We start from the raw sequence: 288,358 nt of genomic DNA on the forward strand, positions 1-288,358 counted from the left end.
TAGTTCTTTAGACTTAACCCTGACTTAACGAAGAAGCTGAAGTAAATATATAAGTCTAGAAAGACTTTAGCGTTTGATCAACTCGTATAACTCGGACTAATCTTTAAAATATTTATCATTACTCGATATCATGTTGTAAGATGAAATGTATATCTATTGACATGAACCGGAAGCTTTGAGAGCTGGTTTTGATATTTCCCGCCATTTTTAAGGGGGTTCATATTGGGGTCCATAATGGGGTCCATTTTGGGGTCCATATTGGGGGTCCAAGTTATGTAGTATTCCCAGTATGCACAACATATTTGATTTATGAAAAAAGTTATTACCGAAAGCCAAATTCCCTTAAATCATTTTGTTTGATTGATTGGTTTTTTATAACAAGAATACTAATTACTGAAAGCCTAATCCCCTCAAATCAAAAGTTATTGATTGGTTTCTTATAAAGAAGATGCTTATAAGAAAAATAAATATGCTGACGTTACACACAATTCCTTCCTTCCTTTAAAAGAACTAATTACATCAAAAATTAAAAGGGCGTGTCGGTAATAAGGCGCGTAAGGCGCGTCAAAAATTTAGGGCGCACCAATAATAAGGCGCGTCAAAACTTAAAGGCGCGTGGACGCGTAAGGCGCGTGGGCGCATCATTAAATGGTGGGCGCGTAAGGCGCGTCATTTAACAGACTCAATTATACAATATTAAATTAAGTTTGGTAGTTAAGGGCTCTGACCGTAGTGAATTTTTCATAATTGCTGTGTTTAAAATGTGTTTTCTGACTGATGTAACCAACAAAACTATTGCATGTTATACATAGACAAACTATTCCTGAATCTGAAAATTCAAAAATTGCATTGAAAAAATTTGATGAAGAAGAAAATGAAGACTTTTGCGAGGAAGAGTATTTCAACTTTATAAAGCTTAGTTTCGGCGAAGAAAAAACATTTTGAAAAAATTTTTGCAGTAGATGGTGTATCTTTTACCGAACAATAAAAATTTTTGTGGAAAATTTTTGTAAATGCTTCTTTGTTTCAAGATCTTCAAAATAGTGGTTTTTCATCAATTTTTCATCTGGATTTTGCTTAAAAAACAGTCATAACTTTTGACACATCTTTTTAGAAAAGTTTTCCGCAAAATTTAAAATAGTTCAATTCTTTGCGGACAGTTTGAAAAAAGTTCGAAACAAAAAGATTAATTACCCATTAAAACTTAGCACTTTTTATAAAGGAAGGTGATGCAACATATTATTAGCGTCTTTTCAAAGTTCATAACGCCATTTTTGCAATTAAGTTCTTAATCACTCTTAAGGGATTTGATTAAAAAGCAATTTATAAAGGCAATTCTTTGTTAAAAGTGTTAAAGAATCTAAAATATAACTTTTATGTTCAGATACTAAAATCAATTTTCTGACTATGATCAGAGCCCTTATTAAGAGAGCCTAAAGTGCAACTTTGTAGGTTTCAAGGGGTATGTGGTTTTAAGGGGTATCCACTGGTAACGTTGAAAATTTAGTGACTAGATTTTTTCCGAACTACCACATTTAGCCATTTCTTAATTATTTGAATGAATTTGGATTAGTTTCCAGTCATATCAATTTTCTTTACAGAGGTCATTATCGGCTTATGATAGCTGCAAAATTTTCAAATTTCCAACCTTGATGGGTCTGGATGGGTCAGAGCCTTTTCTATTTAAATCGACTTTCTATTTTCCGACCCGCATTTTCAAAAACCTTACGTTGGAAATCACGGTTTTCTTACTGGAAATTGACAATTTCGCAACTTGAAAGATATAAGATATCCAAACTTTCAAATATTTTTGATAATGTCTAGGATATCAACTTTTTCCGACCCGCATTTTCGAAATGCTTACATTGGAAATCACGGTTGAATCACAGAAAAGACAATTGCTTTTTATAATATCATAAACATATAAATGATTGGATGTCTATCTTCTACGGTCTCTTCGAAGGGAGCTTGCTGCCTATATTTCTTTGTATTACTTAGCTAAAAGGATTGATAGAGCTTGAACATTACTTAAAGATAACAAAAGAATTATTCTCTATTTTTTTCATAAGTTTTCAATGCACAATTTCAACTGTGTGTATACTTTCGAATCACTTTTGACACTCTAATAATTTGAAATGTTGTACAATAGGAATATCAAAGTTTGAATAAAAAACTATTATAGAATATAAATAACGTATAGAATTATTCAAAGCTTTTATTTATGTTAAAATTTAGAAATATTAGCCTGAATTTTGCCTCTGTTATCTTTGTTATGATATATGAGACTTTTGTCAAAGTTTTGACGCTGTAACAAGGTATTCCAAAGAGGTATATCAGATAATGTATCATTTGTAATATAATAGTAACATTTCCTTTTTTTTACCCTAATTCTAAAAGCTGCAAGTTGATGGTATTACATAATTAAAATGCTATTTCATAGTTATACCGGGTGCGCCACAAAAAAGTTTCTCTCTTTGAAACTAATTTTCTCGAAATCTAAAATTTTTAAAAGAACCATTCCTATCCCATTGGAAAGAAGAAAAATAAACTTAAATTTTGATGCCTCATTTATTAAATTTGGTTCATTAGATCGAAAGTTATGCTCAATCGAATAAAAAAGTTACCTTCTGAAAGTGCTCAAAAACGTTAAAAATTGACCTATCAAATTAAACAGAAGCATAATTACATGATGCATCAGTATTTTCGTTTTAGTCATCAAAAATGATAATTGGTTGTCTAAATGACCTTTTGTTATACAAAGTAAGGTTGAATTACATTAAAAGGAAGAAAATTTGTCGAAAAAAGCCAAAAAATCTTGTAAAATTCAGAAAAATACATAAAATATGGGTTTCGAGATACATCCAGCCTTACATAGACTTTATCCAGTCTACAACCAAAAATCTGAAGGAAATCTCGGTAAAAGTAAATTAAAATGATTATGATGAAGATTTTCAACCCTTTTGACCCATCAGTTTAAAATTTATGTGTTTAATTACTGAAAAATGTTCTTAATCATGTAAAGCCTATTGCGATTGTTAGTTTTAAAATAAAATTTTGATAGGTCGATTTTTAACGGTTTAGGGCACTTTCTGAAAGTAACTTTTTTATTCAATTGAGCATAACTTTTGATCTAATGAACCGAATTTATTAAATGACCCATCAAAATTTAAGTTTATCTTTCTTCTTTCCAATGGAATAGGAATGATTCGTTTAAAATTTTTCGATTTCGAGAAATTCAGTTTCAAAGAGAGAAACTTTTTTGTGGCGCACCCGGTAGCTTTATAATAGTTGTCTGACCACATTGATTATATTGTATTGAAATTCATTACTTACATTCATTACAATTCATTAATCATTATTTCTGTATCACAAGAGTTTTAGAGAGAGACATGTTTGATTCCTCTCTGTTCATTCTCTTGTTTAAGAAAGAATCTTTTTTTAAAAGGGAAGCATTATATCTTGCAAATCATGACTTTCTGATGTATTGTTGACACTTCTGTCGTGTCTATTTTGTAATTAAAAATTTTGCAATGTCATAATTAGTAGGCATTTGGCTGGATTGCACAGTTTGCTGATTGAAATGAAAAAGGAAAGAAATTTAGTTTCTGAGGGCGTTTGTAATGTGCTTGCATGTTTCGAAGATTATTTTTACTTCTTTGTCAAACTTGATGATCTTATACAAGGATAAAGTTTGGCCAAAAATTATTAGTTGTTAGGAAAGTTAATAAAGAAAGTCTTTTTATTTTGTCTTGGTCAGTTTACCATCTAGTTTACTTTGTGAGTACCATCCTCCTCTTTCTGAACATACCGTAAGATGGTCTAATGTCGACATCCGTCTTCTAATTTCGACACCCTTCTTTAGAGATAGGAACAATAGAAACTGAGGAAGGTCAGAATCGCTGATTGACTTTCATTAGCGCAATGAGAGGAAAAAATCTTTAGTCTATCAGTGATTTCGACCTTCCTATTATTCATATCTATAAAGAAGGGTGTCGAAATTAGAAGACGGTAGTCACTATCGTGGTTTCATGTGTCTATTTTTTCAAGCTTCAGCTTTGAGCAAATCAAATCTTTCGATTTCTTTGGTACACTGGTATTGTGGAAAGTGCAATGAGATAGTATAGGGTACAACAAAACCCAAAATAGCAGTCACTGCAGGTCACTGGGTACATTTAATTCTACGTATTATATTTATTATTCATTTTGACGGTTTAAAAATTGTTGTCTCATTCAAGGAAACTTCACTTGTACCTCCCACGTTTTCAAATATTTGAAAAAGCATGTTTGATCTAACCATGCTTGTGAAAGTTGGCATAATGGCAATTCATTTATATTCTACTTTCTAGACATTTGTAAATAACAACAGTCTCCAAAAGCCAAGTAGGTTTTATCAAGTTCACTTCGAAGCAATGCATGTTTAAACTGAGATGATTTTGATGTGGCTGGAATGTATTGTATGTATTCGTGAATTTCCTCATGTGAAAAGCTTGATTCTTAAAGTTGCAAGAGGAAGACAAAATTGATATCACAGACACACACACACACGCCATACACGTTTGATTTTTTATAAGAACATCCAGAATTTCTGAAACCTTAGATATTCTTAACTTTTTGAGTTTTAAAGCCTAAAAATGTTCTTAACATGTTCATATTTTGACCATTTTGCGAGTATTTTTGTCCATTTTCCTAAGAAATCGGGTGTTTTTGATTCCACAAAGCCTTAAAATGTTCTTAACTTGTTCTTAAGATTTTGGCCATCGAAGCCTTTTGTTCTTATATAGTTTGTCCTTATAAAAGACGTGTATTGGACTTGTGTGGTCCGACGAGTCAAGAACACTCGTGAGAATTGTGAGAGTTGCACAATTTGTTATTGAATTAGTAATCTACCAAGTTATGAATTGTAATCTATTAAATCCATCTTTTCTTTTTAATGAATGATCCTATTATTCAATTATCATTCTTTCTTTAAGTTATATAAATATTGTTTCGGACAGTGTAGTAAAGCCACTTTGAAGACAGAGGTTCTATGGTTTGGTTGTGGACTGTTCAGTCTATTGATATTTTTCTGGCGACTCTGAAATTCACATTTCTGGAAACTGGATTGTTCAGTATTAGGCCTTGTAACAAAAAAGAATGTTGGAAGTATCATCGTGAAAAACCTTATTGTAATTTTAAATGAAGTTTGTACGGAGAGTCATTCATTAATCAACTTTTCTAATATCTTTTAGAACTAAAAAAACAACATCGATCACAATAACAACAAATGAAGACAAAAGAACGTTGATCGTTCGACACGTTCAAAACACATTCAAAACATGTCCACGTTGAGCACGAAATGTATCTTCTTGAAAAAACCTTTAGAAACGATGATGATGGCGCAGACACACCGTTCATTGTTTGTGGACGCTACTCTCAAATGTCCTGTCATGTCCAGCATGCTGGCGAAGAAAAATGATCACTCAAATTTGAAAGGTATTTTGCTTATTTTCTAAACATGATTAGAACCACCGACTTTCTGTCTTCTCTCCGCTCCATCTTATTGGCTCTTTCTGGCTCTTTTAACACCGGTCCTAAGTTAACGCCAGCCTCTCATACTGCCACTGTCCAATTTGCAGCTTAGGCCGCTAAAAGGGGCCTTCAAAGTAAATGTTGATATGAATTGGCATGAATAGGGTCGAAACTGAGCTACTTATGTAGGGCTTAAATCTACCCTTACAATATTGGAACCGGATTTGTCTTTTAATGTGTATGTCAGATGGAAATGGTTATTTGGTGTGTGGCATTGGGTCGATGGATGTGTACTAAGTGGCAGTTTTTACACTAGGCTTGGATAGTGGTAGTATTCGAGCATTTGCTTTGAACTATTTCCATCGATGATCTTTACTATTGATTTTGTCATATATGTTTTTTCTTTGGATTGATTTGCTAGTTTTGGGTTCAGTTATTAAACTTTTTCTTTTGTAAAGGTAGTTTTTGGCCTTCATTAACAACTCTGTACTGCTTTCTTCACATTAAAAATGTCGTTCTTCGGTTCGTAAACTGTTGAACGGTTTAAATTGAAAATCGATGTTTTCGTTTAATTTTCTCCTGCGCCTCTCCTCTTGATTGGAGTAAAATAGCAAGGTGTGTTTGATTATGTTTCTTTCCTTAAATGTCGATAGAAAGCCGATGAATTTCATGCCATTGCTGAGGTTGTTAAATAGATTTAATTGATTAAAAGTTAATCTTTTTAATACCGATGTGATAATGAAATTCTGTACACGCTTGTTACTCAGCACTTTTTTAATTCTGCGCTGAGGTAATTACTGGAATTTAACTACGGATTATTGTTTAATGCATTCAACTATAAATTTGAATATAAATAAAACCATATATAAAACACCTGAAAACACTCCTATAACAATCATATAACTCTAACTCCGGAGGCTTTCCCTACTTTTGACAACGCATTTCGTGCCAAACTTTGACATGATGCAATGACAAACTATATTTCATTTAGTATATCTTTTTATCAACATCATCCCATTATCTCTCATATATTCTCTCACTCGCAACTCTCCGTCTTTCACGTTTTGATAAGAATGTGTGGAATGTCTTTCGATCTTCAACGCTGAACACCACATGGTGATAGAAATGTATTGAAAATATCACGTGGTTCTTTATTCAGACATTTCTCATCAGATTTAGATATCTGGCCCAAAGTATTACAAATGCAAGGGTTTCAAATTAAACTACGCACGAGAAAAAAATATCAAGCATGTTTTTATTTATCCAAAAAATGTTTTTCTATTTTTAAATTCAATAAAAGTAATAAGATTATACACTTGCCTCATACATGTTTTTGGCTGATATAGTGACCCTTACAGTATGCCAAAAATGGAAAAAAATGAGCTAAAATTGCTTGTCGCACGGCCACTTACTGTTTTGTTTACTTGATTTTTTTTCGTGCAAATTTCATGAGATCAAAGTAAAAGCTACACAAATATCTAATTCGAAACCCGTGTATTATTGGAAAGTACTAATTATTTCGTTTCTCGTTACAAAACGTCCCTAAATTCAATCCTTTATTTGCAGGTCAATGTCCATTCAGCCAAGATTCAGTCCTTCAAACGTTAACAAAGGGCGTCAATCGATTCTTCCACACTTCACAACACGATAATGCATCTAAAAACAACCCTCCGCCCATAAACACTAAAGATACACCGCCCTCAGAAGAAGGGCGTATTTTCAATGAAGAAATTGGAAAGCCTGCAACAGGACAAGGGAATCATCTCAATATTTTAGAAGGTTTTTATCTTATTTTCTTTATATTAGTAGGGGGCTAAGACTGGGGTGCCGTGACATCTTTTTTTTACCTAACCGTTTTACCGTTTTCAATCTGTAAGGGAAAATAAGGGGTAGAAAAATAGCTTATTTTCAAAAGTCAAAACATACGAAAATGATTGGTACCATCTGATAGTGACAGAGCATGAAATTAAAAAAAAATTGTATTACAACAACTCCCTGACTTAAACAGACAAAGAAATACAGCCGCTTTAAGACCAACTAACTGTTTACTGTGATTTGTCACGGGACCCCAGGCTTGGTCCCTACTATATGACTTGCGCATTCAAAATGCCAAGACTAGTAAGTATAGTATAGACAGCCCCCTTTTTGACTGCCTATTCTAATTTTGGGCAGAAAGTTGGCTGCCTAAAGTCAATACATTGCCTTCATCGATGTCAATGCAATGATTTCTTTCAATATCTTTCGAGCAAAGATTTTAACTCTCAACTTTCTGCACACTTTTTGCTCAGAAAGTCGACCGTCTAAACTAGAGCTATTCCCTTATGCTCCAAAGGTTTGAAGTAATAAAAAGTTAATATAGCTTAAACCACATCTCGATAAACGAACATCTTAATAGTAATATAAATTTTTTGATGATTCCCCACCTAAGATATTTATAAGGATCCAATTTTTTTTTGGCATTGCAGTTCATTCTTTCTCAGATATTCACCATGTGCCGCACAAAACCGCACAAACGCCCAAACGCCTCCACATCAAATAACAACGGAACTGAATAAGCAACATTTTAAATACGAGCAACATTTCAATCGAATGATCGAAGCGAAGAAAACCGATCATTCTTACCGCATTTTCCGTAAAGTCAACCGGAATACGGAATCCTTCCCGATGGCGGACGACTACACCTTCTCCGACCGCCCACACAAAGTGACTGTGTGGTGTAGTAACGATTATTTGGGTATGAGTGGTCACCCGGCGGTTGTAAGCGCCGCCAAGTAAGTAGAGTTCTTTGTTTGATTACTTGTCATATTTTTCGTAACACGGGGTCCACTAAAAGCTTTTTCATAGGCTGGATTACGCGATTAAGTGGTCCAGTAGTACATGGCAGTTCTCAATTTTGAGCTTCACTTAGGCGTACTGTAAAACAGTCTTTCAAAATGGTGATCTTCTCAAGTGCTCCCAGTCTACTTCACTGGACTCGTTGGAATCAATAGAACATTATGAGCAAGTTTTTAGTACTGATCTTTATTATACCTTGGGCACAGTTTTCTCGATCTCTGTCAAACAAAATCTAAAATAGCGGATATAGTTTGGTCCAGGGTCCAAGGTCGTGAATAATCTGGGTTAAGGTAGAAAATCCTTTAAAAATTGCACTATTTGGAACCCCGATAAAACTTTTTCGACTTTTGCTGACACGCCATCGATGTGTGTTTATTTAAAAAGAAAACGTAATTTTTAACCCTTCCAGTCCCAGAGACCCACAGAGCGGGTTCCTCCTGGACACAACTTTCACCTGGCCATATCTCTGGAACTAATAGATTTCCGTAAAGTACAAAGTTCTGGGACTGAAAGGTTTGATTAAAAACTAATTTTTGTTCTACACATTTTTTTTCAGATCAGTGATCGATGAGAATGGTGTTGGTGCAGGCGGTACACGAAACATCTCTGGAACAAGCGTCTATCATCCAATCCTCGAACAATCATTAGCGCAATGGCATCAGAAAGAGGCTGGCCTCGTTTTCACGTCATGCTATGTTGCCAACGATACGGCCCTGTTCACACTTGGACAACGGTTACCTGGGTGTATTATTTTCTCAGACGCGTCCAATCACGCCTCTATGATTCACGGTAAGAAAACGCAGCACTTTTTATATAAGAACATGAATCTACCTCAGGCAAACTTACTGGCTCTTGTAAAAGCGAGTAAAATTTGAAAGTACGATTTATATGTTAAAGGGAACGACGTATGGTATATTTATTAAATGCTGTTCTAGCATTGGCACAAACATCCATACGGAGGAGTATTTAGGAGTGCTGGATCATAACAAAAACCAAAAGTGACTTTATTCCAAAAAATATATTCAAAAAAGTGAATATAATTTACCGGCAGGTACAAAATGCATAAAACATAATGCATATTGCATAATGCATAATAGTATTGTGTAATTTACAGAACGATTTTTTATTTTCTAAAACTCTCCTAGAGGCAAAAACTGCGAAAACCTCTTTATAAGAGTTTCTTAAAAGTAAACATTCCAATTAGAGGGATTTCCCCAAAGACGTTGTTTACTTTTCGAATCAGAACGAAAGAGAAAACATTCGAATCATAACAACAAAGGGTTTTCCGTCAGCATAAATAAGAAGAAGATGCAGCTTCTTATTTCTATAAAAAGGTAAACATAAACATTCGAATGTGAAATGATTCGAAGTCTTTTTTCTTTTCTTTGGTGTTTTCTTTGAGCATCCACATTGGTTAATGATTTTTAAGAGGGAAAACCCGTTGAACTTTATTAGCAATTGTTCGAAAAGATCTCTGAGAAAACCCAGAAAGATATTGCTATAAAATTTACGTTTTCGAGTAAGAAAAGTAATATACGGAGGAGATATTTTCGTGTTTTTTCTACACTATACTACGTTCTGTAAAATACAACAATGAAAATCAAAATGGCGACAAGCATTTTCACTGGATCATGGACTTTCTTCATCATCCAAAATTCAAGTTTACAGCTTTCTACCCTTTATTTTCTGGTAGAAAATGGTATATTTGTTTTGTTGAAAGTATTATCTCTCAGATTCTCCTTATTATAGCCTCTAAAATTGACATTTTTCAAATATTATGCATTATGCAATATGCATTATGTTTATGCATTTTGGACCTGCCGTATAATTTACTGTAATGTTCAACAATAACACTTTTTGTTTACATTTTGTCTTCATTCACTTTCGTTTACTGTTGAAAACATAACAAAGTTTTAGCTATACTCTTAAACCGCGTATAACTGTCGGTTAAGCCAATCAGCTTTCGGGCTGACATCAGGCATGTATTTCAGAGTATACCATGGAAGTACCACCAAATCCGACCCCTACTATAAGTATAGCGCTATTGCCTTTAAATAGCCTTCGTTTGATAGTTTAATTATCTTTTTAAATATTTCACTAATAAAATTGATCGTTTGATCAATAACATACTGTATACAATATGTGCTTTGTACCAAAAATTACGAGTGTTGTTGAAATTTTAGTAAAGTTAACCTTGAGATTCTCACTTTTAATAGGTATTCGGACCAGTGGCGCCGAGAAGAGGATATTCCGGCATAACGACGTCGCTCATTTAGAAGAGTTATTGAAAAAGGCCGACCCATCAGTGCCGAAGATCGTTGCATTTGAAACGGTGTATTCGATGTCTGGAGTGGTGTCCCCCTTAGAAGAACTTTGTGATGTGGCTCACAAATATGGTGCACTCACTTTCGTGGATGAGGTATGCAAATGAATTTATACCAACATTTCCTTTCTCTGTGAAACTGATAGCTTAAATCTAAGTGTTTTACACTTATCATGGCATTCAAAAAGGTCACTGACTTCATCAGTCACTTGAACAATTTCAGGAAATGTAAACTTTTTTCCCATTTGATTTCGCACTTGCTGTACTTTACTTGTATTAATTGTTTGTCTTTCAATTTTCTTTGCGAAATATTGACAAACGGTAATTCTCGCTAATTCGAACTTAAATTACTCGCATGTTACTAATAACTCGAACTAATTCTCCGCTTCTGTCAATGAGAAACTCACTCAAAATCCCTCTCTGTCATCAAGACAAAATTTGTGTCCATTTAAAGTTAGATCTAGTGAAAATGATTTTTATTTCTCCATCATTTTTCTCAGGTGCATGCAGTAGGACTGTACGGCAAACACGGCTCAGGAATCGGTGAACTTCACGGAGTGTTGGACAAGATGGACATCATTTCGGGGACCCTCGGTAAAGCTGTTGGATGTATCGGCGGTTATCTGGCTGGTTCAGCGTCGCTCATTGATACTCTTCGCAGGTATACGATCTGTTTTGACTTGTAAAAGAATTCATCAAAATATGGATGTGAATTTTTTGGCTAGACATTTTAATTCTGAGGCCGTAAGGCAACGGAACAACACGAATAACGATGTTTGATCACTCCCGTAGAACTCGCCTACCTCGAACTCACCGTTTCTCAAACGATAACTTGTTCCCTTAGTTTTTAAGTTTGGAAGACTCTATGTTCTATCAAAAGATCAAAGGCGTAAATAACAAACAATTTCAATACTTTTCTTTCGTCAGTTACGGTGCAGGATTCATCTTCACCACCGCCCTACCGCCAGACAAAATTTGCGCCGCTCTCACTTCAGTTGAAATCTTGAAAAGTGAAGAAGGAGAAATATTGAGGCAACGTCATCAAGAGAACGTCAAGTTGCTTCGAACGAAGTTGTTGAAAGTTGGACTCCCTGTGGAACATTGCACCAGTCACATTGTCCCTATACAGGTAACTGTCGAAAAATTTTTAAAAGAGAAACGCGACTGTGTAAATTTACAGTGAAAAGTTGCAATCTTTTGAAAATATTCGAGCTTTCTTGTTGGACGTCAGTACTAAAATGTAAGACATACATGAGTACTAAAAGGATTTTCGCTAATTTTTGACATACCCCCACCTATTTTTCGAAAATGTTATTTTAGTACCCATGTACTAAAATTATTTTGAGCAATTTAACATAGATACCACCCATTTCTTGCCCTTTAACGGCTTTAAATTTACCAAAATGGGGTCATTGTTACAAACCTAGTCGAATTTAGTGCATCGATCTGCAAAATAATATAATTTTATTACTAAACTGTGCTGAACTGTACATTAAAATATTTTTGAAAAATATTTAAAAAGTTGGAAAAATTCTGAAAGATTTCTGAAGATTTTTTCGAAAATTCCTGAAAAAAAAAATCTAATTTTTTCCAAAATTATTAAAAAAATGCTCCATTTTGGCTGATTTTAGAACAAAATACTCAGATTTTTCAAAAATTTCTTTAAGAGACCACCCTTTTTGGTATTTTAGTACACCATAGTGGGCAAGGGGGTTCCAGGTCCCACCTGAAAATTCAGGTCCCACCTTATCCTAAAATTCCCACCTTCAGCCCAGACTCCCAGATCCCAGCTAAAAACAAAAAAAAAATACTAATTCGAGGAACAAAACAAAATTTCTTTACCGTAATATGAAGATGCAATATATTACATATGATATATTAATATGTCTATTATATACATTTAAAAAGCAGATATATTAAGGCTCTCAGCTTATGCAAAATAAAAGCAGCTCTATCTATCTAAAATTAATTAAATAAAATTTTACTTTAACTTTTTCCAAAACACCCAAAGTCCCACCTAAAGAAATTAACTCCCACCTTAACTTGTTTCTCCCACCTAAAACCTGGAAAACCCCAAATCCCACCTGAAAAATTTCGACCCAAATCAGCAAAAGCCCCCCCCCCACTATTCTGGGGGGGGGGTGCACACTATGTACACATGGTACTAAAATTAATTTTGAGCTTTTTTGCAGTACCACCACGTTACTAAATGTCATGATGTCTGAGATTTTAGTACCGACCCCCCCCTGATATATGTCCGTTTTTGAAGAAGGAGTGCTTTGACAATTCAAATTCATTTTGGAAAAAACGGCGCTTTGTTACTTTTTAAGTCGCCCTACGAATTTCTTGTTTGATTTTTCCTTCCTTAAGGATGGATGGATAAGTTGAGAGAAGATGTTTACCAGCCTTTGCAACGGGTCAATATCCTAGCCTATTCTAGTGTTTAACCTCCTTGTTCGACAACCTATATGGCTATGCATCCACGTAACAAACCCATCCACTTTGAATTACGATTTTAGGGACGACTAGAAAGGCTTTTTTCTTGCTAAAGGTTCTAGATCAATCTTTCAAAGGATGACTATTCAATTTTAAAGGCTTCGTTATAATTATTTCCATCAATTTTCTTTCAAGTGTTTTGATGCGGAGAAATGTTTGGAAATTTCGCGACGTCTTCAACAAGAATACGGTATCTACATTCAATCCATCAACTACCCTACTGTTCCGCGCGGCCGCGAGAAGTTACGCATCGCACCAACGCCCTTCCATACCGAAGAAATGATGGATGAACTGGTTTCCGCCCTCAATCACGTATGGCGGGATGTGGCGTTACCATATGTACACCCTGTCTGTGAAATGGACTGTAAATGTCAATTATCATGTCACAATTTTGATGTCCAACACGTCAAGAATTTCCTATAACCGCCCACCGCCCACCACCCACCACTGCCACCTGCCGCTGTTTTTAATATTTTAATTAATGCAAGTTACTCTGCACGCAAACTTTTACTCGTATATACTCCATAGAAGATAGAATTCTCTGCCATTCAAATGTTTTTTAAATTTGTATAAACCCTCCTTTGCAAACCCACTTTATACTCGATGCTAATCTCTAATCGAATGCATGAACCTTCTCCAGAAGTGGTGGGTACAATGCAGAATGCGGAACATGTTACCGAAATCTATGAGGTTTCATGTTTTGTTAAATTACGTAGCTTTCGCCTCTCTTAAGGTGTCGCCTCTACAAATTCAAACGTTTCCTTCCATAACATCAGAGTAATAGAGTCGATCCCGGTTATTCCCGGTTATCAATTTTTGCCGAAGTTAGAGGTAGCTCCAGTTATCCCTTCCCCAAGTGGTAATTTGAATGTATAATTGAATTATTTTTTTATTTTATAATATTTGGTGGTGTTTGTATGTATGTCTTTGAATATTTGTGAATTATTTTTTTGTGAATGGATTATTCGTTTACTCTCTGACTATTTGATGAAAAATGAAGAAAATAAGACGAATCACAATGCACATAGAAATAACGTCTTGTCGTCTTTTGATTTGGTGGAAAGACCGAATCATAATACACCTTTTCGACCGTAGCCGGCAATTGCCGTATCCCACTAAAACCGTCCCAGTCCTTGTTTTGCACCTATAGACAATAGGAAAAAAAAAGTGTCAAAAACGGATTGGATCGAGTTTAGTGGGATAATTAAATGGCGCGACTACGGTCAAAAAAGTGTGTAGGTGTTTCAGTTTCGATTTCAAATACAATCTTTAGCAACGGGGTGCTCGCTCATAATTACAGGAGTTTGTGCAAGAAATGAAACCTTTCCATTTTTCACTTTTTCGCACAAAATCTTCAATCAAAAATTTTATGATCCTAAATTATTATTCTATTTGTGGATTTTCTGCGGTACTTTGTTGGCAATCTAAATGCCCGCTTTCTTCAGAGAATCGAAGATGAGAAAAACTCTACACCTTAGCGGGATCACGGATTGAAACAAATAAAAGAGGCGTTATGAAGGGTGATATTTTACAGCCGCCCGTCGTGCATAGCACTGAAAGGCTAGGGGGGTGCGTTGAAAAAACATGATAATGCACGGGTTTCGTCTAATTATTGCGCGTATTATCTTTTCATTATCACATGAAAACTGGGGCTAGGAGCAACATTTTCGCAAAAAAGAATTTCATAAGTCTTGTCAAATTGAACGAGGTTGGCGGATAATAACCTCAATGACCAGGGGGGGACGTGTATGTGTTCAAATTCAGATTCCAATTCAAAAAGAAGCTGGGTTAATTTATTTTCCCCTAATTACCTAATGCTTCCATAACGGCATCCATAATTCAAGTTATGGATTAGGGTATTTATAAGGCATTATTAACTGGAGGGACCATAAAACTTGTTCGATTTAAGGAGACATTCGAATGATAGTCTACAAAATAGACAGCTCCAGGCTATTAGGCCTTACTCGAAGAGTTGGAGTAGGAGCTTTACGTAGTGAGGTCTGTTAGCACAAAAACTAACTCACTAACGCCCGAAACGAATGAAAGATATGATTGACGTAGCCTATACTATTCGAATGATAGATGTTCGAGTTAAAGAGACTCCCCTGTAATTGATTGCTGCTATGTATTATATTGGAAAATTTCGAATTCACTGTGCATTATTTCGATGTGTAAGGATTCCCCTTTTTAGATTTTTTAATTTGTCAGTTTGTTGATTTTTATTTTTGTTGCTGTGTTGAAATGTCGGTTTGCCCTCAGGCCCTTTAAGTGGTTCTGAAACGAAACTTTCCTTTTCCCTCTTTTTTAAGATCTCTCTGGTACAGTCTAAAAAAACACCGACAGAGTTATATGTTCAATGAAAAGGCCTCACGCATCAATCAACACTTTTAAAAGATTATTTAATAAACGAAATCTTATTCTTGTAAACATTCTTTTAAGAAATAAATAAGAGAGAGAGTTAATTGGTTTATGCTCAAAAGAACGAATAGCGTCTTCCTTTTAAATTTGATTACTGGCTTATTGCGTAAGAATCTACTTGTCAATCAACCATTTTTAACAAACAGGTTTACCCATTGGCCTGTACCATCCATTTCTTGAGCATTTTCTTGGAGAAAATATATTTTTCCTACATTCCGCGCGATACAAAATTGAAAATTCGTGATTTTCTTTTTCTAAGGCAGTAGGGAGGAGAGCCGGCATATTGAAAGTACCTCTGTAGTGGAGGGTTTCATTGTGCAATATAGTTAAAATACGGCTTGAACATATTAAAATTCTATCTTTTTCCGTCATGAAGTCGAAAAAATTTCTAAAAAATGAATTTTTTTGAAAGAGTAATGAAGTTTCAAAAATGGTTAGTAGAATAAACTTTTTTTCCGAAAAGAAATCCACTTAAAGGGCCTACTTTTGTCCTTGTCATGTTGAGCTGGTGATGAGATTTCTTTTTGGTTTGAATGTTAGAATATCAACATCATGGAATTTAGCTTCTGAAGTTAGGAATGCCATTTTTAGAGCATTTTCAATTACCCCCAAGTAAGACTCACTCCTTTCACAAAAATACCATTTTATGCTTGAGACGTATGTATTAAATGTTATAAATCTAGTCTGAATTAGGATCCTAACCTTAGAATGATGTAACCTGTAAGAATATTTTAGGATGCTTTTCCCAAAAAGGTTAAGAATATCCATACGGATTTATACCATTCTTACAAAATAAGCGTGTATTCTGATAACAGAATCCATAGCAACATCTACAATTTATTTGAATAAATCCGATAAATGGTCAAGGCAATGTTTTTAAATACCTTGAGGCTTACAGTATATGGCCCCCAAAACGGAGATGGCCCCCAAAACGTAGGTCGTTATCAAAATGAGGATTCCTACCTTTAAATTTATCAGAATTAGACGGTTTTTGTTTATTTTGAAAGAAATGATGGTTATACTTGAAATTTAGTGTGAAAAAATGTTTTTGATGGTTTATGTAAGACAAATTCAAAATAACAAATTTGCGTCTGAAGGAAATATTACGACACCAAAATTAGATAAAAATTTCATATAACGTTTCATGATATAACTCACTCTAGTTCTTTGGATATTGAAAATAAGTTATGAAAATGGTAGAACTTTCTTCATCTAATGCCTTTCAGAAAATACAGATACATCTGTGACTTTAGAAGATGAGTAAAAGATACCGTATTACTTCGAATAAACGCCCGGGGTGTTTATTATTTAATTTTTTCGATTTTAGGAGGGGCGTTTATTCGAGGGGGTGTTTAAAAGAAGGGGGCGTTTGTTGAATATTGAGCAAATATAGATATCCTTTGTTTCAGTTCTTTATCAGGATTTTAGTGCAAAATTTCTTTGGTTCAACGATTAAAATTACATCAAAAACTGCTCTGGTTACAAGAAATTACTAAAATCTTCCTTTTCAAACCCAATCAACACTCGTATTGAAGTATTAAAGTCACAAGTTTCTAATAAACGCCAGTCCCCTAGAGGGGGCGTATATTCGAAGGGGCGTTTATTCGAGTGGGCGTTTAAAAGAAGGGGGTGTTTATTCGAGCATGTTAAAGGTCAACCAGTATTTGGGGGCCCTAGAATCAGCATAGATAAAATCGAAAATTCTAGAATGACAGCAAAAATTCTTGGATTTCCGTTCTTACCAGCTTGTCTTAATGATTTATAACCAAAATTAACATTTTATATAAAAATTTTCGCTGAATCAGCAAAATCGGAAAATTCTGTCAATTTTTTTGAAAAATATAGGAGAAAAATTACTTTAAAGCTTGATATTCAGTTTCAGTTAAGCTGTTTTTCTAAAATTTTCACAGCATATTCTGTACATGAATAGAACCATTTTCAAAAGAAATTGAGTTTCAGATACTTAGTTAAAAAGTCGTTAAATCAAAGTTGCCATTTTGAAAATTTCTAAATTTTCAGTTTGGACTTTGCATCATCGAAAATTTTGAAACATTTTATTATAATAATCATAAATTTACATCCATCGGGTCAAACCCTGGTTTTAACAGCCAAAAATTTTATCAAACTAATTTATGCCCAAAATCCTCTAAATCACATTTCTAAACTATGGGCAAAAATTTTATATTCATATCTTAAAGAGATCTCGAGAAATTACTAAAATTGCAAACATACGTTTTGGGGGCCATTAGAAAAAAGTTATCTATCTTTGAGCAATTGAAAAGTATTGTTGAAATTAAGAATTTTGAAAAAGAACTTTCGGGAAATAAAGAAGAGATACTAAAGTTTTGCATGCAGCAAAAACTTTTGTAAAACCTCTTTTCCTCTAGATGTGAGAGAAATCTTAGATTAGATCGACGTTTTGGGGGCCACATACTGTAGTCTAAACAACTATACTCGGATTACATTATAAAAGCAATGGACTTTGCAAAGTCACTCAAAAGAGGACGAAAAAAATACAGTTTGAAAGAGGACAGTATAGCTTTTGAAAGAGAAAGTAGTTTTAGTTTTGTTGAAGTGACTCACTGTATTCGTTGGTTTGAAGTTTCTGTAAACAGGCCTAATAACAGAAATTCCAAAATTCTACTCTACGTAAAGAATCTGAGAAATTTGACATGGCTTCGAATAAACAAAACATCATCCAAGAAGAAGAAATGGCAAGTCAGGCATGCGCAGTACAAACTGATCATTCGAAATGTTCCATTTGTCTAATGCCATTGGTCAACCAAGGTTCTTCAAACAAATGTCACCAATGTATGGCAAAGATTGATTCTGTACCGAATGGTTTCCCTTTCGAGACCGTAGGACCAGAGAGAAAGGAATTTGAGTGTCCAATTTGTCTATGCATCATAAAAAATGCTACCGAACTCCCTTGCGAACATTTAATGTGCAAAGAATGTTTGGAACACTATGAAAAGGAACAAAATGAAAGAGCTAAAAGGTATAAACCCAATAGACATACAACTTTGTTTCAACGTTTATCTAACGTCCATATAGCGTTTGATGAACGTTGAAACAAAGTTGTGTGCCAGCTGGGAAGGAAACGCCGGATTTTGATGGGCATTTGAAAGCTCCCTTTATCTCCTCATATTTGTTGAACAAAATAAAACTTAGTATCATATTATGGCGCGCCAAAGCGGAAATAAATACTATCTCTCATTTCGCGACACTACCTTTCATTTCACGACACTATCTTTCACTTCGCGGCACTATCTTTCATTTCGCGACACTATCTTTCATTTCGCGATACTATCTTTTATTTCGCGACACTATCTTTCATTTCGCGACACTATCTTTTATTTCGCGACACTATCTTTATTAAAACGACACTATCTTTTTTAAAACGATACTATCTTTCCAAAAAAACATTATCTTAATTGAAACAATACTATCTTATTTACGGGATACTATCTTTTTTATGGAAGCCGAGAAGTGCCATCGACAAAAAAATATTTAATCTCAGAAAAAAATAATAAATTTTAGAATAAAAGAATATTTAATTTTAGAAAAATAAATTTGAATTCAGAGAAAAATAATTGATTTTAGAAAAACGATTTAAATTTAGAAACAAAATATTTAATTTTAGCAAAATAAATTTAAATTGGGAAAAAAATATTTAACTTTATTTTAGTAAAAAAAAAAAAACTTAGAAAAATTATCAATTTAGAGAAAAAAATTTAATTTTACTTTAGAAAAAAAATTAAAACCTTAAAACATACCTTATTAATTGGAACTACTTCTCGCGGGTTTTAATTTTAGCGCTTTTCGTGGTTTGTTATGTACATTAATTTTTGTTACCGAAATCTAACGCAACCGTTACCTACCTTTTTATGATACTCTACTTTTATGCAAAAAATGAGAAAAATTTTTACCTACGTTGTTATTATGGGGAAAAAATGTCAGCGGAAAGCAAGTGACGAAAATTTTGAAGGGGTGACGAAATTTTTCCCCAACAAAATTTATTCCCAACATTTCATCACCTGACCAAAACTTTTTTTACCCGATTTTTTTATTCCCGACCAAAAACTTTTACTCAATTTTTCCCCAAACCAAACTTCAAATCCAAATTTTTTACACCTTTATTAACCGAAATTAGTGTTTTATAAACGTCGAATTACAAGATCTATTTTCGAGCTAACTAAGTGAAGAAAACCATTTCATTTGGACAGTTTAGTCATGTGAAAGTGACTAGCTAAATTGTAAATTTGGTCGGGGAAAAGTGACGAATTTGAAATTTTGGTCGGGAGAAAGTGAAGAAAATACCTCTAGGTGACGATTTTTTTCCCTGACGAAATAAAACTTCGACATTTTTTCCCCAATAAATAAAAGGTATTAAATATTGAGCATAATATCGGTTCTGTCAACTTGAATTGATTGTGGATTGACATCTATGTGATGTGCAAAAAAATAATCTGGTCTGAACAAAAGTGAAATCCAAAAACAAATCCAGTAAGTATGAAAACGAAAGTTGTAAGTAAGTGTGTGGCCCGGGAGGAATCAGGCCAAAAAGTTTTTCTTTTTTCAAATTTTTTTCAGACGGTGGACTTTTGGTGTAAGCATGCACGGAATCAGGCTCTCCCAAAAAAACAGTTTTTTCTGAAGTGAACTTAATTTTTTCTCTAAATTGATATTTTTTCTAAATTTAATTTTTCTTACTAAAAGTAAATATTTTTTTTCTAAAATTAAATATTTTTTTCTCGATGGCACTTCTCGGCTTCCATAATAAAAATGGTATCTTGTGAAAAAGATAGTATTGTTTCAATTAAAAGAATGTTTTTTTGGGAAAATAGTGTCGCGAACTGAAAGATAGTGTCGCGAACTGAAAGATAGTTTCGCGAAATGAAAGATAGTGCCGCGAAATGAAAGATAGTGCCGCGAAATGAAAGATAGTCCCGCGAAATGAAAGATAGTGCCGCGAAATGAAAGATAGTGTCGCGAAATGAAAGATAGTATTTATTTCCGCTTTGGCGCACCATATCATATATCATTTTACCTGACAGTTGCTTTGTTATTACAGAAAAATGTTTTGTACACTGCTTTTTCTTTTAGGGTTGGATTGGATGAAGCAGAATTCCTTTGCAGTATTTGCCAAACAGAATATAAAATTGCAGATGTAAGCATATCATTTCTCCGTCTTGTCTATTAGTGTTGCGTACATATTTTCCTGAAATTTTTTTAATTATATTTTCTTATTAAGTCAAGGGCTTTCTTTTGCCACAGTTATCTTTAAAAATAGTTCTGACTCAAGATAGTTTTACAAAATAGCTTTACACAAGCTCGAATTTCGAATAAAAGGGGACTCGAATAGCTGGATGTCTACTGTCCTTACAGTTGATACACTCTAATATATCTAACTATTCTCGGGTATCTAATAGCCACCCTCCCCCGCCAATTAAGTTTTTGAAAATTTCCCACCGAGGACATTCTTATTCCAACTCCCCCCCCCCGCTTATTGATTTTTTAGGAAAATGTTTTTAAAAGTTCCCTTTTTCAGATTGGATGTTGGCGCTTTCAATGCTCAAATTTTTTCTGTGTATTTAGACCTTTTCATAAATTACGTCACGAACATCACTTGCCTCGTATTCAAACAATTACCATGGTGATTGTGTCCCTTGAGACATTAAATGATTCTTTTATGAATAGGAAGTAGTTTTAATAAAACCTGCTGGGAGTTAATCACCATGGTAATAATTTCAAAACGAGGCAAGTGATGTTCGTGACGTAATTTATGAAAAGGTCTATTCGCCGGTCCTGAGCTTGGCTCATATCATGAAATTGTCTTTTTCTTTTAAATGTTAGAAAAACGCAGTCCGATCGACAGATCGCATGATTCAAACGACTCTTCAAGTGAAATGCTTGCAGAAAAAGTGTCAATGGGTCGGATGTATCATGGATTATGAGGTATGAGGTATTTCACTTTAAAAAAATCAAAATTGAATTCACTGTATATTTCAAACAAATCCGATTTCTATGCCTTTCGCCTATGCTCAAGATCAATTCTTTTGAGTGCCAAAACTCTATGATTTTTTAAGTGCTCATCAATTTAACGGTTAGTAGAAGGAATTTTTTCAGATTCTTGATCGTCCCCCGGGGGGGGGCTACTCGATTTCGAAACGACGGTATGTGCCGCGAAAAATCTGCTTTTTAAAATCGTGCATTTACAGTGCAGTTCAATATGGCTGAAAAGGTACCCTTTTCAAGAAAAACTGAGCAAATTATTCTTATCAACTGTTATTATCAGACAATAGAAACTTTTAAAAAAAACGAGAAGTAAAAACCTTTCTTTTTATCAATAATTTTGAATTTGTTTTAAAATTCGACCCTTGCAGTGCAATCTCACAGAAACACACCCTTTCAGTGCATATTTTTGGGATGCTGAAAAACCCCAACCTTAAGCGCGGCACATGACGTAGGCCAGATCATATGAGTGCCCCCCCCCCCCCGGTGATCGTCACTTGAATTTTTTAGTCAAAGCACTTGTTTTTGGAATGTATAATGACTCATAGCTGTCAACTTCGCCTCACAAAAATGCGGGAGAGCTCCAAGTCGGAAAAACTTTCCCCGATAATCCGATTTTTCAAAATCGGAAAATCGGAAAATCTGGGAAATTTTCTCGTAAAATCCGATTTTATTGGAAATTTTTTTCGCGAAATTGGGGAATTTTTCGTTCCGATCTTTCAAAATCCAGAAATTTCGCCGTTTGGTTTTTACAAAATCAGAAAATTTTTGGAAATGCGGGAGATGCGGGAGAAAATCCCAAAAATGCGGGAGATTTGGCAGAATTTTCTTCACGCGGGAGAAATCGTTGACATGCGGGAGTCTCCCGCTCAATGCGGGAGAGTTGACAGCTATGTAATGTATAAGAAATCAAATTTACATTTACATCCAATTTTTTTTCGGAGAATAGTGTAATTCACAGACCAGAAAAGAAAACGTCCGAAAATCACCGAAATCACAATGTATGTAATGTAATGTGGCTCAATGTATCTTTAAAAATTCAACTTACTGTAGGGGTTAACATTCCTTTAATTGTGAATTCACAGGTCCACAAGATAAATCGATGTAATTTTGAACTAATCCGATGCTCGTATTACGATTTGGGATGTTTGACCAATGTAAGTAAAGCGTCCACGTTCGATTTTGTAAAGTATCGTTCACGAAGCACCCAAAACACCCCTGTATCGCCCTCGTAAAAAAAGTTGAGAAAACCATTCTGTGGTGATTCGAATTAGTTGTACGGAGACCATCCTAGGCGATTCCAGGGCGAACATCACCAACGTTTTTATTTGGATATTATTTGATGAGTTTTACGCCTGGTACGCGATCTCGAAAGTTTTTCTTATACACTTCACAAACGCGCTTGCTTCAAAATAACAGAATTGAGCTGCTAGACAAGCTGTGCTCAAATTTGTCGAAATTTTTTAAGGGTCTAATTTTGAGACCCTCATTATGTCCACACATACGGTAGCTTTTCAGATTAAAGATGAATACACCCTGGGGGAGAGGGTATTTGCAATCTTCTCTGTGCAATCTGTCGATTTATTCGCCAGAATTGAGATTTAAGGAATAGAGCTCATACAAAACAAATTTTGTTTTTCGTTTCGACAGATCCTAAAAGGGGATGTCCAAAAGCACAACCAAACAAACCGCTTCATTCATCACTCTCTGCTTTTGACAGCAGTTAGTGCTTTTTCTGAAGAAAGAAAAGGATATCGTCAAAAGATCGAAAGTCAAGACCTTAAAATCCAAAGTCTTCAAGACGAAAATAATGAGAGATTTCAAGCTTTGGAAAGGAGAATGGATGCACAAAGCAACCTTGTTGATGGTGTTGTCAAGAAAATGCAAGCACTGGAAAAAGAAAATGTTGATTTAGTAGAAAAAGTGAAGCAACAGGACAAGACAATCGAAGAGATGTACAAGGAAGTTATCAGAAAAAAAGTTGAAGCAGAAAAGAATATTCTTGAGGTACAACAACAACAAAATCATAGAAACAACCAAGCTCTTTTCAGATTATCAGAAAATGATAAAAATGATAAACTACGTAAAAAGATATATTGTTCAGTAGCTGGTTGTGATCAGAATGTACGCTCAATAAACGATAATCAATGTGAACACCATTACAATTTCAACCAACAGAAACAAGTAGAGAAGAAAATCGAGAAGGAAATGTGTTGGAATTGCAACAACAATTTTGCAGATGATAACGCTCTTGGCACGTGTACAGTATGCGTGGCGACGCAAGATAATCTCATCAAAGAAGCGCAACAAGTTGATCTTTTCAGTTTACCGGACCTTCCCCGGGTCCAACAACCTCCACCACAAGCAGAACGTCGTAAACGAGCAGATCGATGGCAATCGCATTATTCAAAGTAAAAACAAAGGAAGCGAAATTAAAATAAACTTTTCGAAAGTGTAAATTTTGATTCGAATTTAGGTAGCTCACACTGTTGAACCATGAAACTAAAATAATAAGTGTTAGTATTTCCAAAAAAATTGCCTATTGATTGTAAGTAGCTTTTATAAGTTAGATCAAGGATTTATTATACACTGGATAACAGATTTTTGCCGATTTCTCGTGTATACTAGCTATGTCCGCAGTAATGATATTATTGTTCACTCTCCTTCCCTCATTAACAAGGGGGTAGTCATATGAGAAATTTGAAATGTCATTTTTTAAACTTTTTGTTATATCTTGTGAAGTAGTAAATATTTTTCAATGAAACTTTCCACAATTGTAGCACAACTATAAAGGATATGAAAAATTAAAAAAAAATTCTAAAAATAGCAAAGACGGGGGTAATATCGTCCAGGGGGTAAAAGCTATAAAAATATTGTGTCACCTTTTTAGGAAAAGCTAAGAAAGCTATTCAAAATTTTTTTTCTGGTGAAGGTTAATATTATGAAAGTCTCCAGAATGAGTGGAAAAATTTTTCAAAATTTCAAGCCAGGGGGTCTGGAAACTAAAATTTGTACTTTTTCAGTTTAAAAGTCAAAAAATGATTTTTTTGAAAAACTGCTTCATTCATCCTGAGGCTTACCATAATGGAAAACTACCCTGAAAATTTCAAGTCAATAGCTTTTCTCAATCCTGAGAAAAGGCTGACAAGGTGCGCGAAAACCCCCTAAAACGTGTTTTGAGAAAACGGCGCAGAAAGTTGAAAATAGAGGTTTTTCTCAATTTTTCTGCGATACATAGACCGTTTTACAAATTTTTACTGTGGTTGACCAAAAAGGATTGACACATAACTTTTAATGTTAAAAAGGTACTGGAAATACTAAAATAGTCCAAGTTTTTTGAAAAAAATGGCCTCTACGTGCTCCGGGAATCTCCAAGTATTTTGCGTCAACTCTGCGTGTCTCTGCGTACAACGCGTAAACATGGCTTTAAGTCAATAAAAGTGCAATTTCTCATCAAAAAACATATTGCCAACAAAATATATCATCCTTGTGCTCTCTCAAATCTGTTTATATCATTTACAGTTGAATTTCAGTGTTGATCATAGGGAAACGTGTCTTCAGGTTGAACGTCAATCATGCATAGTTTTACTCAATTTTCCAGGATCGCCTCTGGCGCCATGAGTGTCATGATTCATCAAAGACTAGATTTCCACTGGATTTAACACTCATTGAATGTGTTTAGTTCCTTGCTTCAAACTTTATTCAAAGTCTATAGTCCATCACTTTGAAAAGTTTTTTTCGATGTACAAGTTTTACTGTTGGAAAACATCAGTTCGCAGAATCAAATTGTTGCTTTCACTCAAAATATAGGCTTCCAAAGCTTTCCCAGATGTGAGAAATGAAATGAAACATTCAATAATATCATAATTCAATCCAAAACAATACATAAGCTCAGTTTCCATGTCAAAAACACAGCTGACTGCCTCCAAAATGTGAATGTTTTTGAAAATACCACTTCTTCGGTTACCATCTTTAATTACGTCATATTAAGAAATCCCGGGGAAAAAAGGCGGTATTGACTTAGACGCCCAAAAAGGGCGTAAAAAGAGCTTTCATTTGGTATGTCATGATGCTATGTTTAGAGCAGCCATACGGAAATGAGGCCCTAGCAACGGATGCGATTTCCCGTTGCTAAGGAGAAAATTGTATATCAGGGCTCATAAGAAACCCAATATATCGGCAGATATTTATGCTACGGCCTTGAAATTTTCAGGGTATGTTCAGGAAGGATAAAGGATCCTAAAAAGCCCTAAATCCCGAAATTGATAAATTTTTCACCAATTTTCAAAATCTCATATGACTACCCCCTTAACTGTTTTTTCGAAGCATTTTTATTGTATTTCTTATCGAAAACCACTCATCCAATTCCCAAAAGAGACTTAAAACTTTCCTGTGAGAGTCAGATTCTTCCACTTAATTGATAATTATAAGTCGTTATGATGTTTCAAGCTGTGAGAAAGATGTAAAAGACGTGTTGTGTATAAGAAATTGAATGTTGACACCGGAAATTTTCAAACTTCAACCTCAAAAAAACCACCTTGCCACCACGTGCCTTCAAAGGATTTTCATACCACAGTGGAGCCAAGACACTCAAGTCTTATGTATGCTAGTTATAGCTCTTCTGGGGACAGTCTTAGAAAGATATTTCCAATTGAAAATTTCGTGTCACTATAAGCATTTTGTCTGAATTTCTTGTCTAATGGTGATTTTCTCACACCAGATTTAACAAATGTATCCAGCTTGGTATGCTAGCCTTACTTTCAATTTTTTTTTCTGCAAATGTGCAAAAAGAAAACCCTAGAGAACTTTTTTAAAATAAGACTGATAAACATTTTAAAAAAATCAGACATCTTCGAACCGCCATGACAGTTGTCCTTTGCAGACAAAGCTTGAACATCAATTGTTTTCTGAAACAATGAAAATGCAATGATCGCTCTCCATCGTTTTATGAGTCGTTTATCCAGTGTATAATAAATCTTTGCTAAAAGTTTGCGCATAATCATGCTTGAAACAAAAGAATTTCGTCACAACACGCTAATTATGCAGATTTTTTATAGCGACAACAAAAGAAACCTATTTACTCGACATAAACTCCCTTAAGGGCAAGAGACCTGGTATATGACGAGCCGTTTTTCCATTGTTTTCAAGAAGCTCTTTTTCCATCACTTTACATTCCTCTGATTCAAGTTTTGCAAATGACCTAAGAAAGAATTAAGAACAATCCCTACTTCAGATTTCATAAATGGCAGACTTTAAACCGTTTTTATGTCAATAAAATGCCTAAAAATCACAATAGAAATTAAGAATGCCAAATTTCAGCCAAATTTTACTGGTTTCTATTTGAAAAAAAGGTATAACACTCTACACTATTTCTTTATAAGTACAATTTTATAAGAACAATGAGCCTCAAAAATACCAACAAATAAGAAGAATTTGAGAACAATGCTGAGCCTGGAATTATCAAATTTCAGCAAATGAGGGGTCAAAGTGGTAAAAAGTGGGTATAAATCCTAAGATACTTCTATTTCACCCTATAACTAAGAACAGGATAAGACAGTTCTAGGCTCAAAGAGCAAAAAAATAAGAACAGCCGAGCCTTATCAAAGATCTACTGGTTCTTATAAAAAATATTCATTATTTTAGCTTCATACATCCAAATATTAACTTCTCATGCCGTGTATGATAGCAAATCCAACCTTAGTAGCCAAGTACATAAGGAACTCGATAATGAACTCGATAAGGAACTTCGAGGAGAAACTTTTTGACGGAAACGCGAGCGATTTATTTCCCACCCAAAACGTTGACGCGCGTGATTTTCAAACAAACTTCGATTGAACAGTAAAATTCATCGCTAGATTTCGACACCTTGAAAACAAAACCCGAGCACCAAGCGTAACTCTCATTTGCGAAATGTGTAGAAGACGCAATTTTCTTTCTATTTTCTTTTTATAATATATTATTTTTGTAAGAGCAATTAGGCTTATTAAAGTGAGCTTATTAACATCGAGTTTCACGCCCGAAGGGTTAGAGGCGAAACTTTAACCCTTCTCAGGCAAGAGAAATTGATGCCACTTCTTTCCAATCCAAAACGCGCATAGAGCGCGCCGTAACCATGACGACGGGTTGTATCTAGCGGTTCCTTTGTTTTGGAGGACTACTTTTTTGAAATCTAGCGATAGATTTTAGTTTTAATCCGGCGTTTGTGTAAAAACTACGCGCGGGCGTTCTAGATGGGAAATAAGTGCTTTCATTTCCCATCCAGAAGTCTTGACTCTAGCCGTTCGGGCTTGAAACTCAATGTTTTTTAAACTCTTAGCCTGGAATGGGTGATTTTAAAGGTGGTCAAATTAGTAAACTAGCAAAATACCTTATTTTTTCCCAAGAACTAAGAACAGAGTAAAACAGATTTAGGCTCAAATTGCCGAGCACAGCCGGACTTCATAAAAGAATTTATTAGTCATTTTCGAAAAGGGTGTGACTTGATTATTATTCGGGATGAGCTGGAGTTTTTACAAGATACTTCACTAATTGGTCATTTGAAGTGATAGAGATGACGCGTTCTTTAGAAAAAGTAACAAAATTGTTTTATTACTGGTTAACGACCAACCAAATACGAGCTTGTAAAAACTCCAGCTTGTCCCTATTATTCAAGTTCGAGTAAAAAAGGTATCTATCACCGAATGTCGAGATATAGTTTATAAATGAACCTCGTTATTTCAAAAATGAAAATACTTTTTTTTACTTTTTTATATAATAAAAGTGACGGTAATTATATTGTATACAATTCAAATTGATTTGTTATTTGTTGTTTTAAAACGAATATAAAAGTCTATGATACAAGGCACCGCTATTGAGATATATACACCTTTATTCAATAAAACTAAAGAAAATTATCCGAGCTAGCAAATTAAAAACTAGGGTAAGTTATACATTTGCTTCAGAGAATTCATTTTTGGGGAACTCAGTTATACTAAGTGTGTTTTGGGATTTCCTGAAGAATAAGAAAATTTTTCAGAGCATCATTCAAGAATTCTTAAAGATATAAAGGAATTTCAAAATAATCTTTTGAATACCTTTAATGGAACTGATTTTAGCGGGAACTTATCTTTGCAAATTTGGTAAAATTCACCAAATTTCGTCAAAATTAGCAAAAAATATCGCCTCGCCGAAATTAAGTATGATTTTCTAGGTAGGAGAACTCATAATTTTTTTCTAAAGCTCTCAAAAAAATAGTTTTCGCCAAAATTAGTTTTCGCTAAAAATTAGGTAATTTACTGGTAACTTACTAATTTACTACAAGATTACTGGTTGTGGGAGAAGCGGCAGCTGTGGAATATGATATAAAAATAATAAAGGTTTGTATTAAAATAGAGGATTGAAATTTAAAACAAAATAAAACATTACATCATCAGTAAAAGAATATATAAGGGCTACATTATAAGATTTTATCAAAGTTTTGAAAAATAAAAAAAATTGTTTCCAAGTTTGCTTGCAAAGGTATGCCATAAAATTCATCATAAAATAACGAAAAAAAAATATTCTAAAAAATAAATTATCTCTCTAAAACATCGACATGATTGTTAACAATTAAAATAATGGGTTACGTTTTGGGCGTGGACTTGGTCTAAGCATCAGTTTAAAATTCGTGACACTATTTCATTTCAAAGAGATTCAGTATAGACTCTTCCGCCCAAGAGTAATCTTTAAAGGTTGCTAATTCTTAAAATGGGGCCGAGTGCCAGTAGTACGGTCAACACCTACCGGCCACCTTTGGCCCTATCGGTTACATTATTATACAATGTTTGTATGTAAATGGGGCTTAATTTATAATCATATATATAGTCCGCTATCATATTTTTTTTTCAATGGTGGTTTTGCTACTTCTTAAAAGTTGTTAACTATTATCCGAATGATAATGAACAGACTACAACTAATAACTTATCTGACTTTTTTATGCCAGACCTTATTAACGTTATTTTTTCATCGTTGTCGTAACAAGGGCCGGTGTACAGGATTAGAATTAAATAAAGGCCGGCCTAATCATAGAAAAATTGAGCTTTGGCATAATAACGACCAGCGTGAAATAGGGCCGTTAAGGTAATTACAATCAACCAACACAAAAGTTCTTAAAAATAAAACAATAAAAAATAATGAACAACCAACCAATCAGCGAACGGGAAAAGAAGCCTCGTTACCAGACTTCTATCACCGTCAAATCATAAATTTCAACCATTATAAAAAATTTTCCTTTTTGTCGCCATGTACCATATTATTATCACAACTGATATTATTATCACAAAGAACTGTAACTTTTTGTCCGCGCGATGTCTGCTTTATTTGAAAATAAGAAGAAGAGATCATTGCTTTAAGAAACTAAACACATGAAGCTCCAATAGAGTGAGTCACGTCAGTAAACTCAATGGATTAAACATATGAGAAAATCATTCGAAGATACGAGTTGTCTGTTAATGATACCCTTTCAAAAGGTCAAAATCTATATCAGAATAATCAAAATACTCCAACTAACGCCCTCTCCAAATCCATCTTTAGAAGGAGAGCTCGACATTCTTTCGAATTGAAGATTCAAGCATCTTTGATCAATAACCACGAACAAATATTCCTTACTTAACTACATGTTTCATTAGAATATGTATTCATAGTCACTTTAACCGGTTCTCGTTTAACATACATATCATCCTTAGCGTACTCTTTAGCTTGTCCGGACTTCCCTGTACAAAGTTTAAACACCTTCATAATACCCTTTTTCTTCTTTTTCGGTATCGGCTTTTCTTGTATCGGTTCCGGTGGTATTTCCACGTCAACTACTGTCCTTGTATTATTTGGTCGAACTACACCGACAATATCCGGGGGTCCTTCCGGGAGGTTAATAGTCCGATTATCGTTATCGTTATGATAATGGTAGTTCTTTGTTAAATATTTATTGCCTTCCGTGTAACTCGTATTCGAGCCTTGGTCGTTGTCGAGGAGATGCGAGCGGTCGCCTTGTGGAACCGATGAAGCGACTTGAGGTTCGCGCTGCATGGGCGCTACGTGTGAAATATTCATGTGGTTTATATGGCGTATTGTGGCGGACGTGTCGTGATCGCCCGATTCACTCCCGCTCGCTGCACCTCCATCGCCGTCATTGCCATGGTGGTGGGCGGAATGGAAATATGCTGACGTTGCAGTTCTAACGGGCGTTGATTGATGTGTTGGTTTGTTACTTAATGAGATATTATGCATACTTTTGGAAACTTGTGAAAGGTTGAGAGAGAGGTTGTGTATTTGTTCATCCTGCTCTTTCATAGTGACCTCCATTTTCTTTTGATCGTTCAACAACTGTCGTTCGCGCTGTCTCGATTCTTCTAAGTCTCTAGTTTGTTGATCGGAGAGTCGTTGTTGTTCTTCAAGACTGTTTAAGAGTGCAGCCAATTGCTGTTCGTATTCTCCCACCTTCCCTTCAGCATTCTACCAATGAAAAGAGAGCTAAATTAATATTCATATGGAATGCTCATTGAGTTTCAAGCCAAAGACTAGAGGAGAATCTCAACCTTTTTGATATGGTTCGAAATAAGTTCTAAATAAGTTCTAAATAAGTTCTAAATTAGATTTCTTGGAATGAAAACAAATACAAGATAAGCCATACATTAAAAATATGAGGGACTTATTTAGGTTCAAGAAATCAGGGAATTTGTCACAAATTTTAAAAAGTTCTAGGCTAGACTTATTAAAATAAAAACAAAATTAATTGTCAAAACTAGGGGGTGCATAAAAGATATAACGGACTATTTAGGTTCAGGAAGTCAGGGAATCACAAATCCTAATTCAATAGATCACTTTAAAAGTATCATTTCTTTCTAATCACATTTCGGATGTTAACTTATAATTATTGACAATGTTTTGAATACCATCTTATTAGTGTATTATTATCAAGTTAATTGAGGGTTTTATAACATGCTTGTTTTGGTGAAGAAAGCTTTCCTCTCGCTAAGGAAGGATGAGCCGAATCGCGCATGCGTATTAGTTGATTATTTATGAAATTGATATTTATTCGGTTTTAAATTAGAACAACAACTCAAAAATCTCTAAATATGAGAGCAACTTAAAAACACTGTTGAGCCTGGAAGGGCTGAGTTTTAGGTAAAGAAAGGGTTAGACGCTTTTTTTTATAAAATACACTTTATAAGAATGTCCATGATGAAAACGGCCAAAAAAATTAAGAATAATTCTAAGAATATCAACATTATGGAATTTTGCTACTCATGTTAAGAATGCCGTTTTTAGATCATTTTCAATTATAAATTGTCAATTACCCCCAAAGTAAGGCTCACTCCTTTCACAAAAATGCCATTTTATGCTTGATACGTATGTATGTTTAATCTAGTCTGAATTAGGATCCTAACCTAAGAATGCTGTAATGTTTTCCCAAAAACGTTAAAAATATCCATGATGAAATGAATTTACACCATTCTTATAAAAAAAAAGCGTGTATCTAAAAATAAAATATTTTTTCGTCATAAGTAAGAATTTAAGGTTTCGTTTCTTGTCCAGGAAAGATATCAAAGTTTTTAATTTTCAATGTACAACATTTCAAGGGATCTTGTGAGTTGAAAAATTCTGCTTTCTCTTTCCTAAAATTATTTTAAACTGGTTTCGATGTTTTTAGGAATGAAAAAATGATTCAAAATCTGTCAAAAAATGCTGATGTATTTTCTGAAAAGTGTTGAGTGATCAGACGAGCGGGCTTTACATACAGATGGTTAATCTATCAAGAAATGTAATTGGTCAATCTTCCTACAATCAAGTCATAAATAATTTTGTACATTTAAATTTTAACCGATTTTGTTGTTTTCGATTTAATTGGGCAGGTTTTCCTGTGGTCTACATATAAATATTATCCAAAAGGTTTGCTGATGATCGCTCGATTTTTCAATCATGCATCGGCATGTCTGGACCTAGGAACTCCGGGTTCTAAACCGTCCTGTTTTTAATTTTGCCTCAAAAGCCTCAAACTTCTGATTAGGAGATAACAGTAGAAATTACTTTTGGGTACCTAATAGCCGCCCCCCGCTAATTAATCTTTCAAAAATTTTCCACCCAGGACATTTTTATTCCAACCCCCCGCTTATTAAGTTTTGAGATTTTTTCCAACTCCCCGCTTATTCAAACTCCCCGCTTATTCCAACCCCCAGCCAGCTTTTAGGTATCCGAGAGCAAGAGATTCCCTCAAATCCAAATTTCCACATTCATTTTATAAATACTTTTTTTAGGCTCGGATATGCTTATGCAATGTTAAACATTTTTTCTCTCTCAAGAATACTTGCACGCGCCATGGAATATGAAAAAGAAACTCACCTCGCTGTTCTTCTGCGTCATATACAGACGAAGTTTGAGGTCGAAATTCTCTTTCTTCAGTTCTTGAAGCATCTAAAATGAAATTAAAAATAAAATAAAAAACTTCCATCTAGACTTGTTTAATTGTTGTTAAATTGATGTTTTCTCAGGCCTTTCAGAGTTTTGCTTTGCATCAAAAGCGAACACAAAGTTGTTCAAGATTTCTTGTTACTTGAACCTTCGCATTTAGATTGGATGTACCCCTTTTTTCCCAACAAGAACCTTACTGTTTCCTCGTCTTCACTCCGAAAATTCGCCATTTTGAAAAAGAATCCAAAAAATATCAAAATATAAGAGGACATTAAAGCTTCGTCATAAGACAGGCAACGTCAAAAAATATCAACTTTTTTACAAACAGAAAGTCTGTTTAAATGAAGAAATGCTTTGAAAAATCAGTTATTATATTATGAAAAGAAATGTTTTGAAAAGTGAGAAGATGAAAAAACCACACTTGAAATTTGTTCTCCTTTATTTCGTCGTTAATTAACACTTGGATTTTAATTCGTAGCCTGGAGGATGAAGTTGATGAATATAGCCTCGTTCTCGTGATTGTCATAACAACCAATCAAAAGGTGTGAATTAACAACGATTCACAAGTATGTAATGGACTTCATTACTCACTCTTTGTGAAATTTCGAGTCAGTTTTCAACACAAATGAAGCAACATATTGCAAGGCAAAGACTTTCATGAAATGCTGCGAAAATTGAGTAGGCAAGCAAGCAAGCTCTCGCCCTAGCAAGACGTGTGACCTACAGTTCAATGTACAGCCTGCTAAAGATGAGCCTACTTTAAACTACATTAAATCGGCAAAATTTCCGAGTGAAAATTAAAAATTCTCAAGATTTCGAGAAGCAGGTTCATCAAACCGTCAGATAGTTTTACCTACAATACTACAGATAAAAAAATCTTATGCAAACAGGTTTATTTATGAAGTCAATGAACCTGAGAATTGGTTTACTCTTTTGACCACCATTTTTAATCGCTTTATGTTCTTACAAGTCAACCCTAAATCTTGTTTTCTTCCCATCAAGTAAATCTTTTTGAGGAGATCTGTTTTTTTCGAATTCGAAACAACGTATGCTTTTGGTAAAGTCATCATCGAATCAAAAGGTATTTCGTCACAAGGTCTAAATGTTTTTTTATAAGAACAAACTATATAAGAACATAAGGCTTCGATAGCCACAATGTAATGAACATTTTAAAGACTTTGAGGACTCTAAAACACTCTTTTTCTTAGGAAAATGGTCAAAAATGGTGAAAATAAGAACATGTTAAGAATATTTTTAGGCTTAATACAGAAAAAGTTAAAAACATCCAAGGGCTTAAAAATTTTTGAATATTTTATAAAAAAAAAAAAAACGTGTACTACGGTTTGTATGTTATTCAATTTATGGTTGTAAAGAAAATTTCAAGTAGAATTTCAATTTTCAAGAACGAAATAGGTACTGTGTAAAAGGCCATATATCAAAGAAAACAAGCTTTATAGAATATGAAATTATTATAATTTTTTGACCGAATAAATCTTAAACTGACGACATAACAAACACAAACAAATATACTCGATGCTTTCAGAGCACAAATATACCTATGTTAGAAGGAAAGTATAAAACAAAACGATAAAACAAATTTGAAATACCCGTTGTTTTTCTCCTTCGCCACCTGCAGAATCGATACTTTCCCCTCGTGAAAGTGTTCCTGATCTCTGTAAAGTTCCCATGGTAAATTCACGAGAAAGGCTGCCGCTGCGGGGCGCCGTACGGTTTCGGGGCAATGTTTGCGACATCTTCAATATACTGTGTGATTGTATTTATTAGTTCATATTAATATTTTCAATAATGCTGAATCATTTGATAAGTTAAAATAATTAGTAAGGAAATTCCAAAAAAAGGGCTCAGAAAATATTGGTTCACCGTTCTGATGTACCCTCTACTAGGGGAGTCTAGTTCATAAATAACAGACACAAAATTACAAACACACCATAAACTTAAGAGAAACTATTTACTACTGCTAAAACCCAATCAGCTGACATTTTTAAAGGGATCCGGAGAAAGAAAATGTTATGAAAACAAAAACCCTCAAAATTTAATCATAGTTTTGACATTTAAACTTTCCATTCAAAAAGGAATACTAATGAGTATTTGTCTCGTTGGTCTAAGATGTTATAGTTTAAAAGAGATTTTCTGTTCATCTAGTTTGATGTATCAGGCATTATTATTCAAAATACTCAAAACTCTTTCCCATCTTTGACATGCTTTGCTAGAAAGAACCTTCCTGTAGTCTCTTCCTGGGGACGAAGTCAAAACCTTTAAATCAGGGTTATGTGAAATCTACTTGGAAATAAGCAAGGCTTCCCTGAAAATCTGCTAAAATGAAATATTTACTGGAAATTATAATACTGAATCTATCAAAAAGACCTAGATCACTAACGGCCCACTAATAAAATATAAAAATTGAAAACAAACTTTCTTCAAACAAACAAAATGAAAGATCCCTTTAAATTTCTCTCTTACACACAACACAATTATCATCATACTGAATTTGCCCTACAACAAAAAACAAAAAACATCAAAATTAAAACACACAAGAGAATATAGTGATAAGAAATATATGGGTTCCTCAACACACAAAAAAACAAAAAAATAATTCCATGATTGAAGTTAATTATACACTCGTTTCCTTCGTACAAAATCATCTCCCATTATCTCTCTTTGAAAGAGACTTCTTTCTACTTTCCTGAATCCTTATACTGTCCCTTTGTATGTTAAAAAGTGTAGCATCATAGAATTCTCTTTTGAGAAAAATGAGCGAGCGAGCAACTGTGGTTTGTCTTTTTATAAGAACAAAAAACTCCATGAAAACCTCGAAAATGAACACAAAACACAAAGGAAATTGAGGCTATTTTGGAATCTTTGAAACGACAGCATAGGTACAAGAATCCTCACCAAGAAAACTCTAGGGTGCCTTGAATCCTGGACAATGGATGACGTAATATCCCAACAACAACAATATAATAGATACCATAACATATCTACATCGTCACAACGTCATAAACCAAGACCGCATGAGCGATAAGAGAAAACATGCTTAGAAGCTTTGGGTGACAACCTTTGATATGCCGCTTTGTCCATAACGAAAATTTTCTTATACCCAAAACTCCATCAATACTAAATTGAAGTCAATGTTATAAAGGGTTCATACACACTTATTACATGGTAGAAAAAGTAATTGAAATAACATGAGACTGTCATATTTTGACTTATTGTGGTTGGTACTACCTCTTATGGTTTATCAAGACACGCTATGTTCTTTGTAAGCACAACGTGATGGATCAGATTTAACCCGGATGCGAGATAAAGAGAGATGAAATTTGAAATGACTTGAAAGAAAATTTTGAGAATATACTTTAAGATCGTTTAAAAATCAGAGCCTGTTAGGTTATGGAGCAGATGCAAAGGAAGACTGAGAGCTTTGTTGAGAATTTTTTAACTGATGAAATTCGTGTGTTCTTATAATGAACAGAATACCAACCAGAATACTAACTGGTATTACAAGAAAGGACCAGCTTTTTATTCCGCCTCAGGACTTCGTAATGAAGTCATCCCTTCTGTAACAAGCAATATAGCATCCTACCATTATTCTTTTGAACAATTTGAAACCAATAGGACATAGCAGCTACACTGCATGAACTGGTAAAAACTATTGCAAAAAGTATACGTAGTGAATCAACACAAAAAACAGTTGCAATAAACAGTGCCCTTTGCAAACTCCGCTTACTCCGTGACAAAAGTTGCTCTTCGTGGCAGTGAGCCTACCTTCATGGCTCGACCACACAATGCTTTAACACTAAAAGATAAAATTCTACACGATCCAAGAACCATGGGAACTAATTAAATCTCTGTAGGGACGATGTTATGGTTCTTTAACCGTTCTTTAACCCCTGCCAAGCATACCACGCTAAGTTAGTAAATTCACCTTGCAGGAACCCTTTTAACTTTTCTCTTTAAGATATTTCAAACGCATTTCTTTCTTCAAAGTACACGACACGAATGTATGCTCTGGTATAGACAGCAAACTTTTCGCCTACTCTAACATTCAGAATAGACAAAACAGAAAATCGGCCGTCTAAGCTAGAGCTAAGAATCGTTGTTCACCTTTCCATGGTTCTGGTGTTGCTCAAGACACTCCCAAAGTTTACACTACGTCAATCGGTAAAATCACAAAGTAGTCCGAAGTCGCTACTTGGCGATCAACATGATTCTCTTTAACTTCATGTACGATTTTGTTGAAGTACGTTACCATTAAGTTCTGTTAAAGAATATGGACCACAGACCAACAAACACATCGTCCGTTCAAAATAGGAATCAAATGTTGGCTGCAACAAAAAGAATTCTGCAAAAGAAGACCAAATTAAGCAATTTATCCTCAGGAAAGGAAAGAAAGGCCACTTGTCCAAAAGAACCATGGAATTTCACAGAATGCTCTCAGTTTTACCATTTTTCATGGGTATGTCATTTACAGTGAAAGTCATTGTGGTGGATCAATCCTCCTATTCACTTATACAATTTTCTCACTGTAAATTGATTTTAAGGCCCAATGAATTTTCTTCGAATTAGAGAAAAATTCGAATAACAGATACTCTAGTTAGACTGTAGATGACAAATTATTGCTCATCCATAAGTCCTCATTCACATTAAGCAAGTTACCAAACATCGGAGCATTAACTCTAACATCATACAATAATTCTGTCCAGAAGTTTTTAATGACCTTTAAAGGTATTTTGGCGTGTCTATTTAGTTGGTATAACGACCTCATGATTTCTCATTAAAAATAATTCTGCTTTTTTTGAAATCACCCTTAACAACTCTTAATATCCTTTATCCATATTGCCAGCCAATCCAAGTGACGTCACGTTTGGTTGAAGTGATTGAGAAATAGGGGTCGAAATGTTCTCCTTCAGGTCAAAACATCAGCTTTAAAATCGGACGATTTTTAAAAGATCCTTCGGATCCCGTGTACCCAACTCTTTAACGGTCCAATGGGAAATTTTGGGTGTCAGTCATATGTTATGAGAGATGTGGAGGGATGACAGACTGGTAAAGGCGCCAACGTCTCAAACTAAAGGTTTAGGGTTTAAATCCACACTCTATCCGTTCATTTCACGAGCCGGCTGACTATGGACCACAATGAGTCCTACTTTACTTGCCCATCCACGTAAAAAATATCGACTCGACAACCTCAAGAAAAGTTCAGCTCAAGCCTGGATCAAAAATAGAAAGCATCACAACAACTACAATTAACTCTCGTTAATTCGAGCTTCTATTATTCAAAGTAGTTCTCAGTTCCCGTCAAGGAGGAACCGTAGTAAAATATAGTAAAATTCTTCGAAAATAATTTGAATCCATCTGTTATTCGAACAAATTATACTACCCGTTCGAGTGTAAACTTTACAGTCTAAATTTGATTATGTATGTTCATGAGCAAAGGGAGCGTGGTGACAAGGTACCGTGCATTAAACTCATTTTAAGAAATTGGATTATTCTATCAACATGTAGATGTCGTATATGCGATAAAAAAGATTTCATCCAGAGATAACAAACTCCGAAGTATAAGAAGTCGTCTATAAAACACTACATCGTAATAATGTTACACTGAAAACTCATAGTTATAGCGCCTTTGAATTTTTCTTGACTGCCCAACCACTGACTTGGCTGAACTCCATTCATATTCATTGGGTAAAAAAATTATCCCCGGATTTCGCTAATAGTTGTATATCTAAAACAATTTTTCTCTACCTTAAATTTTTCACTACTGCTAAAACTAAGGGTGCTTCCGTGGAAAACATGACGTCCTAAATATCATGAATACTCAACTCTGCACACAAAAAAATCATACTTAAAAACGAACCAAAATTAATACTACTACACTTTATCATCAGCGAGCATTCCGAGAAAATCAATTATCAAAAAGTTTCAAAGAAAACCAACGTTGAACGTGAGACTAACTTTTACCAAACTCATTATTCAGGCAAGAAAAAGTTAATATTGAGTTTGAAAGAGAAACATCACATATCGAGTATCCTGGGTAATTAACATTTCTTAATAACTCGATGTCAAAATACATGATATCTAAATAATGACCTATTTCCGTTCCTTCTGTGGACAAATTTAATCAAGAAATCGTTCCTTAAAATACACTGATTTTATTTATAAGAACAATGAAATGAAACCTGTTTCTGAGTAGCTTGATGGTTAAAAGTGTTTAAGATACGAATTTGAATTCAAAATTTCGTAGTGATCTACACTAGATTCAAACCCTGCAGAAACTGAATTTTCTTTTTACAATGGTCATTAGTCTTCTTTGATTATACCAAATGGGCTTTTCCAGAAAAAAACCGTATACCCCCTGTTGAGGAGCTCCATCATTTTGTGGCTGGAAATGCTGTAACCCCCTGGAATTCCAGGCAATTTCAGGCTTAAAACCCTCTGGAATTCTGAATTTTAGTAGGATTTAAAAAGCCCAATACACGTGAAGAGACTTCAGAATCAAGGAAATTGAGCCTATAGTAATAATTCTTGTAATAAAAATAAAGAATCAAAGGTTTTCAAAATGAGGATTTTAATGAAGATTACTAATCTGCCTTTGTGATGGAATCAAATCGTTAAAGTTACGTGAAAATTAGCGTTTTACCTCGAACCTTATTTTGGCATCCTTTCACAGCAAGATCGACCATAAATGGCTTTAAAATACAATCTATGATAATTAAAATTCATCATATAGACGTACAGTTTGCCAATATAGTTCTTGTGACGTCATAATGACGCGTCGTGGCCTCATTAATATGAGGTTGACGGTAAGTTCTAATCAAAGTCCTGATAATTACGTATTTTAGAATACCAAGAACTTTGAACTATCCCTTGTAAGGACTTTATACATAATACAGGTTGTACGTTTCTAATATAAAATGATGTTTTTAAGTAAAAGGTAATGATTCCAGGACATTTCTCCCTAGTGAAATACCCAGGTTAATTCCCCCTGTGAATTCCAACCTATATATTTTCACATGATGTTTTTTAAGTTTTGAGTAACATTGAAGTCCGGTGAGAGTAATGTTCTTATTAATATACAATTCATTCTAGTGGGATATTGTTCTAACCGAATCAATGTGTTATGCTTTGCTATTGCATGTTACATAAGCTAAAATTACAGACTTTTGTTTGAAAATTTGGAAAGTTGAAGCCAGGGCTGGCATCAAATTAACCAATCATGTTTTTAAAACGAATTTATTACAGAGAAGAACTTTCTAAGGGGGGTAAGGAAAACTTTTTGGAAGTCCGGATTTCTTTGATTGTCCAGTGGCAGTTGACGTCAAGACTTTTTGTATTCCTTTTGAAATAAATACCGGTACCTCCTTCCCTGTTGAGTTGTTTGTTCGGAATAGATACGAAAAATTGTTTTAAAATGATCAAACTGGAAGACATGAAATTCAAATACAATCTTAACAATAACATTTTAGTTGAGCGATTAAAAAGGAAGCTCCGATTATTGTTTGATTTTTACTTGGATCCAGTCCTTTAACGAGAGGCTCATTCTAAACTTCATCTCTATCTTCTATTTCAAACAAAAGGACGCATTATGACAGAGAAATCTTCAAATACTTCAAATGACCATAAAAGGGAAAATTTCTTTTTCAAGAATGTAATTCCATCGATACCAGGATACGACAGCAAAACAAAAAATGAAAATAAAGAAATAGAATGCTGCTTGACTCATCATCGTCAATAATAAAAACCTTTATTGTGTTTTCCGCATAGTTGTAAACGTCCAAGAAAAATATACAGCAGATTCTCTCTAATTCGACCTTCAAGGGACAAAGCATCGTTTTCTTCGAATTAGAGAAGGTTCACATTATCGAATTTATCAAGTTCTTTTAAAATACTTTCAGTCACAGGAGTTACAGTTCGAGGAATAAAAAAATCGTATGTAGTTTGGCTTCGTAATCTGAAGAGGCAATGAATCTAGCCACAGGTGACAAGTTCGGTGCTGGATCGGAAATTTGCATCCCCTTGTTCATGCTATATGCTCACTGCTATTGGAACTGGACAGAGTGAAAATAGATCAACAGCCTTTAAGAATCAACACCACTTCATTCAAAACAACCAAACAGCAAAACTACAAGCTGCAGCAAAAACTTATTCAAGATACATACATGATAAGAAGCTCTTAGTACTACTGCAGGACTTTTGTTTTGAAATTCGAGAGAATGATTTTAAGCCTCTTACTGATATAATTAATTAAATCTTAAAATTTTAAAACACACCACTGGTTTGTGCAAGGCTGTATAAAAATATAGTAACAATGGAGTGATGGTATATCGAAGGAAATAAAGCAGATTGCTTAATCGTGCATCTTTATATTGACGTGAGATTCAGAGATTTATATTCAGTTTTTCTTCAGTCTAACTCAAAAGTGAATGCTTAAAAAGGAAAAGATCAACTAATGCAATTAGCTCTACACCTTGCTGGGCAAATACCTATACCACCTGCTAACAAAAAACAAGACTTTTTTTTCATTTGAACAATGAGATGAGGTTGCAGACAAACAAATAATCACATGTAGTTCTAAAATGAGGTTGAGCAAAACCAAGGCTCCTCTGTGCAGCCACATATGCTAGCATGACCAAAATAGCTCATAGAACGAATGAAGCAAAATCTATGATGAAACCAACTATGAAACCAACTAACCAGCGATATTCAAAAACAAGAGGATAATCTTGCAACAAGTTTTCAAAACAAAAAATTCCAAATCGTATGAAAGGAACCAAAACAAACTTTATCAAAAAATAATGTACCTTCTGAGAGTATTTTCAAAAACAGAGAAGACCACAAACTCCAAATAAAAAAGTTTAAAACTTGAATCACAAAAATGTAAACAAAGTCGCAACAGTAAGAAAGTCAAATAAGCCCTAACAGGCATATGACATAATCACGCCCTAAAAACAACCAAGAACTACCAAGATTTACCAAAGTGTCCCAACAGGGAATTCATGATATGCATCACTGCAATGTCTTCGACATCATACTACAGACCCAACAGTTGATTGGTTGTAAGTGACGTAAAATCAGTCGATACGTCACTTGCAACCTATAAGCTGTTGGGTCAGTGATGTAATGTTAGACATTATAATGGTGCATATGAATAGCCAAACGAACTCAACCTAGTAGTGAACTACTAAACTTGACTAGACTGAAGTGAAGTTCGCTACTAAATTGGAGTTGGTGCACTCGTATTCAGGGGGGAGGTCATGCAGTTACTTCGTGACACTATGATGAGTAACTGCCATTTTGGAAGATTTCTCGTCACATCACCACCACCATTACTTACTCCATTGTGGAGTAACTGTTTTTAGTGCTCAAAAAGGGGTACACCACCCCATAAAATGGGTAATTTGCGGCTTTTTTAGATATGAGGCATACCCACTGGTCAAAATCTTTTTTTGATTTTTGTATTTAAAAGAATTGTTGGAATAAGTTTATATACTTGGTTTAAGTCACTATCAAAGCATTCCACGATTTCTATTTTCATAAATATGACAAAAAATTTATTTTCATGGAAAAATTTCAGATATTTTTCCAAAAACAACTCAATTTTTCTTCGAAAAATTTCAAATTTTTGACAAAAATTCAGGGAAATTTTTCAAAAAAGTGAAAAAATGTGCCCTTACTCCACTTTGGAGTAACTGTTTTAATTTTTTTAGTTGTTACACCACCACGTACTAAGTGTCAAAGTGTTCACATAGTAACTGCATGACCCCTCTGTCGTATTGTCTATCTATTTTGAATTATTCAGATTTACGAGGATCTTTTTTTGTCTCGAAGCTTTACGAAAAAAAAATGACCGTCACTTTATAAATCATGTCTGTTTCAATGTGGTCCAAGATATTTCCAAATGAATTACGATGACTTACTTTATCCATAATGTCATACATCTGACATCACTGGCTGGCTAAATGATCAGACAAATCACTATTTTGAACGTAGTAGTTTATAGATTTAGAATTTCCTTTGTATCTGAGTAGAGGCTACTACGATTCTTCTGGAATAGTATAGTAGAGAAGATGAAGAGATATTATGTAGTATAACGCAGTGTGAGCCTGAGATTAGCGTCTATAAGTTTTTAATTTTGTGTTGACAAAAATCGTTCTACACTACGAGGTCACAATAAAGAAATTTTGATATGTTATATAACATTTATAAAGTTTTTTTTATCAAAAAGAAATATTTTGGTTAGCATACATACTATCGCATTAAAAATTGTGTCGAAAGCAAAAAAGAAATTAAGATGATGTCAGCACACTATACTGAATGTCAGATTTACAGCAAGCTCAGACTTAAAGCGAACACATCGTTTTTTAATATGAGAATTTGATACTAAATTATCTTTGGTTGAGTTACACTCGATGTGTTGTCTTCAAACGAGTTGATTGCCCACTATGTAGACTAACAAATGCCATTTTGTTTTCACTCTTTCTTTCTATTATTGATTATATTGCGCGCAGATCATGGCGGTCTAAATCTAGATAATTTAGAACACCATAGCTCAGATTTTAGGCTTGAATGATTTTAACATCGCTTTTCAACTCCAAATACTGAATCGCAGACCTCTATAGATATACTTCCTATAAGAAACTTTTGTCGCTAAAGGATGAGCAGAAGCCTACAAATACTGATGCTAGTTAGTTTCCTATCCTTCTTAACTCTTGACATTGACATGATTAATACCATCAACATTAAGCTTGAAATACAAGGCTAGAACGCCCAGTTACATAAAAAGAGAAAGACTTTTAATCTTGATAAGACTTTCATAGCATCATAGCAACACTTATATAGGCTATGGACTCATAATACACAATATGTAAAGAATAGGCCTAATTTAGGTATTTAGTAATCTAAAGATTAATCAAGAGTTCAATCTACTCCAAATTAATTGGCTCAATTATGAGCTATTATTATTTCAAAGTTTTATTAATTAACCAATCCCTGCAACGGTAGCCAAGTCATACGGTCGATTTCAGGTCATTCTACTAAACAAACACAACATACTTGAAACAAACACAACATACTTGAAACTTTGCATTCAAACTAAGCTAAAATTTCTTTGTAAGTTTTTGAAAAGTGCTTTTTAATAAAGTCAGATTATCTTGACATCCGAATCTATGTCACACAATGCTCAGAGTTTAAAGAAGACCTAATGTACGGAATAGTTCAATCTAGTTTGAGGGGACTAACAAAACCATCAAACATTAAACAAACCGAAAGAAATACATCAAAACGCATATTTAGATTGACAAAAAAATTACCCAGTACAACCCCTACACTTGACAAGTTATTAAGACTTGTTTGGAATTTTAACGACCTTGTAAAAGCTTCATATTGGCGCCTCGAAAACAAGAAATAACAGAAAAACATGGTATACAGTAATGAATAATGTGCTGAACAAGTAACACAATATTTCGCATGGACATTTGAAAAGTAAACATTTCATCAAAAACTAAATTAATTTAATGACCCTCGTCAAAAAATAAATATCTTTTGAGCTTGTTATCCCATTGAAATTCACGGATTGGGATTTCAATATCACGGATAGAGTACAACAACAATCTTGCATATGATTATCAATCAAAGCCACAAGTAAAACAACTGCCTGTGAAAAGCAGGTTCTTTTCAAATTCTATTCTCCTAGTGTAAGCCATACCCAAGGTTATAACTCTGATACGAATGAAAAAAATCTAGAAAATAGGTCAACGTGCAACGAGTAGATATTTTGAATTAGAGCAGCTAAACATTTCATTAACATAATTTCCATTTTTTTCTATTTGGAAATAGAAGGTATTTTAAAGTATATCGAAGGGAAAAAGTAATATATCAAGTTATCCAGAGTTTATCGATAAAAATAACCCAGAAGTGATTCATTTCTTTATGAGGTCATTATCACACATTTGGTTCAAAAGTATATATGCATAGCAAAAACTCTGAAAGACCTGCAGCTAAAGTTTAATGACCAAATACAATATAGAGATATTGCTGTTGAAGCATTTTCAAGTGCTGAGCCAGCAATAAAAAAACGAAAATGCATGATACCTCATCTTTGTCTTTCATTGTGATATTCTTCTGTCCATCTGAAAAAATAAGAAGAAATTTCGTAATCAAATGAAAATCAGATGGTTTAAGATTTTAGGCTTACAAAAAAATAACGATTTGAAATCTCTAAAAATGAGTTCTTGCACGGTTCTTACGTTAAAACTCTATTGCTTTCTTTATCAAAAAACTGTTACTTTTTAACCCTTTGTGCACGCTGTTTTTTTTGAAATTTTTTTTTCTTCGAAACTCAAAACTTTAAAGTGCCATAAAAGCTTGTAGCTTTTGATTTAGAAGATGGTTTTGGTACCATCGGAAAGCTATTTTTATACTCTAAAACATTTGGTTTATGCCCATTTAAATCAAGTGGTCAGGAGCTATGGCCTCAAGTCTGAGACTCGTATTTTGACATGTTTTGGACGCATATACACGTCCCTCATGGTCTAAGGGTTAAAGAGACCTTTGAAAATTATTTCTAAGGATCAAAACAATTTCGAATCACCCTCAGACATGATTTTCAGTCATTTTGAGCAATTTGGAGTCCTCAAACAAATTTAGAAAATTTTACTTTAATATTTCGACTTTGAAAAAAGGTTAGCAAAAGATTTGTAAGTTTTGCATCAAAACCATGGAAGGATTCGCAGAAACCATCTGAATCTGATCATCCCTTTTTTTGAAGTAGGATAAAAATGGATGCACTTAACTGATTTCTAATTGTTTTAGTTTTTACTAAATATTATATATCAACTTAATTTAATTTATAAAATTATCAAATTTATAGGACTTTGCAGTACTTGAAATTTACTGGACATTTTGGATACCACTGTTAAACTAGTGCCAAGAAAAACCGTTCTATTTTTGTTCACTTGGAAAGAAAAACATGACCTGTTCAAACAAGACATAACAAAAAGCAAAAAGAAAACAAAGTTTATAGTTACTATTACTAAACTATCAGTTGTTGAAGCATTCTAAGAGTTTGTTTACATTCAAAATCATATGACCTAAAACTGTTGATTTGTTGCTTAGAGAGATGTATCTGAGTGACGATTCTAGAAGATTGAAGTAAAAAAGGAGGGGAGAAAAGCTCTTCAAAGTATAAAACTTAATAACGAAAATAAAATTTTAACATGAAAGTAATCTTCATAAAAACCAACAGATATCTTTAAATTTTCCAATGTTTATTTACTACTGACATTACATTAAACTGAATCCCAAGTCACGTTATATTGTTCATTTAAGAATTTAACTAACTTCTGAAAGTTAAATAATCTTGAAAATTGCAAAAAATCAAAAAACTTACAAGGCATTTCAATATAATTCTCACACTCTTATTTATGCATTTTAGGTCTTAGAGAAAAACACACACAGTCAAAAACACAATTTTTTTGTTTGCCCCTTTATTTCTTTAGAAAAATTCTCAAAAAATTGAGGATTTGTGATTATGATATCTTGCAGTTACTTAATAATTCATTAGTTCTTTTTACGTTTCTAATTAAAATAAAACCTTTTTCAAAGGGAACTATCAGCATTTCAGATTAGGGGAAAAATAGTGTTCATAACTTTGAAAAAAATAATATGCAAGCTTATAAGTAAACTGGTGTTTGGTTATTAGATTTTAAGAAAAAGGTTTAAATGTTTTATACCTTAAAGGTAAATATATAAGCTTTTAAAACTACAGTAGGTAATCTGTAATAGCAAGAGTCCATTACCTTTTTTATAATTATTTCCTTTTCTATAGGGCTTCTTCTAAAAACACTAAGACAGCAGTTAAAAGTGTATGAAAAATTTCCTTTGCCAAATACTTTTGCAAAAATAACACTTCATGTAAAATGATCTGAGACATTTCGTTGAAATTTCGTTGAAATGAATATAATGGGGCAAAACCATTTACCTTCTTCTTCTTCCTCCAATTCTTCATCTTCACTGTCGATCAAATCTTCAATGAAAGAACGCCGTGAAGGATATTTACTACCAAAAATTGCAGATTTTGGACGTGGTCTACGTGACATTCTTTACTTAAGTTAGCTTTCACCTTGTGATATTTTCTTTTCTGTAAATTCAATATAAATGTAAAACCAAATCTAGCTCTGATTCCGATTATCATCAACCAGATTCAACAAGCTTCATAAATGTAAAAAAAGACGTCTGACTTCGAACCATTCACCCAAACAAATAAACTCAAGGTTACCAACACCAAATTGAAAGGAATTCTTGATGAAGTGCTATTCTTGAAAAACAGAAAAACACGTCACTCTTTCTTGATGACATAATCAGGGCTCACAAAACCTGTATAATCTCTCCAAGAAAAACAAACTTTTATTTTCTTAACTAACGTTAACAGAAATAAAAATCTGTTGCAGCCCTTATGTGATTTCCAGTTTGAGGGTTAGATTGAGTGAAAAATCTAAATATAAAAACCTTCGCTGAGACAAACTTATATAAAGGTGAAAAGATGGTTAATAAAAAGAAAACAAAACAAGAACATTCATGTTAAAAGGTGTTTTGATTCTTTACTTTCACATTGGATAGAAATTGATATGTATATTCATAGAGAAGAATTTGTAGAAAAAGTAATACTGAGAGAATATTAGTTAAATTTATTGTTCAAGCCAAGATGTAGAAAATTAAAAGTATAATATCTTTACTCTGTTTGAATAAAAAGTGAAAATTATTCTCTAACCAACCAGAGCTCAACAATATCTTTTATTAAACACAGCCATATTATTGAAGATGAACTTGGCTTGAATGTGAGGTAATAATAATTGTAATGTACGCATAATTTTTCTTAGAAAAGAAGGTAGGGAGCACACAACTTGTAACTTTAGCACATGTTTATCTACTGATACAGTAACTAAACAAATCAATAGCCTTATAGTGCTTTTTAGTTCTGGCACGAAGTACTTCTTAATCAAAACAAAACAAGCTCATGTCTTGTTCGTGCAGTAACTCTTAGAGTAAAAGCAAAGATAAATGCACTATATTGCAGGCATTAGCATTTGTATGCGTTCTGTATTAAATCCAATAAGCTAAGCTCTTTTTTGAAAATACATATTGATCCTCTTATAACAACAATACTACTTCACCTAAAACAGGTCTCTGTAATATAACTCAAAAGACCTTTCAACACATCAAGTGAAATTTTAAAAACTTTATCAAGAATCTCACATGTCAGTGTTAAAGTTTTTAGATCCAAACTTGATCAAGAAGGAAGGCTTTTCAAACAAGATTATACTGTATGTTTATATTTAGATTTTAAGAAATGAAAGAATTTTTAATATATTTTTAATTTATAAATTAAATCAGTTAAAATGTTTTCAAAGAGAATATTTGAAAATATACTCAAAGAATGATTTTAAATGGTAGGTATAGTTATGACAAGAGATTGTGGGTTCAATCGAAACTCATTTTTACCTTTGAGATGATTGGAATGTAAATTACAGTACTGAATATGTCAATTACAATATGACTTTAGGGCTCATGTAGCGTAGGTACATATTGTCTGCAGTTTTCTGGAACTATATGAATAATAATGGGGGGGTTCATGGTTGGCGGAGGAGCGGAATCGGCCCTTTTTTCGGACGGAATTACGGAAATTGGGTTCTCTGACGGAGACGGAAAATTAGACAACTTTAGTGCGGAAAAACGGAATTTAGCAAAAAAATTTGCGGAATTTCGGAATTGGTAAAAGATATTCAAGTAAAAAACTTGACGTTTGAATTTATTAAATAACGAAATATAGCTACCTGTCTGTGACTGATTTGATGGATCATCAAACTGAAACTCCTCCAGATCAAGACTTTCACGGTTGGAGTCCATTTTTTTCGGTATATGTTCCTCGTCGATAGAATCGACAGAATCCCTGTGATGTCGACTCAATCTCCTTTGAAAAACTTCAGTAATACTAAATCGTTGTCTAAAAAGGCAATCAAAGGAAAACCATTAAGAAGGTAATTACTTGTCAATGAGTCAAGGCAACGGAACTATTAAAAGCTTTGCTTTCATCAGCAAAATTAATTTACTGCTGAGTATTTCTCTCTCTTTCTATTTAACAAAAATATAAAAGAATAAACGATAGATCTCACTACTACGTATAACATGTATCTTTTTTTATCAAACTTCTTAATCACATAGATACAGTAATGTATACAAATTAAAACAAAACGTAGGAACACATTCAAAGAAAAATTGCTGTCTTTTTTTGTTGAAAAATCACGTTTTACGAAATCACAACTTTTTTGTTTTGTTTTGATGTTTTGATCCGACAGCACAAAATACAGACCAGAAAAGTTCCATACTCATAAGAAGGAGTTGCGTAGATTCGCTGGTCTTTATTTTTATTTTTGCTATGCCGCCAAAGGCGGCAGGGGTGGTTAGATGGCGGTACCCCTTTTCGTAAAAAACCACACCCATCCGCGCGAGCGTGGTACCCCCATTTTATTCTATTTTTGCGAGGAAAGACAATGCAGTGTGTCAATTTTGCTAAAGAAAAAAATTATCTAAAATCAAATATTTCTTGCCATGCCATATAATTTTAGATTTTGAAAAGGGAATTTTCTTTTTAATTTCTCGACAAGTTATGCAAACATTTATCAAAACGGCTGTTCAAACAAACTAAAATTTCAGTGAAACGGGCGGAAAATTCTTGAGAAAAAAAGGAAGATAAAAAATCAAGCAAAATGATAAATTAGGTAGGTTAACATTTTTTTCGAATCCGAATAGCCGAATGCAATCTTTCACTTTTTCCAGCAGTCGAAAAATACAATTCAAATAAACTTAAAATTTTCCTGGTCTGCTAAAATGAGTCAGTTATAGTCATTATAAAAATTTTATTGCTTTTGATTGAACACTAGTGTTTGGTATAAAAAGCGAGCGCAATTTTTTACATTCAACAAGAGCCCCATGTGCGAACAAGGATGCCAATTATCGCTGCACTCATCTAGTTGATAAAAAAAAAACATTCTAAAAAATAGACCATAACAATAATCAAACCTCAGAGCAGAAATAGAAGGAAGAATCGTATCGAAAAATTACAAACATGAACAAAAGGGTTTCATAAAAAGAACAATGAAATTTCAATTACTACCAAGGTAACAAAACAAAAGCCATTCCATCTTATTTACATATTTTGATGACGTCATGTTTTCTACCTTGGTTTATGTTTCGTCATCATATCCCGAAAGAATTCAAGTTCCCGTTTGATAAAAACTCTTGATGAAGACAACTGCCCACCTCCTGGCCTTCATTCGTTCGTTTGTTTTGTTTTGTCTCGATTTGTCAAACTGACAAACTCAGGAAAAGAATGCAGGAGAGATAATTTTGAGCCACGAGTGATCAATTATAGATTAATACTGATTAAAATTTGACAGGGAACTGTGTTTCTTTTTCTATTTGAATCAGTTGCAGAAAATTAACCAACTAACCAACTAACCAACGAGTAGCCAATTTTCCCGCGTGGTTGACCCGGGCGAACGAAGGTTCGTTCACTCACCAAAGTGATTTGAAAATCGAACATGACCACTTTACCGCAGTGCTTTTTTGTATTCCCCGTTTCAAATCAGTCACCTCTTCAACCCTCAGACGTTAAAATACGCTATGAAATAAGAAGCAGAATCAACGGAAACAATATATACGCTAAACTCCACAATCTAACGATATATTCTTTTCACAATAAGCGACACCATATATGCAAAGTACTCGCCAAAACTGACGGAAGAAGCCTCGTGCATAAACATTGCGTGACAAACTTTGCGCTTTTAAATACTTCACAAAACAATGCGAATACTCTGATGACCTTCCTCATGTCCATGTCAAATCTATGGATATCATTAAAGAGAAGTTGACGCCTACTCCGCCCTCTTTTTGCCACTTCTCTTTCCTCGTTAATAAGGAAATTCAAACACCATTCTTCTACAGATTGAGATCAACATCTCTACCATATTGATTTTCCTCACAAAGTATGAAAATCTTGTTTTTGCATTTAAAGTAACAACAAGTCAATTCTCTACGTCGATAAATCATGCCAATATCTGTCGCCCATGCTAAAGCCCTAAAGGAGCGGGGCCAAGTTAATTTGTCCAACCTTCAGAACATAATTGTGTCGCAGTAAATTTCCAGATCTGGTACCAGATAATTGTCAATCAAGCTCACAGAATTAGCGCGCTAAAGGAAGTATCACATTAAGTACAAACCACACTGCACTCGAATCGAGGCAAAGAATATAAGATTTAAAAAAAATCACATGATTGATATAAACTGTTGCAAGCTGAATGGAAAGCTTAGCATTTTAAAACAGTAACTCTAAACGACCATCTAGAATAACATTATTGGTACCCAACTGAATCACCTTTTCAACTCATGCTGTGTACTTTGAGGGCCACTGTGAAAAGACCGCTTTATGATACGAAACTAACAGAAATCGTTGTTGGAGTGTCAAGTGGCAAAGCAAGCATAATTTCACTTCTAAACTATAATAGTACCTCTACGGCAATGAATTTTGAAATTCTGTAGTTCTAGTTCTATTGAATTATCACATAATACATTATGTATATTTTCGTGATTTTAAACATAAAGGATAGAATAAAATAAATAAGTTAAGTAGTCGTGGGTCGGACCACATTCATCCCTTTGGATTCGTGTACCTATATTTATGTATCAGAACTTTCCATTACTGGGAATAAGACAACTTTTAAACAACCAGCAATGAAGTGTTTTACCTTTCGTTATTATCCTTATGAGGACTGCTGATCAAATATTCATCCATATCTCCCATGATGCTTTGCGCAAATGGGATAAGGTGCAGAAATAAGTGTAAATGTTTTGATGGAACAGCTATTTATCAGCAGGAGTAGTTTTGTATTTGTCCTTTTACAAACTCTTGAGTGTATCCGTGAGGAAAATATACCAAGAAAAATGGATACCAATAAAAACAAAATCTGGATGCTTCAACAACCGAAAATCGATTCAACCTTCGATAAAAACAAGCCAATTTGCCCCTGTAGTGAATAAGTACATTTCAATACAAAGTCTTTTTCTCTGGTGTTTTGCTATCGTCAAAAATGTTCAACCAACCACATCAAAAAGCACATCAAAACTTCTCACATACTCTACAATAACAACTAAAGCACATATCGAAATCTTTTCACGAACACATATTGAACGAGAGCCTTCCTACTAAAAAATGTTCATACTTTAAAATGACAGTCAAACCAACCCAGTGATAAGACACATGCACGACATGACAAGGTCTAATCACACTTGATCTTTAACATTTGCTTTTGTTTTAATAATTGATAAATGACTTATTTCGCAGCTGAGCTGCTAGACGTTGAAGTTTGTTAGTTTTATGTTGTTGTTAGGTAGAGCTATAAATTTGTTGTGGTCGGTTATTAATAACTCTGTCTCTGAACGAACAGACATCAAGATTTATAGACCATTTTATTGCACCCACAAAAGTTCAAAAAGCACTCCGCACAAAGCCAGACATTAGGAATATACAAGAAATTCTACAAGAAAGCGCTTCATAGGAAAGAGATTGAACATGATCGATCAGTGATGACCGATTACCGACGGTCACCAAGAAAATGATCTGCTCCAAGACGCAGGTACAGGTGGGTAGGAAGAATGGCAATGACAAAGCACCAGGTTGTTTTCTTCCACCCATTTTACACTGCAGGGGGGTTCTATAATATAGATTCCTGTTGCGTTTTGAGATGAGACTCTATCATAAAATCTTTACTACGTTTCTGAATTGCGATTTTATTGGTTCGGTTTTCATCCATGAGCTTAGACTATGCTATCGTCCGTTTAGAGGGTCAGTAAACGCGGGAAAGTATATGCGCAGAGTCAGGGCGTCAGGGCGGTTTACGGGAAAAATAGTGGCGGTAGAGTTTTGGAACAAACACTGTAAACAACTGTTTACTCCGCCCCGAACTGGACTCCGTTTTCAAATTCATCCCGCCTCCTGAATTATTCCCTTTTTTAGTGATAATGTGTAGACGATAGGATCGTCTACCACGAGCTCAGATATTTGCAATGGTTAGCTTGGCTCTCACTGAAAATGCACTGAATAAAAAAACAATGTGTCTTCAAATGTTGGTAGCTCTTGATAGGATCTTAAGAAATTATAGATGAAATTTTGGTGCATTTTCCGGTTAAACAGAGATATAGAGGTGTAAAATGTTACTCAATCAATAATAAAAATAAGTTCATTTACTCATAGATGGTATTTAGATTGTCAAATTATCATAAAGTACACGTTTTTTTTATAAGAACAAACTATATAAGAACATAAGGCTTCGATGGCCGAAATATTGAGAATAAGTTAAGAACATTTCTAGGCTTAAAACTAAAAAAGTTAAGAGCATCCAAAGGCTTCAAATATTTTGGATGTTCTTTTAAAAAAACGTGGATGCAGAGAGAATCTTCAGAAATCATGGAATGTAATAACAGATACAGAGATGAGATTGTTACTGCAATCAATAATAAGGTTCACTTACCCATATCTCAACCATGACGATCTACGTTTGTGCGCATGCGACACATCTTCTTGTGACGTCATCACGATGTCACGTGGTTAGAGACCTCCCAACAATTCTCAACAATACCTCTATCCAAGGGCAAGTCTTTGAGTTTTCAAAATCCTTTAAAATCCTTTTTCCTTGGCAGTTATTTTCAATCCGTCAGTGCTATTGAATAACTTTGTTGCTTTGCTAAAAAATATAAAAAATGTGTGTTAGAATGTACAATAAATTTTTGTTTGCTTTATAAGAACTTCTTTATACAGTAAAGTGCAAGTTAAACTTAAAGAAATTTATTGAAAGCTCGAGAAAAGACAAATATTATTAGCCAGTACTGAAGGGTAATCGTTTCCATTGGTCAAAAGCGAAAAGGGTCATCTTTGTTTATGACAAAGATTTTAGAGATACAAGATTAATACTTGGGGTTCCTATAAGTAATGTTTTTAGGCCGAATCATCATTTAACGTTTTTTAACATATCGATGTTACTCTATTCATCAAAGGGATACCATGGGACATCTAAGAAGGAGTGCTCTACAAACCAAATGAAGTAAGGAAACTGCAGTTTTGGATCTCACTCTTGGAGAATTTAGATAATCCGGAAATTAATTCAAAAGTTTTTATGATAAGTGGTAAAAACTTTTGGACCACACTCCAAATAATAAAACGCTGCGATGCGAAATCATCATCATCAAGGGATTTGCTGATCAAATAATGTGGCTTATGTAAGAGTTCCAGTAAAAATTGTGTTTAAAACAATTTATTTAAATTTTATTCTATTCTCTACTGTCAATGAATCATGAATACCGGTCTATGTTTAAGAACTCCTCACCAGAATAAGAGCAGCCAGAGGAAAAGCTACGATTACCTACAACATATAATCAAATTTAACAAAGGTGAAATTCAAAAATCACACCAATACATTTAGTGCAGTAACTTCTCTTCACTTTATCAAACGTAAATCTCTGACCCAGGGGCCGATTTATTCATGATATTCTTGCAAAGATTTTAACAATTGATATTAGCAGTTTGAAAGAAGTTGTGAAGTTCTTTAGGTCTATATTGGTTTTCACATCAGAAATTGCTCGCCGAGAAAGGGCTCCTTGAAAAAACAGGAGGAAGAGATCATACACGTTTTTTATAAGAACAAACTATATAAAAACATAAGAACATGTTAAGAACATTTTAAGGCTTAAAATTAAAAAACATGAGAACATCCGAAGGCTTCAAAAATTTTGGGTGTTCTTATAAAAAAACGTGTACTGCCATATATATATCCTCTTCTTGTCTCAGACCAACTCAAAGTTTATTCAGCCCTTTCCGTATCTTGGTTCAATGAAATAAGGGTGTGAATAGAATTTTAAATCATTTGTTTCTTGTGCAATGAATGAATGAATGAATGAATGAATGAATGAATGAATGAATGAATGATCAGAAACAAGGTAAATACCGAAACTTCGTCCCCTCCAAGTCCATTCTAACTGGTATAGCATTTAATTGGTTGGTATTGAGAAAATTAAAAAAAATAGATCGTACCTAGTCAACTCTCTCGCTAATACGAACTTCTTTTCGAATCTTTCCTTTCTAATTGGAACCTCGAAACTAAAATACTGGTCCCCTCAGCTAATGAAATACTCTCTGTAATTCGAATCTTTCTCTAATTTGAAAACAATTTTTGGTCCCTTGAAACTCGAATCAACTGTATTGACTAAAGCACGTTCCAAACATCAAAGTTTCTTGAAATATAATTTGTGCCATCAATAGAAAATCAAAATAATATCAGCTCAAACTTCGAAGTATCACCTTCAACTTACAAATCTAACAATCTTTTAAAGATCAACTTTGAACCTTTGCCATCCTCAACTCTCATCTGATTGAAGAAGGGGGAGTTTAATCAATTGCTAATCATATCAAAAGAAGATCTTATCTGACAACCTTCAATCATCAGGACTTGCTGCAAACAATTATGACGTCATCAAAGAAAGATGGTGACAAAGCTTTGTGCCATCCATCTGAATGAATAATAATAGACGATTCCAGTCTTTTGAAGTTGGAAGTGCATACCACTGTCCAGACATTACTTTAGTTTTGTGCACGCCATAGAGATACTAGAAATCATATTGTCAATTTGAGGCGGACAAATACAACGACCAAAAACGGCGAAGATTTACTTTAGAGTCTTTTAAAGGTTGCAGGATATGCCTGGCTAAAAACCATATCAAATAAGCAGATCCCATTCGTGAATCTGCCAAAACCGCTTAATGCGCCATATTTTATTTCCATCAAAACTTCGTCCTTTAAAGTAGTTTTAAGTGATCACTAATAGATATTATTGGACTGACAAAGTCTGCTGGCATGGTCTCGTTTGCAATAAATCAAAACCGTCAATTTGACGACATCGAATTTTCTGGTTTTAATAAAGCAAAAGGTTTTCCAAATCAATATATCGTTATAAAGTAATACAGTCAAGACAAAACTTATGCACTTGATTGATACGTTATTTGATTGACATAATGAGCGAACGGCCTTCCCAAAAACCTGCTGATCACAATGATGTAATTTGATGATCATGTTTTTGATTGCTTTTCCAAACGTCAGAATTGGCGATTCTACGTGCCATCTGGCCTCCTGACGCTTCAGGCTAGACATAACTGAAAAAATGTCATTACTGTCTGTCCCGTATGTAGTTTTTCATGGAAATTCTTCAATTTATGAAGTAGTGAGGTTATAAACTTAAACTTTCTATATTCTGTGGAATAAATTTGCGAAACTTCACCGAGAAGACTCCTAGTAGTACAGGATTTTTGAATTCCATAAGATTTGAGTCATCCATTTATTGCATGGAAACTAAAAGGGTTAAAAACCATATTGTCACTTTTAACTTACCGTTTAAATTCGATTCTATTGTTGACAAATTCAGCACGGTCGCTTAAAATCAAATATTCAGCATCAAACTAAAAAATCTAAGTAAAGAAAAGATAAAAATACTGTAATGAAAATATTCTTGAAATTTTTCTAAGAAACTCTAAATCCTCTAAACAACTAAAAAGTACAACATGTATGACTTTCATGTGACTTTAGATTTAGAAAAGATAACATAAAAAGCAAATTGTACAAAGATATACCTTCAGGGTTCCATAAAGTTGTGTTTGTTTACAATTCAAGTCATGTTTGTCAACAACTGTACTTTTTATGGACTTTTTCTGTAAGAAAAGAAATACAAGCGGAAAAGGATATGTTACATCATGTACACGTTTTTTTTTTTATTAGAACCCAGTTTATAAGAACATTTAGGCTGAAATTCGTCGAAAAATTAAGAACATCGTAAGAACATGCCCAGCCTCAGTTTGGAAAAAAATGACAAGAAACTACAATTTTTCTTCTTTTCAAGCAGTTTTAACCCAACTTAGGCATGGATTTTCTAAAATCGATAGTCAAATATTGTCCAAATTGTACCAATTTTATATGCTCTTTATTTTGCATGATATTGTCGATTTAGAGTAGTCTGAAAAATTAAGAACGCATTTAAGAACATTTAAGGTTGAAAATTGCTAAAAAAATAAGCACATCCAGGCTCAGCCAAATTTTAAGTGTTCTAATAAAAAAAAAAAACGTGTAGCACAGATTGAGATTGAAAAATATCTTTACTTTGCTAAGATAAATTTTAAGATTGAGGAAAGTTGAGATAAAAACTAGAGAGTCCAATGGACCAATGAGAGAGAGAGAGAGCCAAAAACAATGAGGAAAATCATTTATCTTAAAGGCTTATCTTCATAACTTATAATACAGAAGAAACTTCAACTGCACAGAACAAGCCCAATCAAGAAAGTAATACAAAATGAAAACATACCTTTCAAACACTATTACCTTCCCACAGTCCCGAAAAAAACATATAGCATAAGAGACATGGACAAATTAAAAACCATATCTAAGGTACTTAAAGACTTCTTAATGGAGGCGCGCTGATTAACAGTCATTAGTGTCATTAAAACCTAATTTGAAATTTTTTTTTTGCGGAAGGGGGCTGATATTAGGTACTGTAATTAAAATTCGAGTTCAATTATACTGATTTTTGTAGAGGGTATTAGGGAATATGAATGAGGTGATAAATTTAAGATGTACGAAATCTTTACTCTATAGCTTTTTATACACCTTTTCGACCGTAGTACACCTTTTTCTATAGACAATAGAGAAAGGTGTAAAAAAGGATTGGAACGAGTTTAGGGTGATAAAACGGACAAAAAAATGCGGCTACGGTCGAAAAGGGGTATTAAAGAACAATTACTCATAAGAATAAGAGGCTTCATTTTGCAGAAAACAATTTTAAGAAGAATCTCAGTCCCAGATTTCAGAAATGGCCAAAAAAAGATGATTTTTTAAGTAACCATGTTATGAACATTTTAAGAACATTTACGTTTGGAAATCACGAAAAAAACAAAAGAAAATCAGCTGAGCCTAAAAAATTACTGTCTTTTTTAAAGTTCCATAATATTCGGTAGCTGACGACGCGATATCTTAGAGTTTCAGAATGAACAAAACGATGACTTTCTTCCAATTCGTTTCTGGTTATATTTGTAAAGACCAGTCATGAAAATTTCGTTTTTAGATGAAAAATGACAAACCATGAAAAAAAATATAAGTTCTATCTACGGTTATATAAAAATCTGATATAATTTTAAGTACTGAATATTCATCATGTTTATAGAAATTTGTATTTTGAAATTTGATATATGAAATGACTAGAAATTTTTTGCTAAAAACCTACATCGATTCATAATGCTTGTTTACCCACAAAAGTTCATGAAAAGTCCCAGTTCAGCAAACTTTCAATTTCAAACTCATCGAATTTTCAAACGGGGCAAGCTTACGAATAATAACGATGAAAAAGGACAAAAAACTGGATCGCAAAGTCCAAATAGTCACGAAGACAATATATATCGTCATTGTGCAATCCTCTATCATATATATAACATAAAATCATTCTCAGTCTTGTTGGGTTAAGAAAATTAGATCAGCCCCAAAATAAAAGAAATATTTGTAAGAAATTGGCCAATAGGAAATCGCGAAACAATAACTTTAAACCTCTCGTAATAAGTGAGTCATCCACGTCTTACACAAATCAGAATTTGTCCTCCTTAAATTCTAACACCATTTTAACACCAATGAACCGATCAGACGACACCGTTTGTGATATTATTCATTGTGAGGATCAGCCAATCAGCAGAGAGCATTCGTTTAGGCCAGCCAATCAAATGAGATCTTGCTGTGGATCAATCAATGACAGGAGACCGTTCCCGTTGATCAGCCAACCAAATGAAGGAATCATTGTTTTGGATCAGCCAACGACAAGAGACCATTCCTGTTGATCAGCCAACCAAATGGAGGAATCATTGTTTTGGATCAGCCAACGACAAGAGACCATTCCTGTTGATAAGCCAATCAAATGGGATCATTGTTTTGGATCAACCAATGACAAGACACCATTCCTGTTGATAAGTGGAATCATTGTTTTGGATCAGCCAATGACAAGAGACCATTCCTGTTGATCAGCCAATCAATACACATCATCATCATCATCGTCGTCAGACATATCCACCCAATCATTGTCACCATCCGATCCAGAAAAATCGTCTTCATCACCATCAATAGTCGCTTCGTCATCATCTTCATCCCCTTGTAGGTCGTCTCCTTCTGGTGATTAGAAAGAAGAAACAAAAAAATATTACATAATCATTTTTTTGGCATTTTATTCTTGAAGAAAAACTTCTCATATTTTCTTTTTAATGAAAGATGCTCTATATTATTTGCCAGGGAAATTTCGTGTACTTATTAAGGAATATCATATTTTCTTTATTTCATGAAAGAAAACCACGAAATAATGCTCTTTATTATTTGCCACGGGAATTTCATGTATTTTTGAAGGAAAATCATATCAAATTTTCTTTATTTTATGAAAGAAAACAAAATACACTCTCTTAAAAATATTTCCACGGAAATTTCGTGTATTTTTAAGGGAAAACCATATCAAATTTTCTTAATTTCGTGAAAGAACACCGCGAAAAGATTATTTTGCCATGGAAATCCAATGTATTTATGAGATATTTCGAAGCCTATTTTCAAATGTTAAAGCAAAGATATACCTCCGAGAAGATTAGAGAATATTTCCATCATGGTTTCGGCATCTTCATCGTCACCTTCATCATTATCTGCGGAAGACTCGTGTCCATTCTCCTCATTTTCATCCGATTCACTTTCTTCTTCTTCTTCACCAAAACGTTTAGTGCGCCCGATGTTGTAAATGCGACATGTCGTGTCGAACTCGAACCTCATGACAGGATCATCCTGCAAAAAATCAAGCAATCTTCGTATTAATATTTTCTCCTCAAAAGCTGACCGCTTCGCTAAAGGCTGGTCTCCACTTACGCGCGCTGCGATCACACCTTTGGCTTTAATCCTTTTTGATCGGAAAAATTACGTCATAAAAATGTAGCGCGTGCTCGAAAATAAGTTGATTAGATTTCTACTTTTTTCAACCGTTACGTCAGATTTCCCCAATGGGATTGCTTCATTTTTCTTTTGACCAATAGCGTGGAAGCTTTGATAGATAAAGTGCGATCGCAGCGCGCGCAAGTGGAGATCGGCCTTAAGGTTGTATTTACAAAGAATTTTTTTCAACCACTGTATCGCAAAAAAACTAGCGCAAGGAGTGCTCTTGTGAAAAATCTTTAATAAGTAGGTCAACTCGGCAAAGATAATGCATTATTTTACTTCAACTGCCGTGACTTAGGAAATATCGAGTAGCTCTATCTTGATATCTGTGATTCGAATGCTAAAAATTGTTTGCACTCCACCTAAGAGACTCATGGAAATGTCTCTCATATGAAATAGAGTTTCGAAGGAAAATTTGCTTGGTTTGTTTTAGAAGCATCTTAAAAATGCCACAAGACGTGTAAAAATTTTCCTTGTAACTTAATTACCAGTATCCTCAAAAGCCGGTCGTACATCTCCAACACAATACACCTTTTCGACCGTGGCCGCCAATTGCCGCACGGACATTATTTTGTCCGTTTTACTACCTTAAACTCGATCCAATCCTTTCTTCACACCTTTTTCTATTGTCTATAGGTGCGAAAAAAAGACTGGGACAGTTTTAATGTGGTAAAACGGACAAAAAAATACTCACGCGGTAATTGGCGGCTACGGTCAAAAAGGTGTATTTGAAATGTACTTTTAGGTCAATGCAGTTTACCTCAAGGACGGCCAGACATTGGTCTGAGGGATCAGGAAGCACATCGATGATTATTCTCTTTGTGTCAACAGTACCTTCAAGGAAGAGCAAGATTGGGTACGATTTATTCCTATTCATGATATGCAACACTGGAGAGTCTTCAAACAATTTTCAAAAATTTCCACCCAATACGTCACTTTTTCTATTGTTTAAGTGACGTATTGGAAGGAAAGTTCTCAGAAAACCCTCAAGTTGTGCATAACTTGAATATCATAAAGCGGACAAGCGAAGTAATGATTTCGGGCAGTGAAGTGTAGAATCAAAGACGAAAATGCCCGAAAAGTTTTGACTTTGTCTTCAATAAATAGCACGCGGAAAAATAAACATTGAACCGGCTGAAAACTATTTTTATTAACTTGGTATTTTCGCCAACATTATATACAGAATCAAAACAGAGCTTTATTCAGAGCCTGTTAGAAAGAGAAGGATCAGTTTCCGATGACTGAATAATCAAAAGCATAAAAAACTCGGGGTCGGGGCTCATAGGGGCCGAGTATTCCATTTTCGAAATAACGCTCCAAATATTTTGATCTTTTCAGTTTAATAAAATAGTTACCTAGGGCTGAGTAATCATAAGCATCGAAAACTCTGAAGGAAGATTCATAAGGTCCAAGTATCCCATTTTTCAAATAACTGTCAAAATATTTTGCCCTCAATTTGCCTGAGAAAAAGAAAGAGATATCATTTATGTTAAACATGTGTTAAACATTGTCAGATCTATATATAGGGTTACATTGAACAGATTTTGTCTTAAATTGCATTTCATTTTTGTCGTTTTTTAGCCCCATCATTCATATGGAGTTGTTCTTACAAAAAGACGTCACTCGCACAATTAGCGGGACTAAAAAGAGGAAAAATATCCCTACTATCCACTTTTACATCTAGGTATCCAGGGTGTATTTATTTTTAAGCCAGATATCCAGGAGGCTGTAGAACTGGAAAAATGGATATCCTCCAGGGGGGGGGGGGGGGGGTACGGAAAAAGAAGCAAAAGTTAATTTCTCGCACGCTTACCGGTATAAAAAACGTCTCCGAGTCCACTGAATCTGATATGACAGTCCTCCAGTTCTGGATACGTATCCAGCAATCGAAACGTTCTCAAATCCCACTGTGATTATTGCAAAAATGTATGTGTTAAGGAAAAGTTTATTCCCAAAGAAAGTCATATATCACTTGATGGTGATCCATTGCCATTCAATAAAATATCCCATTAGAACCTACCACATAGCTCTAAACTTCAGTCGAGTATAAAATAAGACGTTAATTCTAATATTCGTCCAGTCTTAAACTTGCAAGCCCCTTGACGTTCGTAAGATTGTCCGAGTCGTGCCTTCCTTTTTTTAAGGTTTTGACATTTTCTTGATTTTCTTGACTTCAAGATTAGAACCTAGTCAAAGCGAAAATCTGATAATGGCTGTCTTTCTGTCTGTCCTATATGGAAAATCCTTCTCTCCAAATATGGTCCAAGTGGGAAAATTATAATACAATAATCAAACTACTTCACTAAATTAGACATAAATTGAAGTTCACTTTCTCAACAGGATAGATTGATGGTGCGTCGTACCTGTTTTGGGCATCGATGCGTTATATTCTTATGAAAAACTTGTATCCATTTTGGCATCAATAAATAAAGGGAGAAATTAAATCATGGATCTCCGGATTGATTGAAACCTACAATACTAGACGTAAATTTAAGTTCACTTTCTCAACAGAATAGATTGTTGAATGCTGTTCTTAAAAAAAAACATTGGTGAAAAGATACGACTTCCGAATCAATGATGATCTCCCGACCGGCCGGGTGGAAAATACCGCTGACTCGATTATTGAATTTATCGAATTTATGGATGAGTTGTTTGCCCCTGATATCCCATAATACACCATCATTCAAGAGAAGATTATCACAGGGTGAAAAACATGCGTTATTTTTGGTGTAGTTGTTCGTGTTGTTCTCATCATGATAGGTACCAATACGTTGACCTGTCCCTAAATCGTATACCTAGTGGAACAAAAAAAGAAAAAATTGAAAAATAGAAACCCAAGGGATTCACCAAGGAATCCATTTAAGGCCGGTCTCCACTTTCGCGTGAAATGAGCGAAAACTTTTTAACATTTTTGTAAGGTCATTGGTCGGTTGAAAAATGAAGTTGAGAAAAAAACTGTCGCCAATTTCGCGCGAAAGTGTATACCGGCCTTTATGGACCATTTTTTAGGTCTCCAGACTGCCTTCAGGGTTTCCATTTAGAGGACAGACTCTCATTTTTTGCAGTTAGACAGTAGTTTAAACCCAATCAGGGAAAATAGCCAATCTGCTCCAATGGGGGAATATATCGTTTGTAATGGCTACTCCTTGTTGATGTGTTTTTGACGTTTTCAAAGTAAATTTTGAATATAAAAGGCTTCGAGGAAAAGAGTTTAGGAAAATCTATATAATTTGGACACAGTTAGAGTTAGCCATCAAACCCGTATTATTTCTATGAGGTCAACCAGTAGCATAATAGTCGAACGTGCGCAATGCACTGGGCTCAACTTCAGTGGCTTCAAATTATTCATAGGCCCAATTGTAGACCCCAGATATTCACCCAATGAACAAGTGTGCCAAATTTCAGCCAAATCGGACCATTTTTGAGGCCTGTAGGCTGCTCTAAAGTTTTAGCCTCGTTTTAATGAAAAACTCATCCCTAGGCCCCAAAAATCAGAATTTTGGAAAAATGAAATAAAACACCCCCAGATATTCACCCAAGAAACAAGTGTGCCAAATTTCAGCCAAATCCTACAATTTTTGAAGTCTCCAGGCTGCCTCAAAGTTTTGGGACATACGCACAGACATTCTCAGATTCTAGCTCAACTGAATAGAAGTTGATAATATGATCTGATAATCCATCAAAGTGATTTGATTAAGAGCCACATACACATACACACACAAAGTAAAACTCTATTTACATTTGCAGTCAATGTATTAGTACCAATGACACGGTCTTGACTGTTGTTAAACTTCAAATAAGCGTCTTCGGGAAGCTCAAAGCTAAAATCAGAATTAATTTAATATAAACATTTTATTGATCAGAATTTTGAATATGGTAGATAGCATAGGGTAGATCGAGCGAAGTACTTATTAAAAAAGGGGTTGGGTTCAACCAGGGGGGGGTTATGCAGTTATTATATAAACACTATGACAATTACTACCGTGGTGGTATATAAACCAAAATTTGGGAAAACAGTTACTCCACCAGTGGACTAACTGCAACATGGGTGGTGCCTAAGCCCAAAATTGTCGATTTTGGTAGGATATGGTGTACTAAGTGAGCACATTTTTCAATTTTTCACTTAAATTTTAATTTTTTTAAAAATTCCGGAAGCAAAAAAATTCAAAACATTTTTTTCAAAAGTCAAAAAAAAATCACAAAATTTTTTCTTCAATCAAGGCATGAAAGATATTTTAACAAACTTGGAAAATGATTGAGATATTTAACTCTTGAACGGTCGTTAATAAGACGTACCCAGTAAAATGGTATCAAAAATGAGGAATTCAGTGAAAAAATTGCCAAATTTGGCATTTTTGGGGGTGGTATACACCAATTTTGAGGGTAAAATCAGTTAGTACACTATGGAATAACTGCAAGGGTGGTGGTGTCTGTAGAAAATGTTCAAAATTGCAGTTACTCCACATAGTGTCAAGGAGTAACTGCAAGACCCCCCCCCTGGTTCAACGGTTACCAGGAAGAAGTAGCCGTTACATCGATCTTTTTCAGGTGGTCAAAGTGAAGTCTTTGATCTCAGACCGAAATAGACAAACTAAACAGGATTCTCAAAGTCACAGAATTTTGTTGAATTCGAAAACGGAAACAAACGTCTCTTTTTGTACTTCGTTTGGACGGAAGAGCTTTGTACACAGACATATTGACGCTATTCTTCCCTGTTAAACTCTAACCCGGCCTCTACACGATGTCAATACTGATGGGTGTATTGGATCGTAGCCTATCTCTATCCCAACACTAGGAAAAAGCCGTGGCCGTCTGGTAGAGGCAAATTGGATCGCTGGGTGATACCAAATGAATTCTTACGCGTTTTCGAGGGAGAATAGACCGTTTTCGACGGGGCTTTCAACGACACGCCACACACATCCAGTAGGTGGACCATGCTCGGCTGAGGTCGCTATCAGCTTACAATCTTTCGATGATTCGATGGAAATGATAGCGCTCTCATGTGCAGTGTGCGCTAGTTCATCCTGAAATTTATGAGAATCCCATTGTTACTTTAACGGGATAAACTTTCGCGGGGATTAAATTTCGCGGATTTCGCGGATTTGGGTGTCATCCGCGAAAATCCGCGAAATTAAGTCCCAATAGAAATTTGAGAGTGCCTCATCCGCGATATATTTTTAAACAAAACTCAAAAAATGCCAAATAAATACTTTTTGAATGGTTACCGGCATCAAAGAGGTGCAAATAATGTGTATTTCAACAAACAACATGCATGATTTGACAGTAAAAGTCACAAAATCGTGAAAATATTGCCACCTAATAGTACCACCCGCGAAATTAAGTCCCCGCGAATTTTTTGAATTTCACGGATAGGCCCAACCGTGAAATTTAATCCCATTAAAGTAGTATAAGTTACTATAAAGAATATATATTACAAATTTTGACTACAGCTGCCTGCTTGAAAATTTCTAGAGTAAGTTTATGAAAGTAAGTTAAAAACCAGTTAAAAGCGTCAACAAGGATGATAAAAGGAAGAAAGTTTTTTCTTCTTATTTTTATTGATTTGTTTTTTTGCAGATTCGATTCCGACTCGGCTAGAAAAACCAGTCAAGCGAATGTCCCTAATCCAAAAATTTGAGGCTTAAAAATGTAAGAAGTACCTGTCCGAGATAGTTGACAACTTTGACATAACCGGCCACAGTCCCGAAAGCCATGGAACCACTATCGGACATCCAAGTACCAGCGGTATACATTTCTTCTTCATCACCGGGACCTGGGAACGAAATCAAAAGTGATACATGTTATTTTTTAATAAGATTACAAGAATCTAAAAACTAGCTCGAAGATAGTTGGATTTAGAGACTGACAAGGCTTAAAAATGCTTGAAGGATGCTTATAATATTCTAAGCAAAATTTTAGGGAAGTTCCGAAAATCCGTAAAATTCCAGTCAAACACAGCCAAAATCGGTAAATTTAGGCTCAAGGTAATGCCTAGCATATGCTTAAATTCTTCCTTAGATTCCTTAGATAGGAATGGTCTAATAGGTTGGGGGCAGATGTTGACATTTGAGTTGTTTTAGAAATTTTAGTCAGTAATATATACCTTAAAACTTAAAAGAGAGAAGTGACTCGTTCTACAAAGGTTGACACAAATCAGAATAAACGAGTACACACTTTTTTTATGCAAGAACAATTTTATGAGAACACGAGGCTGAAAATTGGCAAAAACCTAAGAACAATTAAGAACAATCTTAAACCTCAGATTTCAGAAATGACTTAAAAAGTAATAATTTTGACAAACCCATTTTAAGTTTTTAATAAAGAAACTAAGCGTATTAAAAACATCGTAAGAACATTTAAGTCTGAAAATTACAAAAAAATAAGAACAGTCCAGCCACAACAAAATACTGGTTCTTATAAAAAACGAATACCTCTATAAGTAACTCCTGATCGAAATTTGCTGTAAAGAAACCTTCGTGTGTATTTGCAGCCCATTTGTCCACCCTGAGGCGGGTTCCCTTGGCGGTCGAATAATCGTTTGGTGATGTTGTTTGATGCTCGTTGGCGGTATTTGGGTTTAGGACAGTTATGAGGTCTGAGAAAGAATGAGTACAATCAAAAGTATTGGTCAAAATTATCATTTAAATCGATAAAAGTATAACTATAAATTTCTAAGGTAGCAATGATATGAATTTTAAAAGTATTTCGCGAATAATTATTTCACTTGTGAAAGAATCGTGAGTAGACTACATCCTTAAAAGACAGAAAGGGGCACCAACCAACTAAGGCGAGTGGTTCAAGCTAGTTTAACTTAACCTATTTTATCTATCAGGTATTCGGCCGGTGACTTGCTAAATCAGGTCTTCGATTCAGGTCTTCGGCCGCAAAATCAGGTCTGCGTCCGCTGAGGGACAAAAGATTTGCCGCACCGTAGCTGAATGCTCTACCACTGCATTACAACTGTCGGCTATAACTTATTAACTAAAAAGGATAATTATCTACAAACCTGAACAATGAGAAGGGAGGACAGGTGGCGACAGGATTGGCGCATCTGGCGTGTTGTTCTCGCAAGTAACTTGTGATGATGTTATCCAAAGTCGGTGGAGGTGGTGAGACTGGTCGTTGGTATTGTTGCTGCTTCGGCTGGAATGAGAAATTGATCATATGAGAAACAAATGCGCCACAAATTGATTTTTGATGATCTCACTTGGCTAAGATTTCCTAATAGTGGCGTCGTAGGAAATTTGGCCAAAACTTTCGTCACCGGTGGGAAAAATAACCTACAATTTTATCCTCACTGGGAAATTGACTTTGATTTTATCCCCATTTGAAATTCTATTTTATTTCTAAACCACTGAATTTTCAGCTGGGAACAATAGAATATTTACCCAACTTGAATTTCCATAGAAGCCTTCATCCCCGCTGTAGAAAAAGGTTCCACCGGGGAACTGAGAAAGGGGTATCTATAAATGATAGTGATACCATTGTGTCTCAATATGGTATTGCAATCCATTTGGTGAACTTTTTTATATCTTGTTGTTTAAATCTACGAAATAATGGACTAACAATGTTGTATTTGACGACGTGGAATTTTCCACAATATTTGAAACGTTTGAGATAAAACTTACGACAACAGGCGATTGAGAGGATTGAGGAGTAAAAACGCTCGGTGATGCTATCGATTTCCGACGGTTTGGTGTGAATAAAACCTAGAGAGAAATATTACGGTAAATCATTGTGTCAAAATATCGCCTAAAGTGTTCAATGTCACTAATTGCTCTGCAATTTGAACAAATTTACTCTGCCCACATTATTTTTGCCCACCCTGTATATATCAGACCCATAATTCTCGAGTTTCGATATGTCAAAAATATCTTAAAGGGTCTTGTTTACGAGTAATTAAGGTAATTCATTGTAACTTTATTGGAATTTCTAATCGATAACCAAATCGACAAACATTAATTAGGATTCACTGTTCCCTAGCGAGTACCCAACGTGGTTTGATATAGCTCCAGTCGATAGAGCAGTGAACTAAAGAATCGAAATTCGCGAGTTGGAATCTTACCTTTGTTTTGTAGACCACTATTAAACAAGGTTCGTTTATATCAGTTTAGTAAGTTCAACCTTCGAATTTTGGTAAATCGTTTACTACTGTGGTGGGTGTGGAAAAATCGAAAAAAAAACTTTTACTACCCAGGGTAGTTACTAAATGGGTGGTAATCGAAGTTGAAAAAATTTTACTACCTGGGTAGTTAAACTGGTAATTAAGTTTTTAATTTTCTTAATTTTTTGGATGACTTTTCTGAAAAAATCTGGAAATTTTTGATAATTTGAAAAAATATTCTGTTGGAAAGTTGTTTGCTGCAAACAAAAAATTCTCAAAACTTTTTGTCAATATAAAAAAGACTTTAATTCTGAGGGCAAAACATTAATTTTTGCACTAAGTGTCAAATGTGTCACAGAAATAATCATTTTTTAGCTTTTTTTGTAAAATCAGTCCGAAAAGCAACCAAAAAATAGGTGGTCTCCATGACAAATTGTCCCAAACACTTTTACTACCAGGGTAGTAAAATACCTCTTCCAAGAGTCTGGGTGGTGGAATGTAAAAATTCGTGAAAATCCTTTTACTACTCATATATGTCTGAGATTTTACTACCGACCCCCCCCCCCTCGTATTCCGGATACCAGATTGAATCTAGCACTTTCTTTGTTTCCGCATTTTACATTTTTCAAATTCCGGTGGTAAATGTTACTTCCAATCCATCGCTATGAATGACGCTACACCTTATAGGTAAATACATACCCTTCGTTCAGTCTGCGGTGAACTTATCGGAGTGTTGGAGGTACTCAACGTCCTTGAAAACGTTTTATTATTGAAAGGAGTTTTCTCATTGGTGATAGATGGACTGCAAAGGTCTTTTGGGATGGTTATTGAAGGTGTTCCAAAAGTTGTTCGTTTATCCTCGGTAGTTGATGGTAAGTCTGCTTCGTCTTTGAGAACTTCGGCTGCTTTTGAAAGGCCTGAAAAACCAAAAAGAAGGGGAATAGATAGGTGATAGGCTGTAATTTCCTCTGAAGTCATTGAAGTGGTGCATACCATAATACAGCCCTCTTGATAAGTTTCATTTTACAAAAAAAAAGAAGGAAAGCCTGTTAGTTCAGTATGGAATGCCCACTATCAAACAAAAAGATAAGATGAATTATCTTGGAATGATCCATGTTCATGAATGATCTAAAGACTAAAAGTATTATGCTTTACTTTTGAATGATTAGAAGCGACGAAAAGGGAACGTACCGCTTTTCTTTAGATGATTGTAAACGACTTGCAGTAATTCTTTTTGGGAATATGTGATCCTTGTTTGTGAGATGATGCTCGCCTAACGAAAAAAGTGTACTAGAGAATATGAATGCATGCTCGTCAATCAGTATTTGGTTTGAAAACTAATTTCCCGTAGGAAAAAACACAAGGGATCCATCCCCATGGGTCCCAGCCTGAAAACCAAGCAGTTGTCCACATGGAAAGCAGTTCCAATGTATCAAGGCTTAGGGTATTAGTCGAGACATGATCATCAACTATCAAAACCAACATATAGAGAATGAGGCAGTAATTTCGACATTCAAAAATTGGTAGGATTGCAGAAATTGGCACGAAGAATCGAGCTTTAGGATCGATAAGTCCCTTAGCCTCGCTGAGATTCAATGTAACCGATGAAGAAGGCTTAGCTAAAGGCTTAAATGTTTTTTGATGGTTCTTAACATAAGAAACTGAGTATTTACAACAAACCCAGTTGTGACTTTCAGGTCAACATTCATAAAATATCACAGATAATATAGTCTAGCCAGTTAGACATAGTAGAAAAAAAGCAAAAAGTAATGGAGTGAACAATTTTAGTTTATACAAACTAAATCCCGTAACGATAATCGTATTATCATAATAACACCTATACTACTGTATTACACGCAATATAAACGGTAATAAATTAAAAGATCTTCCTTACCTGCGCACTATTATACGTTGTTTTTGATGGAATGCCGGTCACTCTTTCCAACAAAAGAGATGCATATTGAGTAAACATATTATGTTCTGTGATTCGATCAGACAAGATGGGTTCTTTCATTAACTGATGTATCTCTTCGTTATGAAACATGGGAAGTCTACCAAGAATCTGGCTGATTAGCTTGTTTTCAGCAATGCCGTACAGTGCTTTACATACTAACGCTCTGATTGAGTCAGCCTCAGTTAAGGGACTCGCAATTTCTAAGGTTCGTAATAAAATCATGATTCCATTGTTTGAACGGAAGGAGGACCAAATCTTTTCTATGAGTTTCACTTTATTGTTGTTGCTATGGTTACTATAATGGTTTGTCGTGTCAGTTCCGTTCGATTCTGTGAGGTTCTTTCGCTGTGGATTGGTAATAGCTGATGTGTTGTCTTGTATCTAGAAAGAGGTGCGTCTCAAAAAGTTTATCTTGGCAAATTATAATGAAAAATGCTCTCTCTAATGGACATTTTCATAATTTATTTTGAGTGCAACGACTACCTCGTTTGGAAACCATTACCAAGGTGATTAAATCCCTTAAGTCTTCAAGTGTTATTTTTATAAATAGTAAACGTCTTGTGAACACATCTGAAAATCAATTACCATGGCAATATTTCGAAAACGAGGTAAGCGTTGCCTGTGACGTAATTTATGAAAAGGTCTATTCTCTAAATCAAATTAATTTGGTAAATGTTAAAAAAAATTGCTTACAAAGTCAAAAACATCAAAGGACTAAGTTAGTTGTTTATGTTGTGATTTTATCGAAACTTAAAAAATATGAAGTTCATTTTTATATACCAGTGATTTACTTGATGTGACACAATTACATAAAACTTTCAAGGCAGCTTTTCGAACTTCAATGTCTTTCTCGATTGAACCCTCGATCGCCGTTAATAATATTCTAAAGCAAGATAGAAAAAAAGTCTTGACGTGTAGCTCGTATAATTAATGAACCTATTTTTATACTTGTTTTTCCAGTAACCTATCGAAAGAAGTGGCCATCAGAGCAAATAGTTTTTGAGACAGACAGAGCAAAGTTTACATGGTCACTGATAATAGCCCATATTCTCTTTTGAAGAATTTTGAAATGGAGATGTTTTTTTAACATTCGCTGAGATGAGAATTCATTTGAGAGAGAAGAGTTTCTTCTTACGTAGCTTCAGTCTCAGTGTCAGTATTGCGAGGGCTATTAGCGAGTTTATGTATTCGAGATAAATCGAGGGAGACAGTATAAAGCAAAGCTGACATGGGGCCGAAATCGCCGTCCACTTTGCTCGAAATTTGATTGACATTGATGTGCGCGCGAAAACGATCATTTCGAACGTTTTCAATGGAATGTTTACATTTGAAATTCGAATCCCAGACCAGAAAAACAAAACAGAAAAAAGATAAAAAAAACAATCTGATGCGCGCATTATGTACAGTCTGTAGATTTATTTTTGACTTTTGCTTTTATAAGATATCTGGTCTGTAAATTTATCAAAACTTTTCCATCAGCTCTTTGGTCGAAGCTCAAAAAATACAAAATATGAACACAAAAGTGAAAGAAAACAACCAGAAACACTTCAATCTCTTCAAAGAATTGAAGATAAGTACCTGAAAAGATACAAAGGCCACACAGTATTAAAAAGTGAAATGCCAAAGGTGAAGAAAAGTTCTTTGTTTGTTTTAACATTTAAAGGCCCTTGTTGAAGGAACAACAACACTCCCTTTTGTAGAATCATAAAGAAGTAATGTCAGAAATATTCAATATGACCCCCAAAATGTACTGTATATACATTACTAGAATACCTTGAAATAATCTGCAACATATCTGTAGAACTGACAAAACAATTATCTGGAGCCAAAGTGATCAACGAATCCAGTGTGGTAAAAATTATACACTCATACAAGTCCAAATTCAAGCATCAAAATGTAGTTTTATGAAGCAAAATTTTGTTGGTGCACACAGAAGATACATCAGGGCACTTAAATTCAATAAATATAGTTTCTCATCTTTTACAAAATCTCCACATTAAACAAGAAAGGAGGACGAAAAACAAGCAAACTTCCTTCCGCCTACTTTTTTTTCGAAATTCAAATATATTTTCCTATCTATGATTTGGTGCCTCACAGAAAACTTAAACATTACGTAATGTTATATTTGTAGACACTCGCCAGCTAAAAATGTCTTTAGCCCGTATATCGGCTAAAGGCGGCAAATCTCTGGACAAAGGAAATATAGCTTATTAAGCATCCTCTATAAGGAGCACGAATCCGTTAGTGGATGCCAGCAGCCTGGTTTTATATCGATTTCACTTACCGTCGCCCTCTATATCCTCCGATACATAAACTCGGTATTGAATTCATGATGGTGGACTTATTAACATTATGATGATTTTTTCCTTACCCATAGATATCATATTCCCTAACACACTAGACAAGTTTACCGCTTACAGGATTCACATAGAAATGTGCCAAGTTTGGAAAACGACCAGTCTGTTTTCTGATTTATTTTAGTTTGCGATCGTTCGAATTTCAAAACATTCAAATTGCGCACTCCAGCTAAAACAAGCGGACTAGTCAGCTTTGAAACTAGAGACGCTTCCTTGATATGGGAAGCCCGATCCAGTCAAATAGTTAGAGATCAGCGTCCTTACCCCATTCCAGAAGAGGATTCAGCTGCATTGATGGATATTTTTTGACAAAAAGAAAAGGCGATCTCTTTGAATACTGACAGAGCGAGTAAAATATCCAGTGCTGTCACCAATAACTCATTTCTAAAGATTAGAAAATAAAGTCATTCATAATAGGTGATAATAGAGTTACATAGATGCGATAATATCAGTTTGTATACAATATATCCCTTCATCTTCCTTACTTTAACCTACTCTCTCTTAAGTTAGGGAGTCAGTGATATTAATTAAAATGAATCATTTTTATCAAACTGAATCGTTGACTTGAGGAAAGATTGACGTCAAAATGTTGCATTGACATTCTCATAGACAAATAATTCTGACGACATCGTCTCCTTGAATATTCAGACCATGTTCAGACGTTACGGTTCCGTTCCGTTCCGAAATTAAACGGTTCCGAAACAAGTGTGAACGTCAAAATTCAAAACGGTTTCACTCCACTTTTTTTATCGGAACGGAACTGCTCCGTTTTCTTTCTCCGAAACGTTACGAAACCAATATAAACACACTCAGTCCGTAACGAAAATCATACTGGAGCAAAACGGAACAGTAACGTGTGAACATGGTCTCAATACCAGTCTCCTAAAACGCTCACTGCACAGTCAAGGGTTGATAGGTGCATGTGCACAGAAAGTTGTTGAAATGAACTAATTGGTTACTATAATATATTGGTGAATTTAATAATTGTGGGTTACTTGTGCTCATAGTTTTTGCGTTCGGCGGTTGTGGTGATGAGTTGTAAGAGTAATTGTGGGATCTCCAGTGAAATGATTTTCTAGAAAAAAGAAAATTGTAAAAAGAAAATGAAAACCTCCTCATCATTCTAATACTGCTACCTTTCCAAAGTACCGGAGATTACTAGAATTCATTTCTTTAGTTAAACAACTCAGTATTTTGCTTGAAATATTGCGCAAATCTCGCTAAAGTCGGAGGTACGCTGACAAGGCTTACGCTCTTCGATCGTTTCAAATTTCGAGTATGGTTATTTAAATCGAATGAAAGCTCCGTGAAGCATCAAAAGATAGCAAATGAGAAACACTTGAAGTTTCCAGGAAAAACGAGACATACCTTCAAGAAATATCCTTCTTTAGTGGTGGCCACACCATCTGATGTGTTCTTGATGATTTTGTTGAAACTCTTCTCTAGAGACTCTGGTGTGATTTGAAGTGGCTACAATGATAAAGAAAGAAAAAAGGTTGGCCATATTGAAGTTTCGAATCTTCAAATCATCAATCAACCATGTAAGTGACCACATGATCACAAATTTGCATGTAGAAGAAGCCTCACACTACCACTGACCTTTATATACTCTGGACAAGGTTTCTCAATCCCGGCCAATCAAAATCTTTGATCGGAGTTTTTTGGAAAATGGTACCCTAACGGCAGCACTACTCAATAGTGGTGAAAAATACATCGAGAGCGCTATGTAGATCTACTTTTTCTTGAATACTTTTAATGATGTGGCGCCGTTTCAGGTTTATTTTTAACACTGCAATGGCTTCTTCGCGAGTACTACTGGTACCACTTTAAAAAATACTCCGATCAAAGATGGCAGATATAGCTTCGCCCAAGGATCAGTGGACACTACAAACATACCTTATACTTGGGGAGCTGATTGACGACATTCTTCGATGTTTTATAGGTCTCGCCAATCATGGTGATATGTGTTTCGAAATACTTCTTCAATGTTTGACAAGCATTTTTGGCCATCTCGTGGTCAAGGTAAACATCATCGTCTGAAGAAAGATCTGATTCACCGATTCTCATGATCTTCAATGTACTGATCTATGGATCAAAATGATTGGATGAGAAATAAATTACAATGCGGGGGATATTAGGGTTGGAGGATGCCACGGGTATAGCGGTGTTTTATTTAATTCCCGCCATTATTGGAAGAAAACGTTCGAAACTGTAGAGGCGATCCCATACGCAAATCGGACGCTTGCTTCCATAATGGGGGAAATTTCGTAGCTTTAACAAGACATAAAAAACCTCTATATGAAGACTGGAGACCTCCGAGCCCTGGCCTTTAGAGGATTTTTAGCCAAAAAGTGACCATCAGAGGCCTACCCTTAGAGAAACTTTTATGTGGTTTTCATAGCCTTAGAGGAATTCTAAAAAGTCAAAATTCCAACCCTTCAGAGAGACTATTATTGACTTTTGTTTTTAAAAGCTACTTATACAGTTAATGAAAGTTGCATATTGAAAAAATTTGGTTGATACCTAATAGTTTATTGTTAACCGGTTACTTGCAATTGGTTCTTTTCGCATGACGACAGGCCTACACTGACTGTCCAGAGTTGCCCGTCGTTAGGAAAATTCATTGTGACGTCACTTTTTCAAAGGAAAATGAACAATGCGTTGACATCATTTCTCTCATTTTTTATTTCTGACGTCAGAAATTATAACAATTTCGCAATACATATATCTTTTCGCTTGTTTTTTCGCTTTATTTCGCTATTTTTCCTGGATAAAGCGCTAAAAATCAATCGAAGCTGAAGGAAACGGTTAATAAATACAATAATGACCGGTTTCTTTCGGGCTGTACTAAAAATATTGCCCTCGGTCAACGCAACAGCCTCGCAAGCTCGGTCGTTACTTGACCTCGGGCAATATTTCTCAGTACAGCCCTCACTAACCTGCCATTATTGTATTAATGTATTTGGTGAATAAAATAGCTGGAGGAATCTGTTACGAAGATTGTACTTTAAAATCTGACGAATTTTCGTAAGCTAAAGAATTCGCTGTTAAGATTTCGCGAGTCAGCAAATTCATACGAATTTCACAAAAGGCGGCAAGAGTTCTAGGAAAAGCGAAAACAAATCTCGCGAATATTAATCCCAATAAAGCATTCAAAACTTACAAGGTTAACAATTTTCCTTAGTCCATCCATAGAATCAAACAATTGAAGAATGGCTTTGAATGAGAACGTGAGAGAGAAGAACAACGAAGAATGGCATCTGCCGGACACGTGTGAACTTTCGGACAGTTTCAAGAGGAATGCCACCAAGCGTTGTAATGTCGAGTGTGGTAGTAAACAAATCTAAAAAAAAATCATAAAAAGACACTATTTCCTGAGGAATGTAGAATATGAGCTTTTTCAAGCGCTTTGAGCAGAGTCGAGCTCTGTGAAATATTTGGCACAAAAGGGGAATTTCCTCAAAACTTTGAAACCGCAACTTCAAAAATTTCCCGATAAACCAAAAACATTATTAATAAAATAATAACAATTCAAGGAATTTTTTACCCCAGGGGTCACTGTATAAATAAATAATAAATTATTAAAGATAAGAGAGAGATACAAGAGATAAAAGAGATAAAAGTATAACAGTAATACCCTCTCGATACAATCTTCATTTCCATTGTTATACACCAAATAATACAAACACAACGAAGACATGGTGGCAACACTGGACGGTTGAGGGATCTCCAATATCTTCTGTATTCCATGACGATTTATAAACTCAACAATGAATTTCTTGTGACACAGCAAAGATGAAAGATACTAAACAACAAAATCACAACATAGTTTTAGTATCGTTTTCATTTAGTCAAGCATTCTAGAGGACTAATTTAGGCAAAGTAGAAAATGACCAAAAAATAATGGAAGTGAAATCATTATCATTAACATCCAAATCAGCCCACATAACTGTATTACATCCATTATTTGCCGACTAAATCAGGCAGTGCATAAAAGCAACTTTAGATTTCGTAAATTTGAAAGATTCTGGTTCCAGTTTAGTCCGATTAAAGTAAGATTCTTTAGCGTCAGTATTTTTAAACTAGAGTCTAATTCTGGCTGAACTTTGCTTTTTGGTAATTTTTGATGATGGCGAGTACAGTGAGGTTAATCACCCCCAATTATCTCAATTTGGTAGCAAACCACCAAGCCACTCAACAAGAGTGGTGACATTACGTCCAGAAATTCTAGATAAAAATGATGAATCCAATTCTGAACTGGCAATTTCTGATATAAATACTTATAAATAGATTTGTTCATTTTTTATGGGTAATCAGAAGGTCTTAGTACAAATAGTGGAGAAAACATCCTCCACATTGCCCGATGATGAGAGAAGAATCTCTCGAAGCGTAGCCAAACGTAAATCTCGTGATCCAACCAAGCCACGATAAACTTCCAATATGATAGATTTTTTTAGATTGTATTTATGCATTATAAATCAGCCCCGGTGACATATAAAATCGGTTTAACGACTTAGGAAACAAGTTACAGAGATTTCACCAACTAACCATGAGAGCAGCACATGCAAGATGACCATTAGGTTGCTTTGTGTGATCAATGTAATGGAAAATCAGATTCAATACATTCGTCTCCAGCACAATGGGTAGTAGCTAAAAAAAGCAACGGTTAAGAAAATGCATATTATTTTTTGGTTGTTAACCGTGTATTCCCCACATTCTAACATGCACGTAATAAAAGCAAAGCTCCAAATTTGACAGGAATTTTAAACAAAACAATTTCTTTTAATATTTTGTAACCTTATTTGTAACCCACTCCATAAATATATTCGCAATTTGGGCTTCATAGTTCAACAAAAAAAGGTGAACATTTATTTGTTTTTTACAACATTTTGACCAGACTTAAACTTTTAAGAAAAGGAGACAAAAACCAACAAATTTGATATGTTTTACTAGATTCTTTCTGTCGCTTGGTGAATTGATTTGAAATTTTACCCTTACCGTCAAAATCCACACAGGTAGATATTTGGAATCTCAGACATCAAAGTTCATTGGCTTAAAGAAAGAACTATTTTTTCTAGCACGTGAAAACCATGTCAGCGTAATAAGATTGATTGCCTTAAGAATGGTTTCCACATGATAACAAAATATCTTTAAAGCAGTATTTTTATACTTTTCCCGGCTCTCCCTTTTTTCTTTACGCAACAAAATGTAGCGACTTCAAAAATAGATAGGCCCCTCTAATTCTGACGTCAATTCACGTTTCCTAGGCCTTAGATTTAGAAACCCATGACTTTGAAGGCCGGCCTAAGCTTTCGCGTGAAATATGAAAACTTATTTTTAATGTTTTTGTAAGGTCATTGGTCGGTTGAAAAATGAAGCAATTCCATTGGGCGAATCTGACGTAACGGTTTAAATTTCTTTCAACTTTTTATTTTTTCGCTTAAAACTTTTTTAATGACGTAATCTTTTCTGCAGGCAAAGACGATTGACAAAAAGCTTCAGCTCATTTTCGCGCGAAAATGGAGACCGGTCTTAAGGAAACAGTCTTTAGAAAAGAGTTGCTTACCTCCTGATATTCGCTGATAGGGTAGAGGAATCGTAAAATGAGCTCTTGTTGTTTTCCAATGGTCAATGGTTTTAATGACATGCTCAATCTTTCGTATTGGAAAGGCTTTGTTGGTTTTGGGGGCACCAATTTACGTTTCCGTGAGCTGGTCGGTGCTGGAAAATCCAAAATTGTAAAATCTATTTCAAAGCATGTAATAGAGAGAGTTAAGACAATATAATAAAGGTGACGCTCTCTAATTCAATTTTCAAGGGGAATTAGATTTTCATCGAATAAGGGAACGTCGCGTATGAGTTTCTTATTGGCGGTGATTTATATTATCATTAGAATCAACTTTACCTTGATGTCACCAGAAGCTTCATGTCATTCAAATTCCACATGTTTAATTTACAACAATATGTTTCTGATCCATAGACGGATATGTACTAGTTATCGCATGATTTCGAGTGCAATACGAGAAATATTTTACGAGTTCCGAGATTTTTCCGTAATATTTTTCCGAGCCTTTAGGCGAGGAAAAATATCGGTAAAATCTCGGAACGAGTAAAATATCGAGTATTGCACGAGAAGTCATGTGATAACTAATTTATTGTCGACTCAAAAAAATTGTCCTCTTTTTGTTTCAAAACTTACTTCCGCCTTCTTCTGCTTCTGTGTAGTTTCGAATGTTTTTATTCGAAAATCTAATTCGAACGTTAGATTCGAACAAAAACATTCGATAACTTCCCGCTGAAAATATTCACACAAAAACAAAAACTTTTCGATCATTTTCGATCCAGAAGTTTTGTTTTGAAAAGTTGCAGATTTTTCAGAGATGTATTTGAAAGTTTCTAGATTGATAATTCAAAATGCAGATGATGTACAGTATTGTTTCGATGAAGAAGAAACCCTCCATCATTGGATTAATCAGATTGATAACATTCAGTCTTTTTCTATTTTTTTGTTTCGATGACATATGGCCATGGAAAAGAATAGCAGAGGAAAGGAGTCCCACGATGGAAATGTAATGCTTGTAAAATGGTTAAAGAACAACATTTTTTCAACAGCAAAACAATTTGGATACTTTCTTGATTATCGTCAAGCTCTAAATGTTTCGAATTTCAGAAGGAAGATGTAATGATTGTTGAGTTGAAAAGTCAAGGACGTACGTTGTTGTCGAGAAAGAGAATTAGGAGAGAACTTTTATAAAAATCACTCGTCATTTGGTTTAATACAAGACATTACACTTCCCTTGTTATGTTATGAGAATTTTTATTGGCAAACATTCAAGAATCTCAAGTTATTTTGTATGCATTGATAAAAAACTGTTTGGTTACCACACGGACAAATTTGCCAAAAGTTGAAAATATTTGGGTGGTGTCAAGTAGTTTTATAATTTCTTAGTTCATCAGATTTGATTTTAGTGTCTTTTATGGAAGAACGCCAAAGTAAAAGTTAATCTGAACATATTTTTGTTGCGTTTTTCCCTTTGATTCCCAAGTCAGTTTCTCCGAAGGTCAGTTCTTTTCGGCTGTTTTGTTTTGATGTTTCTCCCGCCGCTTACCCAGTCCCCCAAAAGTCAACCCGGTCATATTTCCAGACTAAAGAAATATGAAATATCGCAAATATCTCGATGCTCTCGACCAATCAAAACGCTGATATTTTTTTGGGTCGGCAATAAAAATAGTTCGGCATGATGCACCAGACAAAAGGTCCAAACAAAAACAGTCATGACTAGTCAAAACCTATGCACATTTTATAGTAGGACCTCCATTTTGTGCCAAAAATCATTAAAAACCAATGAGCTTATCTCAAGAAAAGCTGGTAACAGACGGACGTTAATATAGGAAGGACCTCCTCGGTAGGTCAAAAAAACAAACTAATAGTTGTGCTACGATAATCTTTTTTATACAACAAAACCACTTTTTAACTGCAGATTATTTGAGACAGACCTTAACCCTACCTACTGAGTAACTAGTGAGGCTATGAAGCTGAAATTTTATGACTTTTCATCAAATTTTATGGGGAATGTTTTGGTTAAAAATTTTTTTCCATTGGTCAATAATTTTAGTCCCAATGACAGGTTTGTCGGTGACCACTACCATCCCACAACTGCAGCGCAGGCTATTTTGCTCTTTTTTATGTGCTTACTCCAAGATACTATAACATGTTACCAGGTATACTTTAATGGTCCATTTCATTTGTACTGCTTCTATTACATCTTAAAGTAGAATTAGCAGCAAAAAATAAATATAAATATGACAAAAAAAAGTATCACCGACTTGAAAAAGTTAAAATGTTCTGATTTTACGCGGTTTTGAAAGTTTAAATCATTTTCTTCGGTTTTGGCGCGCTATAGTAGAACGTCACGACAAAATTGTTGATTTATATTTTAATTTCCATTTCTTACATTGTAAAAGCTTTCAAATAAAAGCAAAACGAAGGAGAATGTGTTTCTCCATCTGCTTCAATAGCAATTTTAAGAAACATCATTTTTTTTGAGTTTTTTGGGTGATTTTTGCCAATTGTTGATACAATCATCAAAAATTGCATTCAATTTTCAAAAAAAATTTTTGATAAATTTGTTTGTTATAGATTTAAGCATTGCTGTACCAAATTTCATGACCAAATAATGTTCCTATCCTAAGTTATCCACGAAGGGCACTATGTGCCCCCCTTTCAGTTCTAAGGGACCCAAATAGCTCTCAGTAGGTAGGGTTAAATCATAAAATTTAAAAATCTCCAAATTGTGTTATTGTTAGAAAAATGGGGCACTGACCTTTATATACACTGGACCAAGTTATATATCCCGGCGAAGCAAAATTTTTGACCGCAGTTTTTCGAAAAGTGGTATCCTAATGACGGTACTACTCAATAGCGGTGTAAATGCATCGAGAGCGCTAGATCTGCTTTCCCTCGAAGATTTTTGACGATATAGCGCCGTTAGACGTTAATTTTTAACACTGCAATGGCTTCTTTACGGGTACCAATTCAAAAAAAACTTCGATCAAAGATGGTGGATATAGCTTGTTCCAGGTGTATAATTTCGATCTTAAAGGGACAATCAGATGGTCTGAGATTTTAAGGGTACCTGTTCTTATACATGAAAAAACGTGATTCTCCAAGTAGTTTTGTCAACTGACAAGTCAATGTCAGGATATTCCACTTTAAAATTTCGAAATCTGAGCTCTTTCCAACGTGAAAGGTCCGCGAGAGGTCCCACTGTTTTTTTTTGAAGTTCCTGAGAAGTCCTTCTGACTTGTCGAAGGTGAAATATATTTCAGGGGGTCTTGTAGAATTTGCTCAAAAAGAATCGACAAGGAATCTTCATGGTTTTATGTTAACATGATAAAAGGGAAGTAAAATAAAGTATAAAAGTGTTACCCAATAAAAGAAATAATTTACAAAATGCTTTGCAGGACTTTACACTCTAAACCCCCTGACAGAAAGGTTTTCTTCGGAACCGTTTTAACGGCGATAATACTAAAAATTTGCTCCTCAACGGTCCGCATAAACAAATAAACGAAAGTGAAAGCAAATGTCTCTCGGAATTGTGTGAGTTTGTAAGCCAACTCGGTTTACAATAACAAACTGGAAAACGCGATGCTAAGAACCATAAAAAAACATGGCGACTGCTTTTTGAGATCTTTTAAAAACCAAGAATTTGAGTTGGAGATTAAGAAACACTATTAAAGTTTTGGGTAAGGAAAAATACAGTCTGTTTTTCCCTGTAGGTTCAGTAGTGAAATATCTCAATCTTGGCAACCATCTGATTATCCCTTTAAAGTAAGTTCTAAAAAAGGACAATTCTACTGACTATCGCCGAAATACAACCTACAAATTTAAAATGAGAGATATTTTTGTGTGTCAACAGAAAAGTCACTGTGCAGGGAAGATAGAGAAAAGGCTCTATCCAATTTTCTTACTTTTCGTTTGGTCGCATTTCGATCTCCCAGCGTCAGACTTCCGACTCTTTTTATTGACTTGAGGTGTTGAGATAATGTCAGGAAGTTTTCCAAAGTCTTCGACACATGGTTGTTTTGAGTCGGGTTCTTTTGATAAGTATTGCAACCGCTGGATCAAAATCTTTGTCTAAAAAAAAGTTTCATTTTTTTCAAAGAACGGAATATTTTTAAGCTGAAGAAACACCTCAATGATGAGCAGTAGGCGTATTATGTTTACAAGATCTGAGGTTACCGTAACCTAGAAATCTAAGCCAGATTGATTCAGTCACTTGGTAAAATCTGATGGTAAGTTGTGACTGAATATCTGCCATATCATAGCCTTATAAAAACTGGCTCGGTTAACCAGGCTAAGGTTACCGCTGGTAAAATCACAAACGTTAGATGTTTCCAATTTTCAATGTCATCACACAAATTACATGACACGACACAAGAAGTAATTGACATCTCAACTAAAAAAAATAATGAAAGCTTCTGTGTTCGAACAACTTTCTTATTTATTGTACAGCTTCTTTCTTCAAAATCCACAGTAGCTTGAAGAAGGAATTGTAATTGTAATTCAAAGCTTTCTATCAAAATAGAATTGCGTTTTGGCTATTCCTTCAAGATTTTCTGAACGAGTTTATGTATGTGCTTTTTTTCTGCGACTGAGACGGTTAGTTTTCAATTTGTTTAGATCCTGGCTGACTGAGGACGAAGTTTAATAAACAGTTTTACGGCCCTCGATTTTGCGTGTTGTTCCATATCACTTCACTCCTCAAAAGTGTTTATACATAAACTCACTACTGGTGTTAAAAGCTTGGATAAGAAGACAATCCATTTGGCAACTGGTATAACAACCTATATAACCTTGTGCCAAGGGCTGTGTAAAATAAAACTGAGAGTGAGGGCTGAATGACGTTATATGTATGAAGCGGTCCTAAAAACAACTCTAAAACTTTTCCTAAAAACAATTCAAAAACTGTTCTAATCACAAGCATCTGCGAACATATATCATGGCAAAATATGCGTTGCTATACGCAACAGAGAGCTGTTATACAATCAGTATGACAGTGCTGCTTCGCATAGCATATAATAGAAATATTTAACATAACTCTACCTGGGTTCTTGAAGCTCTTTTCCAGAAATGAAAAGATTGACCCCTGTGATTAATCCGTGGCCTGAGTTTTGCTTCAATTGTCTTTACATCAAGAAGACACTGTTTTGGGGACACAAAAGAGACTTACAAGTTCACAAATTTTGTCCATAAAGTGTGATGGTCCACTTGGTGTGCGCATACCTTTGACCATTAAGGCTGAAAAATTAAAAGGTTGAAAAATTACTGCAGCAGCATTCATTTGTAGCATCAAACTTTAAAGAGATGTTATTTTGCGAGGGAATGAGATTTGAATTAGTCTTAGTCCTTCATACGATAACAAAGATGATGCTTAGGACAATAGATTTTGGCTTTTTTTATATTCATGTTTATTGGCCACTAACCGTAATTAACCTGGTAGATATTACTATAGCACAATAGCAATACAAAACTGCTTGTTGTGGGAGGTGGAAAGAATGTAATTATATCACTTTTGAGAAATCAAGCAATCCTCATCTATTGCAACTGTTTCAATTTAAAGAAATTGCAAACTTTTGACATACAATTTCATTATTCTCAAACTCCCTTAAGTCTTTGACAATAATCTTATGTTTCAAAAAGAAAGACTGATTTTGTTGGACAGATTTGATTATTTAAGTGAAAATGTTCTCATCTCTTATTTTGAAACAGGCTTCTTTAATTGATGTGGTGATTAGATGATCTTTTAGCACTTTTTGTGGGTAACCACTTTTACTGCATATTGTTTTTAGATGTAAGTGAAAATGACCAAATCCTTGTTTACCACATGCGTAAGATCTTAATGGTTCTTTTCCATCTTTTGCCCATTCAAGACATTTTGGAACGAATTGGTCCTGTTAAGAAAAGAAAGATGCAATAACTGAATGAACTAGAGTGTGATTGAAATTCCTCTCTTACAAGTTTCTTCAAGAAAAATAAGTGATTATGGAAAATATCATGGCATGGTACTATTAACCCTTCAAGAATATTTTTTTAAATCTAAAGATTGACAAGTGCCAAGACCATGAATCACCATGAATTTTGAACAATAGCTCTACTATTCATTGGATAGTTGGCGATTATTTTCAAAAATTGACTGATTGATCCACTTCATGTTGATTGGATAAATATTTCAAAAGTTAATCACCAAAGGATTAAAGAACAGTCCTTAGCAACTTGCTCACTGTAAATTGGTTTGGTACAACAAACTTTCAATGAGATAAACATTATGAAATGTACAAGAAACAATCAAAATCAATTTTCAGATGGCTTCTAGTTTGAAGAAACATGGATCCTTACCAAATCAGAAAAAAAGTTACTCCATGGTAAAGCAGGTTCCAAATTTATTAGCAAGCGTGCCATTGCACAATTCAGCTCAAAGTCATTTTCTCGTTTGGTAATGTAATTGATAGTCAAGTACTAAAAAAAACAAAAAAACGATTAATATACATGTAAAAAAAGAAAACGTGAAACATTTGCCTTGGTTCATATTTTGTTCAGAATGTTTAAAGGTTTTGTTTGTTTTTAAAATAAGAGTGATATCGTTTGCTTACTCATCAATTTTATTTCACAAGCTTTTTCACATTGGATTGATATGGATGTGGAGCAAGATTGGTCAGAAAGAAGAAAAGAAAATATTTTTTTTGCTTATATCAGCATAATATAACAATAGGCAGACACTGTCCTGATATGAAATATGTGTCTGATATGAAACGGGAACACTTATGTAAAAATAAAACCTTTAATGATTTTAACCAATTCGTTTAATGGTTTAAAAGAAGCTGGAGACCAGTATGAAGACAACAAAAACAGCTTGCTGTGGGCGTTGTGAAAACAATAAGACAGTTGAAAATACATTTCAGAATATTGACTCTACAAGGCTTGACATGTTCTTAATTAAATAAAATCTAATAATAAAGTTTCTTATATAAACGTTCTTTTATAAGAACAAATTTTGGAGAATAGAACATAAAGCTTCGCTGGCTACAATCTTATGAACAAGTTAAGAACATTTTAAGGCTTTGGGGACTCTAAAACACCCAATTTCTTAGGAAAATGGACCGAAATACTCACACAATGATGGTGAAATTAAGAACATGCTAAGAACATTTGAAGGCTTAAAATTCAAAAAGTTAAGAACATCAGAAGGCTTACAAAATTTGGGGAAACGTGTAATCATGAACATATAAACGACTGGACATCCATCTTTTATTTTCTCTTTGAAGCAAGCTTCGTTGCCGCCTGTATTTCAAAATTGATATGAAAAATCCGACAATATTCCGTCATAATTTTATTTTTTTGAATTATTTAATTAAAAGGATTAATAGAGCTTGAACATTTGTCCCAATTCACAAAAAAAATATTCTCAAATTTTTTCACAAGTTTGCAATATATTTTATCAACACTTTCACCTCTGAAATGCACAATTTCAACTCCGTGTATACTTTTGAATCACTTTTGTCACTCCAATAATTTTTTTGATGACTTGAAAAAAATAGCTTGCAAAATTTGAGAGCCTGTGTCATAAGAATATTAAAATTTGAATGTGACACTCTCTAAAATTATTCGACACTTTTAAGTAAAAATTTAGACATATTAGTTGGAGTTTTGACAAGCTGACGATGATTTTGCTTCTGTTATCTTTGTTATGATATAGATAAAAGACTTGAAAAGAGTAGAATAACAGAGACTTTTGTCGAAGTTTTGACGTTGTTAGCAAAGTATTCCCAAGAGGTATATCATCAAAATTTATTGTTTCATTTTATGCTTTTAACGAGGCGGCAACGAAAGCTAGCAGCGCTTTCTACAAAAAACAAGTGATACTTTTATGGACCTACCTGGTTATGCATTCAACACATATATAATTGATATCTACGTGAGCATGAACGTTAAACAATCATTCAGAACACAAATAGTGACGATTTATTAAAATTAGTCGTTTGTTTCTTATAAAAAAAAACGTTTAGAAGCCAAAATTTCATGCTCTTGATTCTTTCATATTCAAGACTTCGTTAGCAAAAAACATCTATCTCATTAAAAAATTCAGTAATTTTAAGAACATTGATGTATGCTTACAGTGATTCTTATAGATAAATATGCGTTTTTTGAGCTGAAAATCTTTTTTTACAAAAATCTGCTTGACCCATTTTTTACCTACTTTCGTGCAAAAAATCAGAAAAAAACAACGATCCAATATTTCACAAAGTCCAAAAAAACCTTTTTTAGCCGTTTTTTGGCCCAAATTTGCCCAAAAACATTTTTTTTTCAAAAATTGGGCTCCGTCACATTCGAGGGTTTATAGTTATGCATCTTTGTGCAAAAAGTCTTAAAAAATGAAAGAGCCAATCTCGAGAAAAGCTAATACCTAAGTAATTGATAATGTGCTTATAAAAAAATATTAAACTTGGCCAGTTTTTCTATAAAAACACGCCAAGCAACCAAAATTTCATGTCTAAACACACATATTCTTTAAAAGTAAGCCCTCATGAGCAAAAAAAACTTCTATCTCATAAAGAAATTGAGTAATTTGACTAAGAACATTGATGTATGCTTATTAATAGTGATTCTTATAGATAAACATGCGTTTTTTAAGCCAAATAAATTTTTTTCCAAAAATCTGCTTGAGCCATCTTTTACCTATGGTGGTACCCTACTTTCATGCAAAAAATCAAAAAAATTTAATGATCCAATTTTTCACAAAGTCCAAAAAACCCGTTTTTTAGCCGTTTTTTGGCCCAAATTTGCCCAAAAAATTTTTTTTTTCGAAAATCGGGCTCCGTCACATTTTGGCCACCACCGTTTTGCACCTTTGCACCAAAAATCAAATGATTCCTATGATTCAATCTCGAGAAAAGCTGGTAACGAACGGACAGACGGACGAACGGACAGAGGTGAATTTATAGGACCTCCACCCCACCGGGGTAGGTCCAAAAAAACAAAGGAGATGGATGTCCATCGTTTATATGTTCGTGGTATGTAATCAAGAGTGCATTAAATATTAAAGTTACCTTATATCTTAATTCATCTGCATCAGCAACAATTTCTAAAAGGTGTTTCCATGAAGAGTCAGCTTCTTCCCTTATATTGCGATCTATGGAGAGAAAATATTAAAGAATATTAAAGGATACTTTAATAGGCCGTGGCCAGTGGATTATTATTGTTTCAAAAATAAAGAAAAAATTCAAAATGTCTGGGACCAACTTTTTGATATGTTTCTTACTCAATTTGAGGGTGCTGATTCCAAATTTGAATGTTACCAAGCTTGAAAACCCGCAGTTTTTGCGTAATTTGCGATTTTTTGCGTTTTTAGGCAAAATTGTAAGCCCTGAAAATGTGTGATTTTTTGGGGGGGGGTCTTCAAAATCAAAAAAGGACTTATATCAGGTGATAGAGCTCTTCAAACTGAGCAAAAAAATGTATTATATCAAAGTCTCAACTTTTCTAGATCAAAAGTTATAGACGATTTTATGGTCAAAAATTGGGAAATTTGTGGAAAAAACCGGGAATTTCCCCACAATCTGCATAATTTATGCAAAATTATAGCAATTTTTTACCACAAAAACGCCCATAACTTTTGATCTAGAAAAGTTGAGACTTTGATATAATACATTTTTTTGCTCAGTTGGAGGAGCTCTATCACGTGGTATAGGTATTTTTTTATTTTGAAGACCCCCCCAAAATCATGAATTTTCAGGGCTTACAATTTTGCCTAAAAACGCAAAAAATCACAAATTACGCAAAAACTGCGGGTTTTCAAGCTTGGTAACATTCAAATTCCGAATCAGCACCCTCAAATTGACCAAAATCAATTCTAAAAGCTTGGTCACGGACATTTTGAAAAAAAGTGAAACGTTTTGGTGGCACTGGCCATGGCCTATAATGGGATAAACTTTCGCGGGGATTAAATTTCGCGGATTTCACGGATTTGAGTGTCATCCGCGAAAATCCACGAAATTAAGTCCCAATGGAAATTTGGCAGTCTCATCCGCGAAATATTTCTAAACAAAACTCAAAACATGTCAAATAAATACTATTTGAATGGTTACTTGCATCATAGAGGCGCAAATTATGTGTATTTCAACAACCAACATGCATGATTTGACAGTGAAAGTCACAAAATCGTGAAAATTTTGTCACCCAATACACCACCCGCGAAATTAAGTCCCGCGAAATTTTTGAATTCCGCGGATAATCCCAACCGTGAAATTTAATCCCCACAAAAGTTTATCCCATTAAAGTATACCCTAAAGTTGTTGAATACACCAATCAAGCCTTAATGACCATAAGTTGGCTTGTGAGGGGGCTGGTTAAAGATTTACAAAGAAATGACGTCAAACTGTCTGTCAGGAAATTCTTTGTCTATGGGAAGTCACAGAAATGACTTCAGGCATTTTGACGTCATCTATTCATGGTAAACTCAAAACCAGTCCCTTCACACTTTGAAGGTAGAAAGGTGTAAGGAGTGTAATTGCAAGCTATATTCCATTACTAAAGTTGCGTAAAATCATCATCATAGTATTTTACATTGAGAGATTTTAATTTTTCTGTTTTGAAAACTTTTATAAGCAGTACTCCATCTAGAAACATTTCTTTCTGGGCCAGAGGATTGGATAATGGCTCAATTTCTGAAGACCCTAAACAAAACTAAATTGAACAATTACGTGACTGTTGTTCATGGAAAGGATCTGGATCTGAAGCATCATAAACATTCGCTTCCTCTTCAAGCATCGTGGAAATTCTAAATAAATGAAAAAAAAAGTTTTGGCTTGTTGCCTCACATGATCTCTTGATTTAAATTAAAATAACTCTGGGGAAGTTTACATTACAGTAAAAAAGTTTCATAATTATTTTAACATTTAAATAACTCTGGATAAAAGAAGCCACAATGAGCCTACTTATGAGCATGACAAAGACACGATAAAGTTCTTTACTCACTGGTCAAAGACTTCAACCGGAGAATGTTGCAGTCTGTTGATTTCTTTTAATTTGTCAAGAAGTTCTTTCAATTTGGATGACTTTTCTAACAGTGCCATATTTTATTTTATTGTAATTTTTATCTAAGATAAAATGTATATTAAAAGAATTTTCGAAAAATGGTCGAACAAATAAACAAAACCTGGTTGATCTCAACCAACACCCTAAAAAATGTGGAATTGCCGTGTCAGAACTGACCTGAAATATATTCAGGGGTACAAATAGAAGCTACGACAGATAAAGCAGCTCAAGAAAAATAAAAAAATGTTGTTTTGAGCTGTGACTCGCAAAAAATAGTAAATTGATTTTAAAAAAGAAAACATATTTAGTTAGAGGATGGAAACATTCGAAAAAGTTCTTTGTGTATCAAAATGGGTTTCTTTACAAAATCATTTTACGTGTTTCAAAACCGTAAGTGTTGTACTTGCTTTTTGACTCAGTAAGATGAGGATACTCAAGAAATAATAAAACTTTGAAACCCACCAAGCAAAAATGTCATTTCTTTTAATTACATTGAAAAATGAAATTACAAATAACAGCAAACAAGTATTTATATTCTTAAAGAATTTAGAACAACAAAAGCTAGTAATATATATTCAGGTGCAATTCACATAGAACGTGCATAGTGATGAAGAGGGGTGTCCTCAAAAAAACACATGCTCTTTGATTTGATATGACTTTTGTACAATGGAGAAAGGAACTATATGCACCAAGTGTTATATGCATTATATATTTTGTGTTTGGCTTTTTATTTCAATATAAGCATTTGTCAGGCTAATCGATTCAAAGAGACTTGCCTGAATCGCTTCGCAATTCTTATACATATACATTCATAAGGAGAAATCAAAACCAGGACCAGGAAAGTATTTTTTGAAATAAACAAGGGTGTACAAACAAGTTGATTTCAGGCCTACGGCCATTCTTATACATATACACTAGGCCTACTTTTTGTATCTTTAAAAACAGGCTAAGAAATATTCAGTTTTATAAAAATTCAGGGAAAGTCCTGTTTTTCATAGAACATTCCAGAAACACTCATTCTAAATGAGGGTAAAATGAAATTGGAAAGGGAAATCTTAAACTAATGTCAATGAAAAGTACAGAAATAAAGGGGAAAACCTATGTGAAACTGTTTCTATAGTTATGTTTGAAATATTATAGATGAATAACATTTATCAATAGTATGTAACATTAATATTTCTTATCTATTATCATTTTGTTAAAAGGGAAATTCCTAAAAAGTTGTATAAATGTATGGACAAATTATAATTTCAAGCTATTGGAGTTAAAGCTATGACAGCATAGGTAACAGAAGAATATAAAGAACTAGAAAAAGTGGACAAACTCAATTTTTCATAAGGAAAGAGGTAAGATTAAAATCAATTAAGTGATTTTAAAATCGAGAAGGAAAAAGAGAAACAATGTTTTGTTTGGAAAATTTAATTTTAAATTTATATGCAGAGCTCAAAGAATCCTATAATTTATATATTCAGATAACAGTTTGTTAATCAGTTTGTTAAAGTATAATCACATAAACAAAAGTATTGCACATCAAGGGGCATTCTAAAATTAAAACACCTAGATATAAAAAGTGTAGTTGAGAAAATAGACCAGACATTTCTTTTATAATATGCAACCTTTGAAGTAGTAAAATAACAAACAAAATAATATTGGTGTCACTTTGAAACAATCAATTTCTTAGAACTATGTATGTAACAAAGAAAAATACTGTAAGTGCTATCATTTTTTGATGAGCTGTGAATTTTGTTTTTTTATAGAAGGATAAATAAAATGGAATGAGTTGGCTGATGTGCAGAAATTTTGTTCAGCTTGTCACTTATCAAAATTAACAGGTTACCAGAAAGTCAAAAAAATACTGAGAATGTGAAAGGCTAACATCTGCAACAAAGTAAGGCCATATGTAATGTAGTTTTTTTAATATAGTTAAATGATGAATGGATTCATTGGTAAATAATTTGACGCGCAGCAATAAATGATTTTACTTTTGAAACCACTTTTTTTAAAGGAAACATTCAAAAAAAAAGTGTTTTCAAAGCTAATCTAAAGTTTAACACGCAAAATTTAAATTTAACACTTTCCACTCTATATTCTAACAGTTTCTCAAAGTTTAAATTCTAGCATTTTCGAAACACTAGTACAACTCAGCTTAATCTGGTTAGATTGTTAAAAAATTGTAAAATTAGAGTAGATTATATATTATTACATGTAGTGTGGTTATCAAGGATAATTGCAGGAAAACTTTTTATTTTTCCTTGTAGAAAAAACCACTTTGTTGAACATCCCTTTTTGGGGCAGTTTCTCTCTTCCCAAGGCAAAACAATAAAGGCCAAAACTTTTAAAAACGTTAATCTATTTTCAAGCAATATCATTGATACTATTCGATACTATACTATACTATACTCTCCAGTTTAAATGGAAGACTTAAAAAAAGGTATGGCGGATTTCCTTAGTTGACTCTAAATAACTTTGGACCAAAATTCAGCCGAAAGGCAAACTTGTGCCTGAGAGTAAGGTAAGAAAACTGACTATACCTGTCTTGACTTCTATATAATTATATATAGTTTGTGGAGAGCCTCATAAAAACATTGACCTTTAGGGTTTGCCTTAGGAGAAACAAGCAACATGCTGAATGGACCTACCTAATGATTAACATCAGATGAAAATAAGAAAAAAGTGACAATAATTGTACAAAAATTCAGAATGGAAAAATAAAGCTTGTGTATTGAATAATGTAAAATGGTAAAAAGGAATTTCCCCAAATACGAAAATCACTTAAACCATTCAGGCCCAAAAAACCTTTTAAGCTGTTTTTGGCCCAAATTTGCCCAAAAAAATTTTCCTCAAAAATCCGGCTCCGTCACATTTTGGGCGTTGCCATTTTGCATCATTGTGCAAAACATCAGAAAAAAATTATGAGTCAACGTTGAGAAAAGCTATATTTTCTTATTTGGTTAAAGGGAATTTCCCCAAAATACGAAAATCCGTCTTTTACAGCGAATAAAAATTTTCCAGGAAAAACCACTTCAGCCATTCTTTAGAGAATCTTGTCCTCCATCTTTGTACAAAAAATCAGAAAAAAGTAATGACAGGATTTTACACAAGTCCAAAAAACCCTATTTTTAGGCAGTTTTTGGCCCAAATTTGCCCAAATATATTTTTTTTCGAAAATCGAGCTCCGTCACATTTTAGGCATTGCCATTTTGAATCATTGTGCAAAAAATCAGAAAAAAATAATGAGTCAACTTTAAGAAAAGCTATATTTTCTTATTTGGTTAAAGGGAATTTCCCCAAAATACGAAAATCCGTTTTTTAAGGCGAATAAGAATTTTCCGGGAAAAACCACTTCAGCCATTCTTTAGAGAATCTTGTCCTCCATCTTTGTACAAAAAATCTGAAAAAAGTAATGACAGGATTTTGCACAAAGTCCAAAAAACCCTATTTTTAGGTAGTTTTTGGCCCAAATTTGCCCAAATATATTTTTTCTCAAAAATCGGGCTCCGTCACGTTCTGGGCATTGCCATTTTGCATCATTGTGCAAAAAATCAGAAAAAACTAATGAGCCAATCCTGAGAAAAGCTGGTAACAGACGGACGGACGGATGAACGAACGAACGGACATGGGTTAATTTATAGAACCTCCAGCCCGGCCCGGAGGTAGGTCTGGGTAGGTCCAAAAAATGCTGTGACAACAAAAGTGAAGCAGTGTGCTATTTCAAAAAACCTGAGCAAAAGGTGTGCTCAAAATAAAGGTTACGCTACATAATGATTCCTTGGGACTCCCCAAAATACATCAGATAAAAATGGCCACTATAGTCACAACATTTTTTTACTGATATAAAGGTGCCCTGATGTCACCAGAATAATATAAAAAGAAATGAAATTTTGAAAACTTGAATGATCTTATTAAAATGATGAATTTCTTGCATTGCTCTAGACTTTGTGAGTTAGGTAAAAAGTTCTATTCTTTTTTTCAGGATTGCAATGGAAGAAAAACTTGAGAGATACATTCAATCCTATGTTGACGAATGCAAACCTTCGCAAAATGAGATCAGTCAAGGCAAAAAAGTGATGAACAATATTTTCAGACTTCTTCAAGCTTCAAGAAAATATTCCATTGACCGAGAAAGATTGGCAGGGAGTACAGCTAAAAAGACAGCCATTTCTGGTCACATAGATTTTGATTGTGTTGTGTTTGTGAATCCTCAAGACAAACAAGGCTTCAATGTTAAAATTCCTGAAGTTCTGGATAATTTTGAAGAGATTCTGATATCTAATGAAAAATTTGATCTGGAAGAAAAAGATTTCAGGAAAACACCAAGACGGAATCCAAGCACATTACAGGTCACAATTGATGATATTGGTTTTGATATCTGCGTTGGTTTGAACCAAACATACCACAGTAACCATAGAGATAAAAAAGGGCAGAGCGTTGCATTTGTTGAAAGAAGTATTGAGTTTACCAAACAAAAGAGTGCATTTGCCCATGAAGTTGCTCGCTTGGCAAAATTTTGGAACAAGACAATTGTCTTAGAGTTGCTGACACCTAATTCCTATGTTTCTGGAAGATCCACAATCATGGAGTTGATTGCTTTTGCAGCAGCAGCTGAAGCGGCTGAAGAAGAAAAACATGCAAGACATAGGTTGTCCCATCTGAATGCCTTCAGAAAATTCCTTGTAATGTTGAGAGATATTGAGGAGCTCAAGATATCACACAGAAATTTCTGGAGTAGCAACGGAATTCCTAATGTTGGTAACCATATGGCCCCCTATCTTATTGACCCATCTGACCCAGAAAATGATTTGCTGGAGACAATTAAGCCTGAAATAAGAACAATTTTCTCTCAATGTGCAAGCACAACACTAGAGCGTTTGGGATTGTATGAAATGGGAGGGATCAATGACATTTTTGAAATGTATCCATCATGGCATGGAAACAAATTTGCTCGATGGGAACCAAAAAATTGGCTGGTAGGGACAGTAACAACAAACAGTGCATTTGTGGATTTGAAATACAACAAAGGAATGGTTAACAACAACCAACATAATGGTCGTGTAAAGTGGCTTGAAAAATATTTGATCCCTCTTGTGAAGCGAGCGGTGATTGAGAGCGTACACAAAGAAAAGGAAAAGATTAACTCTACCGTTTCCAGCACAAGTACAAGCCTAAATAAAAAAGTTGTCAAAGAAAAAGTTGAAAGTTCAATCGATGAAGAGATTTTGAAAACAGATACCAAATGGAGTCCGTCAAGTGAAGGAGATGAAAGTCGAATGGTGACCATCACCATTCCATACAATGATGCAGGAAAAAATGCAATAAGAATCAGCTTTGACTGAACCCTTTATAGAATGCTTTGGGCAATAAAACATACTGGAACAGAAACATTTGATTAGATTGGGAACAAACTCGTATTTAAGGAAATGATAAACATAAATAAATAAAAACAAATGAAAAAGCACTGAGATTTGCACAAACAATTTTGAAAAAATGAAAAGAAAAATATTCTGGTTTGTAAACTAAAAATTTAGAAATTCAAAAAACTTCATTTATTTTTATGTTAATTGTATTATGTCATAATTATCATAATTACATATAGGAATTAGCTTGCTTTGCATGACATTATGATTAGAATGATTATGATAAATTGTATGGTTGTAGTATAGTATTGCACAAATATTTTAAAATTTAGTAGATAACCCAATTTGTTGTTTGATTCCATGCTTTGACCACTCTCTAAATGAATAGCCAATGTTGTGTATTGAGCACAGCAATGTAATAGCAAATTCATTTTACTCTAATTATTTTGCACAGATATGTTATTGATCTCCTCTGCAGATATGTAAAATCTACTCTAATCAGTGGTTGATCAAGATACATTTCTTGAAATTTACATTTTTCAAAAAGAACATGCAACAAGTGGTACTTTTATGGACCTACATGGTTATCAAAACTAATCAATGAACATTGAAACAATCTGAAACAATGAAACACATAAGACATAACGGGACAAAATACAAAAAAATATAATGAAAGCATATCTATTGGGAGAAACTATTAACACTATTGAAAAAGACTTTTGAAAAAGAAATAAACAAGTGATACTTTTATGGACCTACCTGGTTATGCATTTAACACATACCAGGTGCACCAAAAAAAGATTACAGGTTTGTTGAGATATTGTGAGCTTCAGGATTCAAATTTTTTGTTCATTCTTTTTTAATCGTATATAGGATGCTCTAACTTGAATTTTGAGCTATCATACATTAGGTTTGAAAAGGTAATTCGATAATTATTTAAAAAAAACTGATTTTTTTAATGTCGAAATTTCAAAAAATCATCACAAACAGCGAGCAAACTTTTCTCTGGACACAAAAAATACCAAAAAATGCAACTGTGTTCATCAAAACTTGTTACGGAATAAAACAAGCTATTTCCATTGTGGAATAATATTTTTGGAAATTTCCAAGAGAGGTTTTGATGTTATGTGTGTGCTATGTGAGAAATCTTTTGAAAAATTAGATCACCATTGCTCGACTAGTTTCTCAAAGAACTTGGGTCTGCATTGAGTTTGCTCGTGTTGGAAATGTTCATGACGTGCAAATAAGATAGAGAAACTGTTGGCAAAATATAGATAAGAAAAGAAAGAATCAGAAATTGAAATTGCGTTTTTGTTATTTTGTCTTATTTATAGCATGATTGCTGTTTTAATAATTTTTTGATAATTTTTTGAAAAGAAATTGTAAAAAGGTTAGTTTCATCTGCATTAAAAGTTTCTGCAACAAACACCCTATAATCAAAATAAAATTTGCGCTTTTCCACCTTTTTATACCAGATTGACTGACACCTCTAGGTCAGGCCAAAATGCACAATTGATTGGGTATTATTGATGTAAAAAGACACTGCCCTACATCTCTACTTTAAAGAGTCAAAATATCTATCTGTGCATCTTTTGAAATTACATATCAGCACAACTAAAACATAATCTTCGTGCACGTGTAATTTCTGTGCTGATAAGTTTCTTGCTTTTGTCAGTTTGTGCACAACATATCTGTCCACAATAACTTCAGATATTTGACAGGGAACAAAGGAAACAAAAGGAATAAAGCCTGGTTATGTGTTTTGAAAAATTGTTGCTGTTAGAATAGCCAGTCAAAAATTATGTTGACCTTAGAAAAGATTGATCCTTACTTTCAATTAGCAGGGTTGGGTTAAAGTGTTTGGATCAAATAGTTTGTGAAAATATCCCAAAAGCAAAAACTAAGTAAATCATTCATAAATGTTTTTAAACTACCTCTACCATCTGCTACCATTACTAAGATTTCCTATCTTATCCTAACACCAAGAAATTTGACATGAATATCCATCACCTTTTAGTGATCTTTGAACTAGTTATTTCTGAACAAGCCCTAATTAAAATGAAAGTGTAAAATCAAAATAATTTTATAAATATTATAAATCCTAAAACAATATGCATATGGTGAAGTGCTTACTACATGAATGAATACAATTAATTAATTTGTCCACTCATTAGATTTATTCCAAATCATTTCTAAAAGAAACAGCTATCAGAGTCTCAAGGTCCTATATTTGAGTTTTCAAAAAATACTCAATACATACAGTTTGTTCTACTCTAGAAGTGATCTTATTCACAATTTTGATGCATAAAAAAAAGGTTATTTGCAAATTGAAGGGTCTAACACCTAATTTGGCTCACCCAAGGAGGATAGTTTTGAATCAGTTTCAATAATGACTGAAGAAAGAAGGTGTCTGATACTGATAGGTTAGTTGTAAAACATTAAGCCCATCCATGGAGTACCTGATAGAATACCCCAAAAAGATACAGTCAGAGCGATAAATATCAAAAATGTGATAATCACCCTGTTGCCAATTTATAGGAATCAAAATAATTTTTAAAGTGTTTTTTGGTGAAAAAATGAATATATTTATTTCTGCTATTGCAGGCAGTAAAAACTAATATAGTGCATGCTCTGCTTAAAAATCATTGTCAATTTTAAATTTATACAGACCAAATTTAGCTTGCAAAATAGTTTTGATATATCAAACACTTTTAACTATTATTATATATAATATCAGTATAATCTCGGGTACCTAATAGCCGGGGGGATAGGAATAAGCGGGGGGTTTGGAATAAAAATGTCCTGGTTGGAAAATTTTTGAATAAGGAGGCTAATACAGCTGAATTAGGACAAAAGAGGGAGCTTTAAAAAATACTGTATATTGACAAAATAAACTTCAATTGACAAAATGATGGGAGGATCACAATATAATGGAGCCTGCCAACTCATTCAGTTGATATAAGATTTTCATGCTCAATGGGATGCAGATGGCATGAAAGGATATAAAAAGAGACCATTCAGAAAGCAATTCAGACAAAATCATATCGGCACAAAATTTTGCCGACCTAGAGGTCATTTTAGGTCGGCAAGGCCGTCCTAAGTAGGTTGTTTATGTCGGCAAAGACAAAATAGGAAGAAAATTAACGAACTAACAAATTCAGCTGCTCTATAAATGTGTTATTAAGTTTTATGTTTTATAAAGAGAATGGAATGAGGCTCCATTATCATGTGTTATCAAATGATAACACAATTAGATTAACCTAACAAATAATATTTTTCCTCTTTAGGTCGGCTTTGCCAACCCAAAACATTTCTTTTGTTGGCACGCCAACCTAGAGTGTAAATTACGTCAGCAAATAAAGGCCGACTTCAGCTCAAGTTACGTCAGCTTTCAAGTCGGCATTGCCGAATGCCGACCTGGATTCACAGGGCTGCCATTAGGTACTCCATGGATGGGCTCCATGTTTTACAACTGCCTGTGTCCGAGAGCAATTCTTTACTCAGTACTGTTATTGTATATTACTTCGAATGAATGTCAGGGGTTAAGATTTTAGGGATTCTAGCAGAAGCATTTATTCGAGAGGGGGGGGGTGTTTAAAAGAAGGGAGTGTTTATTAAATAATCATTCAACAAGGTCACATCAACAAAGTGAATGGAAACCTTATTTTGCCCTTTTGTTTTCTTTAAGTTCGAATACATAATTTTAGAGATGTAAAATTGGTTCAAAATTAATTTGAATACTGAAAGAATACATTATCAACACAAACTTTAAAGTTTTCCTCCATATGATTTGCCCTTACAGCTACTTGTCTCAAATAAATGCCTTGATGCATTTATTCAAAGGGGTGTTTATTTGAGGCCTTTATTGAAAATTTTACTTTTAAGGAGAGGTGTTAAAGAGAAGGGACTTTCATTCAAAGTAATACTGTACTTTCATAATCTTGGGATAACAATCATCAGTTCCAAATCTCAGACCATCTAAAAATTTACTATTAACACAGCCCTGACAATTCGGCTTTTTTGCCTCAGAATCTCTTTATTGAATATGTTGACTAAAAACAGTATTTTGCCACAGCATTTAATAATGAAAAACTTACTATAAAGCCTCACTCACCTACGACCTTCATCCGCTTGAGTCACAAATACCAACACTTGAAGATATCAATCTGACTATCGAGGAATTTGTCAAAGAAATCGGTACACTGTCACCAACTTCAGCACCTGGACCTGATGGTTTTCCAGCTATTCTTCTTCTGAAAACTAAAGATAACATTGCTCTACCACTTTCAATCATCTGGAGAAACATACTTAACAAAGGAATCACTCCAAAACTTTTAAAAACTGGACATATATCCCCAGTTTACAAGAAAGGGAATCAGGGACTTGCTGAAAACTATAGACCCGTTGCCCTCACATCCCACGTTTCAAAGGTCTTTGAAAAGATTGTACGAGCCAAGATACAGAATCATCTAGAAGAAAACAATCTGTATAACAATAATCAACATGGCTTTAGGAAAGGCCGCTCATGTCTTAGTCAATTGCTTCAACACACCGAAAGACTGATCCATTACCTAGAGAATGGAAACAACATTGACGTTATCTATTTAGACTTCAGTAAAGCTTTTGATAGAGTAGACCATACCATTTTGTTACACAAGCTTCAGAAAAATGGCATAAACGGTAAACTCCTTGAATGGATCAGATCCTTTTTGACTCATCGAACACAGAGAGTTTCAGTAAACTCAACCTTGTCCTCAGAAACAGATGTTATTTCAGGTGTGCCGCAAGGATCTGTGCTGGGACCGCTATTGTTCCTGATCATGATTCAAGATATCGATAACAACATCCTTCATTCTATTTTGGCATCGTTTGCTGACGACACTCGTTTGATGAAAGAAATATCCAAACTGGAGGATGTTTATCATCTACAAAATGATCTAGACACTGTCTACAAGTGGACAGAAGACAACAACATGCAGCTGAATGGTCTTAAATTTGAGCACCTTGCCTACGGGAAAAACGACGCTCTGAAGCAAAGTTCTCGCTATTTTACTGACACAGCAACGTTGATCGAAAATAAAGACGAAGTTAAAGACCTTGGAGTCACCCTAGACACTCAGTTGACTTATGAGAAACATATCCAAGAACAAATCAAAAAAGTGAAAAATATAAGTGCATGGATATACCGCACATTTAAATCAAGGGAAATTGAAACCATGTTAACTTTATGGAAAGCACTAGCCATCCCTCATTTGGACTACTGCTCTCAACTCTGGTCTCCCTGGAAGCGTGGTCTTGTCCAGCAACTGGAAGAAGTTCAAAAATCATTTTTACATGGAATTCCATCCCTCAGACATCTCAATTATTGGGAAAAACTCAAATCATTAAAACTGTATAGCCTTGAAAGACGGAGAGAGCGGTATCAAATAATTTATACCTGGAACGTCATTGAAGGCAACGTCCCGAATTTTGATTATGACGAAAGTAAAGGAGGCATTTCCTGCCATATAAATCAGAGATTGGGGAGAATTTGCAATCTAAAAGCTGTCAATATCAAACACAAAAATATCTGGAGGGGAAGTCTTTCCCAAGAAGGCCCTCGATTATTCAACACCCTTCCCAGACCAATAAGAGATTTGACAAACTGCCCCAAAGAAGTATTCAAAAAACACTTAGACACCTTCCTCACAACTGTTCCGGACGAACCTCTGCTTGCCCACTATTTTAACCTTAGGCAAGCTGACTCCAACAGTCTCAAGGAAATGTCGAAGCATCGGACTCAACGAGTTGGATGAGCTGTTCAAGCAAAAGCCAAAAAGAGGTACAAAGAGGTAGGTAAGTACAAGACAGTGGTTGTTCCACCTCTTGTTTTTATCAACTTTTTAAAATGTATGTATTTCACTAAAATATGATCATTATAACGTTGAATTCATTGATTTATGCATTTTATATTTTTTATCGTAATTTTGTGACTTTTTGAGATATCACTACATTTTCTCGTCATCTGGAGACCATACTTTTGGATGTGTTTGGATACTTTTGGATGTGTTTGAGCGTACCGCTCTGGCAAGAATCTTTTGATCCACACCACAATCTTCATTCAATCCATAATTCCTGAAGGAAGAAATGGATCAGCAGAGAGATTTCATGATTATGACCATGATTATTACCATGATTATTACCCAAAACTTATGAAAGTAACTCCATGGTTTTAGTTGAGTATTTTGGCCAGTAAATTGAGATCAGCTAATAGGTTTTTGTTTTACTCATTCTAGATTTTTGAATATAAAATTTATGAAATTAACAGATAGAAACGTGACAAAATACTTTAATTACACTAGGTAAATACTACAGTTCATCTAAGCTAATATTTTCAAAAATAGTGGTTTCTGAATTAATTCGGTATAGTTCCTCAAGACCATGTTTAGATTGAATGAAAATTTCTTTGACTTCATTCATTGCCATTTTTCTTGCTTCCCTGTTTGCTGCACGCTTCAAAACAAGGTCAAGTTCAACTTCATTCAGCTTGCAAACTTTTATTGTATAGCCTTTCCTTTTTAAACGTATCATATAATCTATCAGTTCCTCATATTGTACACACGTTCCCTCTGCCACAAAACTAAGTTGGTTCTCAAGAAGCCAGTCTGTTAGGATGATTGCAATCTGACGTGCTCTTGGATAAAATTTATTTACTTCCATTTTACTAAATCCTGGTAGCTGCTCCATGATTTCATCAGTGTCAACATATGCATATTTTCCATAGGTTTTGTGGGGAAGAATTTTGTTTTGAATAAAGGTAGTCTTGCCTGATCCCATGGGACCTAACACAAATAAAGCATCTTTATAGTATTGAATGGAACCTGACCTTCTGTAAAATGTCTTATATTTTTCAATGAGTTGGTTATTGTCTTTTTGCAATGGACACATTTCTTTTGATGAATAGAATCGTTTATGAATGTAGTGGTTTCTACTTAAACATTTGTTATTGGTGGGTCTATATGCAGCTTCACATCTCAAGTTTCTTTTTTGAACCATACAAACAACAGCAAAGTTGAACACATGAACACATAAAATAGTTTTGGTTGATTAGTTGAAGCAACATGATTAGCACATAACAACAAAGCTGGAAGTTGAATTCTTTGAAAACCTCTATTAAAACTGGATGAGAGAATTGGAGCAAGGAGAACCATAGGTGTGATTCCTTTGTTATTCAGTTTACTGTTAAATTTCAGAAGAATTTGAATCAAAATTTCTATGAATGAAAAATTAGAACATAAAATATTCATAACATGTATAATAAAAGGAAAGAAATTTGTATGTATTCATCAGTAGCAGCTCAAATTAAAAGGCAAATCAAAGCTTATACATAAGTAATAGGTGAAATCAAAGAAAACTATCTAATAAACATTTCTAATAATGGTAATAAAAATGAATAATTCACTTTCTCATCATTTCGTTCGTTGGTGTTGGTGCTAAAAAAAGAGCTTATGCTTTGAAGCCTCAGTCTCAGAACCTCTGGAGACATAGATAAAATTGACAACTTCAAAGTAATTAATAGGGAAAAATAAATACAAACCCCTTGAAAGCTACACTAGACGAATCTTTTCTGACCTGATGCTGGTTTCCAGTAGATACTGCAAGTGCCAAATCATGAAATTTTATTACCAGCATGTTTCTCAAATCCGATTTTTAATCCGACAATTACAAACAATTCGTAATCGGGAAAACGGAATACGAAAATAACAACAAATATGGCGGCATGATGAGGTGAAAGTTTCGAAAATTCAAATCGAGAATGAGCCTTTTATGGACAGTTTTGGTATATTGCTTGAAGGTTTTACCGACAGCCTTATGTGCTTATGCTAGTGATTTATCATTGATTCATGGGCCTCCAAAATTTATGCAAAAGTTTCAGTTTTCAAAGGCAATTTTAGATAATGTTTTGGGTCATGGTTTGGTAGCGTTTTCCTTGTGGCTTGCTGTTCTTGATTACAATTTATCAAACCGATGGCATTGTTTTGAATGTTTCCTTAGCTTTTTCATTGGTTCTGTAATAGACATCGATCATTTTATTATGGCTAGATCTTTGAATTTGCATGTAAGTATATATTATAATGATATAAAAAGTTCGTCCGTAAAAAATTTCGTCACTTTCACCAACTACTACCCTTCCCTTTGCCACCGACGGGGGTGCTCCGCTGAGGTTCGAAAAATGGACCCTACGTGGGACTCGTTTTTTCTAAAATTTTGCCGAATTTTGCGAAAAAAGTGACCCGGAATGGGACTGTAAGTCCAAAATTTTCTCAAATTTTCTACTTTTTCCCAAAATTCTCCAAAAAAGGCACTCTACATGAGGGACTGATTTTTCTATTTTGGTGTTTTTGCGACCCTACCTCCTGGGACTCGTGGTGGGGTTAAAAAAGGTACACTGACCAGCGGCGCATCCCCGTAACCCATTTTGCCCTAGTACCACCACCAAGGTGGGCTATGTTTCTAGAATTTAGCCAGGGGCTATTTTCCTTAGCCCCCCCCCCCTAAAAAATGTTGGAGGCTGGACTCCTCTGCACACTATGTAAATCGATTGTTTTCTGAAAACAATGGAAAGACAATACTTCGCTCTCCACCGTTTATCGATGTTAATCCAGAGTCTCTATAATAAATCCATAGAAGTAGTAAATTCCATCACCAGTTATTTGGCACCTGGGAGTACTGTGGTTTACTATGTAGTGTACTTTAATCGTAGAAATTTTAGCGAGACTAATTTTAGCGTATATTAGCGAGTCAGGAAAATCTTGATTTTTTTTGGATTTATTTTAGCGAATCACGATTTCAAAAAATTACGCGTGGATAAATTTTAGCGGATAGATTTTAGCGATCTGTTAGACTGGAGTCGTTTATAATGCATGTAATACTAATAATACCAATACTACTAATAATAATACGGGATTTAGTTTGTATAAACGACTGGAAGAATCCGGTGTTCCAGCCTTATAGATACAGGGGCTAGCTACGCAGAAACTTGCGTAGCGAGAAAACAATTTATCAAGCAACAACAAACTCTCAAAACGAAATCAACTCAAATGAAAAACTTTCAATACACAAATCCACACAAATTTTTTTTCTCGAGAATTATTTTGAGCAGGAAAAAATTATAATCGCAAATATTGACACTTTTCTTTTGTTTGGAGTTAGTGCGCAAAGGTTTCTAGACGACTAAAATTGTTCCATTCATTACTTTTTGCTTTATTTCTACTATGTATAGATTAGTCGTCTAGCTTGCTAGACTAGCGATCTGTCGATTCGGCGTGTTTTAGCGGATTTATTTTAGCGAAAATAGAGAAAACTCCCTAAAACGCTAAAATTAGTCTCGCTAAAATTTCTACGATTAAAGTATGTGACGTTTCTCATTCCTCTGCGGCAATGAATTTTGAAATAAGCCGGGTCTGTGTACAGATCAACTGTAGTTGTTGCCACTGCTTTTTTCTGTATTGGAGGAATCCAGGAAACGTCTTTGATAATAATAAGTAGTAAGTAAGTATGTTCATCTGGTGGCTGTCGGCGGAGCCGGGAGTGAGGGAGTCTATCCCCTTTTCTATTTGCGCTAGACCTGGGAGATCGAATGCTGAGGTGGAGCGCCACACCTACTCTCAGCTCCCAGTAACTTACCGCCTAGATCAGATTACCCAATCTAAGCTACTCATTCGCTGAGTTGGCGGTGACCGGGGATCGAACCCACAACCCTTAGATTGTAAGGCGAATGCTCTACCGACTGAGCTACCCGGCCACAAAAATAGATAATAATAAGAGTTGAGTTAAAGCCAGTGATATTCCCTTTTCGGAAAGACCATACTGTAATAGCTGTTTTCCAATTTTTTTCAGAACGCATTGAATTTATCAAGTCGCCCGATGTTTCACAACACGAGTCTTCTCGTTTTATTTCTACCCATCCACATTTTTATATGGAGCCTAAAGAACAAAGATGAATGGTATCACAATTTGCTGTTGATATGCGAGACGGCGATCTTGTCACATCATATAAGGGACGCTAACCGTCGGGGAATGTGGCTTTGGCCTTTTGGTAACACACCACCGATCCGTCCAAGCTGGATTTACATTTCATTGATCGCTATTCTCCCGATCGCTGTGTGGTATGTCAAAAAACTTTTGAAGAAAAGGCTTTTCGAAAGCCCAAGAGTTATAGACCTTGTATAAATTGTTTCAAATTTAGTTCAAAATATTTATTTGCCATAAGTTGATAGGTTTTTTCTGATATAAAGTTCAATTTATATTTTTTATATTGTAGAGTAGATAGATAATATGTTCTTTCAATGGGCTTTTCCAGAAAAAAATTGAACATGGGGTGGAGGATATAATAATTTTCAGCGATTTACCCCCGGACAAAGTGACTTTTGGCCCCCGGACAACGGGTTTTACCCCCCAAACAAGCATCAGTTGACCCCCCGGAAAACCCAAATTACCCCCGGACAGAGCAATTTTACCCCCCGGACAAGGCAAATTTTGATGATTTTTCGCTACCCCACGGACAATATATCCTCCACCCCCCATGTACGGACATTTTCTGGAAGAGCACAATGGCGTTACAAATGAAGTCATGTTTTTGGGTCACTTCATCATTTTTTTTCCATTCAAAAAGAACTAGACATTTAAAAGTTAAACCTATTAAAAATTTCCTGAGGTGCAATCACATTTTACCGATTTGTAAGTCTCTTTTTTTTAAGAAATATTGTCTAATAATAATGCATCTCCAAATGTTTTCTTTGTAATTAACTGGAAAGATGTAGCATTCCATCTCAATAAAACTTTCTTTCAACTTTCGAACATTTTTAATCAACGGTAATTTAATGTGATTGGTTCAACATCAGTATTCATAACAACGCAGTAGTCATTGGAGCCTTTTTTTCTCCATCGTGACGTAAGACATCGTATTTTCTCGATCAACCGGCTCCTTAAACGAACCTTCTTTTTCTCCAACTCCCAAAATAAATTCAACTTCTCAACTTTCTTTAACGGACGAACATTTTCTTTAACGGACGAACATTATCTTTCAGCGTCGACTAAAAAGAAGAATGTAAAACAATATTGTATAAATGGATATTTTTATAACGTTTTTCATTTAGTTGATGATTGTCGTCCAAACGGGCGGCATGAAACTTAAAGTTCTAAATAATAAATCAAAGTCTCTTTCTTTTAAAATGTGAACAAGCTCTGGTATCATCGAGCACTCTCGGCAGAAGAAAATAGACTTGTGTAAAACAATATTATAATTTCCATATGTAAAGGAATTGGCCAATGAATAAGCTTTACATCATTAGATGCATCATTAGTTATATCGGGTATATAAAAAAAATGGGAAAAAATCTCAAAATTGAATGAGCGGGGGTTGGAGAATAACAATGTTCTGGGTGGCAAATTCTTTAAAGTGTTGACACAAAAGAAAAAATTAGGGCAAAACTTAATATTTTCACCAAATTCTATTAGAAGGGAGGAAATGCATTTCGAAAGTCTCAGGTGGAAAATAGCTTTACATTTGATGTGATAAACACTCTCTAATTCACCGTCGTTTTTTGTTTCCCATCGCAAAGGAATAAAAGTTTGATTGAACTCACCTCCCAGTGGTGTTGAAGAGGGCTTGCTCTACATCTTTGGCTTTCAAACGATTTGTATGTTGGACCGGTTGTTGTTGTTGATGGTGACCCCCTCTACGATGTTGTCTGTTGTAAGAGTATCCACCTTTACGTTGAACGCGTGTCTGTTGCATCATTTCTGGAAAAGGAAAGGGTTAGGAAGATGATCTAACTGTAGGAAAACATCTCCACTATCAGCCCTCAAATTAGGGGATGGGAGGTTTAAACTCGTATCCCAGCCAGTCATTTTTGAAAGTGAGTATATTTCCCTAGCATCAAAGCAAGGCTGTTGCACTCTCCAACTTGCATGATACGAATACAATAATCAATAGCTTAAATTAGCCTAACAAACCATTAAACCGTATTACTTTAAGATTTAGAGGGGCGTTTATTCGAGGTGGCGTTTTTAAAAAAATCTTCAACTAAGGTCACTTATTAACAAAGTGAATGAGAACCTTGTTTAGCCTTTTCGATATCTTTCAGCTCAAATCATTAATTTAACTGATGTAAAAATGGGTCAAAATTACCTTAAGTGGGTTTTAATTTTAGCGTGGGCCAATTTTGAGACACTAAAATGGCTAATAATTACTATAAAATATAATCAAAAGTTGTGATTTTTTACATAATATTCTTTTTGTCCAATTTGGCAGGGATTTAATTTGGCGAATAATCGTTTCTTTGAAATTTTGACGGAGATTTAATTTTTCCTTTAAGGAGGGACGTTCGTTCGAGGGGATTGGGGGGGGGGGGGGGGCGTTTAAAAGGAGGGAATGTTTATTCAAAGTAAGACGCTAACTAAAAAAACAAACAAAAAGTATATTAACATACCGTTATAGGATTCTTCTTCTTGTCGTTGATTATAATCGAGTACCAGTCTCTTCATCTCTTCATGTTCAGCTTGTTTTGCTAGTTGTTTGTGGTGAATGTTAGCTGCAAGGTCTGAAGTCATTGGTATGTTCAAATCTTTAACAATCTGTTTGTTGTTTCGCTTCATCATGAGCACGAAATTGACGCAATTTGATTGCTTCTCTTCTTCGACAGAGGTGGATGTTGAAGTTGAATACTTCTTCTGTTTACCTGAAATTTGAAAAAAAAAGCTTGGTAGATCTCAAAGTTTGATAACTCTCAAGGTACAGTTAAAGATAATAACAAGGCCTTAACCATTAAACTAAATCCCATTTGCTTTAGGTATGTATTTTTCTGTAATAAAACTTCCGCATTTATTGAGAATAGGAACCTTTTTGTATTATATGAAACCCCTAATGCGTACTTAAGTGAAAATTAATTTAAATTAAATTCATGTTGTAAGATCCAAAAGGGGTTGGGAGATTAATTATTTCTGATTTTCCCTTTGCAGTATATTATGGTTTCAAATTATTTTCCAATAGTAGGGTATAGAAAATAGACAAGCTTTATAATCAAACCAACCTTTGAGGTTCATAGGTATAGCGATATCAAGGTGAGGTATTGTGGAAGATTCGGTGAGACGTTCGGTCAATGATTCACCCATCAAACGATCGAATTCTTTGCAAAACAAATCATCTTCTTCGCATTGTAAATGTTTTGGTGCTTCTCGCAATGTCACCTGAACAAGAAACATAACTGAGTTGTAGAAGGGAAAACTGACAACTATTTCTTTCTCTTGATCAAACGGCCTTTAGGGGGCAAAACAAGCTTAGCTGAAAAACATAATTCTTTTAGGCCACATTTAAACAAAATTGTACTATTTTTGTAATCTAATTTGAGATGTAGCTCGAATAAATAGTAGGTGCACTTCAGTAAACATTCGTTAGGATGGCCGAAAAAGAATTTTTAGAGGGAATTTAAAAGCCCACCAAAACTTCTTCCCTGAAGATATGATTGAAACACGATTCTTTGAGATTCATTTGATGAAGGTTGGAAACTGAGGTAAATAAGACACATCAGCAAGTAAAAAAATAGGTAATGAAATCTTTCTCACCTCTTCATCCATCATAAACATTTGGTCTCCGTCTTCATCAAACTCATCCCCATACCCCTCTTCGCCACCATCTCCCATGACGTAATCTTCCACCGCAATCTCCTCGTCGTCATCTTGAGAAGACTGGGAACGACCGAAGGGTGAGAAAGCAAGAGGTGAAGAATTGAAAGGGCTGGGTGAGAGGTTGCTGTCATCTGTGGAGTCCACGCTTCCGGAGATGTTGTTAGGGTCTGGAGCACTGGAAATAAGTTCTATTAAAGAAATAATTTGAGAAATTATCTAAATATGCTGAAATATGCAAATAATAAAAATGTGATTTACAATGCAAACTCAAACATCGATTCCAAAAAACCCAACTCATTAGACTCACATATCCCCGATTTGGGATAGTTATCCGATTCGGGCTTACCGGGGAAAACTTACTGATTTTCTCTTCATATTCTTTAGTCAGTTCATTAGCAGCCTCTTGAGCTTCTTCGACAGAGGAATACAATTTGAGTTTGGGTCGCATGCTTTCGATAGTGTCTGCAATCATGAAATCTACGTCACGTGGGAAGGGACAATTTTCATTCCAACACTCGCTCTCCTTCTTTTGACGAATGTAAAGCTGAAGAAGAAGAAAAGACGATGGTGGTTGCTCTTAAAGAACTAATAAGGATTCTTCCTAACCTTATAAGAACCCAATCTGTACGATATTTCATTATTTTTGAAAAAGATTTCAGCAGTCAAAAACAAGACCGTTATTCTACCCTAAATAACCTGGCTTTAGTCTATATTACTTTATTTTTGGAGTACTTAGAGGTACAATTTCCAGCCCCCCCCCGTTTATTAGGACCCCGAGAGTTAATCACATATGTTAATACTAATAGCCAGGGTGTTTACAGGAACCTTTTTTTCTCCATTTTCAAGATTTACAAATCTATCCCCAACTAGAGAGATGGAAAACTAACCGACGAAAACTAACCCTAAAGCTTAGCTTTACAAACTCGCTATAATAATGATAGATATACAGTATACAAGGTAAAAGTGGCCCAATGTCAAAACTAAAGAATCTAGATTTGATGTGTAAAAGTTCAGTACTTTAATCAGATTAATTTCGCGAGTTTCTTGCTAATTAAAACTCTCGAAAAAGCGTGAGATTCCTGACTCGCGAAATCAAATCCACCGTAAAATCGTTAAAACCGAATTTTTGGCGGAGAAACCAGTCCAAAGTCTCCATTTGTGGCAAAAAATGGTTATTTTCAGCTGTTTTCAGGCTTATTCGTAAAATTAAATCAACACGAAATTTTTCAAAACTCTGACTCGCAAAATTAAATCCAGAAATTTTAATTAATCCGATTAAAGTATAAACTAACGATGTATGAATTCATGATTATACAACGACAGCTTTCATTTTTACCTGGAAGAAAATGAGGAAGCAGTCCATCTTTTTCTTCGTGGAACCGCGATCGAAATATTGTCCACACGTGTCGAGTAAAGTACAAATCAAGCGAATACGAAACAAGTGCTCTGGTGGATCCAACTCTGACAGCGACACTACAAAGAGAGAAAGAAAGGCTTTTATACGAATCGCTTGAAGGTGTACAAAGAATAGCTAAGCATAGTTTCCTATTATAACTTTTTCAGTAGTGCTATGTCCCTCAAAGCTGTGAAAGGGAAAGTGCCATTAATATGTCATTTTCTGGCTGGAATTGATAATTTTTGATGACGCTTAAGCCATTGAAGCGTTAGGTGGCTCAAGGCTAGGTATATTGAAAAGTTGCTTTTGGAAGACAGTTAACTATAAGCAAGGACTTTTCGATGACAACTGTACAAAAAGAAGGACTTACTGTCGACACAAGCACCAAAAGTGAGCATGAGATACAATGTGCTGAAGATGAGTTGACTATCGATCAAACGGTAATTATACATTTCACCCAAGAACTTGATACTACTCAATCGCCGTTGGTTATCTCGGAATACGTTCGTCTGAAAGAGAAACGGTGCTCCAGTGAGTGAGTGTGCGAGCTACCTTAGAGATTTTAACGAAGTTAAGCATTCGGTAGAGATTTCACGATAAAGAAGAACTAAAAATTTGACGATATTTTTTTATGGGACACATCCGCCTTACTTACCGCTTAGAATATAGAAAACTGCAGTCGCGGGAACGAAAGTCACAAGAAACACATTCGTCGTCGCGGAATATCTGCCGATACTTAACTTCGTTATTACTTTTGATGGTATACAAAGAAAGCGCACAACTCATACAGACAAAGCAGAATCGAACGGAGCGACGTGGGGGCAGGAGAAAATCGTTCTGTGAAAGATGATAATCGGCTTAGATACCCTATATTGCTAAATTCTCCTTCGGTCAAACCATGACTGCCCTTCGGTTTTAAACTCTCGTGTCGCCCCACAGCATAAAATTAGTATGGTCTAAATCGTAATTTCTTAACCCGGTAAGTAATGAAGAATTTCACGCGAACGTTGAAAAGAAGCATCCGTTGAGTCGGTAGTGTCTTCGGTGCAGCGAGTTAAGCATTGACTTCAGAGTGAGAAATAGTAAAAATCAAAAGAAAGGGTCAACTTGAAGAAACTTTTTGAAAGTCGTTTGCCGTAAGAAAATTCTGTTACCTCCATTCCAAGTCGAATATTTTCCAGAACGCCATCAACGACAGAGATGGCAACATCATCCTATTGTGTGAAGAGAAGAGAAATCGTTTATTTAAGTATCACCATTATCATTTCACATAAAAGTTTCAGAATAACTTTCAAGACAATTCATTTTTGGAATGTGACGCGCATTCCGCTTTAAGCTTACGTTTGTTATCTTATACCAAGTGGAAACCAATCTCAAGGGAACTAGTTAAATTACGCTGACATGGTTTCCACGTTGTGAATAGTCTAGAAATATAAGCTAGTTTTTAGATTCAGTCACTAGGATAAATCTGATGGTTAAGTTGTGACTGAACAACAGTATTCCAAAGCAAACTTAAAATCCGTAAATGTAAAAAATCTTTAAAGCGCCGAAAACGCTATATTGCCATTAGCCGTGTGTCACAGCATTGTGAATACAGGATTAGTTAACTAGGCTGCGTTGCAAACTCAGCTGGTACACACAACGTTCTTTCGACGTTCTTTGAATTTTCTGGATGTTAGATGGACAGTGAAAAACGTTATGTGCTAACTGGGAAACTTGCTTACGTGATAGTCAGAGATTCCAGCCAACATGTTCGCAAGACATCTTATGTTATTGAACTTGATGTTCCAAACGTTTATCATGCATTTAACAGCGTACGGTTTGATCTAAACGAGACAAAATAGAGAAAGGATGACTTGATGTTTCAAACGTTTATCATGCATTTAACAGCGTACGGTTTGATCTAAACGAGACAAGATAGAGAAAGGGTGACTTGATGTTTCAAACGTTTATCGTGTATTTAACAGCGTACGGTTTGATGTAAACGAGACAAAGGAGAGATGGTATCTTGGTAAGAAAAGCAGTTATAGAAGATTCTCCTTGAATCTATTAGTGGTTTTGCTTTTAAGGGCGGAAGATATTCAAATTTTGATCAGGTTCAAAGCCAATTAAATTTCATTCACACGTGTTATTGGATATTAATCAAAGATATTGGCGTTTAGAGCACTGACCTTTATATACCCTGGACCAAGCTTCTCAATCCCAGCCAAGCAAAATCTTTGATCGGAGTTTTTTGAAAAGTGGTACCCTAATGGCGGCACTACTCGATAGTGGTGTAAATGCATCGAGAGCGCTAGGTCTACTTTTCCTCAAATTCTTTTGGTGATGTAGCGACGTTAGACGTTCATTTTTAACATTGCAATGGCTTCTTCTCGGGTACCAATTCCGAAAAAACTCCAATCAAAGATGGCGGATATAGCTTGGTCCAGGGATATATAAAGGTCAGTGGTTTAGAGTAGACTGACTCTTCTTTTGAATGTAATGTTCATGGGAATATCCACATTTGTTCACGTGTGAGTTAACAACAATTGGCAGATAATGAGATGTTAAAATAATGGGGTGTGGTCAACTTAACTGACTGTCAATATACAATAACTCTCAAGAATATATAAACAGTAGATCATTCATTTAAAACTTATTGGAAAGAAGAGGACTATTCAAAGATAGATCGAGAAAATGGAGAAATTTCTAACCATTTTAATTCTTTGCTTCTTCAATGGGCGTTTAAATGGAACTGAAGATTTGGAAGAGGAACCGATGGACGGAAATTTTATGCTTTCTTTAAAAACAGAAACTGCTAGGACAAGTGTTGGTTCCTTTTCTAGCACACACAGTGCAGCTGTTGACAGCATGTTTTTAATGGATTTAAAAAAAGAATCAACAATTGAAGAAGATGAAGAAAACAATCTATTGACATGTGACAACTTGAATGGAATCATCACCAAAGCAAACAGGAAAGGAGAACTGGATACGAACATGCCGGGATGATTAAAGAAAGTTCGATTGCACTTGAAGTTCAATTTTGCATGAACAATATGGTCGAAAAGAAACTGATCGCTATTGAAGATTGTCATAAGAAGGAGGAAAGTCACCCTGGGTTTCCCATATACTGCAACGTTAAAGAAATTAATAATGGTGGACAAACCGACAGAGGATATCTTCTTTGGTTGAAACAATGTTTATCCGGCAATTGTACAGAAGAATTTTCCTTACAAGTTAACAAAAACAGATATGAACCATTCTTTCTAGGAACCTTCCCTGGAACCTAGCGAATTGTGACAACCAAACTTATCATAAGTTACCTTAAAGGAAGAAATTTTGGCAGGGAAGAAAATTTGGCAAATTAAGTTCCCACCAAATTATTTTTTTTCGGCTATCTGCCTAATCAAATTCCTGCCAAATTTAATTTTTTCTTTTATGTCTGATTTTTCACAATTTACCCCCGATATCAATGTTTTCACCCTGATTTCGGATTTAAAAATCTGTCATCCGCCAAATTAAATTCTCGTCAAAATTAGCTTTCTTCCTGACCCGCCAATAATTAAATTCCCGCCAAAATTTCTTCCTTTAAGTTAGTTTTGTATAGACATTGTGAAGTGTTTAATGGATTTGGCGTACTATGTAAGAAATAAAGAACCTAAGTAAGTAAGTTTGCGTCCCCAGTCGAAGGCGATCCGAAGACTCCCTTTTCTCAAGCTGTGGAGGTAGATCTTTCCCTTAATTACTGAGTATCAAAAAGAAAGGCATCAAGTAACATTTTATACTGAGTACCAAGGTTTTGATTATACCCGGCCTGGGATCGAACCCACGACCTTGGGCACCGTAGATGGATGCTCTGCCATTTCAAAGACGGCCGCATATAATATATCGATCATACTTCCCTACCTAGAGTTTTTAATTTCAGTAATATTCTAATATATTATAAATGCAGGTAAATATATTATTGAACTTGAATAAAGCCAAGAATAATCATTTTTATCACCGATCCAAAAAATATCTGCTACAGTATCTGATTGGTTAAAAAGAGACAATATATATTGTATTTTACATGTACAAAATATGAATTGACGAAAAGATGTTGTTGCATTGTAGCGGGTAGCAGCAATCTAACGTCACTTTTTTACAAAAGTGCCCTGCGCTTTTTTCCCAGCACAAAAAGTGTATTTTTTGGGTCAACGATAAACCAGTTATCAGACATTTGCTCGTACAATATGGAAATATTTCACTCGTTCCGGATTTTCCGTATATTTCCCTAACCTAAAGGCTTGGAAAATATTGAACGGAAAAATCTCGGAGCTTGTAAAATATTTCTCATATTGTACACGCAACTTTCCGATAACTCTTACGTAGCTTAAATTTGGTTGAGCATAGTTGTGCTTATATTTTTGACAATTTCGAGCCAAAATGTTCTCGGTGGCATTCTGGAAATAAATTCACTTAAATAAACAAAGTTACCTTGAGTTATAAAAAGTGGCCCTCAATTTTAAGAAATCTATTCTAAATCATCAAAGTTGGGAAGTAAAAGAATCAGAACTGTAATTGCGAAAGTTTCAGATCAAAAAACTTCTATGAAAAAAACTGTATTTGGGACTGTGAATTAGAATTATTTTGATGTGATAGGAAACTAAATGCGTGTCATATAATCTCTCTGTATCTCAACTGTCAACAGAGGTTAAGAAGGAAGTAAAAAGGGAAATTTCTCAGAAAGGTTGTAACATGATACAATGTGTCAATAATGATGACGTCATGACCTACTTGTCATCATATCTTTCTTGTTTGATGAATCCATATTTTTGAACAAGTGTTTGTGTAAGGATTAAGTAAGAAAGTAGGCGTGAAAAACTTAAGATAACAACTATAACGAGTGGGACTAAGTAAGTTTGCGACCGCAGTCGGAAGTGACCCGAAGGCTCCTCTTTCGATAGCTATCTGCTCGAAGATAGGGGAGGGCACCACTCTTTCTCACTGGATTGCTCCACTTACCCTTGATCCTTCTCTTTATTGCTGAGCATCAAGCAGAGAGGCATCAAGTGCCATTTTAGAAATCTTTGGTTCTGCTTCTGATGTATCTTTATTACTATGAGAGACCAACTTACTTTTTGTAAGAACAAACTAGGGAAGGGCGGGAAGAACGAAACACGTGTCTGCGGATAGACGTAAGAACAAACTATAAAAGACATGAGACTTCGATGGTAAAAAATATTAAAAACATAATTAGAACGTTGAGAGGCTTAGAACTCAATAAGTTAAAAATATCCGAAGGCTTCGAAAATCTTTGTAAGTTCTTATAAAGAAACCGTGCAGTGATCAAACTATTTTATGAGGTCCACTAGTGGCACCCCTACCTCATTACGCATATGGCTGAGACCTTAATCACGCCATTTATACCGAAAAATTCGAAATCAGTCATGGTTCGAAAATCTCCTATCTAGATCAACTCTCTTTCAAGATTTGACATACACCCTCTGTCTCAAGATTATTTTTCAGAACTTAAATAGAAATAGAATGGCATAGCCTGAACCGAGACGACTTCTACAAGAGTGCAGAGACAAATACTACTTGAAATACACTTACGAATATCAAGCACACGTAATTACAACATACCACATAGCGTGTTTTGGTATATATTTTGGCACACAAGCCCCCGAAAAACAAACAAAATGGAGACAACACCGGCTTACAGAAATCAAATCTGTCAAAATGTTTTTGAAAGTACTTCCCGCTTAATCTCTCTCAGTAGTACAAACATTACGTCACAACAGTTCTAAGAAAGCCAATAGAAAACTAGGAATTTCGTGAATTTTACCACACAGAAATCGTATGTGCATTTTTTGCACAAAACTTCGAGGAAAAGACTCACCAAGATATTTGGTGATTTCTAAGGACACGTTAAGTCACGAAATTTTGATCATTTCAGTTTCCTAACCCCTACATATGTACTTGGACAAGAAAAAGTTTCCCCACCTTTTTAAACATCTGACAGAGATTAAGATTTTTGTCAGCGTTTTTGCCAAGGTAAAGCATATGATCAGCACGTGACCAACAAAATCTCAAATATAATTTTTTCTTCCCTAACATGATAAACTTCAGTTAATTTATTTTCTCATATAACTTCAGTTAAATTCACTTTATGAAGAACCGAGTTAGTTTTTCCTCCCAGGTTGGACTGAAATTTTGGTTCAGTCAAATCAACAGAAAAAAGATTAGATTTTTTTTTTAATTTAAAAATTTCTTAAATAGTGAACTAACTGATGACGCTAGAAAAACTGATATTCAAGTCCTGACACAAGTAAAAAACTCACACAAATGAATAAACCAATCCTTATTTAGATGAAATTGTTACCTTTTCTTCTTTCCAGGGCAATTTTCTCATCTGGCGAAGAACTTTTTCTGTTGTTGTTTTCGATAAGTCTTTGTAGAGAAGTTTGCGGATGTATTCGTGCATCGGTGGCCTGATCTTCCGTTGAATCTAAACAAGAACATACATTCTCGTTTCCGATCGTGAGGATTGTCTGAGGATACTCTTGGGTTATAATCACTGACCTTTGTATATCCCTGGACCAAGTCACTCAATCACGGCCAACCAAAAAGTCTTTGATCGGAGTTTTTTTGAAATTGGTACCCTAATGGTGGCACTACTCAATAGCGGTGAAAATGCATAGACTGCGCTAGATCTACTTTTCCTCGAATACTTTTGATGATGTAGCGCCGTTAAACGTTAATTTTTAACATTGCAATGGCTTCTTCTAGGGTACCAATTCCAAAAAAACCTCCGATCAAAGATGGCGGATATAGCTTGGTCCATGGATAAAGATCAGTGGTTATAAATAATGTTGACAGATTGAATTCAAAGGTTAGCATCAGTTATAGAGGAGCCCCTACATCAATCAAGCTTGCTAACTTCTAAATTTAAATTAAATCTTTCTAGAACACAATGAGAAAACTAAGAAAAACTCAAGACAGGAAACGAACAAGTGTTATCAATAAGCTTTTACCTTGAAAAATGCACGAACTAAGACTATGGAAGCTTGAAAAAATTGTGACAAAATCCAAAAGTTAGGAAATTATTTCACAAAATTGCTCTTTGACTCAAACCGAGTTTGCTGACATTAAAGTGTACAAACCTTTTGACGTTCGGGTGGATTGCAATAATAGAACGCATTTTCAATCATCGTCACGTGACGTGCGTCAAACGCATGCGCCGACTTCTTGCGCAACATTTGTTCCTGTATGGGAAGAACGTGTAAGAGAGAAGCATTTAGTATGGATGTTGGGGGAGGGGGGTGAGACAGCAAGTCTTCGAGTAAATAGGAATGAATTTTAACATATATTATCAGTTTTGAAGGAGAAAGTTTGTGGTGTATTTTTGAAGGAATACATTTCAGTCTATTTTTGAAAGAAGATTTGACGTGTATTTTTGAAGGAAAATACTAATGTATTTTTGAAGGAAAATACTAGTGTATTTTTGAAGAAAATGATTCGTGTATTTTTGAAGTAAAACAACTCGTGTATTTTTTAATCTAAATGATAATGTATTTTTGAAAGAAAACGTCTGTGAATTTTAGAAGGAAAATACTTGTGTAGTTTTGAGGACAATTGTAACTTAAAAGGAAAACTAATTGTAATTTTGAGTTTTTAAATAGAACGATAAAAGGTAGAATTTCGATTCAAAATCATGCAAGTTGCGAAGAGGAAGATGCAACATATAAAGGGCATTCTTCAGAGTTTTTGGAAACATTTGAAAAATCGGAACAAATTCTATTCACAGAAAAATTACAAGTTACGCAAAACGGAATAAACCTCTTTGTCGATTTAAAAAACTCCTCTGGCTAAAAAAAAGACGTCTCAAAATTGTCCAAATTTCCATAAGTATTTGGGGAAATTTGACATGGACATTACATGATTCGATTCGTCACAAAAAGGGGTGTGAAAGACAAATTCTATTATCTATGGACAGACTGTAGGTTTGAGATTCCCCCATGCTCAAAAATTTATATGTCCGAAAATTACGTCACCGCGAAAGTTTAAATATCTACCTTGAATCTAAGACCATGTTCGCACGTGACGGTTCCGCTTCGCTCCGAAACGAAATGAAGCCATTCTATTGGTTACATTCAAATGTTACGTCACTTCTAACCAATAGAATGGCTGCATTCCGTTTTGGAGCGAAACAGAACCGTCACGTGCGAACATAGTCTAAAAATAACCTTCTTTTCCCTATGTAGGCGTTAATATAATCCTTACAGAATATATTTGCAAGATGAACTATTTTAGAGTAGCCAATCTCGAAAGAGAACCTAAGGAAAACTTCAATGAAAATTGCAGTTACAAAATAGCTAGCAATTTCTCAATCCTCATAGGTGGTCCCTATTGTTCGTACAAATTGTCCGAATTTAACGAATCATCAAAAATACTTTCTTTTCTATAAAAAGCAACATCAACTGAGATCAATCACTCCGCCAACTGATTTCGAAACTGAATAATTCGGGACACACCCCCGCGTGTTATCGCAGCTGAACTTTGAACCAGTGGGCAGTGATCAGGGAGGGAGGTATCATATGAAAATCAAACGAATTTATCTCCGAATATGAGGCCTTTTTGAGCAATCACTGCCAACTTCTTTCTAACGATATCATGGACGTAAATAGCTGAAAGAAGGTTATCCTTACCCCCCCCCCTCCACAAGAAAATATAATAAAATTGATTCAAATATAGAAAAGGATTTATGCAGTTTGTTTCTTTCCTTATTGACGGGCACATGGCGTTGTTTCAACGTCTATTTAACGTTATATGGACATTAGATGAACGTTAAAGCGATATTGTGTGTCAGCTGGGTCAGCAGACCTGATTTGACAGTGTCTCCGTACTCAGAGAAGCCATGTGCTTGTTTATCACTGTCGAACGTGCTAACCGCACTGGGCTCAACTTCAGTGTTTTTCAATCATTCGTAGGCCCAATTGTAAACTTAATAGGCTAAGTCTGATAAAAAATAGAGGGTTCTAGAATTGTTTTGAGTGCAAAAACTAGTCATTAATAGTTCCCGTTAAATTTCAAATTATCATCATAAAATTTGAAAAACTAATGTTAAGACTAGACGTTAAGAAAAGAAAAAAAATTGCTAAGGAAAGTCACCGAAACTGGTTTAAAGTAAATTGTGGAGCAGGAAATGGTAATATCAAGTTTCTACATATTTCATCTTTTAAACCTACAAATTTTTACATAAATCCCTTTCTTTGAATTCAGACATCATATCACAACAATCCTGATTTAACCACGCCCTTAAAAAGGAAAATTTTCAAAAACTGAAAAAATCACCCCCAGATATTCACCCAAGGAACAAGTGTGCCAAATTTCAACCAAATCCGATCATTTTTAAAGTCTCCAGCCTGCCCCAAAGTTTTAGCCTCGTTTTGGCGAAAACTCGTGACCACGCCCTTAAAAATGAAAATTTTCAAAAAATGAAAAAAACACCCCCATATATTCACCCAAGGAACAAGTGTGCCAAATTTCAACCAAATCCGATGATTTTTAAAGTCTCCAGCCTGCCCCAAAGTTTTAGCCTCGTTTTGGCGAAAACTCGCGACCACGCCCTTAAAAATGAAAATTTTCAAAAAATGAAAAAAACACCCCCAGATATTCACCCAAGGAACGAGTGTGCCAAATTTCAACCAAATCCGATCATTTTTGAAGTCTCCAGCCTGCCCCAAAGTTTTCGGACAGACATACATACACACACACATACATACATACATACATACATACATTGTCAGATTCTAGCTCAACTGAAGTTGAGAAAAAAAAAAAAAAAAAAAAAAAAAAAAAAAAACAGAGGGCGGCAACTTACCAAGAGGGCGGACATTCTTGGGTGTGATTCAGGTGAACGATATAGAAAGCGTCCACAAGTTTCTAGAAGGTTACATGCCATGTCGATGTTGTGATGTGTGAAATTGTCCAACAAAAGCTGTGGAATGGAAAGGTGGAAGGAAGCGTGTTATTTACAGACTCTCGTATACTACTTCAAATCATACTGATAGCCTTAAGTGCTTTTCTTACCAATTGGGCAAATTTCATTCTTTTTGACTTTCTTCGGCTGCCGTAATTTTAACTGAAGACCTTATTCAGAAATTTGGCACACTATAAAATATCTCTTTTTGACTCTTTGTGCGTGCTGCTTTTTTTTTAGTTTAAATTTTTCTAAATTCTTTTTTAAAACTCAAAACTTTAAAGTGCCATAAAAGCGCCATAAAAGCTTGTAGCTTTTGATTTAGAAGAATGGTCCAATTGGAAAGCTATTTTTATACTCTTTCTAAGAGCATTTGGTTTATGCCCCTTTAAATCAAGTGGTCAGAAGCTATGGCCTCAAGTTTGAGACTCGGTATTTTGGTTTGTTTTGGACGCATATACACGTCCCTCGTGGTCTAAGGGTTAAAAAGAGGTATCCAAAGAACCTAAAAATGACCAGTTTTGCATTTCCTTATAAGATGACGTCACAAATAATATATTTAATAAATGTGGTAAAACGTCGGTGGTACTTGTTAACTCGTTGGAAAGATAAACTCGACTCAAATGAATGAATGATGATCTCAAAAGACTGTTTTGTTTAGAAACGTCCGTTTAAGCAACATTATCTAAACACCAATAGAAAATTTAAAGGTGCTGTGTTCCCGAGTGTCGGTAACGTGGAAAAGTACCTTATCATCAGGGGAAAGTAGTCGAGATTTATATTACAGGACAGGGAGAAATTCAATCTCTCAGCCAATCACTCCGCTATTCTTGATATGAACAAGTCAAGATTACGTCATTTCTCATATCGGAAACACCCGGAAAAAAACGGAATTTGACCCATGTGTTGCTATTTTTAGTAACACTCAGGGGTCAAAATCCAGTGTTTTGTGTGTTTCCAATACAGAAAATGAATAGATGAATAGGGAAAGATCTTGGAGTCGATGAAGAGCCTAAGAATTTACTTCTGACTTTGTTTTCCCCGATGAGGTACACAAGTCTCATAGAATAGTATATTTCCTAAGGTAGGTGCAGTAACACACAAAAGAGAAAAATACGGCAATCAATAAATTAGAATTTTGTTCGTTTTTTTCATGATTAACAATCGTATTTTACAATCTCGTTTTTGTCATGGAATATATTTTTAGAATTTTGAAAATAAAATTGCTACAGTTGTAATAAAATAATGTTATTAAATATGACTAGTATATGTTTTTTTAAGATAACCTTGAAATTTAGATTATTAGAAATTAAATTAGAAAATATATAAAATTAACATATAAAGAATAAAAAAATTGAAATAATTACAATTCAATTATATACAATCTAACGGTCAAAGTAAGATTAAAATGTTGTCTCCTGTGTCAAGAAATTTTGAGAGTTTTAAGTGCTTTCAAGAGCGTTCGTTCAGCTAAGTTTCTTTAGAATCGCTTAAAACAAATTTAAATATCAAACAAAAAAATTACTAAAATGTAATAAAATATTATTGAAAACCTTGAAAACTATGAATATCAAAGTGTAAGGGTGTGCTCTAAACTCTTGTCGTAGATTCTCAAGAATTGCGTAAAAATGGAAAAAATACACCGAACTGAATATTAGATCAATATATAAAACGCTAGACTATTGTTTGGACTTTTCTTATAGCTACTATCTTTAAGTTAAATATATCATTAAACTCATTAAACATTTACCGCTAAAAAGAAATACCGTACCTAGTTAATGTTGGCCCCTGCTATCAAACTCAATTCGTCCATCACATCAAAAAGTTCTGAAATAATGGTCAGCATAATAAACTTTGTTCTCGTTTTGTCCGTGATTTGGTCCTTCGGGATTTTGGAGGTGTCTCTAAGAGTTGGCCAGCGTTTTGGGTCCAAGTTGTCCGCAGTGTATTCTAACTTGGGCAAATCTTGATCTGTGACGTTCCAAACGACGGCATCAGGTTTTATTGACATGACAAGCTTAAGTTTGGTCATTGAATGGTGAGGATTGGTTAAATTTCCAAGTCGCACTAAGATTTCATTAGCTACATTCTCACCGGCGCCACCATTGTAGAGGACGAGTAAAATCTTTTCAACCTGCTCGAAAATACGACGGATAATTTCCAGCCGACGTTCGTCAGTCCGTTGCATGTCGTCATCTGGCGGCAATTCGAATAACTGGAATTCCAGTGGTGTTTTGTAGGCTGGTCTCTTGGTGATGAGTCGATGGAAGAAAGAGGTTTTCTGACGTTTAAAGTTGTCCTCGCTGTACTGTTTTATCTGTTTGGAAAGCCATATCGCGGCCGCGCGGGCTTCACGTTGGATGTTGGTGAGGATCTTGTTGCGTTGTGTACCACCATCGACACTGTCGTATGATTGTTGTGCAGAGAACTCGATTGTGTTTTTCTTGCTAAAGATACCTGTCAATGATAAAATAAATTAGCTGATCATCCATTTTGAAAAGTTGAACTACATAATTCGGAAAACTGACATCCTAATTCGATAGGACCTTAGCCCGGGGTCCATTTAAGGATATTTGATAGACTGGATGGCGCGATTAAGTGTTCCTTATTGAACTCAGCGTCATTAAAAATTATCAAAAAGCACAGTTTAGTCAGAAGTCAACTCTAGTCTTATTCGACCCTAAAAAAGTCAAATTCATTTGATGTATTTGCATTTCCTGTAAGTGTTTTAATTTGAGATAAGGCAAAGCGAACACATGACAACTGATAAACATCTGATTTTTCTAATCCTTAGGACAACTCGCATATTGGATGCTGGCGAAGAAAGGTTTAGGGAATAGAGCAGCAAGATTCTTACCCATTTTCGTGTATCAATTCTTTATTTCTTGTTCAAGTCTCTGTACTTGTCTTCTCTCTTGAGTTGTGATATTGAATGAGTTTCTGCTACAGAACTGCGTCCTTTTATACCTCATCCAAGAGGTCTCAAAAGTGTCAATTTATGGTTTCAGGGAAATCACAAAACAACACTTGTATAACAAAAACAAACGGTAACGCAGTGCGCATTGCATAGCAAACCCCCGGAAAGTAACCTGTCAAATTGCATTCCAACTCTTTGTTGTACGTATAAAAACAACACTAAAATGTTGATAAAATGTCACCCAAAACTGACACAAATTTCTGCTTACTCGACAAGAATGTATCAACAACACAACAGGGGTGCTAAGGATCTTAAAAGATCAATTTTCTTTCCCAGAACTAAAATTTATGTAAATAAAAGAAAACAGATTTAGGGATAAGGTCAAAAAATATAATTACTAGCGATAAGGTGTTAATAACATTAATATGGTTAATTCCTTTTAAATCAGTCACATGTTTAAGTTCTGATGTAAGATTCGGGTCGTGGTAAGATCATTCTATAGTCACAAGACTCTAATCAAGATTATTCGAAAGTTCCCTTCGATCAGAGGTTGTAAGATTATCTTAGCAAGGACTGTTAGTAATGACTGCCAAACCTATGTTTCTTGGCGATAATGAAATCCCTTAGATGGCCGGTTTTTTATATACAGTTGACGCTTTCTAATTCGATTCTAAATGGAATGGTATTGGGTTGTTCCATAAAAAAACCATACAGGGGGGTGGACGAACCTTTTCAAGTCAAAAAGAAATTATTGAACATGTGTGGATAACCCCTGAAAAATGGCAAATTTGCAAAAATGGACGAACTAAAATCGGTCTTTTAATCCCTGGAAATTTTACTCCCTTGGAAAAATGAAAAAAAAACACCTGGAAATTTTTCTCAGATTACCCTCTGGAAATGTTCGTCCCCCCCCCCTGTATCGATATAAAATGGAATGGCCCATTTTCATCGAATAAAAGAGCGTAGAAGAGTATCGTTCATGAGATTTTTCTCATTCACTGTCACTTTCAATATTATCGAATAATGGAGCGTATTGAGTAATAGAACTTCTTAAAAACTTTTTTAGATTATAGAGCAAAATAGTAGGACAAGAAATATTAGGAATATTTTTACTGGGTTTTAAGCTGTATTAAGAAAATTTGTGCGACAAGCTGCCCAACTTTCTTGTAAAAGGCAATACACAATTAAATTAAATTAGAAAAATGAACAATGCGAGAAAAAAATAAGTCACAGATCAAGGGTGCTTTCCCTGAAATTATTAGAAGAGACGTGATAAATATCAAAATCTTCTATAAATCAAGTGACTGAAAAATTCTCAAAGATTGCCAAAGATTTTAAATAAGGGGAAATTTTTTAGCTTTACTCCCTTCTAAGGTAATGAAATACAACTGCAAATGTGCAAATATCAGGATGTGACAGAAAATTTCCAGCATAAGCAATCTTTTGTATTGTACTTTGTATTGAATTTGTGAAATGACATGAAATATTATCACATGCTTGGGAAAATTCAACATATAAATTTTTAAAAAATAAGGGCAGTATTATGGCCATGTCGGATGGATTTTAAGTGAAAAACATGTGATAGGATCAAGTGAGCTATCCCTTATGACCGGTCAGAAAAATAAATTTAGTATTGCGAAATTAAGGAAAATGACTTTTGGACTATTTCCTCACGCTAAATAAATAAGAGAACTATTCGAGCTGTCAAATTCTAATTTCATGTTCAAGATACGAATCCTTAACTAGTTCTCAGAAAATATAACAATTGTTTTGTCGTGTTGTCCAAACCGATTCTGATTGGTCGAAAACTGAGAAATTAAGAAAGATGATTGGACAATAACAAAGCATGCAGCTACTTGATTGGTTGATTGCAACAGCAAACACAATTCGATGATATCACTACACAATGCCAAATTTTCTAGAACAGCTGGTTATGACTCTGCAATAATCGTAAGTTGAGGGGAGTTTGTTGTGTGTCAACTAGTTTTGTAATCTCACTGTCGCACCCCCACGTTCAACGTCAAAAGTATGAAAAAAATCATGGTTTAAAGGTTTCCCCGAGGAAAGAAAGAATGGGCTTTTCCAGAAAAACTTTTACCCCCACTGTTGAGGATATTGATTTTTCTAAGTATCGAACCCTCTGGGTATCCTACTTTATGACCCCCTAGATATCCACTCTTGAGAATATGCTCAATTCCTGGATATCCTCTCTTATAAAGATGCTTACCCCTGGATATTGTGTTTTTACTTGAAAAGACACTTTACCCCTGGATATCCGCTCCCTTGTAGATATTTAACCCCTGGAAATCCGATATCCTCAACAGGAGAGGCACGGACTATTTCTGGAAAAGCCGAATGTATGAAAATACAGTTGACACTCTCTAATTCGAACCTCTATTATTCTAATTACTCTGTAATTCGAATTAAAGCATTGGTCCACTCAGGTAGAAAGTCATCTATATAACAATCTCCATGATTTGAATTTTTCTGTAATTCGAAGAAGATTCTTGTAAAATCACCTCACGCTTACTGTTAACGAGCATCTACCCTTTTGATGACTAATGAATGATTGGAACGATCTAGAACAAACTATAGTTTAGACCCACAAAACGAAGACAGTAGTGAGAATGTAGGAGTGAGAATGTACAGTGAAGTCGCCATAATTCAAACATCTACAACTCGTCAGTCAGTCAGTCAGTCAGTCAGTCAGTCAGTCAGTCAGTCAGTCAGTCAGTCAGTCAGTCAGTCAGTCAGTCAGTCAGTCAGTCAGTCAGTCAGTCAGTCAGTCAGTCAGTCAGTCAGTCAGTCAGTCAGTCAGTCAGTCAGTCAGTCAGTCAGTCAGTCAGTCAGTCAGTCAGTCAGTCAGTCAGTCAGTCAGTCAGTCAGTCAGTCAGTCAGTCAGTCAGTCAGTCAGTCAGTCAGTCAGTCAGTCAGTCAGTCAGTCAGTCAGTCAGTCAGTCAGTCAGTCAGTCAGTCAGTCAGTCAGTCAGTCAGTCAGTCAGTCAGTCAGTCAGTCAGTCAGAAGGGAGAAAAACTGATCGTTGTCGTCGCAGAAAAAGCACCATACGTAAACTGGCTATCAAGAGCCGAGAAGGGTGCCCATTACATAACTATACTAATGAGTCACAAGCTATATCCGTGAGTCATCTGATTAATGCAGGGGAATTCCTACGAATGGCTCAATGAGATGTTTTGCAAGCAAACTAAAATAGTATTAAGTTCCATAAACAAAAATAAACAAGAAGTTTGATTTCCTTGAAGACTTTTGAATGGCTGAAACAAAACTGAGAGAAAGGAGAGTCAATGAGTGACTCATAACATTTTGTAAACTAAGACTTAAACTACTTTTAATTATTTTTTTTTCTCGTTTCAAATGCACTACTTCTGTGAAATAAGTTTTAGCTTTCTTAGAATGGTTCGTTCAAATTCAAAGAATACTTCTTCGGTCATTCTCACAACCAAGATTAGCTTTTTGTCGCGGTTGTTTTTTACACCTGTCGTTTTCTCTCTAATAAGGTTACCGACGTAAAAAAGGCCGCTCAGGTAAATGGGCCTCGTCCCCACAATGAACATCGAGCATTGAGTTTCAAGCTCGAAGAGCTAGAGGCGAAACTTTAACCCTTCTCAGGCAAGAGAAATTGAAGCCACTTATTTCCCACCCAAAATGTGCATAGAACGCGCCGTAATCACGATGACGGATTGTATCTAGCGGTTCCTTTGTTTTGGAGGACTACATTTTTGAAATCTAAACATAGGTTTTAGTTTCAATCCGGCGTTTGTGTAAATACTACCACGGGCGTTCTGGAAGGGAAATAAGTGGTTTCATTTCCCATCCAGGAGTCTCGCCTCAATGCCATCGAGTATTCGCGTAAATGGTGTAAGTCCTGACACAAATATATAATAGTTTTACGTCAAGTCTCGAGTGTATTTGAAGTAGTTTTGAGTGTGTGGGTATCTCGCCTCCAGTTTGAAGTGGTCTTCTATATTTACGTTTTCGAGTACACCACTACTTTGAAATAAAATTCATGGAAAACTTCTTTAGTGCGAAAGCCTGTCACGAAACAAAATATACGGTTCACTCTCTTTAATTCGACCTTTAATGTACCAAAAGTCGAATTAGAGAATAACAGAGAGTAACTTAAACCACTAACCAGCTGAGGGAGGGGACCAAATACCTTAGCTCAAATTTATATAGAGAGAGAGCTGACTGTTTGCAGACTCAAAAGATCTAACTTCACTCGTTCCTGTTAAATCGAGTAAGTAGTTAGTCTGCGACCACAGTCAGAGGCGACCTGAAGGCTCCTCTTTCGATAGTTTTCTACCTGAAGGTAGGGTGGGCGCCACTCTTTCTCCCTATGGATTTCTCCACTTACCCTTGATTCTTCTCTTAATTACTGAGCATCGAGCAGAGAGCTATCAAATACCATTTTGGAAATCTTTGGTATGACCCGGATGGGGGTTGAACCCACAGCCTTGCACACCGTAGCCAGATGCTCTACCACTGCACTACGGTCGCTAGTAATTTGATTCTCGAACTGGTGTAGCGAATCATGTCGAAGTTTTTTTACGCGGAAAGCCTAGTAACTCAGGACATATTTTAACAGGGTGCACAACCAACTATCTCAGCTATCTATGAACCTTGGACCACTTGGACATCGTTCCTACCAAGTAAGACGGTGTGGAGAGTCACGTAGATGCAGAAAAAAATGCGTGGTTAATTTTGTCCCAACGAAGAACACGGACGTATATGTAAAAACAATTCTAAGAAGCTCTTCAAGGCCTCGTTTGAATTTGATAAAAAGACAGTCGAGTGTCTATTGGTTCTTAATGGTGAAATAATACACACAAACTTTCATTTTGCGTTCATCCTTTCCTTATAAGGTGATTTTCGATTTAACCGCGAGCATAATTTAATAGGATTATAAACGCAAATAGAATACCAAAATAGAATTAATTGGAAGTTACAAAAATTTTTGTTTCTTGGAGTCATTTACTGACTTGTTGCCATTCCAAGAAAAAACCACAAAGTAATTTAAAACCACTTTTAATTTTGAATTTCATACATAAGATCGTTTTGGGTACGGTGTAAGAAAAAATAAGGTCAATAATGATAGAATGCAACAAATATTTTCTCTCGGTCAGGATTAGATAGAATTAATCGAAATTCAAAGCTGATTGCCAAAAGTTATTTACATTAAGAGGCATACCGTTTATTTAGTTTATAGTTATAGTTTATTTATACGAGAGCCACAATCAGCACCGAAATATATTGGCAATTTTGGGTATTTTAACGTTTTTTAGAATTTAAAGCTCGGGCGAGAATTGCAATTTCAGTACTTCCATTTTGTTTCATTGGATTTTTTGATTTGGGAGGCGTGAGGGGTTAAGTGGCTTCCAGTGGCTATCAGCCATATTTGAACGGTTTTGACCCTTTAGATCCTGAGATCGTAAGTCTTAAGTCTGAGTCCGAGTTAAAACTCGGAGTTAAAATTCTACTTTCCAACTGTACTTTAGAGCACTTGAAAATCACTTGCGGTTTCTATTTTCGCTAAGAAATGAACTAACTTATCGATAAATTAAACCCCGACCCCTTTTGCACCGGTCCCTTTACGCTAGCCGTTATCTCACCATTGGCGAATTTTTTAGCTTATGAACATTAAAATCTGCAAAATATCACTAAACGGGCTTCAAAATACTAAATACTCCTTAACAATTTCATAATTTATAGGTAAACTATTGAAAATATTGAAAATGATCTATAAATTCTAAATTTTGGTCGTTTTTACACCTTTCCGTTGTACGCCGGCCCTAATTCTGTCAGAGGTTTAAAATGAACGCAAAAAAAAGATGACTTGATCACGTGATAACGAAGCTGTCCGTTTTTCTTCTACAGTCAGTCTAACGAGCACCTCACCAAAAGCCGGAATTTTTCATTCTGTTTCTTAGTGGAATAGACGTTACTGCGTAGAAAAAAAGCCGTGACGTCTAGTATTAGGTTACCGTCAGTCATACAGATTCATTGTACGCGAGTCTCCAATAGTATTCCGCAATATTCATATTAAACTCCGTTTAGGGAGTTTCTTAAAATCAGTGTTTTTCATTTGTAATTGTGCGTAAATCCGATTAATCGCGATAGTTGGGTTCGATTTCCCGATCTTTCCGGTTTGATTTCTCGATTTGGTTTGCGTTTGCAGTCGCACTTACTAGGATATACTCTTTTAAATTTTATGTTAGATATATTAAGAAAGGCTGACCACGAAAAAGATGTTTGCATAATGGTTCGCTATTCAAAAGTGACAATTACCGGAGTTTGCAGTCGTCATTACGGCTGTTATATTTCCTTTTAAGGTTGCGCTTCGATTTGATTGCGAGCATTGTTTATATATAGGATCTAAAACGCAAATACGATACCGAAATAGAATTAATCGGAAGTAACAAAAATTTCTTGGAGTTATTTACTGACTGAAAGTCATTCCAAGAAACGTTTCATCATAAAAAGCACGGTGTAATTTAAAACGCCTTTCAATCTTTTTCCTTGTGTATACATACGAATCGCTTAAGGCTAATAGTGACATAATTCCTAAATGTTTTCTCGCGGTCAGTATTAGAATAACTTGAAATAGAAAACCGATTGTTGCATCGAACTCTGTATTTACCATTCGAAGTACAGTAAAGTCAAACCTATGTTACCCGTCTAATTACACGCTTTTTTATAAGAATACACTTTATAAGAATGTCCATGATGAAATGGATTTACACCATTCTTATAATAAAAACTAACGAACTTGTTCGATAAAATGCAATGGTACTTCATTCGACGTCAAAAAATGTATATCGTTTTCCGAGAGCCTTTGACGCTTCACATTTTGCATTTTCAGGGATTAGAGCCTTGTCTTGGGAAAAAGAAAAAAGGCACCTTTTCACAAGCTGAACAATTCTTCTTCTTAAAACAGAGAACAGCGATTGTTACGATGACATGACAGGGCACTGTATCGTAAGAAAGAACTAACTTCGGTTTCATCATGGAGCTTGCACCAAGAGGAAAGCTCAAGCACGTGTTACGTACTAAAGGTAGCTGTCCTTTTTTACTACAGAAGAGTCATGTGGGCCCGTATTTGTGTTTACATTACATTACAGAAAGAAGGATTTCATCATAAAACATAAATGACAAAAATGATCACAAATAAATAACAATTTTCTGTAAGAACACTTGGCTTTTCGGGCAGTAGTCAGGTTCAACAAACTCGTGGACTGTCTTGTGAAATCTTATAAAGAACAAATATTAGAGGTGGCACAATCGCGTGCTTTCTTCTTTGCTTGAAGAATATTAACACTAAATTCAGTTTGGTTTTTTCAAGGTTTAAAATCAAAGATGTTCATTTTTAAAGAGCCCCTCCAAAACTCAATTCTTTTTCATTTCTAATGTTGAAATCAGAATTTCTTATAAAAAATATGTTTTGAATTTCATCAAAATAATTCAACACTGTTTGTTTATCTCTGTGAAAGTACACTAAAATACATAGATGATTGAAAGTCCAAAGAAATGTCAATTGTCGATCACATGTTGACAGAATTGCACGGAGCAAGACATTTAAAAGGGGAGGTTACGCATTCGAATTATAAACTCTATAATATCATTCTAAAAAGAAGAGACAAGATTCGCATTATATAATTATCTAATGCGTCGAAAAGTCTTCATAACTACGTAAAAAGCTTTTGCGTTGCAACAAACAGAGGGGAGTTTGATTATCATAATTAAAGTTCCTGTTAGACTCAAGGGACAGCCTCATAAGGATTTGTACTGGATAATTTTTGTGGTTTTGCTGTAAAGAAGAGATTATCTGGTAATTGTTCGCTTTCGATTGCATCAGTGTTCGTGTAATTGAATCATATAAGAGAGCAGAATCTTGCAAACACTTTCATCGGGTAAAGGAACAATCTAATCAGTCGAATCTGATCGACATTGAGTGGACGGTGTGGAGCAGAGCATCCATAAACGGACGTATCAGGATTTAGAAGATATCTTTTTAACCATGGGTCTTTTCGTGAGTGTGAACAGAATTCAATTTATCAACGAAGAAAACAACTATGATTGTGTTGACGGGAAAGGACGGAACAAAGTATTACAACAAATCGAAGAACTCACGCAAACGTCCATAGAAACTCTCTCAAAACAAGTTAACGAATACAGTCGAAAGAGCTTTAAAAGAAAGTCTAAAAAGAATAAATTATGTGGACTATTGTGTAAAGGAAAGGTGTATCAAAGCCCGCTACATTTTGAATTCTTCAACTTGCCGAAAAATACAGAAATCAAGCGGGTCGATCCGCAGAGGTTGGAAATGGTAAAACGAGTACTCGAAACAGCGGAACTGATTCTGACAGAAGTACACGCTGTTGATGACGTAGTCGTTGGACTTTTAACCGGTATCCGAAAATTAATCGGACCAAGCCAACCAATGACAAGACTATATGAAGTTTTCAACAACCCGCATACTGTGACCTGGAAACCTGTTCATCAAAACCTGAAAAATCTCGAGTACGTTACAGGAAACCTTGAACGTTCATTATGGCCCGTATTAAGGGAAGGAGAAAACGAAAAAGAACTTCAATCGAAATGGATTGTACTTACTCTTATTAAACAACTTTTAAGTTTGATGATCGAGTTGAACTTCTTATCTAAACAACTACGGGCACCATCATTTGGCGAATTCGACGAAAAGTAGTTTCATAATTACCTTGTAGGCAACATTTTTGAATAATACCAATATCCAAACATTGTAAATAATCTTTTGGAAAATATAACATGACGACCTGTATAATTATAGCTAGATAGGTTTTGCACTCTTTTGTAAGTATATCTTGTAAGTAAGTAGATAGATCGAAAATAAAACACTAAAATGAAGAACCTGTGACCCTTATTATTTCGCGACCTATGTAAGAGCCAATAAGGTATAGTAAAAGGCAAGAATCGAATCTTCTGTGTAGGATTTGAAGCCATTAATTTACTACATAAGTCGCAAGACCCTCGTATTTTCATACAAATTGTATCACTTTTACTTGCCCAGGAAAGTTTATAAAGATTCGCCTCTCACCTTCAGCCTGAAACTCGATTCAATTCCTTATTACTTTACAAGCTATGTAAGAGTATTTCTTTGGTCGCGGTATCATTTTCACTAGTCTACATATTATACATCTCCATGCGTTTACGCTTTACGCTCGGAGCGTAGCCTAGGCTTTCACCTTCAATTAGGAAAACTTTATAATAGCGCTACTGATTTATCGAATTAAGTGCTTCCAATTTTTGACAATATCGTCAAAATCACCTTCAAGCTTTTTTGGCTCCGATTTAGGACAGATATTTAAGCTTCTGAGCGGCAGTGATCAGCTAAAGTTCCTTTCGCTTTCGTTACATTGTGAAATATAACACGGTTTTCAACGTTGAGTAATGGCATCAAATTCCCCGCATCGGTTTAGAGGCGAGCGTGATCTATTATGAGAGTATTGGTGTACTTGAACATAATTAATTACAACGAGGCGACAAGAAGAGCAAAGAAAGTACTTCAGTTAAGTAGAATTCAATTTCGAGGAAAAATAAACAAGCGTTTTTAAAATGATTTTTATGACAAAAAGTGGAGGGATCTCTCTCGCACGCGAATCAATAAACCGACCATAGCTTTCAATCTTTCTGTTTTCAAAATATATAAACTCTTACTATAACCTTTGGTTAGTCAAATGGATTTTCTTTAATTTTCTTTCAACCATTGGCATAGAAGCTTTAAGCTTTAGCTTTAGCTTGCGCATTTATGGAGACTGTTTACGTATTTTGAAAACTTTTTTTTTGAAATTTTTGCCACCCTTAGAGAGATCTTTTCCCAAAATTTTCAGCAAAAACTTTCAAATTTTAATCCAAATTTCAAGAATTTATGATCCTTTGAAGTAGTTGATTTTTGGTTTTTGTAATTTCTGGAACCCTTACAGAGACTCGATTGCTTTTTAAATGGTTTTTGTACCCATTGAGGGACTTTCGAGGGTGTGAAAAACTCTTATGATTCACACAACATATCCGGCACCCATTTTGCCTAAGTACCAACTCCCTCCCCCCGGAATTCGATCTTCAAGGTACCAAAAGTTTTCTTAGAATTAGAGAAAGGTTCGAATAACAGAGAGTAATTTAAACCACTTTCCCGTTGAGAGGGACAATATAATAGCTCGAATTACAGAAAGATTCGAGTAGTAGAGAGGAATCAAACAGAGCGAAACTGGCTTATCTTTGTTGCATTCGTAGAAAAACAGGACAAGTTAGGGTTTGATTTTCCCATGAAATATGGTAGCTTGCAAAAAAAGTAAACTAGGCTGAATTTCTTAAGCGAATACAACGGGTATGTAATTTTGTCTAATAAAAGCAGATTACATAATCAAACTTTTCGTTCACCAAGCAAACATAACAACAACATGGAAAAGAGTGTTTAACTAGGAGTTTATTAGCGAGCACCTCACTAAAAACCAGGATTTTTCATCTCGTTTCTTAGTGAGTTCCACTTTGACGATTTTCGAAAAATAGAAGCCTTTCAAGTGTTTTGACGCAAATTCGATTATTTTGCTACTGCAAGAGCTTCGAAAGTTAAAAGTGACGTCAAAAAATCGAATGTTTAGAGCCCGAAAACCTGGGCTCAAAACATTCGAAAAAGTCGCAAAGTGGAATAGACGTTAATTGCGTAAAAAAAACGCGGGTGAGGTCTAGTATAGGCTAGGAGTTTATTTATTTTAACGTTCTTACTGTACATCGATATTACATTCTATCACATGCTATATTTTTTTGTGAACATTTTAAAGGGTTTTATACTTTTAGACTATATACAGAGAAAAGATGAAATTAATGTTTTTTTAGAAAACTTGCAGTGTCTTTTTCAAAAGCTGGACTATTCGGTCAGTGTGCTATAGAAAAGCGTTGTCTCTAATGTTTGTTATATAAGACTCTTGCCGAGTGTTCCAAACCTGTCATCAAATGTTCCAAATGTTTTATCAAAGTCAAATTAATCAACTTCTGTCGCTTCTCATCTCTTGTTAACCCAGCTTCTTTACAAATGGGCCAATCTTTAGCGGGTACTGAATCAGCCTCTCGCTCCAAATCCGCCATCTTTTGCTCCCTAGGTTGCCATTGTAAACTAGTCTCGTTGACTAGCCGCGGAACGACACCTTCCAACGGCTGTAAGACATTACTAAGCGCAGTCATGATTTCCCTAATCATCGTATCGCCTGTGCTTTCCGCCATATTGTAAAAATGCCGCCCAACGTCATAAATTATTCGCTTGGCCGCTAACAAATAAATGGGATCCGTCAGTGCGTCGAACGAACTCAGATTTGCAGGTAAACGGAATAAGAACTTGAACTGCCATTGGCTTTCGTACGTCTCCGATGGTGGCGCCATAGAGCCAGTATGATCCACACTGTCAAAAGAGACAAAGTGTTCCTCACTGTATTCTTTGCACTTGTGTTGGAGTTGTTGAGCGAACATAGCACAAACACGCATGACTTCTCCTAACTGTTGTTTGGTCGATTTTCCATCGCATTCGTCTAAACATTCTTCATCGTATTGATGTTTGGTTTGTACTGTGTTGGAGTTGACATCGATTCGTTCCATACTTTGCTCGGATTCTGTATTCTGTTACTAATCGATTCTTCGAGTTTGATCGGATTCTTTGTATTGTTCTTGATTTGTTAGCCGTGTTGTTGATCGATAGTTTGTTCAAATTTCTTTGATGGTTACTTTCAGTTTCAATTTCCTTTCGACCCTCCTTACTTCTTCGACAATCACAATAATTGTTTTTGGTGCCTTTTTGATTTCTCTGTTTGTTTTCCTTTTGAAGGAGAATCAGTGTTTATTTATCTGAATAATATTTTAAAACTCAACCTTTCAGATTATGTCTTTACTTCTCAAAGAGCATTCGTCAATGAACGAACCTCTCTTATAATACCTCTTATCATAGATATATCTATGCTCTTATGAGAAACTTTAAACCTTTTTTCCCTGTTAGCCACAATTATTCCCCTTTCCATTCATTCATTCCCTCCTTTGTTCGTTCGTCAAAGGGAAATTCTGAGAATACACTACTGAGTACTGATTCATAAATGAAACTACTTAAAACTATTAGAGTAATTATAAAACGTTTTGGCTGCAATGCCAAATGACAAGAAAATGTAAAAAGACATTTTTTTCATCAAAAGAATAAGATAAGCTGCTAGGCTGCTAGTAAACACCCAATGTTTCGAGCTGTTTCCCATAAAAAAATACCGTAGAAACGAGGGAGATCACCTTTAAAATAGTTAATAAATACGGTACAGTAAACGTTTTTTTATAAGAACATCCAAAGTTTTTGAAGCCTTCGGATGTTCTTAACTTTTTGAGCTTTAAGCCTAAAAATGTTCTTAACATGTTCTTATTTTCACCATTTTGTGAGCATTTTTTTCTGTTTTCCTAAGAAATTCGGTATTTTAGAATCCAAAAAGTCTTAAAATGTTCTTAACTTGTTCTTGACATTTTGGCCATCGAAGCCTTATGTTCTTATATAGTATTTTAAAAAACGTGTATGCGAATTTCAGATCAAAAGGAGAAATCCTATTATTTAAAATATTATTTCTATGTAGAACGGCGAGTCATACTGTTGATCATGCAGATAACCAAATGAAGGGTATATTCATTTGTCGTTGAGTTTTTACATTCGATTTTTCAAGATTTGAAATCATAAATCAACAAGTAACATGCTGAATGGACCTACCTGAGATAGATAGATAGTCGGAAACATGCTGAATGTAACCTGAGATCAGATTGTGCATGTTTTCTGCACACCACGCTGAAGCTCTAAAGGGATGTGTGAAAACAAACAATCTGACGAATATGCAATCTCGAAATCGTAAGGACCGCGTTCGTCTAAAAGGACTGGGAATGACAACAAAGTTGCGCGATTGTGGTTATGAATAGGGCGCCGTATCGGTTTTTATTTTTCCAGCGCACAACAAGATTCTTGTTGTAGAATTTTCCGCGGGAGGACTATTTTCCTCAGATGTATAATTTTCAAGCGCCTTTTGAGGTTTACCGTGCACGTAAGAAAATTATGAACATCTGTTATCAGGTTAGCTGAATGAAGATGAAAATGTTTTTCTTTTAAAAAATCTTGACGTCCTTACATTTTAAGGATTATAATTTGGCATCAGTGTGCAAAAAAATCAATCAAATAATGGGTCAATCCCGAGAAAAGCTCGTAACAGACGAACGAAAGGTTAAATTAAAAAACCTCCGAGAAGTAGGTCCAAAAACTTAGAGACCAAAGCACGTATAACTTACATCTACAAAGAGGATAAGGAGTTAAAATTTGAATCGGGTTCTGACAGCAGCTATCAGATACGACAAGACTACAGAAGACGTAGTCTCGATGATGGCTTCGGCCGTAAGCGAATCTGCCCAGGTTTGCGCATCGCATTGATCTTTGTACGCGGCGATTGGCTAAATCAAGCACCAATTGTAAATAAATCATAGATTTTAGGTAAAGGAATGAGAGGGAAAGATTGCACGAAAAGCTTACTTCCTTGTCGAATAATATCTACTGACTAATGACGCAATTAAAGTAATTGAAGTTTCAGGTATCCAGACGAGAGATCATTCAAAATGATCTGATGAATGAGAAAGTGACGTCACACAGATTATGGAATCATTTACATAGATTACTACAAAACTTGAAGTAAATAATTGATATGGTTTCTAAGAAGGACAAATTTTTATGTGTCATGCTCTTTCAATGTGTTTGTAAGACATGTGATTACGAAGTCATGTGAAATTTTAGGGGAATACAGGGAATTCTTATCTATTTTTATTTTGTGGTCTGTAAAGTTGTTGAAAGCGGGGGTCATGAGTTTCTCAAAACCGTTATTCCCCCTCACAGTTAGTGTAAAATGTGCTTTATATATAAACGTGTTTTCTGACACGCGTGTAGTTTCTGTCACTCTGAGTGATAAACAATGTAGAGGAGAATCCGCCATCTACCTTATCGGCCCTTTTTACGCCGGCCCCTTTTTACACCGGTCCCTTTTTACACCGGCCCTTTGCGTTATTGGCGTAAGGGATTGGTATCAAATCAAGGACGGGCTAAAAATGAAAAAAGGTCGAGCTTTGGCGTAAAAGCGGCCAGTGCTAAGTAAGATTCGGCGAAAAAAGGGTTGATAAGTTACATTTACACTATACAGTCTCTGTTGGCCAGCGGTGGAAAAAAAATTGGACAGACCGAAGGATACAAGTCAAACCAAACACAATATTTCTCTTTCTCCATTAAACAAATTCGATTCAAAATCCTACGCCTGAAGAAAGTGGTTTTCCCTTGTAAATCGAATGATGAAGTCTCCGTTGAAAACTACTACACTAAAGTAGACGCGTACATAAACCCGTAAGGTAGATGGTGTACATTATAGAAAATCAGAAGGGTATAAAACGAGTATAGATGCATTAAAGTAAAGAAAAATACCGTCCTCCCGGCTAAGATAATTCATCTTAGCCCTTTCAACTTTGAGCTTGTATTTGATATGTCCAGTAAGCTCGTTGACCTAAAAACGTCCAAAATCGGCCTTCACCTCATGGAATGAAGCCTTAATAGCGCTTTAGGGGTTTCATTAATTGCAAAAACCTTGGGAAATGTAAGCTCTATCCAGGCATCGACCAACGTGTGTGTTCAGTGGGTTTATGAATAATTATAATGTGATAGATAAATGTAAAGACTATAAAGAGAATGTTCAGGGAATGTCCCCACAGTCAATTAATCTATAAAACAAGGACACAACAAAAAAACAATGTTTGACAACGTGTCAAAGTAGATGTAATATGAGAGGATGGTGGTAAAAGTTGGTCAAAAATTACGGTAACGATGCTATCTTTCTAATAAAGAGAGAGAGTTGAGTCATGGATCTTTCATGTGTTTTCTTAGAATTCCCTCTTCGTAGTGTACCGTTCAAAGATTGAACGTTCCGAAACAAAGTGTCGCATGATATTTCCGTATAAAAGGGGAGGACACACAGACGATTGACAATCAGAATCAAACCAACAGTCAAGGAATAAAGACAAAAACATTGTAAAAGTAAAAGTAAAAGTAAAAGTAGTCTATCTATAAAAGCTACTTTCAAAAAGAAAACATAACAGAAGCACTTGGATATCAAAAAATAAACAAACAACTCAAGATGTCGAGCTTTTTTACCAAAAAGAACGTCATGGTTTTTGAAAACCAAATCTCAAACGAAGAACACTCAAAGAGGAGTCGTCAAGAATCCGAGCAAAGTACGGAACGAATTGATGAGAACTCCAACAAGGTACGGACCAATCAACAAGAAGACGGGGGTTTCGATGAAGTGGATGGAAAGTCGACCAAAGAACAGTTAGGAAATGTGGCACACAACTGCAACACATTCGCCGCACAACTACAAATCGAACGAAAAGGGTACAGCAAGAAAAACTTCATGTCTATTTCTTCGAAAATTCTCTTACGAAAGACTTATAAAAGTCCGCTCAAATTTGAAGTTTTTGACGAACCCACAAATGTTGACCCGGAAACTGACCCGCATTATTTGCTCGCTATGAAACGAATCATATACGACGTTCTGCAAAATATTTTCTTCCAAATTTCCGATCCAACGATTGAAGATATCAGAGCAAGACTCATCAACACTTTGGAGCCGTTAGAAGGTGTTATTCCAAGGCTAGTTGACGAGTCGAGTTACCATTGGAAACCAAAGACGCAAACGATGGCGGATCTAGAGCGAGAAGTTAATTTACTGCCGAATAAAGATTGGCCCATTTTTAAGCAAGCTGGATTGACGAAAGCAGAAAAAAGACAAAAATTGATTAATTTGACTTTGATAAAACATTTGGAACATTTGATGACCAGTTTGGGAAATGCAGCTAGAGTTTTACATAACAAATATTAGTGTCATTGTCTTAATTTTCGAATTAGACTTTTAAAATATTATTATTGTATTGTAAATATCTAGGTGTATAATATAGACAATATTTCTAGCTTTATTTTGTAAATTAGTTTTTCAAAAAAGATAATAACTTAATATCGGGTAATGAAAGCAAATTAAATTGTTTCTCTTTTGATTTGTAACGAGTAGAATTTGGCCAAGTTAAAGGAGTTTTTAATCTTCATTAAAGATCAATTAAAAACAAACCCAGCCAGCAATCAGCTGCAATTCAATTTTTGTTGATGATGCAATGAAGTAACTGGGAGTTTTAAATGACATCGCTTTTAATCTTAAGACAAGCTGGATCCACATTTTCGGAAATCAATGTCAGAAAACCTGCTGCCAACTAATAAAGCTCACAAATATGGACCTTTAATTTTCACTTCACTTCTTTGAGCTCATAAGACACTTTCCGTATTGACCTTTCCACAACAGAACAGACAAAGCCCGTAGAGTTCGTTAACGAATGATCAAGTTAGAAAGTACTGGTACAAGCAAACACGAGTGGATGAGGAAAATCAAATTAGTGCTAAAGAGAAGAGGAAATTTTGGATTCGATACGATCATTGGATTGATAATTGAGTTTGATGACATTTGATGACAATTGATAATTGAGTTTGATGACATTTGATGACAAACGATTCTTTTTACATAACATAAATATAGTTGCGAAAAATTAGAAGAAAATCAGAAAAGCATACGTAAACTTCTAGTCATCTAACAATCTCGCTAAAAAAAAGCATGCGTAATCAAAAAAAAATTATCAAATCAGAACTGGTTTCTAATACTCGGAAATTTGTTCAAGGAAGATATTTCCATCAAACTCACGCATCTCACGAAACATGAAATGCCAACATGTCTGTCACAATATAATCAGAGCTAGATATTGGCACCCGATATTGATAGATACCAAGATATCGCATTTTTTCTGAACACTTCTAGGTCATATTAAAGTTGTAAAAAATGTCCGAATTTGAAGAGATAACTAAAAATTATTTTCAGTAGTACCAAATTTCACCAGATTCCCGACCAAAGTTTCAAATACCTTCCATCATCCAAACCAAGCATCGGACTCAATACACGCTTTTTTAAAGATGATGATATGATGATATGAGCCCTCCCCATTGGGGAATGGGTCCTACTCCATGCGAAGTAGGAATTCCTCCTTTTTCAAGTCGGAACGCTTAGCGCTGTCCAGACACCGCTGGTTCTGTGCACGCGAGACACAAATACCATGATGTATAGTGATGACACTCGAACTACACGGGAGAGCACATAGCTCGTCGCAGGCGTAGAACGGGATGAGTGACACCACACACCACAATGTCTGGCATATCACCCACACTCTGTATCAGAGTAGTGGTACTCAATTCCCCTCACATGGTATGGGTTACCCGGGCGAAGGTGTGTTCACTTGCCAAGTGAACCGTAGTACTACAGTGGGAATCGAACTAGGACCTCCCAGACGGGAGTCAAGAGCGATGACCACCACACCACTAAGCCTACGCTTTTTTAAAGAAAGATATAAGAATGGTGTAAATCAATTTCATCATGGATATTCTTAACTTTTTTTGGGAAAATCATCCTAAAAGATTCTTACAGTATTCTTAGGTTAGGATCCTAATTCAGACTAGATTTAACTTAACATTTAGCAAATACGTATAAAGCATTTTTGTGAAAGGAGTGAACCTTACTTGGGGGTAATTGACAATTTATAATTGAAAAATCTCTTGAGTAGCAAACTTCCATGATGGTGATATTCTTAGCATATTCTTAAATTGTTGGCCATTTTCATCATGGACATTCTTATAAAGTGTATTCTTATAAAAAAAAGCGTATAGATAAGTTACTGGTAAAACAAATAGTGCGTATCCAGGGAATGTCTGTATTTATATTGCCATAACACCAATATTTGTCGAAATCTAATTGTTAGTGAAGTTCTCCGTTCGAAGATCTACATTTTAAACTGGATTTCGATGCTTTGTCCCAACAAGTTCAAACGCAAATGTACCAAATGTACGAGTGGAGGGAAATTCAGAATAATCATTTCAAAGCAAGGGGAATAACCTTGAGGACGACAGATCGTGAAGATTGGGGAAAAAGACGATGAACGAAAATATCAGAACAGTAAAAATACACCGTAAAAGAATTTTTCTAATACTTAAATTCTCTCTCGGAATCTGGCGATTTCACATTTAAAGAAAAAATGAAAGTAGAAATTAGATTTTTAAGTTCACTTTTCAAAGGTTACTACGACACACGATGACCAAGAACCCTTGACAGAAGCCTTAGGGCTCGTTTACACGAATTTTATGTACAGTTTGATCGAACTTTCAATAATTCCGGTGTTTAAATTAATCTCGAATATGAAACGCCTCTTGTAGTTGAGAAACTCAAGCATTAAGCATTTCAATAAATTCAAAACGTGTTCAAAATAAGCTAAGACTTTATAAAAATGAATGTTTCGAAGAATGGCTGAAGCTTGACCGAGCTGAAAAAAAAACATACCGCAACAATATTACGTTCCAAAAAACGAACTAAAAATAACACTTGCTCATAATGAGCACTTAAAGAGGCCATCAGATTCTTGTTTTTCACCATGAAACATACTCAGGCTAGCGGGAACAGCGTTTGGCACAATAGGACAATGTCTTAAACTTTCCTTTTCTCCCTAAATAACGTTTGTCATTCTTCAGAATTCTGGTTCATCTTTCCAAGAACGAGTGATCGAAATTCTTCTTGGTAGATTCCTTTGTATTTGAAATTTTTTTGCAATTCTCTTTAAATGACTGAACTTTGTTTTTGCAGAGATCATTTTTGAAGGGAAGCAAACCTCCTGGATGATATACGAAATTTCAGAAGCCCCGTGTCTTTTTGGTAAAAAAATCGAGCTACCTTTTGCATTTCGCCGAAACTCCAGAGACATCCCAGGGATTTTTAAGAGACCCTACGGATTTTCACTATATTTCACTTATCCACTGAATTTTGAAAATTACGTGCTTTAGGCGTACAAACTTTCGCGAGCAGAAACTTTCGTGAGGACAAAAAAATCTCGAAATTCACGAAAAGGGTCAGAATTCGCGAAATTCGCGAAAGTTTGTACGCCTAAAGTAGCTATAATCACGTGTTTTCAAACACCCGAGGGCGGTGATTTACAATGTAGATAATACAAGTTAAATCTCATATTTTTCTTGAATTTGAAGGAGGAATAATCCTTTTTCAATCAGTGATTCAAGCTTTCATATTATTTTTTTCTCTAAAGAAGGGTATCGGAATTAGACGAGGGATGTCAATATTAGACCAACTTACGGTAGTTTGTAACACATTTTGTCTCGATAACAGTGCGTATAAATATTTCGTAGGCTACATATCATCCTCTACATCAAGGCTCAACTATCTTTTCTCGGGTCTGTGATTTAAACTACGCTTTGATTATGTGTGGAGTATTAAAAAACATGGTGAACTTAAAGACCAAAAATAGCGATAAAAGTGCATGAAAGTCTATTGTATGATAATTCAGCTTTCTAACGTAATTTATTAAAATATTAATTGTAGAGAACAGAAAATACATCAACAAATAACACAAGTGCTACATTTAGTCAGTAGGAATGTTTTAATTCATTACAATTTATTCAATAATGCATATTCGGACTTTAATTTTATCTGGTGGGGATTTCCCTCAAACCGCAAGTAATTATTTAGCGTGAAGATGTGGTTACAAGATTCGAATTAGAACAGGCAGTAAATTATAAACTTATTAAAACTTTTTAAAGTGGGTTACTAATATTCGCTCATGTGTTACTCGGTGTTTCTCAAACCTGAGATGAAATTGATTTTCGGTGGGCGGTTGCAAACCGTGTGTTTGAAACACGCTGACCTCGTCATTAAAGGGAGGGGCTGGGTTTCAAAGGAATGCACATCTTAATCAGCAAATAACAAATATACACAAGAAAAAACACGACATTAGGTATTCTTGCCAACACACAAACTATACATTCTATAAACACACAAACTTGGCCACCAAAGAATGTAAAATATGCTGATCATTCTAAAAACTAGTAATAACGTGTCCAAACAAACGTTGAGTTGATCAACCATTGGATACAAGGGAACTTTAGAATGTCTCTTGTAAATCAAGGGAAAATCCTTGTCTAACTGGTACTTTTATTCGAAATAGAGAGGGATTTTCTTGAATGACATTGCAATGTTCAGCAGGCAAAACAAGCAAAAAGGATATTGAAAAAGAGAACAATATTCTATGCAGAAGCTACTTTTTTCTCGGTCTTTCAGTTAGGCTAAGAATCTGGTGACCTATAGATATAGTCTTTATTTCACATGGATAGCCCGGCAATCTAAGACTCTTGACAGTCTTTCGATTGTTTTAATAGAGTCCACGGCCAGCCGGCTCGACTATCTATGAACTGAACGGAACATTGGAAGGAACCGCGAACCCCTGTTTAGTACCGCTGACGCCTTGACCACTTGGTCCTAAGATGATTCATAGATTTATAAAACCCGAAGGGCTAGATGTCGTGCTTTGGCTAAATAGTGTACCGAGGTTAGGTAGGAAATTCTACCTAGGTCACGTGACACTACAATAGAATTTCAGCACTTGACCAATAAGAAGCTTCGCGGGTTTTCGAAAACATAGCATCAATATTTTTTGCGATATTCACTATTTTTGCTTGGAAGAGCTTAAAGCACGACATCTAGCCCTAGAATACTTTTTTAGATTTTATATCTAAAGTTTTTGTCAATTGAGACTACTCTAAATTAAAAATACTTCAAGAGTATCAATCAATAGATCCGTTGAATGAGCTAACTTTAACTTCAGTGTTCTTGCAACTATCTGTATTATAGATCAATAATGAAGAGAAGAGAAGAGAGAGAAGCTGAACCTCCGATATCATCGGACCGGGCTCCATCACAGGATAGCTTCCTACCCCTAGATAGGGAAATCACAGCGCTTACCAGACATTGCACTCTGTGCTCGCGACACATCAGAGCCGTGCTGTATCGAAAACTAAGCGAATCTCATTTGCCATGAAAAGAAATTTATAAGCAGGTTTTAGGGTATTTTACAGGGTGTCTACGGATTTTTTTCCGGGGTTTTCAAGGTTTTCAAGGTTTTTTTGGTCATTTTTAAGTGGTTTTTCAAGGTTTTTTGGCAAAAACTTTGGCACTTTTCAAGGTTTTTTGATACTCAGTTGATATGGCTCTTTACAGGAATTTTTGTTTTCTTTTCAGAGTGGTAGGTGAAAGAAAAATAGAGGACAGCAAATAAAATTTATTCGCTTTTGGTGCCCGGGGAATTACTTCCACAGTTAAATTCCTATCTCCCTCTCAAGAAGAATACCAGAAAAAAAAATCCAGCTCCCTAGTCTTCCAACTGTTGAAATAAAGAATTAGAAGCAAAACCAATTGTTTACAGTGACCGAGGAGGCGCAACCATGGTTTGCGCCGATGAGAGAAAATTTTGATTTTGACTCTTTCAAATGGCTAAAAAACGCCTTGTTTTTGATTTTGTTTTTTACAAAAATCAATTGCCAAAAGAGTTGTTTTAAGGAATCCTCGAAATTTTACTGATGAACGACCATTATTCCAAGACGCCCTGAAGCCATTTGAAAATTGGGGAAGAGTCGATTTCTTAGGGCTCATGCAAACGGAAAATTAGTGACAAAAACTCAGCTAATGATAAAAGAATATGTTGCATTCATTGCGACAGAATCGCAACAGAAACAGGAAAATATGGAATTCTCTAAATGTTATAAAGGTTTAGCGCCGCAGGCGGTTTTTTACTTATTCTTACTTTTCGAATGACTGGATGGTGCTTTTCAAGGTTTTTAACAATTTTTCAAGGTTTTCAAGGTTTTTCCCAGAAAATTGATAGTTTTCAAGGTTTTCAAGGTTGGGTGGTTCATTTTCAAGGTTTTCAAGGTTTTCAAGGTTTTCAAGGTCCCGTAGACACCCTGTTTTATGCCAAATAGCCCAAACTTCGGCCTAGAAAAGAAAAGAAAAATAGACGTTTGTTGGAAAATCAAACTTCAAATTAATTGACAAATATTCCTCCTCGTGACTGCTTGAAGATTTAATCGGAAGCTGCGAGTTAATTTTAATCATCGAGTAATCAAAATAAATAAACTAACATTAAAGAATATAAAATTTATCCGAATTTCGTTTGGAGGGAAAAATCAAGACTAATCTCAGATCTCATGACTATGAATGAATAAGTCTGATGATACTTATTGCCAATCTAAAACGTCTTAATAACGTTAGATGGACGTGAAACAGATATGTTGTGCTAGCTAGTTTTATTGACACTACGACAGCCAAAAAGACTATAACCCGTTACTGAAAGTTTGATGCTGAAAGATTCTTGCGTCATCTTATAACCGTACGATCGTATTGTAAATTAAGACTTAAAATTATCGATTTATGTTCTTGTTGGGCGAGTTGATCTCTAATGATTAACTCGTATTAAAAACGTTTTAAACGCTAATCCAAAATTCTTTATTTCAAACTACATATATGACGATAATTTAGGTTAATTCCAATCGAGCACATGATCATGCTCTGACCCAGGTAAACACACCTCCATATTTTAAAGACGGTCGAACCAGGCGAACATATGAGAATTACTTTTCAAACACAAATGTTAGTCAGATGATTGAATTTTACGTAAATCTCTTTTTAACAAAGGAAGTTATTTTGCCCGATTGAAATAATAACAAATTTTTGAAATCTGATAATGTGGCACCCCACAAAGCACTGTGTGTTAACTAAACAATCAAATAGTTCTTAGAAGAATTCCCCTTAAAACCCTCTCTGGACAGGGTCTTGTATAAAAGGGCGGGCGTGAAAAGACACTTCATGACACTTGTTAAAAGATAATAAACATCTGTAGAGAAGTAACACAATATCCAACAAACAGCATCACATGGGTAAAGAAGAATCACATATTGCTGCAGCTGACATTTTGGGAAAACGAGACCAGAAACCAAATATGGATGAGCGAGATATGGTTGCTGCTAACGACACAGATACGGCCACTCAGTGGAACATCGCTAATGGTATCCACAATGCTTCAGTCAAACTGGTACAAGATTTAGTCAATGCACTTGACTTGTATTTGACTGAAAACTTTGTTGAGGGGAAGGGATTCTCTTTACCGCCAGATCTAGAATTCCAAATGTTCTCTTTACCGAAATCCGGACAATACCATATCCGGATACACCCGAGTTGTACGCAAACTATTGCTTTGGTTGGGCTTGAGAGAATCATGGAAAACGTGTTGCGCTTATTGTACGGACGGCCGGAATACGGGGATTCGAGACGATTCAACAATGAAAAAGTGGGTTTGACTCACATTCAAAGTGATCTTGATGACCACCTCCGAAAGTTGGTTATCGGAAAATACGACTGGGACCCCAAGGGCCAGACATCGGCCGAATTAGGCCAGATCGTGACAGCTAATAAATCAGTATGGCCGACTTTCAAAGATGGCTCCATTGACGACCATGTCAAGCATACGAAGATGATGGTTTATTCCATTTTGGCCAATTTCTTAGGTTTCATGAGAGTGGTAGAGAAAGTGTTGAGAAACTTGAAAGATATCGTGTACATCAAACCCACCGACCAGAAGAATGATTAAGTTTGAACTGGATTTACGAAAATCAAAAGTGACAAATTTTGAATTACTGGATAAAAAGACATTCAATACAGCAAAATCAATGTATGTTAATAATTAAAAACTTGATAATTAATAAGTATCAAAGTATGACTTATTTATGTATTGACGGGGTTTGATTTTTTTTCAGCGAAAGTTCTTTCAAGGCAAAGTTTTAACATTATCTGTGGAGAACCCGTTTTTCCAACATTCGAGAAATATCTTTGAAAACTAAATTCACGTGTATCTATTGTCTTGATTATATTTTCGGATATTATAGAATAAAGGTTATGACTGTCAAACTTTCCAAATCTTAAAGAAGATATATATTTTTAAAGGTCTATCAGGAAACAGTAAAACCTTGACAAACAATTTTGGATCTTCTTGATTTTAGTTGCTAAACTTGATTTTGCATATTTATTATTTCAATTTATTTTCAGATTTATTTTAACGAGGGTGATCATTTTCATAGTTTAATGTAAAAAATGAAATAAAAATGAGAACCACTTAAATGCTTCTTTCCAACGAGTTTCAGTAGTCACCTTTTTTCTGTTAAACTCAAAGGAGATACAGCCTTGAAAGAGGCTCTTCTTTTTTATTGGATTCGCGCGCAATTGTTTTCACACAAGCTCCTTTTCCCCAAGTTCATCTGGATCATCGTTTAACAATTTTTAGTGGAAACCTTTTCTTTTTCCATCAAAACAATGGGAATGTGCTCGTAAAAACCAGTTTCCAGATGAAATTGGACGGATTATGACACGGGGTTGTTGAAACACACCAACCTACCAACTCTATATGTTTATTGGGTTCGCGTGCTTTTGCCTCACACGTATATGCGAAACGGGGGGTTGTTGAAACCATTTTACAGTAAACTGTATGATTTTGAAATAGTAGTGTCAGGGTGTAATAAAAAAAAAAAGTAAAGATAATCAAAATAGACCAGGGCTGAAAAAAACAGTCGGCGACCCGACACAAACATCATATATTTAAAGCAAAAGCAATCCTCTAATCTAAATCAGAGCTTGTGAAAATGGTCGGACCGTACGACCCGACACAAAAATCATAAATTTCAAGTAAAAGCAATCCTAATCTGACATTTTTCCGACCCAATTGAAATCATTATTCCGAGCAAAGTAAACATACCTTTAAACAATGCAAAGTTTCGGCTTTCGGGCAAACTTTAAACTTGGTCAATTCACCTGGATGTAAACAAAAAACATATAGCTATTAACAAAATGTCAATGTTTCCACACAATAGAAGTATCAGAGGCTGAAGAGAGCACCATCATCAGTGAAAAATGAAGCAATTCCATTGGTCGAAATTGACGTAACGGTCTAAAAAAGTAGAACTTCCTTCAACTTTTTTTTGATCGCGCAAAACTTTTTCATGACGTAATCTTTTCTTCAGGTAAAAAAGGTTAAGAAAAAAACTGTCGCCCATTTCGCGCGAAAGTGGAGACCAGCCTATCAATTTTCCAATGTATATAATTATTTATAGCTGAGTAAAGGCCGGTCTCCACTTTCGCGTGAAACGGGCGACAGTTTTTTCTCAACCTTTTTTGCCTAAAGAAAAGGTTACGTCATAAAAAAGTTTCGCGCGAACAAGGAAGTTCAACTTTTTTCATCCGTTACGTCAATTTTGACCAATGGGATTGCTTCATTTTTCAAACGACCAAAGACCTTACAAAAACGTTAAAAAGTTTTCGCTCATTTCGCGCGAAAGTGGAGACCGGCCTTAAGTTCACAAAAAAATTGGAAAATTAAATAATTGATTGACTGGAATGAGTGCAGCTTGTTACAGAAGAGCAGTCAACAAAAATTAGAAACAAATAAATTCAATGATTGAAATTTCTTACCGATAAACCGAACTGTTTTGATCTTTGCTTCTGTATGAATTTGGTCTTTCTTGCGTAGCTGAATGGATGAAAAAATGAGTTGAGTACCAAACTCACCAGTTTTCACCGGCCCGAAAAATTTGAAGGACTTAATGATGTGAATGCTATATTTGCCAAAGATATACAGATCTTTCAGTTCGGTTTAAAATAGTTTACGTAAGTCCCGCCATTATGGAAGCAATTTTTTTGCACGGGTCAAATTTTCTTTCGTGGGTCAATTTGTTTTGCGTGGGTCCCTTTCTGGGTACTGTCGTTGCATCATTATGCAAAAAAAACAGAAAAGACTAATGGGCCAATCCCAAGAAAAGCTGGTAACAGACGAACGGACGAATGAGAAGACGAAGGTTAATTGAAAGTTCAAAAAGAAGGGTGTCCAGTTTAAGAGTTGAATAATCCGCCATTTTGTTTTCAATTTTCGTCGTCAACAGTGACATTTGAATGTTTTGAAATTTGGATATTTAAAAATCTAGTATAAAATAGAAAACAACAAAGGGTCCCTAGTCAAAAGGAAATCTGTGAGCAGTCAGCTTGATCAAGTGATCATAAGGAATATAATATATGTGGATTTATCTTACATGCGAGAGAAAGCTTCCCTTGAGTAGATAAACAAGATCTGGAGCGATTTCAGGCAAGCATGGAGTCAGAGTGGCTACCAAGCGCGAATAGAATGGCAACAAGTCCAATCTGTAAAAAGAAGGTGGAGTTATTTATTGAACCACAATGGGTTGTAGATGAAGTGGGAAAAGATAAGAAAAAGAGCTTTCGGTTGGTCATAAGCAATGCGTATTTATTAATGCAAAATCGAAAACGTGTTTTAGTGTTGGGCTATGTTCGCACGTGACGGTAACGGTTCCGTTTCGCTCCGAAACGAAATGAAGCTATTCCATTGATTAGAATTGATGTCAAACTTGAATGTAACCAATAGAATGGCTTCATTTCGTTTCGGAGCGAAACGGAACCGTCACGTACGAACAAGATTCAGCGTCAGTGGAAGGTATGACATGTTCCATCTTTTGAAAACAAAATATATTGCTTGCTTGATATAATTTGATTTGTTGTATATGCTATTAATTTTCTCACCGTGTCCGGTTGACAGTGAATAAATTTCGGACCAGTTTTTTGCGGTTCCCTTTGGTGTTCAATTTGAGAAGAAATTCTTCAGATGCCTAATAACGAAAAAAAGGAATGTTATCTCTCTCATACTAAAATTGAGTTGATTGGTTCATTTATCATTAGTTTGAGTATTTGTAAAAGTTGTTATAGAATAATACATGGTCCAACCTGATCGATAAAATCTCTATTGACACAAGTTGGAAGTTTTTGGAAATATGTTTCAGCAAGTGCGGCCATTCCTCCGACTGTAGGGTCTTCTTCCTCGTTGTCTAGGAAGAGAGGGGACATATATCAATCAGAGAGGGAACAGATGTCAATTTAAGACTGACCTTCTATCGCGTACAGAGAAGGGAAATCTTTAAATGAAAATGGCTTAAATCTTTTATTTGGAGGCATTGGGAAAGAATGGAAGGAGAGTGAGACCATAATTACTTGCAAATTAATATAGAGATCTATCGTACCTAGAAGAACACAATGATTCCTTGAAAATAGTCAAAGAAAAGTATTTCGTTTCAGTCAGAACTTGAAACTAACACAAAGAATTGCCATTAATTGGCCCAAATTCTTAAAATTATGTTGAATTTTGATACAGAAAATACTATCACTCTAGCAAATTCGCTGTATGAAAATCCTTCTGACACTATAGAACAATTTTTGGCATGAGAATTCATTTTGAAGCTTCCTTACCATCGCCGAGTACTTCTTGCTCAAAATTATCATCAACATCATCGTAAAAATCCATCACATCATCGTCCGCCATATTGACTGAAAATGAACGAATTGTTTAGAAATCTAAATATTGCCAAAAATGCAAATTATCTTCACAACCTATGAGGTACTTTGTGCAAAACAACATTTAAAAAAATAAAAAACAACAACATTTAAAATTAGCAAAAGCTTTTCGGTCTTTCCATCATCAGTGCTATAGAATAGCAAAATTGAAAATCAAAAAAGTTACAAATTTATTCGTCTAAAAACATTAAAAAGTAATAAAAGAAAGCTATTAAAAATGAAACGAGGCATTCTCACGGGATATGTGAATGTCTCTTTTCTATTAAAATCTATGTTACACCATTTCTAAAAAGAATTAAACGAGCAGAGTCGAGTTGGTCATTAAGGACGTGGTCTCTTAAGGGCAATTAATGCGGCTTCCAGATTATTTCTTAAAGAAAGACCGAAAAGCTTTTGCCGATTTTAAATGTTGTTGTTTTTTATTTTTTATCAATATGGCAAACATTGTTCATAAACATTTTAAAATTTCAAAAATCAGTTTTAGTCGTTAAATGCTCTACCCCATTCTTAAAAAAGTGAAGGCAACGAATTCAGTGCAATCATAGTGTCCTTCAGGGTCTCCCCCTTGCCTATAATGAAAATTTTCCATTCCCATCCTGGCTCCAAAAACTTCTCCGTCCCCCTCCCCCTCAAGCATAAAAAGCTGTAATTTGATGAATTTAAGGTTTATTGTTTTCCCTAAGGTAGTTCTAATTCAAGAAACCAGGTTCAAGTTCGAATGTTAATATAAAACACAAATTGCTAGATCCTGCTGTGGAGCACAATTTCTACAGAATTTATGTAATAAAGAGTTGACACAATATCTGTTTCAAACTCTGATTTTCATGGTGCTCAGACACCAATCATACAGAAATTGTGTAGAGTTAAAAATGCCAAGAAGCACAAAACAACGATCCCATAACATGGTTTGACTTTTAAGCTAGATTCCTCGTTCCCTACTTACTATCATGGCGGAGCTTTCGGTCGACATGTTTCTTCTTTTCACTTCGTTTCTTTTGAAGGGCGCTCGATGTGGAAGTTGTTGACTCCTTGAACAATATCTGCAAAGAAGCAAGATTAATGGGAACCAATTAGTGTGATAGACAGAGGCGATATTCTACGCAGATCGCCCAGTAATCTAGGACTTTTAGACAGTCTTTGGTGTGTTTTCACGGGGTTTAAAGCCGGGTAATCCATGGCTGGAACCCCCCCCCCTGGCCTGAGGGGGGCCTAAAGGTCGAGCAGCAATTGGTACCTGATTTTAGCCTGTGACTAGGGGGGACTAACCATGTTAGGGGTCACCTAAATTTTTGTTAGATGGACCTAGGGGCTAGATTCTATGGTTGGTGATTTTTTTCTGAACTTGTTTTTCTTTCATCATAAACTTCACTATGGAATATCTTCTTCTGTCTAAAACTGAAAATTTGGTATCTAATATATCATCTGTAAATTTTTTTTAATCCTGTTGCATTTACTTAGATAAAAAATCTGTCTGGCAAGGGATTTGGTCAAAATCCGCCAAATTAAATTCCCGCCAAATTTAAATTGCTCTATTTATTCCCCCAAATGTGTGCTATTTCAGGCTTTACAACAAGTATTTTCTTTTTTAATGACGTTTTTTGGACAAAAAGGTCCCTCATCCACCAAATTAAATTCCCGCCAAAATTTCTTCCTTTAAGGTAGCTTATCTCCTATTTCTTAGGGCATTCATTCTATTTAGCAATAAGCTAAATTAACTGTTGTATTTGTTTGATTGTCTGAATGAAAAGGATTTTCGAAATAATTTGACGTGTCATTGGCTTAAGGGTCACCTAAAATATTTGGTAACCAGGGGTTACCTAAATCTTAGGGGTCATCTGAATTCTTAGGGGGCACCTAAAACCTGCTGCCAAGCCATGTTTACTCTATCCATGACTTAAACGGAACATTAGAAGAAGCAGAGATTCGAACCAAAATTTGAACCATACAAAAGTTTGACAAGAAAGATTGTAAAGTAAGTCTCCCAGAGTCTGCACCTCAGAACTTCATTGATTTAGTTTTGACTTCTACTCATTGTTGTCAAGGAAGGTGGCCAATCTCACAATTTTGAATAGTTGCAAAAAACAACTTTGTCGTACCGTATAGTATGATATACCCTTGATTTGAAATGAAAATAAAGACAAGCATTCTCATCAAGAAATGTTACCTGAGGGACTTTTTCTTTCAGATCTTCAAGTTTTTCGTAGAATGTTCTGGTGTCCTCATCTTCCCATAGACCAGTCTCTGAATCATACTATCAAAATAAACAAACAGTCTTTGAATCATACTATCAAAACAAAAACGTTAGATAAAAATTTGCTATGACTATGACCAACAATAAAGCTGAATGTCAATATTGCGAATTTATTCCTCCCAAAAATCGTCTTTTTTTTGCGAAAATGATTAACGAGTAAAAAATGAAAACGTTTTAACTCTGACATCGCCATTATTTTTGCTTCTGTCGCATAAAGAAGAATATATCCAGACAGTCCAGACATTTTTTGTGAACAGGTATTTGCAACAAACTTTTTATAGTGGAAACCCAGCTTTAGTTATTGTAGTCTTAATAAAATGCGCACTCCTTTCTTATCAGATTGATGTAAATAGCGACCAAAGATCAAAATGAATAAGAACAATTTTCAGCCATGAAACATTGTATTTCAAACAAAGCAAGGAGGATAAAAGGTACTAGGAATTAATCTCCTTCGAAGTTAGAACCACATTAAAATAATTTGAATCTCAAAGTTAAGATCTATTACCTCTACACCTTTCAAAGGTGTGAAAACGTTGACTGTTCCCATGTCTTCACTTTCGTTTTGTTCTAAAATGTAATACATAGAACTTCTTTATTTCTTTAGAACAAAATTTCCAAAAAAAAATAATTAGGGTAACTCCAGGTAACTCTAGGTTCATAATGTTTCACTTTTTAAATATGATTACATTTTATCAGTTAATATTTTTTCAAACAATTGTCCGCTAAATTTGAAACAAAGATAATGAGAGGTGACCAGAAAGCATTCAAAAATAGAAAATTATACCATCTTCAGGCAGGTCTGGCATTTCCTCATCCAATAATTCCTGAAATAAAGAATTTTTTTTTCGAAACAGTATAAGAACAAAAGTGTAAAAGAAACACTGGATCAAGAAATTCAGTCATTTTGTAATGAAAAATTGATAATTTGCTCAGCCACTGTAGCATGAAGGTAGAAGATACGGCTATGGTGGGTAAGGTTGTGGTTTTGAATGCCAGCTTGGTCAAAAAAGGACCTTAAAAGAACCTTATTGGAACTAATTTTCGCGGACGAAAAAAAATATCTGAAAAATTGCATTTCGCAGGTTTTAATTTTTGCGGTTTTTTCATTCTGGAATTTTTGTCGGTTTTAATTTTCGCACTTTTGCCCTTTTTTGGACAACTTTCTTTCATTCTCCTAGGGATTTTTTTAATTTTTCGATAAAATTTGAAAAAATTGTATTTCGTGGGAATTAATTTTTGCGGTTATTAACTCTCGAAAAACCGCAAAAAACGCTAAAATTAATTCCAGCGAAAATTAGTTCCAATAAGGTAGCACATGGCGCATCTCTGCTTGATGCTCATTAATTAAAGAGAAGAATCAAGATGCCCTCCTGTCCTTTCATCAGATAGCCAGGTAAGGGAAAGGCAGCCTCGGATCTACATTGACTAGTTGCAAACTGACTAATTATTAATAATTTGAGAGTACTTATGGTACTTATTTAAAAATGATATGCTTGATAACTTACAGAAAGTGAATTCAGTGATGTCAGAAGTTTTTCATGAGTCTTTTGTGCTTTCTCAAATGCTTCTTTTCGATCAGCTGGCAACTCACCTTTTAACTAAACAAAAATAGTGTGAAAATATCATTAATGATGCAAAAAAGTTTGGTCCCAAGTGTGGTGTAACCTCTAAAACAGAAACCATTATTCATTAACACATCCACCTTAAGGTCTCCTCAAGCTATTTGGACTCTCTTTATACAATAACCAAATGCCAAAGGAAAATTCTATACAAATATTTTTCAGAAAAAAGGTCAAAATTTTTGCTCACCATCTTGCCTTATCCTAAACAGGTGGAGGGTTTTCAGATGTACAAAATACCGTAATTCTAGTAATTTTTCATAAAATACTGGCCAAAAACTTCTCAATATCAGTCATTTATCTGTCAAATACCGGAATACCGCACAATACCAGCTTCTTGGAAGCCCCCATAAACAGAATATGATGGCCACTTCTAGATTATTTTGAATACATTTTAAGCTTAAAATTGAATACTATAATCGTCTTACCCCTATAGTCTGTTTGTTTTGTCTTTCTCTATTTTGAAGCGTTTTGTGTGAAACAACAATATGTTTAGATAAGGCTTCATAGTATTCTTTGAAAAGACACAGGAAAATGGATTGTTGGTCTGGATTGATGACCTTATAAAATGAAAATGAAATTTAGAAAATGAAAAATACATGTACATAAACTCCCTGGGCTGTATCAAAAAATTGAAACTCCATATTTTTAAATCATATGACTTTTTGTTTGATTCTCCAAAGAGATTCAGGAATAACCTCACTCATTACCAAATTTTCGAAATTCCATGAACTATCGGCAAACAAAATATTAGCTTGAATTTTGCTTTTGTTTTTTAGACTTGTGGTGTGTAAAGCAACCAATTCAGTCATTCTGAATAACAACAGGTTCCAAAGATCTGGCACTTGTATTGCTTGAAGATGAAATCTTACATTTAACAATGGGAGTTCAATTCTAAGCTCTTCTTTCCAATGTCTAAAAAGAGAAAACTTATACTAAATTATACAGAAAGTATAAAAAATTTACGAAATTTTATCCATGGAAGGGTTTAACAGTTTTTGTTTGAAACAACTTTTTGAGAGTCATATTTATCCTTTTGCTTTAGCTTGTACAAATGGAAGAAAAGCAAGAATGGAAAGACAACAAGACAGACAAGGCAAGGGAAAGACAGGGAGACAAACAAAATAAAGATTTTGATTTTAATTCTTAATTTTTGAAGATAAAAAAGATTCCTTCTTTAAAATGGAAATAAGTTATTTTGATTGGCAGGTTTCCAGGTAGGGTCATTGGTTTGACTTACCAACATTTTCAAGTTCAGCCTAAATCAGTCACACTATTAGTACAGACCTGTGTTTTCTTGGTAGAATTCCTGCAATGTCTTCACCACAGTGGCGAACAATGGTTAAAATCACTGCAGCATATGCAAATGATGTCTAAAATAAAATGACAGCACTACTAAAACACTTGCAAATTTGATACATTTTGATAGCAAGCTCCAATATAACTTTTAATTCTAGTGACTTGTTTAGAATAATACATCATTTTGAGAACTCTAATTTCATGAAGTTTGAAAGTTTGAAATGAAATTTGATGTTGTGGTGTGGAAGTGGTTTTAATGATTAAGGAAAAACTAAAATGTAAAAGTACCTTATCAGATGAAACAATGGTCTGAAGAAAGTTCTTTAAAAGTGAGATCCCATTATCTAAGCCATATACACCATCCAAAACCAACTCTCCAAGTAATCTTAATGATGTTCGCAACTTTGATACATTGCCTGACTGGAAAAGACAAAAAAAATGCAGGATAAACATCAATATTCACTTTGAGAAAACTTCAGGAGAAAGAAATTAAAGACTTTTGATGATCAGTTATTTTCATTCTGCATGGTGGAGGGACTTGATTGATTAAAAGGCATAGCAAATTTCTATATTTTGGCAATCCTAAAACAGATCATAATAAATTATCATTGGGTCGTGTAATCTTAAAAAAAAAACACTCAGGGAAAAACACCCTACTTTATCTTCATCTTTACAGTCGATTCCATCAAAATTCTTGCTGAAATTCTTTTTAAATAATGGAGTAAATTCTGCATAGCGTTGATGAAACAATGAACACATTGCAGCAACAGCACTGACATCAGAAACCTAAAGATTAATGAATATAGGTAAATACAGGCAATTATAATTGATTATTAGTGAGCAAGAAAATCAGATTCCTAAAGAAACATCTAAACCAGAGGAATTTCCATCCACTGATAGAAAAATTGAAAAGCCTGATTAAGGATCTTTTTAACACTTTAAATTTTAATTCAAAACATATATTTGTATGGTTTTTGCAGACAGTTGAGTTAAAACAAAAAGAAATTCCTTTTGATAATTAATTAAAGAGAACCCAAAGTTGGTGCTAAACATCACTTAGAACAATCGCAGACATTTTTTAAGTCTTCTTCATTGCTTGACTTTTTAAAATCCCTAATGATTATTGTTTGCAAACCTTCATTTTAGCATCAACTAGATTAGTTACGGCTTCTTGGATGAACTTGCTGAGATTCAAACCATTGAATTCATTAATTAAAGAATCCCGCTGCTGTTCTGTCATGGTTCTCTATGAGTTAGAAATTAAAGAAACATTCAAGTGAAAAGAAACAGGAACACAGGAATCCACCTGAATTTTGGAATCAGATTGCCTGGTCCATTTTGAATTTTGATGAAGCAATTTTCACAAACTTTTCACATTACACTAAATGCACTCTTTCACAAACTTCTATAAACAAAATTTAAAACTAGAGCACATACCAATTTCTTTACAAATGTGGTGTTCTTTTTCATTGATGAATCCAATTTTTTAAAGAAGCCTTCATTTGGTCTGTTGTCTAGAATTAAAAAAAAAGAACATCCAGCTACCAAGATAGATAAGATAATATAAGTGATGTGATGCATTAACCTTCTAAATTTTGTACATTATTAAATAAAACAAATAAAAAAGTTTCATAAAATCATACTTGCAATATCAGCATTTTCCTGTCGTAGCTTCAATCGATTTTTCACTCTCTCTTCTGCTGAACTTTTGGCCTCTGTCGCTGCTTTCTTTTAATGAAAAGATCAAAAATATTTCAGTAAACAGTGTCATACTTATCAAATAAGTTCCAAGCATTTCTGTTACTGTGTATATAAAGGGTATCTCTAAATGTGACTTAATAAATTACCTTTTCATCTTCGAGTTTTTGACGCTCTCTTTCTTTTTCTTCTTCCTCTGCTTGTCTTTTAAGTTCCTCCTAAAAGCAACATAGGAAAATTTTCCCTACAAATTCTAGCAATTTTGATAATTCAAAAGATGGCACAATATTTTACATGTATGATAACACATGAAAAATATAATCTAAAGTAGAATATCGCATCACTGAACACAAACCTGCACAAACATAGAAGAAATTTTTGTTTTTTAACAAAAGAAGAGCTTTTGTTATAAAAAAAGGTTTTGATTGTTTTTATCATTCTGATTGCTAACCTGTTCTTTGGCTAGCTGTTCTTCACTTTGTTTTGGCACGGGTTCTTCTTTCTTTTGATTTTTCTTCTGTGCTTTTTCTTCTTCACTGAAAGAATAATCATGGTATTAAATATTGATCTCTGTACTGAGTTGAAGCATTTGATAACTTTCATTCAAAAACTTGGCTTTAAATTAAGTAATAATTTTGAATAGGTTGGACAAAATCCTGCTATAGACTATCCCCTGCTTGAAAATTCAGATTTTTTGGGTCAGGCAAGGTAAAATTCGGGTCAGGCAAGGTAAATTCGGGTCAGACAAAGAAACTTATATTGCCTGACATTTAAGATGATCTCATCATAGAAATAAAATGAATAATGAATAATGAATTAAATCACCTAGAACTTTGCTTTCGTTTGTCCTGATTGCCAGGTTTATTTTTCCTTTCAGAGCTGTATCGGTGAGATTTTTCATAATTGCCTTTACCATGACCTCCCTTTTCTTTTGATGACATCTTTACCTAGAATGTGAATCTAAGGAGTATTGATAAATAATGAAATATAATCAGATACAAAAATCATCAAAAACATTATTTAAAATGTGACTTTAAGACTAAAATTTTAACGCTAAAGTTATTACCTTATTATTGCCTGATTGTGTGTTTTATTTGTGTTTTACAATGTTCAAATTTCCAAAATAAAATTGTATAGTCTTTTCATTTCTCTAAAATATATAAAAAGATATAACATTACAATTCACACTAAAATGTTTTCTTTTTAATTTTAGGAGGGGTTTAGCCCCTTTTATTTTTTTCAACCCAGGCTTTTTCTCTTACGTAGCAAAAATGGGCCATCACCATCAGGCCAAACGTTACTTAAATTATGTAACGGGTGTTTCAAAAAAAGTGTATAAGTTTGGATTGAGATTATGAGTTAGCTAAAGTAAAAATAGTATAAAGCTAGACTTTTGACTTTTGGGAAAGAGGAAAGGCTAAATTGAATTTTGAGCTGTCATACCTTAAATTTGCTTCACACGTTCAAGAGTCATGGATAAAATTTTAAAATATATATTCTCTCTCGCTGTCTTTCGAAAAAGCTTCACTTTTGATTACCCCTTTTTTCCCAAAGACGGTGCTTTTTTAAAAGAGAAATTGGTGGGCATCGGAGGCATGCAGCGGCGACGCAAGAGTCAGAGAGACGTCAGAGAGATCTCTGTGGATACGGGGCTAAGCAGTTTAGACTTAAATTCATATATTAAGATTACAGGATTTCGAGTATGGGCCGATTTTACTTTTGTTTTCAGTGACTTCTTTTTCAATTTCAAGCCAACATCTTGGCAACAGGGTGCTCGCCCATAGTTACATGGGTTTGCGCAAAAAACAAAACATAGAAAATTTTCCAAATCCCCCATTTCGATTAATGCAATGAAAAATGAAACTTTTCTATGTTTCACTTTTTTGCACCAATTCTATTAGATTTTTTTAAAAGTTCTTCTTTTATTCAATGATTTTTTATGGCACTTTGTTGACAATCTAACTCTCGCATCAAATCCCCACTTTCTTCAGTAAATTGAAGATAAAGATCATGTATTGAAACAAATATATCAGTATATGGAGGATGTGGGACTTTACAACCGCCTGTCGTGCAAAGCATCGAGGGGCCACGGGTGCCAAAAAAGGGCCTTTTGAATTGCGGCAATCTCATTGATGGAAATTTGATAAACAGCCGCGAAGGAGCGCTGGGAATCAATCAGTAGAAGAGACCACTTTCGTTTTTGTCGCAGATTTCAATATAAACTTTTCTCTGCTCAGGGATTACTTGTCAATGTGTTGTGTCAATTTGTCAGCATTGTATTGTTGTAAAGGGAAAGATAGGAGGTAAGACTAGCCTACCGTGAGATTGGGCAACTTGCATCAGTGGAGGCAAATATGCATAGCCCTAAAATGAATGACCTGTCTGGTCAAGGACCCTCCCGGCGCTCTGGAAACTTCCAGAGTTTTCCGGAGCAGCCAAATAATAACACTATTTTTCTCTCCGGAAAGTTCCAGAGCTCTTCCAGTGCTTCGAGAGTAAGTGATTTTTAACACGTTCTAAAAATCCGTTTAAACATGGTTACAAAAAAATATTTGTCCCCACACGATGGACTTACAGTCTTTGAGAGGATGAGTTCAGCAATTAATGAAATTCAATTTGTCACATTATAAATTCAAAAGCATCACTGGTTGAAATATAGAAACTACCATGCGTTGGCTGATTTTTTAAAAATACGCGCATGCGCTGTTAGTTTTCACATAGCGAGTGATATCGCGGATATCTTGCTCTGGAACAACGGAACAGAGTTTTGGTGCAGACCATGCCAAGCAGTGAAAAACATGCTCCGGAATCTTCTGGCACAGCTGTTCTCCTCAGGCAAAATCATTGATTCTGTAGAGGTCAAGAAATTGCCGAGTACAGACGTCGAAAAAAAAATTCAAAATAAATAAAAAATGATTTCATTGGTTTAAAAAAGTCAAAACATATCAAGCTATATCATGTGATCAGAATCATGATCGGAGTGAACGGAAGCCATGGTCATACTTTAATGGGATAAACTTTTGCGGGGATTAAATTTTGCAGTCAGGCCTATCCGCGAAATTCACAGGTGGCACTATTGGGTGGCAATATTTTCACGATTTTGTGACTTTTACTGTCAATCATGCATGTTGGTTGTTGAAATACGCATTATTTGCGCTTCTTTGATGCAAGTAGTAACCATTAAAATAGTATTTATTTGACATATTTTGAGTTTTTTTTAAGGACCATCTCAAATCAATGTCGCCTAAGAAAAAGTTAATTTTTTGGAGGAAAATCTTCATTTTTTATCTAAAAAGGTTGAAATTTTGAGGGGTGGTCATAATTGATGGTTGTAACCAAAAATGAAAAAAAAACTTGAAAAAGGTTTATTTTTTGAGGTTAATTTGACAATTTATAGACTCTTGTTAACCTCAAAATATAGAGACCCTTATTGAATTATCGGGGAAAAAATTGTTAGGGAGTCATCAAAAAGGCTTCAAATATCAAGCTTATCTAAAAAAGGTTAGATATTTCCCACAAGAAAGGTGTAATTCATGAGGTTAAAAAAATGGTAACAAGTAACCTCACATTCTTAACCATATCTTCTGCTAGCATGTGTATTAAGTTATAGTATAGGACAAAAATAAATTGATACTAGAAGCTTAGATCGATAGGGTTTTTTGAAATTGACAATCTTTGCTCTAATGTAGGGTTAAAAATTGAGGTTAAAATTAAAACTCTTTGTTAAGGAATGTGAGAAATTTGCTTTTCTAATTGATCTAAATAGTTCTATTAAAGCTAAAGGAACAAAATAACTTTTTAAAAGCTTTCATAAAGTAACTAAGCTAAAAACAATATAAAATGGACCAAAAAGATTCTTAAAATGAGGTTAAATAACCTGAAAAAGTAGGATGTTTTGACACATTTCAAATAAGCAAAACCTTAATTTCTGGCTAGAAATGCTATGCACAGGTTAAAATAGAAATTGTCAGAATGAAGAACAAATTGAAATAAACCAATGGAAGAAAGGGTTAACTATTTGAGGTTAACACTTCTTATAAAAGTTCTTATAAAAAAGACGCTTTTTTGGTGAAAAAGCGCATGGTTTTGAAAAGTTCAAATAAACCTGTATCATCTTGGAAGAGAGTTAAAGTACCGTGAGAGGTCCTAAAGCCGACAGCCCAGCCTAATTCCGACCCCCCAAATAACTGTTATGAAAAAAAATTCTATGTTTACAAACATTCCTTCTCCAAGTTGAAAGATAAACTATTGCTAGAACTCTCAAAACAAAACATCTAACAAGATAGCTGTAATGTCAAGATGTCAATTAATGTAATTAAAAAGTGCGATTTGTAAAAATAATTACCTTTTATTCTGGATCAGTTGCTCATGTTTAAAACGATAACAGTTTTGTAATAAAAGTGACTTGTGCAGGAAAAATACGAAACAACTTGGACTGGTTTCCATTAAGAAACAAACAGACTAAATTGTAAAAATGGCGCGAAGTTGAAAAAAGGACGGATGTGGTAGCACTAATTTGAATAACAAACATCGAATCAATGAGGCGGCAACTATCAATGCCCTTTTTACCACCTATAAGTCCGGATGTTTATTTACGAAAGGCCCGCAATTGGACAGCTCTTCATTTAAGTGTACTCTTTGACGACATATATTATCTTTACTAGAATAGGAGCAAGGTGTCATGTAATACATAATAATTGTAATATACGTTGTCTATTTGTATTCTTATCATGTAATATATAATATATATAATGTAATATACGCCGTCTATATGTATCCTTACACAAAGTCCTAGCCCCGCAATCAAGCCAAGTGCCAGTGTAAAGTAATAGAAACCAGGCTTGATTACGTAATTACGTTTCAAAATGAGCACGCTCGTACACAGACCTCTTAATTATATTTTCGTGTGCTTTGGAAAATCAAAACTGTAAAATTGGTTACTCACCATTTATCATAGTTGGACATCAACCAACAGGATCACTTCTTTATTTAATTATTCGACTAGAAGAACAATGTTAACAGCTTCCGGCCGGACGAATCTTGTATTGATCGACATATTTGTGATCCAGTGTTGTACATAGTGTTGTAACATAACGTAACGAAACATAAGTGTGTGTATCTTGAATCTGAGACCAAATCAATCTCAAAAGTGTTTCTACAGCAATAACATAATGTCAACAGAAGTTTAATGTTCAATACCAACAATATTTACACTATATACATTCGGCGGGTCTTCTTATTGACTTGGAAGGCCAGCTTCACCAGCCAACACCTTCATCAATAAGGCAGCAGATGCTGTAGATTTTGTTAAGCAATCTGCCAGTTGTTTTGAGGCAGGAACCCATTCAATCGTAATGAGTTTGCCTTGAATCATTTCTCGTAAACAGCAAAGGTCAATCATAAGACCTTTATCTTCAACAACTGTAGATGTGTGAACAGTGTCTCTCAGTGATTTACTGTCTGTTATACAAACAGTCGGAAATGTTGATTGTTCTGAATCATAAATCTCACAGAGTAGTGCTTTAATTAATGCTGCATGTTCTACTGCTTCCTGTAGTGCAAGAGTCTCAGCAGCAAGTGGACTTTTCACAACACGTTTTACTTTCTTTGAAGTCCAGACGATTGGCGCAGAGTGTCCATTTTCACCTTTAATCAGGATAATGAAACCTCCTTGAGACTTAAATCCCGGAAGATTAGCGTGTGATGCGTCACTATAAGCATACAACGTTGACTTTGTAACATCACCAATATTAGGTAAGTGGATCTGAGCAGTTGAATTTTGAAGCTTTCGAAGATACTTGTTCGCTAATCGTATGTCATCTGTTGTACCATCTTTAACACGATTACTTAAATCACACGATGCAAAAGCTAAATCAGGGCGTGTTTGTTTTGACACCCATTGTATCTGACCAATTAAAGCTTTCAGTTGTAACTTTTCCTCTTGAGTAAGATTACGTTTTGATGTATCTTTCAATTCAATAGGTTGAAGTGTCTTAATGTAGTCATTCTGATGCATTGCTACGAACTCTCCTGTCTGGTTGATGTCCAATCCTAAGTACTGGAAAGTTGAAAACGATTCTTTGCTTAAATCAAATGATTTCTGAACATGTGATACAATTTTCTCATGGAACAGGCGTGTTCCAGCATAGAAGAAATCGTCGACATGACAACATAAAACACCTTGAAGCTTTCCTTTGTATCTCCAAAAGAATAACGCTTAGTCATATTTGCTTCTTGTGGCACCAGCTTTAACTAGTTCCTCAGCAGCTTTAAGATACCACGAGCGAGGGGCATCATTTAAACCGTAAACAGTACGTTTCAATTTCCAAAGTTTTGAGGTATTTGCCTCTCTTGGCGGTTGAATGAATACTTCGCGATTAATTGGACACCCTTGCAGAAAAGCAGCTTTAATGTCCATAGAGTGTATTTTCCACGAATTGCTCACGGCAATTGTTGATACGAGACGAAGGTTTTCCTTACAGATAGTTGGGGAATCCGTACGAATTTCAGTAGTGATTTCCTCAAAACCGCGAGCGACTAACCTTGCTTTCACGGTGTTGGTGTCCTTGTCAGATTTCTCGGTAATAACCCATCTGGTCGATACTGTCTCTTGACCTTCATTGTCAACCTCCTCATAGACATTGTACTCGGTCCATTTCTCTAGTTCCTTTTGTTTAGCTGCTAATACTTGAGGGTTGTTACTGGAACTGTAAAGGACTTCCCCTTCAACTGGCTGCCATTCAATATTTTCAAAATCAACGCACTTAATAACACCCGACACTAAATTTTTAACATTAAACCAATATTTATTCTTGCCATTAGCTTTTCCAGCACGATTAACAGCGATAAACTTTTCTTCCTTATTGGTATCTGGGTCAATGAACAAAATCTGCTGTCCAATACGAGGAAGCCGAATTTGTTGAGAGTTACTTTTATTTCTACGATCGGTCTTTTTCTTATCTCCCACCGGTTGTGTTGTTTCAACTGTTTGGATCTCTGATATCTTTTTGTCAGGTTTAGGAAGCTTAGGCTCTGCGATCGGGTTTTCAACTGGAATCATAACTGTTTCATTACTAACAATATCGATGTCGAATAGCTCTGGAATGGGTACTTGTGGTTGTTCATCTTCATCTGGTACGATAAGTATTTCCTTTGGTGATGATCCCGACTTTTCCTTATTTGCTTTGGTCAAATGGCATGGACTTACTCGTAAAACATTTCCTCCGTGACGCAAAACAACAACTTTTCCGTCAATTCCGATAATGGTACCTGGACCATGCCAATCCTTGTCTGAATTTCGTTTGTAATAGACTGTATCTCCATTATTAAACTCTTTGCTCGTTGTTGTTCGTGTTTGACGTGATAACGCTGTTTTGATTCTTTTACTGGATTCAGCTTGGATAAATGCCCTTCTAGCAGAGTGAAGAGCATTCAAATGTTCAGCAACAAGTTCACTTGACGTTTTCGTTCGAAGGGCTGGTAACTGAGATGTTAACGTGGACGGAAGATTTGGGTTACGGCCGAAGACTAACTGATTAGGACTGTATCCCAAGTTGTTGGACAAAGCATTTTTCGCACTTACAGCCCAAACAAGTGCATTCTGTATGGAGCACTGAGTGTCAGCAACAATTTTGTGGATCATGTTTCCTAGAGTGGCATTATGTCTCTCGACTACCCCATTTGACCATGGTGATTCAGCAGCTGTAGAAGCTATCGATACATCTAAAAGTTCTGCTACATCACGAAGCAGTTCATTGTTAAACTCTCCTCCATTGTCAGCAAAGATTGATTGTGGTGAACCGAAAATAGCAACCCAGTGTTTCAAGATTTCGTCAACTATCACCTCCTTGTGTTTGGATTTGATGACGGACGCTGCAGAGTAGCGAGTAAATAAATCGATCATATGAAAAACAATGTACTTTTTATCGTTAATGGTGATGAACTTTAAATCCATTGCAAGGCAACCATTAAATTCTTTGGAAATAGCAGTGGGCTATAGAGACCTTTTTTTTCAAAATTAAGTTTGCATAATTTTTTTTTGGTTGGTTGGGACCCAAATAACATAAATCTAAGATATTTTTGGATATTTCCAAAAAATGGCGGTTCTCCGCCCTTTTTTATGCCCAAAATGGGCCATTTTCGGGCCATTTTGTTTGGAAAAAAAATCTAAAACCTGCTGTGTTGGTGCTACAACCATCAAATTAGGCTCAAAATGATCCTTGGAAAAAAGTAGGATTAGAATGTAACAATTATATACCTCTGCCATATATATAAACTTAAAAAATTACGTTTTTCGGCCAAAATTGACCAAAATTGCGAAAAAACAGGGTTTTGCCTGGAAAAAAATCTAAAATCTGTTCTGTTTGTGCTACAAGCCTCAAATTAGGGTCAAAATATTCGTTGGAAAAAAGTAGGATTAGAATGTAACAATTATATACTTCTACCATATATGTAAACTTCAAATAATTTGGAAATTGGGCCAAAATTGACCGAAACTGGGGAAAAAAGGGTTTGCCTGGGAAAAAAATCTAAAATCTGTTCTGTTGGTGCTATGAACCTCAAATTATGCTTAAAATATTCCTTGGAGGAAAGTAGGATTAGAATGTAACAATTATATACCTCTACCATATATATAAATTTGAAAAATTAAGTATTTAGGCTGAGATAGACCGAAACCGAGAAGAAACTGGGTTTTGCCTGGAAATATTATCTAAAATCTGTTCTATTTGTGCTACAAACCTCAAATTAGGCTTAAAATGTTCCTTGGGAAAAAGCAGGAATCGACTATAGCAATTACATACCTCTACCACATCTATAAAATTCAAAAATTAGCTATTTAGGCCAAAATGGACCGACACCAGGAAAACGCTGGGTTTTGCCTGCAAATAAAACCTAAAATCTGCGTTGTTTGTGCTACAAACCTCAAATTAGGCTTAAAATGTTCCTTGGAAAAAAGCAGGATAAGAATGTAGCAATTATGTACCTCTAACCATGTATATAAAATTAAAAAAGTTAGGTTTTCAGGTCAAAATGGACGGAAACCGGGAAGACACTGGGTTTTACCGGTTTCCGTCCATTTTGGCCTGAAAACCTAATACAGCGCAGATTTTAGGTTTTATTTCCAGGCAAAAACAAGTGTCTTCCTGGTTTCGGTCCATTTCGGCCTAAATAGCTAACTTTTGAATTTTATATATGTGGTGGAGGTATGTAATTGCTACATTCGATTCCTACTTTTTCCCAAGGAACATTTTAAGCCTAATTTGAGGTTTGTAGCAAAAATAGAACAGATTTTAGGTTTTATTTCCAGGCAAAACCTAGTTTTTTCCCGGTTTTGGTCTATCTCGGCCTAAATACTTAATTTTTTAAATTTATATATATGGTAGAGGTATATATTTGTTACATTCTAATCCTACTTTCCTCCAAGGAATATTTTAAGCATAATTTGAGGTTCATAGCACCAACAGAACAGATTTTAGATTTTTTTCCCAGGCAAACCCTTTTTTCCCCAGTTTAGGTCAATTTTGGCCCAATATCCAAATTCTTTGAAGTTTACATATATGGTAGAAGTATATAATTGTTACATTCTAATCCTACTTTTTTCCAACGAATAATTTGACCCTAATTTGAGGCTTGTAGCACAAACAGAACAGATTTTAGAATTTTTTCCAGGCAAAACCCTGTTTTTTCGCAATTTTGGTCAATTTTGGCCGAAAAACCTAACTTTTTAAGTTTATATATATGGCAGAGGTATATAATTGTTACATTCTAATCCTTCTTTTTTCCAAGGATCATTTTGAGCCTAATTTGATGGTTGTAGCACAAACACAGCAGGTTTTAGATTTTTTTTCCAAGCAAAATGGCCCGAAAATGGCCCATTTTGGGCATAAAAAAGGGCGGAGAACCGCCATTTTTTGGAAATATCCAAAAATATCTTAGATTTATGTTATTTGGGTCCCAACCAACCAAAAAAAATTATGCAAACTTAATTTTGAAAAAAAAGGTCTCTATAGCCCACTGCTATTGGAAAGCGATAACGATACGACAGGTCTGGCTCTGGCTTTTCGGTAACGGGTACAAACGTCACATTCCTCTGTAACTTGATCGATAAGTCTCAATAACTCGTCATCTTTGAATTCTGCATCTTTTACGATAGTTTTCAGTTTTGTGGAATCAACAGGATGTCCAAACTGTTTATGCCAGCTTAACAGCAATAGACTTTTTCTCCTCTTTCGACTTTGTGTTTAAATCATTTATTGTAAGATATAACTCAATTGGTGCTTCAGGTGCGATATTACGATTGACAAGAATCTGCTTTGGCGAAATAGGAATACAATAATGTCCGCTTGAAGTGTGTTGAAGTTTTATCTCTGTACCGAAAAGAGTTATCGTGTCTTTAACAAAATCAAGTTGTCCACCGGCTTCCTTTATACTATGCTTGGAAAGTAAGAGAGGTACCTCACAGTCGACTACATCTGTAAGGATATGTCCTGGTTTTCCACCGATGTTAATGGGAATGTTTACTTTCTTCAATGATTGATAAACTTGACTAGGACCGAATTGATACGACTTCTTACTTTTTGTTTCTGTTACATCTTCGCGATTTGGTAACGAATCGAGATAGCAATTTAACCAATTCTTTCCGCATACATTGGAAGGGCACCCTGGATCAATAACTGCACAACTTAATGTTTCTGATACCATCTGCTCAAGAAAACATAACTCGACTCCACTTTCTTGCGTAAATAATTGAATTTTCAAATGTTGTAATGATAAGTCCTTTTTATCCGCATCCGGACAGTCACGATAGTAATGATAAATTGAACCACAAATTTTACAACGAGTAGGGTTTCCATTTTCATCTGGACAGTTTCGATAACGAGTTGATGGCTGTGCTTGAGGAGCGCGACTGTCCTCTTGACGGGATCCTCGATCATTAGCTCCTCCACGTCCACGATATCGACTACCTCGGAAATTTCGTCCTCGATTAGCATAATAATTGTTACGAGAATAATATGCTTGTTCATTTTCAACTAAAATATCTAACGTATCTTCAGTGGTTTTATTATCGGTCGTACACAAATCGTAAATAGCTTTAATCTGCCGTTTCATGTCATCATACTTCAGTTCTGCAATAGTGGCTCTGGCTAAATCACGTTTACTTTTTGGTAAATTAGCGTTTTTCAACAATTGATAAGCTAGTACTGGCGATGGTAACTCAATTTTATAAGTCTTCAGTTTATGATTGAGTTGTTCAAACTGATTGATATATTCTGCGATATTCATACTCGTATCTCTTTGAAACGTTTCGAATTGTTCGTATGCAGTAAACATTGCCTGATCTTTTGACACTGCATAGAGTTCTCTCAATTTGGTTATAAGCACATCTAAACCCTCTTCGACATTTAGCTGTTCTTTCGTTAATGTTGCACATGCTTGGCGAACCTTTGGGGATAAACTGAGATACAACACAGGTCCCTGTTTTGTTTTAGCTAAATCAGTTACTAACTGCCACATTTCAATTTCATGTAACCAATGTTCAAAGTCTCCATCTTCGGAGAACGGGGGCAATCCATACTTTTGCCCTATCGAAACAACACTTGCCATTTTCAACAATTAACCACTTTAGTTTATACTTTTATAACAACCAAAGTTCATAAATTTTTATCACACTTTAGTAACCAACCAATAATATCTTTACTGCAAACCACCGAATGCTGCTACCATGTAAAATTGGTTACTCACCATTTATCATAGTTGGACATCAACCAACAGGATCACTTCTTTATTTAATTATTCGACTAGAAGAACAATGTTAACAAAAACATCTCGTTACTTTTTATGATGCTGTTACTGCTGTTGTCATTTATGACGTTGTGCATATTGCAATAAAAAAATATGTTTTGTTATAAGAAGCAATTATTGTTATTTGGTTCAATTGGTTCAGTGTATCAAATCTCTCAGTTTAGTTGACACTTTGGTATCTTCGTTGCGTCACAGCAAAGGTTTGTTTTTATTTTAGTTTGTATCTTTGAAAGACCCCATCGGCTTTAGGCTGGGCTGTCGGCTTTAGGACCTCTCACTATTACCTAATGTTTTCTTTCAAAAGATCGTTCGCGCACTGGTTCCTCGTTCGCGGACTGGGTCCGAATAGCGCTCGCTTCTACGGCTTATTATTCCCAGAAGACGCTTTCAAACAAAGTGATAACAAATTGAAAGAATGTCTACAAGACCAGGTCAAAAAGGATTTATGTAAAAACTAAAAGTATAAAGCGAAAAAAGAGAAAAATAAGTTTGCCATTCGTGCACTGGGCACGCTCCAGTGTAGATCTAAAGCTCTAAAACAGCATCTAATAACATGAAAACCAGAATACGATTCTTCAATGGGAATCAAAACTATAAAGTGCACTTACAAACATCAATTTGTCAGATCTAACAAAATTTATAACGGCACTGTCATCATTGACAATAAAACAAACAATATTCTGTCAAGAGCCTTGTAAACATTCCAACAACTTCCATCGAAATGATCTATTGCAGCTCAGTCTACCATTTTTAGCGTGGTCTGAGGATTGAGCCGAGAACTCTTGCATAGCGCCCGAGCTCCCGCGCGGCACGCACCGCGTGGATGAAAAACTTCAATCTGTCAATCATTTTCTCAAGCGAAGAGTACGCGAAGCGATTCTAGCTTTACGATAGTGCCGCGGATCATCAATGGATAGTATTCAATTATCATTATCCCTTTATTTTCATTCCTAGAACTTTTGCAAAAAAAAGGAAAAATAGAAAAGTTGTATTTTTTACTGCTCTATTCAAATACTGAATTTGAAAAATCTTCTATGTGGCGTTTTTTTGCAAACTTCAAAAAACTGATTTTTGTCCCGCCTTTGCGGGATTTTGGCTCAAGTGCTTGAGTGCAGCATAGGGTACAAAGTCCAAATATGCGTTTCCCGTAATTTTTGTATGAAGAGTTAGGTCTACACTGCCCTCCTCTACATTTAGCCATTCCAATTTTTCAAAACCTGATTCTTTTTTCAAGAAATCAGGAAATTTTTGGGAATGCGGGAGAAAATCCTAAAAATGCGGGAGATTTGGCTGAATTTTTTTCCCGCTGGAGAAAACGTTGGTATGCGGGAGTCTCCAGCCCAATGCGGGCCAGTGTAGCAACTCCAGAAGATTATTCAAGTTTTAATTTTTTTTTCAAAATCTATCCTATCTTGTAGAGCTTTGAAAAAGGAAGAAAATGAGGGGTCATAGGCCTCCAGAGGATTAGTGGTTGTAAAGATATTCAAATTTTAGTGTCAAAAATTTGACTATGTCAAAAAAAAGGTTAGGAAAATAGCTTGGAAAGATTCGAAAAATGTGTCAAAAAAGAAAAAAAAGAAATTTTCCAGTCATGCTTCTTAAATTTTGCATATCTCTTTTTCTAGTGTAGTTAGAGACCTCAAATTTGGAGGGAGAATTCTTTGATGGTGTTAAAATATTATTATATAAAAATATTTGTAATATATTTAGTATATTATCAAAATAACGAAAGATATATCTTTTTTTGAAAAAAGAAGACATTGCATTGTTTTATTTTTGTTTTTGAAGAAAATAGCTTGGAAAAGGTTGAAATGAGTCAAAAAAGGTGGTATGACCCATTTTCAAGGGGCCTCTGGAAATGGAGGAACAAAAACTTATGAGTAAAGAATAAGTTTTTCTGAAAGGAGAAACCCCAAATGAAAAGAAAATCCATTTCGGCAGAAATAAAAACTTTTTTTTGGGACATTCCCATGCTAAAGAAGCAAAAAAACTACATGAAAATGAAAGAACTAGAATTAGCGATTGTGATTTTTGAATTCCTCACCCTTTTTTTGATAAACATACAAAGTTTCAGCCTCCAAATACATTTTCCTCCGTTTCCAGACACATTTGTTCTTCGATAGTTGCAAATTTTTTTTCTCCCGTCGGCAAACAATTTTCGAAATGTTGCAAAACGTTCGGCATTTTACCAATTTGCCGTCTAGCCCGTGTCCACACACAAGTGTTTCAACCGGTATTCCAACGAAGCCATATTTTGGTTTGTACAGAAATTTCGCCCGCTCAAATCTAAACAACAAAATGGTCAATCTCACTAAAGCAAAACATTGCGGCCACGGCATTTCCCTGGATAAAAATTCTGGTCACGTGACCATCCGTGATTTTAGACCAATGAAAACGCTTCATTTCCCCGGATTAAAGTTGTGTCTACACTAACGCGCGGGAATTTGTTAGAAAAAGAGAAAAAAAACCGGGGGTCAAATTAAATGTTTCTCCCTTCTTGCGGCAAACATAAAAGACTTTAAGAGGCCATTTATTTAAGAAAGGGGTGTTATATCATATATAAATCATGTAAGTAAGTGATATTTTAAGTACGAAGTTCATTAACAATTTTATTTTGAAGTTTGTTTTTAAAAACAAAACCCCCGTGCTCTATGATAGGGTAGATCGTCAAAATGCAAAGTCGTAAAATTCAAAGTGTAATATTTTTTTCTGAAAATTTAATCTATTGTAAGACATTTGGCACAATTTTTAAGGTCAGAGTGTCAAAATCCAGCATTCCCCAGGGGGGGGGGTCCTGATTCGCACTATAGCGAAAAATAGTGAAAAATGGCCTTTTTTGGCCATTTTTGACAGTTTTCTTGCCAGTAAACCTAACAATGCAGCTTTTATAGTTGTCTCATACCAGATTACATCAGATAAAAGTAAAATAAGGCAAAAAAATCGGTTTTGAGGCAAATTTTAGCCCAAAATAGGCCAATTTTATCGAATTTGGGGTAGGAAAAAGGCGAAAAGTGCCTTTTTTCAAGTTTAATAACTTTTTTTCTATTAATGCTATAAGTCTGAAATTTTCAGCAATGAAAATATACATAGAATTCTCTAGAAAAAATAAAAATCTGAAAATCTGAAATTCTCAGAATTTTCATAATGGCGGCCTTGAGTTTGATTCAAAGTGAAAAAAGACAAATTTCTGCAAAAACGCTCACTTTTTATCTGTGATTATGCAATCAAAAATAGCAATCCATCCAACCTGGGTAAAAGACCATTTAATCTATTGTAAGACATTTGGCACAACTTTTAAGGTCAGAAGGTCAAAGTCCAGCATTCCCCAGGGGGGGTCTTGATTCGCACTATAGCGAAAAAATAGTGAAAAATGGCCTTTTTTGGCCATTTTTGACAGTTTTCTTGCCAGTAAACCTAACAATGCAGCTTTTATAGTTGTCTCATACCAGATTACATCAGATAAAAGTAATATAAGGCAAAAAAATCGGTTTTGAGGCCAATTTTAGCCCAAAATAGGCCAATTTTATCGAATTTGGGGTAGGAAAACGGCAAAAAGTGCCTTTTTTCAAGTTTAATAACTTTTTTTCTACTAATGCTACAAGTCTGAAATTTTCAGCAATGGAAATATACATAAAATTCTCTAGGAAAAATAAAAATCTATGAATCTAAAATTTTCAAAATTTTCATAATGGCGGCCTTGAGTTTGATTCAAAGTGAAAAAAGCCCAATTTCTGCAAAAACGCTCACTTTCTTATCTATGTGATTCTGCAATCAAAATGTCAACGGAATATAAAAGTAAAGAAAATATGACAGAACTATCAATCACTATTTGAAGAATTTTCAAGCAAAGAAATCTCAATTCAAGTACACTTGACGAAAAGATAGGGGAATTTCGACATAGGCCCAAATTTTCCGTCACGGCGTGACAAAAACTAAAAAGGGCTACAGAAAATCTTGTGGGTTGATTTTTGAATTTCTATTTTAGGTTTCTGATTAACACTATATGGTTGATGTTTTATGGAGAAAATTAAGACCTGATTCCACTCTCATAGATTTTTACAGGCTATTGAAAATTTTCCGTCACGGCGTGACAAAAACTCTGACCTAGTACTAGTCAGTGAAAAAATGGATTTGAAAGCCTCAAATCATAGATTAACCAGTCCAAGTCCTATAGAAAGTTGACTCAGCTTGCAAAAGAGGCCTTTTGGTTAGTTTTTTGAATCTATACCTGAAAAAAAACCCTGTAATAAGGACATCATTCCAAAGCAGTTTTTTCAGTACCGTAGCAGCAGGCTCATATTTAGCCTATGTTGATTTTTCGGGAACATATGCATGTTATATATCAAATTGTCGGAAATTTTATGTAGATTTCAAAAATGGTTAAAAGTAGGGGTTAAAAATGAAGTCAATGAGAAGAAAATGCAAAACTTGATGATTTTTTCTCCTATTTGGCCTGCGATTTTACAAAAACCTAAAAAATGCGATAAAAAATTTCTAAAGCAAGGTTAAGCTCTATTTTTTTTTGCTTTTTGCTACAAAATACCATAGCTTCCCATAAAAATAGGTTTTAGAGAGATTTGAAGACCTTCATTTTTTGACATTTTTAAAATTTTTGGGTACGAGCTTTTTGCTTATAGCTATATTTTATAAAAGATACATAATTTCAAACATTTTGAGGGGTCTATCAATTTCATCCACTGATATTTTACAAATTACATAGCTGTTTTAGGATAACGACCGCAAATGTCCAGAAATATCACACCAACTTTATCCTACCCGGAGTAATCCTGGTTGGATACTGGATGGTGTGATATTTTACAATAGACGCAAGAAAATTTTCTTACAGGGATCGAGCATAAGAAAAACTGCATAAAAATATAAGGATAAAATTATGATTCATATTCCTTTCAAGTTTCAATTATTTTCCGTATTTGCACCTAAATTTTACAAAACCTTTTTAATTTTATCCCTTCTCTGAATGTCACTTCCTAGGGAGGGTACCCATTTTTCCATATTCACACATCCACAAGCAGCATTAGGATAACGATCGCAAATTTCCCGAAATATCACACCATTCTCTATCCCTTTGGGAGCAATCCTGAAGTGATGGTCCATGATGGGATATTTTATAAAACAACTATGATAATCTCATTTTCTTAACTTATGGACCCACTTGGAAGTCTTTGTAATACAGATCATCTGGCAGTGTAGTTGCAGCCTATACAAGAATTGGAATCTAAAGTCTGAAGTCGTAACTCCTTGCCAGTGAACCCGCAGAGACATTTTTAGTTGGCAGACACTGACTTTAGGTTGGTTTGGAAATAGTTTTATTTTGAAATGTAATCTTCACTTTAGATGAATACCTTTATTTATTTGGATTCATGAAAGGTTCAAGGTTTGTTTACTTTTTATTTCAAATTATTTCATTTCTATATTTCTATATATTTATTTGCATAAATTCATTAGAATTACTTTCGCAAATATTTAACAAAAAATTTTTTAGGAAAATAAAAAAATTTAAGTCTATTAAGTTAAGTTTATTTAAAATGTACATATAATGGTTAAAATATTAAAATGGTAAATAATAAATAATAGATAAGTAAGTTTAAATAGTAAGTTAAAGATATATTTCCAGAAAAACTAACAGTAGTTAGGAATTTAACGAAGGCACAATTTGCAAAAGTTTGTCGCGAGGTAGATATAGACATGACTGGAGAATTAGACAGAAGCTTAAGTGTTTGTCTTTAGTAATTGAAAAGTGTATATGATTATAATATTTATTTATAATAGTCAAAGAGTCTCTAAATTCATCCCTTTCTTTACACTTTACAATTCCATTATCCAAGCTATTCCATAGTTTGATAGTGAAAGGAAAAAATGAGTTTTCATAAACTTTAAGTTTTGCATGGATCAAGTTATATCTTACATTAGAAGTCCTTTGTCTTGTTGGTAGTTAAGGCTTCTCCATATATTTAAAGCCATTTACGCAATCAAATAACATTTTCAAACAAGATAAGTCTCTTCGCATTTCAAGAGACTCGAGATTCAATCGTTTAGCCATTGCTGTTGGGCTGTAATGGTATGCCCATTTGTTCTCAATCCATCTACAAGCTTTGCGCTGGACCATTTCGATCTTGCTAGATAACGTTGTGTTGTTATGAGGGCACCAGACAGGGCTAGCATATTCCAGAATTGGGCGGATGAATATTTTGTAGCATTCGAGTTTGGTCTCTTTAAGACATGATTGAAGGTTGCGTTGCAGGAAAAGTCTCACATTGGTAGCTTTAGAGACAATCGTGTTAACGTGGTCTTTCCAATTTAGCTTTTTGTTGATGGTTACCCCTAAGTATTTGGCTTTGCTGACTGTTTCTAGTTTCTCATTGTGGATGAAGTAATCACAGACAGTAGGTTTTACTTTATTTGTTATTCGCAAAACTTTACATTTCTTGGGATGGAATTCCATGGACCAATCGTCTTCCCATTTTTGTAATTTGTCAAGGTCGTTTTGGAGAATAGTGGTGTCGTTTAGGCTCTGAATGATACGGTGTAGGAGTGAGTCGTCAGCAAATAAAGCAAGTGTGGATTCGGTTGTGAGTGGCATATCGTTAATATATATGAGAAAGAGTAATGGGCCCAATACAGATCCCTGTGGTACTCCTGATTCAACTTTTGATTGTGGGGACGTAGATCCTCGGACAACAACACATTGGGTTCTGTTGGATAGAAAGTCAGTGATCCACGATAATATTTCCTTTCGAATGCCGTAGTGATGTAATTTGATGAGTAGCTTTCTGTGGTTAACTTTATCGAAAGCCTTGCTAAAGTCTAGAAGGACTGTGTCAATCTGTTCACTGTTGTTAAGGGCTTTTGCAAATTTATCAACCGTTGCTAGTAATTGTGTTTCGCATGAGCGTTGTTTGCGAAAACCGTGTTGAGCATCACTAAGTGTACCGTCTTTCTCGAGATGGGTCATGATATGGCTGAATAGGATGTGCTCCATGATCTTGCAGGAAATAGAAGTGAGGCTGACTGGTTGATAGTTTTCAGCAGTTGATCTGGGTTTGTTTCCTCCTTTGTGAATTGGAGTGACAGTGCCTTTTTTCCAGTCTTCCGGTACTTTCCCTTGTTTAAGTGAGGCGGTGAATAGTTTAACATATGCATCTGTAATCTCTTCAGCACATTCTTTAAGAAATCGAGCAGGTATATTGTCAGGTCCGCATGCTTTACCGGGATCAATGTTTTTCAATAGTTTTTTCAATTCCATTTCTTGTAAAGTAATATTGGCAATGTCTGAACCTTGGGACCGTTGATTGTTGGAGTTATACCATTGTCCTTGGAGAAAACACTACAATAATGTTGATTGAGAAGTTGGGCGATTTCACCATCATCTGAGTGGGTTTGTCCATTTTTGTCAATGAGTGGCGCAACTCCAGCAATATCATTTCGCTTAGATTTGATGTATTTAAAAAGTTTCTTTTTATTTCCTGTTACTGTCTCTTTAACGAAATTGTTTTTTGTGGTGTTACAGATCTTTCTATAGTGTTTTGCTGCTAGTTGAAATTTCACCCAGTCTTCATCTTTTCTTGTTCGCTTGTAAACTCTATACCGTCTGATTTTCTGTCGGTTAGCTCTTTTGCATATTTGATTGAACCAGGGTTGATCAAAGCGTTTTTTTGTTGTGGTTGTTGGGACATGGCGCTCTTGACATACTTTAACCATATTTTTTATACCGTTCCAGATTTCATTTACTGGGGTTTCGTCAGATGTTGTATTACAAAGGGTTCTGCATTTATCTCTAACGTCGTTACGGAGTGCTGTAAAATCAGTTCTGTTCCAGCACATCACTTTGCGTTGGATCGGTTTATGTCTCTGAGGGTGGCATATCATGTCTAAAAGTACGACAGTATCGTGGTCACTAAGACCTGGGACTGGTGAGCAATTTGAGACAAAGCCCGGTCGGTTTGTGAGCATAAGAACACAGTCAAAAATTGCGTGACATTTTTTGAAAGTCTCAAAATGTCAATTTTTAAATATTTTGGAATAAAATTCTAAATAATGGTTGTTTGGGCTTGAAATTTAAAACAGGTCCTCAAAACAATGTAACTTAACCATGCGTAAATTTATTTTGAATTTGGTGTGCTAGTTTTGAGGTTACCTTCAATTTTAATGGACTCCCTTTAGAACACCATAGAACATCGTAAACAGATGATTTAGGAATGAAACTCTAGAATCCTATTCTTGAATAGTAGGAAAATGCCTGGTCGAAAAAGGTGCGCAAAATATTCAAAATTGAGTGAGATATTTGAGGTTACTTTTTGGTAATATTTCATCATATTGAGTAAGAGAATCTCTGTAAAATCATTCAGTTTAAAACATTTTTTCAACTTCAACACAAAATTTGATATTCTATGTAATTAAAGAACAAAACAAGTGAAAATTATACTAAATTGTGATAAAATGAGGTTACCTTTTTTACAATTTTGACAAAAAAGTAAGGTAAATTGGTTAAAAAGTTACAATTTAGACTCAAAATTTAAAAATCACCCTGAAAACTGAAGAACCATCACTAATCAATAATAATCATTGCTAATTATGTTCTAAAAGTGGCATTATTGAGGTTACAGTTTTGTCTGAAATTTTCTCCAATTGAAAGAGGGACTGAAATAAAGCGCAAAAAAAGTAACACAGAACACTTTTCAGCAAAACCAATCAAAATGGGAACATACGTAAAATCCAAATACAACAGAACGAAAACAATATAGTCAAACAATATTACTCAGTAAATTCATAATGTTCTACAAAGGCAATGATTTGGCAAAGCTCTACATTTGTTATAATCACCAAGTCTTTATTGTTTTTTTCAAAGTCAACAAATGGATAAACTACGCTAGCCTTGGAAATTAGGGAAATTTTGTTGGTTGCTTGATAATAATCTGCAGATCGTTTGCTTGAATGCTTCTCCAAATAGTGTCCCTTGAAATACTCTTCTCCTTGAGGGATAGAGTGCCCATAGTCATCAGTAGTAACATCATTGCTGGACATCTCGTCACTTGATATTAGAACAAACCAAACTGTGTCAGATGAGTTGTCACTGGCAGCAATAGCACAAACGGTTCCCGGGATGATGAAGTCACTTGTGACTCGTACCTTTTCATTTTGAATGAGAGCACCATCTGATCGCAGTGAGGTGTGATTAAGATCGCCAACTACCATTTCATACTCCTTGAAAAGAGAGCAGGAGCCATAACTTTCCTCACACTCAGAGCAAATACAGATCCTTTCAGCTGCTAGAATCTTTGGGTTATTTGGTCTGAAGACCATTACTTGGAACTTACTGGAACCTTCTATGGACGAAAAGTTCTTTAACCTGCATATGTTCCTCAACCTTTCAGCCTGATCAGTAATTTCGTCAATGACATATCGTGGACTTTCCTTCTCTTCAAATTTGTTTTGCAAAAATGAAACAATATCACCAGCATTGATGAACAGAGATCCGTTAGCAACTTCTCTGCGAACGGATGTTTTTGCAACGCCCCCAACATGATCGACTTCTCCTTTGCCATGTTCTGCAATCCCATAAACTCTTACAATTGTTGTATCGAGTCGTTTTGCAAGATCCTGAATCAACCAAAAGTGGGTCACGGATTTGTACTGTGCAGTACAATTATCTGATTCAATGATGATTGGTCTATCTTTAAATTCCACTGGAATGTTTTCAATCATCTTTTCGATGCAGACCTGTGCAAATGCCTGATCATGTTTTCGGTCATTCGAAATATACGGATGATAGGACTTGCACATCGGCGTTTTTAAGATGCCAGAATGAACAGTTACCTGGGTATGTGACCAATGCAAACTTTGTGGTTCATACTTGACAGGAATCTTGAGGTTCTCAGAATAATCCACGTCCAAATGGTTACTGTCAGCAAACCATTGTCTCAGGATCGGTAGGGTGCTTCGGTAATGCTTTAAATGGTTTCGATGAAACTGAATTTTTGCCAGCATTTTGCTGATGAAGTCAACCAGAAATTCTGCATTTGCCATTATTGAAACAGCTGCCAAACGTTCAACTGCCTTGCCTTTCTTAGTCACCACTTCAACTTTGACAAAATGCTCAAATTTCACTGTGGTATTTGGATCATGCTCAGAAAGGATTCGCTGGCTCAAAGCTTCCCAGCGTGGAGAGACATGTTTGCAAAGTTTGTCTTTTTCTTTAACACATTCCCATGAAATATAGCCTGCTGTTTCACAATCTGTACACTCTCTGTTCATGTAGTTGAAAAATGAATAGTAGTCATTTATCTCATCGAGAACAATCAACTGTTTTTCACATACTTTGATCAGGGCATCGATAGATCGACGAGCATGGAGATGTTTTTTGCAAACACACATTTCAAAATCTTTGGTTCCAGCTGCCCTGACATAGAATGGTTTCAAAGACAAAAAGGTTCCATAAGAAATGTTGTGGTCAGGGTTTTCTGTAAGGAACTTGCGAAATAGGTTCTTCATTGTCTCCGTGACAGTGAAATGAATACTCTCAAAATAAGGTTTGTTTCTGACAGAAACTTGGCGTGTTGTTTGCACAAACTTCAAACTTTCTTGTACGCGAGGTTTGTCAGCAACTCTCAAACGAGCTGGTCTTGATGTCAAGGTCGAGGCTGTGCTATTACGATGCCAGAAGTTCCAGGCTGCTTCCCTTGTTTCAAACTTTATCATTTTCCTTCCAGCCTTAGATGGCTTTCGGAACCATTTCAATTTTTCACTAAGATTCATTTGCCTCAAAGAGAGTTTAAGGATGTCAATTTGATCCTCTACGGACAAATGCAAGTTGTCGATGTATGATGTTAAATCAGTTGCTATTCGATGCTTTCTTTGGCGTGTATTTGGGCTAAGCAGTGGTGAATTACTTCCATCATTGTTTGGAGTCGACGTGATCTAGAAAGAAAAAAAACTTTCATTTATCTCACACTCAGTTCCTAATCTCCTCACTGATGAATTTGAGTTAGTCCTTAATTTGTAGCATAGAGTCTTATATACCTGATTGCTTTTAAATCTAACGGGTCTCGGAGTTGAAGGAGTTGCCTGTTGAACATCATTTGCTGTCTGTTGAGAGAAAGAAAAATCTTATTAAGAGACTATTTTTAGGAAATTAACTAAAAAGCTATACTTAGTACTTCATCAAAATCTAACAGAAAATTGTTAAAGGTTTGGAACTGGCCTAGAATAACTTCACTTTGATTCACATAAAATAATACACTTCACTATTCTATCATCAGAATCTCAGAAATAGGAATCTAATATACTGTTAAGTTGCAAACTGATAATAGATTTACAAACTTGATCAAGGTCTTCTTGTAACTCTGCTGTTGTTTCTGGATCTACACTAATGTCAAGGTGGCTTGAATAACGTGTCCTATAAGAAAGAAATTGTGCTAAGATCTAAACTCAATTACTACATTATGCTCAAAACTATATTTTTGCCTATTTTTAAACAATTTTAAGCATTTAAATTTCAAAGATCTTAAAATTCATACCTGATTATTGGAACCATTGTTGGCAATTCTTCGAGTGAGTCGTTGTTTTGGACCTTTTGCGTGTGTGTTTTTTCATGTCTCTTGAGAAACCACAATGACCTGAACTTTTTAGAGCAGATATGGCAAACCGGTTCTTTCTTTGCGATGCATTTTAGTTGATGGCGTCGAAAGTTGTCTTTCCTGGCAAATACTTTGTTGCACTTGCCACATATTAATTCCTTCTCTTCCTTGTGAGTCTTTTTGTGCCTGCTTATGCTTTTCTTATGCTTTAAAACTTTCTGACAAACTGGACAGGTCCAACTGAAATGATTTGTCTCCATTTAATTTACTAGTTAATGTTTTATTGTCTAAAGAATAAAAAAAGATAACCTCATTAATATCACTTGCTGTCAAGAAATCTCCAAGTTGTACTGAATTAAAACTTCTTCAAGCTCTTTTTATTTATCAAAAAAAGAAGTCATTACACTGCTTTGCCCACATGTGCCCAATGTTGCCCAATGTTGCAACATTGCAATGTTGCAGTAAATAAAAAGGAAAATTTAACAAGGTAGCCTCAAAAGTATCACACTTGTGAAACATGTTGGGCAAATATAATTATGATTATTAATTACAGTATTGTGAATGATAAAAAAAATTTGGCATGTAATTAATCTTGGGTAAATCGATCCCAAACATTAGCGTTTCACATAAGTTTCAGTCCAAAGAACCGGTAACCTCAAAAATATAACCAAAATCATGAAACAGAACACTGGAATTTTGAAATAGTTTACCATTTTATTTTATAGAAAAAAGTGAGTCTTTTCCATTCAAACGCTACTTCCTTATAATCACTACTTATATCTGGCCCTTTTTTAATGTTTCAGGGTATCTAGAATTTCATTTATAAGCCCATTTTTCAGAGGTAATAAAAGTAACCTCAATATGCCACCCAATTTATCACATAATTGAACAAAATCTTTTTCAATTATATTTCTGCAATGTCTACAGTTTTGCATTCACAAATAAAATTTTACATTTTGTTTCAAGTTATGGGAAATAAACGAGGTTGCAAATTAGTGAAACTTGGTAACCTCATAAAGGCCCCAAAAGAGTGAATTAAAAAAAATAAAAAGCATCACCGGATAGAAAAATGTATACCTGACCCTCAAAAAAAATTTGAATGATTTTCACTCATCGGACATTGAGATATAGGCCTGCAAATAAGGTAACCTCGATCTGGTAACCTCAATTTAACCACAGTACAAATTCAAGTGTAACTAAGGGTAGAGGAAACCTCAAAATTTCGTGTTTTTTCCAATTTGATGAAAAATTACTATGTATTAAACTAACCAAATTCTACAAAAGTAACCTCATTTTCTCAACATTTATGGCAACAAACATGACAGTAGGTGTAAATGTCACAAAACCCCCCTTAATTTTTGACTGTGATCATATAAGGTCAAGTATTGCTTTCTTGCGTGTTGTAAAATTGACCATTTGATGAAGACCTGAAGTTTCAAAGACTTCAAGGTATTGTTCGTTTAGTTCTTTCGAATACTGATTGGAAGTGATACTGTTGGTGTTCCAATCTATATCTGGCAGGTTGAAGTCACCCCCTATCCAAAGATGATGATTTTTGTATTTCTTACAGATGTCTGTTATTTCTTCTGTTAATTGTTTGTTTTGTTCTTTAGAGTTATACATTGAACGGTAACATGCTGAGACTATGACAGGTTTCTGATGTGTTTGTATTTTAACAGTTACAATTTCAGGTACTTTGTTGGGTATTTGGTCAACTTTCATCCAATCTCTGTAGATGATAATTACTCCTCCTTTTCCGTCTTCCCTATCTCTACGTTCTGCTAGGTAATGTGGTGGTAAGAATTCAGAGTTTTTGGTACGTTCTTTAAGATGAGATTCGGATCCAATTACTACGTCGATTTGGTGGTCCTTGAAGAACTTTTCTAAGGAGTTACGTTTGCTCCAGATACTTTGAAAGTTACATACTAGAATTCTGAGTTTATCGACTTTCTTCTTATTCTTTTCATTATTGTCAGGTTGGATAGCAACATCGGTATCAGACTCTCTGTTCTCGTTCTCAAGAAGGTTGGTACAATCACTACAGTGCCAAGGAATGTCTACGTCGTTTGTGTGTCTTATGAATGTTTCAATGTCCATGGAAACACATATTTGATGGAACCATTGATCACAGGTGTCGCATGCTATTGCATTTTCATCTTGTTTGAATGGTTGTTTGCATGGTTGGCATATCATCTTGGATCATCAGTTGTACGGTTGCCGCCTTTTAGTGGACGGGTTTCCGTTGATTGTATTTATTTTAGTTTTGTTCTCTTCTTATTCACTAATTCTTAATGGAGTGAATTTTTTTATCATTGATTTATTGAGCTGCAATAGCTGATTGAAAAACAAAGATTTTTGATAGTTATCAGCGTGGGCTTGGCCGCCATTTTGAATTTCGATTTTTTTTCTCCTGTACTCGGCAATTTAGAGGTTGTTCGTAATACGCGATTTGGCTTACGCGTAACACTTGTGCACAGTGTTATATACCGCTGGAAAGCTAAGATCACAGGCTTTCATTTAGTAAAATCGGGAACGCTTTAGCATACATAGAAAAAAAGTTCCAAGGGTTCAAAGTTCACGGAAAAATGAAACATTTGGTTTGACGTCAACAAAAGTTGCATGATTTCTGGAGTCGCTAGCCAGTGTGGAAACGATGCAAAGTCCACACCGAATTGTTATTTGTTAAATCTGAGGTGTACGCCAAAAGAGGTGGGTGGGCTTAAACCTGGCGTTAGAATGGCGGTGCTTCACACGTCTTGTGAAAAGCTTTGACTTACGCCAATATCTTACTTTATATCCGCTCCTTACTTCAGTGAGGCTGGAACTTCGATTTTTGAGGATTACGATTTTACCAGTTTTTTAGCGATTTTTGCCTCGCTAGCCCAAATCTCGCAACCTCTTTCCCTTAAGGAAGATCGAAATTAGAGTTTTTCAGCGTTCCGAAAAAAACGCATAGCAGAAATTTTTTCATCTTCACAGGATCGATTCTCAACAACAAAATACATCTTTTGGTCTTTGGGTTTATTTCTGACGTTTTTTCTTCAAAGAATATCAATCACTTTCCTTTTCCGCTTGAGCGCGGGAGAAAAAAATGACTAGCTCGTTTTCGTGCGGGCGAATAAAGATGAGGCGGCAATCTTGCACTGAGGGTGCTACTTAGTTTCCGCCCTATTTTGCGCCCACGATAGAATGGTTCAAACACGGGGGTAGTCTAAATGATAAACTATGTCGTTCTGTAAGTGTTTATTTTCTGAGAGATACAAATAGTATATTTGAATATTATTAACTTATTTATTAAAGTATTTTTGAGCGCAAATTTATACGGTTAAATAAAAAACGAATGATAACAGTTCTGTTTATTCTTCAAACCCCCGGGAAAAGTTTTTTTGCTGACTTAGCTATTTTACAAAACTCGGAAAAGAACTCCCATAGGAATTCCGATACCTAGCCCGATTGGTTAATTTCGGAACAGCTTCAAGAAAGTCATAATGGCAGATAATTTTAAAAGTTTCTGAGGGAATGTGTGTAATTTATCGATGTTGATGGCTTGTTGATTCTTTAAAGAAAAAAGATAACAGGTATAGCTTTTTCTAATCCTGGAATATCGAGGTTCCAGCTACACTGTACTTACGCCAATACGTCAAAAGTAATTACTACCTCACTCTGAGTATATTTGGCGTACTGTGTACCATTTCGTACCATTTCCAAGCTGGAATGCGGGAGAGTTGACAGCTATTTAATTTGCCGAACTGTGATGGGATGGGGGGCGCAGTGCACAAAGGAAAGCCATCTCAAATGATAAAATAGAGAGAAAAAAACTTTTTGTTTTTTACATATCTAACCTAGCACTGATAAACACAAATTAAAATACTACATGCACCATTCCTGAAGTTATGTGAAAGTCAGTGATTTCTTGCTGGAGCTTCCTTTGCCAGTACTTGCCAGTTTGCTGTTTGCTTTCAGAGCTTTCAGTTTGCAGTTCTTGGCCAGGGAATTCGGGTTTTTGCGTCATAAACAATATTAGCCCGATATTTGCCCCGATTGTGCAGCACTAAGATCGATTATTTTGGCGGCAAAATATAGGGGGGGTTTTGTATGTACTTTTACGGTGTGACGGGATCGGTCCTATTTTAATACGGTATTACGGGATTTGACGAAAAAAAGAGACGGGAAAACGGTATTTTACCGGTGAAGGTATTTAGAGCCTTATTTTTTGTAATTATGCCGGTATTCTAAAGGTCGCCACCCAAACGTTTCAACTTTTTTCGCTGAGCTGTGCAGCTTCCCTATTGTTCTTTTTTAATTAGCCAATCAAAAGAGACATTTAACTCTTGTACCATGTGCAAAAAAAAAATAGAAAAAAGAAAAAAATGTGCAGCATCAGCAATCTCCCCTTTATTTTGGATCAGTGGAATAGGAAAAGCGTCCAGCAACCAAAGCGCACGAGCCGTGCGTCTTGTTCGCCGACCATAAATTGCTGAGTGGGTAGCGGCCTTGACCTCTACAAACCGGTGTGACGGTGTAATCATTTTCTTTAATTTTTGGGATTGCGGGATTCAGCAAAAATTTTGACGGGGAAACGGTATTTCGAACCCCTACAACGAGGGGGGGGCCTCGCGTAACTTATGGGATGTCTCAAAAGCCATAAGTTTGGCGCAGAAAATTGGGCGCAGGAAAATGTTCATTTATACCTTTAAAGAAGCGTATTAGGATGTAAAATTCAGAAATCGCTGTTAATAAAATCAATTTTCTCACCCAAAAAAGTCATTAGGCTAAAACCAAAAAATGCTGACGTCAGCAAAACTTGTTTTTTGAATAACTCCAGTTTGGCTGATGGTATAAACATGAAATTTGGACCAAAGTTGCATATCATTAATAGAAACACAGCCCAAAAATAAATTTTTTCTGAACAGATTTAAAGCACCGGCTAATAAATGGAATTTGATAGGGTTTCTAATGAGACTTTGAACCATTAATGAGGAGAAAATTAAAGCTATCAAAATAATAAAGCATAGTCAAATTCTCCCTTTAAAACCGAAAATGCAGAAAAACAACCAAATAGTTTCACACTACATGATTTCTGTTTTAGAACTGCATTAACTAAACTTATTTGATACACAAAATCTAATATAAGGGTTACAAGACATTACAAAATTTTAAAAATATATAAAATCTTGAAAAAAAAACTAAATGTTGTCTATATTGTAAAATTTCACTTTTAAATGTTTCATAGGTAGTTTTCAATCACTTTGTGCTCGATAAAACCATCCTTTTCTCACTGTTCTACTCATAGGAATCATTCTCTGAATGGCAATCCTCCTCAAATCTCACTAATTAGCCTGTGAACATGTTCGAAAATCATACTTCTTGTTCTTTATTTCCATCCAGGCTAGTTTTTTCATCATTTGGACTAGATTCAGTCTCAGTTGGTGCGTTTTCAGTCTCTGCAAGAGGGTCAGCCTCACTTTCAGGCGCTTTAGCCTCGTTTTCGTCATCGTCAATCCCTCCGTATACTTCTGGGAATTTTACAAAACATTCTTGCATGTTTTTAAATTGATCTAAACAATCAGAACCTTTTGGCTCCGCATCAGAATAATGAAAACAAGAAAAAGCGTCTTTAAATTCTTCTCCACAAGGTCCTTTACCCATCCCCTGCAAACAGGGACAATCCCAATTGATATCACCATTCGGTAGAATTAATCCGCTCGGTTCGCTGGCTTTTTCTTCCTCGGGCTCATCTTTTTTCTCTGAGACTTCGGTGGATTCAAAATCGTCTTTGGTTACAAATATAATGTCATCTTTGCCTGAAAAAAATACGAAAACAATGGTAGATGATTTTCCCGAAATAATTGTAAATTGCAAATGCAACTACTTTAAGGGAACTTATTTTGGCAAGAGCTAAATTAAGCGGGCAGCAAAATCCTAAAAGAATTTGTATATGACGAGAACTAATTGTTGCAAACAAATATAGTGGTTAAAAAAACGGGAAAAATACCTTCTTTTCGACAATACGACATTCTATAATGCTCTCAGCTTTTGTTCTTTTGATTTCTTTATTCTTTCTTCACAATCTTTTATTGTTGTTTTTAGTTTAGTTTTTAGTTTTTGTTTGTTTCACTAGAAAATATAAATAAAACAAAAAGTGAATGACATGAACAAATTCAAAGGTTTTTAAATAAAGAACTGAGGCTGAAGCGAGTAAAAGAACCAACACTAAGAAAACCAACAATATTAGAAAAGTTTTACAGTAATCTTGAATGGAAGTTAGATCATTAGTAGTCCTTTGAAAAGGATCTCCCACGAAAGAAAACAACTCGACAATCGAAACTCGTCGGATCGAAAGTTTGATCAAAACATATATTAACAGCGTTTAATTTTAAAAACTATCAAATAAAATATGATATCCTAGAAATCAAAGAATGAAACAGAATAATAAATATTAAAGAAAATATCAAATACTCGCACGAAAAGAAATGTTCTTATTAGCGATTATCAAAGATAAAAATAAAACAAAGATTTATTGGTGTTCGCCTAGTTCTCAAAGTAGATATTACAGGATTGCACGAAGACAAAATAAAGAAAAATTCAGCAAAAGAGAAACAAGATCACGTAGAAACTGTAATCAAACCCTTGTCAATTTTCCTGTTTTCTGCTTTATTCGGCTCTTCCATTTCAATATCCCCGTTGGGCATTGGTCCCTCACTTCCCGTATTCTCGGATGATGGCTGTTTAGGTGATGGTAGACCAATATCAGGTGGCAAGAAGATATATCGCTGCTCCAATAAACATCTTGGTAATCCCTTTTTCTCGCCATCCTCAAGCATATCTAACATCTTTTGTAAAGCCCACATTCTTGGCTGGCGGTGTTTTATAATCAAAGAAATAGACATACAAGTGTGCGATAAAAAGGACTTTTCTTCTTGAGGAACTCCAGAACGTTTTGTTGTCACCCTACGGACGATCTCTCGTAACATTGGACAGTGTTCTTTCAACTCTGCATCGAGTTTCTCGTATGTGAAGTGCACAAAGTCTTCTGGATATGTTTTTCGTAGTATAGAAGGAGTCTTGTCGTGACAATATTTGTCACATTCTTTAACAATGTCTTTGATAAGGAGCTCGAGTATAAAGGATTTGAGCTTTTCGTGATTCCAGATTCGCCTGGCCATGTCAGCATGAACACCTGTTGAGGGAAAACAATCTTTATTTTGAACAAATGTCAGACACCGCTGTAATTCATTTTAATCACGAGATTGGGCGTATAACAATACTGCAAAACTTATTTTCGCGGGACCTAATTTTCGCAATTTTGGGTGTCTTCCGCAAAAATTAGTTCCGCGAAATTTGATTTTTACTAAAAATCTCAAAAACATGTTTTTTAAATTCAAATTACTTTCACATCTTCATTTTTTGAAAAGTTGGTGCAAGGATAAATTCTGGTGTGCAGGTCACATTAATTTTCAACATTCTTACAGTGACAAGTCCATATAAAGGATAGTGTTTTTTGGTTAAGGATGAAGTATTCTTATGAATTTTTCGAATCTGAGGGTGAGAAAATTCTCAACATCTCTTATTTTTCATAGAATCTTTCTCAAAAAATATTCAACAGATAGCTTTTGGATACTTAACCCCATTAGCAGCATTTTCCTGAGTCTCAAAATCCAGTGAACTAACAAAATATATAACAGGTGGTTTTATCTTCAAACATTTTTTCCATGTGTGAATTATGGGAGTATCAAAAAAACGTCTTTAAAGTTAACAATTCTTTTCCCTATTAATTTTTTCTACTCAATATTCTCATCTTGTCATTTCGAAAAATCTCTCCTTCGAGTTATTCTTAAGATATTCTTAATATCTAGTCGATTTTCACCCTGATATTCTTATAAGCACTCTTCTTTATAAAAAAGCGTGTATAAGTTATAAGTATAAACGTGCATTTCTTGCCTCTTAATAGCGCAATAGCAATGGATGTGGTATCACGAGTGCAACGTTTGTACTTCAGACTGGAGGGCCACTTGGCTACCACATAAGCATTTGTACCAACATCATTCAACCAGGGGTATTTTTGGTCATTCATAGATAACGGGTTTGTTTGAGTCATCATATGCCGATGTTTTTTTGGTTTAGCAGAAGTTGCTGTTGTTGGTGTTGTTGTATTACTCGAAGTTTGAGGTTTGTTGATAGCAACTGTGTTTACGATTTGTTGTATTTTAGGTACAAAATAAGTTTGGTTTGAAATTTTCGAAGAAGGTACTTGAGCTGTACTTGGAGCTTTAGTAATAGGTTTCGAATTGAATGTTTCAGGTGGTTTAGAGGCTATGACCTGATTCACAATTTTAGGGGCTATAATTTGACTAGTTGGTTTTGGGGCTATTATAAGACCTCCAACAGAAGGCTGATTCACAGTTTTACTAACTATTCTGACTGGTGTAATGAAATTGGAGTAAGAAAGAGATCGATAGTCCACAATCCTTGGAAAGCTTGGTGGTGTAGTCTCCATGGGTGGTGGTGAGGGTGTACGGTGAGGATTTTTCTTTCGATAGAATTTAGGTACTTCAAATTTGGGTGGTTGTAAAGCGGAAACCGATGGAAGTGGTGCAATGGTTTGTTGTTGTCGTTTGTTCGCAATTTCTTGATGTAGTTCGGTCAGAGAGATTTTCCTTTTGTTCGATTGTGCTGAACATTGTATTGGAGTGTTCGTTGTAGAACTATCTTCATTTGTAGTAGATGAGCTAACTTTATTCACGATAGCATTTGTCTTTTCATTATTGGTTGTTTTAAGGCTTGCAGCTATTGAAGCTTTGCTAATGTGAACTGAAGTTGTGCCAGTAGCTTTCTTGTCTTGACAATAATCGTGCATATTTTCAGTATTGATTTTCTGAGCATCTTTACCTGATCTTTTGATTTTATCAATTAATTTTTCTGCCTCTGTCTTCGGTTCATCGTTTGGTTGAGTATCTGTATTTTGTTTATCAGTTGCTTTTTCCTTACCTTTTTCATCCTTTGTTATAAAATTATAGATTTGGTCATCAATCTCAGAAATCTGATACCTCAACTTATGGCGCTTTTGAAATAAATCTTTACATTTTTTACAAATATATTCTGATCTCCTGGGTACATCAAAAGGTAAAACAGCTATTTCATCAATCACATTAAATAAAATATTGGGATGGCCAGCAACTAGATTGCGATCAGGTTTTTCAACAACATGCTTGTAACATATGACGCAATATCGTGGTGGAAGCATCTCCCACTCTTCGTCAGATGAAAAGCTGTCACTTTCTTCGTCTATAAAACATAAAAAAAGAAACTGAGAAGAATTTCCTTGTGTGAACTCTTAAAACCATTAGTCAAAAAAATGAAATTTTCCATCATCTGAGTAAAAACATTATTATTCAATTGCTCTCTAGTATTTCAGATGGATTTGGACAATAGTCTTACCAGATCGAGGCTTGATAATATCAGGAAGATTGATGCTTGGTAATTCTCCTTCTCTTATTTGCTTTTTACTGACATCTAAACCAAAACAGAAATGTTAGCATATTATCAGACCTCTAGAATGACATTACCCATGTTGTTAAACTCTTCAAGGTGGGTTTGTTAGCACAAGCTGGCACAAGTTAAAGAAAGAATCATTTTAAACTTTGTCGTATTCACAAGACTTACAATGCCACAGTTGGTCTTCCCGAAAATGTCTTGCACAAATATGAACAGTATTTTTTCTCAAACGAGCCTTGAAAGCAGCATCAAACAACCTGTATTTTCTAAGTTCTCTTATAAAATCCCGCCTCCATTTCAACAATTCTATATCTTGCGAAAGTGCTGGGATGCGAAAGATACTAATATCTTTATGTTTGCGATTAACAGAACACCCAGTAATACAGCAATTTGCACCAGTCATCTCAATACTCCAAGTCTTATTCAACTTATATTTGTTACATTATTTTGCTTTTTAGAATCTGAAACAAAGAATGAATATAAAATATTCCCTTGACTTTTATCAAAAAAATTTATTTTCCAGTCCCAATACTAAGACACTGCCTTCTCTTAACCCTATTCGTCCTAGGAGGGGGGGGCTTTTTCTGTTTGGAGGTCAATCAATGGTAATAGCTCCTGAAATAATAGAGCTTTTGCCATGAAATTTTCTGTAAATTCTTAACTTTTATTTAGCTTCAAAATAAAGAAAAATTTAACACCTAAAATTTTCACATCTTGAGCATAATGACATTTCTGACAGTAAAGCTAAGGCTACACTGAAAGTTTTTTCAGGCGGCTGCAATGCAATTCTTGCATTGCACCCGCTTGAAAATTGTTGCTGTCTAGCCATCTAAAAAAGATAAAACTAGGAAAAACTTCTAAAAAACATTTGAATTACAAAAAATTCGAATTACAAAACATTCGATTTTATCAAAAACATTTAATTTTCGAAGGTCCGACGTTCGAATGACGTAATAAGATTCGAATGTCAGATACATCGTCAAAAAATTGCAGATTCTTCTGCAACAAAATCAGTTCAAACTGATTTTGTTGCAGACACTTGCAATTTGTTCTGCAATATTTTTATTGCGTTGCAGAGCAATTGCAGAAAAAATTGACGTGCTACATTTTGCAATTTCTCGCGCGCTTGCAACGCAACGCTAATTGCATTGCAGCCGCCTGAAAAAACTATCAGTGTAGCCTTAGCTTAAGGTATCACAAAAATTGACACTTTTCCAATACAAATTTATTTTTAATGTCAAATATATCGTTTAAAGGGGAATCATCACTAAACTGATAATGAAATATGAAAGAGCTCATTAAGACAATTCTAAAAATATATGGTTTATAGCGGTTTACTCTTTTCTACCGAATTACAGCTGTTTGAAAATTCTTTGTAGTTTCTATGGTTACAAAAAATGTGACGTAGTGGAATACGAGTAGGTTTCTTATTACATAAAGTAAAAAAGAGAAATAAACAGCATAGTGTTTTAGTCTTTTATCTGTCACGTTGAGAAGAAAGAGGAAGTTTGTAAAAAATGTCTACAACTAGTAGTTTATCCTCATCAACAGATAGCAGCTCAGACGAGCCCTTTGACGATTGTTGTCTCAGGTGAAACTCAGAAAAATCAAGTATAATATAATAATTTAATACTTTCCCCTTCGCTTTCATTACGTCACGAAATAGAGGGGAGCAAACTTTAAAGCTTCATAATTAGATAAATAAAACAAATCACCAAACACTCACCCGGCCGGCCGCAAAATAATTTTTTTTGCTAAATTTCGATCCCAAAACTTGATTTCGTAGAAGTTAAAATGATGGTCTTCTTTACATTAAATAAAAATATAGTTACAGAGACGACGAGTCCCTGCAAATCGAACACACAACAAAAAATTCTATTTATGAAAAATGTGACATAGAATTAATTCTCGCAAATCAATGAAATATTGATTTGAATCTGTTCGAATGAAAAAAAAAATGGAATGTGCAAAAAAGTAAACTCGACAACTCTACGAAGATCATTGCTAATGTAACGATGATGTACAAAAAAAATGCGGCCGGGTGATGACAAAATAAATTTTCACTCGGCCGGTGGACCGGAAACAAAATTTTTTTTCGGGATCGCCTAGGGTTAAGACGAAGCTTAGACTTACAGTGCCACAACTGATCTTCTCTGAAATGCCTTTCACAAATGTGGACTTTATTTCTCGCTAGACGATTTTTGAAAGCATCATCAAAAAATGAGCATCTTCTTTTTTACGTTACGTCACAAAATAGAAACTCATCCTTTCGAAGAAAAACTACCAAGAATCCCTGAGAATCCTGATTTTTGACCTTACAAGTTGAAATTATTATGAAAATGAGTAATATTTTAGCGTTGAGCGGATAATAAACCATTTATTTGGACGAGTCTCATCCAATATGAAAAATATTGGGACGCCCAATATTTTTGCATATTGGATTCAACAATTATTTTCTACTCATTAACTAAAATCAAATTAACTAAAGTCAAAGCCATGGTGTCAACATAGAAAATGAGGTCTGAATTTGCCATCAAAAAATACTGAGCTTGTGAAAACGAATCACTAAAACAAAAAATCAGTTGTATCCATTTGACAATTAGGATGCCTTCTTTCTAAAATTACACGATGCAGATTATTTTCTAAATCATTTTAGCCTTATAGAAATGTTGAATAAGAATGGATGGTCTGCATTTTTTACAGATCAAGAAATTTTTTCAATTGATTTTACAAGATAAGCAAACACTTTCAATTATGCCAAGATTGGCTTTAAAATTAATTACATCTTCATCACTTTTTAAATTTACTTTGCACTTTCTTTACCTGAAGAATCAACGAATGTATGTAATTTTCCCTGAATTCATATTGTAACTAAGAATGGAAACATTTTATTGACACGATTTTTATTAAATATCTTAGAGATATTTAGAGGACTTATAATGGATCTGAGGTTGGCCCCAAAGGATTTTAATCTAAAATAAAGCTGTCTAGAAAACAAAATCCCTGAAATGGTTGGTGTCCAGAAAATCCCAATCATGTTTATTTAGTGTTTGTTATTATATTAAAATAATACTATCACCATTTACTTTTTATCTTTTGAAGGTTGCAAATGACAATCACTTATTGACACTTTGAGGACTTGTGAAGGATGGGCATATCCCCAGTAGATGGTTCATGAAAAGGGTAAATAGTCAAAAAAGCATTCCTAGTAAGCTCCAGAACCATACCACAATGAAAAAAAACTATTCTCGTCAGATTACAGAAGTTAAGCATTGTCTGGCTAGGATTGTACCTGGATGGGAGACTGCCTGAAAACTGTCATGGATTGGTGTTTTTGTTTTCTCGCAGTCAGTAATCATTGGAATCTCTAGCAAGCACTGACCATGTCACTGATCGCCACAAATAATCTCAGCAGCAACCCATCAACCTCCAAACAGGTCTTGATTGCTTCACGCATTCTAAAGGGAATGGTTCTGGATTTTTAAAATTCAGACTCGTGCCTTTCCACATTGTCTTGCACAATTTTTGAACAATTTGGTTTCTGGGAAGTTTCCACAGTTTTCCAGTTGTGTGAGATAATATTTTCAAGATTTTGTGCTATTTTTGCTATTTTACTACCAAACCATAGTGTCCCACATAACCCTAAAATTCCCACCCTCAATCCAAACTCCCAGATCCCAGCTAAAAATGCTATCCCCATGAAAAATTATACTAATTCGAGGAACTAAACAAAAATTCTTACTGTTTAATAATAAAAAGGAGAAAAGTTTAGTATAGTAAAAGAATTATTTATAGAATATGAAATTTAGAAAAATTTATAATTAAATTTGAAATAAGAAAGAATTAACATCAACTTTTGTCAAAACACCAAAAATCCCACCTAAAGAAATTAATCCCCACCTTAACTTGTTTCTCCCACCTAAAACCTGAAAATTTCCAAATCCCACCTGGAAATTTCTGACCCGAAACATCAAACCCCCCCCCCACTATTCTGGAAGGGGTGCACACTATGCAAACTATGCATGTTGGTTGTGAAATATGTATTATTATCTCTTCTTTGAGAGTAGTTAACACTACAAGTGGTCTTTTAACATTTTTTAGAATTTAATTAAAATAAAAATCATGGGTAAGACCTTTCCAAATTTCCATTGGGACTCATTTTTGCGGATGACATCCAAACCCACGAAATCTGCTAAATCAGCAAAATTTTATCCTCGGAAAAACAATCCCATTAAAGGATTGAAAGGATTAAAGATTTTAAAATGACACAGAATAGACCTTTTTGCCATTGATATCATTTTATATGCAAGCAGCCATTTTTCATACAAATCATAGATTGGATTAACTTTTTGTTTTTTGTAATTATTATAAATTCATAGTTTTTAAACACTATTTTTTGAAAGTCAAATGACAATTAAGGTGAATGTAATATGATTGGGTGAATATTGGGCAGACAACGTGCGTTTTCAAAGGTGCCAACTCTCACACATTGAACGTGAGACTCACGCATTTCCACATTACCTCACGCAATTTTTTAAAGTTTGATTTCTTGCGCATTTTGGATTTTTGATAAAAATTTTCTTGTTTTTCTGATTTTTGGAAAAAAGTTTTCCCGATCTTCCCCGAGGGCCCTCTTGGGAAAGACTTCCTTTCCAGATATTTTTGTGTTTAATATTGACAGCTTTTAGATTGCAAATTCTCCCAAATCTCTGACTTTTATAGCAGGAAATGCCTCCTTTTCCTTCATCATAATTAAAATTTGGGATGTTGCCTTCAATGTTGTCCAGGTGTAAATTATTTGATTTACGTTCTCTCTGTCTTTCAAGGTTTTACAGTTTTACTGATTTTAGTTTTTCCCAATAATTAAGATGTAGGGATGGAATACCATGTAAATGTGATTTCTGACGGTTTATGCTTTAACTCCTATACCAAGATTACAGGATTTGGAGTGTGGGCTGATTTTACTTTCATTTTCAGTGGTTTGGCTTTTGATCTCGAGCCAACATCTTAGCAACGGGGTGCTCGCTAATAGTTACAGGCGTTTGTGCAAAAAACCAAACATAGAAAGTTTTCCAAATCCCCTATTTCGATTGAACCAATAAAAAATGAAACTTTTCCATGTTTCACTTTTTTGCACCAATTTTTCAAAATGAAAATATTCAAGATTTTTAAGTTCTTCTTTTATTCAATGATTTTTTACGGCACTTTCAGGCACTTTGTTGACAATCTAACTCTCTAAGAAAAAACCTAAGCCGCAAAACTTCCAGATTGATTCATGAAAAAATAACCCGGCGCTTTTTAATGAAATTAATATTTTCAAAAACAATGAGAATTTGCCTAAAATTTGAGCCATAAATGAAAAAGTTTGATCCAAGCCAACCTTGAAAAATAATTTGAAGATCAACTTCCCAAGAAAAAGATCTACAGGGGAGACGGAACCCACCTAGATCCGCGCACCGCTGGATAGGCTATTTCCCAGAAATTTTGCCAGGCCTCAAACACTGACCCATTTACATGTGCGGAATTACTTCCTGTAAAAGAAATTAAAATATGCTTCTCACTCGATGTCTCTTTTTATTTGTTAATTAATTAATTAATTTGATACTGTCTTTTTTGACGTTTTTTGACTGTTTTTTATAATGACTTTTGACTTTATACCTCCATATCTCGATAACTAATTTTCCAAAATTAAAAAATGATACATCAAAATTTAAGTTTGCCTTTCCTCTTTACCACGAAAAGAGAATTTAGTTAAAATTCAGTTTTTTCAGACACAGTTAGCCTCCAAACTCTTATACTTTTTCGTGGGTCACCCGGTATATATTAATAGCCGTAGTCATAGCTTGTATGTCTGTTTGTTTTTTGTGTGTCACTTTTGTTTTCGCAAGCAATATATTTTTTTGTTCTCAATAAGTTTGTTTTGATTGACAGATTTTGATTTAGACTTTATTCGTCCTTTGTTTTGAAAATGAAGGCCCATCTACATTTAGTAATTTTAATTTCTGCCCAGACATGCCCGACGCTGTTTTTCTCTTTTCTTTTGTTTTAAATGTTTTCGGATATATTTCACGATCGTATTTATTAATGACATTCGAATTCTTTTCAAAACAAAACAAAATCCTTTTATAGAAAAGAACATTTCAAATGTAAAATCATAAAATAAAAATCAAAAAGTGTGTCGACAACAACAGCCTACAAAGGGCAATAAAAAGCAAAAGGAGAATGTGAGAATTATTCCACCTCTTTCTTCACATAAAAACATTCGAGTCGTCGTTACTGTTAAAAAGTGTGGACGTCATTTTACATTTTTAATTTGTATGCAATTTAGAATTGTCTTATTATTTTTTTAATATGATAAAAACAAAGAGATGCACTAATCTTTGTGGCTGTCCTGCTTTTTCCTGAAGAATTGTCATTTCTACATTTCACTCCTCTACCATGACACACAATTTTTTCAAATTATCGAGAACTGAACGGCGTAATTGACGCAAACGAAGCGAGAAAAATATCTACACTGGAGTTTAAAAATGGATCCTGTCAGATATGAATTATATCGGGGTATCTGGTAAATTTCCGATCCTGACAGAAAGAAAATTTTAAAAACTTAGTAGACGCAAAATTGGAAAATTTGATAATTTCCACCCTGAAAATTGTCAAAAATTACCAAAAGTCGACCCTGTCAGATGAAATCTTGAAAATTAGTAAATTAAAGACCCTGTCAGATATCTTCAGAGCCTAAAAAAGGGACCTTTACCAGCAGCACGTCCCGTACCCAATTTTGCGTAAGTGCCCCCCCGCACGGGGACTCTACACAATCCAAATATGGTTAAGAGATGAGACACCCGGGGGCATAGTGGGCACCCCCCCCCCTTTAAAAAGGGGGGGGGTTTGAGAATTTTACTGAATTTAAAAGAAGGGGGGGGCTTGTGAAAATTTCAAATAAAAGGGGTGGCTTGGACAAAAAAAGGGGGGCTAATTTTTTAAGGGGGGGCTTGGAAGATTTGGCAATTTGCAAAAGAGTGTTGTCCATTCATTTTTAAATTTCTCAACAATTATTATATTTCCATTCATTTGAATGAAGCAAAAACTCTGTTTCTACAACTCTTGATGGAGTATGTTGCTTTTTCAAAACCTTTACAAAACAGCTGCTTTTGTTTTTCCACCGGTTATTTCACAAAAGGTTGAAAAAAGAGGGTAAGGTGGGAAAAAGAAGGGGGTTGAATAAAAAGAGGGGGGTCGAGGAATTTTCATTTTTAAGAGGGGGGTTGAGCTAAAAGAGGGAGGTGCCATTTTTAAGGGGGGGCTTGGTACCCCTCTGCCCACTATGGGGGGAGGGCTAGAGTCATACTTTGAAGAGATTCCTTTTTTTATCCAATGGACTTTTAGTGCGTTCAGCTACAGCTTATTAACCGGCGTGCGACGCCGGGTACAGGCTAGTTTTATTAATTAATTGTCTTGGGAACTTGAACTTGATTCAGATAACTCTCATCTTTGTTGTTGCAAATACATCCTGTAGATGATGACTGATGTTGTTTTTTCTGAAAGCTTGATTTCCTAGTGTGACTAACTGTCGTTCAAGGCACTGAGAGGCCACAGGTGCCAAAAAGAAGGGCTGTGTGAAATGCAGCAATCTCATTAGTGGAAATTTGATAAACAGCTGCGAAGGAGCGCCGGGAAGCAATCAGTAGAAGAGACCGTTTTTGTTGCGATTTCGATATAAACTTCTCTCACAGGGATTACTTGTCAATGTGTTGTGTCAACTTGTATTGTTATGTTGTAAAGGGAACGCGATAAAAGAGGTAAGACTAACCTAGTTTCTAATCCTGATATACAATATTTATAGGAGTTTAAGCTTAGACTGTCTGAGCTCCTTCCAGCTGCTGGACAGACCACATTTTCAGGGTGACCAGAGTTGAGAGAACATAGTCCAAATGAGAGATGTTTAGTGCTTTCCAGAAAGTTTATAACATAGTTTCAATTTTCCTTGATTTGAATGAGGGGTATACCCATCATGCACTTATACTTTTTACTTTTTTAATTTGATTTTACGATTTGATCTTTAATTTGACACTTACCCCCCCCCTGTGTTGTTTTAGTGTCGCTTCAATCTGTCAGCCACGTGACTAAAACATGCGGATATGTTGAACTCGACTGACAAAGCCAGGCGGTGTCGATCGAACATCTTCAAACAAAAATCGCAATCGAACCAATCAAACGTAATTGAACATGATCAAATAATTGCGATTCGATAGTCAAACGTATTTGAATCTCAATCGAACGGCCAATTCATGGGTAATATTCGATTGCGTTCGAGTAAGGTTAGATTGGTTCGATTGATAGTTGATAGCCGACGCACCGGACTGTATTTGTCCGGTGGCAAAAAGTATCCTTTCGCTACACCGGACGCAATAAGTCCGGTGTCAGTAGTCCGGTGTTGCATACAGGTAATTTTGGACGCCGGACATTTATGAAACAAAAAATTAAGAAACACGGGGCTGGTCATGTCTGGTGTTTTGATTGTCCGGTGGGAAAAAATATCCTTCTCCGACACCGGACATCCGACTTTCTTAAGTCCGGTGTAGAAATTGTCCGGTGGTTAAAAAAATTCTCTTTTCACACCGGACTTTCGCGTGTCCGGTGTTTGTTAAGTCCGGTGCGTCGGCAGACGACCCTCGACATAGACCTTTTTTCAAAGAGGCCACCCTGTTGAATAATTATGTAGTCCAGCAGAAAAACAATGATAAAACTACGCATAATTATTACAATATGCATGATACAGTAATTATGCATGGCTCTATCATTGTTTTTATGGCTGGACTACATAATTATTCAACAGGACGTCCTTTTTGAAAAAAGGTCTATGGCCCGAGAATTCTCGGGCCAAAACTTTTATTGGAATGCGCATAAAGCCCGAGGATGGCCTGAGCATGGCCCGAGTTTTCGGGCCGGGCGGGCCTCACGCGGGCCACACGCGGGCTAACTTTTGAAATCATGATTTAAACCCGCGTGTAATTTCAGGACTGCATTTTTTCAATATTTTCTCTAGAAAAACTTGATTTCACTTAAATATTTGCTATTAAACTGGTCCTGGTTTTAAACTTTGAAGCGTGGTCCACGAGGAGTTTGTTAAGTTTATTTAGCAAGATGAACTGGATGAAACGCGACGAAATAAATTAAAATTAACATTTTCACACATTTTCAACGTCATTTTCACGTTTTAATGTCATTATGACTGGACAAGCTGGATTAATCAATGGAATCTTCTGACACAGGCAGGCACGTAGCCCGAACGTGGCCCGAATGATTCGTATGGCGCGCCAAAGCGGAAATAAATACTATCTTTTTAAAACAATACTATCTTCGTTTAAAAAATACTATCTTTGTTGTAAACATACTATCTTCGTTTAAAACATACTATCTTTTTTAAAACATACTATTTTTTGCTTAAAAAATACTATTTTCGTTTAAAACATAGTATCTTTAAAAAATAATACTATTTTTACTATCTTTCATACTATCTTTTTAAAACAATACTATCTTTGTTGTAAACATACTATCTTCGTTTAAAAAATAGTATCTTTTAAAAAAATACTATCTTTTTAAAAAATACTATCTTTTTTCGAATATAGGTTGCCTCGATTATTCAAATTTGTGCAATTTTCATTTTGAGGGGCGTGTAATGGGCGTTGGTTTCTTTTATGACATCCCATGTAGTCCCAAGCTAGAGCAGTTGACAGTAGCATTAGCCCCCCCCCCCCGCTTGCTTGCCTTGGAAATTACACTTGGTGTAGCTAAAATCTCATCGCTGTCTGAGGGCTGAATACTTCCTGTTCAACTAACTACTCCATTTAAAGCAGCTTTCAGGCATTTACACCATAATCAATAGAAGAAAAAAAGGACATGACCACATAACATTGAGATCAAAACCAAAACAGTGGTGTTTTCACCACATTTTAGACTTTCTGTTCCGCCATTTCCATATAAAGCATGTTGTTCTTTCCATCCAGCAAGCATGGTCCCGCCGTCCCACCATGCGCGGGTCATGCATGCAAACTTTAAAATGAGCGAGGCAAGACGTGCCAACCTCGTTTCCAGACTGTTTTCGAAAAGATAGTATGTTTTAAAAAAGATAGTATCGTTTTAAAATAGATAGTATTGTTTAAAAAAAGATAGTATCATTACAAAAGATAGTATGTTTTTAAACGAAGATAGTATGTTTTAAACGAGAATAGTACTTTTTCAAACGGAAATAGTATTTTTTCAACGAAAATAGTATTTTTTGAACGAAAATAGTATGTTTTAATCGAAAATAGTATTTTTTTAAAAAGATAGTATGTTTTAAACGAAGATAGTATTGTTTTAAAGAGATAGTATTTATTTCCGCTTTGGCGCGCCATAGATTCGGGTCAAGTTCGGTCCAAAAGAATTGATAAGGTCTCTCGGCCCGAACATGGCCCGAAGAGGCCCGATAATTCTCGGGCCATGTCGAGGGTCGTGTCGGCAGGGTCCTAAGAGAACAAATTGCTTTTCCCAGATATTTTTCCGCGTCTCTGCACCGGAAAATCAGCGGAAAATATGATGCAGCCAGCCGGGTGACGCGAATAGAACAATTTTTCGATGGCCGCCTAAAGACACACAGACCAACTTTCGGTATCGATAATACCCACCCAGGACCTAATACAATCATAATTCACAGAAAAATATCCAAAGAAACTATTCGAAAATAAATATATATAAATAATTTAAAGAAAGAAATAAATCCGTCAGCCTCTGCATGTTCATCAATTTGGTTTTTAGCGCCATTTCCAAGCCAAACATGTGTGTAGACTTAAATTGCTTTGAAGGGCCTGTCGTTTTCGGCCACCATCAGGGTAGGACACAGACTAGACTAACACCTGTAATTTGACCCGCAAACTAATTTACAGACTTCACTTTTTCATTATAAAAACATAAAAAAGCTTTAAATTCCAAAAAAAATTGAAATATTGTTAATTGACAGTTTAAAATTTTTTAATTTGAATTGGAACTTAGAAAATCATGGTTAGTTGAAAACTATTTTGAATGGAACTTTGGTCCTGATTTTATTTCATTGCGCGGCAAACGTTCTAATGCGGGAATCGCGTATGGCGCGCCAAAAGGCTTTTTAATACTAACTTTTTTTTATAATATCAACTTTCTTTTATAATACTAAATTTTTTTTATAATACCAACTTTCACTTTTATAATACCAACTTTCATTTTTATAGTATCAACTTTTTTTTATAATACCAACTTTTTATTATAATACAAACTTTCATTTTTTGAAATATCAGATTTTTTTTTTAAATAGCAACTTTTTTTTATAATACCAACTTTTTTTATAATATCAACTTTTTTTTATAACACTAACTTTCATTTTTATAATATCAATTTTTTTGGTCTCGCTTAGTCAATTTTCTTTTTTCACCATGTAGACGGGCCTTTACAGTTCTTCACTGGAAAATCTACATAAGGCACATGATGTCCTGTCCTTGACTTGGCTGTTGGCTGCTTGGGTAAAGGTCCAAAGACTGCTGGTAGTTCAGCTTATTTTTATCATTTGTGTTGTTTGTTCTCTCTCTGGCTGGTGGATTGATTCTTCAGACCAATCAAATTTTGTTGCAACTTTTGTTTGGTTCCCGGGGGGGGGTACTTAGGCAAAAATGGGTGCTGGGTATGTGCGTGCCTTAAGGGTAGGGTTTTTCACCCTCCCAAAGTCTCTCTAAGGGTTACCAAAACAACAAAAGTCAAAATCAGTCTCTCTAAGGGTCGGTTTTTTCACAACTCGGGTCAAAGAAAAGTGAAAAGTCAAAAAAGTGAGAACATTTTTAAAAAAAGTGAGAAAATTTTTCAAAAATTAGAGAAATTTTTCGAAAATTGGAGAAATTCTTTTAAAAATCGAATTTCTTTGGCCCATTATAGAAATTTTTTGTGAAAAAGTCTCTCTAAGGGTTGGGTTTTTCTACACTGAGTCTCTCTAAGGGTCACCTTTTCACCAAAATTCAGTCTCTCTAAGGGTAAGGGTCCAGAGGTCTGGCACGCACATACCCGACACCCATCAATCCTAGTACCCCCCCCCCGGTTTGGTTAGGTATAGATATACAGTATTATGCAATACTTTAATCGTAGAAATTTTAGCGAGACTAATTTTAGCGTTTTAGCGAGTTTTCCCTATTTTTGCTAAAATTAATCTCGCTAAAACACGCCGAATCGACAGATCGCTAAAATTTATCCGCGCTAAATTTTTCAAAAACGCAATTCGCTAAAATAAATCCAGTTTTTTTCTTCTTTTTCTTTTACGATTTTTGCGAAAACTAATAAAGATATTTATTTTTGTCGGTCCCTAGAGTTCTGTAAGAAAATGTAGGCTTAAAAACACACGCTTATCTCGAACCTCCGCTATATCTGGAACTTTCACCAAAATACATCTCAAAAAGTTATTTGGAAATGGCGATTCGCTAAAATTAATCCACGCGAAATTTTCTCAGACAAGTATTCGCTAAAATTTATCCACGCGAAACTTTTTGAAATCGTGATTCGCTAAAATAAATCCATAAAAAATCAAGATTTTCCTGACTCGCTAATATACGCTAAAATTACTCTCGCTAAAATTTCTAATCCATATGGTTGTTAGATCTATATGGCCTTATATGAATATAATGTTCGTTTTATGTCCTCTGTATCAAAATTTTCAGGCATCAGGATTAGAGTCAAGAAAAGGCACCAACGTAAAACCCAATTAACGCAATCGAACACAATAGAATATTACCCAGAAATATCAGCCGTTCGATTGAGGCTAGGTGTAATCGCGCTAAGACTCTTTCTACACTTGATCGATTATACACGCATAGTAAGCGAGACAAAAATTGGTGTTATGAAAACTAAAAAAAAAGTTGGTACTATATAAAAAAAGATGGTATTATAATAAAAAATGTTGGTATTATAAAAAAAAGTTGGTATTATAAAAAAAAGTTGGTATTATAAAAAAAAAGTTAGTATTAAAAAGCCTTTTGGCGCGCCATAATTGCGAGACGGGACACAAAAAGGAACGTGCTTTGGAAAGTTTTGAAGCGAAGGTCCAAGCCAAGTACAACGAAAGATATGGCTGTAAGTATTTGTTTTATCTCGCTTTCCAACAATGAGACAATTCCTAAAATGTGAGTATGAACGATGAGAAAATGTTACATTTTAACCATCTTGATTTACCTGTGGAGATGGGGGATTCCTACCTATAGTCCTATCATCATCACAGTCAGTCAGTCTAAACTTAAACTTCTATATCAGGATTAGAAACTAGGCTAGTCTTACCTCTTTTTTCTTTTCCTTTAAAACAATACAATTGGCTATTCCAAAAAAAAATTGTACAGGGGTATTGACGAACTTTTTTCACTAACCCCCCTGGAAATTTTGGATAACAAACTTGGAAATTAGGGGTCGACACCCCTGCCCTGGAAAGTGAAATTTTGTGAAAAAGGGCCTGGAAAATAACTATTGATGTCAGTTTAGGAGGAGAGAACCCCCTGGAAAGCTTCAATAACCCCCTTGGAAAATCTGAAAAAGGAACAAAAACCCCTTGGAAAATCAAAGTTCAGACCCCCTGGAAAAGTTTGTCAATACTGCCGTGTATGGTTTAAAAATGGAATAGCCCAATGCTGACAAGTTGACACAACACCTGTGTACATGTACATTGACAAGTAATCCTTTAGAGAAGTTTATATTGAAATCTGCAACAAAAACGAAAGTGGTCTCTTCTACTGATTGCTTCCCTTCCAGCGCTCCTTCGCACAGTCTGGGAAATCCTCTCAATTGCACGCTATGTTCCGAGGGCGTAAGCGCGTAATTGCATGGTTAAAATTTACGCCCGCTCCCGCCCCGGTTGAAATTGCTTAGGGATTTCAAATGGTTCAGAATTCTCTAATTCGGGCGAAGGCATGGTTTAACGGGCAATCCATTTTTACGGAATCTTCTTCTACGATAAATTTTGAGTAAAACTGCCCTAGGCTTTTGAAATTCAACAGAGCTTTCGGAAGGAATTACGTGTCAAAAATATAGGAAATTTTAAAGCTTGCAATTACACGCTTACCGCAAAAGCCGTCACCCGTCAATCTTGCTTAACACTTACCGCCCGTTTCAGAACAATTTCGATAAGCATGTAATTACACGCTTAAAAATTCTGCCATTTTGATAACCGTGCAATTGCGCGCTTACGGCCTCGGAACATAAGCGTGCAATTGAGAGGATTTCCCAGACTGTCGCAGCTGTTTATCAAATTTCCACCAATGAGGTTGTCGCATTTCAAACGGCCCTTCTTTTTGGCACCCGTGGCCTCTCAGTGCCTTGCACGACGGGCAGCTGTAAAATCCCCCACCCTTCATATATTTGTTTCAATCTGTGACCCGTGGCTTACTTAGCTTAAGTTTTTTCTCATCTTCAATTTACTGAAGAAAGCGGGAATTTGACGCGAGAGTTAGATTGTCAACAAAGTCCCGTAAAAAATCATTGAATAAAAGATGAACTTAAAATTTTAAATATTTTCATTTTGAAGAATAGGCGCAAAAAAGTGAAACATAGAAAAGTTTCATTTTTCATTGCTTTACAGTAATCAAAATGGGGAATTTCGAAAATTTTCTATGTTTAGTTTTTTGCACAAACCCCTGTAACTATGGGTGAGCACCCCGTTGCTAAGATGTTGGCTTGAAATCGAAAATGAAATCACTCAAAGTAAAATCAGCCTGTAATCGCAATCCCGTAATCTTGCATATACGAGTTTAAGTCTATACTGTCAGTCAGGAGTTTTGGCCTAATTAGGAAAGCATTTTACAATTTTCCCGAATTTCCTAATTAGGAAAGGCCTTCCTTATTAGGAAAGGAAAGACCCAATAAAACCCTCTCTACATGATGCAGAAACAAAATTTCAAAATGTATCCGGGGCTTTAACGCTTTGAAATTTCCTAACTAGGAAAGTTATTCGTTCCGGGCGGTATATCTCAACGCTCTGCCCATGAGAGATCATATTTTTAATCAAGGGTCCCCCCTTTACTAACAGTTTTTTCGAAGTCTGAAAATCAAATATCTGAGGCTACCAACGAATTCAGCGTGAAACGTAGATGAAAAAAATGGGGTTATTTGTTAAGTTTCGACCACCTGGTGCCGAGAAATGGCATTTTTAAGACAAAAAATCAATGTTTTTGGCATTTTCCGATGCCGTCAGCATTTTTCTAGAGGGATTTTCAGAAAAAATCACTCTCACGACCGGATAGCCCTGAATTAGTAGTATCCAAAAATGGTATGGTTTGTCAGTTTTCGATGTCTAGATAGATCTCAAGATATTTTGGTTTAAATATTGAAAATTATCGATATTTTTTGCTGAGTCAGCAGTTTTTCAGCATATTTACCCACCTTAAAAATGAAATATCTCAAGATCAGAACATCAAAAGTTAACAAACCATACCATTTTCGGATACTACTAATTCAGGGCTATCCAGCTGTGGGAAGGCCTTGATAAGTTCTATCGATTAACTAAAATTCGATTCACTTGAAAACTGCAGGAGATTCGAAGGGCAATTTTTTTTTGTCAATTCTACAGCCTATTAGGAGCATAATATCAAAAGCTGGTCTACTTCGCTAATTTATTCATTCGTTTATCTATTGCTTTATCTATTTCGCTACTTTATTCATTTGTTTATCTATTACTTTATCAACTCGCTACTTTATTCACTCGTTTATCTATTGCTTTATCTACTCGCTACTTCAAAACTTCACTATACTTTGCTTTGTCTATAATCTCTTACTTTAACTCTTACTTCGCTGTTCTCGAGAAATGAATTGAAGATACTTTCGCATTTTCTTCCAAACAACATCGCAAAATACTAAAAATGTTTCACAAACAGTGAAAAAATTTCACCTGCGGCGCTCCTCTGTTACCTCGCTTCACTCGGAAAAATAGCAAAGCTCCTAAAGTTTATAATTCGAACCCTGCCGGAGTTTTCCGGAGCAGCTAAAAAAAACTATTTTCTCTCCAGAAAGTTCCAGAGCTTTTCCGGTGCTTCCGGAGCAATTGATTTTTAATGCATTCTAAAAAAACGTTTAATTTAAACATGGTTACATGGTTACAAAAAATATTTGTCTCCAGCGCCCAGGTGATGAACTTTGGTCAAAAACAAAAAAATTATCACTCGTGTCACTTGAGTTGAAAACATCGTTGATAAGAAAATATGCATGGCTGGTTTTTATATTATAAGATACTTAGATAAGTATAAAGTATAAGTCCAGATGTATCTTTCGCAATTGTGAAGCTGATTTTTTTTAAATACCGTAAATCACCGATTAAGCGCCCCGCTTGAATTCGCGCCCCGCTCGAATAAGCGCCCCCAGTTAGTTAAAATAATTTTATAAGCGCCCCGCTCAAATAAGCGCCCCGCTCAAATAAGCGCCCCGCTCAAATAAGCGCCCCCCCCTTTGAATAAGCGCCCCCTCGGGAGCGCCCCCCCCGCCCCAGGGAGGGGCGCTTATTCAAATTGGTGGCCTAGGCTAATTTCCGGGATAAGAATTTCTCTTCAGATGATTAACAGTCGAAAAAAATTGGAACAAAAATAAAAATCAAGGTCTTTTAGCTTTCTTTTTTTTCTGTTTCTTTTTCTTCAGATTCGTTTCTTCAGCTTGCTTTCAGTTATATCAATGCCGATAATCTTTTTCTTCTTTTCTAACTTCTCAAGCAAGACTTGAGCAAAAAGTTTATCGTCGGTAATTGCTGTATATTTAACAGGAACCACAAGTCCGATTTCATCCTTTTTTGAAGTTAAGTTTAAGCAGATTCCGAATTTGTTGATATACGAATTTCTGAAATAAAAAATAAGCGCCCCGCTTGAATAAGCGCCCCCCTCAGAGCCTGAAAAATTAAATAAGCGCCCGGGCGCTTAATCGGTGATTTACGGTATGCGTGTACGCAGTTAATTTTCATATGATTAGCACAGCGAGCGCTGTCATGTACCGTCAACTGCTCTAACTTGGGACTATCTGACAAAACATGGGTTGGCAATTCTGCCACCATTTCACCGAACCTCCAAAGTCATTTGATTTGTTTTGATTTGAGTTAATAAACGGCGTATTAAAAAATACACGATTTCTCTTTTGCACCAAATAGGCTTTTAAATCGAAATATTAAAAAGTCCACAGTGGAACACACGAGTGTCTGGAACAAAGAAGAACAAATTAGTGGCGTTTGACGTCACTCGCGCGGCTAGTTACACACTCGTTATTTGTTAATCCCATCAGGCAATAGGCTCTAGTTCTCCAATCGGCATCCGGACATTTTGAATGAAAACAAAAAAGTTTAAAAGGGCGCGCAGTTCAGTGAAAGTTATCGTGACATGTTATGACATAAGTGACATAAAAGTGCTTACTGTACTATAGAACCCAGAATTTTTTGCCGACGCAGGTTAATTTAATATTTTATTTAATTGTTTTTTTTATTTTATTTTTACGGCTCTTTTTTTTGCGGCTCATTATTTTTACGGCTTATTATTTTAAAATGACACAAGTTATTTGTGATGGTCACACTATTGAGTCAATGTCAACAAGGGGTGAAATTTAGGTCCAGTATCGGTGATATCAAAAGTTCATGACTGACATACCTGTATGAAGTTTTGAATTTGAACATTATAAAATTTATTTTTTAGCAACAACTTCCATTGAATCCAAAACCCTTTTTGAATGGACTGACCGGCAAGGCAGTGATGGTCAAACTGAAATGGGGAATGGAGTACAAAGGTTATCTTGTTTCAGTTGACAACTACATGAACATGCAGGTATGAACTTCCTTCTGCTTCTCTATAACATTTTTGTTTGAAAGATTCAGCTGCAGTGAAAATTTCAATCACTTTTTTGCGGTTGTTAAACTACCACAATACTCAATTTGAATTCAGTTTTAAAACTCAATATTTGAAAAATTTTACTATTGTGTTAGCAACATGCCAAAGATTATGTAAGAAGTGGGGCAAAATAAAAAATTGTCCCGTTTTTTGATAAGCAATCCTTGAAAAATAAACTTTTCACAGGGCATCAAAGGGGTCTTGTGACAAATTTCAAGGCCTTTCATTGGTATTGATTGCTCCAAGAGGTTACGTAATTGTTGGAAACTCAATTTTTAATGTGAAAAATGGCCAGTGCCAAAAGTGCTTGAAATTTTTCCCGAGCTAGCATCTCTTGCCATGTACACGTTTTTAATAAGCATACAGTAGGGTAAATTTTTGTAAGCCTTGTTATGCTTGGCAAAATGAATTTATGGAGTCTCGAATATATGTTTATACCATACTTATGGTGAATTTACACATTATGCAGGTTTTTTTTTGCAGTTTCGGAGATTAAATGCTTTGAAATTTTGTAAACTAGGGCTCATCACATGCTTAGGCACTTGCTTAAGATCTTCTAATAGATTTGAGCCTGGACTTGCTTATAAGCGTTATGCATATAAAAAACGTGTTCTTTAGCACTTTATTTCTTTTTTCAGATCGCCAATTCAGAAGAATTTATTGATGGACAGATGACAGGAAATTTAGGAGAAATTTTGATAAGGTATCTATTCTTCACCTAGATGATCTCCCTATACGAGCCCCCTCGAGTATTAAAATTTTCAAAAGATTTGGTGCTTAGTGTTTTTTGCCTGAGCCTACACATACTGTTAATTGTTGATAAGCGTTGCTGAAAAACATTCCTTCGCTATGGGCAAGCAAACATTTGAAACGTTTTTGCCAAAATGAATACATTCTAATATTTCTCTTTTTATACAGATGTAACAATGTTTTGTACATACGTGGTGTTGACGATGATGATGAGGGCGGTGATGGAATGTAAGCGCCCCAACGCCCCTACACGGGAGAGAAAGATATTGTAAGAAAAGACTTTTGGTAAACATTATTACAAAATTTGGAGATCTACAACACTATGAGAGACAATATAATAGATTTCTAGTTGATGACCATGGAATGACGAGTCATCTTTTTTATGAAACATCTTAAGATGAAATCTTTTTTTATTTTATCGGCTGTTTTGATTTTCTTTGAGAGGAAATCATGTGCATTTGTACTGTAAAAAAACTTTCTTTGACCACCTGTGGGAAATTGAATTGATCATACGACTTAAAAAAATATAGGTCTATCTTAACTTATGAGTTATTGAATAAATGTTTTCTGTAGCACTATGGAACGAGGGGCTTGAGTTAAGGGTAATTCAGCATAAGAAAGCTACATTATAGCCTTTTTACAATGTACATTTTATTTGCTAGGCATCAGATAGAGAATAAAAACGATTTTTGTTACAAGAACTTGAAAATTGATTATTTTTTTGTTGTTTCTTAATACAAATAATATGATAGATTGGAGAGAGTTGTCCTATAAGAATTTCTTGGTGATTCATCAAGCGGCTGACACCCGACATCGTATGATGACTTACTACTTCCACAAAATAAAAATTTTGAAGTATTATCCCAGTATAAATCATCAAGAGGGATAATTAATCCTGGAGAGGACTAGGTTACTGACATCCAATAACGAATTTGTGCTCCCTGCGGTTCTGAAGTGGTTTGTGATTCAGTCTAGGATTGGGTTGAACAAACAAAATGCACCTCTAAGAGTTTTTATATTCAGCCATCATAGAATGCACCCCTCTGACCTTAGGGAGGGGCTGAACCATTTTTGCTTGATTGGGGCTGTATTTTTCAAAAAATAATGGGGGCTAGCTTGCTAGGGGAGGCTGAGTGTTGTGTAATAGAACTGGGGGTAAAGCTGATAGGTTGAAGATATTTTAAATTATGTTAAAAATCTATGCTGTGGGGAAAGTTTTATCCTTCTTGAAAATTTGTTTTCCTATTTTCCTTAGCCTCCCCCCTGAAAAATGCTGGGGGCTGGACCCCAATGCACACTATGGCCATCTCTTCCTAAATGAAAAACCAAACGAAACGAACACATTGTTTTGTTTAGCATGTTGAAGAGTTTTTGTGGGGATTTATATTTTTTGAAGTGCCACCATAAGTAAAGATAAAATAAAACTATTTACAAAATTAATATAGATTTTAAAAAAACTATTTACAAATTTGAATATTTTTCGGGGGTTCTCATTCCCATAATTCCGTGGATGGAAAATGATGTCCATTTGGGAATTGAGGATTTGAAGCGGCGTTGTTTCTCAATATCTTCTCAAAAAATTTGTGTCCGAGAAGAACATTTTCGCTGTTGATTTTCTGCAAATCTGCTTTTTGTCTTTTTAATAAGATATTTGCTCTCTTGATATTATGGGCGAGATTGTTCATCATTTTGGCCATTTCGTCGCTAGCTTCTTGGGCAGTGGTCGGTATCTATGAGAAAATAAATTATCAGTTGTTTTTACTGTAGAAAAAAAAAGTACGGTAATTTTTTAGGAAATTACACTAAAAACTTCAATTCCTACTGAAAAGCGAAAAGTGCTAACATTTAAGAAAGTAAACTCACCTTTTCGTCTAGATCTTGTTGAACGATGACTTTGTAGCGAGATGGTTGCTAGAACATAGTTAGAATTAAATTATAAGCTTTGCGTCGGAAAGCACAATTTCGAAAATCTCGCGTGAATTTATTTTCGTTTACTCAGGCGAAAATGTGAACTTCATCTGGCGAAAAATATTCGATTATGTCTAGCGTAAATCGCTTTGAAATAATACGAGGGCTTACAAACAGTAGCGTAGACAGGAGGAGCGCAAAATTTATGTGGGAGAGCAGATTTTTATGACACTCTGATTATCTTTTTACATTATGAATAGAATAATCACAGTGTCATGAAAGTTTGCTCTCCTACACAAATTTTGCGCCCCTTCTGCCTACGCTACTGTAACAACATAACTATAAAAGACACTTGGACTAAAAATATATGGGAATTTGGGAAAAACCTTTTCTTATTTTTTTATTCTCGTTCATCTTAACAGGCTGAGATATGGCCAAAAAAATGACATTTTCTCACCTTTTCACTGATGCCAAGCTTCAATTTAAGGATTTTATTTTTATTTTCAGCTTCGGCTAACTCTTCTTTAAGAGCCTTTTTTCTATCCACCAAACAATCAAATTCTTTGATCATATTGTTGATCAACTCTATTTGTTTGATTGCGGGTTCCTAGAAAAGAAGTTTCAATGTTAATGATTTAATGATTTTACGTTATGGTTAAATCATTCAGATAAAAAAGGAGTATTTGGCGAAAATTGTTATCCAGTCGTGGGTGGAATGAAGTGTTTTTACAAATAAATAAATCAGCCGGTTGGAACTATTTTTTATAAGATCAGCAATGCAGAGTTTGTCATTTCCAAAATGTTTTGATGAAAATAAATTCTTATTCTTTTTTGCGGACACACTTTAGAAAATCACCTTATGAGAAGCCGAAAGCCAGGGGTGTCTTTGAATGTCACCAATGGTTGGTCTCAACGGTGGTTTGATACTCAAGAGCTTGGCCAAGAGATCAAGACATTCTAAAAGATGAATGTAAAGAATTAGGTTCAATCCAAGTGGTCGTTTTCATCGCAAGCAAAAAATGGCCCAGGAAAATCTTTAGAATGTCACAATTTTTCGGCTACTGTACAAATGAGTTAGGGCATGCAGGAGCCACTAAAATACCCTTTTTTGGGTCAGCGACAACAGAAAGTTGCTAAAATTCTTATTTTGTTGAAAAGTGCTAATACTGCCAGAGCTTCCTCCTAGTTCAGGGTTCGTCAGTACTGGGCCTCAAAAGTTCTCCAGGAATTGTAGAAATCATCCACTTGAACGAAATACCTTCAAACTTACCATTAGAGACGGACAAATTTTCTTTCCAAGAACCAACTTGTGGAAGGAACTCTCCAGTAAGAAAGGAATACAGGATAGCACCTCTAAAATTGAGAGAAAAAAATGAATTTTTTACAGAGAAAAAATCTTTAAAAAAAAGTGACCTGCTACAACCAATTTAAGATATATTCTATAGACCCCAATTTGACTCATCATTCAGGCTACAAATGACTTCTTTTTTCAGGTTCGGAAAATATCTGATAAGGCCGCAGATTCATTAAATTTTTGAAAAAATGAATATGTTAGGGTAGTCGATCCTATCGTCTACACAAGATCACTAAAAAAAGGGAATAGTTTAGGAGAGGCGTGATAAATTCGGGTGGAGTAAGCAGTGGCGGAGATGTTTACAGTCTTCCAAAACTCTACCGCCGCTATTCTTCCCGTTAACCGCCCTGAAGCCCTAACTCTTTCCCGCGTTTTCTGACTTTGGATCATTCCTTTATAATTTTTTTCTTTTCAGGGTGGAATTAAAAAATGATGAAATTTCACCGCGGCAAGTCTCATAAGTTGGCATATTCATAATGACACAGAGAGACCTACTGTTAGCTTTTCGAATAAAATTGACAATGTATTAAAACAGATCGACTTACAAACTCCACATATCGGCCTTGAAAGGATTGTACGGTTTGTAACTGATGAGCTTAACTCCACGCAGGACCTCTGGTGCCATATATTCCGGTGTTCCACAATAGGAATTACAAAGGTTGTCCGGAGATGATGGCATGATTGTAGTACCAAAGTCTGAAAAAATACGATTAAAAAGTTTTTAATCATCACACAGGGAATTGGTTCATTGACCTATTTCATAGGAATCGGTGCCTGCCTCTGTTACACGCTATTTTATATTTATTTAATTTACAGGGGGAATTGTAAAAAGGCATTTAGAGACGATCCTGAATTGCTTTAAAATGAATGGAAAACATACCCGAGATCTTAGCGATACCATTTCGGTCAATCAAGACGTTTTCTGGTTTCAAGTCTCTGAAAAACATGAAATGAATAGGTTTAATTTGTATAAAATTTTTCTTTTTAACAATGCTCCATGAACATTTTGAAAAACCCCAAAACTTTTCAAATCGGCTCCGTGTCATCGTATTGAAACCTAAGGGTGCTATGACCAAGTGCAAAAATATGACTTGATTTGATTGACAAATACTCTCGGGTACCTAATAGCCGGGGGGGCCCGCTAATTAATTTTTCGAAAATTTTCCACCCAGGACATTCTTATTCCAACCCCCCCGCTTATTGATTTTTGGGAAAAAAATTTCAGAAGTTCCCTCTTTTGCCCTAATTCTGCTGTATCAGCCTCCTTTTCGAACATTTTCCACCCAGGACATTTTTATTCCAACCCCCCCGCTTATTAAATTTTGAGATTTTTTCCAACCCCCCTGCTTATTCCAAACCCCCCCCCCCCGGCTATTAGGTACCCGAGAGTAGGCAGACATAACCAGCAATAGGTTCTTAAACTTACCGGTGGGCGATGCCCTTTACGTGCATTTGCTGCACGCCATCAGAAATCTGTTGAAAAATTTTCTTTACGTTAATTTTCTGGCTGTTGGTGAAATGTGTGATCAAGTCACCTCCAGTACAAAGTTCGATCACCAAGTAAACATGGTTTTCTCCGGTGAAGTATCTGAATAACTGGACAACGTTCCGACAGCCAGTCAGTTTTAGCATGCAACTCACTTCCCTTTCGAAGGTTTGAGAGCAGTTTGCTTTCTTCATTATTTTGATAGCAACCTTTAAATGGGAAAAAAAATTATGAAATTATTAAAAAGAAACACATTGCACTCGCAAAACCAACGAATAATCAATAACCCGTTTATTTAAAGACGTTATCAACAATCTTTGTTTTACTATTCAAAACTTATACTATAATCTCAGCTTTTTGGCATGATGATTGTCTGGGCAGTAGAATCTAGCGTCTATTATAGTCTAGCTAAAAATATTAGGGAAAGAAAGAAAAGCAACGAACGTATTGAATATAAAGCAATGAAAGTTGAGCAATTAATAACTTACTTGGTCACTGTGTCCAAAGGAGCGGAGCCTCTTGGCGAGAGTATCATTGGGGCAGTTAAAGTTCACGTACGACGCTTGTTTGACTTGCCCGTATCCTCCCTCGCCTAGACTCCGTCCCAGAACAAAACCATGCTGTAAACACTCGTGTGCTATACCACTCATTATTATAACAATTAATATCAATCGTTAAAGATTAATATGAACAAATCGATACTACTATTTCTCACGAAAAAGCGAGAAAAATCCTTCGAACGTCTATTCTCGAAGGTGGGTTGAAGTACGATAATTTTTCTTGGCAGTTTTCTTTCTATTAAGAATTTTTTTATTTGACGTCAAATAAATTTTTCAACTGACGTCAATTTTTAACATATTGAAAAAAGTGACGCCTTTCTTTCATTTCTCGTTCGGCATTCTGATATTCAAATGTTTTTGCTCTTTATCTTAGTCGCAAATATCCCTCGCTAGCTTTTTTATAAGATCGGCAATTCCAATCTTAATTGATATTCTTAAAGTATTCTCAAGGTCGGATCCAAATTCAACGTAAACTTAATGTGTTCCTTGAAGGAAAAAATGGCATTTTTGTGAAAGTGTGAGCCTGCCTTAAAACCCTCGAGAGAAAAAATTTATCTTAACACCCTTGTCTCACAGCCCCGGTGGAACTTTTTTCTTCAGTGGGAATAGAAATTTTATCGTTCAAATGTTTAAAAAATCCAGTGCAGATGGTTTTGGATTCCAACATTGAATTTCGAGCAGGGATGAACTAAAAGTGGATTTCCCAGTGGGGTTGAAATTACAGGTTTTTTTCCAACCCGAGACTAAATTTTCCAGTGGGTGGGGGTTCCAGCGGGTCTATAACACAGGGGTGTATCTTATGGAGGGCGAGATGGAGAGGACAATGAACAGAGAAATTACGACCTCTAAGACACCCCTTTCTCACAGGCCGCCCGGTGGAACTTTTTTCCAAGATTGGTGTTGAAAACTTTTATCAAAAAGGAAATATAAACTGTATATTGTTCCCAGCTAAAAAAATCCAGTTGGATGGATTTGGAAGACAATTTTCTCCATTGAATTTAAAATTGGGATTAAATGAAAGTCAGTTTCTGGGTTGGGCTGAAATTTTAGGGTATTTCTTTCCACCGGGGAAGAAACTTTGACTTTGTCCCACCGGGTCTATTACAGTTTCTTGGTTCTAAGAATTTTAATACTGAGTCATTTCTTTCTAAATTAAACATCAACCAGCTTAAATGCGGAACGAATGAAATTAAAAAATTATTTTGTTTAGCGTATTGAAGAGTTTTTGTGGGGATTTATATTTTTTTGAAGTGACACCATAATAAGTAAAGATAAAATAAAACAATTTACAAAATTAATATAGATTTAAAAAAACTATTTACAAATTTGAATATTTTTTGGAGGTTTTCATTCCCATAATTCCGTGGATGGAAAATGATGCCCATTTGGGAATTGAGGGTTTGAAGCATGTTGATGGTTGTTTCTCAGTATCTTCTCAAAAAATTTGTGTTCGAGAAGTACATTTTCTCTGTTCATTTTTTGCAAATCTGCTTTTTGTCTTTTTAATAAGATATTTGCTCTCTTGATATTATGGGCGAGATTGTTCATCATTTTGGCCATTTCGTCGCTAGCTTCTTGGGCAGTGATCGGCATCTATGAGAAAATAAATTATCAGTTGTTTTTACTGTAGAAAAAAAAGTACAGTAATTTCTTAGGAAACACTAAAAACTTCAATTCCTCCTTAAAAGCGAAAAGTGCTAACAGTTAAGAAATTGAACTCACCTTTTCGTCTAGATCTTGTTGGACGATGACTTTGTAGCGAGATGGTTGCTAGAACATTGTTAGAGATAAATTATAAGCTTTGCGTTGGAAAGTACAATTTCGAAAATCTCGTGTGGATTCATTTTTGTCTACTCATGCGAAAACGTGAAATTTCATTTCGCGAAAACTTATTCGATTAAGTCTAGCGTAAATCGCCTTGAAATAATATGAGGGCTTACAACATACTATAAAAGACACCTGGACTAAAAGTATATGGGAATCTGGGAAAAACGTCTTTTGTATTTTTATGCTCTCATTCATTTTAACAGAGGTATCGCGGAAAAATGACATTTTCTCACCTTTTCACTGATGCCAAGTTTCAATCTAAGGGTTTTATTTTTGTTTTCAGCTTCGGTTAACTCTTCTTTAAGAGCCTTTTTTCTATCCACCAAACAATCAAATTCTTTGACCATATTGTTGATCAACTCTATTTGCTTGATTGCGGGTTCCTAGAAAATAAGTTTCAATTTTAATGGTTTATTTTACGTCATGGTTAAATCATTCAGATAAAAAAGGGGTATTTGGCGAAAATTGTTATCCATTCGTGGATGGAATGAATTGTTGTTTTCACAAATACTTTAGACGTACAAACTTTCGCGATTTTTGCGAATTTTGGCCCTTTTCGCGAAAGTAAATGTCTTCAAAAATTCTAGAAAGGGCCATTCGCGAAAGTTTATGCTCTCGAAAATTTCTTGACAAAATAGAAAATCTGTAAAACTTCAAACTTTGAATAAAATGTAACTTTTATGGCACTTTTTAGCCTGCTAAAAGACTAATAAATCAAAGGAGAAATGTTTCAAGTCAATCCAAGATGTATTTGTCCCTCTAAGCCATTTTTTCATGTGAAAATTCTCATTTTGACGTCTTGATTGGCGAAAATTTATGCTCGCGAAAAATATTTTTCCGTTAAATTCGCGAAAGTAAATGTCGTGAATTTCGCGATTTTTCGCCCTCGCGAAAGTTCTGCTAGCAAAAGTTTGTACGCCTAAAGTAAATAAATCAGCCGGTTGGAACAATTTTTTATAAGATCAGCAATGCAGAGTTTGTCATTTCCAAAATATTTTGATGAAAATAAATTCTCATTCTTTTTTGCAGACACACTGTAGAAGATCACCATACCTTATGAGAAGCCGAAAGCCAGGGGTGTCTTTGAATGTCACCAATGGTTGGTCTCAACGATGGTTTGATATTCAAGAGCTTGGTCAAGAGTTCAAGACATTCTAAACAGCGATTGTAAAGAATAAAGTTCAATCTAAGTGGACTCTATACTTGGTCATTTTCATCGCCAGCAAAAAATGGCCCAGGAAAATCTTTAGAATGTCACAATTTTTCAACTACAAATGAGATTGGCTTTATCCTTCTATATTTTTCCGACTCCATTTTTGGGTCAGCAACAACAAAAATTCGCTAAAATCCAGTTTTTTGTTAAAATATGCTAATACTGCCAGACCTTATTCCTAGTTCAGGGTTCGTCAGTACTGGGCCCAAAATATCTCTAGGAACTGTAGAAATCACCCACTTGAACGAAATACCTTCAAACTTACCATTAGAGACGGACAAATTTTCTTTCCAAGAACCAACTTGTGGAAGGAACTCTCCAGTAAGAAAGGAATACAGGATAGCGCCTCTAAAATTGAGAGAAAAGTATAAAATTTTATACAGAGAATAAAACATAAAAAAAAATTATCACCCTTTATCTTCATACAAAAAACTTCAATTTTGCAAGTTTCTTTAGAAATGACCCGCTATCATCAACTTAGATATATTCTATAGACCCCAATTTAACTCATCATTCAGGCTACAAAATGACTTCTTTTTTCAGGTTCGGAAAATATCTGACAAGGCCGCAGATTCATTAATTTTTTTGTAAAAAATGAATATGTTAGGGTAGACGATCATATCGTCTACACAAGATCACTAAAAAAAAGGGAATAGTTTAGGAGAGGCGTGATAAATTCGGGTGGAGTAAGCAGTGGCGGAGATGTTTACAGTCTTCCAAAACTCTACCGCCGCTATTCTTCCCGTTAACCGCCCTGAAGCCCTAACTCTTTCCCGCGTTTTCTGACTTTGGATCATTCCTTTATAATTTTTTTCTTTTCAGGGTGGAATTAAAAAATGATGAAATTTCACCGCGGCAAGTCTCATAAGTTGGCATATTCATAATGACACAGAGAGACCTACTGTTAGCTTTTCGAATAAAATTGACAATGTATTAAAACAGATCGACTTACAAACTCCACATATCGGCCTTGAAAGGATTGTACGGTTTGTAACTGATGAGCTTAACTCCACGCAGGACCTCTGGTGCCATATATTCCGGTGTTCCACAATAGGAATTACAAAGGTTGTCCGGAGATGATGGCATGATTGTAGTACCAAAGTCTGAAAAAATACGATTAAAAAGTTTTTAATCATCACACAGGGAATTGGTTCAATTGACCTATTTCATAGGAATCGGTGCCTGCCTCTGTTACACGCTATTTTATATTTATTTAATTTACAGGGGGAATTGTAAAAAGGCATTTAGAGACGATCCTGAATTGCTTTAAAATGAATGGAAAACATACCCGAGATCTTAGCGATACCATTTCGGTCAATCAAGACGTTTTCTGGTTTCAAGTCTCTGAAAAACATGAAATGAATAGGTTTAATTTGTATAAAATTTTTCTTTTTAACAATGCTCCATGAACATTTTGAAAAACCCCAAAACTTTTCAAATCGGCTCCGTGTCATCGTATTGAAACCTAAGGGTGCTATGACCAAGTGCAAAATATGACTTGATTTGATTGACAAATACTCTCGGGTACCTAATAGCCGGGGGGGCCCGCTAATTAATTTTTCGAAAATTTTCCACCCAGGACATTCTTATTCCAACCCCCCCGCTTATTGATTTTTGGGAAAAAAATTTCAGAAGTTCCCTCTTTTGCCCTAATTCTGCTGTATCAGCCTCCTTTTCGAACATTTTCCACCCAGGACATTTTTATTCCAACCCCCCCGCTTATTAAATTTTGAGATTTTTCCAACCCCCCTGCTTATTCCAAAACCCCCCCCCCGGCTATTAGGTACCCGAGAGTAGGCAGACATAACCAGCAATAGGTTCTTAAACTTACCGGTGGGCGATGCCCTTTACGTGCATTTGCTGCACGCCATCAGAAATCTGTTGAAAAATTTTCTTTACGTTAATTTTCTGGCTGTTGGTGAAATGTGTGATCAAGTCACCTCCAGTACAAAGTTCGATCACCAAGTAAACATGGTTTTCTCCGGTGAAGTATCTGAATAACTGGACAACGTTCCGACAGCCAGTCAGTTTTAGCATGCAACTCACTTCCCTTTCGAAGGTTTGAGAGCAGTTTGCTTTCTTCATTATTTTGATAGCAACCTTTAAATGGGAAAAAAATTATGAAATTATTAAGAAGAAACACATTGCACTCGCAAAACCAACGAATAATCAATAACCCGTTTATTTAAAGACGTTATCAACAATCTTTGTTTTACTATTCAAAACTTATACTATAATCTCAGCTTTTTGGCATGATGATTGTCTGGGCAGTAGAATCTAGCGTCTATTATAGTCTAGCTAAAAATATTAGGGAAAGAAAGAAAAGCAACGAACGTATTGAATATAAAGCAATGAAAGTTGAGCAATTAATAACTTACTTGGTCACTGTGTCCAAAGGAGCGGAGCCTCTTGGCGAGAGTATCATTGGGGCAGTTAAAGTTCACGTACGACGCTTGTTGACTTGCCCGTATCCTCCCTCGCCTAGACTCCGTCCCAGAACAAAACCATGCTGTAAACACTCGTGTGCTATACCACTCATTATTATAACAATTAATATCAATCGTTAAAGATTAATATGAACAAATCGATACTACTATTTCTCACGAAAAAGCGAGAAAAATCCTTCGAACGTCTATTCTCGAAGGTGGGTTGAAGTACGATAATTTTTCTTGGCAGTTTTCTTTCTATTAAGAATTTTTTTATTTGACGTCAAATAAATTTTTCAACTGACGTCAATTTTTAACATATTGAAAAAAGTGACGCCTTTCTTTCATTTCTCGTTCGGCATTCTGATATTCAAATGTTTTTGCTCTTTATCTTAGTCGCAAATATCCCTCGCTAGCTTTTTTATAAGATCGGCAATTCCAATCTTAATTGATATTCTTAAAGTATTCTCAAGGTCGGATCCAAATTCAACGTAAACTTAATGTGTTCCTTGAAGGAAAAAATGGCATTTTTGTGAAAGTGTGAGCCTGCCTTAAAACCCTCGAGAGAAAAAATTTATCTTAACACCCTTGTCTCACAGCCCCGGTGGAACTTTTTTCTTCAGTGGGAATAGAAATTTTATCGTTCAAATGTTTAAAAAATCCAGTGCAGATGGTTTTGGATTCCAACATTGAATTTCGAGCAGGGATGAACTAAAAGTGGATTTCCCAGTGGGGTTGAAATTACAGGTTTTTTTCCAACCCGAGACTAAATTTTCCAGTGGGTGGGGGTTCCAGCGGGTCTATAACACAGGGGTGTATCTTATGGAGGGCGAGATGGAGAGGACAATGAACAGAGAAATTACGACCTCTAAGACACCCCTTTCTCACAGGCCGCCCGGTGGAACTTTTTTCCAAGATTGGTGTTGAAAACTTTTATCAAAAAGGAAATATAAACTGTATATTGTTCCCAGCTAAAAAAATCCAGTTGGATGGATTTGGAAGACAATTTTCTCCATTGAATTTAAAATTGGGATTAAATGAAAGTCAGTTTCTGGGTTGGGCTGAAATTTTAGGGTATTTCTTTCCACCGGGGAAGAAACTTTGACTTTGTCCCACCGGGTCTATTACAGTTTCTTGGTTCTAAGAATTTTAATACTGAGTCATTTCTTTCTAAATTAAACATCAACCAGCTTAAATGCGGAACGAATGAAATTAAAAAATTATTTTGTTTAGCGTATTGAAGAGTTTTTGTGGGGATTTATATTTTTTTGAAGTGACACCATAATAAGTAAAGATAAAATAAAACAATTTACAAAATTAATATAGATTTAAAAAAAACTATTTACAAATTTGAATATTTTTTGGAGGTTTTCATTCCCATAATTCCGTGGATGGAAAATGATGCCCATTTGGGAATTGAGGGTTTGAAGCATGTTGATGGTTGTTTCTCAGTATCTTCTCAAAAAATTTGTGTTCGAGAAGTACATTTTCTCTGTTCATTTTTTGCAAATCTGCTTTTTGTCTTTTTAATAAGATATTTGCTCTCTTGATATTATGGGCGAGATTGTTCATCATTTTGGCCATTTCGTCGCTAGCTTCTTGGGCAGTGATCGGCATCTATGAGAAAATAAATTATCAGTTGTTTTTACTGTAGAAAAAAAAGTACGGTAATTTCTTAGGAAACACTAAAAACTTCAATTCCTCCTTAAAAGCGAAAAGTGCTAACAGTTAAGAAATTGAACTCACCTTTTCGTCTAGATCTTGTTGGACGATGACTTTGTAGCGAGATGGTTGCTAGAACATTGTTAGAGATAAATTATAAGCTTTGCGTTGGAAAGTACAATTTCGAAAATCTCGTGTGGATTCATTTTTGTCTACTCATGCGAAAACGTGAATTTCATTTCGCGAAAACTTATTCGATTAAGTCTAGCGTAAATCGCCTTGAAATAATATGAGGGCTTACAACATACTATAAAAGACACCTGGACTAAAAGTATATGGGAATCTGGGAAAAACGTCTTTTGTATTTTTATGCTCTCATTCATTTTAACAGAGGTATCGCGGAAAAATGACATTTTCTCACCTTTTCACTGATGCCAAGTTTCAATCTAAGGGTTTTATTTTTGTTTTCAGCTTCGGTTAACTCTTCTTTAAGAGCCTTTTTTCTATCCACCAAACAATCAAATTCTTTGACCATATTGTTGATCAACTCTATTTGCTTGATTGCGGGTTCCTAGAAAATAAGTTTCAATTTTAATGGTTTATTTTACGTCATGGTTAAATCATTCAGATAAAAAAGGGGTATTTGGCGAAAATTGTTATCCATTCGTGGATGGAATGAATTGTTGTTTTCACAAATACTTTAGACGTACAAACTTTCGCGATTTTTGCGAATTTTGGCCCTTTTCGCGAAAGTAAATGTCTTCAAAAATTCTAGAAAGGGCCATTCGCGAAAGTTTATGCTCTCGAAAATTTCTTGACAAAATAGAAAATCTGTAAAACTTCAAACTTTGAATAAAATGTAACTTTTATGGCACTTTTTAGCCTGCTAAAAGACTAATAAATCAAAGGAGAAATGTTTCAAGTCAATCCAAGATGTATTTGTCCCTCTAAGCCATTTTTTCATGTGAAAATTCTCATTTTGACGTCTTGATTGGCGAAAATTTATGCTCGCGAAAAATATTTTTCCGTTAAATTCGCGAAAGTAAATGTCGTGAATTTCGCGATTTTTCGCCCTCGCGAAAGTTTCTGCTAGCAAAAGTTTGTACGCCTAAAGTAAATAAATCAGCCGGTTGGAACAATTTTTTATAAGATCAGCAATGCAGAGTTTGTCATTTCCAAAATATTTTGATGAAAATAAATTCTCATTCTTTTTTGCAGACACACTGTAGAAGATCACCATACCTTATGAGAAGCCGAAAGCCAGGGGTGTCTTTGAATGTCACCAATGGTTGGTCTCAACGATGGTTTGATATTCAAGAGCTTGGTCAAGAGTTCAAGACATTCTAAACAGCGATTGTAAAGAATAAAGTTCAATCTAAGTGGACTCTATACTTGGTCATTTTCATCGCCAGCAAAAAATGGCCCAGGAAAATCTTTAGAATGTCACAATTTTTCAACTACAAATGAGATTGGCTTTATCCTTCTATATTTTTCCGACTCCATTTTTGGGTCAGCAACAACAAAAATTCGCTAAAATCCAGTTTTTTGTTAAAATATGCTAATACTGCCAGACCTTATTCCTAGTTCAGGGTTCGTCAGTACTGGGCCCAAAATATCTCTAGGAACTGTAGAAATCACCCACTTGAACGAAATACCTTCAAACTTACCATTAGAGACGGACAAATTTTCTTTCCAAGAACCAACTTGTGGAAGGAACTCTCCAGTAAGAAAGGAATACAGGATAGCGCCTCTAAAATTGAGAGAAAAGTATAAAATTTTATACAGAGAATAAAACATACAAAAAAAATTATCACCCTTTATCTTCATACAAAAAACTTCAATTTTGCAAGTTTCTTTAGAAATGACCCGCTATCATCAACTTAGATATATTCTATAGACCCCAATTTGACTCATCATTCAGGCTACAAAATGACTTCTTTTTTCAGGTTCGGAAAATATCTGACAAGGCCGCAGATTCATTAATTTTTTTGTAAAAAATGAATATGTTAGGGTAGACGATCATATCGTCTACACAAGATCACTAAAAAAAAGGGAATAGTTTAGGAGAGGCGTGATAAATTCGGGTGGAGTAAGCAGTGGCGGAGATGTTTACAGTCTTCCAAAACTCTACCGCCGCTATTCTTCCCGTTAACCGCCCTGACGCCCTAACTCTTTCCCGCGTTTTCTGACCTCTAAACGGACGATATAGCATCGTCTAATGTTAGGGTCAACTTTGGGTCATTTCTTTATAATTTTTTTCTTTTCAGGGTGGAATTAAAAAATGATGAAATTTCGCCCCGGCAAGTCTCATAAGTTGGCATATTCATAATGACAAAGAGAGACCTACACATGTTAGCTTTTCGAATAAAATTGACAATGTATTAAAACATAGATCGACTTACAAACTCCACATATCGGCCTTGAAAGGATTGTACGGTTTGTAACTGATGAGCTTAACTCCACGCAAGACCTCTGGTGCCATATATTCCGGTGTTCCACAATAGGAATTACAAAGGTTGTCCGGAAATGATGGCATGATTGTAGTACCAAAGTCTGAAAAAATACGATTTTAAAGTTTTTAATCATCACACAGGGAATTGGTTCAATTGACCAATTTAATAGGAATTGGTGCCTCTGTTACATGCTATTTTCTATTCATTTAATTTACATGGGGGGATTGTACAAAGGCATTTAGAGACGATCCTGAATTGCTTTAAAATGAATGGAAAACATACCTGAGATCTTAGCGATACCATTTCGGTCAATCAAGACGTTTTCTGGTTTCAAGTCTCTGAAAAACATGAAATGAATAGGTTTAATTTGTATAAAATTCTTCTTTTTAACAATGCTCCATGAACATTTTGAAAAACCCCAAAACTGTTCAAATCGACTCCGTGTCACCGTATTGAAACCTATGATACATACAGTCATTTAGGATGATCAGTTCAGCGTGCAAAAATATGACTTGATTTGAGTGAGTGTCACCACATCGAAAGACAAATAGGCAGACATCACCAGCAATAGGTTCTTAAACTTACCGGTGGGCGATGCCCTTTGCGTGCATTTGCTGCACGCCATCAGCTATCTGTTGAACAATTTTCTTTACGTTAATTTTCTGGCTGTTGGTAAAATGTGTGATCAAGTCACCTCCAGTACAAAGTTCGATCACCAAGTAAACATGGTTTTCTCCGGTGAAGTATCTGAATAACTGGACAACGTTCCGACAGCCAGTCAGTTTTAGCATGCAACTCACTTCCCTTTCAAAGGTTTGAGAGCAGTTTGCTTTCTTCATGATTTTGATAGCAACCTTTAAATGGGAAAAAAAATTATGAAATTATTAAGAAGAAACACATTGCACTCGCAAAACCAACGAATAATCAATAACCCGGTTATTTAAAGACGTTATCAACAATCTTTGTTTTACTGGTCAAAACCTATATAATCTGAGCTTTTTGGCGTGATGATTGTCTGGGCAGTAGAATCTAGTGTCTATTAGTGTCTATATTAACTTACTTGGTCACTGTGTCCTAAGGAGCGGAGCCTCTTGGCGAGAGGATCATCGGGGCAGTTAAAGTTCACGTAAGACGCTTGTTTGACTTGCCCGTATCCTCCCTCGCCTAGGCTCCGTCCCAGAACAAAACCATGCTGTAAACACTCGTGTGCTATACCACTCATTATTATAACAATCAATATCAATCGTTACAGATCAATATGAACAAATCGTTACTACTATTTCTCACGAAAAAGCGAGAAAAATCCTTCGAGCGTCTATTCTCAAAGGTGGTTCAAAGTACGATAGTTTTTCTTGGCAGCTTTTCTTTTTTCTATGAAGCATTTTTTTATTTGACGTCAAATAAGTTTTTCAACTGACGTCAATTTTGAAAAGTCTTTCTTTTAGCATTTATCTGTATTTTGAGAAAATCGTTGCTATGTAGTTTATCACTAACCCGGTGATATATTTCAACGTGATAGGACAATTGCACCCGAGATAATTATAACGCCCAAAAATCTCACGAATCGGCCTCCTTTTCACCCGATTTCTTTCTTTTCCCCAGGGCCTATTCAGGGCCTTCGCGAAATACGCGAAGTGTACTCCACTTAGGGAGAAATTTACGATTTTTCAAAGTGGAATTTTAAAGATGAGAAAATGAAAATGTAAGACACAAATTGCTGCAGAGGATTAAAAGAACTACAAAAGTTTATTTCATTATCCAAAATAATATATTAAAATAAAATTCAAAAAGTTAATAATTTATTCAAACTGCTAGTTAATAATAGTATCCTTTTAAAAAATGCGATGAAATACAAAGATAAAAAAATGTTTAAATGCTTGCTTTGACAAAACGTTAAATTTTGGCTTAGCCAAACCATTTTCATTTCCTTCAGAAGTTTCATGTTTGAAGAGCTTCTGGACGTCGTAAAGTGTTTAGGCAGATCAGAAAATCATTATTTTATTTTTTATGATTTCTCACTTTGTTTGTATACTAAATTTGCCCAGACTTTCAGCCTTACTTTTTTTAGAATTGTTTCATAAAAATGTTGGTAAGATTTACATTTGAAGACTTCTATATAAGCTATATGACACACGTACATTTAAGGTTAAGGGGTGGTACAGAAAAAGCCCCCTCCCTAGCCTGAACCACCCCTGAAATCCTAGTATTAGCGAGTTTATGTAATCGAGGTAAATCGAGGGGGGCCGTGTAAAGCAAAGTTGACATGGGGCCAAAATCACCGTCCACTTTGCTCGACGACGGTAATAACACCAAAATTAGGTTAGGTGAGCAAAGGCGATATAGAGCCGTACATCAACTATAGACTTTGTTTTGTATCGATTTCACTTACCGTCGCCCTCGATATCCTTCGATACAAAAACTCAGTATTGATAGAGTTAAGAACTTACTAATCAAATTTAACTGTCATGAAAGCTCGAAGAATGAGCTCCATCAAAAATATACAAATTACATATAGACCTTTCACAATAAATTATTATAGGGTCAATCAAACATCGACCAGAATTATGCGTTAAGAAAATTCATTCTAAAAATTCATACTGTAGCATAACATTAGCATTACATTAGCTAGAACCCTCTTTTGCACAGTAGTGTAAGGCTGCACTTCACGCACTGAAAGAGCGCAACTGATGAATTATGGCCCGGACAAGGTGCACCTATACCTCGGAAATTGGCCCAAAAAGGCAAAAAATTGCTAAAATTAGCTGCACTTGAGGAGAAAATAGCGGAACTTTGCACTTGGGGTTAAAAAACCGCCTACACTTGCACCTGAAAACCTCAAATTTTGCACCTGCACTCGGTTTGGGCTATGTAGAGGAATCTTTTTGACCCAAAATCAACAGGTTTAATAAATGATTAGCTATGAGTGAACGTTACTAATAAAAACCTTTGTAAAATACACAAAAAAATTGTTACAGCACTGTATATTATACTCTGAAATTCATGATATTAATGAATAATTATTATCTTATACGAAAACACCCAAAGAACAGCGGCTCGGCTCGATGTTTTTGGTTGTTTCCATGTAAAAGAATAAGTCATGAATATCAACAACCAGAAAAAATTCACGATATCATTGATTATCAAACACACTTTATAAACTTAAAATTAGTCATCAAAAATTTGTGAAAAAAAATTAAAAGATTTATATTAACAATCCCAATAAAAAAGAGGTTTCAACTCTCAACTATCTTTCCACTTTCACCAATCTGTCGAAAGCTATCGTCAAAACAAAAAAGTCCACTCATCTCACGCGTGTCTTGGTTGTAGTAAAGGTTGCCTTTCATCGTTTTTCTGAGGTAGGAACGAAGGAAAGCACAATGAATTTCATGTATATTAACTGTCGATATTCTACAAAACAGGACAAACAAAGATTAAGTTCGAGTTAGACCGAAAACCTGGCGACGAAAAGCCATTTGCTTAACCCCGATCTTTCAGATTTTTATGATGACAATGGCTCCAGCAACAATAATTTAGATTACCAATAACTGAGGAATCCGATCAAGGGTATTACTGGAAAATCATCATAGCGGCGCGGTAATTCTATTTTTGAAATACCTTGTACAATTTAGTCTCTTAAATTCAAACCTCTTTAAATCGAATGTCTTTTTAACTCAAACAAGTTTCACGATCCCTTCTGTAAACAATGCCTCATAAACCTTACTCCATAACTCGAAATTTCCTCAACTCGAACAAATTTATGTTCCCCGTGTCCGAGTTATGGATTTTTTAAGGACTAAGATTAAGTGCTCATTACTTTTTGTTAGGTTTTCCCACATGTATGTCTATTCCTTACAAAAGTATTAGACTAACTTCTTGTTTATTAGAGACTCGAGAGAACGCTAATTGCAAAAATTGAAACAAGACGACTCAGAGTCGAAAATTTCGCAAAGTATTTGATTATAGTGGGGGCCACTATGTCGCGAAAAAGCTTCTCGTGTGTAGCAGCTTGTGCAAAGGGATTTTATGATTGAATATTGTTTCTTGAATGTAGAAGATCAAAATTTGAGAGGTGGGGCCGGGTGGGACCACCCCCCTGCCATGGAAACTAACGTCATTGGTTACTATGGCAACCAAAGTAAAAAGTCGTCAAAATTGAAAAAAATTTTGTTCCATTCGAAAGAGCATGAAAAACTGATAAAGAAAACGATCTCAACCTATATCTGAAAATGAATATATCATGAGATATTAAGGAAATAAGGCAAAATGACGTCATCGAAAAATAAAAATTTGTCAAAATTCAATTTTTTTTTTGGAAAGAATACCTTGCAGTGGTGAACATAAAATATCATTACGAAAAGTCAGAAAATCCTTTTTAAGAAGTGTATTAGCCAAAATTGATATTTTTAAATTTTGCCTGCAACAATGTGCTGGCTGGGCGTACTCCCAAGCTCCAACCTTCGACAGGAAAAAATTGAAGATATCAACAAGCTGATGCACACGGGAAGACATAGTGGCCTCTATACTATTATTCATAAATGAAATAATCATATTAAACGACTGGGGAATACAAGGGTTGAAGAATGTCAATCGGAACCTCTAACAGAGAATAAAGTTACCCTTACAGAGACAAGGCGAAAAAGTGAATCTTAGAGCACATTTTCAAAAAATGTTCTAACCTTCTAGAGATTCTTTTGACTTTTCAAGTTTCGTACCTTAAATAATTCCGAGACTTGGGAAGGTCAAAAACAGAACCTTAGTATCAGCTTATACCTAGTATATACCTATTTATGCCTAAGTACCCCCCCCCCCACACCTTCACCATTAAAAGAATGCAATAAATAGAACGGGGCTAGAGCTATATTGTCACCCAAATGTGAACTGTCCCAGTGTGGCCAAGTTACATTTCAATATCATACCAATATCTTTGACTATTTACAAAAATATTAAAATGTTTACACCTTGTAGGATTGTAGATAAATCAAAAATAACTGTTTCAAGGCTCGAAAAGCACAAATTTGGAAAATTACATAACTATTTTAAATTTGATGGAAATTAATTTGAATTTTTAAGGCCAATTTTTTTTCTGCAAAAATGTTTTACCTTAAAGCTACTGCTACTTTGTTACTGCTGTTACTTGCCTTGCATCCATATCATTGAGACGTGGAGTTACATATTTTTGGAGAATTTATTGATTGACTAGTAGGAAATCGATTTTGGAGCAGGTCGATCAAATTTGATTGACTTCCATTTCTTTTTTTTGATGAATAACCAATCAATTTGTTCCAATATTCGATAGGTAATGAAGCCCATTAGAAAATTTTGAGTATTGATCATTAATTGGATTTGAATGATAGCATAAAATCATCGAATACCTATCAATTACTGTACGTTGGTCTAATGTCAACACCCCCCTTCTAATTTCAACATCCTTCTTTAAAGATAGGAATAATTGGAAGGTCAGAATCGCTGATGGAAACTATTTTTCTTTGCTTAGCGATCAGAGAAGAAAATACCTTTTGTCTATAAGTGATCCCAACCTTCCAATTATTCCTATCTCTAAAGAAGGGTGTCGGAATTAGAAGAGGGATGTCGACATTAGACCAACTTACGGTACCAGAACCCATCGATAGAAAATAAATCAATTGTTTTGAGTGGGAGCCTGGCACTGTATAAAAAAGTTTGTCAAATCCATTGTATATACAGTATTCAATCAAAGTTGATACAAATTTTACAGTAAGATTTTGATATAGACTTCAACAACAGTCTTGCCGTTTTCCCTCACATCCATTTGGGTTGACCGGGTGAAGGCTCGTACACTTTCCAAGTGAACCGCTTTGAGTGGGAATCCTAAACTTTGACGCCTGGCAAATGATATCATACTCCAGGATGCATCGTCTCTTATTTTCCCCCTATTTTCTACTTTCCTATCTTCTATCCTGATTTTCTATCTTTCTCAAGTGTTTCTAACTGTTTTCTAAGTATTTTTCTGAAATTTGCCCGTACCGGTGAAACAGGTCTCCCACCCCGGCTCGAACCACAAAATGCAAGCAACCTTGGTTTGCAATCCCAATGCTTAACCGCTTGCGCCAACGAGACACGGCAGAAAGCTGTCATTCACAGATACTTATAGCGTGTAATTTACAGACCATAATTAAGAAAGCTCCCAACCCTACCGGTGCCCCTACAAGGATCCCTACGGCGCTACGGGATCCAAAGTTAAATCTTAGGGTACGAATGCCCCTAAGAAGGCCTTCGGCCTTATATTGTGACTCTCGAGCTCCAACCCTAACCCTAACTGGTAATAACCGAACCCCGGTCTAGGCTAGCGTCCGCGGATTGGAAAATTTCACTTGCATCCTGGAGTATCATATCGTTTGCGCCAACCGTAGCAATCAAGGTAACTTTTTCCAATCGACGACTAATCGATAAATAATCGATGGGTTGGATATCGTTTGATTTCAATAATTGATACATGATAGACAGAATCGATAATCAATATTTTACGGGAAGCTCAATTGGCTATCAATTGTATTTGTGATCCATTTTCCATCGATTTATTCTTAAGATGTTCGATTGATCACAATTGACAGCCAATTTAGTCCAAACGATTAAAAAACTAATCTATTACATATCAGTTAGAATAGTCTTGATTATCGAAATCAATCTAAATCCAATCAATCGGTTGGTTACAAATTAGTCATCGATTGATATTGAGCCTGGAAAATGACAAGTATTAACACCCCCCTGTCAGCCTGCTATAAATTCTTCTGTGGAATACTTAGTAAATGATAATCTGTCTTACAACACAACTTAATCAAATATCAACAAATAATTCTACTTGTAAAAATGAAGATCATACCTGTCTGTGTTGTCTGTATTATTGTTGTTATGTGTAGTGATGTTCAAGGGCAACTCTAATTGTAAGATTCCTATCACTTTATTGGTGCATTACTAACTACACAAACATAAAATACTATGCTATTGTAAAGAAATATAAACCTCTTTAAGTACTCTAAAAACATAAAAAACATGATAAAAATACAAAAATCCAGAGCAAGTCTGACAGCATGATCGAATCCGCCATTTAAAAAAACTAGCAATGTTTATGAATGCTTGGTTCCACCTACCTAAGCACTTGCGGAGTGGAATCATTAAATTTTATTTTAGCGAGTGAGTTCATATTTTAGAATCTTCGAGAATGTTCTAGAAGTTTCAACTACTTTCGTTTTCTAATTTTTTTTCCGATGACACCGCCGCCGCCGCGAAAGGCTATCGTAATACTTTCGCTATGCGAAATTAATAAGGCAAAAAAAAAAATGCTTAAAATTATTATTAATTATTAAATTACTGATTTTGCTTACCCATTTAGAGCGTTGTAAAGTTTGGTTGTTGTTGACTTGTTTTTGTAAGAAAGGGTGATAATCTTGAACGAATATGGTTGACGGGATGAATGGTTGCATTGGGAATTGATATCGTTTACTGGATCGGTTAAAACAATCACTGCCATCCGTGCACTTCATGAACCTCCATGATTGATCTGAAATGGAAATGTTGAAATTGAATAGTGGCCTGGAATACTCTCACATCTAGGCTAAACATCTCTAACCACAGCCACCAAAATGATTCAAAGCAACTATTTGTCAGAATTTTGTCATTGGAGCTGGCTGGCCGTGGACCCCGTGAAAACAATTAAAAGACTGCCTAAAAGTCTTAGATTACTGGGCTACCCACGTAAAATATCGACTGTATGTATCATCAGCTTGTGGTCCGACAGGAGAAAGCTGAATCATGGATCTTAAATGAGTTTAACATGATACATGAGGAATTCATTCAACAAGGAAGGGATTTCAGTTTATCCGGTCAAGAATATTGATGAGTAAGAACAGTCGACCCTCTCTCTAATTCGAATCTCTTTAATTTGAACTACTGCAATTCGAATCTCTCTCCACTTTGAGAAAAATTCTGTTCCTTGGAGCTAAAGAGAGAGTCAACTATACGTTGTTTTTTAAGGCGCTGTGGTATAGTGGTCAGTGACCTTGGTTGCTGCACAGGCGACTGAGGTTCGATTCCCCCTCGCAGCGGTTCACTTGGCAAGTGAATGAACCTTCGCCCGGGTCAACCCATGTCATGTGAGGGGAATTGGGTAGTCAGTCCAGGGTGCTGACGGGGCGCTCATTGAAAGCGTCTATAGTTGCGAAAATAGGCCTTAAAGCCTCCTGCAACTCAACTAAATAGAAATAGGGGAAATACGAACCTTTTTCTTCTTCTTGTTGTTGTATTTGTGAAGTTTTGTTATCTTTCCAAGGAATGGTACCGATGGTGACGGGTAATTTCAACGTCAAGTCGGCGTCGTTCGGTATCTCCATCGAGATCTGAATCAAAAACAGAAAAAAGATTTTCCGTTGTCTGTGCGCATTTGATATCAAGAAGTATTTGACTTTATTTGATGTTCCGATAGATAATTGGCCGGTCGCCCACGCTATATCTCTAAAGCAACGGGCCAATTTCCCATCGAGGAGGAATAATAGCCGGCCTTTCATGTGCACATCCCCAGCCGGTCTCAACGACAGCAAAAATTGATATTATGAGTGGTTTGTGAACAAGACGACTAAGCTCTATAGTTTAGACTTCCTACACTGTCTATTCTAATTGAAAGAAAGAGAAGGCAACAGTTCGCAGAATATTGGAAGCTAAAATCTTTATTTGGAAAATATTGAAAGAAGTCATTGTATTGGCGTTAACAGAGGGCAATGTATTGACTTTAAACAGCCAACCATGTTCAGACGTTACGGTTTCGTATCGCTCCGGTGTGGTACTTGTTACAAATAGGAAGTGTTCAAACCTTCAAACTCATTTCGGAATGTTTCGGAGCAAGAAAACGGAGCAGTTCCGTTCCGATGAAAATAGTACCGAGTTTATGTATTTGCACTTTTGAGGACGGTAGAGTGACTGAAGCGATTTGGAAAAACCCGCAATTCCGCCCCGCAAAATCGAGGACGGTAAAAGTGCTGATTTACCGTCGTCCTCAGCTGGTCAGGATCTACTCAAATTAGAACCTTACCGTCCCCGTCGCTGAAAAACACACATACATAAACTCGCTAGTGTCGAGCGAAACCGTTTCAATCTGTTTTGCTTTGTAACGTCTTCTTTTTTGACGTTTCCAATTTTGACGTTCACACAGTGTTTCGGAACCGTTTCGTTTCTGAGCGAAACGGAACGTAGCGTGTGAACGTGGTCTTAGAATAGACAGGGAAAAAATGGATCGTATAAACCAGAGCTAACAATGAAAAGCGATCTACCCACCTGTACATGGTATAGAACTTTGATGATATCATTAGGATCACCATCTTTGTTTGTAGGTGGTATTGAAGGTACCCATAGCAACTGGTTGTCCCATACTTTAGTGTGATTCCTCTGAATGCGGTTTCCACCGATAGCTTTTAGAATAACCTCCACTTCTTTTATTTTATTGTTATCTTCTGATTGATATTGTATAGTTTGAACCAGCCTCGCTTTCAGTCCTGTCAAAGATATAACAACGAGTTGAGAGGTTTTCTCGTGTACAACAAGAAACTAGAAACTGCTGTACTTCTAAAAACAAAAAACATAAAATCATTTGTATATAGATGATTTCAATTAAAACAGGATTTTTATGATATTTGATTATACAAATTTTTTTTGTAAAAGGACATCATTTTTTGTTGAGATACATGCTGATGAAGTAAGCCACGTATAATTTGACGATTATTTCAACACAATAAGCAGTAGCTTGATTTTTTGTTTTATCGATTTGCTGCTTTTACACTTTTAAAGTTTTCTAAAACCATAACATAAATCGCTGACAACCAAAGAATATGCAGTTTCGTGAGCTCAGGAGCATAAAACTATAGAATAGAATATTCAAGACACCTTCAATATAACGCCTTAATTACCACCCATGAGACAAAAAACACCGCTTTCTTACCGCCCATTTCTTTATTAGCTTTGTTGTGAGCGCGACAGTTGACAGCGATGGCTTCACCAGGACAATACGCTGATCGATCGATATTTGCAGTCAAACTAATCCCTCCGTAACGGAAACACATCCAACATATCATCTTCTCCGTAAAACTCGATACACTTTTCTTAAAAAGAAAATGAAAGTTGCTTCTACAAAACATTTGACCAATATTCCTCAAAAGTGTCTACCAAGACCACTAAATCATCCTTAAATGAGTTTTGAGTAAAATTTTGAATAAAAGGATTTCCCACTTGAACAATGCGGGACATACTTCAAAATAGTAAAGTTGACGCTCTCTTATTTGATGCTCAAGGGAATTCAGATTTTCATCGAATAAGGGAGCGTCCTTCATGATAGTATTTTTGTTGATTGTGACTTTCAACATTATGGAATAATGATGCGTATCATCGAATAGTAGAACGTCGAAGTAAAACGTCGAATTAGAGAGCGTCAACTGTAATTCTTGTATGAAAGTAACCTTCATATCAAATCTTCATATTCATGATATGCACCATTGCAATGTCTTCCACGGACTCAACAGCTGATTGGTTGAAAGTAACGTATTGACTGATTTTACGTCACTTACAACCAATCAGCTATTGGGTCCGTGATGCAATGTCAGAAGACATCGTTTATATCATGGATATCAAATCATTGAGATGATACTTCAATCGTAGAGTTTATTTTCTCTTGTTAATGGACTTACTTGATATTTCTTATCATTGACATTGATTTTCTCCAAGACGGTGAAAGGATATTGACAGTTGACAGTACCAGGACTGAGAGAAACCTTTAACCAATATCTCACTGCACCAAATTTGCTTTCAAAAGATGAAGGAAGTTTGCCATCTGGTAAATACATTTTAAAGGGGAATGAGATAATACCATTTCCAGATTCTGTGCCATGTGATAGATCTATGAGAAAAATAATTTAAATTTCAGATATTTTCTTCTTTCAAATAACAAACTAGGGTAATTTAGCCGATTGGTAGTGTGGAGGTTTCGATCACGGACTTGCACCGCAATGGACTGTGTTCGAATCCCAATCACTTCCAGTCAGGGTGTTAGGGAAATATATTGATAGACTCTCTACCTTCACTCATGTAGAGTAATTTATGTATACAAAACATAGCAATCCACCTGATAACTTTGGCCTACTACTATTCGCGTAAGTGAATCTCTTCTGTGTACAATTCAACGCTTCCAATTCGTAAATGCACAACGATGGATCGCATACCCTTGCAGGATGCATATGTGTATGATAGCTGATTATGTGTTAGAAGGAGATCACTGAAATCATCAGTCGTTAATCTCGAGATCTCGACGCTGTCTGAAAGCAGACTTATTTAAAGAAGTATTTTAACTTTTTGCAAGCATTCCAAGATTTTGTCAACCACGATTTGAGAGTTTATGCCTGACTGAGCCACCTGTACATGCGCTATCAAACGGTGCATTGGCCACTACTGGTAGCATCCAGTCAAAAATGAGCGTGACGTAACGTACCCACTCCACTGAAATGGCCGTGAATGTCATTTATGTTACTGGAACTTAAATGTATTGAGCTAAACGCTGTTGCCAAGTTTGTTCTACTATAACTATCCCAAAGGGCTTTTCTTAATCAGATATTACATATCGAAAACATATTAAGCTTAAGATAACAAGACACAAGTTCCCTAAATACTTGGATTACTAAATTGTACGTGCTTACCAGAAATAATCATTTCGTCTTTCCAGTGGGACCGATGTACACGCATGGTATTCTGTTGTCCAGCCTCTTCATTGTCTTGCCAACAGGCTAACGTCTCCCCACGAAAAAGCAATGCAATATCTTCCAATATTCGACTTGTGTTAACATCCACATCAATAAAACCCTCTATGCATTCACCTGTGAAAAAGGATCGACATTTTCTTTCAAAACGAACAGCGAAATGGGTGATCTGATGCTCACATGTTTCTTCCATCTTCACTTTTCCAGCTTTCTGCTCAGCTGCTATCATGTCAATTTTTAACTGATTTGAAGTCATCATTTTTCTTATCTGTTGATGAGAAAATAAATAAATTAGAAAATGATAACTAGCTATTCTTATCCTAAGAGTTTACGTTATCGCTCTTTTAACATACTTAATAATAGAACAACAAAAACATGTAGTTATGTATAAGTTGAATGGATACTTATAATGTTTAGCCATACACACAGCTCACGAACAAAAGAAATTTAACAATTATTGAAAGAAATTGATTCAAATTCAGAAGTTTCACCCTTTAACGAAAAAAGACCATGTCCTATGGACTTTTTTAACATTCAGGAATACAGTACCAGCGTTTGTTTTAGTTGTATTTTTTTAGATATATAATGCCAGACGGTACTAATCGAACGTTCGATTGTGATTGAAGTAATCAATTTTAATGATTGATAATTTTATTGGTGATCGAATACTCACTCGACTTTAGATTATATGGCATTTTCTTCAACCATTTTCGATTTGTTCAATCATTTCGATTACTTTTCGATTACCTTCGATCATATTGAATACCTTCGATTGTATTGAATATATACCTTCGATTGTATTGAGTACCTTCCAGCCTACGATTTTATCAAAAATGTTTCCAGTAGCAGCGCGTCAAAATAATCTGAAACCAAGTTTATTTCAGCCAATTAAAACATGCGATTCACGCGAGAAAACCACTTTCGTTTTCTCCGACCAATCAGAATGCGTAATATGAGTTACTGATTGCATTCAAAAATAGAACCCCAAAAAGTGAGGTTTTCAATCACAGCCACTTTTTAGCCCAGTACAAAATTCCATAAAATAAGGAAATTAATGAGCTTTCCAAAAATGTGGCTCCCTTTGAAGTTGAGTGGATCAGTCTTGAAATATAAGATGGCAAAGTGAGGGCAGGTTTTGTGGCTGTATGTCACTGTGGCTCACTCAACGAGTTTGCTTATATGTGCTATCCTGCTTTAAGACTTCAATATTTTTTAACCATTTTTCTTGAAATTGGTAGTTTAAGGTCTAATAAAGATACTTATGGGTTTAATTTGTGGCTGCAGGGTTTTCAATGGGCTTAAAATGTGGCTTCAATCAAAGCATATATGAAAAAAATCGTCAACTTTGAGCCGCAATTCTAGCCCAATGACCTAATAATTTTGGTTCCATTTTTTATATTTTGTGGATAAACCCTTTTGCTACGAGTTTCATCTGAAAAAAATGATTTTTACTCATTCAATAAATTTGTGGCTGCTGTTTTATCAACATAGTGTTTTTCTTGATTTGTGCCGCAATTTTGGCCCATTTTACTAAATTTTTTTTTTTCAACCTTCTTATATCACCTTTAGAACCGATATTGTGAAGTTTCGTTTGAAAAGAGTTAATTTTAAAAAGGATATTCAAATTTCTTTTTTTTTGCTGTTTTTGAAAACCTCACATAATTTTTGAATGCTGTCTACTTGAGGAAACCCAGGGCGAAGGCACACATAAGGCGGGGGAAATGGCTGGGAAATAAGGGGGTCAATCTTTATGACGGGGCTTCTTTTGTTTTAGTTTTTTTGTTTTTTTAACGATAGATATATCATAATAATTGGTTATTGAAATAATCAATTAGTTATCGAAGTTGTCAAAGTTAAATCGAAAGTAATCAATAACAATCAAAGTACTCAAACGGTTATCAATCTTTGCAGGGTTGTTAAGAAAGTGAGCGAATACTCACATTTTTTTTGAAATTTTGGTACTCGGTAATTTGGTAGTACTGATTTGAAAAGTTTGGCTGTATCAATCTAAGCCATTGTCAATTAGAACATTTTTAATAGGCAGGTTTGGGGTGTCTATAGAATCCCTTTCACTTTGTGAACTGAACACAAGACTCAGTTGTGCCACATATACCCCTTTTTAAAATCGATGGCCAGGAAAAATGGTAATAGCAAATGGGTTATACTTTAGGCGTACAAACTTTTGCGAACAGAAACTTTTGCGATTTTCGCGAATTTTGGCACTTTTCGCGAAAGTAAATGTCTTTAAATATTCTAGGAAGGGCCATTCGCGAAAGTTTATACTCACGAAATAATTCTTAACAAAATAGAAAATCTGTAAAACTTCAAACTTTGAATAAAATAGCACTTTTTAGCCTGCTAAAAGACTGAAAGGTCAAAGGACAAATGTTTCAAGCCAATCCAAGAAGTATTTGTCCCTCTAAGCCATTTTTTTATGTGAAAAATCTCAATTCTACATCTTGATTCGCGAAAGTTTATGCTCGCAAAATATATTTTTCTGTTAAATTCGCGAAAGTAAATGTCGTGAATTTCACGATTTTTCGTCTTTGCAAAAGTTTTTGCTCGCAAAAGTTTGTACGCCTAAGGTATATTATTGCCCGGGGCACTCAATTAAGAAATACCTGTACGTGTAAATTTCTGTAAAGTGCACTTACAAACATCAATATTTCAGATCTAACAAAATTAATAACGGCACACTGTCATCATTGACAATAAAACAAACAATTTTCTGTCAAGAGCCTTGTAACCATTCCAACAACAACTTCCATCCAAATGATCTATCACAGCTTAGTCTACCATTTTTAGCCCGGTCCCCAAGGATTGAGCCAAGAATGCTTGTAGAACGCCTGCGAGCTCCCGCCCGGGTGAAAAACTTTAATCCGTCTATCATTTTCTCAAGCAAAGAGGACGCAAAGCAATTTTAGCTTTACAGTAGTGCCACCGATCATCAGTGGATAGAGTAGACTCTAGCTTAAGTGCTCGTGTGCAGCATAGGGTACAAAGTCCAAGGGTGCATACCATTTAGCCAAAAACCCAAAAAAGTGAAACAGAGGGTTTAGCGAACGCATTGATTCATTTAAAAGTTTACCTAAACAGACGATCAAAGCCAACAGTCTTTTTTCTGTGTTTTCTTCGTTCGCTAAACCGAGGGTTTAGCAAACAAACTGCACCATTTGATTTTTTGTTTTGCTAAACCATTATTCTAGCCAAGCACCACACCTTGTTTACGCTAGTTCACTAAGCGCACGCATGCATAAGCCCTAAGCTTTAATGTTTTCTTCCGCTGGGCTACCATTTTGAAATTCGTTGCTGTGACTTCAGGCAAGATCCTAGAAATCGAATTGGCAATGCAAGAGCTTCTTTGTCTAGGTAAACAAACCCAAACCATTTACAGTTTAGTGAAACAGTTTCAGTTTTTTGGTTTTGAGCATTAAAAGGTATGCAACCCAAATATACATTTCCCGTAATTTTTGTATGAAGAGTTAAGTATAGAGGAGGGTCCCCAGTGCACGAACGCCAAACTTATTTTTCACTTTTTTCACTTACTTTTAGTTTTTACATAAATCCTTTTTGACTATCTTGTAGACAAGGTTGAAGTCCTTCTTTCAGTTTGTTTTCACTTTATTTGAAGCCTTCTTCTTGGAATAATAAGTGGTTAAAGCGAGCGCTATTTGACCCAGTCCACGAACGAGGTTATCTGATATTCCGATGGCGTATTGGCGGCCGCCCACGCTAAAGCTCTAAAGGAGCGGACCAATATACCATCGGAGAGATTTAGTAGTGGCCCTTTGATGTACCGACAACAGTCGGGTTCAATGGCTATATCTTCGCTTGGTCAAGAATTTTGTTCGTCCCGACTGAACAAAATTTAGCATGAAAATGTCTGCTGCGCCGACCGTCAAAAACTAATTTTATTTACAGTTTTGGCGCTTCAATGACAAAGCAAATTTCGGATTCAAGAGGGTCAAGTAGTGAAGAACTTTTGTTAGATTTTGGTTGTTTTTGGTTTGTTTTGGTGGATTTTTTTTTACAATATAAATGTCTTTATACTTTCTTAGTATTACTTTTAGTATTCAGTGTAATTTCTGTAAATGCACCAACCTTTTAAAGATTGTTTTTTGCACACAAATGTTGATTATTTTTTGTTTGTTTTGGTGGACTGATTTTTACTGATTTTTCTCAAATCCAAACTCAAAGATCATAAAGAAACAGTAACAGGTATGTTCCTTATCCTTTTTCAGTAAGTTTCATGTTGGTATAATCTTGTGCGGTCCTATCAAAACGACTGTTGACCGCCAGACAACTGAACACAACCGAGGACTGACCGACAACAGTCAAAGTCAGTCAAAGTCTCTAGCAGCAGTACAAATATGTGTACAAAACAGATAATTTTGTCTTCAGAAAGATCTACAGACTTCTGTATAGGTAGTTTGTATCTTACTAACGATTAACCTCACTTTTTGTGTACCAACAGAACAGCCCAATTTTGTAATTTTACAGAGCACATTGAAAATTCACTTTTGAGGTCCTGAAAACTATGAAGGTTAGTGTAATATTTATCGAGTATGTCTAGGTAAGTAGGAAAAAGCAATAAATTCATGTTTTAAGTTGTATTTTCATGTAAATGAAGCTAAATTAGGGATGATTGTTTATGTTTGGTACATGAATATGATTCCGAACCATATCGAATATGGTGCTAACACCGAATATGGTGCCAGCCTAGAGAATATAACAAATCTGATGCGAATCAGATTTGTTATTACTTTCTGCTTAGCACTCGCATCCGATAGGAATTAGATGCTAACTTGTTATGTTGATCGTTTCCAAGCTCCTCACACAATGTTTAAACGCGGTCAAGTCAAATCCCGTAATGCAAACCTTCCAGATGTTAAAATATGCCCGACCTTTAGAGCAAAGCGTGTCGTATCATATTTCCACATCTGGTACCAGATAACGAACGAGGAACCAGTGCGCAAACGATCTTTTGAAAGAAAAAATTAGAGCTCCGCTCGCAGGTAATACTTTAACTCTCTTCCGAGATGATACAAGGCTATTTGAACTTTTCGAAGCCACGCGCTTTTTCACCAAAAAAGCGTCTTTATTATAAGAACTTTAGCGTTTTACTAACCTTATTTTTGTAAAAATTTTCTTGTCGTCCATTTTTTTGTTTTCTTTTTCAAGTTTTGCTCATATCGAAAAGCGCGGCAATGTAGTGTTTTCTTTTTTAATTGAGATCGCCAGCGCTTTCGAATGTTTTGACGTTGCAATGTCTTCATTTTGAATATGGTGTTCGGATCGTTCGCGGACTGGAACCTTTCTTATATCAACTACTGGTGATATGTTTCTATTGATTTTGAATTAATGAGCTAACATGTTTCAATGAAATTTTGTGTGATGGAAGATAACAGGTTTTTAAAAGAGGTAAGTCATTTTCAGAACTCTTCTTGCGCAAATTTTCTTATAAAAAACATTTTCTCTCGCGATCAGCCATGTTTACAAAAATCCCAAATTTTGTGATTTTTTTACTTGGCCTCGTTCAAAATCGGTTTGGTGTTGTAGTAGGGGGAAATTTGTTCGTTTTTTTGAGGTCGCTCGACTTTTTTAGTCAAAGCACTTGTTATACATTTTTGGAAAGCTAAGGGGTAGGGGAATCAAAATAACTTGGGTGCCAATTTTTTTCGGACACTTTGGTGTGATTTTCGGACAAATACGACGGCCTCAGGCAAAAATCATAGGGTGAAAAATTAATGAAAATTTCAGCTTGAGAAAACGGAGACCTGTTGTATATTTTTGGAAAGCTCTCAAAAAATTAAGATTAGTGATATATTGCGAGTATAGGTGATTTCTTTACCTAACTCGAGATATTAATCCTTAAAAACAGTGTTTTTCAGTGTTTTTCAGCCAGAAACAGCTGTTTTGCCCAGTTTTTGCGCTTTCGGAAGCTCAATATCTCGAGTTAGGTACTGAAATCACCTATACTCGCAATATATCACTAATCTTAATTTTTTGAGAGCTTTCCAAAAATATACAACAGGTCTCCGTTTTCTCAAGCTAAAATTTTCATTAATTTTTCACTCTATGATTTTTGCCTGAGACCGTCGTATTTGTCCGAAAATCACACCAAAGTGTCCGAAAGAAAATTGGCACCCAAGTTATTTTGATTCCCCTACCCCTTAGCTTTCCAAAAATGTATAACAAGTGCTTTGACTAAAAAAATCGAGCGATTTTACAAATTTCCCCCTACTATTGTTCTAGTGCTCTGTTTGTTTTAATTTTTGGAGAGATTGCAAGGGATAGTTTGAGGATTCTGCTCCACAAAGGAAGTTCTATAGAAGTTTGTTTTTGGTTGTTTTTTTCAAGTTCAAATACGCTTGTTCGTGCACTGGGGGCCGTTTGTGCACTGGTGACATGACTCTATACCGTAACTTGGTCTAATGTCGACACCCCTCCTCTAGTTCCGACATCTTTTTTATCAGCTGAAACTTATAGAAAGGTTGAAACTGTTTTTCTTTGCTTAGTGGTCAGAGAGGAATCCTTTTTCAATCAGTGATTCAAGCTTTCATATTATTCCTTTCTCTAAAGAAGGGTGTCGGAATTAGACGAGGGCGATGTCGCGTCGATATTAGACCAAGTTGTTTACGGTACTGACAGGGTTTTTTCTTGACAATTTTTATTTGACAATTTTTAGGCAAAATACAGCCCTCAAATTCCAGGTCGGCCTTCGGCAGTGCCGACCTAAAAGCTGACCAAAGAGTGTATGATCGTCAGTTCATTGCTGCGCACCGCAGCCATAATCATCAATTTTCATAAGTGATTAGCAAAGCCGACCTTTGAACCGAACATTGTAGCTTTCAAATAGAAAAAAAACAACTTTGCCGACCTAGAATAAAGCTCAGATCAGCATGACCAACCTAAAAACAAAACTGTAAAATTTAGCTGTACGGTATAATAAAGTACCGTACCGTGAGATTGGGTAACTTGCATCAGTGGAGGCAAACATGCATAGCCCTCAAATGAAAGACCTGGCTGGTCATTAAAATACAACTATGCAGCTCCGTTCGCAGCTCTACTCTAACATTTTTGTTTTGATTTAATTTTGCATTTTAATGACCAGTCAGGTCTTTCATTTGATGAGGGCTATGCATGTTAGCCTCCACTGATGCAAGTTACCCAATCTCACGGCCACGGTAGGTTGTCTACCTTCCGAGTGTTCCCCTCCCAGATATACTGTCTCCAGCACTCTTGGAACAATTATTGTTAAAATCAACAAAAACACAAAGTATTTGAAACGACTTTGAACAAACCATCATACAACTAGGAAAAGGATAATTACAAGGTCTCAAAAGAAGGTTGTCTATTGCTCATTCCGACATTTTAAATTTTCCGGGGGTTTTGTTGTTTGGAATTGATTAACTAACAGTTAGGTAGGGTCAGGGTTGCTAGTAACGGCTTGTCACTGTGCCGGGTGCATACTCGGCGCCTTGGGCCCCGCAGGGTTGCTAGTAACGGCTCGAATTTCAGTCAGGTTATAAGTCGATGTCGGAATGAGCAGTAGACAACCTTCTTTTGAGACCTTGTAATTATCCTCTTCCATACAATACTACAGGTAAAAATTAGTCAAAGCGAAAGTAAAGTTTGTAAATTTCTTCACACAGAATCCTCAAAATGTGGGATGGTAGTTATTTTCATGACCAAAATACTTGGCGCTTTCACCCGCGGAGGGGGGCACTGACCTTGACGACCGACGGGGACGTGTCGCTGGAGTTTGAAAAGTGGACCCTGTAGAGGCAGCTGACGACATCTAAAATCTGGACGACTTTGGGACAAACGTCGAGTTGATTTTTCTTGTTCCCATATATCTAGTAGTGATCCTAAAAATTTTACTCGGCGTCCGAAAATTTATTTAACGGACATGTCCGGTAGTAATTTGTCAAATGATGACGTCACCACCAAAAGTGAAAATTTGATTTCAGCATATAATAATGATATATATACCATTCGACGCATTTTTCGATCTAGATTCTAAATCACATCAGTCTCAATAGGTAAAAATTTAGATTTCAAAAGTTATGACTTAAATTTGACATGTGATTTTGGTCAATCATCAGAATCATGACCATGTCACCCCCTAAAAATGTCAAATTTCAACGTCATCAAATCAAAAAACAATTTACACCATTCGAAAGCTCGTCAAAAACTATATAGAAGACAATTAAACGGGTATATTCGATTTCTCAGCCTAACTCGAGAAAATTGAGATCGTAATTCCTTATAAAATGAGGCATTTTTTCAAAAATGACGTCATAGAAAAGCTACAGACCTAAATAACTTTTCATAGTCAAATTTTTACTTACTGAGATTGATGTGATTTGAAATCTACATCAAAAAACGCTTCGAATGGTATATAAAACTTTGAATTTTTGCAACATCAATTTTTCACTTTTGCTTATGACGTCATCAATTAATAAATTATTCTCGGACACGTCCGGTAAAGATTTTTGAACACGCCGAGTAAATTTTTCTGACTCTCTAAACTATAAAGATTTCAAAATAAGTACTCAATATTTGTCCCTCGAATTTTCACTTAATCACTTTTTTTGATGTCGTCAGCTGCCTGTCTACTGCCCCAGATATGAATGTGGATAAAGGGGTGGGTTTTCAGGAGGGGTCTTAAATACCGTCATACCGACAAAATTTTGGGTCAAATACCGTAATACCGTCGGTGAAGGAAGCCTAATACCGATACCGATATTATATTTATGTTTTTTTTCGAAAATAATGAATTTTCAGTTATCAAATCTATTGTGTAGTAACAAATTAGAAACTGTACAAACAAGTCTTGTACTTTATGAGGCCCCCCAGTCAACCCTCAATTCAGGTATTCACGCACAAATTTTTGCCAATTCACGTATTCACGCGCGAAAAAAAACATTTTCACGTTACGCATCAATTTTGCTTTTACATCTTTGGTTAAACGATTGTGACCTTATTGGGCTAAATTTAACATTTTTATGGTCTCTTTTAAACAGATTGACCTATTCTTATACCAAACATTTTCACCAATATATAAAGTTTTTTGCTAGTTTTGTGACCTTATTCTCGATATCGTCGACTTTTTAAGGCCTCCTTTACAGCTATTTTAGCTTTCATAAAGCAATATTTTAGGTCTGCCGCGCCAAAGTTACTTGCTTGTTACGGGAGGCAAATGCAAAATTAAGCCTTTCCCCCAATAATTTCTTCCTCGCATACCCGTAAGGTGTCTTTTATATTGAGAATTAATTTAAAATCGAGGTTTGGGACAATCATGCCATGGTCTGAGAAGCCGTAGACTTCAACACAGGCTTCATAGAGGTGGTGCTGTGGTGAAATTAGAGGACGCGAATTCTAAAGCTTAACCTCCCTATCGGAGGAAATGAATAAATGGAAAATAAAAACGCGAGGGAAGCGAGCGCGAAAATCTTTTGACAATTTTCGCCCTCCTTTGTTATTGAAAAACGGCCTTAATACGCTATTGTTAGCCAAGTATGCCTTGTTTGGTCACACAATTTTTGATTTTATTTAACACTGACCATTTGTTGGCAAAAATATGGTACGGTACGGCGAGCGACGTACCTGCCGTACCCTGTGCAGCGTTCCAAGAGTTTAGCCCAAGAAAATTTAAAATTAGAATGCCTAGATTGCCTGAAAATGCAACATGTGCATCATGATGTGAATTTAATTTTTAATCGTTCGATGCTGCACAAGATGTTTTTAGAACTACTTTAATCGTAGAAATTTTAGCGAGACTAATTTTAGCGTTTTTGCGAGTTTTCCCTATTTTCGCTAAAATAGATCTCGCTAAAACACGCCGAATCGACAGATCGCTAAAGTTTATTCACGCGAAATTTCTGGTTATATTGCCTTGATACATTTTTATCAATAGGAAGGGTGTCAGTGCGAAAACATGCTAGAAAAAGAATTCAATCAATAATATTAATACAAGTATTCGCTAAAATTTATCCAGCCGAAATTTTTTGAAATCGTGATTCGCTAAAATAAATCCAAAAAAAATCAAGATTTTCCTGACTCGCTATTATATACGCTAAAATTAGTCTCGCTAAAATTTCTACGATTAAAGTACCTACTTTTACTAATTATTGAAGGAAAAAATACCGCCTTTACTGTCTTTTTTGAAAATTTTTCTGCATGAAACTCATGAAGAAACTAAAAGGTAAATAGTTTTATACCGAAATACCGTTTTATATTGATAAAAATATCGAAATACCGACAAAAAAACAGGCAATTTACCGATACCGGTAGAAAATGAAATACCGTAATCCCGTCGTTTTTTTCTCGTGATACCGATTTACCGGGGGTAAAAAGGCCCAATACCGTCATACCGCAAAAGTGAACCCCCCCCCCGATAAATGTTGGTAAATTTGGAACTCTGTCAGAATGAAAAATCGAAAGACATCTTCACCCTTATAAGTTAAAAAGTAAAGTGGCAAAAATGACTAAAGTAAAAGTAGATAAAAAATCTAAAATCTTTCTAATTTCCACCCAACCTTGTTTCATGTGTATTATCAGCTTTTTTATGCTTACACTGTTAAACCAATGATTTTAAATCTTAGGAGATAACGAATAACCTACAGTAATTGGTGGGGGGCGTACGAGGTTTTGAATTACCGCCATCCCGGCCATTTTTTTAAAAATTACCGTTATCCCGTCCAAAATTTACGAAAATACCGGTCCCGCTGTTTTTCCCATAAAATTCTAAAGACTAGAAGTCAAAAATTCGGCAAAATGGAATAGAATGTGTATGAGGTAGATCATTATTTTCGTATTTTGTTTCGATTGCAAAAATTTACAGAGATAAACTACCTTTCTAAAGAAAAAAATGTACCGGGTGTCCCATAAAAAAGTCCGGACGTTTGATTATGTCAAGGTGGAAATGTTTAGAATAGAAAGACTTTTTTATGTTAATGTGGTACTAAAACTTTGTCATTTTAAAGTTAAAGCACGCTTTTGAAAATGTTAAAAAATGTTCAAAAAATAGCACAGTTTCACGAAAGGAGTTTCGAGTTTATCTTGATTGCTCTACCAAACCTAATTTTTTTTGCTGGATAAAGGTTAAAACTCCACGGGAATAAGGCGGGTTCGTGGAGGTCAAAATTCTTGCAACGTTACAAATCATTTTCAGAAGCTCTTTTTGGGCTCAAACGAAGCGTATAACTAATTAAAATAAGATTCAGTCTAGGCAGATGTTTTTTCATTTTGAAATTTTGCGTAATTCGCAAAAATCCTCAATTTTGCGCTATTTTGATGACGTCATAAAAATTGAAACTCAAATAACTTTTGATAGAATCATCAAAATAATTTCAAACTTTCACCAAAGATGCATTTCAATGCAAATTTTCAAAAAAATTTCAAAAATTTTCAAAATCTTGATGACGTCAGCATTTTTTGAGGATTTTAGTTTTTTGCCTTAAAAGTGATGACGTCATCAAATTTCATGAATTTTTTTATTTAATTCTGAAAACATTATTGATATGCATCTTTGGTCAAAATTTGAAATTATTTTGATAATTGTATCAAAAGTTATTGGGATTTTAATTTTTATGACGTCATCAAAATAGCGCAAAATTGAGGATTTTTGCGAATTACGCAAAATTTCAAAGTGAAAAAACATCTGCCTAGACTGAATTCTATTCTACTTAGTCATACGCTTTGTTTGAGCCCAAAATGAGCTTCTGAAAATGATTTGTAACGTTGCAAGCATTTTGACCCCGCCTTAATCCCCTGGAGAACTGCAATCTACTTTAGGCGTACAAACTTTCGCGAGCAGACATTTACTTTCGCGAATTTAACGGAAAAATATTTTTCGCGAGCATAAACTTTCGCGAATCAAGACGTAAAATTGAGAATTTTCACATGAAAAAACGGCTTAGAGGGACAATACTTCTTGGATTGGCTTGAAACATTTGTCCTTTGACTTATTAGTCTTTTAGCAGGCTAAAAAGTGCCATAAAAGTTACATTTTATTCAAAGTTTTAAGTTTTACAGATTTTCTATTTTGTCAAGAATTTTTTGAAGGGCGAATGGCCCTTCCTAGAATTTTTAAAGACATTTACTTTCGCGAAAAGGACCAAAATTCGCGAAAATCGCGAAAGTTTCTGCTTGCGAAAGTTTGTACGCCTAAAGTAGCCCTTCCGGCTATGATAAATCATTGAAAAAAAAACAAGCAAGGGATTCACCCAAGGAACAAGAACAAGCGTGCAAAGTTTCAGCCGAATTCGACCATTTTTGAAGACTCCAGCCTGCCCCAAAGTTTCGATGTGACAGACAGACATTCTAGCTCAACTTTACAAACCCAACGTTCTCCTCCCTGTATTTAAAAGCCTCAAAAAGCCTCAAAATAAACCCATTCCTGGTGTAAGATCCTTTTTTTTGGGGGAGAGTTTTTCACGTTTTTCTTTACCTTTTTGCTGACTCCTGTGACAAGCTTTTTTTATAGTCCGAAAATTTTATGTACCGTCTACGTATGACTTTTACCGAAATACCGTTGTTTTTCATAAGAATTACCTCATCCCGGATAGTCTAGCAAGCTAGACGACTAATTTATACATAGTAAAAATAAAGCAAAAAGTAATGAATGGAACAATTTTAGTCGTCTAGAAACCTTTGTGCACTAACTCCAAACAAAAGAAAAGTGTCAATATTGCAATTATAATTTTTTCTTGCTCAAAATAATTCTTGAGAAAAAAAATATGTGTGGATTTGTGTATTGAAAGTTCTTCATTTGAGTTGATTTCGTTTTGAGAGTTTGTTGTTGCTTGATAAATTGTTTTCTCGCTACGCAAGTTTCTGCGTAGCTAGCCCCTGTATCTATAAGGCTGTAACACCGGATTCTTCCAGTCGTTTATACAAACTAAATCCGTATTATTATTAGTATTGGTATTATTAGTATTACACGCATTATAAACGACTCCAGTCTACATCCCGGACGAAAAATCAGGTGTTTTACCGTCACCGTGGCTCTTTCAAAATACCGTTTCCCGAATACTTTTTATCGTTTTTACCGTTTCCCGGCCCTAAATTAGGCCTTATCCCGAGTACCGCCAGATCGTACGCCCCCCCTAATTGGCCCCAAGGGGAGAGGGGGTACTACTAGGTTTGCGAGATGACGGGTATCGTAATGTGGTGATTTTGTAAAAGATTAGAAAATAGATTTATTGAATTTAAGTGCCCCTGATGTATCTTCTGTGTGCACCAACAAAATTTTGTTTCATAAAACTACATTTTGATGCTTGAACTAAATTGGCTAAATTATTCGGTTTTTCATACAAAAACGCCCATGGACGGGCGGGGGTGCGATTTTATACACCGATGATAAAAAGTACTTTCGATTTCTGATGAGAGCTTGAGAGTGAAAAAAGCTGAAAGTTGATGTAAAATGGCTGAGTTGGCAGCTTTCAGATTTTTCTCATGACTTATACTTCCTTCATTAAAAAGTTATCTTGCAAAAAAGCCAGGTGGTGAGTCTTTAATTTTTAAAAATTCGATATTTTATTGTAAAATAGTGAATGTCGTGAGGTTCGAAGTTTCTAATAACTCTGCGGATATTTTCCTCAACAACACTCTGGTCTGCTGCCGCTTATTGGTCATGATATTTGGCTTCAACGATTTCACCAGTGCGATTCCACTTACTTGGGCGACTTTCGGTTTGATTTCGGAAACGTCTGGAGCAAAAGGTGTCATTTTTTTTCGTTGGTTGTGCTCTGAGCACAAGTGTTTTGTAACCGGTATTCCAACGAAGCCACATTTTGGTTTGTAGTAGTCAAGCGACCATCCGTGATTTTAGACCAATGAAAACGCTTCATTTCCCCGGACTAAAGTTGTGTCTACACTACCGTGAGATTGGGTAACTTGCATCAGTCCAGACGGTGTCAATCGAACGAATCGAACGCCGAATCAATCGAACGCAATTGAACGCAATCGAATAATTGCAATTCGATTGTCGAACGCAATCGAATCGCAATCGAATATTACCCTGGATTTACTGTTCGATTGCTTCGATTACGTTCGATTGTATTCGATTACGTTCGATTGATTCAATTGTATTAGATTTTATTCGCTTTGGTATGTTACTTAAGCACTCGGCCGCCCACGCTAAAAGCTATAACACCAGAGTGATCCAATTTGATTTAATCGCAATCAAACTCATCGAACATAATCGTAATCGATCGAACATTACAAATCCAATGTTATTGACAATCAATCGAACCAATCACATAGTCAACTATCAATCGAACATTACTCGAACGCAATCGAACACAATCGAATATTACCCAGGAATCGGCCGTTCGATTAAGATTCGATTACGTTCGACAATCGAATCGCAATTATTCGATCGCGTTCGATTACGTTCGATTGGTTCGATTGCGATTTTTGTTCGAAGTTGTTCGATTGACACCGTCTGGATCAGTGGAGGCTAACATGCATAGCCCTCAAATGAAAGACCTGGCTGGTCATTAAAATACAAAGTTAAATCAAAACAAAAATGGTAGAGTAGAGCTGCGAGCGGAGCTGCGTAGTTGTATTTTAATGACCAGCCAGGTCTTTCATTTGAGGGCTATGCATGTTAGCCTCCACTGATGCAAGTTACCCAATCTCACGGTAACACACGGTAAATCTGGGTAAATGGCTAGAAAAAGAGGGAAAAACCCACGGTAACACACGGTAAATCTGGGTAAATGGCTAGAAAAAGAGGGAAAAACCGGGGGTCAAATTAAATTTTTCTCCCTTCTTGCGGCAAACATTAAAGACTTTAAGAGGCCATTTATTTAAGAAAGGGGTTTTATATCATAAATAAATTATGTAAGTATATGTGATATTTTAAGTAACAAGTTCATTAACAATTTTATTTTGAAGTTTGTTTTTAAAATCAGAACCCCCGTGCTAGATGATAATCTCATTTTCTTAACTTATGGACCCATTTGGAAGTATTTGTAATACCGTAAGTTGGTCTAATCTCGACATACGTCTTCTAATCTCGACACCGGATTTGTAAAATAATCAAAACAAACCTTGAATGAAATTCTTGGTATCATTCTTATTGAACAAGTTCATCCACCAAACTAGAAGTTCAGTAAATATTGCAATCCTTTCAATAAAAAAAACAGCCAAATTATAAGCAGTTTCACACAACACACGAAACGCATGCAAACTTCCTCGTAACTTTCTCGTGTCCATTATTAAAATTTTACAACTTTATTACGCTTCAAGTCACGTGATAAAAATAATTCGTGCGCTTAGTCGACCTGGTTTCCCCTTCCTTATTGTTTATTGCAAGCACGCGCTCTAGGCACTAAGAGGCTGCGTTAAACTTCTAGGCGCCGCACCTAGCACACCCGGTCCCTTTTCAAATTCATAAGGAAACCGGGTTCTTTTAATTATTTTTGGTTCACGGTAAAAAGGTACCTACTAAAAAATTCCTAAGTAAGTAAGTAAGTTAAAGTTTTCTTTTCAAATAAGTAATAACAGTTCACATTTCTCATATTATATTAACAATCTGTGACGTGATAGAGAGAGAGTACAATTTAGTGATTGATTGATAACTTTGGTATGTATTTGTTTATGTTTGATTTTTTATTTCGAAGACCAGTCTACAGCTATGTCGAGATTAGAAGACGTATGTCGATATTAGACGATCCTACGGTACAGATCATTTGGCAGTGTAGTTGCAGCCTATACAAGAATTGGAATCTAAAGTCTGAAGACGTAACTCCTTGCCAGTGACCCGCAGAGAAATTTTTAGTTGGCAGACACTGACTTTAGGTTGGTTTGGAAATCGTTTTATTTTGAAATGTAATCTTCACTTTAGACAGCTTTAGATGAATACTTTTATTTATTTGGATTCATGAAAGGTTCAAGGTTTGTTTACTTTTTATTTCAAATTATTTCATTGATTTATAGAGCTGCAATAGCTGATTGAAAAACAAAGATTTTTGATAGTTATCAGCGTGGGCTTGGCGGCCATTTTGAATTTCAATTTTTTTTCTCCTGTACTCGGCAATTTAGAGGTTGTTTGTAATATGCGATTTGGCTTACAAGTAACACTTGTGTGAGGGAACACGGGAAGATTCCGGAGCACAATTTTCGGCAATTGGTCTGCATCGACATTCCGGAATGTTTCGGTGTTCTGGAGTAAGAAATCTGTGATATAATAATTAATATTGTCAACTGCTCTAACTTGGGACTATCTGACAAAACATGGGATGGCAATTCGGCCACCATTTCACCAAACCTCCAAAGTCATTTGATTTGAGTTAATGAACTGTGTATTAAAAAATACACAATTTCTCTTTAACACCGAGTAGGCTTTTAAATCAAAATATGAAAGAACAAGAAGAAGAACAAATTAGTGGCAAAACGATGGAGCGACTGACGTCACTTGCGCGGCAAGTTATACACTCATTATTTGTTAATCCCATTGGCCAATAGCAATAGGCGGTTACCGTGAGTTGGCCTAAGGTCAACATCTCTCTTCTAATTTCGACATCCTTCTTAAGAGATAGCAATAATAGGAAGGTCGGAATCACTGATGGACTCCTCTACTGATTGCTTAGCAAAAAAAATAAGTTTCAATCAGCGATTCCGACCTTCCTATCATTCATATCTTTAAATGAGGATGTCGAAATTAGAAGAGGGATGTCAAAATTAGACCAACTTACGGTAGGTGACGGGTGTTCACTAATTCTCCGATCCGCATTCGGTCATTTTGAATGAAAGCAAAAAAGTTAAAAAGGACGCGCTATCAGTGAAAGTTATCGTGGCATGTTATGTCAGAAAGTATGATTGATAAACTTGGTGGAGTTATCAAAACAAATTTGTTGTCAAAAAGATTTAACAGTAAGTAAAAATACACAGGCCAGATAAATATTTTCATACTACTGTAAGTTGATAAAGCAACTAGGAATTGATGGAAAAATACTACAATGGCTCAACTCCTTTCTTACAGGAAGAAAGCAGTCAGTGCTTGTAAATGGTGTGAAGTCAAAACCACAAGATGTCTTATCAGGAGTCCCTCAAGGAAGTGTCCTGGTGCCTGGGTCCTTTGATCTTTCTTATACTCATTGGTGATTTCTTATACTCATTGGTGATATAAGATACAGCTTTGTGAAGTCCTTTGCTGATGACACCCGTGTAACAAAACAAGTCAAGACAATTGAAGATGTTGCCTTACTGCAAAATGACTTAGAGAAAATTTACAAATGGACAGATGACAACAATATGAAACTTAACGACATAAAATTTGAACTCTTGAGATATGGTCAAAATCAAATTATCAAGGACCAAACAAACTATACATCACCATCAGGCAATATCATTGAAAGCAAAAATGTTGTAAAAGATTTGGGAATCCTGATGAGTAACGACTGCTTGTTTAAAGAACAAGTTTAAAGAACAAGTAATTTCAACCATTCAAAAAGCAAAAAATTCAACATCATTCATACTGCAAACTTTTTCATAGCGGTCATTTGAATGTATGGCTACACTCTACAAATCGTTGGTGATACCAATTTTAGAATATTGCTCCGTTTTATGGAGTCCAAATACTGTTGGTCTCATTCAGAGACTTGAAGACATTCAAAAATCCTTTCTAAGAAGGATAAAAGGCACCTCAAACAATTATTGGGAGTGTCTCAAGCAATCCAAAATCTATTCCCTGCAAAGGAGAAGGGAATGCTATCGCATCATCTATGTTTGGAAGGTGCTAGAAGGGATAGTGCCTAACGTGAATAGCTGTATAAAAGCTTATGAAAATCCCCGGCTCGGCCGGCTGTGCCAACCGTCTATCTCCAAGAATCAAACATCCAAGCTTAGAGATTGCACTCTTTCTGTACAAGGTGCAAAACTATTCAATGCAAGGGTTGGTCTAAAAAGCAGGGTAGCCAATTGGGGTAGCCAATTGGGCTAGGTTGTGGGGTACCTAAATATTTTACAGACCAGAATAGAAATACCGAAAATGAATGCATAGAACCACATTTTACTGACCAGGGAGCATGAATCTGATTGATACTTAGATTGATCATGTATGATTACAAAGATAAACAAAGATATAAATTACCACGTGTTAATGCACGAGGAGTAAGAAATAGAGCTTCATTATAATAGAGCTATTTCAAAAGACTTTTTGTACCTATTATAAGCTGCCATATTGAAAAATTTTGAAATGAATTAATTGTTTGAAACATCTAAACATGATCTAAATTAAACAATAGATTCAATAACAAAGGGTTGTTAAGATATGACAAGATTAGAGATCATATGGCCCAAAGGCGATTCCAAAAATATTATCATCGAATTACAGCTTCACGGAAATAACAATTAAAAACATAAATAAAATCTAAATCTAAAATATTAAAAACTGTTTTGTATATATTTTTTATTCGGGTCTGTAAATTTTCAAACAAAGCCACGAAGGAAGACAAAATGGCGCCAGGTCTCTTGAGAAGTAACAAAGTTCAGTACCTTTGGAAAAAAGGCTATTGTGGCTGAAGTTCGAAAGGAATCTTAAATTTTATTACATGGAATCATTAACAAGATGTTGTATAGTTATTTCCACATGAAACCAGGTTTCAGATTTCAAAAGTTTAGGCAAAAAGAGGTACCCCATAACCTAGCCCAATTGGCTACCCCATTGGCTACCCTGCTTTTTAGACCAACCCTCAATGCAATGCCAAAGAGCATAAGAAACTTAAAAAACACTTCAACTGAAAAATTAAAAAATGCCCTTGACACTCACTTAAAGTCAATCCCGGATGAACCCCAAACTCATGGATATACTGGGTGCAGGAGAGCTAATTCAAACTTGACATGAAAAATATCTGCTGAGATTCTTTTTCCCTCAACAGATTGATCAGACAGAGGTGTGGTTCATCAAGAATCTTACCTGAGCACTTTGCTCGAACATCTACACAAGTAACACAAGTAAGTTGGTCTAATATCGACATCCCTCGTCTAATTCCGACACCCTTCTTTAGAGAAAGGAATAATATGAAAGCTTGAATCACTGATTGAAAAAGGATTATTCCTCTCTGACCACTAAGCAAAGAATTTAAGCAGTTTCAACTGTTCTTTGAATTTCAGCTGATAAAAAGGGTGTCAGAATTAGAGGAGGGGTGTCGACATTAGACCAAGTTACGGTATCTGTCAATAGTCAAATCGATTTCTGAAAACCAGTTACATCAAAATGCCAAAAACATTTTGTTCAACCACCTTCACTTCAAGATAGGCCACCATAGAATGAACTTCCTTTTATAGGATGAACCATATTGATGTGGCTTTCAGCCTTGCACTCCATCGCAGAGGCTAATCAATTTTAATGACTTTTTTGACTAATGACCAAGTTAAAAATTTTTAATTCTATATTTGATTTTAATTTTATATTTGAGTATTAAAAAGGCATGCAACCAAATAATAAAGGTTTAAAATTTTTCTCTGGGCTAGTTAGTAAAATATCAATGGAAAATCTTATAAAAAACACTTAAAAATCTGCTTTTTTCCAACAAATTCAACTACTACAACCAACTAGTTGACCAAATGGCATCGGCTGCATCATCCGTAAGGCCAAAACAATCTACTGCTTCTAAGAAAATCTTAATGAAAGAAGATATCATTATATGCACCAAAAATCGATGTGTTGATGACAGGGATTCAGATTCGCTAACCTGTGCAAAATGTAAGAGATCCATTCACTACAGATGTTGTAAGCTTCCTGCATTCCATATTCAAACGCTCAAAGCAAACAGAACCCAGAAATACATTTGTATCAACTGCGTTGAAGTTGAACCCAAGCTGCTCGAACTGGTCCCCAAGAAGGAAAAGGCTCAACCATCGCTTCAAACGCAAAATGAAATTAAACGCCTTCGCAGAGAAATTGACGCATGCGAAGGAATTATAAAAAGTAGTCGTGACTTTGAGGATCACCTTAAGAAACAGCTTGAAGATAAGGACGCAGATCTCCAACTCTTGAAAAATGATTTGAAAGCTGACCCCGGCCTGCATACACTCGAGTTTGCTGAAAAGAAATTCGAACGAAAGCTTGACGAATTCAAGGACAGTATCCTGTCAACAATAAAGAACGAATGCCAACAAGCTATGAAATCGTATTCAGAAGCCACAAAATCTGGTCTCCCTCAACAACCGACGAGTGACACGAGCGGAATCAAACTTGCTATTAAACAAGCCAGAGACGAAGAGATCGCTCTTGAGATGGAGAAGAGGAGAAGAGCCACAAACATCATCGTTCACGGAATAAAAGAAGAAGAACAGGTATGCGATAATAGTGACAAAAATAATCATACTAGGGACTGTGAATGCGCTGATCAATTAGTTAAGGATTTGCACGTTTCTTCTAAGATCAAAAAAATATTTAGAATAGGTAAGAAACCAAATCGTCTTCTGTTAATTTGCCTCGATAGTGAAGATGATAAACTTAAGATCATGGGAAATCTCCCATCACTTAAGGGTAACGATACTTATAAAGGCATAAGTATCACAGAAGACCTATGAAGGTCCCAACGTGAAAAGTATAAAGAGCTATCACAACAGGCGAAAGACCTAAATGATGACCTAGAAACCGATGAATTTATTTATCGGGTTCGAGGATTGTCAAAAAACGGCTTCAACATTAAGAAGGTGTACAACAAGACACAAAAACGATACAACAACCCAATCAATCAATAAAACCGATCGATAACGATAACGACAGCTTGAATGAAAACCCACCTAACAAAAACGATTCAAAAAACACAACCACAACAATTAGTGAACTTACTATCATCTACACAAATGCAGACCAAATGACATCTAAGAAGAAAAACGAACTTTTAAAGGGGATCTAACGTCAAATCCTTCATTACACTTTTTTGGAAAGTTTAAAAAAATTTATAACGAGAGCTTTCGAAAGAGCTATGTTACATCAAAAGATCTTCAGTCAATGTGTTATAATATCCCTTTAAAGATTTGTACGTGTGACGTCATAGTTGGCGTTTTGTTTTAGAAGCTAGCACACATCTGTGTTGATTAACAGGATTATCCCTCTATTTTTAAGGCTTCGATCGTAGAAATTTCTATAAGGCTTTATTATGATTTATTCATTGCATCTAAAATTCGGCAGGATAGATGGGATACTTTGGAATACCTATCAAAAAGTTTGTTCTTTAAAGTGCGATTACAAAGATATCTTTTTTATCCAACAAAAGCTTTTTTTTGAAGCCATTACAAGACGCTGTTTCTAAAAATGTGCCTGTTCAACGACTGATTTATGAAACTAAAGTGCAATCATGACGTCACAAAATCCTCTTTTTCTCAAAGAAAGGGAAAATTCAAGTATCAATAACTTAATGAATTTAAAAGATTTTAAGTTCGTTCTTTTTTCAATATTTTTGTTTCTATCAGAGCTTTCCTATGTAAAAAAATGAGGTACATGAATTTTCTGACATTAGATCCCCTTTAAAGCACATCGCTACTGAACAACCTCATATAATTGCGATCACCGAAGTCAACACCAAACGAATCTCTGAGAGAAAAGATCAAGACTACTCAATTGAGAATTATTCTACACCATGTAAAACTAAGATAGGAATACAAAAAAAGAGAGGAATCATCATTCTAGTCCACAAGTCTATTGATCACCTCATCTTACAAATACAAACGAAAGTTGAATTTGAAGAGACTTGCCTGTTAGAAATTGCAATGGAGAACAAAGACACAATGTTACTCGGATGTCTTTATAGAAGCCCGACAAAAACTGAAACAAACATCTTCGATGAAAATAACAAGAACATGAATGAGCTCATAAAAGATCTCTGCCTAAATCCGAAATACACTCATATCTGTCTTATAGGTGACTTTAACTATAAGAAAATCGATTGAGTCCATTGGTCCTCACTTTGTGAAGAAGATAGCAACGAGGAGAAATTCCTTGATGCTTTAAGAGACTGTTTTTTATACCAACATGTCCTTGAACCGACACGGCGACGAGGCACCGACAAACCATCAATACTCAATCTCATCCTTACAGGGGAAGAAAATCAAATTTCCGAGATAAAATACCTTGCCCCACTCCATCTCAGTGATCACAGTGTCCTCTCCTTTAAATTTATGGCTATTTCACAATTAAAAATGAGCTTGATAGATATCAATACAGCAAAGCCAACTACCAGTTTATGAGATCTCATCTAAGCCATATCAATTGGTCTATCGAATTCATCCAAAAGTCAATTGAATTAAATGTGAATGAGAGTTTGGAACTATTTCTAAAACAAATGATCGAGCTCCGAAACCTCTATGTGCCACTTACCCACAATAAGAACGACCTGTCAAATAAAAGGAGGAAAGGGAAGCATCCCTTAGATCCAAAAATTTGTCAGATAATTAAAGAGAAACGTAAGGCGCATAGAAAATGGATCATCTCACTTCAAAACAACGACACTGAGAGACGTAGAAGGGAGTACGTAAGATGGCGCAACGCCGCTGATAGAGCCCTGACTCGCTCCAAGAGAGAGTTTGAAAAAAAGATCAGCGAACAATCAAAAACAAATCCAAAAAGATTCTGGAAATATGTACGCAGCAACCTCAAAGCAAGAACGGGAATACATCCTCTCCTCGAAAACCCTAATAATGAAAATTCGATCAAATATGATGACAAAAGTAAAGCCAACATACTCCAGAGACAATTCTGTAGTGTCTTTACACGTGAACCACTCAAACAACTCCCTGAATTCCATTCCAGGACGGATAAAGAAGTAGAGATAAATATACTAACTGAAACTATAAAAAAGGAACTCAAGGCGTTAAATCCAAACAAATCCATGGGGCCAGATGAACTTCACCCGAGGATGCTAAAGGAGCTCGCTGAATATATTGCAGAACCGCTTTTCCTTATAATGACAAAATCTCTCAATGAAAGTTGTCTCCCAAATGACTGGAAGCATGCTAATGTATCACCTGTTTACAAAAAAGGAAACAAAAATATAGCGGAAAACTACCGTCCGATTAGCCTGACATCCATTGTGTGTTGAATGATGGAAAAGACTCTTAAAACACATATTATGTCACATCTAGAGCAAGAGAAACTACTTTCTAACAAGCAACATGGTTTCATCAATCGCCGATCAACAGTAACACAACTGCTAAACTATCTAGATGTGTGTACCGAAGACATTGCTAACGGTAAAGCTGTTGACGCAGTATACTTTGACTTTGCAAAGGCATTCGACTCAGTTCCCCACCAAAGGCTCTTAATCAAATTAGAAGCCTACGGAATAAGAAATAAGTTGCTTGAATGGATCAGATACTTCCTGAAGGATTGATTTCAGATAGTTAAAGTAAATGGAGTTGAATCCGAAAAACAATTAGTTCTTAGTGGAGTACCCCAAGGTAGTGTCCTAGGGCCTACCCTTTTCGTTCTATACAATCAACAATTTACCGGATTCAACTAAATCAACTCTTTCTATTTGCTGACGACACTAAACTTGTCAATAAAGTAGAATCAATTGAAGATGCACTTATAATCCAGGAGGACATCGATCGACTACAGCAATGGTCAGATACGTGGCTTTTAAAATTTCATCCCGACAAATGTCATGTACTAACGTTAGGTAAGCCGAATATAATTAAACATGTACATCAATACACACTCGGAGGAAATTTACTGAAACATGTACAATTCGAAAAGGATCTCGGAGTTATCTTTGACCAAAATCTCTCATTTGACCAACATATATCAAACCAAGTAAAAAAGGCAAACTCGATGGCTGGTCTAATTAGACGAACCTTCACGTATCTCACTCCTGAATTATTCCGTAAACTTTACATAACATATGTCAGGCCCCACCTAGAATATGCCCAAGTCATTTGGTCACCGAAACTGAAAAAACACAAAAAACTTATAGAAGGTGTTCAGCGGCGCGCTACAAAAACAGTCGAAACATGTGGACGACTATGTTATGAAAGCAGACTTCAAAGAATTGGAATCCCAAGTCTAAAATATAGGCGTGCGGTAAGTGATATGGTTGAGATCTTTAAACATTTAAATCACTATGAAAAATCGTGTGTTCCTAAGAAATTTAACCAACGAATAAGACCAATGAGAACACATAATTCTGAACTGGTAAGAATTTTCGGGAACAATGGTGTCCGTGGACCCCAGAGCAACTCCCTTTACTATCGGGGCATTCAACAGTGGAATAGCCTACCTGAAAAAGTAGTTAAATCATCTACAATAAAAGAGTTTAAAGAAAACCTCGGTCTAGCTTGGAAAGAGAAAATATTTGAGTACGATTGAAATTGTCACTATTGTTGCATATCTGTTTGAAGTTAACCTTTGTAATAAACCAAACCAATGTATGAGCGATTTATAGAGGCCCATGTGCTTGCACGGTGGCCTGGAAATCTGTAAAACATTATTATTATTATTATTATCTCAAAAAGGCTCTGTGATGGAGTGCAAGGCTGAAAGCCACATGAACATGGTTCATCCTATAAAAGGAAGTTCATTCTATGGTGGCCTATCTTGAAGTGAAGGTGTCTGAACGCGTGTTCCACTATGGATTTTTTTCATATTTCGATTTAAAAACCTACTCAGTGCGAAAGAGAAATCGTGTATTTTTTGATACGCGGTTCATTAAACTCAAATCAAATGACTTTGGAGGTTCGGTGAAATGGTGGTGGAATGGCCGCCGTCCCATGTTGCGTAAGATAGTCCCAGGTTGGAGCAGTTGACGGTAAATAGATAAATTTCATGATTTTAAAGGAGTTTTGTCATACTTGCGAATTTTCCAAGTGCCATCTGAATGTGATTGTGATTTCAATGTCTCCATGTGGATAAAAAACGTACAAAATGAAACCTGACAAGCTTTTCAAGAAGATTTATTCAGATAAAGCTATAAGAGGTTCTTTACCGTGAGTCGTCCTAAATCCAACAGCCCTGCCTAAATCCGATGGGGTCTTTCAAAGAAACTAAAATAAAAACAAACCTTTTGCCCTGACGCAATGAGAGAGATGAGAGATTTGATACACATTGATTTGAACCAAATTACAACAATTGTGCTTCTTATACAAAACTTAATTTTTTATTACATAAAATGTTAACATTCTAAACACGAGCAACAGATTCAGAATAATAGAGGTAATTATTTTTACAACTCACCCTTTTTAATCACATTAATTGACATCTTGACATTAAAGCCATCTTGTTAGATGTTTTGTTTCGAGAGTCCTTGCAATAGTCTATCGTTCAACTTGGAGAAAGAATGTTTGTAAACATAGAATTTTTTTCATAGCAGTTATTTGGGGTGTCAGAATTAGGCAGGGCTGTTGGATTTAGGACCACTCACGGTACTGGATTTCAAAACCTATGTAAGCAAAAGCAAAAGTTGTTGGGAAGAAAAAAGTAAACGCAAGACAGAAGGTTTGGTTGTGTGTTGATCAGGTATGTTTTTATTCTATCCGGACTAATGTTAGAAAAGACCAAGGAGGCCCTGACTGCCCTCGCTTGTGAGCTCCACCGGAACACCAAAAGTGAAGAAGGGCGTTTTAAGCAATTAGCACCAGATTCTGACATATACCAGGTCGAACTTGTGACTGTTCAGTCCAACCAGATAAGCGAAAAGCGGCAACGAAATAATAATGTCTCTTGTAGAAAAAATAGTCAGCGTAGATTGCTTCGAAAGGTGTTGTTGGGATGTGTGGTTCGAATGGCGACAATCTTGGTTGATATGGGGCATTTCTATTGCAGCTGAGACAGCCTTTCCGGGTAAGTTTGATACTGTTGTCAATACCAGGCCAGTACACAGATTGTCGGGCACGTTCTCCCATTGCTGTTTTGAGCTGAATGAAGTGCTTGTAGGACTGCGTTCCAGAGTGGTTCTGGGATGACTATGCGGTGTTGCATCATTATTACATCATTGATGATGTGCAAGTCGTCTCTACATCTCCAAAACGATTCGATGTTGTGAACTCTTTGTTGTGGAAAACCTGATTGGATGACTTCTACCAGGTCTTTAATTCGAGGGTCGGATAGAGAGTGTTCCTTTACCCTTTACCTAAGTGATAGTTTGAAGATCCTTGATCTGGTTAGAGGCGATGTCAATAAGTTCTAAGTCAATGTAATCACTATCACTATCAACAATGCGAATACAAGTGCATCATTCACTGGATGTCTTGACTTGAAGCAGCATCTGAAAATGGATCAAGTTTTCCTGGGGAATGTTGAATGGTGAATCGCCACATCAGCGTACATTGTTTCCATTTGAATAATTGTGGATTGGTGATCTCATCAAGTGTGCAATCAGAAAACTGTTGGACAAGGGGCTTGTGGTCAGTAACAACCAACAGTTCATCACAGCCCTGAGTGAAATGTCTTGTCTGTTCAAGTGACCACTCAATTGCCAAAGCATCATCTTCTACTGGCGCATACTGAAGTTTTCAAGAATCGTGAATCTGCCAATGTTATCTTTAGGGCATCAGTCAGGAGAAATTTCTTCTACAATCACAATGCTTTTTAGACAGGTAGTAACCGATTCCAATCTTTGACAAGTCCGGTTGGAGGCAAGTTGGTTATGATGGGTTGTAGATTTCAATTTCGTGTTTGATAGCATTAACGATCAGCTCTTTGGATTTTTGGAAGGCATTGTCTAGTTCATCAGTCCATTCAAATTTAGATTGTGGGCTGAGTAGATGCTTAAAAGGTGCTATAAGTTCAGAAAGTTTATCGTAATGTGACACTTGGTTCACTAACCCAAATCACGAACGGACGTCAGTTATGTTTGATGGTGTGGGAAAATCTTGGATAGAATTGATAAATTTCTGAAGTGGTTTTACACGTTTTGACGAAATGGTAAACCCAGCAAAATCGACTGTCCCACTTGCTAATTGGAATTTCTCAATGTTTGCAATTATTCCATTATATCCAATTAAATCTAAAAAGTCAATGACTCTCCACCAATGGTCTTTGAGAGATTTTTCAGGATCCCACAACAAGGTGTCATCAATGACTTTGGTTTTGTGTTCCACGTCTACGATTATGGTGTAACGATGTGAGTAGCCTTCTTTGCTTGCCAAAAATCCTTGGGGTACGACTTGTAACGATATTGTCCCCATAGGGTGATGAAGGCAGTGTAGTGTAGTACAGAGTGAAACCCATTCCAGGTGTCGATGACTGTTTTGTCCAAGTCTGTAGGGACTTACTTTGCTTGATGGAATGGTAATTTGACATGATATGTTTCTCAAAGACAGTGAGGATTTAAGGTGAGAGATCTACGGTCCTCCTTGGGGTGTTGTCGGGCGTGTCAGAACCATATGATGACACCAAAATGATGGCTCTCTGAATGGGACTTTTTCGAGCACTTCAATTCAATTGGTACAGGAAGTGGTGTGTGAACTGAGTGAGGTGTTGCTTCTGGGTTGACGTGCAGTGACATTGCTTGTCTTGTCATTCCTGGTAACGTCTGATGAGTACATTTTGTTAAAGGTAGAGGTTGAGTAATGTTCAACTAACCAGTCTTTCATTTTCTGATTGTTCTCCGGGCAACATTCAAATGGTATTTTTTCTGGTCTCCAGGTGAGATTGTTTGCATTGGACACCCACGCTCATTTTTATCGATAGAGGCATCATTTCTGATGTTGTGGCAGCTCCAAGACATGGGAAGTCCTTGGGGATTACGTTTAATTGAATCAATGCTTCTCTGGATAGGAAGAAACGACTTGATGATGGGCTGAATTATACCATTACTCCAGTCGAGTGAGGGTTACCATCGGATGAATCACCTGACAGTTTTAACAAGATAGCTCCAAGAACAGGGATTTTCTGTTTGTTTGCAGCATAAAGTTCATGCTTTACTGGAACTAGGTCAGATTGCTTAAACCCACATTGTAAAAAAAAAAGTTTTGGAATCCCCACAAACAGGATTGGGCTCCAGTATCAGTTACAACCTCAATTTTCTTGGGCTTTAAAAGTTTGATGGTTCTCTACCAACATCGAAATAATCCTCAGGATTGACACTTACTGTGAGTTGTAGGGTTGGATGTTTCATTAATTTCGTTGTTTTCCACCCGTTGTCAGAATCAAATAGAGAATGCGGGAGGGTTGGTGATTGAGCGATGCCACCTATGATTGACAATGCTCCTGCTTCATCCTTGGAATCCTCAATAGTATTTACACCCTTCTGGTTTTGCTTTTTGGTCTAATTAACCCAACTCGAGCAATGAGTCTCGACCATTCTCTTTTGACGTTGTATCCAGATATTCGATTCAATTTACATTTTGCATTCCTTGCATCCTCCAGTTTTGGTGTTTTGAGGCAGACGCTGTTGTTGTCTATTTTGGAAGCAGATGAAGATGCTTTAATCATGGCTGACGCGTGCCATCTTCTTCGCTTCGACGAAGGAAACAGTCTCTATAATTGATTTTTGGTCCAAATCACTCCAACCAATCAGACATCTCACACTAACCGCAACTGGGGTCACTGCTAAACGTTTAATGAGAACCAAGAGTTCATCTTAATTTAGTCTAACAATGTCAGTACTAGAATTTTTCAAGATATCGTCGCTCACTTCCTTGTCACAACATTCAAATAATTGTTGACATGCTTCATTGGGTCGAAGGTCAGTACCTCGTTTGAAAAGTCTCCATCTGGCAAGAAAGGAGTTCCACGATTCCTCAGTGGAGTTGCAGGAAACTGACGGTCGTAGGATCTTTAGGGGCTTTTGGAGTCTTCAGTCTCTAGAGACCAAAGTCAATTCTGACCTTACACGACTCTCTTCTTGGCTCCAAGCAAATAAAATCTTACTCAATGCATTGAAAACAGAAGTGTCGCTCTTCTGTAGCAGACATAAGCCCGTTCCCTATTCAATGAAGTTAAAGCTCTATGACTTTGAACTTAAACTCTCAACTTGCGTAAAATACCTTGGGTTATTTCTCAATAAATTTCTAACCTGGAACTCTCATTTTGACCATCTAGCAAAAAAACTTGGCAGGGCAAATTGTATACTTACTAGGCTTCGTTATTTTGTTCCTATTTCTATCACAAAAACTCTTTATATGCTCTTTTCCACTCACATATGTCATACGCAAACATTGTCTGGGGCCAATGATTGGCTCACAAGCTGATTCCTCGGTGATTCAAGCTGTGTTCTTCAAATCTCCAGATTTTGGGAGTGACAGAATATCAATTTACGACCATTGATCAGCTTTCAGGTTTTCGTTTATTTTTCGGTTTGCAAAATTCAGGATTATATCATCCAATTCACAGTTTTCAAAACTTCTTGGGGTATATTGTCTGGACCGGGATGCTTTCAGTCTTTTAGAAGCTTCTTGCACGACGGGCGAATTTTCCATTGTTAATATCAAGGTTGTTGAAAATTGGTTCTGGTTGGAAAATTTCATTAGAGTCTGTTTCGATTTCTTTGCCCAGGACAAAATCTGATGCAAAATATCTTGGAGTGGTTTTTGATGAGGGGATGAAGTGCCAAGTAGTTAGGAGCATGAATCTGGTAATGTGGCCCACTTTTCGATTTATTAAATTTTCTACTTTGAGGCTTTGGTGAAATCTCTATAGGTATAGTCATATCAAATCTTATTGTTTCTGGTCAATCTTGATATGGGCAAGCTTAAACAGTCATTTTTTCTGATATAACAGGTACTCAAATTTTCCTAGAGGGGGCTTTCTTTCAAAATGTGAACGGAAAATTAGGTTTTAAAAAAAATGATCAACATCATTGTATAATAATTCATCAACAACATGCTTTTTCCAGCTTGGTTTTTGTTGTTCTCACAGCCAGAGAATATGAAAAATGAAAAACACAGTAAGTACCGCCAAAAAAAAGTTTTTTTGGCATATAAAGTCTAAAATGTTGCGGACATAACTTTTTCTGTTCACAAAGTTATGTCCGCACAGATTTGACACAGAAAAAAATTGAAAAGCTTTAGCTCACTGGTTTTTACATTTTAAATCCTTCCCAGATAATGGGAAACTAGAGCAAGTTGCAAAAAAATGCTAGTTATCTTGGTCAACGCAAAAAATTATTTTGAAGTGAACAGTGTCTTGTTTCCGTTCACATTTTTGAGTTATGTCCGCACACTATTTAATCCTTTAAATTTTTCAAGGAGTTATCCTTACTCAGCTGAATCATTTTTCTATGTCAAGGGTTACATTTGGGGTCATTTTATACAAATTTGAAGTCTCAAAGGCTATTTGTTGGGAGACGGTGAAACAAAACAGTTTCTCTAAAAATCAGTTATGTCCGCAACAAAAAGTTATGTCCGCAACAAAGCATGAAGTTTTCTCAACCTCCAAACACCAATTTTAGGTTTCTTTGACAAATTATTGCATCTAAGGTCATTTTAAGTTGGTTACAACTAGAAAAAAGTATCATAATTTTCCATTGGCAAGATTTCCAGTTTATTTACCTCTTTCATATGTATTTCATGAATTCCATATGTGACTAACGGACATTTCCACTGTTTAGCAGGCTAGAAGTCAAGCTTGAAAATAGGAATAAAACTTCTTTTGGTGTGGTAACTATCAGTGGGGGTCAAAGTTTCAAGAACCATATAAAACTTTTTCTCTTGACTTTCACTTGGTCAGAAATTGCAATTAATAGGCCCGTGACTAACGGACACAAAAATTAACATCTAAAATTGGACACTTTTACAAACAGCTGTAAAGTGCTGTTCCTAAAGCTACAGGTTGGGTTTTTTGCTTAAATTCACTAGAGGAAATGTTGAATTTTATGTTTCAAAATTAATTTTGAAAAAAAATTGTCAAAGTAAGAAAATATGACAAAAATTGGGCAAAAAATGCTGTGACTAACGGACATTTAAAAACGTGACTAACGGACAAAATGGTTTTTTAATGATTCTGATGAGGCAATCCAACCATTCCTATATTTGGTGCTTTAGGGGTGAAATGTTATATCAATAGAATGACAAAAGCCTAAAAGAATAGAAGATTTCTCATTTTTCTCTGTGTGGTACCATTCCTGTCAAGTTCATAGATCCCGAAAATTTGAAAATTTTGAAATATAAAGATCTGTTGAGTTTTTATGGGTGTTTTTTGCACTGCATTGTTTCTTTGTTGAATCAGGACAAAGACAGACAAATTGGGTAAGGGTATTTTATTTATTTACTTTGGAAAAGGATTATTCTCCCTATTATGACAACTAGTCCGTTAGTCACGAAAATGTAAAATGCACACACAAAGAAAGGATTGACTATTTAACATATATCTATGGGTAAAATGGGTAAATATAGTCAAAATAGCTTTAATAAGAACAAAATACATGGTTTTTAAGCGAGTGCCGTCTATTATATTCTCCGAACTCTGAATTTTAAATCTATTTCGTGACTAACGGACAATTGCCATGTTTACTAACAGAAAACAACTTTTAGTGGAAAAATACTTCATTTTTGGTAAGTTTAGCCTCAATTTGTTTGCAATAAGGTGTTAGAAACCAACCATTTTGAAAAAGTGATCTTATGAAAATTTCATCTCAGTTAGGATGATTTTCGTGACTAACGGACACTTCTTGATGAGCCTTATGTGAGCTACCCACTCAACCTTTAAGGCTAAAATTTTGCACTTTTTTTATGGTCATAGTACTTCTGTTTTTAAGACAAAAATAAAAGAAACATGCAGCTTCCCTTGGCTTTCATTGGAACTTTTCTTCTTATCAGTGTGACTAACGGACAGTCGGGTAGGCATGCATAACAGCCAGAAAAAAACCAAATAGGAGTTAAGCAAAGCAGATTTTGATTATTGATATGTTTTCTATAATGATTTTCAGTATTCTATCACAGATTTGTGTACTGATACAATCATATTTTGATGAAAAAAGTTTCTGGCAAAGTTCTTGGTTTTTTCAAGCAATTTTGTAATTTTTTGTATTAAAGGCTTCACCCCAGCACAGAAGCGTGAAAAATGGACTTTAAAGAAAGATTTTCTGGATTCTCACACTTCAACATATGTATATTCAAGAGAAAATGACAACTTATGTTATTTCTGAATTTGAAATTTTGACCTAGATGTTAATTTTCTCATGGAATTCATGATTTCATGTTGCGGACATAACTATTTTGTCTAAAATGTTGCTGATAAAGTGTATATGCAAGGTGACATGATGTTTTATTATATGGAAGTAATGCTTAGGCTATTAGAAATAGAAAACAAATACTCTGATGCCAAGTTAAGGTCCAAAATGAAAATTTTAACAGAAAATTAAACTTTTTGTTTCGTTGAAAATGATGGTTCTGAACCTGTGAGCTTGAATAAAGGATAAATTATGCATTAATTTGCATATTAAATTCATTGTGTAGTGTTCAAACAACATAATCTACTAGACATTCACTTACAGACTAGTTAGAATTATTCCAATACACGTTTTTTTTTTTATAAGGAATCTTAACTTTGCTCTGAGCCTGGAGTTCCTTATTTTTACAGAGAATTTCAGTCTCAAAGTTCCTTATGGAGTTCCTTACTACATAGGAAATTTTGAACTTTTTGCCCCTTGAAAGATCAAAATTTGGTCAAATTAGTCCCAATAAGGTACATTATTTTCAAATCCACTTATTCTCAGCCTGAGCAGTTCCTTAACAATTCCTTATTTTTTGAACCATTTTCAGCCTCGAGTTCCTTATAAACGTGTTCCTTATAAAAAAAAAAACGTGTAGTTCAAAACAGAGTCATATTCTGTAGCAAATTGTATGTTGCGGACATAACTATTTAAAGTATTTATCAGATTTTTAACCTTCTTAAGCAGTTATGCTAACACTTTGACAATACTAAAGAGTTACATTTGTAAGTACCATGCATTTCCTTGCTTTTTCAATTTTTTGTGTCCTCTAGGGTCGTTCTTCTACTAGAAATATTAGAAAGTTTTTAATATCATTGTTGAGTCTTCTTTTGTTCTTTTCAAAGAAAAACATGTAATAACTGAAATCAAACCAAACCAAATCTTTTGGTTTTATATTGATTTAGTCTCAAATATTCCTTAAATTTTGGTAACAGAAAAAGACACTCCAAATTTTTAAATAAATGATGTAAAATGTTCTATGGTTCTACCCTGGAAGAAAAAAAAGTTATGTCCGCAGCATAGCATTATTACCCATTTAACCCATTCTATTGAAAAGGTTGAGTGGCTTTTCAAGGAAAAATCATATTTACTGATTATGAAGATGTACAACAGTTAATGTCAAGCTCAAAATTTAACTTTTAAAATTAGATTATGACAAAAAATGATATATGATTGGATTCTCTTTTACAGATAAATCTTCAATTTTCAGGAAATCATAGTTACAGACCTTTCAAGACAACGAATTTCAATGATTAAGGTTTGGTTCAAGTACAGCAAAGTATTAAAAGCCAAATAATTACTCAGTTTAATGTTTATTGCTGATTTTAAAGTAAATTTGGCAAAAAGTTATGTCCGCAACCAACAAGGTTTCATTTTCTAATTTTTTATTGATCAACTGAAATATAGCAAACTTTTGGTTTTTTTGAAAGCTTATAATGAGTCCTTCAAATCTAGAATGAAGTTACCTGATCATAGCCAGTTTTCTTTTCATGAAGTCAAACTTTATGGGAATATTTTTTAGTATTTTAGATTTTCTTCTGGGATCGTGTTCAAAAAAGAATGACATTTTTGGTGTTTTTTGTTGATAAATTTCAAACAGCTATGATTTGTGATAAATTGTGGCTATCAAAAAAAGAAAAAAATCCCAAAAGAGGAATATACTAATTTTTTTGTTCCGAAAAGAACGAAGTCTGTAGTGTAATTGAGCAGCGTTTAAAAAGCGTTTGAACTGTGTGAAAAAATGCGGCTAATTTTCACTGCGGCTAACCATGCAAAGCTCACTTGAAAGCCCTATAACTTCTTTACGGATGAGGGAAGCAAGTCAAGATTTCGGGGATACCCTGGTAAAGGACTGGAGAAACCATATCTGTGAAGAAATGTGGCTCAAGTCATTAAATTTGTGAGTATTTGTGGTTTATTTTTGAAAAACAATATCCTTTGACAAAAAGCATGTTTTACTTAAAGGATAATGTGAAATTAAGCGGGAATTATTGGAAAATAGTCATTTCAGATATAGAACTATGATATTTGATCAAAATTTAACCCAAAATGTGAAATTTTGTGGCTTTAAAGACATTGTCTTTGGTAAGTAAATATTAGCTTATTGAGTATTACATTAAGTTTTAAAAATTAAATTTATCAACCATCAGAGCAGTTGAAAATTTATTGTTTGTATGGATTTAGTGAAGTTCAGTGGCTACTCAAATTTTATGCGATACATCTTCTCACATCTCTTGAAAGAAAGTGATAAAATGTGGTTTTCTATGATAAACAGGTGTTTTTAACAAAAACCACTATCTTTCCCAGAATCCTGCCAGAGCTAAAAGTTAATTTTTGCACATAATAGGATCTAATATTTTTTTACATATTAAATCAACTGTATTTATGGTGTTAAAAGTGATTATATGTGGCTAATTTAACATATTTTTACAAGCTACATTTCTTTAAAATTGGAAACATTATTATCCTGACTTTACTTTTAGAAACCTTGGTTTGTCAAGGGATTGTGAGAAAGTAAATTCTTATCATATTTTGTGAATGTAGGTGGCTACTTTAACGTGACTGCAAATATATTCTCTCTACCTATAAACCTTAGTGAAAATGTGTGGTTTTTCATCAAAAAATGATGTTTTTCAATAAAAACCACAAATTCTCCCAGAATCTTACAAGCTTAAAGGTTCAATTAAAACCAAATAAGAATCACATAACATTTTTGCAGCAATGCACACAATTTATTTTAATAAAAGTGATTAAGTGTGGCTAAAATTTAATATTCTTACAAGCCGGTTTGAAGGCATCTATTAGTTTAGAATTGGAAACATTACTATGCTGACTGGTACTTTTAGAAACTTTTGTTTTACGTTTGTCAAAGGATTTGAGGAAGTAAATTCTTATTCCATTTTGTGAATTTAAGTGGCTACTTTGATCCACATATAATTATTTATATTCTCATTAACATAACTCTGACAATTTAATTTTCTCAGCAAAAAGTATTGAGTAGAATTGTAGAATTTTCAGAATTTTCAGCTTTAGCCACACTTTTTCACTTTATTTTTATTCTAGTGATATGATTTTTTAAAATCATTTTAAAAAGACAATTTCTATTCCAATCATTTCTGATAATTTTTTTGTTTTTATTTCAGGATGTCGCTGTTTAATCATTAAGGTCTTTGGCAAAATTTAGCCACATTTTTTCCCTCAAAATGACTATCAAGACTTTTCAATTGAGTTTGTTTAATTGTGGAAGGTTTAAAAATACTTTATATGACAAATTTCTCATCTTTTGAACTTGTTTTAATAGTAAATCATAGCGTCATCTTATTTATGTTGTATTTTTAGTGATTTTTTACTAATTTTGGATAATTTTAGATACTAGAGAGTTCGAGTACTTTAGCCACATTTTAACCCATATTCTACACAACAAATGTGTTATAATATATCAACAGATAGCTTTTGTTCTATTCTTCTCAGTTCTTGAGAATTTTGTTTCTCAAATTAAATGTGCACAAGTGTGGCTAATAATTTGACAGGTCTGAAAAGAAGGGTCGTATATGAAGCCGCATAAAATCCCAAAACAACTACTAGCTTGCTATGAAATTACATTGATGTGTCTTGTACAGCTTCTTAGTATCCCTCTACTAAGTTTTTGTTATTGTGATTGATATGTGAAGTGATGTGGCTTAGTTTAAAAAAGTAGGGTAATTTACCCTTAAAGTGGATTTTAACCACAATTTTTCACGTTTTTTGTTTCAATTCGAGTTTATTGATATCTTACCTCATAACCTTTCAAGAAACATATTTTACATAATATTTTCACAACTATTTTAGTTTTTATCAGTTAATATAGTTTTGTAACTATTTCTAAGTTTACTTCAAAGACACCACGATATTTCACACTTTTGGTCAGAAATTGTTTCACATAATTGTACTGGGCAATACTATGGGGCATCTTCAGCTTAAATTCATAGATCTTTTGGTGATAGTCGCTTTTGTGTAAGAATGAGGCTAACTTTCCATAAACATACAAAAGAGTCATTTTTAGCCCCAATAATTCACATTTTGGAAAAATTTTGGTTCAAGCAGCGTAGTGAAAGGGTAAAGAATCCTCTCCTAAAACTTTACAAGATCAAACCCATTTTTCGTTAATGTATGTCAATTTTCTCAAAACTAAGGTTTTTTGTGAATTTTCATTTTGTCATTCTTTTTTGAACACGATCCTGGAAAAAGTGTCAGAATTTGAAAAATATGTCATACTGGACGGTAAAAATTGCTTTTCAATGCAGCTTAATATATTAGTCATGGATTGAAATCTAAGACAAGTATTAGATTATGCATATTTTATCTCAAATGAAGTGTAAACTAAAAAGAGTTTTTTGCCAAATTTGTCTGATTATAACTACTCTAGATCAAATTTCTGTACCAAGCCAGTTTGATTAAGCCCTGATATTTATGTTTTCTGAAAATTGAAGTCATTAATAAAAAGATTATCCAGGAATAAAAGTGAAATTCAAAACTTTATTTTTTCCAAAAATGTTCACCTATTTGGGTGACATTACCAGATTCATGCTCTTAGACAGAAAGCCCATCTTGGGCTTAACAAGATTAAGAAAGTCAGTTCCACCTTAAATAGTGACGCAAACAAGACATATATTAGTCAATGTCCTGGTTTTTCCTCATCTAAATTATTGTGTGAACACTTGGAGCAATACTTCTTCTTATGTTTGTAAACGTTTTGAATCCTTGTCCAGACAAATAAATCAAGTCTCTCAAACCAACAAATCCTTTGAAAAATTGACAAATTATGGCACTGTGTTAATGACTTTTAGATCTGTGAATAAAATTTCTCCTTCTTATCTCACTAAAAGATTTGTTCTGTGGTTACAGGAATGAGAAAGGCGAGCTATAGGTGAACACCATAGCTGCTGTGGAAAACAAGTTACATGTTCAAAAAACAAGACACAAATATGACTCTAAAACGTATCTTCATAATGGTACTGAAGTCTGGAATAATCTATCTAATGATCAACGTCAAACCCAATCTATTGTCACTTTCAAGTCTAAAGCCAAATGTCATTTCTTTCAATAATCAATTTTTATCTTTCTGTTTTTCATTCTCATTTCTAATTTTGTTAAGTTACTTTTCTGATCCGTTTGTGACCCTTTGTGGAAACAATTCCTTAGCCTCCTAAAAGCTCTTGAATTTTGGAAGCATGTCCCTAAAATGTTTTACTCAAAAAGAGAGGTAGAAATTGTAAGAAAAGAAAAATGTGAATATTATTAAGAAGTAGCAGTAAATGAGTTTCCTTCAAAAATACAAGAACCTGCAAGAACAGTAAATATTTTTTCTTGAGATATTCAAGAAATTATAAGTGATTTTCCTTGAGAAATAAGAGGTATAAGCGGTTTTTTTTCACAAAATGATAAATGAAATGATGAATGCTGAATGATTTTCCTTATGAAATACGTGAAGCTTATGTTATTTTCCTTGAGAAATACTTGGAAAGAAGAAATTAAAAAACCTACAGCAATTAAATGATGGTAAAATGATTTTCCTTCAGAAATATAAGAAATGATGAGTTTTTTCCTCCAGAATAATATGAAAAAAGATTAGCAATTTTCCTTGTGAAAACAAAAAATGATAAGTGGTTTTCTTTGCGAAATAAGACGTATAAGTGATTTTCTTAAAAAATACACGATAAATGATTTTCCTTGAGAAATACAAAAAACGAAATGTGATTTTCTTCAAAAAATACACAAAATAATAATGATTAACTTTAGAAGTACCAGAAAAGAGATATTTTCATTGAGAATAAAAGAAATGATAAGTGATTTTTTCCAAAAAAAAGAAAAAAGAAAAGATATATTTTCCTTGAGAAGTACCAGAAAAGATGTTTTTTCCTTGAGAAAATGCAAGAAATCATAAGTGATTTTGAGGAATAAGAGGTATGAGTGATTTTTTGTCAAAAATAGATGAAAAATGATTTGATTTTCCTTGAGAAATACAAGAAATATAAAGTCCTAAGGAAAAGGAAAACTTACAAGCCATTATTTTAAACAAGAAATTATGAGAGAGTTCACTGTTTAATTGAAGAACAATTTGAGATAGCCAAAACAGCCGTTATGAAAGACGACTCTATCCTCTGATGCAAAGTTATGTATATTCAGGTATAATCAGCTCTCATTGCAACTATAAATCATATTTATTTCGTTCAAATTATTTTCCATTCGATTAGAAAGATTCCGTTGGGAAAATATCCTTTATTCCTGCTGTGTTTTCAATTATCATTTATTGTAGAATTTACATGATAAATAATAAAATGTGCTTGAAGTAATGCTGTTTTTTCTCTATTTTGCAAATTAATTTTACGCCTTGTTGATGATTTTCAACAGGGGGACTCGAATATTTGTTATTTAATGAAACAATACTTCCTAATAACAGTGCCGCTATAGCCCTGCTCTAGCGAAAACCAAGAAGGCTTCATACATTTACGGCTATTATTTTATAGATAATTCACAGTAAAAAACTAATGAATAAAGATGCGTAACCAACCGTTGGAAGATGCAGAAACAGACTTTGATTATCTCTTCAAGATTGTTTTGATCGGGGATGCAGGAGTTGGTAAAACAGCCATCGTCCATCGTTTCAAGTACAATACTTTTGTTGAACGACATGCAAGCACCATTGGGGTTGATTTCACTATCAAAACCATGCAAGTTGATGACAAGAAAGTAAAAGTATGTATACCTTCGTTGTTTTATTTCACCCTTGGCTTTTAAAGTCATGAAATTTTTGGTTACAGTTTGGAAGTTCTATCCTTTCATTCTTAAAATGTACAAATCTTGATCTATCACACAATAGCAGCTATTAAACCTCCTTTTTTGCTACAATGGGCTATTCAGGGGGGGGGGGTGAAGCAGTTACTACAAGACATCATGCCGGTTAGTACCGTGGTGGTGTGCCATATGAATTGGATAAAATCACTTAGTACTCAGATGTACTAACTGCAAAAAAGGGTGGTCCCCTGCTAAAAATTTGCCAAATTTTGGTACTAACTGTGTAAAAAATAGGATTTTGTGAGAAAATTTAAAAAAAAGACCATATTTTACCAAAAAAGATTTTGGGGAAGTAGATTTTTTTTTCAAATTTTCGAAATTTTTTTTTAAATCTTAAAAACAATTTGCTGGTTGCAATAGAAATTTGATTTTCTATAAATGGTGTTTTTTCCTATTGAAAGCTATGGAAAATTGAATCATTTTTAAGATATTAAATTTTATTTTATTTGATTTTATTGAATTTATGAAGGTCAAAAGCCTTTTTCAAGGCTAATTTCAGTTAGTACTAACTGTACTAAGTGTACCAAGGTGGTGGTGTTACTAACTTCTTCCGAGAAAGCAGTTAGTAGGTATGATGTCTGGTACTAACTGCTTCACCCCCCCCCCCTGGGCTATTCCATTAAAAATCCATACATGGGGGTGGACGAACCTTTTCAAGTGAAAATAAAATTCTCGGAAATGTAAGAATACCCCCTGGAAAAAGGCAAAATTTGCAAAGAAACCCTTGGAAATTTTTCTTCAGGTTTACCCTGGAAATATTCGTCCACCCCCCCCCCCTGTATGGAGATAAAATTGAATGACCCAATTCCTAATTATCTTTGCTGCGGCATATTCTAGAAATAAAGCACACCGTTTTTCGCTTAAGTCTTAAAAAAAGTTTTTCTCAGTCTGACCAGAAACTTTTAAAGAGTGTGAAAAGTGTTATAATCCAGTATAATCTAATCCAAAATTATGCTCAAATTACTGACACACAAGAATTATTTTCTATCATTTGTTTATATTTTAGCTTCAGATTTGGGATACAGCAGGACAAGAACGTTTTCGGACAATCACTCAAAGTTATTATCGATCAGCCAATGGCGTCGTCTTAGTTTATGATATATCAACTGCAGGTACAGAATTCTTTCTCCCAGATGTTCAGGTTTTTTATTGGTTTTTATATCAGCCTTGCCTCTAAAATCTTCGCAGAAAAATACATGAAAAAGTATATATTAAAAATCATACAGGTTTTATGAAACTTTCTCTGGTCCATCCGGTTCTATCAGTCTACAGCATTTTAGGTTGTTTTAACGATATAACAATTTGTTAGGCTCTTTGGTCTTTTTCCGTTGTAATTTAAAATATTTTTTGTTGAAATATTCACCTCTCTCCCAAAAGATTCGTTCAAGAATTTGGGACGTTGGTTGGAGGACGTCAAGAAATATGCTGGAAAATGTCTGCATCAAATGATGATAGGTAGGAAAAGAAAGAGCTAATATAATAGGTCTAAAAAGTATCTCAAACTAATTTGACAATGAGTAAAAAAGCATTTATCTAAGAAAGAGAAGCAAGTCTCCATAACTGGAATAAATTTCGATTCTCCGCACAGTTCCACATGTTTGAGTTTATATGAAGAGTCAGCTGTAAAACAATTTTAATGCAAAATATAAACAGGCCATTTTTCATGCCCTTTCTGGCACGTTTTTAAAAAAGTGCTGTATATTTGATCTACAATGTTTCATTAGTGACGTTCTAAGATTGAAGATTCTCTGATATGAAAATTATAGTCCCAGCACGATTCTACAGAAAAATTATTTTTCTCATTTTTCTCATTTTTTGAATGTTTTTGAATTTTCCTATTTGGTAATAATGCACTCCTGACTTTTTGTCTCCGCTGATTATTTTGAGACAGATTTTAGTGATTTACTAATCATACTCCATGTTTTGCAGGTAACAAGTGTGATCTTCACCATCGTAGAGAAGTGTCTGAGGAGGAAGCCAAGAACTTTGCAAGTCATTATGGTATCGGTGATACATTGGAAACATCGGCTAAAGTGATTTAATTGTTTAATTGCCTGTTTAATATTCGGGTGAATCATCCACTCGCCAAACCCGCCAAATTTTCTTTCCGCCAAAATTTCTTCCCTTTAAGGTAGTTTTTGTATTACATGTCTGTAGCTTTATTCTCCGATGAGGGGTTATCCTACCACCTGATAATCTGGATTAGATAGTTATTCATTGACAAATAAGCAAGAAGGTTCCCCAAGAGCTTTCGATATAAATTTGTTTTTATCGTTAAGTCTATAGTTCGTGGTGAGTTGCACGAGATGTGATAAAGTTCGTGGTATTCTTCATGTAAGGGATATGGCTGAAGAAAAAAGCATCATTAAAGTCTCTACTTAATCTGATTATTTTCATATCAAAATTCTTGGCTTGGTAAAATGAATCTCAGAATAACTCCACGATTTTAGATTATCCATTATAATCGGCCTCTGAGCATTTATCGATCGCGATGTAACGAGTTATGATTACAACTCTCATGTTGATTCCATATTCTATCTCACAATTTCAGGAAAATTCGAACATCGAGGAAGCGTTCTGGCGGATAGCCAAACATTTAAAAGACCTTTATGAGAATGAAGAAGGACTTAAAAGTTCCAATACACAAGAAGTTATTCTGGACTCAAAAAGTGTCGGTGGAAGTAGCTGTTGCGGATCTTGAATGGCGAATCTTTGTGTGTTTGTTTTAGCGAATTGTACCATATCGAATTCTTTATAGCGTTGTAGTAAGTTAATGGATGTAAATGAACTCTTCCGACCCAACTTTCCTGGAGACTTTCCAGTGTCAACCTCGCATTTGGTAAGATTTGAAATATTACCTCTCTATCGGAAATTTGTTACAGAATATCGTGCTTCTATGATCATTTGCGATGATATGATTAACAATTAATAAGAAATGGTGTTTATAACTATTTTGTGTAAGTATTTCTTTAGTTTTTTACAGTGCTCGATACATAAGTAAAGCTATGTCAGTCAGGAAGAAAGAAAAAAATGTGTTTTTTCTTCCTGACTAACTATTTTGTGTAGCATTGTTTTGGTGCTTGCTTGTTTGGGTATTTTACTGATCTTTATTCATATACTTCTTTCACTGGATTTCTGTTCTCTTCGTGAAGTTGCTCAAAGTGTTGAACAAACCGCTTGAATGTATTTGCAACTCCATGTCGCACATTTTTTTAAACATTTTTTAGTGAAGAAAGATACAGATTATTTCTGTATCCTGTCCATGCCATTTTACAATTTCAGTACCTTCAGAACTCGTGGCTAATTTGTTGGCTTTGAAACGTTCTGCAATTGAATTAATTGAATAATCAGATGGTTTGAGATTTTTGGCCCAAGCAAACCCACGTGGTCCCTCGGTCAAAATTTATGAAACCTCAAAAATTGGAAGATTCTACAGGCCACAAATCTCAAACTATCTCTTTATCCCTGTTAATTACTTTTTCGACAACCATTGAATATGATTAAAAGGAAACACTTCACAATTTCACTTCACTTCATAATTACCATTTTCTATGACTCGACATTTTCCTTCGGGCTAGAGTAGAATCTCTAACCTTTCCCAGGCAAGAAAAAGTGAAGCCACTTATTTCCCATCCAGAACGCGCCTAAAACACGCTGTAATCATGACGACGGATTGTATCTAGAGGCTCCTTTGTTTTTGAGGACTGCATTTTTTGAAAATCTAGCGATAGATTACAGTTTCAATCCGGCGTTTGTGTAAAAACCACGCGCGGGCGTTCTGAATGGGAAATAAGTGGCCTCATTTCCCATCCAGGAGTCTCGAGCCTAGCCCCTCGGGCTTCGAAGTTAATGCTCTTGACCGGGATTTCTTTCTTTAACTTTCCTACTATATGCGATAAATTTTCTTTTTATTTATATTCAATATTTGTAACAATAAACAATCAATGACATTGAATCAAGTGGCTCCTTCCTTTTTTGAAGGGTTAGAATTATCAGATCATAGTTTTAGATTTTTTTTGAGTTTTCCTCCGCTCAGCAATTTAAAGCGATATGAGATTAAGATTTAAATAAAGCTTGGTACAATCAAGGTCATAATATTTGAGAAAAAAGAAAAATTCCCCATGAAGTTTTAAAACCACAATCGATTTGTAAGTGCTCTAAAGTAGGGTCGAAGGGTAGAATTTTAACCCTGAGTTTTATCGCTAGACTTAAGACTTCGGACCTTAGGATCTAAGGATGTAAAAGTTCAAAAATAGTCCAATAAGGCTCAGAATATAGCCTGGAAGTCTGCCAACCTCTCCCAAATCGAAATATTCGATTAAATTAAAGAGATAGCCCAAAATCGACTTTCTCGCCGGAACTTTAAATCTTGAAAAACGTTAAAATAACCGAAATTCCTAATATTTTTCAACCATGATTGTAGACATATGATATGGTGCTCATAGTGTGGTTTTCCGCGTCCAGCAATTTTAATCATTGTATTGTTTAAGTTGACAGACTACCTAGACTACCTAGAATCTCGGAAATTAAGATGACAATTTCTTTTTTTATATTTTAGTTTATAGTTTTTGTTCTGTTTTTTCGGGTAAAAATATATTTTGTATGTGGAAATAGTATAATATTTTAGATTATGAAATAAAACGAAAGAAAAGCTCAAAATCTTTTACGCTTTTTTTTGTGCAAGATTTCAAGTGTGTCCCGAATAAAGTCATTCGTCTATACATTTAGTCTATTACTTTGCTCTAAATGGCCTAATTTTAGCCTATATTTACCCTAGTTTTGGGGGTTTCAGAAGTACAATTTTTAATCCCCCCTGGCAATTAGGTTCCCCTGTTTATTAAATTTGAAGAGTTTAAAAGATAAGAATTTAAGATGCCATTTTGCGTTTTAACCAATTTCTTTCCAATGTCCAAAATTTTTTAATTTAAGTTTACACCACTTCAACAAAATCCTTGACCATTTTTCTGCGCGCAACCATCATTTTTTAAATTCAGAAAAAAATTCACTAACGTTTGAAATGTATGTGATTCCACAATCCGGGGGTCCGGTGAAGAGCGTAAAGACACAAGTAAAATAAAATTTCATTAGACGTTGCACGCGTCCCCTCAAGTCAAACTGACAACCTGATGTTAAATCGACGTATCAGCCATTGAGTTTTAAAGGTTTAGTTTTTAAATAAGAGTGATAACGTAATTTTAATTCACAACCTTTTTCACATTGAATTGATATTTTTTGGAAATATAGTCAAAAAAACAAAATTTTCAGAATCCAGTCTTTTCTAAGGGTCGGTTTAGGATCGATTTTTGAGCTTTGGGGCTCGGACATAATACCTGTCATCTCGTATCCCTCACCGCGGACTCACTCATTGAGTTTAAAAGACGAATCTTCAACCTCTCTCAACCAAGAAAAAGTGAAACCTTAAGCGCCGCATTTAGAGGGGGCCCTTTAGAATGACCATGTTCATGGAATGACGGCGGGAATGACAGATATGTAGCATTTCACGGCATATTTTTCGAAATCAGGTGATGATATATTTTATTTCTATCTAGCGTTTGCGTTTGTGTTTGTGACCATGCGGGTCATGTTTAGGAAGCGAAAGAGCTTGGGGGGGATGAAGTATCAATAGGACACCACCGAGTCACCCGTCCCCGCCGCCGTCACGCCCGATCGATTGTCCGCAATCTTTTTATTGTCCGCCGCACATTATGCAAAATTTCCCCGATTTCCCGCATATCGGATTCAAAATGGCGGCGTTTTTCGAGTTCAGTTTTTTTCTTAGAATGTTTACGTTTTGCTTGTGCTTTCTTCGTCTTTCAATGTTGATCTGTGATAGCAGGTATATTTAAGAGTTATGTCATAGTGTTAGTCTCTCCTTTTTTATCTTGTACACTGCGCAGTTCACGAAAATACTGGGAGCACAGAACAAAAATTTACTCCACAATTTTTATTTTCAAAATTTAAAAACAAACTAAGAGTAAAAACTAAGTAACTTTGCACCTAACTTAACTAACTTTTAAGCCCATACCTTGCTTGAATAAGAAAATGAGTGCTTGTTTATTAAAATTGCTTAAAATTGCTTAAAAACTTTCTTGATCAGGCTATAAAACCATGGATTACCGTAGAGTCGTTTAATCTCGACTACGTCTTGCAATCTCGACATAGCTGTAGGCTGGTCTTCGAAATAAAAAATCAAACATAAACAAATACATACCAAAGTTATCAATCAATCACTAAAATGTACTCTCTCTCTATCACGTCACAGATTGTTAATATAATATGAGAAATGTGAAGTGTTATTACTTATACTTATATTTGAAAAGAAAACTTTAACGATGTAGTAATCGCTAAAAACTAATTAGCATGCTTTCAACGAAGATGTCTAAATCACAACAACACAACATTTTGCACGCGAGGAATTTTTTAGTAGACATTTTTACCGTGAACCGAAAATAATAAAAAGAACCCGGTTTCCTTTTGAATTTAATGTGACCGCCATACTGGCCATCACGGCGTGCGGCCTGTTAGCGCCTAGAGTGTGTGTTTTTATATATAAGGAAGGGGAAACCAGGCTAAGCGCGCGAATTATTTTTATCACGTGACTTGAAGCGTAATAAAGTTGTAAAATTTTAATGATGGACACGAGAAAGTTACGAGGAAGTTTGCATGCGTTTCGTGTGTTGTGTAAAACTGCTTATAATTTGGCTTTCTTTTTAATTGAAAGGATTGCAATGTTTACTGAACTTCTAGTTTGATGGATGAACTTGTTCGATAAGAATGATACCAAGAATTTCATTCAAGGTTTGTTTTGATTATTTTACAGATCCGGTGTCGAGATTGCAAGACGTATGTCGAGATTAAACGACTCTACGGTACCTCTCTGATTTACCTCTCTCCGATCGATACGTCGATCGATAAGGCCAGACGATCTCAATCGAACGGAATTGACGATCAAACCAGTCGAACCAAATCGAACGCAATCGACCGATTGAAATTCGATTGTCGAACGCAATCTAATATCAAACGAACGTCAAAATTCTGGGTAATATTCGATTGGTTCAATTGTTGTTCGACTGGTTCGATCGTCGATTTCGTTCGATTGAGATCATCTGGCTTTATTCTTGCAGCTTTCCAACATCCAAGCTCTCAAACATCACAAGCCGAATGAAATTACTTTCGATTTCCCGTAGAAATTATGCGATGAACAATCCGCGGGGGTCAATAAATCGACTATCGAACGCAATCGAACGCAATCGAACATCAATCGAACGCAATCGAATATCAATCGAATCTGAAAATAGCGGTAATATTCGATTGAGATTCAATTGCGTTCGACAATCGAATTTCAATCGGTCGATTGCGTTTGATTTGGTTCAACTGGTTCGATCGTCGATTCCGTTCGATTGAGATCGTCTGGATAAGGCCAGGCCCAATACACGGGTTTCGAATTATATCTGGCGCGAGAGAAAAAATCAAGTAAATAAAAGGAGCGATAAGGGGAAATGCCTTATAAAAGGTTGATAGATTTCCTTTCTTCTCTTTTGAAAGCCAGGTGTTCATTCAAAAGATGTTTTTCTATTTTAAATTCAATAAAAGAAATATGATTAAACGATTGACTTTTTATTTTAATGTTTTTTGTTTTCATAATGACCCATAAAGTCTGTCAAAATGGAAAAATGAGCTAAAATTGCTTGATACACGGCCAAATTTTCGTTCAGTTTACTTGATATTTTTCGTGCAAATTTACATGGGATCAAAGCTAAAGCTAAGCAAAAATTTAATTTGAAACCCGTGTATTGATTGTTTGGTTCGTGTCCTAGAAGCTTTGAAAAATGGGTCGGGCGGTCGGTCGGTAGCTAAAACTGGAACCTTTTTTTAATTTTTCTACCAAAAACCTGAATTTTCGAAATTCCTCAAGCAATCGTGCAATCCTGGAATCCAATAGCCTGGGAATCCAAGCGTTAAACTTTGTTCACAGTCTAGTATATGATATTTTTGCTGCTTGTTTAACGCTTGGCGCAGGTAACTCGCCTGTAGGGAGATTTTTCCCTGCAATGCAGGTTCGGCCTGATTGGCCAGCTTTCGACGTATTACTTAGCAGTACTTTCGCGCGCATTTTGATAATTTCGATGCGCGCGCATAATATATGGAAAAAGCTGACTCTGCAGAAAAAAGGAAAACAAATGAAAATGAAAACATAGATTCATTTAGAAAGAAAATGGCTGTTGGCTGGATGTCTAAATACATGTGGCTGATGTTTTGAAAGAGTTTTTATGGTAAGTTGATTATGTGTGTTTGCCTGGGTTTCTAAAGTTCAGAAAGTCTGTCAACAAGGGTTCATACACAGACTGTTTATAACCAGACGGTGTCAATCGAACAACTTCGAACAAAAATCGCAATCGAACCAATCGAACGTAATCGAACGCGATCGAATAATTGCGATTCGATTGTCGAACGTAATCGAATCTCAATCGAATGGCTGATTCCCGGGTTATATTCGATTGTGTTCGATTGCGTTCGAGTAAGGTTAGATTGGTTCGATTATTAATAGTTGACTATGTTCCATTGGTTCGATTACGATTATGTTCGATGAGTTTGATTGCGATTAAATTAAATTGGATCACTCTGTTAGAGCTTTTTAGCGTGGGCGGCCGAGTGCTTATATTAAAGTATTGTACGAAAGTGAATCGAACGTACTCAAACATAATCGAATACAATCGAACGTAATCAAAGCAATCGAACAGCAAACCCTGGGTAATATTCGATTGCAATTCGATTGCGTTCGACAATCGAATCGCAATTATTCAATTGTTTTCAATTGCGTTCAATTGATTCGGCGTTCGATTCGTTCGATTGACACCGTCTGGTTATAACATTCTGTGTCAGACTAATCTACCTGCACCAAGCTCTATAATTTTAGAACTTTGTGAGGTGAGGAATTTTTTGTTTTTTCTAAGATTATGAGCTTGGATTCCCAGGCTAGGAATCCAACTGCAAATGAAATGTAAAGAAATAGCCTACTGTAAAGCCTGGGATCCACAAAGGAAAGGCACACATCACGATCGCAAGATAACTTCTAGTTTGAGATTATGACGTTTGCGGTGTGTGCTTAGTTAAAGGAATACAACTGTGACACTCTGCTTTTAGGCGGCCATCGAAAAATTGTTCTATTCGCGTCACCCACCCGCATCATATTTTCCCCTGATTTTCTGGTGCGGAGATGCGGGAAAAACTCTGGAAAAAGCAAACTGTTCTTTTGACGTATAGCTTTTTTCTTGATCTCTCTGGTGGCCATCAGAAAATTGTTCACCGCCTGCCCCCAACTTACAGAAGCGATTTTCAAAAACCCGGGAATTTTTGCGACCGCCCGTCCGACCGCATGCATTTTTAACACCTGTTGCGACGCGAACAGAACAATTTTTCAATGGCCGCCTTAGGTGCTAAATATTTGTTCTTAAGTACGGGTTACACTGGGACATTTTTTGTGTGCTTTTTTGTTGTTTATAGTATTCATGATATGCACCATTGCAATGTCTTCCGTTCCACCCAATAGCTGATTGGTTGAAAGTGACGTATTGACTGATTTTACGTCACTTCCAACCAATGAGCTATTGGTTCCGTGACGTAATGTCAGAAGACATTGCAGTGGTGCATATCATGAATAGAAGAATCAAAGCAGTCAGTTAAAAAAGAACCGCAGGGATAGTTATCATGTGAAAAGGAGGTAAATTTTTTTTGATTTTTCCAACTCAAAGTGAAACACTTTTTCTCTAAAATTTAGAGTTGGTTGGAAGACACAAACCAAACTATCAATTGGGCCTGGCCTAACCGGCAGGTACAAAATGCATAAAACATAATGGATATTGCATAATGCATCATAGTATTGTGTAATTTACAGAACGATTTTATATTTTCTAAAACTCCCCTTTGTAGAGGCTAAAACCGCGACGAAAACCTCTTTAGAAGAATTTCATAAGTACACATTCCAATCAGAGGGATTTCCCCAGACATGATATTTACTTTTCGAATCCAAACAAAAGAGAAAACATTCGAATCATAACAAAAGAGGGTTTTCTGTCAGCATAAATAATAAGAAGATGCAACAGATCAGAAAGGTTTCCCCCTTCTTCTTTCTCAAAAAAAAGGTAAACACATAAGCATTCGAATGTAAAAAAATTCGAAGTCTATTTTCTTAGATATATCTTTCGCATGAAGCTCTTTAATTTATATTGGCTGGATATTGGCTTATCTAACAAAAAGCATTCACATGGTTAATGCTTTGTAAGAGGGAAAACCCGTTGAAATTTATCAGCAATTGTTCGAAAAGATCTCTGAGAAAACCCAGAATAAAGATCTTGCTATAAAATTTACGTTTTTCAAGTTAGAAAAGTAATATACGGAGGAGATATTTTCGTGTTTTTTCTACACTATACTACGTTCTGTAAAATACAACTACTATGAAAATCAAAATGGCGACAAACATTTTCATTATATCATGGATTTTCTTCATCATTCAAAATTCAAATTTACAGCTTTCTACCCTTTATTTTATGGGAGAAAGTGGTATATTTGTTTTGTTGAAAGTATTATCTTTCAAATTCTCCTTATTATAGCCTCTAAAATTGACATTTTTCAAATATTATGCATTATTCAATATGCATTATGTTTTATGCATTTTGGACCTGCTGCTTCGATAACCTTTGTTCGAGTACTTTGATTCTTATTGATTACTTTTGATAACTTTAACAACTTAGATAGCCAATTGATTACTTCGATAACCAATTACTATGATATATCTTAAAGAAAAACCAAAAAAATGACCTAATTAAGCACAAAAAGAAGGCCCGCCATAAAGATTGACCCCCCCCTTTATTTTCCAGCCATTTCACCCGCTATTTTGTGTGCCTGCGCCCTAGGTTTCCTCAAGTAACTCATATCGCGCGTTCTGATTGTTCAGAGAAAACAAAAGTGGTTTTTGCTCGTTCTGATTGGTCAGAGAAAACAAAAGTGGTTTTCGCGTGTGTTTTAATTGGTCGAAATAAACTTGGTTTCAGATTATTTTAACGCGCTGCTAAGGCGGCAATCACAAATATCTTTGTTTCGCGCCGCCGTCAACTGCTCTAACTTGGGACTATCTGACAAAATATGGGACGGCAATTCGGCCACCATTTCACTGAACCTCCAAAGTCATTTGATTTGAATTAATGAACGGCATATTAAAAAATACACGATTTCTCTTTCGCACCAAGTAGGCTTTTAATTCAAAATATGAAAAAAATCCGTAGTGGAACACATGCAAACACGTGTCTGTGTACTCTAAGAGGAACGAAAAGTATCATTGATAAACTTGCTGGAGTTATCAAAACAAATTTGTTGTCAAAGAGATTCAACATTAAGTGAAAATACAGACCCATGTTTCAACCAATCGTCCCAAGTTAGAGCAGTTGACGGTATTCCATAAGGCTGGAAGGTACTCAATACAATCGAAGGTATTCAATACAATCGAAGGTATTCAATACAATCGAAGGTATTCAATACAATCGAAGGTATTCAATACAATCGAAGGTATTCAATATGATCGAAGGTAATCGAAAAGTAATTGAAATGATTGAACAAATCAAAAATGGTTGAAGAAAATGCCATAATCTGGAGTTGAGTGAGTATTCGATAACCGATAGAATCGATAAGTGGTCATTGATTACCTTCGATTATTATCGATCATTATTGATTACTTCGATCACAATCGAACGTTCGATTAGTACAGTCTGGTTTTGGCTGAACTTTGCTTTTTGATAATTTTCTATGACGCTGAGTCTAGTGAAGTGGACTAGGATCATTTGGCAAGGTCACCATTTTTAGAGAAAATGTTAAAAATACAGATAACAATAAACCTACTTGGAGTTTGAAAGATATAATCAAAAATGAGAATCAAACATCAATAACAGATTTGCAATCCCTTATTTTCAAACAAAAACATTGCTTACTGTTTTTACCTTCCAAAAACAACTAAAATCCTAAGCAAAAGCATACCGTGAATTGCATCAGTGGAGGCAAACATGCATAGCCCTCAAATGAATGACCTTTCTGGTCATTAAAATACAAAGTTAAATCAAAACAAAAATGGTAGAGTAGATCTGCGAGCGGAGCTGCGTAGTTCATTTGTTTTGAAATTTTGCTGCTTTGATTGGTCAGTCATTTGATGGCTATGCAAGTTTCCATCCACTGATGCAAGTTAAGGTATGTGTTCACCTTCCTTGGCACATTCTCTTTAATTGATCATATCTTTAGAACAACAAATTTTTATACATCAAAAGTATATATTTTCTGAAAGCCAATAATATTCTCTTTCTAATGGTAAAAGTTTCAGCTGAATTTAAAAAACTGGGCAGGATATAATTAAAATCTTAAGAATTTTAACCTTACCTACTTCAAAGAAGTTAAAGTCACCCATAGCTTTTGAAATTTGAAAAAATAATTTCGATACTATGTTCCCAATAGATTGAACCAAAAAAATGTCTTAGGATTTTTTTTTGGATCGACTTTAACTCGAGAAAACTTAAAAATTGTTAAAATTTGGAAAAAAATCATTCATTTCTCGAGTTTTTTCCACTTAACCTGAAATTGTGAAGCTTTAACTCGATTAGAAAAAAAATCCTAAGACATTTTTTTAGTTCAATTCTTTGCCGAAAATATAAAAAAAAAATTAAGTTCATAGCTAAATGCTATGGGTGACTTTAACCTCGTTAAAACTAGTACGGTGTGGTAAAATTTCGTTTTTTTCTACATCAATTTGAAATTTTTAACGAGATGATTGCTGTTAATTTGAGTAATCAGTGAAATGTGTCAAAAATATTACTATTCAATAGAGGTGAGAATAAACATCAGCTGAATTCTCTCTTTTGTCTTTGTTGTTTCCGAAAGAGACAATTATTTGAGTAAATAATCCATCATAAGACGAACTTTGTTTTGAAATTTAAATGGTTATAACTCTGGATCAAAAAAAGATTATAAGATCGCGATTTTACCAAAATGAAATCCAGTAACTTTTCTTCCACTTTGACTGAAAAAATTTTTTTTGACAAAAAATCAGAAAAAAGGTGTACACATACCTTAACCGACTTCACGGTATACCATATACTACCGGGCCTTTATGACTTAATCGCGCCATCCAGTCTATAAAAAAAGCTTTAAGTGGACCCCAGGCTATATACCCATTACGTTGAAATTTCAATTAATTTCAGGAAATTTTTATTCATTTTCCTGTTTATCATTGTTTGTGCAATGAATCACGACGACGAACGAAAATTTAACAGGCTAGTGAGTTTCAACCAATCAAATTTCGTATTTTCACTAGCCTTATACATTTTTTGTCCGTCGTCGTGATTATCCCTGTATGCTTAACCTCAGTAATATAGAATAAGGATGTCTGAGTTTCAATATATTATCGTATCCCATTGTTTCGTAGCTTCAAAATGCTCAGGGTCTTTTCAGCAGTATGGTGAGGATATTAACTTGCATATTAGGTACGTTTCGTTTGTCGTCTGTTCAATTTTTGAATTTGTATCTTGGCTTGTCTCTGTTTATCGTTGATTATTATTATTATTATTTATTATTATACAGTATACAAGTTCACAGGTCCGAGGTGGGCCTCTACGAACCGGTTTGATTACAATTCTAATTTGTTAAATATCTAAGTTTGTGTCTTTTCCACGCTTCATTAAGGTTTTGTTGAAACAAGTGAATGGAGGTCGACTCGACGACAAATCGTGGCAATGCATTCCATGTAGGGATTGTTCTATAGTAGAATAACTTTGTTTGCGCTCCTCGAAGACCATCAGCAGCAAAGTTTGGAACGAATTCGTGATCGTGAAATCTGGCTGGACGAGTTCTTTTAACTAGCTTGTCCCGAGTTGTTTTTGGATCATAAAAATGGATATGCTTATACATTTGGACCATTTTATATCGGAGAAAAGTCTTCTAAACTCAAGAGATGGAAGCTTGAGTCTTTGTAAACGCTCCTCGTAGTGGAGATTACGATACTGCGGAATCAGTCTTGTTGCCCGTCTTTGGACCCCTTCAATCAGATTTTGGCTGCCATACTGATTGTGCATATTCTAGATGCGGTCTGACAAAGGTTGTATATAATGTGCAAAATGCCGAAGGACTCAGGTCACTAAAGCTTCTTTGGATGACTCCTAAGATAGAATTCGCTTTATTGACTTGTCTAGAGATATGTTCCTCAAAAGATAATTCAGAGTCAATCAAGATGCCTAGGTCTTTTTCTTCAAAAACATGTTCAAGTTCGTTACCTCCAAGTTGGTATCTGTGTGCATGCTTAATATTAGCAAATTTACCTATAGTCAAGACATGGCATTTGTCAGGATGAAACAGGGGGGGGTCAGGGTCCAGGATACCAACCCATGGCCCAAAAACCTGACTTTTCGAGATTTAAAAGTAGTAGACACCACCACCCCCTA

At 35.2% G+C, this 288,358-nt stretch overlaps 17 protein-coding genes across 25 annotated transcripts; 6 read left to right on the forward strand and 11 right to left on the reverse strand.

Annotated features, from left to right (window-relative positions):
• Nucleotides 1-5,222: 5,222 nt before the first annotated feature.
• Nucleotides 5,223-14,123, forward strand: LOC136813112 (5-aminolevulinate synthase, non-specific, mitochondrial-like). Its single transcript, XM_067069635.1, has 8 exons — nucleotides 5,223-5,472; nucleotides 7,075-7,287; nucleotides 7,989-8,279; nucleotides 8,900-9,132; nucleotides 10,560-10,762; nucleotides 11,167-11,327; nucleotides 11,594-11,795; nucleotides 13,298-14,123. Exons 3-8 carry the CDS (start codon nucleotides 8,098-8,100, stop codon nucleotides 13,583-13,585), a joined length of 1,269 nt encoding a protein of 422 aa, XP_066925736.1. The 5' UTR covers nucleotides 5,223-5,472; nucleotides 7,075-7,287; nucleotides 7,989-8,097; the 3' UTR covers nucleotides 13,586-14,123.
• A 4,129-nt stretch (nucleotides 14,124-18,252) lies between these two features.
• On the forward strand, nucleotides 18,253-24,010 carry LOC136812987 (tripartite motif-containing protein 30A-like). The gene is made up of 5 exons (XM_067069494.1): nucleotides 18,253-18,578; nucleotides 20,687-20,750; nucleotides 21,437-21,538; nucleotides 22,681-22,752; nucleotides 23,246-24,010. Exons 1-5 carry the CDS (start codon nucleotides 18,253-18,255, stop codon nucleotides 24,008-24,010), a joined length of 1,329 nt encoding a protein of 442 aa, XP_066925595.1.
• Nucleotides 24,011-29,449: 5,439 nt separating this feature from the next.
• On the reverse strand, nucleotides 29,450-53,828 carry LOC136813114 (inner centromere protein A-like). Of its 5 annotated transcripts, none has more exons than XM_067069636.1 (5): nucleotides 53,620-53,828; nucleotides 48,868-49,037; nucleotides 45,128-45,165; nucleotides 32,951-33,022; nucleotides 29,450-31,063 (listed from the first exon to the last, which is right to left on the reverse strand). In XM_067069636.1, exons 1-5 carry the CDS (start codon nucleotides 53,679-53,681, stop codon nucleotides 30,221-30,223), a joined length of 1,185 nt encoding a protein of 394 aa, XP_066925737.1. In that variant the 5' UTR covers nucleotides 53,682-53,828; the 3' UTR covers nucleotides 29,450-30,220. The 5 variants fall into 5 exon arrangements, with proteins under 5 accessions (XP_066925737.1, XP_066925738.1, XP_066925740.1 ...); XM_067069637.1 differs by lacking the exon at nucleotides 53,620-53,828 and adding an exon at nucleotides 51,838-52,321; XM_067069639.1 differs by lacking the exons at nucleotides 48,868-49,037; nucleotides 53,620-53,828 and adding an exon at nucleotides 47,016-47,349.
• Nucleotides 53,829-58,182: 4,354 nt separating this feature from the next.
• On the reverse strand, nucleotides 58,183-89,199 carry LOC136813132 (DDB1- and CUL4-associated factor 1-like). Of its 2 annotated transcripts, XM_067069661.1 has the most exons (31): nucleotides 89,078-89,199; nucleotides 88,804-88,880; nucleotides 87,151-87,233; nucleotides 84,443-84,562; nucleotides 83,928-83,997; nucleotides 83,277-83,344; nucleotides 82,015-82,180; nucleotides 78,110-78,264; nucleotides 77,092-77,193; nucleotides 76,181-76,348; nucleotides 75,707-75,886; nucleotides 74,440-74,628; nucleotides 73,912-74,013; nucleotides 73,539-73,618; nucleotides 72,808-72,927; nucleotides 70,967-71,069; nucleotides 70,127-70,567; nucleotides 69,424-69,505; nucleotides 68,932-69,149; nucleotides 67,757-67,837; nucleotides 67,135-67,271; nucleotides 66,560-66,723; nucleotides 65,789-65,901; nucleotides 64,989-65,152; nucleotides 63,868-63,949; nucleotides 62,690-62,923; nucleotides 61,942-62,035; nucleotides 61,484-61,588; nucleotides 60,889-60,962; nucleotides 59,780-59,981; nucleotides 58,183-59,330 (listed from the first exon to the last, which is right to left on the reverse strand). In XM_067069661.1, the coding sequence occupies exons 1-31, from the start codon at nucleotides 89,173-89,175 to the stop codon at nucleotides 59,194-59,196; spliced, it is 4,209 nt and encodes a 1,402-aa protein (XP_066925762.1). In that variant the 5' UTR covers nucleotides 89,176-89,199; the 3' UTR covers nucleotides 58,183-59,193. The 2 variants fall into 2 exon arrangements, with proteins under 2 accessions (XP_066925762.1, XP_066925763.1); XM_067069662.1 differs by lacking the exon at nucleotides 84,443-84,562.
• Nucleotides 89,200-90,394: 1,195 nt separating this feature from the next.
• Nucleotides 90,395-94,830, forward strand: LOC136813116 (uncharacterized). The gene is made up of 2 exons (XM_067069641.1): nucleotides 90,395-90,483; nucleotides 93,111-94,830. The coding sequence occupies exon 2, from the start codon at nucleotides 93,118-93,120 to the stop codon at nucleotides 94,468-94,470; it is 1,353 nt and encodes a 450-aa protein (XP_066925742.1). The 5' UTR covers nucleotides 90,395-90,483; nucleotides 93,111-93,117; the 3' UTR covers nucleotides 94,471-94,830.
• A 7,337-nt stretch (nucleotides 94,831-102,167) lies between these two features.
• On the forward strand, nucleotides 102,168-104,852 carry LOC136813117 (transmembrane protein 267-like). The gene is made up of 2 exons (XM_067069642.1): nucleotides 102,168-102,589; nucleotides 104,371-104,852. The coding sequence occupies exons 1-2, from the start codon at nucleotides 102,287-102,289 to the stop codon at nucleotides 104,701-104,703; spliced, it is 636 nt and encodes a 211-aa protein (XP_066925743.1). The 5' UTR covers nucleotides 102,168-102,286; the 3' UTR covers nucleotides 104,704-104,852.
• Nucleotides 104,853-105,111: 259 nt separating this feature from the next.
• Nucleotides 105,112-184,102, reverse strand: LOC136813119 (regulator of nonsense transcripts 2-like). Of its 3 annotated transcripts, XM_067069646.1 has the most exons (37): nucleotides 184,024-184,102; nucleotides 157,814-157,897; nucleotides 157,573-157,694; nucleotides 157,199-157,283; nucleotides 156,897-156,965; nucleotides 156,693-156,777; nucleotides 156,487-156,563; nucleotides 156,185-156,295; nucleotides 155,707-155,835; nucleotides 155,338-155,469; nucleotides 155,038-155,123; nucleotides 154,623-154,665; nucleotides 154,179-154,310; nucleotides 153,637-153,729; nucleotides 152,916-152,955; nucleotides 152,637-152,698; nucleotides 152,045-152,131; nucleotides 150,824-150,920; nucleotides 149,776-149,853; nucleotides 149,257-149,357; nucleotides 149,056-149,141; nucleotides 148,551-148,659; nucleotides 147,937-147,994; nucleotides 147,224-147,279; nucleotides 119,400-119,516; nucleotides 116,680-116,781; nucleotides 115,899-116,024; nucleotides 111,280-111,381; nucleotides 110,710-110,769; nucleotides 109,926-110,064; nucleotides 109,496-109,632; nucleotides 108,520-108,703; nucleotides 108,097-108,347; nucleotides 107,565-107,721; nucleotides 106,965-107,213; nucleotides 106,119-106,275; nucleotides 105,112-105,566 (listed from the first exon to the last, which is right to left on the reverse strand). In XM_067069646.1, exons 3-37 carry the CDS (start codon nucleotides 157,686-157,688, stop codon nucleotides 105,557-105,559), a joined length of 3,723 nt encoding a protein of 1,240 aa, XP_066925747.1. In that variant the 5' UTR covers nucleotides 157,689-157,694; nucleotides 157,814-157,897; nucleotides 184,024-184,102; the 3' UTR covers nucleotides 105,112-105,556. The 3 variants fall into 3 exon arrangements, with proteins under 3 accessions (XP_066925747.1, XP_066925746.1, XP_066925748.1); XM_067069645.1 differs by lacking the exon at nucleotides 157,814-157,897 and having other exon boundaries at nucleotides 105,479-105,566; nucleotides 184,024-184,073; XM_067069647.1 differs by lacking the exon at nucleotides 184,024-184,102 and having other exon boundaries at nucleotides 105,479-105,566; nucleotides 157,573-157,707; nucleotides 157,814-157,899.
• On the reverse strand, nucleotides 120,625-122,432 carry LOC136813118 (uncharacterized). The gene is made up of 2 exons (XM_067069644.1): nucleotides 122,356-122,432; nucleotides 120,625-121,955 (listed from the first exon to the last, which is right to left on the reverse strand). The coding sequence occupies exons 1-2, from the start codon at nucleotides 122,357-122,359 to the stop codon at nucleotides 121,270-121,272; spliced, it is 690 nt and encodes a 229-aa protein (XP_066925745.1). The 5' UTR covers nucleotides 122,360-122,432; the 3' UTR covers nucleotides 120,625-121,269.
• Nucleotides 177,322-180,309, reverse strand: LOC136812943 (uncharacterized). The gene is made up of 2 exons (XM_067069451.1): nucleotides 180,084-180,309; nucleotides 177,322-179,652 (listed from the first exon to the last, which is right to left on the reverse strand). Exon 2 carries the CDS (start codon nucleotides 179,320-179,322, stop codon nucleotides 177,322-177,324), a length of 2,001 nt encoding a protein of 666 aa, XP_066925552.1. The 5' UTR covers nucleotides 179,323-179,652; nucleotides 180,084-180,309.
• A 1,103-nt stretch (nucleotides 184,103-185,205) lies between the features above and the next one.
• Nucleotides 185,206-186,487, reverse strand: LOC136813121 (mitochondrial intermembrane space import and assembly protein 40-B-like). Its single transcript, XM_067069650.1, has 2 exons — nucleotides 186,139-186,487; nucleotides 185,206-185,947 (listed from the first exon to the last, which is right to left on the reverse strand). The coding sequence occupies exons 1-2, from the start codon at nucleotides 186,158-186,160 to the stop codon at nucleotides 185,502-185,504; spliced, it is 468 nt and encodes a 155-aa protein (XP_066925751.1). The 5' UTR covers nucleotides 186,161-186,487; the 3' UTR covers nucleotides 185,206-185,501.
• On the reverse strand, nucleotides 186,468-190,118 carry LOC136813120 (uncharacterized). 2 transcript variants are annotated; one of them, XM_067069648.1, is made up of 4 exons: nucleotides 189,807-190,118; nucleotides 189,582-189,656; nucleotides 188,085-189,428; nucleotides 186,468-187,323 (listed from the first exon to the last, which is right to left on the reverse strand). In XM_067069648.1, exons 1-4 carry the CDS (start codon nucleotides 190,039-190,041, stop codon nucleotides 186,749-186,751), a joined length of 2,229 nt encoding a protein of 742 aa, XP_066925749.1. In that variant the 5' UTR covers nucleotides 190,042-190,118; the 3' UTR covers nucleotides 186,468-186,748. The 2 variants fall into 2 exon arrangements, with proteins under 2 accessions (XP_066925749.1, XP_066925750.1); XM_067069649.1 differs by lacking the exon at nucleotides 189,807-190,118 and having other exon boundaries at nucleotides 186,749-187,323; nucleotides 188,085-189,450; nucleotides 189,582-189,658.
• Nucleotides 190,119-202,684: 12,566 nt separating this feature from the next.
• Nucleotides 202,685-208,977, forward strand: LOC136813122 (small nuclear ribonucleoprotein F-like). Its single transcript, XM_067069651.1, has 4 exons — nucleotides 202,685-202,763; nucleotides 207,335-207,463; nucleotides 208,165-208,229; nucleotides 208,445-208,977. The coding sequence occupies exons 1-4, from the start codon at nucleotides 202,758-202,760 to the stop codon at nucleotides 208,506-208,508; spliced, it is 264 nt and encodes an 87-aa protein (XP_066925752.1). The 5' UTR covers nucleotides 202,685-202,757; the 3' UTR covers nucleotides 208,509-208,977.
• A 756-nt stretch (nucleotides 208,978-209,733) lies between these two features.
• On the reverse strand, nucleotides 209,734-213,756 carry LOC136812926 (testis-specific serine/threonine-protein kinase 3-like). The gene is made up of 9 exons (XM_067069436.1): nucleotides 213,513-213,756; nucleotides 212,965-213,233; nucleotides 212,419-212,474; nucleotides 212,084-212,234; nucleotides 211,455-211,537; nucleotides 211,041-211,141; nucleotides 210,642-210,791; nucleotides 210,140-210,187; nucleotides 209,734-210,006 (listed from the first exon to the last, which is right to left on the reverse strand). The coding sequence occupies exons 1-9, from the start codon at nucleotides 213,672-213,674 to the stop codon at nucleotides 209,767-209,769; spliced, it is 1,260 nt and encodes a 419-aa protein (XP_066925537.1). The 5' UTR covers nucleotides 213,675-213,756; the 3' UTR covers nucleotides 209,734-209,766.
• A 1,171-nt stretch (nucleotides 213,757-214,927) lies between these two features.
• Nucleotides 214,928-219,102, reverse strand: LOC136813124 (aurora kinase C-like). The gene is made up of 9 exons (XM_067069653.1): nucleotides 219,003-219,102; nucleotides 218,456-218,724; nucleotides 217,913-217,968; nucleotides 217,577-217,727; nucleotides 216,890-216,972; nucleotides 216,465-216,565; nucleotides 215,645-215,794; nucleotides 215,307-215,354; nucleotides 214,928-215,177 (listed from the first exon to the last, which is right to left on the reverse strand). Exons 2-9 carry the CDS (start codon nucleotides 218,707-218,709, stop codon nucleotides 214,932-214,934), a joined length of 1,089 nt encoding a protein of 362 aa, XP_066925754.1. The 5' UTR covers nucleotides 218,710-218,724; nucleotides 219,003-219,102; the 3' UTR covers nucleotides 214,928-214,931.
• A 1,194-nt stretch (nucleotides 219,103-220,296) lies between these two features.
• On the reverse strand, nucleotides 220,297-224,769 carry LOC136813123 (testis-specific serine/threonine-protein kinase 3-like). Its single transcript, XM_067069652.1, has 9 exons — nucleotides 224,226-224,769; nucleotides 223,751-224,019; nucleotides 223,448-223,503; nucleotides 223,115-223,265; nucleotides 222,380-222,462; nucleotides 221,955-222,055; nucleotides 221,134-221,283; nucleotides 220,797-220,844; nucleotides 220,297-220,667 (listed from the first exon to the last, which is right to left on the reverse strand). The coding sequence occupies exons 1-9, from the start codon at nucleotides 224,385-224,387 to the stop codon at nucleotides 220,422-220,424; spliced, it is 1,266 nt and encodes a 421-aa protein (XP_066925753.1). The 5' UTR covers nucleotides 224,388-224,769; the 3' UTR covers nucleotides 220,297-220,421.
• Nucleotides 224,770-226,227: 1,458 nt separating this feature from the next.
• On the reverse strand, nucleotides 226,228-235,232 carry LOC136813125 (arrestin domain-containing protein 3-like). Its single transcript, XM_067069654.1, has 7 exons — nucleotides 234,874-235,232; nucleotides 233,872-234,080; nucleotides 233,130-233,289; nucleotides 232,469-232,686; nucleotides 231,420-231,537; nucleotides 230,527-230,702; nucleotides 226,228-226,516 (listed from the first exon to the last, which is right to left on the reverse strand). The coding sequence occupies exons 1-7, from the start codon at nucleotides 235,190-235,192 to the stop codon at nucleotides 226,472-226,474; spliced, it is 1,245 nt and encodes a 414-aa protein (XP_066925755.1). The 5' UTR covers nucleotides 235,193-235,232; the 3' UTR covers nucleotides 226,228-226,471.
• Nucleotides 235,233-273,558: 38,326 nt separating this feature from the next.
• LOC136813126 (ras-related protein Rab-43-like) lies at nucleotides 273,559-278,550 on the forward strand. The gene is made up of 5 exons (XM_067069655.1): nucleotides 273,559-273,785; nucleotides 274,891-274,996; nucleotides 275,262-275,339; nucleotides 275,814-275,917; nucleotides 276,436-278,550. Exons 1-5 carry the CDS (start codon nucleotides 273,588-273,590, stop codon nucleotides 276,583-276,585), a joined length of 636 nt encoding a protein of 211 aa, XP_066925756.1. The 5' UTR covers nucleotides 273,559-273,587; the 3' UTR covers nucleotides 276,586-278,550.
• The last annotated feature ends 9,808 nt before the right edge of the window (nucleotides 278,551-288,358 follow it).

This window comes from Clytia hemisphaerica, unplaced genomic scaffold (assembly GCF_902728285.1).
Source record: "Clytia hemisphaerica strain Z4C2 unplaced genomic scaffold, Clytia hemisphaerica genome assembly, whole genome shotgun sequence".
NCBI lineage: Eukaryota > Metazoa > Cnidaria > Hydrozoa > Leptothecata > Clytiidae > Clytia > Clytia hemisphaerica.

Excerpts from the sequence above, each read along its gene's own strand:
- LOC136813112 (XM_067069635.1), top strand. The coding sequence starts at position 8,098 with ATGATCGAAGCGAAGAAAACCGATCATTCTTACCGCATTTTCCGTAAA. Across the intron at positions 10,763-11,166 it reads CACTCACTTTCGTGGATGAG|GTGCATGCAGTAGGACTGTA; the intron begins GTATGCAAATGA and ends CATTTTTCTCAG. Across the intron at positions 11,796-13,297 it reads GTCACATTGTCCCTATACAG|TGTTTTGATGCGGAGAAATG; the intron begins GTAACTGTCGAA and ends TTTTCTTTCAAG.
- LOC136812987 (XM_067069494.1), top strand. The coding sequence starts at position 18,253 with ATGGCTTCGAATAAACAAAACATCATCCAAGAAGAAGAAATGGCAAGT. Across the intron at positions 20,751-21,436 it reads CAGAATATAAAATTGCAGAT|AAAAACGCAGTCCGATCGAC; the intron begins GTAAGCATATCA and ends TTTAAATGTTAG. Across the intron at positions 21,539-22,680 it reads GATGTATCATGGATTATGAG|GTCCACAAGATAAATCGATG; the intron begins GTATGAGGTATT and ends GTGAATTCACAG.
- LOC136813114 (XM_067069636.1), bottom strand. The coding sequence starts at position 53,681 with ATGACGTCACAAGAAGATGTGTCGCATGCGCACAAACGTAGATCGTCA. Across the intron at positions 45,166-48,867 it reads ATCAAATCAGTCACAGACAG|ATGGACAGAAGAATATCACA; the intron begins GTAGCTATATTT and ends TTATTTTTTCAG. Across the intron at positions 33,023-45,127 it reads CAATGAAAGACAAAGATGAG|ATGCTTCAAGAACTGAAGAA; the intron begins GTATCATGCATT and ends ATTTCATTTTAG.
- LOC136813132 (XM_067069661.1), bottom strand. The coding sequence starts at position 89,175 with ATGGCACTGTTAGAAAAGTCATCCAAATTGAAAGAACTTCTTGACAAA. Across the intron at positions 66,724-67,134 it reads CCTCCCTTCTCATTGTTCAG|ACCTCATAACTGTCCTAAAC; the intron begins GTTTGTAGATAA and ends ATTCTTTCTCAG. Across the intron at positions 63,950-64,988 it reads CTATTCTCCCTCGAAAACGC|CTTTGAGCTTCCCGAAGACG; the intron begins GTAAGAATTCAT and ends TTCTGATTTTAG.
- LOC136813116 (XM_067069641.1), top strand. The coding sequence starts at position 93,118 with ATGGAAGAAAAACTTGAGAGATACATTCAATCCTATGTTGACGAATGC.
- LOC136813117 (XM_067069642.1), top strand. The coding sequence starts at position 102,287 with ATGAGCCTTTTATGGACAGTTTTGGTATATTGCTTGAAGGTTTTACCG. Across the intron at positions 102,590-104,370 it reads CTAGATCTTTGAATTTGCAT|AACGCATTGAATTTATCAAG; the intron begins GTAAGTATATAT and ends AATTTTTTTCAG.
- LOC136812943 (XM_067069451.1), bottom strand. The coding sequence starts at position 179,322 with ATGAATCTTAGTGAAAAATTGAAATGGTTCCGAAAGCCATCTAAGGCT.
- LOC136813119 (XM_067069645.1), bottom strand. Across the intron at positions 156,564-156,692 it reads GGAAAATGCTGATATTGCAA|ACAACAGACCAAATGAAGGC; the intron begins GTATGATTTTAT and ends TTTTAATTCTAG. Across the intron at positions 106,276-106,964 it reads AGAAGAAGAATCCTATAACG|AAATGATGCAACAGACACGC; the intron begins GTATGTTAATAT and ends TTCCTTTTCCAG.
- LOC136813121 (XM_067069650.1), bottom strand. The coding sequence starts at position 186,160 with ATGTCGTATTGTCGAAAAGAAG. Across the intron at positions 185,948-186,138 it reads GTCGTATTGTCGAAAAGAAG|GCAAAGATGACATTATATTT; the intron begins GTATTTTTCCCG and ends TATTTTTTTCAG.
- LOC136813120 (XM_067069648.1), bottom strand. The coding sequence starts at position 190,041 with ATGACTGGTGCAAATTGCTGTATTACTGGGTGTTCTGTTAATCGCAAA. Across the intron at positions 189,657-189,806 it reads GGAAGACCAACTGTGGCATT|ATGTCAGTAAAAAGCAAATA; the intron begins GTAAGTCTTGTG and ends GTTTTGGTTTAG. Across the intron at positions 189,429-189,581 it reads TATTATCAAGCCTCGATCTG|ACGAAGAAAGTGACAGCTTT; the intron begins GTAAGACTATTG and ends TATGTTTTATAG.
- LOC136813122 (XM_067069651.1), top strand. Across the intron at positions 207,464-208,164 it reads ACAACTACATGAACATGCAG|ATCGCCAATTCAGAAGAATT; the intron begins GTATGAACTTCC and ends TTCTTTTTTCAG. Across the intron at positions 208,230-208,444 it reads TTAGGAGAAATTTTGATAAG|ATGTAACAATGTTTTGTACA; the intron begins GTATCTATTCTT and ends CTTTTTATACAG.
- LOC136812926 (XM_067069436.1), bottom strand. The coding sequence starts at position 213,674 with ATGAGTGGTATAGCACACGAGTGTTTACAGCATGGTTTTGTTCTGGGA. Across the intron at positions 212,475-212,964 it reads GTAAAGGGCATCGCCCACCG|AGACTTGAAACCAGAAAACG; the intron begins GTAAGTTTAAGA and ends CATGTTTTTCAG. Across the intron at positions 211,142-211,454 it reads AAATTTGTCCGTCTCTAATG|AATGTCTTGATCTCTTGGCC; the intron begins GTAAGTTTGAAG and ends TTCATCTTTTAG.
- LOC136813124 (XM_067069653.1), bottom strand. The coding sequence starts at position 218,709 with ATGAAGAAAGCAAACTGCTCTCAAACCTTCGAAAGGGAAGTGAGTTGC. Across the intron at positions 216,566-216,889 it reads AAATTTGTCCGTCTCTAATG|AATGTCTTGAACTCTTGACC; the intron begins GTAAGTTTGAAG and ends ATCGCTGTTTAG. Across the intron at positions 215,355-215,644 it reads AACTTGGCATCAGTGAAAAG|CAACCATCTCGCTACAAAGT; the intron begins GTGAGAAAATGT and ends ACAATGTTCTAG.
- LOC136813123 (XM_067069652.1), bottom strand. The coding sequence starts at position 224,387 with ATGAGTGGTATAGCACACGAGTGTTTACAGCATGGTTTTGTTCTGGGA. Across the intron at positions 223,504-223,750 it reads GCAAAGGGCATCGCCCACCG|AGACTTGAAACCAGAAAACG; the intron begins GTAAGTTTAAGA and ends CATGTTTTTCAG. Across the intron at positions 222,056-222,379 it reads AAATTTGTCCGTCTCTAATG|AATGTCTTGAACTCTTGACC; the intron begins GTAAGTTTGAAG and ends ATCGCTGTTTAG.
- LOC136813125 (XM_067069654.1), bottom strand. The coding sequence starts at position 235,192 with ATGATGACTTCAAATCAGTTAAAAATTGACATGATAGCAGCTGAGCAG. Across the intron at positions 233,290-233,871 it reads TCAATGATAAGAAATATCAA|AAAAGTGTATCGAGTTTTAC; the intron begins GTAAGTCCATTA and ends TTTCTTTTTAAG. Across the intron at positions 230,703-231,419 it reads ACAACAAGAAGAAGAAAAAG|ATCAATCATGGAGGTTCATG; the intron begins GTTCGTATTTCC and ends TTTCCATTTCAG.
- LOC136813126 (XM_067069655.1), top strand. The coding sequence starts at position 273,588 with ATGCGTAACCAACCGTTGGAAGATGCAGAAACAGACTTTGATTATCTC. Across the intron at positions 275,340-275,813 it reads TCTGCATCAAATGATGATAG|GTAACAAGTGTGATCTTCAC; the intron begins GTAGGAAAAGAA and ends CATGTTTTGCAG. Across the intron at positions 275,918-276,435 it reads CATTGGAAACATCGGCTAAA|GAAAATTCGAACATCGAGGA; the intron begins GTGATTTAATTG and ends TCACAATTTCAG.